The 226,259-nt window shown below is 38.8% G+C and overlaps 6 protein-coding genes across 22 annotated transcripts in view; 3 read left to right on the forward strand and 3 right to left on the reverse strand.

Annotated features, from left to right (window-relative positions):
• ufm1 (ubiquitin-fold modifier 1) overlaps positions 1–16,622 on the forward strand; it is an 18,360-nt gene extending 1,738 nt beyond the window's left edge. Inside the window, exons 3-6 of the mRNA XM_058412558.1 lie at positions 9,198–9,255; positions 11,542–11,581; positions 13,573–13,605; positions 15,723–16,622. Of these exons, the coding sequence (XP_058268541.1) occupies positions 9,198–9,255; positions 11,542–11,581; positions 13,573–13,605; positions 15,723–15,808 (217 nt within the window). The 3' untranslated portion in view covers positions 15,809–16,622. The remainder of the gene's footprint in view (positions 1–9,197; positions 9,256–11,541; positions 11,582–13,572; positions 13,606–15,722) is intronic.
• Positions 16,623–44,981: 28,359 nt separating this feature from the next.
• frem2a (FRAS1 related extracellular matrix 2a) lies at positions 44,982–112,201 on the forward strand. Of its 2 annotated transcripts, none has more exons than XM_058411072.1 (24): positions 44,982–50,120; positions 52,374–52,463; positions 60,943–61,089; positions 68,325–68,555; positions 75,277–75,402; positions 76,586–76,837; positions 85,746–85,895; positions 88,629–88,838; positions 88,936–89,133; positions 91,288–91,452; positions 91,866–92,048; positions 92,300–92,430; positions 93,084–93,245; positions 95,237–95,540; positions 97,844–97,975; positions 99,782–100,113; positions 104,165–104,357; positions 104,755–104,859; positions 105,299–105,426; positions 105,639–105,773; positions 107,522–107,648; positions 109,789–109,976; positions 110,524–110,670; positions 110,816–112,201. In XM_058411072.1, the coding sequence occupies exons 1-24, from the start codon at positions 45,140–45,142 to the stop codon at positions 111,302–111,304; spliced, it is 9,306 nt and encodes a 3,101-aa protein (XP_058267055.1). In that variant the 5' UTR covers positions 44,982–45,139; the 3' UTR covers positions 111,305–112,201. The 2 variants fall into 2 exon arrangements, with proteins under 2 accessions (XP_058267055.1, XP_058267056.1); XM_058411073.1 differs by having other exon boundaries at positions 93,087–93,245.
• A 2,639-nt stretch (positions 112,202–114,840) lies between these two features.
• On the forward strand, positions 114,841–125,053 carry trim47 (tripartite motif containing 47). Of its 3 annotated transcripts, none has more exons than XM_058411380.1 (8): positions 114,841–115,072; positions 117,705–117,922; positions 118,971–119,016; positions 119,166–119,261; positions 120,415–120,639; positions 120,712–120,758; positions 120,851–120,966; positions 122,866–125,053. In XM_058411380.1, the coding sequence occupies exons 1-8, from the start codon at positions 114,887–114,889 to the stop codon at positions 123,393–123,395; spliced, it is 1,464 nt and encodes a 487-aa protein (XP_058267363.1). In that variant the 5' UTR covers positions 114,841–114,886; the 3' UTR covers positions 123,396–125,053. The 3 variants fall into 3 exon arrangements, with proteins under 3 accessions (XP_058267363.1, XP_058267365.1, XP_058267364.1); XM_058411382.1 differs by having other exon boundaries at positions 120,736–120,758; XM_058411381.1 differs by having other exon boundaries at positions 120,415–120,624.
• A 192-nt stretch (positions 125,054–125,245) lies between these two features.
• On the reverse strand, positions 125,246–163,083 carry trim3b (tripartite motif containing 3b). 4 transcript variants are annotated; one of them, XM_058411377.1, is made up of 14 exons: positions 162,941–163,083; positions 160,231–160,299; positions 144,682–144,863; positions 142,786–143,026; positions 137,758–137,909; positions 137,282–137,462; positions 135,706–136,438; positions 135,420–135,520; positions 134,561–134,728; positions 133,299–133,467; positions 131,124–131,183; positions 130,710–130,780; positions 130,410–130,550; positions 125,246–128,277 (listed from the first exon to the last, which is right to left on the reverse strand). In XM_058411377.1, exons 3-14 carry the CDS (start codon positions 144,825–144,827, stop codon positions 128,125–128,127), a joined length of 2,316 nt encoding a protein of 771 aa, XP_058267360.1. In that variant the 5' UTR covers positions 144,828–144,863; positions 160,231–160,299; positions 162,941–163,083; the 3' UTR covers positions 125,246–128,124. The 4 variants fall into 4 exon arrangements, with proteins under 4 accessions (XP_058267360.1, XP_058267361.1, XP_058267359.1 ...); XM_058411378.1 differs by lacking the exons at positions 160,231–160,299; positions 162,941–163,083 and adding an exon at positions 156,062–156,286; XM_058411376.1 differs by lacking the exons at positions 160,231–160,299; positions 162,941–163,083 and adding an exon at positions 148,273–148,526.
• Positions 163,084–164,014: 931 nt separating this feature from the next.
• Positions 164,015–174,733, reverse strand: fhdc3 (FH2 domain containing 3). Of its 2 annotated transcripts, XM_058411316.1 has the most exons (12): positions 173,596–174,733; positions 172,510–172,933; positions 171,245–171,306; positions 170,374–170,473; positions 169,877–169,962; positions 169,560–169,660; positions 169,239–169,309; positions 166,910–167,017; positions 166,738–166,808; positions 166,535–166,652; positions 166,287–166,451; positions 164,016–165,576 (listed from the first exon to the last, which is right to left on the reverse strand). In XM_058411316.1, the coding sequence occupies exons 2-12, from the start codon at positions 172,864–172,866 to the stop codon at positions 164,350–164,352; spliced, it is 2,466 nt and encodes an 821-aa protein (XP_058267299.1). In that variant the 5' UTR covers positions 172,867–172,933; positions 173,596–174,733; the 3' UTR covers positions 164,016–164,349. The 2 variants fall into 2 exon arrangements, with proteins under 2 accessions (XP_058267300.1, XP_058267299.1); XM_058411317.1 differs by lacking the exon at positions 173,596–174,733 and having other exon boundaries at positions 164,015–165,576; positions 172,510–173,550.
• A 763-nt stretch (positions 174,734–175,496) lies between these two features.
• On the reverse strand, positions 175,497–202,513 carry arfip2b (ADP-ribosylation factor interacting protein 2b). 10 transcript variants are annotated; one of them, XM_058411904.1, is made up of 11 exons: positions 202,278–202,513; positions 200,117–200,227; positions 192,978–193,010; positions 190,152–190,260; positions 187,556–187,618; positions 184,807–184,902; positions 184,437–184,549; positions 180,491–180,712; positions 179,808–179,965; positions 179,410–179,584; positions 175,497–178,177 (listed from the first exon to the last, which is right to left on the reverse strand). In XM_058411904.1, the coding sequence occupies exons 2-11, from the start codon at positions 200,213–200,215 to the stop codon at positions 178,022–178,024; spliced, it is 1,224 nt and encodes a 407-aa protein (XP_058267887.1). In that variant the 5' UTR covers positions 200,216–200,227; positions 202,278–202,513; the 3' UTR covers positions 175,497–178,021. The 10 variants fall into 10 exon arrangements, with proteins under 10 accessions (XP_058267887.1, XP_058267886.1, XP_058267888.1 ...); XM_058411903.1 differs by having other exon boundaries at positions 192,954–193,010; XM_058411905.1 differs by lacking the exon at positions 192,978–193,010 and having other exon boundaries at positions 202,278–202,512.
• Positions 202,514–226,259: the final 23,746 nt, after the last annotated feature.

The raw sequence follows: 226,259 nt of genomic DNA on the forward strand, positions 1-226,259 counted from the left end.
GGTTTGGAATGTAATGGGCAGCAAGAATGTCTTGATACCTCAGGCTGTTGATGTTGCCATCCACTCTGCAGATCTCTCGCACGCCCCCATACTGAATGTAACCCCAAACCATGATTTTTCCTCCACCGAACTTGGCCGTTTTCTGTGTGAATCTTGGGTCCATGCGGGTTCCAATAGGTCTTCTGCAGTATTTGCGACGATTGGGATGCAGTTCAATAGATGATTCATTGGAAAAATCAACCTTCTGCCACTTTTCCACAGTCCATCGTTCCTGCAAGCTGTGGGCCTTGGCAAATGCAACACGATTTTTTAGTTGTCTTCTGTTGAATGCTGGTTTCTGAGCACTCATTCGGCCATTGAGACCACTGCGTGAGAGAATTCGACAAACTGTTCTTGTAGATACAGGGGTTTCTGGTGACCAGTTGTTATGTAGCTCTGCTGTAGTTGAAAAAGGGCTGGCCCTGGACTGTCGAACCAACTAACGGTCCTCTCGAACAGTTGTGTGTATATATATATATATAATGTTAGAGCGGCCTGACAACACGTATTGTGCAAAAAATGCAGTAGTAGCGGTTGAGGTAGTGCAAATAGAATTAAACACAAAAATATAGCAGTGGATGAAATATTAACAATGGTTGAGGTAGTGCAATAAGTTATGAACAATATACGTTTGTTCACACAGGTGTGTGTGTGTGTTCACACAGGTGTGTGTGTGTGTTCACACAGGTGTGTGTGTGTGTGTGTTCACACAGGTGTGTGTGTGTGTGTGTTCACACAGGTGTGTGTGTGTGTGTGTTCACACAGGTGTGTGTGTGTGTGTGTTCACACAGGTGTGTGTGTGTGTGTGTTCACACAGGTGTGTGTGTGTTCACACAGGTGTGTGTGTGTGTGTTCACACAGGTGTGTGTGTGTGTGTGTTCACACAGGTGTGTGTGTGTGTGTGTTCACACAGGTGTGTGTGTGTGTGTGTTCACACAGGTGTGTGTGTGTGTGTGTGTTCACACAGGTGTGTGTGTGTGTGTTCACACAGGTGTGTGTGTGTGTGTGTGTCACACAGGTGTGTGTGTGTGTGTGTGTCACACAGGTGTGTGTGTGTGTGTGTGTCACACAGGTGTGTGTGTGTGTGTGTGTCACACAGGTGTGTGTGTGTGTGTGTGTGTGTGTCACACAGGTGTGTGTGTGTGTGTGTGTTCACACAGGTGTGTGTGTGTGTGTGTGTTCACACAGGTGTGTGTGTGTGTGTTCACACAGGTGTGTGTGTGTGTGTGTGTTCACACAGGTGTGTGTGTGTGTGTGTGTGTTCACACAGGTGTGTGTGTGTGTGTGTGTGTTCACACAGGTGTGTGTGTGTGTGTGTGTGTGTTCACACAGGTGTGTGTGTGTGTGTGTGTGTTCACACAGGTGTGTGTGTGTGTGTGTGTGTTCACACAGGTGTGTGTGTGTGTGTGTGTGTTCACACAGGTGTGTGTGTGTGTGTGTGTGTTCACACAGGTGTGTGTGTGTGTGTGTGTGTTCACACAGGTGTGTGTGTGTGTGTGTGTTCACACAGGTGTGTGTGTGTGTGTGTGTGTTCACACAGGTGTGTGTGTGTGTGTGTGTGTGTGTGTGTGTGTGTGTGTGTGTGTGTGTGTGTGTGTGTTCACACAGGTGTGTGTGTGTGTGTGTGTTCACACAGGTGTGTGTGTGTGTTCACACAGGTGTGTGTGTGTGTTCACACAGGTGTGTGTGTGTGTGTGTGTTCACACAGGTGTGTGTGTGTGTGTGTGTGTTCACACAGGTGTGTGTGTGTGTGTGTGTGTGTTCACACAGGTGTGTGTGTGTGTGTGTGTTCACACAGGTGTGTGTGTGTGTGTGTTCACACAGGTGTGTGTGTGTGTGTGTGTGTGTTCACACAGGTGTGTGTGTGTGTGTGTGTGTGTTCACACAGGTGTGTGTGTGTGTGTGTGTGTTCACACAGGTGTGTGTGTGTGTGTGTGTGTTCACACAGGTGTGTGTGTGTGTGTGTGTTCACACAGGTGTGTGTGTGTGTGTGTGTGTGTTCACACAGGTGTGTGTGTGTGTGTGTGTGTTCACACAGGTGTGTGTGTGTGTGTGTGTTCACACAGGTGTGTGTGTGTGTGTGTTCACACAGGTGTGTGTGTGTGTGTTCACACAGGTGTGTGTGTGTGTGTGTGTGTGTGTTCACACAGGTGTGTGTGTGTGTGTGTGTTCACACAGGTGTGTGTGTGTGTGTGTGTTCACACAGGTGTGTGTGTGTGTGTGTGTTCACACAGGTGTGTGTGTGTGTGTGTGTTCACACAGGTGTGTGTGTGTGTGTGTGTGTGTTCACACAGGTGTGTGTGTGTGTGTGTGTGTTCACACAGGTGTGTGTGTGTGTGTGTGTGTTCACACAGGTGTGTGTGTGTGTGTTCACACAGGTGTGTGTGTGTGTGTGTGTGTTCACACAGGTGTGTGTGTGTGTGTGTGTGTTCACACAGGTGTGTGTGTGTGTGTGTGTGTTCACACAGGTGTGTGTGTGTGTGTGTGTGTGTGTTCACACAGGTGTGTGTGTGTGTGTGTTCACACAGGTGTGTGTGTGTGTGTGTGTGTTCACACAGGTGTGTGTGTGTGTGTGTGTGTTCACACAGGTGTGTGTGTGTGTGTGTGTGTTCACACAGGTGTGTGTGTGTGTGTGTGTGTGTTCACACAGGTGTGTGTGTGTGTGTGTGTGTGTTCACACAGGTGTGTGTGTGTGTGTGTGTGTTCACACAGGTGTGTGTGTGTGTGTGTGTGTGTTCACACAGGTGTGTGTGTGTGTGTGTGTGTTCACACAGGTGTGTGTGTGTGTGTGTGTGTGTGTGTTCACACAGGTGTGTGTGTGTGTTCACACAGGTGTGTGTGTGTGTTCACACAGGTGTGTGTGTGTGTGTGTGTGTTCACACAGGTGTGTGTGTGTGTTCACACAGGTGTGTGTGTGTGTTCACACAGGTGTGTGTGTGTGTTCACACAGGTGTGTGTGTGTGTGTTCACACAGGTGAGAGAGAGTGTGTGTGTGTTCACACAGGTGAGAGAGAGTGTGTGTGTGTGTTCACACAGGTGAGAGAGAGTGTGTGTTCACACAGGTGAGAGAGAGTGTGTGTGTGTGTGTGTGTTCACACAGGTGAGAGAGAGAGACTGTGTGTGTTCACACAGGTGAGAGAGAGAGACTGTGTGTGTTCACACAGGTGAGAGAGAGACTGTGTGTGTTCACACAGGTGAGAGAGAGACTGTGTGTGTTCACACAGGTGAGAGAGAGACTGTGTGTGTTCACACAGGTGAGAGAGAGACTGTGTGTGTTCACACAGGTGAGAGAGAGTGTGTGTGTGTGTGTGTGTTCACACAGGTGAGAGAGAGAGACTGTGTGTGTTCACACAGGTGAGAGAGAGAGACTGTGTGTGTTCACACAGGTGAGAGAGAGACTGTGTGTGTTCACACAGGTGAGAGAGAGTGACTGTGTGTGTTCACACAGGTGAGAGAGAGACTGTGTGTGTTCACACAGGTGAGAGAGAGACTGTGTGTGTTCACACAGGTGAGAGAGAGACTGTGTGTGTTCACACAGGTGAGAGAGAGACTGTGTGTGTTCACACAGGTGAGAGAGAGACTGTGTGTGTTCACACAGGTGAGAGAGAGACTGTGTGTGTTCACACAGGTGAGAGAGAGACTGTGTGTGTTCACACAGGTGAGAGAGAGACTGTGTGTGTGTGTTCACACAGGTGAGAGAGAGACTGTGTGTGTTCACACAGGTGAGAGAGAGACTGTGTGTGTTCACACAGGTGAGAGAGAGACTGTGTGTGTTCACACAGGTGAGAGAGAGACTGTGTGTGTTCACACAGGTGAGAGAGAGACTGTGTGTGTTCACACAGGTGAGAGAGAGACTGTGTGTGTTCACACAGGTGAGAGAGAGACTGTGTGTGTTCACACAGGTGAGAGAGAGACTGTGTGTGTTCACACAGGTGAGAGAGAGACTGTGTGTGTTCACACAGGTGAGAGAGAGACTGTGTGTGTTCACACAGGTGAGAGAGAGACTGTGTGTGTTCACACAGGTGAGAGAGAGGGTGTGTGTGTTCACACAGGAGAGACTGTGTTCACACAGGTGAGAGAGAGACTGTGTGTGTTCACACAGGTGAGAGAGAGACTGTGTGTGTTCACACAGGTGAGAGAGAGACTGTGTGTGTTCACACAGGTGAGAGAGAGACTGTGTGTGTTCACACAGGTGAGAGAGAGACTGTGTGTGTTCACACAGGTGAGAGAGAGTGTGTGTGTGTGTTCACACAGGTGAGAGAGAGACTGTGTGTGTTCACACAGGTGAGAGAGAGACTGTGTGTGTTCACACAGGTGAGAGAGAGACTGTGTGTGTTCACACAGGTGAGAGAGAGGGTGTGTGTGTTCACACAGGTGAGAGAGAGACTGTGTGTGTTCACACAGGTGAGAGAGAGACTGTGTGTGTTCACACAGGTGAGAGAGAGACTGTGTGTGTTCACACAGGTGAGAGAGAGACTGTGTGTGTTCACACAGGTGAGAGAGAGACTGTGTGTGTTCACACAGGTGAGAGAGAGACTGTGTGTGTTCACACAGGTGAGAGAGAGTGTGTGTGTGTGTTCACACAGGTGAGAGAGAGACTGTGTGTGTTCACACAGGTGAGAGAGAGTGTGTGTGTGTGTTCACACAGGTGAGAGAGAGTGTGTGTGTGTGTGTTCACACAGGTGAGAGAGAGTGTGTGTGTGGGGTCACACAGCTGGGAGAGAGACTGTGTGTGTTCACACAGGTGAGAGAGAGTGTGTGTGTGTGTGTGTTCACACAGGTGAGAGAGAGTGTGTGTGTGTGTTCACACAGGTGAGAGAGAGTGTGTGTGTGTGTTCACACAGGTGAGAGAGAGTGTGTGTGTGTGTGTTCACACAGGTGAGAGAGAGTGTGTGTGTGTGTGTTCACACAGGTGAGAGAGAGTGTGTGTGTGTGTGTTCACACAGGTGAGAGAGAGTGTGTGTGTGTGTGTTCACACAGGTGAGAGAGTGTGTGTGTGTGTGTTCACACAGGTGAGAGAGTGTGTGTGTGTGTGTTCACACAGGTGAGAGAGAGTGTGTGTGTGTGTGTTCACACAGGTGAGAGAGAGTGTGTGTGTGTGTGTGTTCACACAGGTGAGAGAGAGTGTGTGTGTGTGTGTTCACACAGGTGAGAGAGAGTGTGTGTGTGTGTTCACACAGGTGAGAGAGAGTGTGTGTGTGTGTGTTCACACAGGTGAGAGAGAGTGTGTGTGTGTGTGTTCACACAGGTGAGAGAGAGTGTGTGTGTGTGTTCACACAGGTGAGAGAGAGTGTGTGTGTGTGTTCACACAGGTGAGAGAGAGTGTGTGTGTGTGTGTGTTCACACAGGTGAGAGAGAGTGTGTGTGTGTGTTCACACAGGTGAGAGAGAGTGTTTGTGTGTGTGTTCACACAGGTGAGAGAGAGTGCGTGTGTGTGTTCACACAGGTGAGAGAGAGAGTGTGTGTGTGTGTTCACACAGGTGAGAGAGAGAGAGAGAGTGTGTGTTCACACAGGTGAGAGAGAGAGAGAGAGTGTGTGTGTGTGTTCACACAGGTGAGAGAGAGTGTGTGTGTGTGTTCACACAGGTGAGAGAGAGTGTGTGTGTGTGTGTTCACACAGGTGAGAGAGAGTGTGTGTGTGTGTTCACACAGGTGAGAGAGAGTGTGTGTGTGTGTGTTCACACAGGTGAGAGAGAGTGTGTGTGTATGTTCACACAGGTGAGAGAGAGTGTGTGTGTGTGTGTTCACACAGGTGAGAGAGAGTGTGTGTGTGTGTTCACACAGGTGAGAGAGAGTGTGTGTGTGTGTTCACACAGGTGAGAGAGAGTGTGTGTGTGTGTTCACACAGGTGAGAGAGAGTGTGTGTGTGTGTTCACACAGGTGAGAGAGAGTGTGTGTGTGTGTTCACACAGGTGAGAGAGAGTGTGTGTGTGTGTGTTCACACAGGTGAGAGAGAGTGTGTGTGTGTGTTCACACAGGTGAGAGAGAGTGTGTGTGTGTGTTCACACAGGTGAGAGAGAGTGTGTGTGTGTGTGTTCACACAGGTGAGAGAGAGTGCGTGTGTGTGTTCACACAGGTGAGAGAGAGTGCGTGTGTGTGTTCACACAGGTGAGAGAGAGAGTGCGTGTGTGTGTTCACACAGGTGAGAGAGAGTGCGTGTGTGTGTTCACACAGGTGAGAGAGAGTGCGTGTGTGTGTTCACACAGGTGAGAGAGAGTGCGTGTGTGTGTTCACACAGGTGAGAGAGAGTGCGTGTGTGTGTTCACACAGGTGAGAGAGAGTGTGTGTGTGTGTGTTCACACAGGTGAGAGAGAGTGTGTGTGTGTGTGTTCACACAGGTGAGAGAGAGAGTGTGTGTGTGTGTGTTCACACAGGTGAGAGAGAGAGTGTGTGTGTGTGTGTTCACACAGGTGAGAGAGAGAGTGTGTGTGTGTGTTCACACAGGTGAGAGAGAGAGAGAGAGAGAGTGTGTGTTCACACAGGTGAGAGAGAGTGTGTGTGTGTTCACACAGGTGAGAGAGAGAGAGAGAGAGAGAGAGAGTGTGTGTGTGTGTGTGTGTGTGTGTAAGTGTGTGTAAGTGTGTGTAAGTGTGTGTAAGTGTGTGTAAGTGTGTGTAAGTGTGTGTATAATCACCCTTTACAGCTGTGGTGAGAAGAAAAGCATTTCACAACACATCAAACCTTGAGACAGATGGGCTACAGCGACAGAAGTCCCACTTCTGCAAAGCCAAGAACAAGAATGGACTGTTCATGATTTGAAAAAGTGTGGAGTCTGTGCCCATGATAGCCTCAGATTCTTGTTCTTGGCTAACAGGAGTGGAACCTGATGTGGTCTTGGGCTTTTGTAGTCCATCCATTTCAAGATTTGATGTTGCTGAGATGCTTTTCCTCCCCTCGTGTTTGTACACAGTGATTGAGTTACTGAAGACTAGAAACCAACCAGAGGAGCATATTCCTCAGTCAACAAGGTGTTTCAATCCACAGAACTGTTCCCCCCCCCCCCCCCAAACCTTTCTGTATAAGAAAATCCCAGATCAACAGTTTCTGAAATCCTCAAACTCGCACCTACATCCATGCCACAGTTAAACTTACGCACTTCACACAGTTTGATGTGAACATTAGCTGAAGCTCTCGTTATTTTAATGCCTATATATATATATATATGGCCACTGTTCTCTGATGTCTCATGAAAATCACAGAAGTCCAGTAGTTTCTGAAGCTGTGTTTGTGTGGTAAAGCTAGTACACAAAGTAGTTTTCAGTCTTTCATCAGCTCTGGAGGCAGAGTGCTTGTGTTGTGAAAGCAGATGTACTGATGTATTTTCTGTATTGAAAACTAAATGTTCATTCTTTGAGACTCAAGGACTGTAGATGAGCTGCTTCTCTATACATTTCCTCACTACATTGCTTCCATAAAGAAACTGACAATGCATGCATATGAAACTAGATAGATAGATAGATAGATAGATAGATAGATAGATAGATAGATAGATAGATAGATAGATAGATAGATCCCAAGGGAATTTGATGTTGGTGCATTTTCTTAGAAATGAGAAGTATAAAGAACAGATTTATGTAGAGAAATGTGTTTTGCTGCTCTCTTATTTTGTGTAAACAGCTTTTTGCTATGGTTGTGTGTCGCACAAAGAAGTAACCTGATTGGCCTGCTTTCTGATAACATATCCTAGGAGAGCTCATATTTGTTCTCTCTACATAGATGTCCTAAAATATCAAAATATCACCTGTGTAGAGTGACTAGAAGAGAAGTGTTTTAGACACGGATATGTAAAAGAAGATACGTCTCTGTCAGGGATTGATGAAATTGAATATTTTCAAATGGCCTAATAGCGTATAATTTACATGATTTTCATCGTCATCAAAATATTCAGTGAGCCTTAATGCACTGCGGGGTGTGTGGGAGAGAGAGAGAGAGACAGAGAGAGAGACTACAGCCGTCTTGCATTCTCAAAGCACTGTAGAACTCCTCCATTCCATCGTCCTAGCTCTTATTATTTGAGTCTGCTTACGACAGCAGAAATGTTGAAAGCATTGCTTTGTTCTTTTTTGCTCCACATAATGTGCACTCATTAAAATTTGAGAACCCTTGACAAGCAACGCACATTTCTTGAGAAATCACACAAAAAGAAATTTCACAGCTTTACTTTTCTTGAAACTTACAAGATCGTGGAATGCTGAGAATGATGTACTCAACTTATCTTGATAAATCACAGGAAGTAATCTTTTTTTTTTTTAATCTCTGACCTGTGAACTTAATGAGAACTGGCCAGTGTGATTTTCAGTCATTTTCAGTATATTTCTGGCATTTGAGCAGTTGAGGGCCTTGCTCAAGGACCCAGCAGTGGCAGCTTGATGGACCTGATGATCGTGCTTATTTGAGATCATCAATATTATTTGTGCTGATCAGATTCATTTCATTCGATTTGGAATATTTGATTGGTATTATTTGAGTTGATATTCATCCTTTGAGCAGATTGTGAATATTGAAATGGTTGCGATTATTCAAGCTGGTTGTGATTAGTTGAGGTCGTTGTGTTTATTTAAACTGGTTGTGATTATTCTAACCGGTTGTGATTAGTCGAGCTGGTTGTGTTTATTTAAACCGGTTGCAATTAATCAAGATGGTTGTGATTAGTCGAGTTGACTTGGATTATTTGAGTTGGTCAGGATTGTTTAAGCTAATCATTTTTCTAGATGAAGTTTGCATCCTGTTTTTGCCATAGTTCTTTATTTATTCACGTAGTTGTTACTAGGCGAAGGTAAATGTGTACGCAGATTTTCCGACTTGCTGGATGCACTCTAGATACGGCAGCTTTGTTGATTCTAGACAGCAAGTCAGTCAGTGTAATGTTACAGTCAAGGCAGGATTAAGCTGCTTTTTTTTATGCACATTGCTATTACTTTTCCATAGTTCTGTATAATGGAGAGATCTAAACTCTGGATCTCATTTAATAAAACTCTTCTCATGCCTTAGCTGCAGATTTATGGATTTTATCTTAATTTCCCTTCTATATACTTTCTCCTGCCTTCCTCGTTTCTTATTTATCTGCTGTTTTCAGCCATTCATCTCTTTACATGAAGTGCTCCCGGATCATTATACAGATACAATTTGATCATTACTCCTGACATTCTGTGTTCCAGACTGAGTGTACCTGAAGGGACGCCGTTCACAGCCGTGCTGAAGTTTGCAGCAGAAGAGGTGAGAGAGCTTTAAACCATGTCGTTTCATTACTACAGTATAATATTTTGCTTCTGTGTGAGGATGAAAACGGGATTATGAAACACTGGCATACTTGTGTCCTTCACATCCAGCTATGCTGTAGAGACTCACAAGCAAACAATTTAGAGATGAACTACAAGTGTGTTCTTTTTTAAGACCATAGTATCTCTTAATCATTTTGGTAAATTACCGTCTTTTTAGATCACTCCTCTGAGCCAACAAATCAAACGTGGAAACTACGAATGGCATGTAGGCGTATGTTTTATTTGAAAACTTTCCTTTTATTTTGATCCTGAAAATCAATTTTTGTTTGTTTGTGGTGAGCTTGCTAGGAGTGTTGACGATATCCCTCGCAGCTTAATGATCCAGTTCCTTGTTTTTACATTAGTCTTGCAATTAACTGCAATAAACATTTCCACTCACACAGGAAGCTTTAAGCTATTCTTCATAACAGGCAGACAGTAAGCCTGCACTCATTTTTGTCAATATCTATTACGTGGAGCAGCATTTATTTTTCAACCCTTACTTACTGCTTCGCCCTTCTAGTCCCCTTTCTTTCTTTCTTTCTTTCTTTCTTTCTTTCTTTCTTTCTTTCTTTCTTTCTTTCTTTCTTTCTTTCTTTCTTTCTTTCTTTCTTTCTTTCCTTCTTTCCTTCTTTCCTTCTTTCTTTCTTTCCTTCCTTCTTTCTTTGGAGCTTCCTAAAAGCCCACTTCTTATAATGGCTAGCAAGCCGTCTTTAGCTGTGTCCCAAACGACACACTATGCACTGAGAATAGTATTGTCTCAAATGGAACACTAATGGGTTTTTTTTAGAAACCGAACGTAGCTGTTGTTTTCCATTCGAAGGCAAATGACATGAAACGCACATAACGTGATGCTGCTAGCTTTGACGGAACACAGTGATTTTCTTTTAAACGTTGAAACATTAATCATACAGCATGGGCTAATTCAAAAAGCATTTGAAAAGACGGATTTTCCACATGATTGACTTTTTATATTATATTTTCTCATCCGGCGTCAATGCCTGGTAGCCCCGCCCCTCTTTTGTTACATAAGCAAATCTGCGAGCATTTGAGTGTCCAACATTGCACATTTTAGAATAAGTGCATCATCTGAGCACTTGAAGTGCACTTCTTATTGTTGAAATTTTCAGCATCAATACACTGCGCATGCTATTTATGCTACACAATGACAGAACACTGCCTAAGTATGTAATTTGAGATGCACCCTCTTCTCTCGTCAGTATGCAAAATATGTGTTTTCTGCTTTTTAACCCTCAATCTTTGTTGCTTTCCCCTGTTAGTCGCATCTGTTTTTCTGGCTTTTGTCACACAGTTTTCTGAATTTCTTTCTGTCTCTGTGGAAACTGACACTGCTCCGAATAGTGTTTCGTCTCTTCACTGAGACTGTGAAAAGCCAAATGTGGGTGACAAGCATCACACTGATTTTTAACCTTTTTTTTTTAATGACACTCTGATAAACTAGATACTGTGATAAGCCACAAAGCCTAGTGATCTCATCTCTCATGTCTGCGGATCTGTTCTGCCTTTGACTTCTTGCAGTGCCACACTTCAGCATGGTATTTGGAGCACTTTTTTTCCCGATGACTTCTCCTCAGCGCTTTTCCTGAATCAAATTCCAAGTTCGGCAGGATCTCAGCGGTCTCGGGGGAACGTGCATAGTGTAGGGGGGGAGACTCGTTCTCCCTGAGGAGTAACACAATGTGACTGTATAATTTTTTCCATTGCACACAACAATATACACTTCCCAAAATAAACAGCTATAGTTATTATCTGCAAATGATTATGCATTAGTTTGAGTTCTGATTCTGCAAGTGGCAGGACAGCAGGCAGTCATAGCCCTTGTTTTTTTTCCCGCAGCTTCACACAGAAATGTCATTGTGACTTCTGGTGTGTTTTCGGAGACCCCTCACTGAGAGTTCACTTTCTCCAACTGCCTCCTCTTCTTGCTCATGCTCCCTCACTCTCTCTGTCGCTTTCTCCCACTATTAAACCCTGAGAACCTCTTTTGTATTATTCTGTCTCCCCATTCAGTTGTCATAGCAGAGACCTCGAATTACCTGGGAAGATTACCTGTTTTGCTCTGTCTGTGAGAGGCCATGCTGCGCTCAGTGCCAGTATTTATCCTGTTGTGAGTGGCTGTTGGAATGTATAACAATTTTCTCACATATCTCTCTCTCTCCCTCTCCCTCTCTCTCTCTCTCTCTCTCTCTCTCTCTCTCCCTCCCCCTTTCTCCCTTAAAAGTTTAAAGTGCCTGCTGCGACCAGTGCCATTATTACAAATGGTGAGTAGAAATGTTTTTACCCTCATTGTAGCTATAGGAGAACAAGATTTACTCAGAGTCCGGTAGGAAATGATGACAAGCTCTGTTTCCCACAAATAACATGGGTCATACCACAGAGAAACCCCCTAGTATATTTTGTTCCATTTCAGAAAATGACTCACATTTTGCTTATGTAGTTTCAGGGTCGGAGTTAGGGGACAGGAGAGGGAAACACAAGAGCAGAGCAGAAATAACCTGATAGTAACAGCAAGGAGAGGAAAAAAAACCCTGACATAATCTCTAACATTAGGAAGGGTTGAGAAGATTTACCAGGTTTAGTCTAGTTGCTATTGCATATTACAAAAAAAAACATACAACAAAAAACTATATTCACCCCCTCACCATTATCATCATCTCTACCACCAATTATTATTCATTCATCCATCCATCCATCCACCGGATAGATAAAATAGGAAGGAATATAACAAAAATATTAAAATACCCAAATTAGGGTACAAAAATATAGCAAAAGTATATCAAATAACAGAAATATAAAATATTACCAAATATAGCAGAATATAACAAAATATATCAGAAAAATACCCAAATTAGGGTACAGAAATATGACGAAAAATATATCAAATAACAAAATATGCAATATTACAAAATATAGCAGAATATAACAATACAACAAAATATAGCAGAAAAATACTAAATATCAGTTAGAAAGTGACAGCCCTTTTTCCAATACCATCATCATTACCATTACCATTATCTTTTTCTTGACCGCTGCTACCATCATCACGATCATCATTGCCACCATTATCATTACCGCCACCACCAGTGCCATCATCATCAGCGTTATCATTACCTCCACCACCAGTGCCATCATCAGCGTTATCATTACCTCCACCACCAGTGCCATCATCATCAGCGTTATCATTACCTCCACCACCAGTGCCATCATCATCAGCGTTATCATTACCTCCACCACCAGTGCCATCATCATCAGCGTTATCATTACCTCCACCACCAGTGCCATCATCAGTATTATCATTACCTCCACCACCAGTGCCATCATCATCAGCATTATCATTACCTCCACCACCAGTGCCATCATCATCAGCATTATCATTACCTCCACCACCAGTGCCATCATCGTCAGCGTTATCATTACCTCCACCACCAGTGCCATCATCGTCAGCGTTATCATTACCTCCACCACCAGTGCCATCATCATCAGCGTTATCATTACCTCCACCACCAGTGCCATCATCATCAGCGTTATCATTACCTCCACCACCAGTGCCATCATCATCAGCGTTATCGTTACCTCCACCACCACTAAAATGATCATCGACACCATCATCATTACCACCACCTCTATTACCATGACTACAACTATCATCATTACCCCAATCATCACCTCAATCATAACCACCACCACCACCACCACTACCACTGCTATCATTGTTACGCCTACTATCATCATCACATCCCCCACCATCACCGACACACCCATTGCTTCTCCAAAGTGTGGGGTGAACATTTAGTTACAGTTTCTCCAGTCATTGCATCTTCACTTTTTATCTTGTTGTGCCAAATCTGATGGCCATAAAAGCAATTCCAGTGCTGGGGAGGTATGTTTGGCCCTCATCTGCCCCCTAGTGGACAGAGCTTTCAATCCTACAAAACCTGCATAAGTGAATATTTGCACAGTTGAGGCTTGTTCAGCTCCAGAGTTATGTGTCAGGTTATAACCCTGCTCTTATTCTTGTTTTACTTTTGCCACTTTATTTAGTCCAGTCCACAGAGCCCCAGGCTCAGTATAGATGTAATAATACCAGATTTAATTTCACGTGGCTTGACCCTGATGTTCGAGGTGCCTGCGCCAGTTGCCTGAATGTTACTCAGCAGTTTGTCTTTCACTGACATATTGTTTGCTTTCCAGTCTGATAGGTTTTTTGCACACAAATGCCATTATAATGATTTTCTAATTTCTTTCTGTGCAGATGGCATCGGAATCAATCCAGCACAAACAGCAGGTTTGTCTCATCATGTGGAGTTGCACAGTCTGAAGCCTTCCATGTTTTCTAATTGCAGAACAAGTTCTTCCTCAAAGCCAATACAGAAATGGATTTCCTTCTCAACCTTAAGTCTGAAAGCTGTTTGAGAATTTAGTTCATGCAAACAGATGGGGTTTTCTGTTTAGTCTGTTGGGTACAGGCCTCTGTTAGCTCCCTACTGGCATTTAGGAAGACACAATGATATTCTGAAAGAATGCTTCTCTACAGGGATTATGTAAATTTTGCATATTACATAATGAGTATTGATGCTGTGCTCTGAGCAGGGAATATGCCTTTTTCTCATGTTATGAGATGATTTCCCTCTCAGAGAATTATATTTTACATTTTTTTCTATTCTAAATTGTGGGCACCTCACATAAAATGGCCCTCCAGAAAAAGATGGATTGTAATGTTAGCTTTGTAAGCTTGATGTAAAGTCTGATCAGAATCTTTTGTTGAACAGTGATAACTTGAGGCCTTTTGCCTTAAACAAGTCATATCTTATTGTCTCTGTACTCATCTGGAATATATTTTTCACTCTTTTCTGAGAAATATGCAGGTCTGTGTTAAACTTCCAATGTCGGGTGTAAAAACACACAAGGTGGTCTATTTAAAATTTATTCCAGTAAATGGTTTTAATTCTGTGCATCATAACCAAGTTAGAATAACCCATAAAACATAATCCATGGCCACAAACACTTCATTATATATAAAACATCATTTCTGCTTCAGACTTCTCCACTATAATGGCGAAGCTGCTGTTCTATACGTGGTATGATCATATATGTCAGAACACCTGCATAGCCCATTTTAGTTAGCTGGAGAAAGGTGTATGCTTCATCAAACATAAACAATAATGAAGGTGATACTGTGACAGTGACTGTGTCTCTGTATTGTCGAGTGTACACAATGCTGCCAGAGATGTGAGATTCGCCAGATTTCAAAACAAAACATACGCAGCAGCCCTGAGTGCATGTAGCCATATACAAAGCAGAAGTATTGAAAGCACTGCATTTTTCTTAGCTTAAGGTCATATTTTACGCTTACGCATATTATCACTCTTGAATATCTTTACAAGATGTTCCTGTCCTTTCAATGTTCCAGACTTTTTTTTTCTAAATAATTATACTGTAGGCTGCGCCTGAAACATGATGTAACTACCTGGGTCTCTGTGCTGTTATTTTCTCCACTGGTCTGATCCATGTGCTCAGTGTAATTATAGAAAAACAGCATAGATAGATCCCTCAAATTGAGACCATTAGCCCACAGTCCTGGTGCAGTATCATTAAGGTTATTTTGACCTCAGAAAAGAGTTTTTTTTCCCCTCATGTCGTTAGAGGCACAGCATCACATCATCTTGTATTAGCTGAGCACTATTTTTATCAGAATATCAGAAGTTCTTGAACTTTACCAGTGTGTTTTATATGGCACATTGTGTATGACCTCCAGATTTTAACGTCTGAGTACATTTTAGTCTAGCATGATTGGCAGTCGTGTAGGTGTTATGATGTCTCCAGTATTAACCAACACCCCACTGGAAGCTCTTTGCATAGCTCATATTAGTAATCTCCCATCATGTCTCAGTTTCTCGTGGGAAATTTGTGCCCTTCATTTCAGTGAAAATAAAAGGTCATTAATATTAGACAAAATACAAGGTGTGTTGCACTTAGCTAATATGAGAATAATATTATTTGGTCTAATATGAGAAATGTATATATACACCCACCATATACACCAAATTGGGTTTTTTTTGTTGTTCGATTTAAGAGCCAAGAATATATTTCTATTCAAATAATTAAAAAAAAAAAGAAGAAAAAAGCAGAGGATATTACAAATATAAAATTATATGTCATGTAAACAAAAAGTATATTTTTGTGATTCTTTTTTATTTCTAACCTGAGCATACAAGTCTATTATTGAGGTTTTATTCTTGTATTTAAATTTTCTAAAGCTTCTTCTTACAAACGTTTGCTTTGTCGGTAAATGAAAAAGCCTATTACTAAAAGGTTGATAAAATGTTGATTCTTATGTATTTTGACTGCAACGTAAATGAAAATCCTGATGCATCTTTCTATTTTTTGTCTCCAAATTGATAGGAAATGTTTTCCTAAAGCATGGTTCGGAGCTTCGAATCATTCCCCGAGATCGAGTTGGAGCGGGTCGATGTCTGACGGCTGTCTGAACGATTAGGGATTACTCTTCATCTTGATTTACAAACATGCTTGTGTATTTATTATCCAGCCCTGAGGTGGTAATGTTTGCTCCTTATATAACAGGAGCAGCAAAGACCAATATCAGTCACCCAGCCATGTGGACTCCCCCTCCTCAGTGATTCATGCTTACCGGACAGAAGACTTCCAACAAAAATTGTTTGTTCATTAATTTTTGATAAATACAAGTCAATTGTTTTCCTCACAGCAGCTTAACCTTAAACTCTGCACGTAATTCATTTAGTTTTATACTACATTCAGTATGTAAATTAACCTTCTGTCTTCATGTCTGCATTGAGTCAGTAGCTTTATGTCTGCGGTTTGTAACATTTGATCAGATTAAATCAAAATTATTTTTGTTATATCAGAGCTCTTAGCAAGTGGTCCACTTGTTCACAAATCTACATGAAAACATGGCTCGCAGAAACATTCTCTGCTTAAATCAACAGCTTTTATGAGAGAAATTAAATATAAGTGGATAAATTCCATTATTAAAAAATGTTTAGTGTTTTAATGTTTCACAGTATATGTTCTGAAAGGTAAACACATTATTGTCAGGTTTCAGGATTAAAATAAAGAAAAATGTCCGTCAAAAGAGCAGAACAGGAATGATGTTATTGTTTGGGGGTGTTTGGGGGGTAACAGTGTATGATCTAAATGCCTTTTGATAAACAGGACAAGCCTACTCCATACTGTAATGCCTTTTTTCATGATGTAAGTAACATTATTGGCATGATCATTTTATGTAACCTTACCTTAGTATTAAATTCTAAAAGAACAAACGTCTACAGTCTATCCGTTTTGGTCTCTAGCGTATGTCCATGCATTTACGGCTCATGGTATATGGCTTATGGAGGCGTTTGAAGTGAATGCCCAGCCGTCTGGTAAATGATAATCTCCTGCTATTTCTTTTCTTTTTGTTCCCCCTCACCCTCCATTAATGGTCAGGTCTGGTATTCAGTAGCCTGTCATAATGGATCTTTCATTTGTTTTAATCAGAGTGTGAGCAGTGCCCATTGCCTGCCGTGCATTACTGAGAAAAAGGGGGCCATTACAGATCCAGCAGGACTGCTATTATTCTAATGTACTTCCTGTTGCGTTTAAGAAGCCATCGCTTCACTCTCTCCGTTTCGGCTGTGGCTCTTTCATTAGCCATGGAATGAGGCATGTGTTTTTTCAGCTCAGGTGTTTGCAAATGTGCCCTACAAATAGACTTTAGCTCTACTTTTTTTAAAAAAAAAAGAGAAAGAAAGTAAAATAAAAGAGTCATACTGCACTGGTGAATGCATATTAAAAGCATTGTGTGCCAAGCAGTAGTGTTTAGTTTGTTTTTCAGTACTTCAGTGCATACAATCAATACATTTATCTTGTTACTTCATGCAATGAATTTAAAAAATACCCAGAAATGCCAGACGCAAATGTCTTGCACAACCATGCTATCATTTACATAAAATTCAGGTCAACGCTAGGAGCACAATTATGTAAATCAGCTGCATGAAATTTATGAATATTTATAAGATTGTACATTGATTTAATGGTGAGCAGTAATGATACTGCTTTGAGATCATGTTCTGTTAGTGAGGGCTACACAGTTTGTCGGAAAACTCAGAAGTGTGACAAATGGTGCGAGTGCGCAGACAGCAAAAAGCATCTCATGAAGTGTATTGGGTAGCCATCTGTGGTATCACCAAATCCCCAAATATAAAACAACAAACAAGAAGCCAAAGAAGTTCAACTTATGTTCATGTAGCACATCATGTAGGTATGAAAGATTTCTAGACATTGCAATGGGAACATATTGTATAAGTGTGTGTATGAGAGAGCAGGTATGTTCTCTGAGTTTAAAGTCTATTATGTTAAATAAGCCACACTATATACAGGTTAAGAGTGTATTCAAACCAATATGCCCCCCCCCCCCCCAAAAAAAAGGGCTGGTTGAATGTTATTAATTGTTGAGGCCCATTACTATGTCATTTTGACCCCTAACAGACCTTGTCCACTGTCACAGATGTTCTGGAAATCCATCCATACATTTTTTTTAAGTTTTGAAAAGTGGTCTATAATGACCAAAACATCCAAGTTGTTTGTTTACTGTTTGTCAGTCCATAAATACCATTTGCCAATTTTTATTCAGTGGATGGAAATTCAAGCAGCAGGCTCAGCAGTCTTCAATCAGATGACAGCACATTACATACTCCAAAAAAAATGGTATCCCATTATTCTGTACAGCACTCAACTATAATCTGTCTAGCTGTTTAACTGCAATGTCCTCAAATCTATTTTGCCTTTCTTTTGTCTCAGGGGTCCTTTTTTTTTTATAGATGAATAAAGGAGTCACTTCAGAGATGACAGTCTGTCATCCTCTTCCTAAAGCCAGTTATAGATCATGTGCTGAAGAGTCCTTCAAAGGTTGCACTCTTCATTTACACATCACTTTGACAACATCAGGATTAAAAGAATACTGTTTATTGGTTAGTGTTGACTCATATATCTTATCTATAAGATTAATCTGCTGTGACTAAGCCGTTAGATGGAAAGCATCCTGGATTGACATCTTCCTAAATTCTTTCAGCATCATCAAGCAAAATAAATGATTGCTCCCTGATTAGTCTCACTGATCTCTGTTCAGTGATGTGCTACACTGTTATGCCCTGGAAGGTATTTTAATATCCAATTAATAAGAAGACTATTTATTGACCATCTTTTGTTTCTAAGCATCCAATTATGCCTGAATCCTCTCAAGGTTTCTTCCTCATATCATCTCACGGAGTTTTTCTTTCCACCGTTGCTGCAGGCTTGCTCTTTGGGGATGAAATAGTAACTTTAATTTAAACTTATAAATATACTTATATATAAACTTATATATAAAACTTCTGTAAAGCTGCTTTCAGACAATGTCCATTGTCCAACATGAAGCAATATAAACAGAGTCTGTCCAAAGAAGTAATGAACAAAATGAATGGATGTGAACTACTGAGAGAGAGAGTAATGCATTATCACATACTGTTACAATAAGAGGGCTTGCACTTCCTGACAGTGGATTTTCCTGTTGTTAGTCAGATGCCCTGAACACAGCCCTTTCTCTCACCGCAATCTAAAGAATGTCTTGAGAAAAAAAAAATCTTCATAGTTCAATAGCTGAAATTGTGTTTTGGTTGTTTGCTGACCTGGCATGCCTCAGGTATGCTTGTAGGCAAGATCAGGCTGATTTTAGCAGACTTACTCTCTGAAATAATGCAGACTTCTATGACTAAACACTGTAAGACAAATGTGTTATTCCTTTTACATGTGTGTTTTTTCCCCAGTAGGATTAAGAAATCATCCCAGTGTTCTGATCAATTCCCTGTGCTCTCACTGCTGTGGCCTGGGTTCAATTCCTGGGCAGGGAACCAACCCAGCAGATCGGATGATCCACTGTGGCGACCAAGTGAACAGCCGAAGGGCAACAACATTACTGTGATTGCTTTTCCTACAAGAACATTTTCTGGCATAGATCTGAATGTGTTAGCCTGGACAGTCTATGTTTTATCTTAGTAATATGACTAAATGACTGGACACTCTTCTCTAAACTAAGTATTCTTTGCTGGGTATAGCTGTGGCAATTTTGCTTGCCATTTGTCTCCCCTCCAGTGTAACAATCATTCAACCATAACACTCAACACCATTATATCTGTTTACATTCTCAGGAGGATGGAGGGCCATGGTGTGAAACTTATTGCCACTAGGCATCATGTCCGTTCAGAAAATGTATAGACTTAATCACATTTTAAAGCCCAGGCACCACCAGGACTGCAACTACACACTCCAACTGACTGAGCTTTGATTTCCATATCTTAAATGTGTTTCTGCTATGTAACTGCTGCCTGCCACATGCAATCATGAATGATAAATGAGTTCAAATGAGTTCAAATGCATTCAATTTAATAGTTTTATTTCAGAGATGTCTGCTTCCAGGAGCTTCTTCTCTTAAAATGGCATGCCATGTATCCAGAATCAGCATACTCAGCAGCTGATAGTGTCTTCCTGTGGTGAAAGAAGCATAAACCAGCTTGTTGTATTTTCTGCCTGTTTGTAGCACTACATGGCCATCCACATACTTTGCATTTATCTGCATATATAATTGTTCAAGATACAATAATTCCATCACTGGTGGTTGCCTCTAGTGTCTATTTGGGGGGGGATGTACTGGTAAGGCAATGCTATTTTTTCTATGACCTTGCCTTTTTAGTTATCCATCTGCTACCTTGACTGCTCTGCTCCACAAGATCAAATCATCAATTGCGCTTTGAGCCAATTGAGCTGGCAGGGTTTAGAAATCAGCAAGAGGCTTAGACCAGTGTGTACATTCGCTAAACTGCTACTGGGTTTTGTAGAGGATTTAGGACATGGCAGATATTTTGTGATGCACTGGGCAATGCTTTACATACTCAACATTTCCTTGGCTGGACTGCTTGTACTTTGGCTTCTTGTTTATTTTGTTTAAGAAACCTACTGATAGGATAATTAGCTTTTCCTTGCAGTTACCCTTGGCTATGGTATTAGAAAGAACTGTGCTTTTGCCTATGGCATCCTGTTGGGGGACCGGTAGGGTCTGGCTTTATACTATGACCTTTTTAGTTATCCATCAGTTACATTCATTGCTCTGTTCCACCAGGTCAAATAATCAATTGCGCTTTCTGCACCAGCAGGCAGGGTTTAAAAGTCAGCAAGGGCCTTACATGAGCATGTACATTGGTTGAATTGCTGCTTATATGTGTTTAGTGTTGTTGTCATTGGGTCTTGTAGAGGATTTAGGGCATGTACTGCAAATACTGACATCTTAGTACATGATAATATCTTGAATCTAGTCAAATGTATCTATTATTTCTTATTATAAGATTACAGGATCATAATATTATAAGATTAAACCAAATATAAGATTATTAAGCCTATTCCCAGGCATATTTTCCTATTCTTAAGCTTCACATTTTTTTCATTATGAATAATATTGTTTCTTTCTAGAAATGAATGCTTAGCAATATGCAAAAAATTAGGTTTAATAATCTTGCATTTGGTTTCTTTTAATTTTTAATAGATCATTTTGACCATATATTCAAGATATTTTTATTGCTAAGCAGTATGGCAGAAATTCTGTAATGAACTGCACAGAGCAACGTTGTGAGCAATATGGGATAGAATGAAGTTTCCTCACCCACAGATTTAAGATAATTATTTACATATGTTATATCAGTGTATTTTCTTGTTATGCTTATGGTTATTTCAAAACATATTTCAGCATGGTTATGTCTATAATTACATACAAGTACAGGAAATATTTACAAAATATGTCTGTATATTCTGCTGTGTGTGACCTCCATGCACATACACATGCAAAGTCAGGGTACTCACTGCTTATTCAAGTTTCTTACCTTACCCTCTACAAAATTATTAAATATAAAATATTCCTCCAGGAGGGTGACCTTTGGTCACTGTATGTTTTACAATTTTGATCAAATTTCAACCCTGGGTGATCTTCCCCAGAAGGGGATCTAAAACTCAAGTATTGTTTTATCTCTTGTCTGGTTATCCTGGTCAACTTTGAAAAGATTTCAAAATATACCAGAGGCATATCAGGGCTGAAGTTATTCCTATGTGATACAGTGCTGATAATAATAAGTGCTATCGCTTTGCCCAGTAATTGCATTATGAATGATATTCATAAAATGACAACTAAGTTATTGTTACAACTACTCCGTATTACACAACCCCAAATGACAAATGAACACATCACTTAATCTGTTTAGCCACATTTTATTGGCTCCCAGCTGCTAAGGTGAGAAACAGGATTGATACCATGCACTGATACCATTCGGGTATCAGTGCATTTTTCCCGTTTCTGTTTTAAAGCCACTAGCAAACTAGGTACACACTGAAAACAGGGATATTGAGGTTTACTCTAGGAGGAGAAAAAAATAGAGCTGGTTTAATTAGGTACATTATGTGTTCCTCCCTTATTGCTAGTATGTCATTTGAATCTGTCCTGAAGGTATTTTATTTTCTTTGACTATTAATGTTATTAATATGACTGGACTGGGTAATGGTAGATCATGCCTTAAATAATTAAAAGACAAATTATGAATAGCTCCACTGCTTGAACTACTGTCCTGCATCCACCCAAATTGCATGAGCACATCACACATATCAATTTTAATTGTACAGATCATGCTGTGAGTAGTTACCGGATACTGCATGCACATGAATCAGAATTATTGTATATGAGTTTCCCACTAGAAAGTTGCACATGTATGGCCTCTTGGTCACATTTTCAGGGAGACGCCACCAGAGGAACCCTATAAAGAGTTTTATCACCCACAATGCCGGATAAAAGTATACTTTCATTAACAAGTTCACTAACAACACGATGTATCTTAAACATGACACAAAATAAACAAAACATGAACACTCGAAGGACGTGAAGGAGTCAATAAAACAATAGGCACAGTATGGATAAACATAAAGTGGAGAAAACCAAACACAACATTGAACAATGATTTGACAAAGACAGCAAGTATATATAGGGTAGAACATTAGGACAAATGGGAAACAAGGCAGGAATAGGGAGGGCGTTACACAACACACATGAGAAATCACAAAAACATGACATGAAAACAAGTTAAAACCAAAACATCTGACGGTGCCCCCTCTGGTGGACTGGCAGGGAATTGTCCCAGAAGTTCCTGACACCCCTCAAGGTGTGATTTTCAATATTGCATAGGAGAGTACAGTTCATATTCATTTTTCTTAATTCAGCTAAATGTTAGCTGAACAGCTGTTAATTGTAGAGACTGCTTTTCACAGTACATGCATATAGTAGTCTCTCATCATTTTTGCACTTCAAAGAATAGACTTTAAATCCACTGAGATTAAATCACGCTGTAGTGAAAAACTTTATGTTACTGATCTATAGCCACACACATTCATTTTTGAATGCTGAGAGAGAGAGAATACATCATGAATATTTTAACTGAAATTTGTTTTTTAACATTATTTGGAATTAATGAATTAAATCAGCCTTATAACTGGATTCAGATATTTACTTTTCCATCAAATTAACACACACATTTAATATTTTATCATCTTTTACAGAATATAATTATATTTGCTAATGGATTTAGTTTGACAGAATGTTTTTCCCTCTAAATGATGAGTTACTATGCAAAGGTAGTACACACAATTTTCTTCCAAATTTAGTCATGACCAATTCCCAGCCATCAAGCAGCTTTCCCATATCAAGACAGCTGCCAACCTGGGAGGTTGATGGTTATCACATGTGTCCTCCTTCACATGAAGCCAACCTTCCACATCTTTTCCAACTGGTGTTTGTGCACACACAGAGGAGAAGTGCTCTCCACCCACATTCACATGCATGAGCTCACAGATGCCCATGATTGAAAGAGTTTTCCACCTCTCCCTTAGGGCACAGGCAATTTTTCTCTCTTGGACTCCAGACTAAAGATCGAACAAGATTCATATTCATGACCGCTTGTCTTCTGTCTTGCACGGTTCGCACACATTTGCACACATGCACTTTATGTAGATCTTTAGTGGTTTGACAGTGAAACTGATACACTAGCTATGTAGTGTTGTTCACTGGTTTCACATTCCATAAGTAACAGTACAGTGTGAAAGTTGAATTAGCAGAGCAAAAGGACAGCCAAAAATGAAATTGCTATCCGCTCAACATAATGGGCACCGCAGTGCGAAGGACTATGGAACCGTTCTGGAGCACCCAGTGCACCCAGTGCTTCAAATATTGTACCCTGAAGGTGGTGTATAAGGATGATAATGCACCAATACACACAGAAAGACTGGAGACAGAGTGGTTTGATTAAAATAAAAGTGAAGTTGAATGTCTCCCATGGCCTGTACAGTCACCAGATCGGAAAATTATTGAGTCACATTGGGGTGTTTTGGCAACGTTTGCCTCCTCCAGCATCACATAGTGAACTGGCCAATTTTCTGCAAGAAGAATGACTCAAAATCCCTCTGGTCACTGTGCAGGATTTGTGTCTGTTATTCCTTCCCAAGACAAATTGATGCTGTACTCATTGCAAAAGGAGGCCCTATACCATACTAATAAATTGGTCTAAAACCAGGTGTTTCACTTTCATTGTCCAAACCCTGTATGTTAATGTACATAGCTCTTAGTTCTGTGTTGTGTGTTGCTTTGCATTTGGTGAAGCACCATGGTCCTGGAGGATGAACTATATATGTTAGAAATGACCTTGACTTCTAGATGAAAGGCTGAATGCTTTTCTGTTGCTTCACTCAGGAGCTTAAATCACAAAACTCTTTTTAAAATGTCCCTTGCTTTACCTGTGTGCTGAAACTTTATTTAAAAATTCTCCAAACAGAGTATTACCTATGTACTTGTCAGTTCTTTCAATTGGATAATACAGTTGAACTAAGTTGCTGCCTAAAATAACACCTGCTGTATATGGATCTGACAGCTGTGAGGCTGGATAAAGTGGATGAGCATATATATGTATATATACAGTAGTAGTGGTGTCAGCTACTATTACTTTTTATTTTTGCTGCCTATTTTTGTGAAGAGATTACTAATACTGAACTTGACATGTCATTAGTTAAGGCAAGGAGATCATTAGATTGATGAATAGAGTCAGCCGGTAATCATATTAAACAGAGAGAAGGTGATTCTGCCAAATCAGCTCTCTTAAAAGGATTTTCCACTGTTTCCCATAAAAGCCCCTCTCTCCCATCAATTACTCATGACTTCTCATGACTGCCTCTACTATTTAAGTCACTGTCACTCTATTACACAAATTTGTGTAATGGAGGTTTGACAGCGACCTTGCTTTAACTATGGAAACGAATATGTCGTATACATTTTTGAATGCGACTAGTTAATTTTAGTTATGCTACGCCTACTGAACAGGAGTCAAGACTGTCTGAAAAAGAGACATGTCAAGGAGAGGAAGGTATATTCAAGAATACAGTACTGCTGGAAAGGTTGTGAACTCTTTATGTGACCCAGAAATGTGATTAGATCTTTATGTAATTCCTAAAAAACTAGATTAAGAGAACCCGATTAAACACAATTGACACAAAATATAATCTTTTTTTTTAATTTTTATTTATTGGGCACAATTATCCATGTGAAGCCCTTTAGCAGCAATAACCAAGCATTTACAGTAACTGCTCATTAGTACACAACTGTTTGGAGGAATTTTGGCCCATTCCTCCTTAAAAAACTCCTTCAACTCAGTGATTTTGGTGGGCGTCCTTGCATGCTCTATTTAGGTCATCTCTCAACATTTATATTGGGTTAAGGTCTGCATTTTTTGCTGTGTTGGGGTTTTTGCCAAATTGGACAGCTTCACATGGACAGCAGTATTATCTTTCTACTTTCTGCTTGCTATCCTGCCATTTACAGTACGCCATTCTTGCTCAGTGTTTGCCTGATGGTGACTTCATGAACATTGACATCACTGAGTGTGCTTGTGGCCTGTAGGTCCTCATGAAATGAGTTTTTTGTGACTTCCCATAATATTATTTACCATGCCCTTGGAGTGATTTATACTCCTTGGAAGACTACCAGTGGTGCTAAATTTCCTCCATTTGTATTTCATCTGCTTCAAAGTGGAGGCCAAACACTGCAGAAATGGTTTTGTAACCTTTTCCAGGCTGGTGAGCATCAGTAACTCTTTTTCTGAGGTCCTCAGGAATCTCCTGTGCCCAATGCATGGCACATTTCCATAAAACTGTGTGTTTATGAATAGTGAAAACCCAAGTTTCATGTAAACTTGGGAGAGCTTGATAAACTCACGTCTGATTGCCATCACCTAAATCGAAACATCTGACTTTAATTATGCAATCAAATTTATATCCCTAGAGGTTCACATAGTATTTCTGAAAAAGATATATAATGTTGGATAATTCTGCTCAATAAATAAATCTGAAACTTTTTAAAAATATTTTTACATCGTTTGCACTCTTTATCAAGATTTAAGACCTTATCTGATCACAGTTCAGTCAAATGAATGCAGAAATGTAAAGGGGTCACAAACATTTTAGCAGCACTGTACTTCTCTCTCTTCAGCTGCAGGGTCTGCAGGTCCTCACTGATGCAGATTCATTTGTAAGAAAAACATAATAACAATGAAAGTGGCATTTTATATCTGTTAGATGCATAGAAATAAAAATATATTTACAGGTTAGGCATTTTTGACCAACAAAAAATCAATACAATACAATAACTGTAGTGGGTTGCTAACTAAATCTCCTCTTTGTGGGGCTGAATACTGTATGAAACTTTAAACAGATTTACTGAACTCATCTGGTTATCAGACTGAATTGTTTACAATTCCAATACTAAACACATACAATGAAAACTGTGTAATGGAAATTTAAAAAAAACCTTTGACCAAACTTCTCTGTGGGGTTTGATAGGGTCTGCATTCAGTGCTGATAAGATATCACCCTCTGCCCATACTGCTTTTTCTCCACAGCTCAGAAAGAAAATTGTGGCCTGATTATAACCTGTCTCCTCGCTTTGTGCTCCCCCGCAGAATTGTTTTCCTGTCTTCAGAACGGTAATTAATTTGGCAATTTGGGAAGAGAACCAAACAAAAGGAAATGTAATCTTTGCTGAAGCAAACCGTTTTGCCCTGAAATGAGTTTGGCTTTTAAGTTGTTATGCTATTGTATTAGAAGTGGATACATACTGTGTGGCTGCACATTTTAATTAGAGGATTCAAACTGTTTCATAACTGCATGGATGAGAAATGAACTGCAGAGCAAACTGTAGCACTTAAATGACATTTACAACCATCAAAGTTTGTACGTTTAGGTTGATTGAGTAGCACTAAACATTATAAAGAAAAGAACATGTTCGGTAGCAGGCAATCTTAGACAAGTGACTATATTTATTTATTATTTACAAATTTCTCTTCCTCTGGCACAGTCTTGGTTTTCCATTGTCCCAAATATGTGCCTTTTTAATCATCACCTATCAAACAATTTCCAGTCTTTATCCTCCTTTCTAACTTATCCATCACCAATGTGAGACTGTGCTACATTAATTAAATGCTCCAGTCTTTGTTCATGGTCTGATTTCTCTATCTTAGCACTTCATTTTGAGCCATCACCTGAAGAGAAAGAAAGAAAAATCCTTCCTGAAAGAAATCCTTCAATCGGTCTCCTGTGTTATTATTATTATTTTTTTCTCTCTTTCTGTATTCCTGAGATGTCCTGACCTGCTTTAAATCCTTTTAAATGAAAATGTCACAGTGGTGAGGTAAGTGTGCTGGTGCTTCTCAGAGCTGCAGGCTGGCTTTAATTTTACACTTCATGCCTTCATGTTGCAGCCTCTGCTGCAGTAAAACGCAGATCTGAGGTTGGATGTGAGCTTTATCTTAATAAATAATGATTTGAGTTTGGATGATGGGGTAGAGAGGATGGTTCTAGATCAGTGAAAGAGTGTGGAAAGGGCTTCATTTTGAGAAGACTGGAGGATCTGTGAAAGTGTGGGTGATAATGAGCCACTTGGGTGATGTGTGTGTGTGTGTGTGTGTGTGTGGACATTTTTTTTTATATCTTGCTGGGGATCAAATTTCCCTGCAAGGAAAGAAATGTGACATCCTCATGAGAATTTTTATTTCTTCTAAAAAACTTATAATATATAAATAAAAATAAATAATAATAATATAAGGGTTGTTTTATCTTTTTACATTTTCTTTTTACAAGGCTCTGGTTAAAGATTTTCTTGTGGAAAAATGATGAACAATCAACAGAGACTGTATAAAATCCAGCAACAAACATGTCAACATGATGAGCCTTTCATGGCAGTAATCCCTAAAGCCATGCAACGGCTAGAAAGCCTGAATGGATGAAATGAGAATATAATCAATTTATATTAGATATTGTATTACTATATTAGACATTCAGGCAAATCTTGTTAGAGACACTTCTTGGGATTGTGGACATGTCCTGCATCCTGAGTGCCATAAACATGCAATGATAAAATCTGTATATATATATATATATATATATATATATCTGTGTGTGTGTGTGTGTGTGTGTGAGAGAGAGAGAGAGTATCTAAGTATAAAGTTTTACTTAGATTAAAATAATTAAATAGAAAAAAAATAAAATTGAATAAAAATTCAAACATGGTATGTTATAGACAACAAAGTTTAAATTCCCAGGTTAAAAAAGAAACAATAAAGTAAGAAAAAAAAAAGAAAATCATGACAGTGATCACATCCAGTTGATTTTAATCCTGGTAAAGAAAATTTGTTGAAAATTTTGAAATATGAAACATTTATTAAAAACCAAGAGTATCATTCCTTTTCCACACAACACTGTACATATAATATATGCAAATATTGCATAATAGACAAACCTGTACCAACACAAAGCACAAATCCAAGTTTTCAGCAGAAAATGTTAAAGGTCTTGAATGATCCGGTCATTGTGGAATGACTTGAAGAGGGGTGTGCACAGGAGATATGATAGATCTGGAGCATTTTTGCATGGAAGAGTGGAATAAAATTGGCAAATTAACACGTGCAAATCAAGTTGGTAGACTGTTACCCATAAAGAATTGGTGTTGTATTACAAGCAAAAGGTGCTATAACAATGTATTAGTTAATGGGTGTGCACTCTGGTACATGCATCCTCTCCCCATATCACATTAAAGGTAGGAAACGTGGGTTGCTATATCACATTAAAGGTGGGGAAAATAATAATGTGGGGCATAATTTATCTTGGTTTCATTTTTTTTTTACATTTAAAAAGAGGTGTGTAGACTTTTTATATATCTACTGTAATTCTGGAAGATCTCCTAAGACAGATTATGACTCTCTATAGCCATTCTTTCTCGCTTTTTCTTCTCATATGAAGAAGGAAAAATGTGGTCAATTAAACTGGCTCATTACATTTTAACAGAAGGCATAAGAGCCAAGCTGCCTCTGCCTCTCAAAGCTGTCTGTAACCGCCAGAGAGGAAGGTTAGTGAGGATGTGGGCAGAAGGGCAACTGCTTGACAACCAGAACGCTCCCATTTCAGTATTAATGACCATTACACAAAAAAGGGTGTAACTCTATACCATTATAAGCCTATACTGTGATAACTGAAGCCTGAAATAGTCAAGAAAATAATGTCATAATAATTATGCCAGCATAGAAAATGATGTCATGAAAATGTCTTTTGAGATTTACTATTTACTAAGGACACAACACAACTTTGGACACAAATGGAAATGTTAAAAATGTATAGAAAAAATGTTTTTCTATATTGTTTGTACTACATTGCTTTAAAGACCTATAATGCTTTAAAGTATTTTAGCATTTCTCTACTTATTCCACTGTAAATGTTATAAAGTATGTTATATGGCGTGTTGACACACAGAAGTATAATATGTTGATACTAATAGATGGAAATAACCTGGATTCAAGAACCTTAATGTGGATGGGCTACAACAGCAGAAGGTCACATCAGATTCCGCTTTTGTCAGCCAAGAATATGAAGCTGAGGCTCCACTGGCATATACTCACTAACACTGGAAAGTCGAAGACTGGAAAATTGCTGTCTGATCCTCAAATTCTGCTAAAGCACAAAGCTGGTAGGGTCAGATTGTGGAGACAATTGCATGATTTTTTGATATTTAAGTTGGTCCAAATCATATCTATGCTGGTTCATTATATTTTACAAGGATTTGTCAGTCTTGATTTATTAAACAATCTTGATTTAAAATGGTTTAGATATGTTTCTTGACCTGTTGAAGTTTCAGTGATCCAGTTTGCTTATGTGGACTAAACAAAAAACTAATCTTTTAAGGCAGGGGTATCCAATCTTATCCACAAAGGACTGGTGTGGGTGCAGGTTTTCATTCCAAACAAGCAGAAGTCACACCTGAGCCTATGAAAATCCAAGATCAACTGATTAAACAGGTGGAATCAGGTGTGGCTCCTGCCTGATTGAACCTCCATTAACCTTATCTATTTATTGCATTTTTGGAGAGAATGTGTATTATTTTGGTGAGAAACTTTGAGAACTGACTGTTCACTTGCCTGTCCGTGGTTTTAATTTTTGGCTGATAAGTATATAGAAGCCATTGGTGGCAAAGTGGCAATGGGCAATGTTCTGTCGAGAAAATTGGGTCCTGACATTGGGTGTAGATTTTACTTTGACGTGTATCACCTACGTAAACATTATTCCTGACCATCTAGACTTCATCATAACAACAGTATTCTCTAATGGTAGAGGCCTCGTTCAGCATAATGCTCCCTGCCACACAGAAATTGTTCAGAAATGGTTTGAGGAAGCTGACAGCGTTGACTGTCTCCAAATTCCCCACATCTCAGTATGATTGAGCATCTGTGGCATGTGCTGAACAAATGACTTACAGGACATAAAGCATCTGCTGATCTGGTGCCACCATCTTTTGATAAGTGAACCTGTACTCTGATGAGTAGCTCAAGTCGAGTGCATAGTCCTGGCTACTGGCTATTGCTTGCTATGCAACATGGCAACCCCCAAATGTACACTATGTACCTCCAGCATCTCCGTAAACATTTTGATGTCTTCTGTGGGATTTAATCAATGTCATATTGTACTTCATTAACAAGTTTTCTGCCATTTCATTATTAAATTCTTCCTTTGATGCAGGAGATCTATTTTTTATTTCAACATCTTAAACATACAATAGATTTTATAAAGAAAATGCCAACCACAGTGTGCAAGTAGGTAAGACATTGAATGTGATAATGTTTATATTACTGTGGTAGCTCAAAAATAAATAGATGCATGAAATTGAAGTATTATTTGAAGTAGGTTTGGTAAACACAGCTTGAATTCTTTCAGAAGGTGGTGTGGATCCTCATTCAAACAGGCACAAAGGCCTCTAAGGATGCATTCTCACTTGACATCAATGCTGCTATTCTAGGAAAGGGCAGAGCACAGACAACATGAAAGAAACATCTGGGACACTATCTCAAGCTAGCCAACACAACTGGTTACATCCTAATCATCCTAAATGCGTCATAGCGGAGAGATTAAAGTAGACAGATGCTTGTAATTTTTTGCTCCAGTACAATACACCGTAGGTTGGATGGAATCCAATGAACTCTTAATGAAAACAAATTGGGTTTAAATAAACCTCCACTGTAATGTAAACCAATCAAGGGCCTACAATATGATGAATGTATAATCATCCAGCCTGGCATAAGGTTTAGAAAATAAACCCTGGCTTAGTTTTTATGGTCATACCTAGTTTATGAGTGCTATTACTTGTAGACTTCAGTTCTCTCTGTGCCCTCCCCAATCTGTCAGTGGATCACCAGCTTCCTGACAGACAAGCAACAGCTAGTAAGGCCAGGGAAGCTCATATCCAGGACTCTCACAATCATCACTGGCGCCCCACGGGGATGTGTTTTCTTCCCACTGCTCTTCTCCCTGTGAACGAACGAATGTACTGCAAAAGACCCCTCTGTCAAGATCCTAAACATTGCAGAAGACACCACCATCATCTGCCTCATCCACAATGGACAGGAGTCTGCCTACAGACAGGAGGTTAAAGAGCTGGCTGTTTGGTTCAATCACAACAACCTGGAGCTCAACATGCTCAAAACAGTGGATATGATCATGGAGAAACCCCCCCATTCCCTTCATGAACAGTACTGTAACAACAGTGGAGTCATTCAGGTTCCTGGGCACAACCATCTCTCAGGACCTGAAGTGGGACACTTACATAGACTCAATTACTAAAAAGGCCCAGCAGAGTTTGTACTTCTTTCTCCAGCTGAGAAAATTCAACCTGCCACAGGAACTGCTGAAACATTTCTACTCTGCCATCACTGACAGTTTCCTGTGTTTATCCTTAACTGTCTGGTTTGGTTCAGCTACCAAATCAAACATCAAGAGACTTAAATGTACAGTCAGGACAAGTCAAATTTCTTGTCAAATTCCTTGTGTGTGTAAACATACTTGGTATGTATGCAACTCTTTCTGACTTCTGTCATAATGATCCTTATTCTTCTTCCTGCAAGACTGCCTGTACTTTTTTCAGCTATTGTCAGATCGCCAAAGATCATATACAGTCTTTCTGTCAGAGACCAAATCAAGTTTGAGAATATTACTGACTGAAATGAACTGTTGTGATTCACGCTACCTCTTAAAAGACAAGAGTTTTTAAAAATTTGTTTTCCAGAAAACATTAGGGGTATGTTCCATACATAATTTACACTAACCTCATTCACTTTAAATAGAGCAGGCTGCATCAGTTTGATACAATTTGATAATTTGATCATGATCATGGGTGGATCTCTCTTTGATCTTCTCAGATCAAAAGTGTGGTCCATCATATTTTGATAGAGCCATCATTGTTTTTCTTCTAATATTCTGCAAGCAGACTCACTATCATCTTCTCAAATGTCAGTTGTTTCACCTGACAGATAATTTGGGCAATAATGGACCTTTTCCTGCTTTGTTGACTTTGTAGGCAGGAGTGTGTCTGTCCTCAGGTTTGTTTGCTTTTTCGGCAAGTTTTTTTCTGTAATTTCTGATTTTCCATTGTAGATTTCCATCTTTCCTAACCGCTGACTGACCCTGAGCCTTTTAAGTATGGATGTGCTTTTGCAAGGGCTGCAGGAACATCTGCCATGTCAGAATCATTAGGGTACACTTTATAGTTAATTATTTCCTCTTTCAAGCCATCAACAATGCCACATTTAAGCAAATTACCATATTTTTGTATTGTATTGATTGCCTTTCCCAAGTCTAGTTCTGCATCATTCAAGAACAATAACCCTGGCACCAGCAAAATGCTGGGTCATTCCATAGACCTTGAGAATGGGGACCTTAATGAGGTGGTTGATTGAGGAGAAGATAGTATTTCTGTGTCCCACTCATACAGTAATGGAATGGTCTCCTACAAATAGGTAGTGCTTGCTGCCATCAGGCTGGTCAAATGCAACACATTGAGGCCAGCCAGATTATACATTTGGTGTTGATAGAAAGTTCATGATCTCATTCTTAAAATCAGCATCCATGTATTGAAGCCTGACATCCCCATCTATTCCACACTGTTTCTTTATTTCTTTATCTTGAAAGTTCACTAACACATTTGGGCATCCCATTTGGCAGGATTCATTTCTGGGAGTTGTTTAGTCCAAGAATAACTGTAAGCTTCATAATACTATCCATTTCACAGCAGGTGTGTCTTTGAACAAACAAATATATTTTAAGTGTAATTCAGCACAGTACAGTGAGAAATAAATCACAACAAGGATTCTAACTGATGTGGAAAGTCAAACATTGCCATCACAAGTCTTTAAGGGAATGTTCTACAACATTCAGCTTAAATGATTTACACCTTATACAATGAATGTATCTTTTCAACGTCACCATTCACAAAGATCCGATAAAGTAGTCTGCCAAAGGGTATTCATCTGCCAAATCACTGCGATCAAATTAAAAGTGTTTCTCTAGTGGGAATGGAAATGCTCCCAGTACCACCCACATAATCTTTTAACTATAAACCACAGTTTCTTCTGTACTACACAATTTGTGAACTATTTGTTCACAATCAGGCAGCGTACCTGTAGATCCGTGGGTGTCTGGGACACACATTTGGTGTGCAAATTTCAGTTATACCAGGGAATTTCTCAGATAGCATCTGAGCAATTTGTTTATTCAAGTGTTGTCAGATTTCACAAAGAGTAAATTACAAATTATATGAAATCATAAGCTAACGCTTTTTTTTACTCATCTTAAAGAATTTGGAGTGCCACATAACCTCCTTGAAAAAAAACTATGCTTTTTTTTGTTATTGTTGCTTGTTTTTTGTCATATTGTTTCTATGTGTTTTGTTTGTAACTCATTGTTCGGTGTCCTTGGGTGTTGAGAAAGGCGCCAATAAATAAAATGTATTATTATTATTATTAGTAACACATCATCCAGACCCCTACATGTGGACCAAAGTCTCTAATCCTTTGGGTGTACTGCTCCAAAAATTATATTTGGCCAGCAGTCTCACTCCTGGGAGTTCTTGGTACATTTATCTGTGCTCAGAAATTTTTGTTTGCAATAGTCTCATTAGTTTGCATCTGAGCAACTACAAGCTCAACAGTCTTTCAAAACCAGCACCAACTGCCACGCCATTTCTCCTTCAGGATCCATGTTGCCAAATGTAAGTGGGAGTAATTCCAAGAGAGACTAAGTATCATGGGAATACCCAAAATTTGTTTTCTTAGTTGAAAACATGTTTGCTCTTCTGACTTCAAGCATGTCATGAACTACATTGGGGGATATCCAATCAAGGCTGTTCTGTCTCTTCACCCAACAAAGGATTTCTTCTATATTCATTTGAATTTTCACATGAGAGTTTAGGTCTGACATTAAAGGCACCTGATCCAATGCCCTTAGTTTGAAGCTTTAATTTTGTTGCTGTACAAAGCAAAAGTATTCACCAGAAATGCTCTGAATGAAACTTCCCATACTGGGCAGCAAGGTTTTCTGCCACCACTTCATGAATGGTGCCTTTGAGAAATGTTCTAATCATCCATTTTGCTGCAAACTAAAAAAAAGTGTTATATCCAAATCTCTTTGCTCCTTAACTCCTACACCAGTCTGACAAATATGTGGAAGGTTGAAAAAAGTGTAACCCAGGGGGCAGGTTGGCCATAGCCCAGTACACCACACAAAGTTTATGTTTTTTGTGATATATACCTCAAGGAATACAGACTTCACAGTCATCTGCTATACATACTGTGTTAGCAAAAAAAAAACATGCAATGAATTCCAAGACTAAAAAAAGTGCATGGACAGTTTAGTTAAACACACGGGAAGAACTTTGTCCATCAAATGTCCTATTAACATCTATGGTGCAATCTTAAAATGCTTCAAAATCTCTGACCTACCAGACACAAGTACACCACAGCCTTTACACTTATCATTACAAACTAGCCAGTATTTGAAAAAGGAAAATATCTTCAAGTAAACTTAAGAATTGCAATCTGGAAAAAGAACTTTAGAAATCTTCCTTAAAAAAAAATATACCAACAGGGTATTAGAGATGCTGGATTAGACATGGGACAACAGGAAAAGCTTTCAGTACCTGGAGGAAAAATGTATTTTAGTCTACACCTCAACATAGTAATGAATGTCTGATTAGTGTTAAAAAAAAAGTACTATTGTATTTTAATATGACCCAATGTTGTATGCGTGATGTCTTATTAAAAGTGTGTAAGTGGAAGTCTTTGAATTGCCTAGCTTACACCACAATAGCTAACCAGACCATGATAAGCAAAAAGATAGCTGGCCAGTCCTCCAATGGCATTATACTTTGAACATGTCAGCAACTGATCATTTGTCTAATGCCTCTGCAAAATCAGAAACATAAAACAACAAACTTATAGCATTACAGTTAACTGCACATGATTCATGACGGAGTCCTAGCTAAATCAAAAGTAAATTGCATCACTGAAATATGTTCTTACTGTGTCTTTTAACTTGGTGGGAGCTGTAAGCGTGATTTCTCAATGGCAGAGATCAAAAAGGGATAAAAGAGACTGGGAGGAGTACACACTCACTATCTGAAGGGAAAGACATAGCAGCCTACACATACGGTACTGAAAACAGCGTAATTATAAAGTCAGATTCTGCTTTAGAATATGAATATATTGTATACGATATGATAATGGACATCTGACATCTTACTACAATGTGAAATTATTTTAGACTTAAATCAAATAGATTATCTAATTCACATGTACAAAAGTTAACATTCGTGTTAATGCTACTACATTACTAATAATATAATTAACTGTCTGGCTAGCCAGCTAACAGTAATTTTTGTAGGTAGTCATGTTTTTTTTTGTTTTTTTATCAGTCCAGTCATTGAATGCAAATCAAACTCAGTGGTTGTTGCAGCCTCAAAGCTCATCCATCCCTTGTTTAATCCTCTTCAGAACATTTCCATGTTTAGCTATAAATAAGATGACTGAGGTGACTGCAGGAGTGACCGGTATAAATTACCAAAATTATCAGTATTATCTGATACTATCAGTACTGTCTAATATTATCAGTATTATCTAATACTATCAGTATTACAGATTTTTGGCATCTGCATTAGATTATTTGCTGACAACAAATAGGACTTCTGTAGAGCCAAGTGCCAAAGCATCAGTGGTTGTAAGATAACAGAATGGTATAAAATAATTGCAGGTGTGTTAGTTAAAATTCCCCTCCTAGATTTAGTGTGGATCTGCATCATGTCATCAGCTGTGATTGAGAGGTGGATGTGAAATACACTCGAGCGTGTAATGAAAGTGAACAAGGAGGATTATTTACAAGGAGAAACCAAATGTTGATAGATTGAGCGCTGTGTGTGTGTGTGTGTGATACTTTGCCACAATATTCTTAGTATGCCATTGATGAGACCTTGTGATATAAGGCATTACTCAACCCTAGTTTTTGTTATCAAGCTATTGATAGTTATTAGAGTTTAATATCTTCTCTCAGCACCAGCCACCATTGGTGGATTGGCTACAGTAAATTGCCCCTGAGTGTGATTGAATTGTAAGGTGCTCTGAGCTGGACTGGGACTGGATGAATTCATTTTTATTATTATCATTGTGTCTAATTTGATCCGTGAGTCATACAGGAATGAAAAAATAAACACAGGAAAAACAGTCTTTACAGGGAATGTTTCTAATCATGTTATCTAATCTTGTTTGCCAGATCCTGGGCATGGTTCAGCTTAAAGATTTGTTGCATTGCCAATAAGCGTGATAGCAGTTTCAAAAACGGAAACATCCAGAATCATGTCAAATCATCAACAATGCAATCCAGATAACTCCCTAATCCAGGAAGGAAGAAACTTTTCCTGGCATTTTGAATGCCCAGTAAATGGAAGTATAGGCAACTGGATTTGTTACATTGTTGAAGACACTTCACCACTCATCTCATGCTATTATACTGAATTGGAAAACTACAAAGATCATTCTGACCTGCTGTCTCACTGTCTGGTATTGGAACTGCACCATCTCAGCCTGCAAGACTCTCCAGCAGATTTTGAGAACAGCTGACAAGATGATCAGGGTTTTTCTACCCAACACCTCCTACAGCAAACGCTGCATTGTTCTGGCAGAAGGTACCAGAGCATCTGTGTGGCTACCATCAGACACTGAAACAGCTTCCCCAAGGCAGTCAGACTACTCAACACACTACTGCTTCCAAACACCCACCTGGACTAATCAAGCCCTTCCCTACACTTATGATCGTACAAACGTCACTGCACACTTGCACATTATAGATGCTGTGGGACACTTTTTGCTGTTATTAGACAATTTCTTACTTTCTGCTACTGTACATGTTTCTCTACAGTCAACAGTTTACAGACTGTTTGTAGTGGTTCCTCCCATTCAACCCTGTCCTGTTAGTGTACACTGTCATGCATATTTATTTTCCTGTGTATTGTACATTGTTGCACTCATCTCACACTCTTTATGTGTACAACTGCGTGATACTGCACATTGTTCTCATTACATATGCTTGTACCGTAACAATCCAAACCTAAGCTAGCAGTTGAATTATGAGATCTAATCTGATGACATTCCACTGAGTTGCACAAAATCTGGACTACTGGGCTATCACTATAATAACTATGAAATTGATTATAGTCAGCACTTGCCTGCAGATTATTGAGTCATTGAGCTGACTTTGTGCTTATGTGGGTTTTAGTCAAAAGCCTAGAAAAGTGGTTGGCTTGTAGAGTTCAAGTCAAGAGTTGGCACATTCATCACTTTTTTCCTTCCATTCTCTATGGCTTTGTACTTCCCCAGTGAATTTTCTCAGTATGCTTTTCCTGCTCTTGTAATAGAAAGCCCATCTGTCCTTTTCACTGGAACGTTGAACTGATCCCAGTATCACATAATCTTCTCAGTTAAGACACAGCTCACACATTCTTCTCATGATAACTGGTTAAACCAGAACAGATTTCTGATTGCCTTTCCAATATCAGTGAGCTCACAGGTGGATCCTCAGTGGGGCCTGTGTGTGCAACAGCCCTATCTGCCCACCCTCCATGCAGACCCAATTAGATCTTATTTTAGATAGCTGCTTCTAATGGAAATCTGTGGTTCCTCTTCATGCTGAGCGAGAACACTGAGAACAGAAGGGAGATGCTTTTATTTCACGCTGTTACATTGGTCTTTTTTTTCTATTTCCTTCCACCCCCAGTCATTTTTCATACTTCTCTGATAATCAAAAGCTCTGTAAATGTCTTTTGTTCCTGTGGTAGAGCTTTAAGAGAAGTACATAAAAGCCAGCATGTTTACAGCATGATTACATTTTCGTCTTCCAAGTAATTAAGGATGCACAGTAGTCCAACATTGCCATCTTCTGGTTATTTGGGTACAATTTTGCAGCATTTAGAGCATACCGTTGATTGGTGCACAATGAATTATGAATTCACAGTTCAAACCAATATAAGTATTTTATACAGTGGGATAATATCTGAGACGACAATGAAAATCTCTTGTGTTTGTTTGTTTGTATGAATGATTTTTTTTTGTAAACATTTTTTCCTAGAAATTTGAAATATTAAAACAAACATAGTAAATGTTCAATATCTTGAAAATTTTATATTCAATATTCTGTACTATTTCTAGATCCATATTTAAATGTAAGTAAATTTGAGATACTGACCGTGTTAACTGTTTTGTATTAAAAGAAACTCTAAAAGATTCAACTTTTTACTCATGTTGTTGTTGATAATATAATTTGTCATGAAATTTGGTGTATTGAATAAAAAGAAACTGCAAAATATAAGCATTTACATTTCTCAGTCTTTTGGACCCCACCGAATTTCACAGCCTGAGATTATATTAATATTTAGTATGTGGCATCCAATGTCTTTCAAGAGTGCCAATAATTCAAGGACACTGTGATTCAATTTATGAGTTATTGTAGTTGTTGTTGTTGTTACTCATCAAAGATACCATGGGAAATATTCGTCCTAAGAAGTGGAATTTTACTATTCAGAATTTGGCTGACCAATGCTATCTTTGTCTGTCAGTTTTGAGATTGGATTGCATTACATATTCATAGTTATGAAGACTATAATACCATACTAAGATTTACCTTTCCACCATACTGAAGTACCTGAAGTATACTTTACATAAGCCAGAAGTAGATATGCTCAGCTTTCTGGAGCTTGTTACCAATTTAACTCTATCACATGTTCTTTTTTTTAATACCATTATGTTTGTTGATATTGAATACCCATTTTATTCTGGACCCAGAGCTTGGAAGCAGTGGCATATTTTGCAGATGTTTGAGAAAACCCAGAGAAGCTAGAGGTAGTCCGTGTGGACACAGGGAGAATGTGAAAAACTCTACATAGATGGTAAATGGAGCTCAGAAGGACAGGACCCTAGAGCTCACAAATTTTTAGGGCTCAATTTCATCCAGGATAGTGAGCACATGAATCCAGCCACTGTATCTTTTATGAAATGCTCTTAACACAACGCACTACTAGATTACAAACTACTAGGCAGTATATATTAGAGACACACAAATTTTGACTAGAGTTGCACTGATAAGCCTAGGGAATGTAAAACAAAGCATTTGTTCTCACCCAGAAAACAGAAGCAGTTATCCTCCCTTATATTCCTAGGCACAGATGGTCGTGGCATCATCAGGATTCAACCTTGCAACCTTGATCTCAATAATAAACAACTTCATGTTTTCAAAGATGATGCTATACATTCTGTGGCATTTCAAGGACAAGTGCAAGACATCCTCAGTGAGCAATATTAATTTGTAGTTGACTATGAAAAGCACACTTTGGTCCTCTGACTGACATAAATACACACAAGCAGCTGCACTAAGCCTAATGAACACCACTGGGACTGTTTCTGTGGGTGTTAATAAAAAAAGTTGTTGGTGACATTTCAGCATAGATCTATGTACTTTGGACTATCTGAGACCTGATTAATTGTTCGACGCTAGATTACCAGCGGGACACACAGAATTTGTACAAATTATTTCATGAATGCTGAATATGAGATAGCCAGTACTGTAGTACAGCAGCTAGCATTGCCATCTCATGGTCCATGATTTTTTTTCAGTTTATTTCTATAGTGCTTTTAACAATGGACATTGTCTCAAAGCAGCTTTATAGAAGTATAGAAACATAGAATAAAAATAAAAAATTCAATCTATGATTCAATCCTGGGCTCACGTTACTGTGCAAAGGCATGCATGTTCTTCAGGATTTTTTCATTCCAGGTTTTGTGTTTATTTTTTCTCCAAAACATGCCAATAGGTAGACTGGCATGCTCTAAATTTTCTCTAGGTGTGTGCATCATTCCCAAGTCTACCTAACCCCTGACCAGGATAAAATATTTACTGAAAATGAATGAATGAATGAATGAATGAATGAATGTGTAGCTAATCACAGTTAATGAATAGAAGTGCTTCTATTTAACAAATGTGTACATTATAATGTACATTGTTTTGTGAGTTTTGTGTGGGATTTTATGTAGCTCACTGGTTTTCTTTCATTCTCCTACAGGTGGATTGGACAAGCAAGTCAAAGACATGACCAAGAACATGCTCACAAATAAATATAGTATCATCTAGGCAGTTTTATAGAAGAATGAAGAAAGCAAATTTAGAGCACGGTAAATGCAGGGGCAAAAGACAACATGATGATGGTTTAACTACAGAGCTGTGTGGATCTCTAAGCAGTCATTATTTTGTCTGTCATTACAGAAAACTGGTCTAGTGATTACAACCAACATCGCTCAAGGTCACACTAAATTCTCCACAAATGTATTCTTTACATAGAAACTGAATTTTTCCTCTTTTTTTTTAATACAAATGCAAGAATTGTAGAAATATTATTTGGCCGAGGGTGACCTACTTCATTACTGAAATGTTCTAGGCTGTTTTTTATGCTTATATCACCTCTAAGTTTAAGTAAGGCTTTTTCAGAGAAATTTTCTGTTAAGTTATGGGGAAATCTGGCTAGACAAAATATTACAGGACTCCTGCACTTTCTTTATCCTAACCAGAATAAAGTAATTAGTGAAGAATATAGCTAGCTTGCTAGAAAGTCCCTTTGCATTATACACATGATAAGCAACCTGTTTCAAATGCTTTTATGAGGTTCTTTTTAGTAAGATGATAATAACAATAACAATAAAATCCCTAATGGCTATATACATTTTCTTAGTCTTAGCAAATAATCTAGTTTATCAATAGAATGGAAAATAATGTACCAAAATAATAATAACCCAAAAATGTTTCTTACGAGAGCATTAAATTTGCTCTTGAAAGGGTTTTTCGGCAACCTGCGAAAGCATTCACTAGTGTCGTACTAGTGTCGTAATTACAGAGAGCAACTGAAAATGCCAAAGAACAAAGGACTGTGTGGGAAAAAGTCCTAACAGATGGCAACTTTATCAAATTTTTTAAAAACATGAATTCTGACCACTACAACTATCCCCAAATGGTAACACAGACACATTACTGAAAAAAGAATGTATTGTAAGTAGTGACGTCATGAAAAAGACTGATGACCGAACAACCTTTAAAGCTACAGTGCTTTTGATTTAGTTTCATCAGAAATTATAAACATGATTATTGACCAAAAAAAAAAAAGGCCTTCATAATATGATGTTGAGGTACTCCTTGGTATATGGTCACACTGATAGTAATTCATAGTGAGCACTGTATAATACATGTCAGGGCAGAATTGGTGAGAAATGTGTATACTGTATGTTAAACACCAACTCAGAAACATGAAGTGATACCTCACCCCATCTTTAGGTATGCAAGAAGTAAGGCAATCAGTACAAACCAAATGGGAGTGATGAATAAAATAGTCAACTATTCAAGAAAAATCATTCCAGACTGATGGAGTTTTGGCTTTTTAATAAAAAAAAAAAAAAAATCCATGATTGTTTGCTCTCTAGTTGGCTAGAAGGTAGCCGGACAACTCATGATATTTGGCTAGTGTTTAACTGGAGGTGTGCTCCTTTCTATCTATATTTTCAATACTCAGTGATGTCAGGCAAGCGTGAGTCATTATCTATGGCATGTGCTCATGCGGGGTTCTATATTTATTGCACTGTTTTTGGCTTGTGTGATAACACCACCCAACTCATGTCTAGTGTTTTTAAGACTGGATAACAGATTAGATAAGATACACAGAGATTACAGATATTAAATATATATACACCAGAAAGTACAACAAAGTTTTGTTTTCTTGCTGCATTCTCTGTATCTATAGCAAGTGGGTTAAAATGCATCTAATGGCCTCTGGGAAAGCACAGTATCGTACTTTGTTTTGGACCCACCTGTCTATTAATGTTGAAATCGGATTTCCAGATAATAAGCCACAGTGCACAAGGGTTCACTAAATAGTCACCAGATCTCAACCCAGTTAAACACTTATGGGTGATTTTGGACTGACATGTCAGACAGAGCTCTCCACCACCATCATTAAAACCCCAAATGATGGAATATAATTTGGAAGACTAGTGTTCCCTTCAGTATAGTACCAGAATATTGTGGAATCAATGCCAAGGCTCTCTCAACCACATTCTGGAGGCTGCTAACCAAGACACTTTATGAATTGTCTCCTCTTTGTAGTTTATCATTGCACCATTTTTGTCATTACCATTCAGGCATGCCACTTAGTGTGCACTGTTTTCCAAACTAAACCCACACACCTGATAGTATGGATATATAGTTAGAATTTGTTATAGCCGGTTTGCCTCACTGCCTTATGCACCACATCCTCAGGGTACTTACTGTATAACAAGCTCTGAAAGTCATTTCCAAAATAGATCAGCCATATGCACATCTATGAATAAACATTATTTCTGCATTTCATATGTTTCTTATCTTCTGTTTTGGTCAAACTAACCCATTAAAAAGCATAACATCATTCACTTGCTGATCTTCAGTAAGCACTTCAACCTGGTCTGGACACCAGATCCTGTCCAGGGAACACTGGATATGAAGTGGAAAATCATACTGGACTCATTACAGTCCACTGCAGGGCACAATGCACAAACTCACTCACTTGCACCTAAGGGCAATTTATCTATTGGCATATTAAGGAAACTCACACAGACCCACTGCACCGTTTCCTCACTAAATCCCTTCACCTCTGATTTACTGGGGAAAAAAAGCCTAAAGCAGCCTGGGTGTGTTTAAGATGTATTCTCCAAATCTATTATAAGCCACTGTGCTTCACTTCATACACAGCAAGATGCTGCTTTTAACAGCTGTGACAGTCTTCTTTTCTAAATGTATCTGCCAAACCTCCAAGTACTATCACAGCATGAGTATAAGGAGTATGTCTTGTTAAACAAATCAAATAAAATACATAAACACTCCAGTTTTAGGGTAGTGAGTAATATAAACACATATACATGTATCGATAAATACATTTTAAAAATATAAGTTTAACATTATGCTAATTCCTTATTTACTCTCATACCTGTGAACACTGGTGTACCATCAGAAGGATCCCCAAGCATCTGAAAGTTTTTCTAAATGTATTGATTACATTGCTTATACTTGACATGGCTCCAAGCTATAGATATTTATTATATATAAAGATATTCACAGATATTTCATATTTTGTATTTTGAAATATTTGCCTGAAGTTTCCTCGGTTTGTCTGAGCCACCAGATGCCTTTTTAATGAGGGCTGGGAGAAGATTTGAGGTTTGTAGGAAAGTTCCCAGCACACAGAGGTGACACAGTGCAGGCTGTGGCCTCTCATTCTCTAATGAGAAAGCTGAAAAACGGAAGGACAAAGAACAACCTCCCTCCACAAAACCTGACAGCTGGTGAGGTTGCTCTGGAATAACAGAGCAAAAATCAAACACTGGTCCTAACCACAATGAGAGCACAGGCATATGATCATGCCATAAGTCAAAGCCCTGACTTTTAGACTAACTGACTGCTATTTTACTCCAACATATCAAAGGGCAGCACCTGAAATTCATTTTTACTTCATTAAAAGCCAGATTCATGTGTTGTTTTTGTTCCACTGCAACAGTTGTCTAGTTGTGGTTATGTATGGAGTCCAGCACTGTCCAGCATATCCAGGGAATCTGTGATTATTCTTATTATTTTTTGTTACAGTGTGGACATCACAGCCTACTGTTTCACATAATCGATAATAATCAAAAATTATTGCATTTACCACTGAGTACTTATCATTATTATCTAGGTTGTTTGGTTGATCACTTGAATAGAACTAACGTAGAACTAAATAATATCAACTTATACCTTATGTTTAGGTTGTTGTTGTTTTTTTTTTGTGCTCTTCGGCACTAAACAGTAGTACATATTTCTGTAATGACCCTAATATTTGATGATGTTCATAAAACATCTGTACTGAAGGAAGATCTGTGTGAAGTTTATTTTAAAGGATGAGGAGCGAAAAGGTTTAAGAACCGCTGCCTTACTGCAATACCAGTAGGTGGAGCCAGAAAACACACCTTTGTGCTTTGTTTTATTATTTAGTGCGTTGCTAAATCTATGTCTTGGTTTGGTTAAAAAGTTTGGAAATGCTCGTTGAATGGGAAAAGTAACGCTGAAAATTCAGTGTAGGCTTAGTGACGTTTATAACGGTGCATCTACAATAAATATATATATATATATAAATCCGTGGGTCTAGACCTACTGGTCTGATAGCTTCAATTCACATCAATACATTTTTAAAGGAAGACAGAAAACACCAAAGAGCAATCTAGAGAAATGTCCCCAGCCCTGATAGTCCTGGGGTAGTGTTTACCCTGCTCTGACACAGTCACTTCAACAAGGCAAGGGCTGCTAATTAGCTGGTTAGTTGGATTATGTGTATTGGGAGCACTAAAAAGTGCAGATTCTGGAAACTGGAGGATATTGCAGGATCAGGTACGGGAATCTGTGATCCTGGAGGATCAGGTCAAAAACATCCCGGTGGGTGTGTCCTCCCTGTTCCCGCGTCTCACTCACATAGGCTTATCCAATAGAATCGGTCGATGGGCGTGTCGTGCCTACTCACGCTTCTCATACCTCCAGTCGCACCAAGTTAAAACTCGGTGCGCGCGCCAGTGGCGTGAGAATGTCGCGGCTGCTAACGGAGGCGCGCGCTCGGGGTTTTACAAACTTTTACTAAGCCGTTTTCTTTCCAGACGTGGATTTTATGAGAGGAGTCATTCGCTGAAGCGTGAGGTCCTTTTTGAATGAATCAGGCGCATCTCCTGTGAATGGTCACAGGCTGAAACATGATGGAACTCTATCTGTGGCTTATTCTCTTGCCCTCAGTGGCAGGTAGTTATGGACGCCACGCTAGCGGTCACGGACTGTCGTACGCGCACAGAGCAGAGCTCTCAGAGGACTCGATACTTGTAGCGAACAACAGGATACGAGTTCCCTTCGGCAGGTCGGTTTTCATTGATCCCATTAATGATCTGGTGACTGAAGTGCAGCCGGGAGACAGGTGCAGCTTAATAGTGTTGGATAATGATCCGCTGTCCCAAAGACCGGGGCATCTTTCTCCCAAAAGGTTCCCGTGTGAATTCGGACCTAATGATGTGAAATACTCGCATTTGGGCTCCAGGAGCCCCGCCGAAGATAGAGTGAGACTGCAGCTCAGGTACGACACTCAAACTGAAACCGTTATCATACCGTTCATGCTGGAGATAGAGGTCCTTTTCACACAGTTGGAGATAGTTACTAAAAATATGCCTCTCACTGTAGATAAACTCCATGGCATTAGCAATTCAATTGACAGAAGAATACTGGAATTTACATATGATAGAAACTCTGAGCAGTGTGAGGTCACATCATTGGCTGCCAGCAGTGCACTGCCTAGATATGGTGAACTCGCTGATAAGACTAAGTTAGAGAAAATGATGGACTGTGATGCCTTTCTCCTAGCAGATATTCACTACAAGCACACTTCTATACACAAGTCCCCAAACCGAGACTATGTTCCAATGGTTGTGGAGCTGAGAAACAAAGAAAATAATTTACTAAAGCAAGAATTCTTTCATATCATGATACGCATAAGAGAAGGGCTGCAAAACCGTCCTCCCAAACCTAGCTTTGTGGCTATGATGATGATGGAAATCGATCAGTTTGTCATGACTGCTTTAACTTCGGACATGTTAGCTGCGGAGGACACGGAATCTGATCCTGATGATCTTATCTTCAACATCACCACCCCTTTCTCTTTCGAAGAAGGTTACATTGTGAGTACTGATGATAGAAATTTACCAATAACATCTTTTTATCAGCGAGATATAAAGGATCTGAAGATAGCGTACAAGCCCCCATCTATGGACTCGGACACAGAGAGAATATTTCAGATTGAGTTTGAAGTTTTGGACACGGATGGTGGAGTTTCGGAACCTTTTGCTTTTATGATTGTTATTAAGCCCATGAACACATTTGCACCAGTGGTGACTAAGAACACAGGGCAGCTTCTGTACGAGGGTCAATCTAGACCTCTGTTCACTCAGAACAATTTAGAAATCAGTGATGAAGATAACCTGGATAGTGTCAGAATCACTGTTGTAAATGGTCTCCGTCATGGTGATCTCACCATTCTTGGCTCCAGCACAAAGTATTTCACACCAGCTGATCTGCAAGTTGGTATTGTTGTCTACCAGCATGATGGCAGTGACACATACAGTGATAACATAATTTTTCGAATGACAGATGGCAAGAATGAGGTGGAGTTTTTGTTCCCTATTACAATTGTTCCAACTGATGATGAACCCCCCATTATAAATGCCAACACAGGACTGGTGGTATTTAAAAACCAAATGATTCCCATTTCACCTCTAATGCTTAGCGCAGCAGACATTGACTCGGAAGATTCCACTGTTAAGTTCACTATTGAACCTCCACTCTCAACTATTGGAGAAGTACTGCTAAGGCAATCTGAGGCTCCAGAAGATCCATCCTCATGGAAATTTAATACAGAAGATGGGTTATATGAGAAAACTGTGACAGAGTGGCTACAGAAAGACATTACAGATGGAAAACTCTTCTACAGACACACAGGGCCCCACATCACTGAAACAGTCACTGATCAGTTTATCTTTAAAGCTCAGGATGATGCTGATCCTCCCAACCAATCAGATGAGAACACATTCGTCATTAGGATTCACCCGATTGACGATGTTCCGCCTGTACTTTTTCCTGGCACGTCTTTACAGATGACAGTCCATGAGTATCAATTGACTAGTTTTAACAAGAATGTCCTTCATTACACTGATTTGGATTCTGATGACAGAGATCTGAAATACACAATAACCCAGCCACCAGCTGACACAGATGAAGGCCATCCGGTCACATTTGGTTCGGTAGTTTTAACAGATCACCCTGAGACTGAGGTAAGAGAGTTCACTCAAGCACAAGTGAACCATCATAAGATTTCCTACAGCCCACCAGACATTGAGGTTGGCATCACAGCCCATGTCGCACAGTTCCATTTCTTAGTTGAAGACACTGCTGGAAACAGTGCAAAGGGAATCTTCACCATATTGGTGCAACCTGTTAATAACAAGCCTCCAGAGATAATGAACACTGGTTTCACAGTTATTGAGCGAGGTATGCATATACTAACAAATGCTGAGCTTGATGCTGCTGATGTTGATACAGATAGTAAACAGATTTCTTTTACTTTAATTCAGAGTCCACAACATGGTCAGGTCCAGCTTAGCTTTGCTGATTTAATTAAAGGGAATACTTTTAGCCTACTGGATATATCAGAGGGCAGAATTTCTTATGTCCACAATGGAGATGAGACAACCAGCGATGCTTTTAAACTGGATGTCAGTGATGGTGTCCATATTGTACCAATTTCAGTAAGAATAGTAGTGAAACCAGTTGATGATGAAATGCCAATTCTGACTCTCCCAGCGGGAACTCTTGGCTCTCACCTGTCTGTGTTGGAAAATGGTGCTACTGAAATCACAGTCAGCGTAATTCAGGGGAAAGATGAAGACACAGATGACCTCAGGTTGACCTTTATTGTTGAGGATGCCCCTGCATATGGGGAGATCCTGCTGAATGGAATACCTTCCAACATGTTCACCCAAGCTGATATAATCAACGGTTTGGTGACGTATACCCACACGAGTGGTGAGATTGGGCTTTCTTCAAAACAGGACCGTTTTAACTTAACCCTCAATGACATGTCTGATGAGTGGGCTTTTGGAGGAAATAAAATCACTGGAGTATCTGTTCATTTTACCATTCTCCCAGTGGATAACCAGGCTCCTGTGGTAACAGTGGTTCCTATGTTTAATGTCACGGAGGGAGACAAAAACGTAATTGGAGGCCGCCACATAACTGTTGAGGATGCTGACACACTCATTGAAGAAATCTTGTGTACTATCATTATTCAGCCAAATTCAGGTTATATAGAGAACATCTCTCCAGCTCCAGGTTCTGAGAAGTCCAGGTCTGGCAAAGCTATTAGTGCTTTCAGTATTAGTGATATCAATGAAGGCCACATCCGCTATGTCCAAAGCATACATAAAGGAGTTGAACCAGTAGAAGATAGATTCATATTCAGATGCTCCGATGGTGTTAACTTCTCAGGGAGACAAGTTTTCCCAATTGTAATCATCCCAACCAATGATGAGAAGCCAGAAATATTTATGAGAGAGTTTGTAGTGATGGAGGGCATGAACGTCATCATTGACACGCCCCTTCTGAATGGAGTTGATGCTGATATTCCAGTTGAAGCTTTGACTTTCATCATTTCAAAACCACCCAAGCATGGTTTTATTCTTGACCAGATGATCACTGGCTCTCTCCCAGTTACTAACTTTACCTTAGAGCAAATCAAGGAAGCTTCTAGCATTATTTATGAGCATGATGACTCTGAGAGCACAGAAGACAAATTTAATGTTATTCTCACAGATGGAAAACATAATGTAGAAGGTACTGTTATGATCATGATTATTGCTGTTGATGATGAGACTCCAAGATTGGCCATTAATGATGGTTTGGAAATTGAAATTGGAGAGACAAAAGAAATAAATAATAAGATTCTGAAGGCAACTGATTTAGACTCAGAAGACAGCTCACTTACATTTATAATTCGGCATGGTCCAGGTCAGGGAATTCTAAAGAGGAAAACAGAACATGGGTCTTTTAAGAACATCACAGTTGGGATGAACTTCACACAGATGGAACTGGACCTGGGTCTTGTTTTCTATACTCACAACGGACAGGAAGGTATTCGTGACCTTATAAAATTTGATGTAACAGACGGTAGTAATCCACTCATTGACAGGTATTTCTACATCACTGTGAGCAACATCGACAGGGTATTTCCTGAAGTTGTTAGCAAAGGAGTATCTCTGAAAGAAGGAGGAAGTGTGATGCTTACCACTGACCTACTTAGTACAAGTGATCTCAACAGCCCAGATGAAAACCTGGTCTTCACTATCACCAGAGCCCCTGTTAGGGGACATCTGGAAAGCACTGATACTCCCGGGATGCCCATTGTGTCCTTCACTCAACTTCAGCTGGCTGGAAGTAAAATCTACTACATCCACACTTCAGATGATGAAATAAAGATGGACAGTTTTGAGTTCGAGGTCACTGATGGATATAACCCTGTTTTCCGCACCTTCCGTGTATCAATAGTTGACGTTGACAACAAAAAACCTGTGCTGACGGTACATGAGCTCCAGGTATCAGAAGGGCAATCTAAACTTATCACACCATTTGAGTTGACTGTAGAGGATCAGGATACGGCAGAGGAATTCCTGAAGTTCACTGTCACTCAGTTGCCTATCCATGGTAAACTGCTCTTCAACAACAGCCGTCCAGTTACCTCCTTCACAAAGCAAGACCTAAATGAAAACCTAATCAGTTACAAACATGATGGTACAGAGTCCTATCAGGACAGCTTTTCTTTTACTGTCACTGACGGAACACACACTGATTTCTATGTATTTCCTGACACAGTGTTAGAAACTCACAGGCCTCAAATCATGAAAATCACTATTTCATCGATAGACAATGGTGTTCCCCAAATCGTGGTGAACAAAGGTGTTCAAACGTTGAAAGTCTTGCCAACGACCCACCTAGGCTATGCTATCACCAGAAAAGTGCTAAAGGCAGAAGACCGAGACAGCAGCCCAGAGACCCTGGTTTTTCACATCACCACCCAACCAGAGCATGGCTACCTGATCAACCTTCAGAAAGGGAATGAGTCCATCAATAGATTTACTCAAGGTAACATATTTACAGCATGTTATTGTCCTGCTTGCATTTTTTTTGTCTCACTATATTTGTGAAAAAAGACACGATGCCTTATGCAAACCTTGTTTATACTTGATGTGCCGGCATACCCAAGACCCAGGTTTGCTCTTTTTACGAGAAAAAGAGGTATGGCTTGTAAGAATTGCAGAGAGTTCTAACTAGAGATTCTTCAACTAAATTTTCTTAAACTTGTTCCCTAGACATAATATTGGTAGCCAGTTCAGTTTTAATACAAGACTTGTACATGTGTACATTCTAAAAATGAGCATTTGTACAATCACATTTTCATATAATTGATGATCGTTTGCAAGTTTAACGCTTATTCTGTAAACCCTTATAGGCAAATGCCTTAATGAAAATGGAACATTAACCTTTAACCATTAACAACACTGAAGTGTCTGAGTGTCAGCCGTAGGCTTAAGTACTTGATGCAACAATTGGAGCATTTACTTATGTTAATAATTAATTAAGCATACTTTCCTTTAGAACATCTCTACATTCCAGCATTGGGATCTTAGTGTTTTTCTTTTTAGACTATCAATCAAATAAATGGACAAAGAAAAATGATAAATACGTTAAATGTTTGAAATATGCTGCCCGCAAGGAGCCTTTCATTATCTTCTCCATTTATTATTCTATTTAGCCTCAGTAAGAAATTACACATTAAGTTCTTACAGAAAATGATCATTACATAATAGACAGTACAAACGCACACACTTTAAATAGTTAACCATTTTCACCGCTGAAGCTTTTGCACATCTTCTCAACAAGCTCTATGGGAATGCTTTCATTATTAAAAATATATTTGTGTAAAGAAATAACCTCATACACGTGCATTAACTGAGCTGTTTATGTTTCTCTTAGAAACAGATTTCAGCCATAAACTTTTATCAGAATGTTTTTTTCCAAATACCGTAGGGTCCAAAAGTCTGAGACCACATTGAAAATCTGAGGGAAAACTATTCAATATTCAAGATGTTGCCCAACTCCTAGGTCCATATTTAAATTTAAGCAAGTTTATGACATTGACTATAGTAACACATTGGCACAAAAATGTCAGCTTTTCAGTGAGACTCTTCCCTACCATTTAAGCACATTTTCTTTCCCAATTGATTGAAATCATCAGATTTTGGTGGAGTCTGCATCGGCTCGTGCACACACTGTCATTAAAGCAAAAAGTGAACGTACACAACACTAAGAAATCCTGAAATTCATGTAAAGATTTCTATGATTTTACTTTCACTCAGGTTGTTGCTTATAATTTCAATGCCAAGCAGAAGCATTTCATTAGTGCTGTCAGCATTTTTGGACCCCACTGTATATTTTGACCGCTAGCGTAAATCCACTGAATGTGAATCATTTCAAATTTCAGAATAAAACTGAACCATTATTATAACCACTAAAGAATAACCAAATACCTATAAACCTGAGTGTGATAGTGTGAGAGTGTGACTCTACTGTGGGAGTATGTCTCGTGGGAAAGAGACTTGGCAAACAGTCACATCAGTGCAAACACTGAAGCAGAAAGGACAGTGGCTTTTTTTTTTTTGTAATTTACAGAGCCCTCTACTTGTGGCCTAACATGGCACTGTCACAGCCTTAGAGGCATAAAAATAAATATTTGATGATGAGACGCCATACCATCGCAATGAGAGCAGACACATTACTTACAATATGAATTGAAGCTGGCAGTGTGCATAAGAAATCATAGCGTTACGATTTTATGAAGCTTCTTCCTGTGGTATCAATAATGCAGGCCATGGGGCATGGCATCGGGTGGGACACGGAGATGCTGCTGGTATGCAATCCCAGGTATTTTCTCTCCCCAGTATTTTATTCATGCGTATTGCAGGTCACTAGCTTAATTTGAGAGATGGAGTGAAACAGATGTCAAAGAAATGTGTGCTGGAATCCTGTCTTTAAAGTTTTTGGACTCGCCTGTCATTAGAAGAGGATACACCACCAGTTCAAAGAAGGATCAACGTAACTGTCTTTACTGTTTAACAGGGTGAAAATGACTACCCCACTTTACTGTTTCTTAATGCACTGATTTGATTATCTATGTATGATAATAGGCAGGAACATTAAACCTGAGGCGATTTAGTCTGTTAAGCTTCTCTTAACTGTAGAGTGCATTAAACATTTTGTTGCTGCTTGTGGATTTTGAGTATTTTATATTTTATATATTTTTTTTAATTTTTCTGTTAATTTATTTTGTTTTCTCAGCGGACATTGATGAGCTGAATATCTGCTACGTGCTGAAACATAAGAACAATGCCACCAGTGACACCTTTCTTTTCTATGTGGAAGACAATGGTAAGTTTGCTACATGAAATTAATTAATTTACTTATTTCATTTATTTATGCGTTTATAAGTTTTTAAGGGAACCTCTAATTAAATCTTTTCACAGTCCCACAATTGTAAATATAATACATCTAAATTTACTTTAGACCTAATCATACATAAATTGTAAAGGTTTTTGTTATATTAGCTACAGGGATTGTGCAAAGCAGTTCTCATAAGGACTAAATATTCATGAACTTTCCTGTACATGAGCTTCATTTGCATGCAAACAGATGACAACAAACACGACTGTTCATATTGGCACCTGCGCTCACAATTTATCTGTTTGGATTATCTGCTTCCTCTCTAAATGAGAACAAACAAATCAGAAAGCCTAATTGGGCTTTATTGAAAGTGGCTTTTCTCCCTCTAGCAAGACCAATATTAGCCTTTTGTCTGAGTCACAAAGTCAGACAGTCAGGCTAGCTTGTTAGAACGACCCCCAGTACAAAAGAGCATTTGATATTTAAGACCAGAGGCAAGACAGTAAATAATTACAGCTTAGGTATGGGAGAAAAGACTGTTTTCCTGCCCAGGGTGACAATTACCCTGCATATTACAGGGCACATTTAGGTGGGACCTGCAAGATAAACACATACTTTTGGTATACAAAACCAGGTGGCTTAAACTCCTATTCCTATGAAAGTACTCAGTGTCACTGTCCTTTTTATTATGCCCATAGATTTTCTCATGGATTTTTAAGTGAGGATTTATAATGGCATAATTGTGAAATTGTCTCTAATTCTCCTGCAGGTTTGGAGTAATTAGTCTCGAAAACCAGCGGAAACTGTTTAAAAGTTGCTAGACGTTATTAGTTATCTTTGCTCCACTATTTTACCAGCTCTAGAGATAGATTTGTCCTTTCCTAGTAATCCCACCCCGTGGGGAAATATTTCATTTCTGTGTCTTTCCACCTAGCGAGACCTACAGGGAAAGAAATAAGAAGGTTTTAACTTTTGGTATGTTCTGAGGCTACATACTACTCCATCATGACCCATGGGTTGTTATGGGGTTCGTTTCTCTGAATGTTCAAAGATAGTCTCACTTCGCCAGGGCTGAGGGCATTTCTTTTGACAGAAGGCCCCTAACTGAATGGAAAGTTTCTCAGCTTTTTATTTCAAAGCATTGAAGCAGTACAAAAGGGCATTGGTTTATTTTATTCAGATTCATTCTCCCAGTGTCATACAGAGATGCTCTTCTTCAGACATCATGCTGTAATCTGCAGCTCAGACACTACAAACACTTGTAGTATTTTCCCATGTTGAGTTACCAAGCTAATTAGAGGGCTTTAAAGATTTTCTGCCGCTTTACAGCAGTGTGGCCCCATTGTCCTGGGAAATGTATTCTTGGCTCTGAAGCTGATTTCACAACCAATTTAACAGCCAAAGCGAATTTGAGTGACATTCAAGTCGCGTACTGGTGCGTACAAGCGTGCAGATTTACACATAACATTTACACTTTAATCAGATATCCATTGCTAGAATATGCTAGGATATAAAATGTTCAAGCCAGATAGTCCCTTTTAAATTGCATATATTGGCATGCACTGTTCCATATGCTAGATATGTAGATGTTTTATGAATTACACTCAAATAAAGAATATCAATCAAAGCATATTAGAGAACAACGTTTTCCTAATATTTAGTAAATAAAGTATATCTTTTTTCAATTTTGCATATTGGTGATTTACTGCTCGTGTAGCAAGAATGCTTCTAGGCTTGTGCCAAACTAATGTGATTAATTATTCAGTGACAACTTTCGTTGTTTACATATTTTATATACATCCACACTTGATTCTGCTTTTACCTTTCATATCCTTATAAATATTTGATTTTAATATGGAAAAAGGGATGTCTGATTTTAGATTTAAGTTAAGAAGGAATCTTTTTCTAAGGCCTTTGATGCACATGGAAAAATACCAGCAAGTGATCTCCAGTGCCAATGGTGTTTTAAACATTCATATTTGCCATTTAGTAGCAGGCAAAGACTTCAGGTTAAGTGATTTATGAATAATTAGAGTTCCATGTGGGTTTTGGGGGTCTGTGAATGGGTGTTTTCTAATGCCAGTAACACTGAGACAACAACTTTGAACATTCCTGAATGAAGAGAGGATAATAATGTAATATGTGAAACTACAGCTCAATATTGCATGGGCTTAAAATTGTGATACCTGTATATTGCACACAAAATGACCAGTGCTATGCCAACATGGCATTTGGTGCTAATGTTTTACTGGTATACTATATAGTAATATGATCATTTTAATTCAGATTAAGACATCTGTAAGTAAGATCTGTCTTACATTTTAAAATCCTATCAATTCTGTGATCTGTCTCTGTCTTACATTAAACTCTCAACAGTCCTGACATTATAGATAGTGATCACTGTCTGTCTTCTCCCTTGTCTCTGTCTCTAATAAGGAAAAGACAATGATCTCCATTTGGTTCCACAGAAGTGGTTCTTGGAGGGGATTTTTCCTTCCGTTTTCCAGAGAATGTCACTAACATACTTTACAAAGGAGTTTGGAGACTCCCTAGAGGATTAACTTTATTTGACAGTCTACTGGAAGTTATTTGCTGAATCTGAAATTGAGGCAACTCCTATGCAGTAGACTGGGATCACATTAGATACATTTTTTTCTGGGTACTGTTTTAAAGTCAGTTGTTAAAAGCAGCTTATAACAAAAGCCTAGTAACTGGGGTTGAACAAAACTTCTGTAACATAGATGTACAGGGATATGCTCAGATTGCTTTTCTGTACGACTTTTCTTCAGGGTGGTGCTCATATGCCTACCTACATGACACCAACACAGGCACTTTATATCAATTTACACACATTACCCACATAAACATATGGAATTAACTCTCATAATAAATGGATGTCAAATGAACAGATTTTGGTGACAGATTTTGGGTGGCACAAGATTGCGTTACAACAGTTTCCAGGTTGACTTACATTAGAAAGTCACTTAATGCTGCTCATGAGACCTACTGTCTCCTTCAAAACTATTGTGCACCAAAGATATTCAGTTTTGAGATCAAAATCGGGATATGAGACCAGAGTTTAGGATTTTCGCTTTTATTTCTTAGTATTTAAAAATCGATTTGTTAAACAATATAGAACATTATGTATCAGACCACCTAATTTGGTGAGCAATAAGTCTCAAAGTAAATAATACTTTTAATTATATGTGGTTGCATTTCCATTGCTTGCGATAACTGCATCAAGCCTGCGATTGATTGACATTACCACACCGATGGTTTCTTATTTTGTGACGCTTTTCCAGGATTTTACTGCATTTTCAGTTGCTGTTTGTTTCTAGGGTTTCTCCCTTCAGCCGATCATTTCTTTCTCAACACTGTGGCCTTTTCATAAGTTTAATCTTGGTTTAAAAAACGTTTGTGGCTCGTCTCTGTACTTCTTTGTGAATTCAAATCTGGCTTCCTGATTCTTATTGGTGATGAGTGGTTTGCATCTTGTGGTATATCTTCTATATTTCTGCTTTGAAAGTCTTCTTCAAATGTTGGATTGTGATACCTTCACCCCTGCCCTATGGAGGCTGTTGGTGATTCATCAGCTGGTGGTGTCATCAGCTGTTGTTGTTTTTCTTGGCCGACCTATTCGGTGTCTGTTGCTCAGTACACAAGTGATTTCTTTCTTTTTCAGGACATTCCAAATTATTGTACTGGCTATGCCCGGTGTGTGTGCAGTGTCTCTGATTGATTGCACCTTTATTCTCAGCTTCAAAGTGGCTTACTTTTTTCCCCCCATAGATAGTTCTCTGAACTTTGGCTTCTCCTTTTTACAACAAATACATTGATAAATGCAAATGATAAAACTAAAAGCTAAAAGAGTACGAGAGTAGATGTTCAGAGTTATTTATTGTTTAAACTTTAAAGTTTGTCCAAACTTACAGGACACACCTGGGTAAGAAGAAACAACCGGTAACCCAGTATTCTTGCCCGCCTAAAAAACCGGATGGTCTGATACAAAATCTGCTATCTTCCATGTCGTTTAGCAGATCTACATATAAATACAGGCATATAAAGCATGAAATTAAATGAAATTCTAAAACCTCTTATTTCATATTCATCTCTTTGGATCTCAATCCCAAATGTCTTCAGTCTACAGCAAATACAAATGAATAGTCCTTGTTGTTCCAAAAGATTTTCAGAGAGGACTGAAGTTTTTTTTTGTTGTTGTCTTTTAAGTAAAAAGCGTTCCTTACCTCAAAAATGAAAATAGTAAGAAAAGTTCCATAACACAGAAATTACACTCAAGTGTGTGAATAAAACAGAGCTGTCTTTTAAAGCCAGCCAGCATTTGCACTACTTTATCTATTCCCCCACAACCCATTCGCATTTTGCCAACTGATTAAGTCTTCAGAATACAGCGCACAGAGGACAGGAATGTACAGAGTCTATTGCACCATATTTAACAATTACAAATAGCTCCATTAGCTGCTTTGTTTTCTGTATGCCCCAAACTTATGCATCAGATAGACTGGTAGAATTGTAGAAGCTCAGACACTTCAGATGGCTCATTTAAGTCAGTGTGCAAAGGAGGGACCATTAGCAGAGTGCTCAGATTGATGCAGTAGTTGAAATTACATATTGTACATCATGATGATGTGTAAAACTGAGCAAAATCGGGAAAAACTATTTTGTGTTTAATCAACATTTATGAAAATATTCATTTGTATGTAAATGAATTGTACGTATAAATAAAGATTATACAAGTAAAAATAAAGATTATAAAACAATACATGAAACACAAGTATTTAAAATATGGTTTTAGAGAATGAAAACACCATTTTGTGACAATCTTCAGTGCCTTTGCCTGCTTTGTTCAGCAGTAAGACTATAGCTGTAACTGGTCTGGAGCATGTTCTGTGTTAGAAAAGATGCCCATGAGCACTTGCATGACTCATATATTAGACCAGTAGGTTTCTGTTTACAGTTTTACATTTTTTCCCCCTCAAGCATAGTCTTATGAAAAAAAAGGCAATTCAAATACTAAGAAAGTTTATAGTAATACAGTATATGCTATATTGTGGACATTTTCCAACAAGCACACTAATATAAAAAAACATACTTTGCATGGCAGATATATCTATATTTCCATATATTACCATGACAAAGTACAGTAAGCCCTGATTTATTAAAATACAAATATAATAAGCATTAATTTGCAATGGGATAAAGGATGGGAGCATTGCGTGTGATTTTACAAAGAATAATTGCTTTAATTACATAACATGCAAAGTAGTAGGAGGAAACAATATCGAAAAATAAATTTTACTCTTGAAAGATAAAAACCGACTAAAGGCAATGAGACAAAGAACACATTTTTTGTCAGAAGATATCATATGAATAAATTAATAAAAGGACATGAATGCACATAATAAAAGAGTGTGAAAAAATCCTGGTGGCATCAGACGTGCAAATGTGGTGAATATTTAATAAACCATTGTTTCCACGGTAATAATAAGCGATCTTATTGGGAGGGGTTCCAATCATTTTTATTTTTTAAATATAATATTGTATAACTTTGTTTTCACCCGCCAGAAACAGGCTATTAAAAATTATTTATATATTATATAAAATATTCTCTAGTTATATTAATTTGCACACATACTCGAAGTGACTTTAAGGCTTCGGAAATAAATTTGCAGATGCACAACTAACTAAATTTCATTGGCATTGCCCTGTGTTCACCACCCTTATATAGAAATGCCCCAAAGGACATAGTCAGTAACAAAAAAAAAAATGGACTAGATGTGCTGTTTTGCTCAATTGTAGTAAATCAGCAAGTGTTATTTGCATGATCTGTTATTTTGTTTGCTGTTTTTAAATGATTATACACACACAAACCTTTAGGAAGGGTATAAGAGAATAAGGGTATAAGGTAATCCCCATGTATAAAGTCTAAAATGTAAAAAAAAACCCTCTGATTCATATGATGTTTATGCTATTTATCAGATACATTTATCCAGACCAGCTTACCTGAGCAGTTGAAGGTTAAGGGCTTTCCTCAAGGGTCCTACAGTAGCAGCGTTGCAGTGCTAGGATAAAGTTTACTATGTAAATTATAGCCGTTGAGAACTATATATAGTTACTATGCTGTAAGGATTTTTTAAATGGTACCAATTCATTCTGAAGCAAATACAGAACATGTATGGGCCGTATACGGAGCTGAGTTAATCACACATAGTGAGGATTTAGAGCAGAAATTACACACATCAGTATTCAGACCTCAGACGTAACTCTTGGCTTCATTCAGCGTTTTTCAGAAGTCAGTGTAAGAGCGAGAGCATGTGATTATGCGCAATTTTGAACTTGCTGAATGATCATATGTGAGAAGTATAGAGTTCATTGCCAAATGTGTGACAGTTTAAGGGAGGAATGAGGGTGTGTCATTAATATATATTATAATATAACTAAACCAAATGTGCAGTGATTAATGTGATCATTACAATTAGTACTATTCATGCCGCAATATACTGGCAACATAACAGACTCATATTAATATGTTTATTTCAGTGCTTGCCATCTTCTAATTTATCATCATTCATTTGTCATCATTTATTCCATTTTATTCTTTATTTTTAAGTAATCTTTTTCGGAGTGGGGTTTTTCGTCGCACTGTATTGCATTTGACAGCAAAAAAAGAAAAGAATAAAGGCTGTTTATTATGTTTTTCATTATGAATTTCCTTGCCCTGAATGTTTGTGCGTGTGTGTGTTGAAAAGCAAGTGCTTGTATCTAAAAGCAGGTAAAAGCAGTGGTCTAAACTCTGCTTAAAATAAACCAAGTTTCAGGGAAAAAAAAGGCAGAATAATTTCCATAATCCGAATGAGACTAATATAAAATTGATTTACGCTGGTTGGTAATCTGTCTCTGAGCAGGATTAGCTTTCCCTGCATAAAAATGGATGAACTTTTGAACTTAATTTGCTTACTCTGAATATGGTTCATATGGCAGAAACACTACACTTATGTAAGGGGGATGTTTTATCATGTTTGTAGGTGAGTTCAGTGATGCTAGAGAAGTTTGGACATATGGAGATATTTGAAGTCTGTGAAGAGGCTTGTAACAATATTTTTTGGCCTGAGAGTGTTAAAAACCCAGCCTGCAGCCTCCCAAATCATCATGCACAGGCTAGACATGGTGGCTTATCATTACATGCAAAATTGAAGGCTTGCATGAAACAGAGGGCTGAAGTGAAATAGAGATGTTTTACATGCATGAGGAATCTGCAGGACAGAAGCTTATCTTGACCCACATATGGCTGCTTGGTGCATGACATGAATCGATGTGTGGGTGACTGTGATCATTCTAGTCTTGCATAATTGAGAGAGAGAGAGAGAGAGAGAGAGAGGCTTTGAGTAGATTATGCCAAAGTGCTCATATCATGGGCAAGCCTTTACCACTGTTCACCTGGGTCTAATTACATCGGTTATAATTTGATTAGGATTGATAGGAATCTCTATGAACTTTATATGAACATCACATCTGATTTGCTTTAGTTTCATTTTGGATTTGTGCCACGATGTGATTATCCATTATGATCCGTCCATTATGAAAAACACCAGGCTTAATGTGGCCAAAGTTTGTTTTGCATTTTTTTAATTAAAGTAAGTGTGTGTGTGTGTGTGTGTGTGAGTTTACCAAAATCCATAACTCCTAACACTTTAGCAATGCAGGGACATACAATAATTGATTTTTACTAATCTTCTACTAATTATTATTTTAATAATAATTTTTATAAATAATGAACTGAAAGGCATTTTAATTACAATTTTAATGAATTATTATTGACTATTGACAAAAGTAGTATGAGCCAATAAAACTAAACACCAGACGAAAATACATTAAATCTTGTGTTTCTAAAATAAAAGTAACAAATACACAATACAGGAAAAAAACACAATTTAAGCTTACAAATAAGACAATGCATATGTAGTAGTTTATAGTCATATTGTGGCATCCGACAAAGAAATCAGAGCCAAAAAGGCCTTTAGAATATAGATTTCTTTCCTAAACAAATTATAACACTGTTTATGAAAGAATTAAAACTCATAAACCATACATTTTAGTCATATTGATGTTTTGGGTCAGAAATCAGTCCTGATAATTGCACTGTACCTAAGATTAAAGTATTTTGCCAGTCCTTAAACCTGATGGTACCTACTGCAGCAAGGTCAGGTAGTAAGAAATGACTTTTGTTTTTTTGCTTGTTTGTTTGTTATAACCCTATTAATCTTAAAAAAAATGAATTTTACAGACAAACATACCAAACATAAATTATAAACATTTCTAATGGAATTGTAATCTCATTGTTATGATGCAAGAACTTTGCAATACTAGATGCAAGACCACATTTACATGAACCATGTGAACAAATAAGGAAAAGTGTATGATCTGAGTTGGAATGTTTGTCCATGTTTAGGAGGGAATAAGCTGAAGGAGCAGCACTTCCGCCTGGACTGGTCCTGGATCTCTCTACAGAAACAGAACTACGTGGTGGACGAGAAGGCCGGAGTCCTGGAGGTTGTACTCAGACGCAGAGGATACCTGGGGGAAACTTCTTTTGTTGGTGAGTCTGTGGTAGATATACAGTCCTGTTCAGAAGCACTGAAACAGCAAGGCCATTTCTTTGGTTTTTGCGACACAAGAAATTTTGGTTTGAGATAAAAAATAAAGACGAATTTCAGCTTTCCTTTGCTGATATTTACATCTAGATGGGCTAACAACATGGCACCTTTTGTTTGAACCCATTCATTTATTCATGTTGTCAGAAATATTGGAAAATGTGACTGGTAGATGTTTCCTGTTAGATTGATTAATTTATTTATTTATATAGCACATGTAAAAACAACAGGAGTTGCAACCAAAGTGCTGTACAACAAGTATAAAACAAGATAAAAACATACCCAATCAAGACAAACAAAGGGACAAATAAAATTTTATAGCCTCAAACCGAATTAAAGCATACAGAATAAAAATGGGTTTTCATTTGAACAAAGAAATAGAAGGGGAAGATCTTATGTGGAGGGGAAGACTGGGAGCTGCCACAGCAAAAGCCCGGTCACCTTTAGTCTTAAAATGTGAACGAGGGACTGATAGAAGAATTGATTGTTTAAAGAATTAATAATACTTCATGTCTGTTCTTGCTTTGAGCCCTGGATTTAACCTGTGAAGACAATTTTTTGTTAAAAAGGATAAACCATCATAAAGAGCAGAGATAGGAGAAAAGCAAGCCTTTGAAGCTGGGGAAATCAGTCAGAGCCTTAGCACAAGCCTTGGGCATGGTTAATGCAACAATTTGGAATATCCTGAAACAACCAGTCATCACACAGTATAGACAAAAATAACAGTTAATGACAGAAATATTGGGAAAGCTGTGAAGAAAAACCCCAAAACGACAGTCACAGGGGTGAAGGTACCACAGTCCAACATCTGAAGAAGACTTTGAGAGCAGAAATACAGAGGCCATACCACAAGATGCAAACTACTCATCATTATTAAGAAACAGAAGGCCAGGTTGGAATTCACAAAGAAATATATTGATGAGTCACAAAGCTTCTGAAATTAAGATAAACCTTTAGCGAAGTGATGGAAAGTGTGGAGATAAAGGATCACAACTGAAGCATTTGGCAGTTTTTATCCACACAGGCCACTCAGTTGCTTGTTCAGTCTTTTCGAGATCGGACACACTTTGCTTGCAGGTCCACCTCTGAATGCAATTCAGCCTCTGCAAATGAAAAAATATGCAGCTGCGTGACTTGTTTTCAACCTGCCCAAGTTCTCCCACATCACCCCACTGCTACGCTCCCTCCACTGGCCCCTGGTAGCTGCAGTAGATTCAAAGCACTGATGCTTACCTGCAAAGCCCAAAACAGACCAGCTACCTCTTACCTCAAAGCTCTTATCACTCCTCACAACACTCTCTCAGATCTATTGCCATGGCTCAACTGGTCCCACCATCTCTCAGGGTACAAGGTAGGTACTCCTAGTCACTCTTCTCTGTTTTGAGTCCCTGACTGTCTTCAAACAATGGGCGAAGACCTACCTCTTCCTGAAATATTTAAACTTGCGCTTACTTTCCCAACAGAGTTTTTGAACTGATGGTTTCCTTATTCTGTATTGATGTAAACCAGTATTGATGTATTCACTGATGGACGCTCCGGATAATGCTGTCTGACAAATGCCAGAAATGTAAATGTGCTCACAGTCCAAAACATACAAGCTCATTGGTCAAGCACAATGGACATAGCATTATGGCTTGGACTTGCATGGCTACTTCATTGATCTTTATTGTTGTAACTCATGATGGTAGCAGCCAAATAAATTCAGAATTCTCCAGAAACATTTAGCTCATTTGTGAGCAATACACCCGATCTTCATCAGACCTTAAGCCAACTGCAAAGCATCTTACCTTCTGAAGAGGAGACTGTTTGGAGAAACCCTCAAAACAGACAACAACTGAAAGAAGTTGTGGTAAAGCATCACAAAAGAAGGACACATCATGTGTTTGTTACCTTGCTACTTATTCTGTTCTTTACACCTCCACTTGGATTGCATAATGTGCAGCTAGTAGTCTGAGCCATAACATAAGGATCCTTGTTTATTTTTTAACAATGTTAGGTTTTTCTTTTAACTAAATGCACTACCCTGAATTTTTCCATAATCCCAAATGAAAGGTGATGCAAATTCTGCAATCTCTAGACCCTGGCAAAACATAATATGGATTTCAGTCATTAGCATCGAATAATCTTTTGCACTGAAGTGAGACTGAATTCATGGTGTGCGCTGTTATTGCGCCGGCTTATCAATGGTGGTTTTTATCCAGTGTATGAGATTTTTTTTTCTCCAGTCTTAGCGGCAGAGATGAAAGCTTGTTGTATCTGCAGTCTCTCAGAATTAGTGTGTGTGTGTGTGTGTGTTGTTTGTGTGTTTGTGTCACCGATCAGAATCAGTGTCACAGTATTCATATTACTGAAGGTTTTATTCTGTGTGTGTGTGTGTGTGTGTGTGTGTGAGAGAGAGAGAGAGAGAGTATAAAAGGGAGGTTTTGAAAAAATAGAGGATACGAAAAGACAATTAATATAACAGAAACAGAAAAGGAAAAAGTGCTCAAACTAATGAGGCTTTAAAAAAAAGAAAATGATGTTTCTCTCTCACTTTAGGGAGTTTGAGACTAATTTAGCCCTCTGCATTCTGGCTTTAATCGATAAGGTTATATTTAAATAAACAGCTCAGTCAAGAGTTCAGCATATACAAGCTTCACTTTCTGCCGATCAAAAGCAGATGTTTATCCTGTTTTTTTTCTTTACACTATATGACCAAAAGTACATGGACATCTGTGTGTGTGTCTTCCCCAAACTATTGCCAAAAAAAGTTAGGAGTACGGCATTGTCTTTCTATACAGTGCCAATTTCCCTTCACTGTAACAAAGAGGCCAAAGATATGTTTTGCAATGATTGGTGTGGAAGAACTCAAATGGTCTGCACAGATCCCTGACCTCAACCCCACTTGAACACTTTTAAAATGACTTGTAACACTGACTGCACCTTTCCTCATCAGACATCAGTGCCTGACCTCATTACTGCTCTTGTGGTTGGATGGACAAATCCCCATAGCCACGCTCCAAAATCTAGTGAAATGCCTTCATATTGTGGAGGTTGTTATAACAGTAAAAGGGGGTTTAAATCTGGACTGTGGTGTTCAATTAAGCATCATCGCACTTGCAGTTATTTTCAATACTGGCACGGCTGTGTTTCAGCCATAGGCCAAGTGCCACTGATAATCACAGCTGTGCTGCTATACTGTAGAACCACATAATCATGACTGCAATATTGGTTCTATAGAGCAGTTTTATAAACAAGAAATTTGATGTCAAGTGACATTTCGTACACAAATAAACTTATGTTTATTTTTGCTTCACAAGCAGAAATGGATCCCAACAAAAACACATCAGCAAGCTAGCCAGCTCACATTGTTTCGTCCTGTTATTAGAGATGCTTCTGGTAAAATTTGTGTCCTTTCTTACTTTTTCATCTTCATCTGATGAGCTTTCAGATTTTAAGACAAAATTTATATTCCTGAGTAGTACTTGTCTTCTGCACATGTCGCTAACACTAACGCTTGCAGTAACCGTTTGATCTAGGAAGTGAAATTTTACATGACAAGCACAGCAGAGCAGAGGGTTGTACATGGTGAAACGTCCCAGTGCGGTTATAGGAAATATAGACACTCTTTGAATGCTGTTCAACCAGTCAAATCATTGGACCAGAACTAATTGTTCTGTAAAAAGTTCATGCTCTCCACCAGTTTCTCACATTGCTGTTGGGTAACTCTTTTTACAAAAAAGCAAACAGCTCAGCTTTGCTTGATGGTTTGTGACCATCCATCTTCCTCTTGATGAGGGTTCAAATCTGGAGACTGGGCAGTGGTCTCTTATATTTTTTCCAGAGCTGTATTGTGTAATTTAGGCATAGGAAGTAAAAAATCATGCTAAAAATTATGTAAGCTGTTAAATTCAGTCACTTAACTGAGTGATTGAGAGAAGATATCCAGGACCCAGATATGAACACATGAGCCATGCTCTAACTGATCTCACTGCCAGCCAATCACAACACACCTCTGAGCTCATGGACTGGTGCTTCATTTCTTATTCATAGTGTAGAGTCAAGCATGGTGCCATCCCAGAGGAGCAACGCTGTGGGGTTTTCCCAATTTTGAGTTATACTTGTGCTACTACCATTTGGTGATTTGAAATCAAATTAATATTACTTGTTACTTGTTTAATTAGCTATCATTATAATTCAATTCAATTTATCTGTATAGCGCTTTTAACAATGGACACTGTCTCAATGCAGCTTTACACAAGTATAGAAACAGAGAAGAGAAAAAAAAAAATTCGAAGTTTAAGTTAAGTTACTATTTGTCTCCATTTTATCCCTAATTATAAGGGATTGATTTCTTGCAAATTTATTTTACATCAGCAAATCCCGACTTGATTTAACATATGACTACAGTCAAGCCAGACACAGTAGAAACTCATGATACCAGATTTTCTAATCTTCATGATATTTTGCATGTCTTTTTTTTCCCCAACCATTACAAATTCAAATACAGCTATGGATGGTTAAGGGTAGTATTAGCTTGGCAGTGCTGGTATCTAAACTCACATTCACTAATGTCTGATCCACTGAGCTACTGCTGCTCAAATTAGTGACAAAAAAGGACTGCGCCATCTTTATCTGGTTAGATAAAAGTTGCTTGGAGGATATGTGTCTAAATCTTTGCAAACTGTATGGGTGTGTGTGTGTCTGTCTGTCTGTCTTTGATTAAAAACTACTGAAAAACACATAAGTAGCTGCAAGGTCCACTTGTGCAACTCTTTAGAGCCGTTCTGCTTTCCCCGGGAAACATGCGTATTCTCTTCCACTACTCTCCTGCAGCCTTGCTCTTCTCTACCTCCACCACTTCTCCACATGCCCAGAAAAGCCCTCCTGCTGCTCAAAAGATAGAATTGAAAGTGAAGCTTTTCTTTCACTTTTTCTTCTTCTTCTTCTTCTTCTTCTTCTTTATATTTACTTTCTTTCCACTATCGATATCTCAAGGCTTTCCTCTTTGAAGATTCTTTCCATCATGTTTCATGTATTTTTCTATTGTTAAGGGAGCACAGAGGACATAGTAGAGGTTGAATGTGAAATGACTCTCATACTGCCTGGAGACTGTATTCCGATGTAAGCAGAATTCAGATCATGATGCTTATTTATCAAACCCCTCAGAAAACGAATCTTAGAGCAGATTTAATTATTTATTTTGTATTTATTTGTTATTTGTGGCTTAAAGGACTATGAACTAATCCTGGACCACCTGTTTTAGTCTCAGCAAACCTGCTTCTTACTCACAGTGGTGGTGAATCAGACTGTTCAGCTTAAACACATTATTAAACCCAAAAGTTAAAACAATTGGGTTTTTTTTGTTTTGTTTTAAATGAATATCTTAATTGTTTGCTGTGGAATCTCCATAAATGGTTTTCTCCCGTTCAAATTACCTCTCATTAGAGTGCATGCATAAGAAGAAAAACGTATATTCGTGTTAAATATAAAGTGACATGAGATCTCATTTTTAACATCACACTGACACATTGAGTGAGGAGGATTCCTGAACCACAGGCTCGAATTAAGCCTGTATCCTGAAGAAATTTAATTCCACCCAGCTGTTTGGGAGGCTCTGACAGAAGGGACCCTGCCAACCCCTGTGCTTGAAGTGATTCAGATCAAACACTTTATGGCAGATTCAACACAGACTGCCCCAATGGGAGGGACGTTCTAGACTCGCTCGTCACTTCTTGGCAAGCTGAGGTTACAGCATTGTACACACTTGTATTCTGTCATTACACAACCTTCAATTTCCTTCACCTGCTAGTGCAGCATGAATGACTAATGTTCTGGAATGTTCTAGAACAATGCCCATTGACTTTATAGTGCAATTATGATGTCAAGCCATAATACATTTATAAGTTACTTCATCTCTTTACAGAAAAAAAAAAGTAAAACATTTATTTGCATTTAAAGAATGAAATACATAAATTTGTGTCAAAACTGAATCCATTCCACTGTGCAGTGCTTTAAAAATGACTCCCAGCACATTGTTTCCCTGTAAATGACCTGGTCATCTTTATTTAATTTTTAGTCAAAACTATGCAGCACCGGCTCAGCAGTGAAATGCTATAACTGTCCAATCACAAATTAATTCTAAGCATATTTGAGAAAGTAGCCAGAAGTATTCATCTGAGCTGCAATAAATGGAGATTTAGAGTGTTTATGTGTTACATTTGATGATGAACATTTAGCCAGAAAATGGGTAGACAGTTTAATCTGAATGTTGCCAAGATATAAAAACTCCACCGGGCTTCATGGCAGGAATCATAGATCGATTAGGAGTGTGTCTGTGAAGGCCACTTTCATAGAGGACTTGTGATTTGACAGTTATTACGTTTCATTCTGACACTTATTACATTTCAGTGTGGCACAAATCTGCACTGTTTTGAATGAAATGCGGTGAAAACAGTGACATTATTTTGACATTATGACATTATAAAGGAGTGGAATCAACACAGCTGAGTTGATGGCATTTCAAAGTAATGTGCAATCATTTCAGCATTTCATTCTTTAAATGCGAAACCATTCATTGTTTTTTGCAATGAAGAGATCAAGCAATATGAAAACAATGCATATTTGCCATGGTTATGCCAGAATCAATTTTGAACTACATTACCCATTAGCCCCAGCACATCACAAGTCACATGTCCCCTATCGATCACTCACACATGTTCTATGTTACCACTAATTAGAAACCCTACTTAAGTCCTGTGTTTCAATAGAGTATGAAGAGTCTTCTGTTGCAGTGTGCTTGCTGTGTGCTGTACAGCTCCCACTACAGCTCCCACTCTTTGCTTGGTTGTAATTGTGTTTTGCTTTTTAAAATTAGATTGCATGCACATGCATCTGCCTTTGACCCCAAAAGTATTACAATTGACATTTTTAAATATTGTAATGATTGTGACACAAATTCCTAGGAAACAAGTTATCAACAATGTTGAAGAAGCACTGTTATTGTCAAGAAAGTTATCTTACCAGAGCATATCAATTTTAAAACTACATTAAGGGCTTTTTCCACTGGGAGGTATGGCCTCACCATCAACCTAGAGGAAGCAAAATCATTGGAATCTTTCCTTTTCCACAAGATTAATAAAGCTAAATATGGGCCAAATCGTTCCTCACCTTTTCTCCGCTTCTCTTATTTCTTTTGAAGGGCTTGGCACATTGGATGGCAGTGCTGAGAAAGAGAAAGACTTTCGGGGGAATTTTCAGAAACAGGTGCAGTTTAACCCAGGCCAGAGCACCGCTACATGGAGGGTCAAGATCCTTTCTGATGGAAAGTATGAGCAGTCAGAGACCTTCAACATCATTCTGTCTGAGCCAGTTATGGGGGCATTGGAGTCACCAGCAGCGGCAACAGTGGAAATTGTGGATCCAGAAGATGGTAAGAAACACAGAGAGTTTAATGAGGTCTTACATTTTTAAGACATCAAGGCATAACGTTTTGATGTTCAATAAGAAGTTTTCACCTTTTTTTTTAATATTATACTATAATATTTTGAAAGTATCTCATATATATATATGGATTGAGAATGACAGAAAATGCTAGATAGAACCTTTTAATACCTTTTAAGTCTAAGATTGTTTTCCTCTGTGGCAGATTTTTTTAATGAAATTAAATTGCACACTTACATTATAAATATGTAATGCTATTCTAAGGTGTTGGGTCACCACAAGCCACCAGAACATCTTGAATGTCCCTCAGCATAGATTCTTCAAGAACTCTACTGAAGGGAAGAACATTGTTATGCAACTGGTGTTTGGCATGATTTTGGTGGAGTGCTATGTCTGAAACCTCAGTGCAAAATCTCTAATTTCTCTTCAGTTGTTGTTATGTGGGGTCTGTAACGACCATAGTATATTGTTTTAATACTAATCTGCCTGAACCCTCATGTGCTGTGGATGGAGATATTGGCATCCTGGTAAAGACCACTTCTAGGACTTCCTCACAGGATTAAGGAAATTAGTCAGAAAAACCTTTATTGATTTTACATTGTCTTTTCCTCCCTAAGGGCATAAATAGGCTCAACCCATGCCAGCAAAATGCTCCCACAGAGCCAGTTTTCTATTCAATTTTTCACTCTTGTGCAACTGGAAAAAAAACTTATTGAATTTACTTAATGCAAATGCGTGCACTGGTTCCAGCTGATTAAATTGAGTAACATTAACACAATTAATTTTCATTCATCCAACATGATTTGACCACACTTTTTCAAAGCGCTATTTAAAATCACACACCAAGTTTGCACCCGAGTTGGGAATCGAGCTAACGGCACTGGTGTGTTGCAACAGAAACTTTACCACTGCACTATTTTACCATGCATGTTTAATATGGCTAAGTTTAATACTGTATTTATTCTGTAGATCCCAATCAACACCAACATCCTCGTGAAATTCACAGTGTAAACGGTTTACGTTAATACTACAGTACATGAAACGATCACACTCACCCAACACCATTCAATCTAGTAACTAGAATCCTGTTTAAATTAAGTTTAGTATAAACAATGAAAACAAATTTTGTTTAGAAATGTGATATTTTTATATCAACTTTATGGAATATATTTTCTTAAATTTGACTAATCATATATTTCTTTATTTCAGTGTTGAGTGGAATAATAGATAATGTAATCATTAAGTACTAAAGTAAGTTTTCAGTCTGACAAAACAGTAGTTCTGAGATAAATGGTACTTATTAAGCAAAGCTACTTTCTACTAAGAAAACATCAGTTATCATTCCTCTCCATTTGGAACAAAATGTCAGTAAAAACTTCATAATAGTGGTGTCTGAGTTACTGCACAATATGTCTGGAGGTTTTTAATTGTGTGTGTGTGTGAGTGAGTGAGTGAGAGCATGGATTCCTGCTTTATTTCCATAAATATAAATAAAATAAGCCTAATACTAAAGATGAGTTTTTTTTAAGTAGTAATTATCTAAGCACTTTATCATCCCTCCTGGCTATTTTCAACATCCATTTTTCTCCCGCATCTAAGTAGACTCATTTTCAAGCTTCTATTAACCACCCAACATTAAGGACATTGCAGAACATCTAGTCTCTTATGGCAATTTGCACTTAGAGTGAATAGGAATATGGCATGTGTAGGGATTAACTTTCTTCAAGAACTAAACTTTGAGGATTTTAGGAGAGTCCTTCTGGAGTCCAAATGCTGTATATACTATATAGAGGAATATGTACAAAATCCTACTTTCAAATTAAGCATCGGAGGAGCTGCTAATGAAAATCATTGTCATGATAAACGTGCAGCTTAGCTCTGGTAATTTAAATTGCTTTTCCCTGTCGAGTATTAGCCTCTAGATATGTTGACTTTAGCGTCATTGTCTGCTGCATTGCCGTGGGAGTCTACCGTTCTCACATTCATAAGCAAACTTAGATTTGTAGGCTATGAATAACCAAAGGCTTATTTTTGTTTCACAGTGTGTATGTGCATGTTTTCCTTTATTGGCTTTGTGGTGTCTCTTGGTAATTATAATTCAGATCTATCACACCAAATGCAGCTGATGCACTCTTAGAGTGAACTTATTTCTCCATTTAAAAAAAAAAAAAAACCTACAGCTTCCCCTGTGAGCTAATTACTTGTTTTACGGCAGGGTTTGTTGTTGCCGAGGCCACATTCCTTTGGGAAGCTTAACGTGTTGGAGAGACATGGCTCTCTAATGTCAGGAATGTAGAAGAAGGGAGACACTTGACTAGCATACATGCTCCAGGCATGCTATTTTGCTCTACTCTCTGTGTTTGTGATTAATTACCCTTTTAAGTGTTTGTGGGTGGGTTTTTTTTTTTTTGGATCCTGCAGTGTGGGCCTGTATTCATCCTTCCAGATGAACTCCTATCCACATTAATATTTTAACACAGTGCTAGGGTTTTTTCATCGATGGGTCTGACCTACTTGCCCTGAGCTGTGGCATTGGTATGAAGATTTTTAGTCATGCAGGACAGATGTTTTAACCCGCATCTGAGGGGTTCATCTGCTCTATGATTACACCACAAGTCTTCATGATTATAATGCAGGTCCGGGTGTCTCAGCTATATCCAACAGCTGATGTGAAACAGAATAGGCATCTGAGGTTAAAAGGGTTTTGGTATAAAATGCATGCTGCATTATCATTCAGTCCATTTCTTGTGGCTGTGGAACAAGTATGAAAAAGGAAAAAAAATAGCATCCCTCGGTATAAAATCTAACCCCAGTGCTCTGTCCCAGCATTCTGTAATTGGCTGTTGACATTGATGTTGCTTTGGAGCTTGTATGAAGAACATAAAAAGGAGCTCGGTTTTCAGCAGCGTTCATTGAACAGGGCTGCTAATTGCAATTTTGTGTACGGAATTGAAGACTGGGTCACAGATTTAAAAGAAATGCAAATACAGTCTCTCTTAAGGAAGGAGTAGGGCAGTAGCAGTTTCTAAGTTATAAGTTATCTTTTCTTTTGTAACATTTTTACAAAAAGAAAAACAGATGTAAAAAGACATAATAGCAACTAGTGTAAAAACACTGAACTTAATAATCTGTGTTTCCCTATATTTTCAAGGTGGTATAATAATGTCTTTCAAAACTGCTTGTTTTGCTTGCTTGTTTAAATGAATATGTAATTTTGGGCAATTAAACCAACAGTTCAATATACAGGGCAGTTTGCATACAAATAGATTCATTTAGCACCTACAATGTAATTTACCGAATCCGAAACTCACTTAAAGGATGTGACCGAAGGGCAGGTTTTACATTTATATTTTACATTTGCAGCATTTTAACACAGGCATTGAAGTCTCTGTTGAAAGGCATGTCTACATTAGTACAAATCAACAATGGCCTCATAAATCCAAAAGGCCATACTGTTTACCCTGTCCATAACAAGTCCATACTGCGTACCCTGACCAAAACAAGTCCATACTGCGTACCCTGACCATAACAAGACCATACTCCGTACCCTGACCATAACAAGACCATACTGCGTACCCTGACCATAACAAGTCCATACTGCGTACCCTGACCATAACAAGACCATACTGCGTACCCTGACCATAACAAGTCCATACTGCGTACCCTGACCATAACAAGACCATACTGCGTACCCTGACCATAACAAGACCATACTGCTTACCCTGACCATAACAAGTCCATACTGCGTACCCTGACCATAACAAGACCATACTGCGTACCCTGACCATAACAAGACCATACTGCGTACCCTGACCATAACAAGTCCATACTGCGTACCCTGACCATAACAAGACCATACTGCGTACCCTGACCATAACAAGACCATACTGCGTACCCTGACCATAACAAGTCCATACTGCGTACCCTGACCATAACAAGACCATACTGCGTACCCTGACCATAACAAGTCCATACTGCGTACCCTGACCATAACAAGACCATACTGCGTACCCTGACCATAACAAGTCCATACTGCGTACCCTGACCATAACAAGTCCATACTGCGTACCCTGACCATAACAAGACCATACTCCGTACCCTGACCATAACAAGTCCATACTGCGTACCCTGACCATAACAAGTCCATACTGCGTACCCTGACCATAACAAGACCATACTGCGTACCCTGACCATAACAAGTCCATACTGCGTACCCTGACCATAACAAGACCATACTGCGTACCCTGACCATAACAAGTCCATACTGCGTACCCTGACCATAACAAGACCATACTGCGTACCCTGACCATAACAAGACCATACTGCGTACCCTGACCATAACAAGTCCATACTGCGTACCCTGACCATAACAAGACCATACTGCGTACCCTGACCATAACAAGACCATACTGCGTACCCTGACCATAACAAGTCCATACTGTGTATACTGTCCATACTGTGGATTCTGCATATCCTGACCATAACAAGTCCATATTGTGTACCCTGACCATAACAAGTCCATATTGCGTACCCTGACCATAACAAGACCATACTGCGTACCCTGACCATAAGTCCATACTGCGTATCCTGACCATAACAAGTCCATACTGCATACCCTGACCATAACAAGTCCATACTGCGTACCCTGACCATAACAAGTCCATACTGTGTACCCTGACCATAACAAGTCCATACTGCGTACCCTGACCATAACAAGTCCATACTGCGTACCCTGACCATAACAAGTCCATACTGCGTACCCTGACCATAACAAGTCCATACTGCGTACCCTGACCATAACAAGTCCATACTGCGTACCCTGACCATAACAAGTCCATACTGCGTACCCTGACCATAACAAGTCCATACTGCGTACCCTGACCATAACAAGTCCATACTGTGTACCCTGACCATAACAAGTCCATACTGCGTACCCTGACCATAACAAGTCCATACTGCGTACCCTGACCATAACAAGTCCATACTGCGTACCCTGACCATAACAAGACCATACTGCGTACCCTGACCATAACAAGACCATACTGCGTACCCTGACCATAACAAGACCATACTGCGTACCCTGACCATAACAAGTCCATACTGCGTACCCTGACCATAACAAGTCCATACTGCGTACCCTGACCATAACAAGTCCATACTGCGTACCCTGTTACATAGCAGTTAATATGAGAGGTAAAGTAGTGTGTTTAAAAGTGAGTCTTCACTTTGCATTTGAAGACAGACAGTGACTCAGCTTTTTTGGACAGTTAGAGTCAGTACATTTCACCTGGATGTGATTACAGAGAAGAGACTTGATTGGTTTTAAAATTGAGAACGAAATAAACCCACTCTGTTGATGTCACTGCCTTTAATCAGTGTTCTACTCAGTGCATAATCATACACATATGAGGTAACTTGCATTTTCACTCTTCTGGGAAAACAGAACTTTCAGAACACCAAAAAACAAATATTTACTCGTGTTGCAAGTGGCATCACTCATCTAATTATTATTTTATTAATAAGTGCAAAATGGCCACTAACTACAAACATATGCATTTTTCAAACCAGCATGGGACAATTTATACGCTTTATTCGATATCTTAGTATACGAAAAGTCTCTGTTAGGTTTCGGAGCCAAATATGTTTACTTTCTGGAAGTAGTTTGTAAAATTTGAAAAAGTTTCTATTATCCTTCATTTGGGAAGAAAAGAGAACTGGCAATTAATAAGAAGAATAAAATATGCTCAATTAGTCTTGCTGTGGCCTCATAATTGCAGAAAATCCTGCAGGAACTATCTCAAGTCTTGTGGATCAGGCTTTAGCTTTGCAGATACAGTAGTGACAATTAAGACAGGTGTAGTTTGATTCTCCAGTGTGTGCTCTGGAAGATCAGGTTGAGGCTGAAAGAAGAAAGAGGTAAAGAAAAAGGAAATAACATCTAGGGAATTTGTGGACTCCAATCCAGGATCTCTCACTCATTAAGATCTGGAGGTAGTGTGTCGCTTCTTTTGAAAGTAACAAGCTCAGACTCCAATCTATACATTGTGTTTTACTCTGTATTTCTGTCTGCCTACACTCCCTGACTGTCTGGGTCTGTGGTGCACAAACACCATCTATGGTGTCCTGAGTATAAGTTTAAAAGTATGGAGACCTGTAACAAGAGCAGAGTTTTTGAGATTTTATTTTATTTATTTATTTCTTGTGTTGAATGAAGAATTGTATGTTGTATGTCCCTTTTTTGGATTTCTCAACATGACCAAAAACATCCTCCTTTTGACTGCCTGACCTTCCCTTCCTCAGTCACTTTAATGCCCTATAAAAATTCATTTAAATGTTCACTTGTTTGTGGTATTTGAAATACCTGAGTGCACTCCTATTCAGCCGGGCAATTCATCCACTGTGGCCAGTAATTGTGGAATGCACAAAGCTTTTAAAGAATTGTGTTGCATAAAAGCCTCTAAAATATAAATAAATAAAAAAAAACTGGAACAGTCTGATCTTGGCAGCAATGTATTTTTTTTTTTGTAGAATGCAAAAATGCTTAAGTGAGGAATTTCCTCAACCCAAGCTCAGTAATAAGGTTTCGAATAATCAGCCCATCTTAAGTGGTTCTTCAAATTGGCTTCTTTTCAGCCGGAACTTTTTACTGTTACAGACATTTTCGTATGCCAAGAGAAGAATAACACTTTCTCCTCTGTTTTTTTTGGCAGAGTCTACAGTCTTCATTCCCCAGGCAAGACTTGTTGTCGAGGAGGACATTGGAGAGCTGCTCGTCCCGTTACACAGAAGAGGAGACGTCAGTGAGGAGCTGATGGTGCTCTGCTACACGCTGCAAGGTACGTTCAACCATCTGTGCCACTGTAATAAATATAGATTGATGCAGGAGATGGGAAGACACTGTAACATCCATTACTTATTATTGAGAGCAAAATGTAGTTTTCTTTTGGTTTTGGGGCATTTCATGAGTTGAAGGCTTCTGACTATTTAGAAACTGCAGTAGATACACTAACTACGCTAACAGATGGTAGTCAGAAGCTGACTGCTGATTTATTAATGTAAGGGATAAACACGATGGGGTATGCTATTCTAGGAAAATAATCAGTGACAAGGTGGTGTGATATTATGGAAATTATCTGTCCCCCTCATGATCTCATGTTGATGCATCTTAACACAATACATGCATGTAATTGCACTTTGAATTAGATCCTTTTCCTGCAATATCATTATGATCTTTTTTGTCAAAGGCATTCTGAAGAGCATACTGAATAATATAGTAAATCAAGGATTAAATTAATTTGTGGGGGGGGAAAAAAGTGTTACTTTGACCTATATATGGATACTTTTTGGACACACACTATCGTTACCTTTAATAATGGTCTATAACACATCAAACCAGTGACAATGAAGACTTAAACAGTTTAAATCATTCACAGAAAGCGTCGTCATATCATGTTTTTTTATATAATGACATTTGTTTTTTGTTAAAAATCCCAGCTTTAAAATTAAGTGGAGCATCTGCCATCCAGCTCCCAGCTCCCTGCACTGTTTTTATTGAAATGAAAGCAGGAAGAGTGCATTAAGATATTATTATAAAACTGTGGTTTAAATTATAGCTGTTTGAGCTACTGTTACCGGTAAGTAATCAACAGCTGAAGTAGATAATGTGATGTGGCATAAATTGACTTGATTTATATTATTATTATTATTATTATTATTATTATTATTATTATTTATTGAAGCAAGTTTTTTATTTACTGTTACTGAGTTCCATGCCAACGGAAGCAGAATAAAGAATTCAACCACGATGTAGTGCAAGAGCCGTTATTGCCATCTTTCTGCTTTAATTTTTCAGTGTATCTTTAAAGATGAGTTTAAAAAGGAAAGAGGCATTATTCATTTTCAGATCACAAACAGCCATTTTTTAAAAATTAATTTTTTATTTTGTTGGTTTGTTTGATTGTTTATTATTGAATTATTCCAATCAATTTTTTGATCTTTCTGATCTGGTGTTCTCTGCAGGCTCGGCTACAGGGACAGTCCCCAGCACTGTTCTATCTTTCTCGGACTACATCTCCCGAGCGGAGGGACAGAGCAGCATTCTGCGCTTTGAAAAAGGAGAGACGGAGAAGCTTTGCCGCGTGGTGATCATCGACGACTCTCTGTACGAGCCCGAGGAAAGCTTTAACGTCTCCCTCAGCATGGTGTTAGGCGGCCGTCTCGGCTCCGAATACCCCAGCACACGTATCAGCATCCTGCCAGACCTGGACGATGGTAAGAGAACGAAAATAACAAGAAATAACAGGGTGTTTTTTTGGTTTGTTTGATTTATATTGGTGTTTTTTTTAATCAGCTGCTTAAGGCTTAAGGCGGCAATGGTAAACAAAACTATAATTTCTTGATACTAACAAACGTCAACAAATGAACTAGATTAACTAGATTAAATAATTAGACACTACAGTACCACTTAAGTAAACCCAATTCCCAGTGTTGATATCATCATCACACCACTGAGATCATCAGAATTAAGAATAATAACAGTCTAAAAGAAAAACATTCGAATTATAAGGTGCTGTTTATATAACAGATTGTCTGTACAATCTCACATTTCTGCTCATTCAAGTATATGGACAACATTTTTGTGGGTTTTTTTAAACACAGTTTACCAAGTGCACAGGAGTGTCTTCCTCTTTAGAAGCTTTGATTCCCTTTATGCACCTGCGAGAATGGATTACGACGGGTTGCTCAAATCTGCTTGCTTCTTCGGTCTAAAGGGGATCATTGTGTTTCAGTCGTAAACACCGGATATTTGCGCTTTTGGCTCTTTTTGTGTTTTATTGTGCGCCTTCTCCAGCAGGATAAAAGCAGCTTATGGATAAAGCAGGTCTGAGCTATTTCTAGGAGATTAATGAAGTTCTCAGTATGATCTACGATCACCTTGTGTATCTAGAGACAGTAGTGTGTGCATTTGTATGTGTGTGTGCATGCACATGACTAACCACTTATATAGCCTGCACGAATGTTTTTAACATGAGCATAATGCTTAGTAAAAGAGATCGAGTGTGCTTTAGGCCAAGCAGGTGGATGGAGGTGTGAATATTTTATTTTCTTTTTTTTTTTTGGACTGTGGTCCACATGGAGCTGAATTTTACTTGTGGCTATACTCTGGATTTGTGTTCATGTTAGATGGAGGAGGAAAGTGCTGCTCGGTAAGAGCTTTACCCTGGGTAGCTTGTTTTGACATGCTGCCGTATGTAAAGTGCTCTTTAACACAGAAAAAACCATTTGCGCACACACACAGGCGCGCACACACACACGCCCTGTAGGTTCCCAGAAATATCTCATTGTACTCCATCCTGAGAGATAGCATCTCTCGCATATCTAACTCTCTTATCACTGAATCTAAATTACAACCCCTGGCACATTGGTTGAGTAGATGCATTTTAAGAGCAATGGTTAATTTAGGATTGTCTCTTATTAGGACGTGTGCTAGTTATTGATTACCTACAGTAGAAGGTTTCATCAGACATTTGGAATTTTGCTCAGAAGTGTGTGAACGCAGAGGTAGATGTAGAGTAGGTAATGTAGCGGCAAAATACTAACGGAGAATTTCTTAACATGTAGACTTTAGAATGTGTAGTGAATATAACATGCCGCAAGTCAAGAAGCTTTTATTGTTATTTCAACCATATATATCTATGGTACACAGTCAAATGACACAACTTTTCTCCAGGACCCTGGTGTAAAAACACAGAGCTAAGGACTAAAAGTAAGTTGTCCTAGCAACATAAAGGGCACTGTGTGCAACCAGTGCACGACAAAAGACAGTACAAAACAGTACAGGACAGATAAATAAGCGCTATTTTGTGTATATGTCCTGTACTGTTTTGTTTTGACCCTTATACATTATATTATATTATATTATATTATATTATATTATATTATATTATATTATATTATATTATATTATACAGTAAAAAGTGCAAAAAATAAGAGAATTGTAAAGAAGAGGGTTCTTGTAAACATACATTTCTGTAATGAAATGTGTGCAAAACAGCAACAGCAGCAGATGAGTGAATGTGCAAAAAACACAGCATGTAAACAGCTATAATATGGATGGTGCTATAGACATGGATGTATATTGAATTGAACTGAGTGTTTGAGTATGTGTTGTGTGTTGTGTGTGTGTGTGTGTGTGTGTGTGTGTGAGTTCACCAAAGAACTTACGTAGAAGTAGCAAAATGGCATTTCAGTGATTATGATGATGCTAACACCAAAAAAATCTCATGACCTAGCTCTCTATAAATACTGTATAAACTAGATACAGCATTTTCTGCATTCAGTAGCATTGTCTGCTTGCTATATACACAGCTACACACCCCCACACCCCTGCTGAAGAATGTGAAGTGCTACCTCTTCTGAGGTGATCTTGCATGTGCCTTGGGGTGTGAAAAGAAGGGTTAAGGGGTAAGTGATGGGGGTTGATGTATCCAGGTAAACAGACTCTCAGAACGTCTCAGGCCTTGGAGGCATGGTCATTTTTGTGTGTATCGGACGATGGGAGTGTGACTGCAGTAAGGAATTCGGTCTTGTTAGCTCAACCCTTCACTGTAGCCCAACTCAATTTCACCCCAATCTCCTTCTAAATCTAGTGGATATGTGTCCAAATGTATTTGTGGGATCTAAAGGTCTGAGCCAGCATTGAAAATCTTTTTATTTAATTTAATATTCAAAATAACCAGATGGCTTGAAACTTTTTAAAAACAAAGAAAGTAAATGTTCAATATCTTGCAATATTTCTAGATCCATATTTTACTGAAAGCAAATTTGTGATATTGATCATGTTATCTGCTCCATATAAAAGGTCAGATTTTTCTTGTGCCTGATATTTTCAAAGAAGCTCAAACGACACTGAAGGATTTGATCTAAAGTGAATCAGAAAGTTTTGCAAAACTTTGAAGTGCATGCCAGCTCGAGTGCGCACTGTCATTAAAGCAAAAAATATAATGATTTGTCCTCGTAGGTAATGATGTGTTATCTTGCTCTTTCTCTGTTTTCTCCTCTTGTTCTATATATCTACTATATATAGTAGAGACGTGTACAAGGCTTTTCTTGGTTTTTGACTTCAACACAGGATCATCTACTGTGCCTCCTGGAGGGGGTTCTTAATCTGCTGTTGTTAATCAACTGGTGTGAAGGATTTTTTCATTAACAGAGAATAATTCTTGATTTCCAAGATCTTCCAGATCTTTTGGTGCTCCTGAGCTCACTAGTACATTCTTTCTTTTTAAGAATTTATAAATTATTTGATTTGGCCACATCTGGAAAAAATGCACACAGGATACATTTACAGCATTTGGCAGATGCCTTATAGAGCGATTTACATTTATCTCCTTTGTACATCTGAGCAGTTGAGGGTTAAGGGCCTTGCTCAAGGGTGGTCCTGGGATTTAAACTAACAATTTTCCAATCAGTAGTCCAATGGAAAGTTAAGGTTATCTGGGGGTATTGGACACTCTACATATAAAGAGTGCTGTACTTCACTGATTAATTTCAACCTCAATATCTAGTGTTGGACAGCAAAAATAATAATGGTGAGCATAAAAAAAAATCCACCCCCGAACACATCAAACATTGGGGCAGATTGGGGCGGCAAAGTCTTAAACTGTCCAGTTTCTGTGTGCCTGTTTCATTTGGGCTACTGAAGCAAACCCTGGAAAATGAATAGTTTCACATCCTGTTCGTATCATGTTAATAGACCTTTCTCCGGCCCACATCACATAAACAAAAACGGCCCTGCTAGCAGAAGTGGGGAAAATCTAATACGTGATCTGTATGAATGTATGTGTATTTGGCTGCATCCCTAAGAGGTAGATATAGAACCATTGTCTGCATGGGCTGTGAATTCTGGCTACTTTACAAAAGTTCATGATTGGTCTCAGAGATAAGGGTAAGATTTTTTGTAATAATTTCCTAATGATATTAGCTGGTTATTTTCCAAAAATATAAATCTAAACTAATTTAAAACACCTTGGCACATGCTGCCATATGGATGGACCACCAAACATTTATGTTAAAAAGCATGAGCTCTGTCCAGCAGGGTTGCATCATAGAAATGTAAAAACCTCCAGGCTGCTTCCTGCAGGATTTCCTTATTCATTTATAAATACTTCATCCAAATATTGTATTCAGATTTGGTTACATCCTAAGATACACTATATTGCCAAAAGTATTCGCTCACCTGCTTTGACTCGCATATGAACTTAAGTGACATCCCATTCCTAATCCATAGAGTTCAATATGACGTCGGTCCACTCTTTGCAGCTATAACAGCTTCAACTCTTCTGGGAAGGCTGTCCACAAGGTTTAGGAGTGTGTTTATGGGAATTTTTGACCATTCTTCCAGAAGCGCATTTGTGAGGTCACACACTGATGTTGGACGAGAAGGCCTGGCTCTCAGTCTCCGCTCTAATTCATCCCAAAGGTGTTCTATTGGGTTGAGGTCAGGACTCTGTGCAGGCCAGTCAAGTTCATCCACACCAGACTCTGTCATCCATGTCTTTATGGACCTTGCTTTGTGCACTGGTGCACAGTCATGTTGAAGAGGAAGGGGCCAGCTCCAAACTGTTCCCACAAAGTTGGGAGCATGGAATTGTCCAAAATGTCTTATTATGCTGAAGCATTCAGAGTTCCTTTTACTGGAACTAAGGGGCCAAGCCCAGCTCCTGAAAAACAACCCCACACCATAATCCCCCCTCCATCAAACTTTACACTTGGCACAATGCAGTCAGACAAGTACCGTTCTCCTGGCAACCGCCAAACCCAGACTCGTCCATCAGATTGCCAGATGGAGAAGCGCGATTCGTCACTCCAGAGAACGCGTCTCCACTGCTCTAGAGTCCAGTGGCGGCGTGCTTTACACCACTGCATCCGACGCTTTGCATTGCACTTGGTGATGTATGGCTTGGATGCAGCTGCTCAGCCATGGAAACCCATTCCATGAAGCTCTCTGCGCACTGTTCTTGAGCTAATCTGAAGGCCACATGAAGTTTGGAGGTCTGTAGCGATTGACTCTGCAGAAAGTTGGCGACCTCTTCGCACTATGCGCCTCAGCATCCGCTGACCCCGCTCCGTCAGTTTACGTGGCCTACCACTTCGTGGCTGAGTTGCTGTCGTTCCCAAACACTTCCACGTTCTTATAATACAGCTGACAGTTGACTGTGGAATATTTAGGAGCGAGGAAATTTCACGACTGGATTTGTTGCACAGGTGGCATCCTATCACAGTTCCACGCTGGAATTCACTGAGCTCCTGAGAGCGACCCATTCTTTCACAAATGTTTGTAAAAACAGTCTGCATGCCTAGGTGCTTGATTTTATACACCTGTGGCCATGGAAGTGATTGGAACACCTGATTCTGATTATTTGGATGGGTGAGCGAATACTTTTGGCAATATAGTGTAGATGGACAGACAGAGGGACAGATATTGACCTTTATTGAAATGTCTGAATATGTATTATAGCTAAGCAGTCTTTCAGCTATCTTTTTTTTTTTTTTTATCTTGCTATGATTAAAACTGATGAAAAAATGAAACGTGCAGTACATTAGTTGTGGATGGGAGATTTTTTCATGTCTGCATAGCCACTTGTGCTCTTCTTGACTTCACAGTGAATTTAACTCATAGGTTTAACATGCTTGTTATCAGTACAAAGCATAATCTGAGCCGTTTTATATGTGGAGTGTGAAGGCGCACATTCATATGCTATGCGGATGATTCACACAGAATTAAAACAGCATAAAGACATAAGTTTGTTTACCAGATTCGTGTGAAGAAAAGCATGTACTACAGGATCATGTATTTATAATAATGTGCTTGAAATTATTTAAATATATATAGGATTAAGGAAAATGTACATACTGTATTGACATTAAAAAATATATTGCCAGATTCTCTCGCTCTCGCTCTCTCTTTCAGCTTCTTTCTCTCTTTCAGCTTCTCTCTCTTTCAGCTTCACTCTCTATCTCTCTCTCATTCTCTCTCTCTCTCTCTCTCTCTCGCATCTTGCCTCCTCTTTTCCTTCCTCCCTCTCTTTGTGAATGCTAATGGATTTTCTTTCCCCAAAACAAACACAGCCCAAAACCCATCGCTTGAAGTTGTTTATCCATTAGCACTGAAGCACTCCTAAGATTAAAAGCTGACTGAGCTGGTGTTGAGTTTCTGCAAAACAGTGCACTGGTTCATTGTGCAGTGATACATTCACTGCTGTCAAAATGAGACTAGGTTTTTCTGCTTTTCTTTTCTCATCCGTCTATCAGTGCATCCAACGAGACCACACACTAAGACAATGCGGAAGGTGTGCATGAGACATCATTAACTAAGGACAAGAAAGTTTATTTAGTGAACTGAAGTCATTATTAGTCGCTCTGCACTAGCAGCGACAGAAACACAGCTGCAGGAAGAAATGCCTTTGGTGCCGAGCTGTGCTGAGCTGTGAAACGAAAACATCCACATCTTACGTAAATGTGTATCTGTCCTCCATAATTGTGTAGAATGTCTTTAGAGAGCTTTTGTCACTTTTGCTTCTAATTGGTACCTCAAAGCAGACAGAGATGCTGTTACTGCACCGGAGGCTGAATTATTGGTTTTGTCTGGAGTACTCAGACAGTCCCACAGAATCAAAGCATTTCATCAAATATGAAGCCTTTAAATGAACTTTCAAGCAAATATGATATTATACCTTTAAAATGACAGCTGATATGTAGCATCAGCATATTTACAAGACTGTAAAGCTTCTGAAATGCCTTTGTTCAGAATCACTGGCTGCTTCTGAGTCACAGTACTTCACCCTTTGTTGTAAAAATAGCAAAAGTAATTCTAAGAGTAGAGAAGACGGAGAATATAACTTTATTCATTGCTTCATTTCTTCTTCTTTTTTTAAAGAAACACTGTCAAATTCAAACCAGCCTCACTTCATTGCCTGCCAAAGGCATGCATTTCAAGCTCAAACCTGACATTTTATTTTATTTTTTTGGCATCCAAAGTACACTTTTATCTCAGGGTTGAGATATTAAAACCATGACAAGCTTGTGTCTGGGAGGGTGTCGGTGAAACAGACTTTCTGTAGAGGTTTTCTATAGTGTTTTTCAGACTAGGAGGCAATCACAGAGGATTCAATCTTTGTAATGTTTCTCTTTCAGTCTCACTGAAGGGAGCTTTTTGCACTGTCCGTACATATACTGTACCTGTCTTACTGAGAAGCAGCTCAGCGGTAGCCAGGAATTACACATTCCTAGACCTCCTGCTACATTAAAAGTTTTATTTGAAACTGTTCATGCAAAGAATGCACACTCACTCACCACTTCTTTAATAGGAACAACTGTACACCTCCACATATATGCTGTCAATCATGTGGCAGCAGCACAATGCATAAAATTTCAATCAATTTTCACATCAGAATAGGGACAATATGCAATCTCTGTGACTTTAACTGTGGCATGGTTGTTGGTGCCAGTTGGGCTGGTTTGAGTATTTCAGAAACTGCTGGTCTCCTAGGATTTTCATGCACAATAGTCTCTAAAGTTTATAGGGAGTGGTGCAAAAACATTGACAGTTCTGTGTGTGGAAACCCGCTGTTGATGAGAGAGGTCAGAGCTGCCAGGAAGGACATACTTGTATAATCATATCACAGTTTACAGCCACGGTGAGCAGAAAAGCATCTCAGTATGCACAAAACATTGAGCCTTAAAGTAAATGGGCTACAACAGCAGAAGACCACATTGGGTTCCACTCCTGTCTGGCAAGAACAAGGTTAAACTAGACACAGGCTCACAGAAACTGGGCAGAAAAATTAATACAAACTGATCTGTTTTTTTCTATTCCTCAGCTGTCCAGTTTGGGGTAGTCTGTGCCCATGATTGCCATTGGCTAGCAAAAGGAGGTCTGTGCGAACCTCCAAGTATATTCCTCCCCAGACCATCACTAACCCACCTCCAAACCGGTCATGCTGAATGATGTTGCAGGCAGCATAACATTCCCTGTGGCATCCCCAAACACTTTTATTTCTGTCAAATGTGCTCAGTGTGAACCTGCTCCCATCCGTGAAGGAAATGGGGCGCCAATGGTGGACCTGCCAATTCTGCTGTTCTCTGGCACAGGTCCCACTATAGGATGTCAGGCCCTCATGCCACCCTCGTGGAGTCCGTTTCCGACAGTTTGGTAAGAAACATGCACACCAGTAGCCTGCTGGAGGTCATTTTGTAGGACTCTGGTAGTGCCCCTCACTGCTGTTATTCCTTGCACAAACAAACAGATACCGGTCCTGCTGCTGGGTTGTTACCGTTCAACGGCCCTGTCCAGCTTTCCCTGTGTAATGGCCAGTCTCCCTGTATCACATGCCAGCTCTTGAAACAGGGAGACACATCACATCTATTTCTGATGGCAGGTATGGATGTGACATCCTGGAGCAGGAGGATTACTGGTGTAATCTTATTGGGCAACCTGCAGGTACTGCCTCATGCTACAAGTAGTGACAAGGACCCTAAGAAAACACAGAACTAGAAACAAAACCATTCGCTTTTTGGGGATTGCCTGTCTGTTGCCTGTCTGGGTACATTTTGTGTAAAATTTGCCTGAGCTTTCCTGAGATCTCAGTCTCTTACTGTATAAACATAGGTGACAGATGTTTTACCACAGTGTGCCCCAGAACAACTTCACTGTACCTTAGCATTGATTCTCCAAGTCCCTAAAACTGTTAAACACCTTTGTTCCAAAAGATATTTCCTTAGTTGGTGCTTTTGATGATGGTGGTAGAGAAGCGCTGTCTAACATGTCAGCTCAAAGTCTCCCAAAGGTGTGAGATCTGGAGCTATAGTCCATAGCATGGTTTCTCTCTCTCTCACACACACACACACACTCTCTCTCTCTGGCTCTCTCTCACTCTCTTTTTATTTATTTATTTATTTATTTATTTTTGATATTTCCAAAAAGCAGAAACTCATAGTTGGTGGTGAAAAAGCGCTCTGTTTTATTTAATAAAAAGCATAAAAACACCTCATGCCACAGAATTGGGGCATATTTACCATCAACTCCTACAATGAGAATGTGTATTTTATCAATCATCACCATAACACTTCTGCAGTAATTTGGTCACTGATGGCACCAAAATGTACTGTTTTCTCCTAGCTCCTGTGTTCTACTTCGGGGATACCGAGTACCACGTGGACGAGAGCCAAGGTCACATCGATGTGCGAGTGTGGCGGACCGGAACGGACCTCTCCAAAGCAGCCACCGTCACTGTCCGATCCCGTAAAACCAATCCTGTGTCAGCTGAAGGTACTAATCAGCACCACATTTGCATAGTAGAATAAAAAATATTGCAAATGACTGCATTATTGTGCGTCCCTCTCACGTTAAATATAAAATACACGTTAAATATTATGACTGAATGTATGCAGCTGTATGCAATTTTTGTGCAATATATGCTGTGCAAAATCCAGTTGAGATGTTGCTTATTTGAAATCAAGCTTCAGTTCACGGACACAGGTTTTTTTTTTTGTCGTCTGTCAGCGATACCGAATGAGAGGGCTACAAATGTTCTACTTACTATTAGTAAGTCACTGTTGCTATTATGAAACCATTAGCCTTCATTAATATGCCAGGATTCATTCATTATATAAAACTATTAAACATGCAAACAAGAACACAGCCACACACTTATTGAAAGGCACATCAGCAGCACTATCTGTTCCTGTAAAGTCAAGTCTTTCATCAAGCTGTGTCTCTTCTGAATAGCAAAAAAGTAGTCAAGCTGCTCTCGCCAATATCCAGCTCTTTCATTCAACCCATGGAACAGAACCGAACAGTTTTGTCATTTGTCCATTTGTGTCATTTGTATTTTGAGCAATGAATAAGTCTGTTTACTCCTTCAGAGCTGTTTGTCAAGATAGTCATCCACTTCACATTTATCTCCGCATACTCAGACACTGCTGATGATGTGTGTTATGGCTGTCTCAGTGAAAGCAAGCTGAAATACATTAGCCCCAATGACCATCGATATAAAGGGGGTGATGTTATTCTTGGGTTATTCCCACAAAAGGAAAAAAAGATCTATTTTAAGTCATTTATTTAAAGCAAAAAAGACAATGTGGATAGCAAAAATGTGGCCCCTTGAAATAAAAAAACAGGAATGCGTAGAATTAAAATAGATAAATAGTACATTCATTTGTGAGCAGATCTACAGATCTTTTAGCCTAAAGCTCTACAGATCTACATTTGGAAAAAAAAAAAAAAAAAACATTACGATCACCTGCCTAATGTTGTGTTGGTCCCCTTTCACTGCCAAAACAACCCTGACCCTGACATGGACTCCACTAGATCCCATAAAGGTGTGCTGTGGTATCTGGAACCAAGATGTTCGCAGCAGATCCTTTAAGTCCTCTAAGTTTTGAGGTGGAGCCTCCATGGATCGGACTTTTTTGTCCAGCACATCCCACAGATGCTTGAGTGAATTGAGATCTAAGGGATTTGGAGGCAAAGTCAACACCTCAAACTCATTGTTGTTATCATCAATCCATTCTTGAACCATTTTTGCTTTGTGGCACGGTGCATTATCCTGCCGAAAGAGGCTACAGCGATTAGGGAATACCATTTCCATGAAAAGGTGTACATGGTCTGCAACAATGCTTAGGTAGGTGCTACGTCAATAGCATTCAGCAATTTGAGCCACAGTAGCTCGTCTGTTGGATCGGACCACACAGGCCAGCCTTGGCTCCCCACATGCATCAACGAGCCTTGGCCGCCCACGACCCTGTCGCCGGTTCAGGAATGGTTTGATGAGTACAACAATGAGTTTGAGGTGTTGACTTGAGCTCCAGATTCCCCAGATCTCAATCCAATCGAGCATTTGTGGGATGTGCTGGTCTGCCTTGACAGGTCAGGGCAGCAAAAACAAAAAATTCTTTATAGCAACACCAAGTACATCATGTTTTTCCACATGTAATCACACAAGTAACCTGCTGGCATGGATTCAGTGTTAGCAAGTCTTAGTCTGGTTGTTGTTCTTTCAGCTGCTCCGTATGTGTGTGAGTGGTTGCCACAGAGGACCAACTAGTCCCCACAACAACTTGGCACAGGTTTTACAGCAGATGCCCTTCCTGATGCAACTCTCTCATTTTTATCCGGGCTTGGGACCGGGACTGCATCCTCTGGGGCTTGGGCACTGGCTGGGAATCGAACGCGCGCTTTCCATGTAGTAGGCGAGAAACCTACCACTGAGCCACCAGTGCCCCCAGCAAGTCTTAGTCTGGTTAATGTTTTTAATGTCTGTAATGTTCAATGATACCCAGCTGTAATGGTAGTGTCAAGAATGCATTACTAAATTGAATGTGTGTCTTTAGATAATGCCTCTTATCAGCACATGGTTGAAATCGATATATGGGGAAAAAATCTGCCGGTGATTAAAGAAGGTTAAATGTTTTTTTTTCAAAACCGCTTTAATTACGACTTCAAATAATATCTTAAATAATTTATCTAAAAATTCTTTATAAGGGAAAAGGTGGTAAAGCTTTAGCGAGTGCTTAGAGGTGGAGGTGACAAAAAGACCAGAAAATAATACAAGGTTCAGTAAATGAATTCAATAGTCGCAAAAAAATTCAAGCCCAATAGTCATTTTAGTGATAATATTAAGAAAAAATGGAAAAATAATAATACAAAAAAATGACTGCAAGCCAAATTAAGGTGGAATCGGAGATACTGTCCAAAAGACCAGCTCTTTAGACGGCTGTGGAAATAATGGAGACACAGGGCTGTTTAGAGTAGAGGGACATACCTTGTAGTTTCCTTTGTGGAAGAGCAAATATTTTCTGTATGCTTTTTGCTCGGCTTAGGAGTGCTGAGAGCTTTTCACAACACCTTTTGAAGACTGAACAGGACTCCTGTTGAAAGGAGATTATAGAGCATCAGTGAGCTAAGGAACCTGTTTGTCTGATGTTACTTTGATCAATAGTGTTTAGCTTTTAGTTGTTGAATATAATGTTATGTGTCTCTTACTTCACTTTTGTCTCCTAGCTGGAGTGGACTACGTGGGAATCAGTAAGAATTTGGACTTTGCCCCAGGAGTGAACATGCAAACCATCCGGGTCACAATTCTGGATGATCTCGGCCAGCCGCTCCTTGAGGGCACTGAGAAATTTGAGCTTGTCCTGCACATGCCGTCGAATGGGATTCTGGGAGAGCCGGCAAAAGCTACCGTCTTAATTAACGATTCCATCTCTGACCGTTAGTGTACTATTGCACAAACCCACTGTGGTCACCATTGTATATGTCTATGATTTAATTTATAAATTGAATTCCTTATCAATCTCTAATGTTACAGTGCCAAAGATGCAGTTTAAACATCCTCTTCTGACTGGAGAAGAAAGCAATAGACATCTCATTGCTGTGGTCCAGCGCAGTGGAGATATCACACATCAATCCACTGTGCGCTGTTACACACGCCAGGGATCTGCTCAAGTGGCCAGTGACTTCGAGGAGAGACCCAACACTGACGCATCAATCATCACCTTCTTACCAGGTAAAGTGTGTAGACAGTGCAGCATGTGGGAGGAGCTTTGACCACATGTACAGATGGTTTAATTTGAAACACATGACCAAGTCTAACAGGAAGGTAGTACTGGCTATTTATTAGGAATATTTCAAGATTCAAGAAGCTTTTATTGTCATTTCAACCACATATAGCTGACGCAGTACATAGTGAAAAGAAAAAATGTTTCTCCAGGAGCCTGGTGCTACTGTGCTGGTTGTGCTGTGAAAAGTCAGAATCCAATATGAAAACATGTTTTTGTCAGTTAATCATTATTTAATAGAAAATATGCAAAATTACAGCACTTTGTTTAATTTGTACATTTAAGTACATAAAGAAAATATCAATCACTTGTTTTAGAAATAATTTTTTGTAAATGTTTGTAAAAAAATAATAATTGAAATTTTGATTTATGTTCCCTGTATTTTTCTTTTTTCTTTGTTTTTACTTTTTGTGAGGCTTAGGGGTGATGTGAGCTTTTAACAGCACATATCCTTCTGTTTTTTTTTTTTTTCTTTGATTTGTTCAATCCAAGCCTCTGCTGTTTGCTCATAATGATTAACAACAGGACAGATTTAGTAGTACAGTTTTCAATCAAGCCTACACCACAGTCCCATCCAGCCTCTAGCTCAGCTTGACTTGACCCACCATCTCTCAAGGTACAGGCAAAACATGCATCAAGACTTTTCACTGCCCCGGCACCACGTGGTGACTGTCCAAGAGCTGAGTCACTGTCTGTCTTTAAACACACACAGATGATCTACATTTTCAATTAACATTTAAATGAGCACAAATTTTTGATTTGTTTTTAAACTGTTTCTACATTTACTGTACAAGGTTGTTCTTTTAACTCCTCTCTACAAGGATTTAGCTTGATGGTATTCTTAGATCTTGCATAATTTGTTTTTCATACACTGTAAATCACCTAATTAAGGAAATCTGCTAAATGCTGTAAATGTAATCATAAGTTCATTATGTACCTGCTGTGTCTTTGAGCTCTGAAGCTGTCAGTCTGATAAAATCTGTCTGTACAATCACAGCAAGGCAATGGCATGGATTAACAACAAATCCAAAAAAAGGTGGTTCGATTTGGAGCACCTATGGCAAAGTAAAAGTCAATCTGTTTGTGAATAGACAGATAAGTCAATGCCCAGTGTGGTTCACGGACAGGGCAGAGTCACAGGCATTGGACCAGACTGCCTTGGTACATGACTGGCCAAATCGAAACCGTCTGCTTTGACTGTGGTACACTGTCAGTGTTATGGATGACAGTAGCATGTAGCATTCAACAATGCATAGTATATGCACCATGTCATACATGACCACTGCACATCACCACAGGCCTGTGTCACAAATGATTGGGTCACCATGGCCCAGCAGACCACAGACCATACATACCATACATGGGTGTATGGCTCCTGAGAGCAACCCCAGCATGTTCACAAAATGTCACACATTATACATACCAGTTGTATGCAGACATGTGGAATGTTTTCCACAACAGTGTGGCACATTATCTTGTGCTGTATATATTGTTTTTGGTATGGTAAGCACTATCTGTGAGTGCTGTCTGTTATTATCTGGTGAGTTGCATGGTCAGGGCTCATTTTGACCCCTCATGACAACTTTGTTACCCGGCCTCTAGTCGTTCTTATGGAAACCATCATGGTATTTCTGAACAAAAGGACATAGAAAGTTACATATGTAATCATGGCCCTATGACTTGATCACTGGGCTGCTTCTTACACCTGGGTTATGCGGGTTGATTAGAATGGCCAAAGGATAAGCATGACATAGTGTTGGCCTTTTACAGACGGCACATGTGAGGTCAGGGTTACATTCTGTATAACCTTTTGAATTTTGTTTTAGAAATGAAAAAACTGTGGTCATTTTTCATAATAAAAATAACAATTTAGAACTGTAACTTTATAGACAGCTGCTGTGTCAGATATGCACATGTTTCAATTAGCCAAAAAGCAGACGATTTTGAGCAGCTGATTAAAAACAAAGTTGACTTTGAGGTTATTTATCCAATTAGAGATGAAAAGAGAGATTCATAGGTCTATTTCATGGCCTTCCAGCGCATTTCAATGTCAGATTTATACATATGAAAGGGGTTGATCTCTCTGATCTCGTTCTCTCTAGGTGATACGGAGAAGCCGTGTGTGTTAACGTTGGTGGACGACTCACTGTATGAAGAAGAGGAAGAGATGAGGCTTGTGCTCGGGAGTGCTACAAGTGACTCCCCGTATGGGGCATCAATAGGCACAAAGAACGAAACACTCATCAAGATTAAAGACAGTGCTGACAGTAAGAGAGAGAGAAAGAAAATGCTGTTCTATTCTCATTTCTTTTGTATAATGTGTGGAAGAATTCTGTGTCAGGCTTGGCATGCATCTGCAAATTCTTACAAGAGCTGGAAGGAACTGTATTTCAGCATTTTTCCACTTTTAATGCTTTAAACCAAAATGGCCATGACATTTCTAAATGGCACAAGTAAAAAAAGAAAACTATGAATGTCAACAATACATGATTACAACCATATCACATGGATGTCTTTTGTAGAGTAAAGCTCTTGTTAGCTACAAGGACAGACCGACTACTATTATAGAATACTAGAATAATATGTTAGCTGTATATAGCTAATTATAATTAGCTATATAGCTAGATCAGCAGTCAGTTCCTTAATTCAGTAATTCGTTGAAATGTCACCCTTTTCTCAGAGCCAATTATCAAGTTTGCTGAGACAAAGTTGAGTGTGAACGAGCCGAAAGAGTCAGGGAAGATGAGCGTTGTGCGGATCCCTGTGCTTCGAGTGGGAGATTCCTCCAAAGTGTCCGTGGTGAGAGTACACACTAAAGACGGTTCGGCTGTATCAGGAGAAGATTATCACCCCATCTCACAGGGTGAGGAAGCTCACAGTGCTCTGCAGAGTCAAGCTACATTTCTCTCTTTCCAGCCTTACCATATGCTTAAAGCTTTTATTATTGTGTTTATAGGGTTGTTGGATTATGATTAGATTATTATTATTTATTTTTTTATTTTCTTTATTTGTTTTTAGACTAATGTAGTCTAAGTAGGACTACAGAAATGATCTCTGCCCCATGGCATACATGTACACACTTGCGGAAGCTGACATTTGTGTGTACATTTACAGATGTTGAATTTAAGGAAGGTGAAACAGAACATTTTGTGGAGGTGGAGATCCTGTTTGATGGGGTCAGAGAAATGAGAGAAGCCTTCACCGTTCACCTCAAACCTGATGAGAACATGGTGGCTGAGATTCAGGTATGGCGATCATACTGTTTGTTACACTTTGGAGTATTTGTATTAGACCATCTCTTTGCATAAAATGTTTCAAGTGGCAGTACAAGCTGACCTGGTGACCCTGCAGCTAGTCTAATATTTTAAGACACCTTGCTTTTTTGATTTTATTGGGGTTGTTTAATTACATGTATCAGAGCTGTGAGAGAGTTAGTTGAAGATGAAGGACACAGGGCCGTTTGTAATAAAATAACCTGCCTAGTCTCCAGACCTTAACCCCAGTCAGGTTAATGTGGAAGGACTGATCAAGTGTGGTGTTCAGGATATCAAGAAACCTTCATGAAAAATGGCCATAAAAAAGGCAATAATGAAATTAATATATTATTGTGCTCATATGTTAAAATCATTTTGAAAAGCCTCATATAAAAAGAAAATATATGAAAAGCTATATATTTTAGCATGCTTGCTTATTTTGTTTTGCTCCCTGTATCCTACAGTTTCAAAGCAAAAAAATGTGCTGCTTTTTAATGATAAATATATGGAATACCATCTATAGTCCCAATTACCTGTGAAATAAAGTTAAACCTTGGTATTTGTGATTTTTTTTGTTGTTGTTGTCATAGTGATGACTAATGAGGCTTGTACTACAATGCTTTATTAATTCTTTCTTTTGCCAGCAGATAGCCAAGGCCATAGTGTACATTGAAGAGAGCAACAGCATGGCCGATGTCACATTCCCCTCAGTGCCGCATGTCGTGTCTCTGCTGCACTACGATGATGTCAGAAAGACCGTACCCAATGCTCGCCCGCCCGCCGGCTATCCAGTGGTCTGTGTGACGGTATGTCTAGTGCTACCAGTCTATAATATGCAAAAGTATATAGTTTTAGCTCTTAAAACAATACTAAATGATTACTGAATACTTCTGAAACCAAAGCTAGACATAGTCCATGCACATCCTGTTCTAATATAATATGCACAATAGTGAGGGTGCAACTTGTTTTTATTAAAAATTTCAAAGACCATCAAGGTTCTTGTATATGCAGTGTTCATGAAAGCACCCTTGAAGTACAAAGGAACAGGAAAATCCTTGCTCTTCTTAACACAAGCTGGCAAACTGCAAAAGTCCTTAATTTAAAGTTATACAATATTTAATTATAAATTATTTGCTTTTGCTAAAGCAAAAGAAAGAGAATGCAGAAGCCTCACAAATTTATTATTATTATTATTATTATTATTATTATTATTATTATCATTATTCAGGATGCTTTGTGTTGTATATGGGGGGAGGGCAGGTTTGGCATTTAAGTGTTAAGGTGAAATGGTTAATGGGAATTGGTTTCTGGTACATTCACAAGGACTAGGGAAAGGGAAAGACAATCAACTAAATCACTTGGAGCAAGTACATTATAAGGAATTAGTATTTGCAATACCCCCAAAACCTCATTATGTGTTCGTCATTGTGAGTGTATTTATTTCTTCATGTTTGATTAGCATTATCTTCTGTCCTAATGCTTGTTAAGATTTTTATTTTTAAGTGTTTCAGTCAATTTGAAAGACAAGAGAAGGACTTTTATTACAATGTTGAAATGTTTCAACTATATTGTGACTCGACTATAATCATCTAATTAACTCCAACATAACTAATTAGCACTAATTATTCATTATTCATTGCAAATCCATTTTAATCAAAGGCTTAATAATAGTGAGTGAGAACAGTGTGGTTTTGATTAGAACTGATGAAGCCCTTTGGATACGAGGAAAACCATCTTCCAGACTCTTAGGACTTTATATTCCTGCAGAGGAAGCATTATTCGCTGCTTTAATGCTGGTGTTACTGGTGTTATCACTGTTTTGTTTAGGGGCAGGGCAGGGTTTTTTTTTTTTCCCCTATTTGCTCACTGTTGCTTTTCTGTGGTCATAAATTAATGCTCTGTGCTGACGTCGATGGAGGGGTGTAAAAGGAGATGTGACATTCAAAATCTGTCGGTGCATTATCACCTCCGTAGACCAGCTCTTAGAACAGACATGAGATATAAAATGCTAAAAAAGTAAAATCACAGCTTTATCATTCCTGTTCATTTCTTAAACCCCTGTTTTGTAAATGTTTTTAAAGAGTAAATGTTCAAACACTACACTAAATACAGCAGAATTACATGAACAGAGAACAAGCAACTCAGCCATGGTGGCTAAAGGCTAATTCATTACCAACGTTTTTATAATGTTTAGTCATACTGCTATTTCAGCTAGTGTTTAAATCCACACCAGCTGTGAGATGCATTATAAAGCTCACACTTATCTGTCCTGCTGTATTTGTGTTACATGGAAAAGTGAAGGAAAAACCACATAGCATCACCATGCAATTCTATTTAAAATAATGTTGCTCTATTTAAATAAGCACACTCATTCAAATTCACACTAGACACAAGGTCATGTTGCCTCCCCTGCTCTACTCTCTCTCTCTCTAATGACCTTCCTTTGATGCATTACCTTTTACGATTCTCTCAAATATCACACTCCACACTCTATATAACTGCTCTATTAAAGCCTATTGTTTATAAATCTCTGGCATAGAGCTTTCATTTTCTTGCTACATTTCATTCATTCACACATTAATTTTCAATAACTGCTTTATCCTGGTCAGGGTTATGGCAGATAAGGAGCCTATTCAGATAACACTATACAAAAAGAGGGAAAATTCACCCCAGAAGGGTTACTGATCTTTTGCAGGGCACCTGCACATACACACACATTCATACACTCATTCGGTCTATAGTCCGTCTCTTTAACTTATTGCAACTCAGCACTTCTCTTCTTTTTCTTCTTCTCTAGGCATGCAACCCCAAGCACCCAGAATATGAGAAAACGGGCTCGATATGTGCAAGTGAGCACATCAGTGACCCGCGAACGCGCTATCGCTGGCTTATCAGTGCCCCCACTGGGCCAGACGGCGTCACCAGCCCTATGAGGGAAGTGGATATAGACACCTTCTTCACCTCCTCCAAGATGATCTCTCTGGACTCCATCTACTTTCAAGCCGGCTCACGGGTTCAGTGCGCCGCCCGTGCCGTTAACTCCAATGGGGATGAAGGCCTGGAGCTCAGCAGCCCTATCGTTTCCATAAGCATGGAAGAGGGTCAGGCAACATGCAAACTTCATCATTTCTATACACTGTTACTGGAGCTAGAGGTGGAAAAATATACACCTCTGCAAGTAGTTATTGTTTTATATTTGTTAGTAATAAGTGCAGTGCTATCCATAATTATTGGCTTCTTTTAATGAGCAAAGTGATTGCATAAAATAACCATGACTGCATATATTAAACAAGAGGTCAAGAGATCTTTTTAAGACAGACAGATTTGGGTACACTAATTGTCCACTTTAATAGGAACACATGTACACGCTCTCGTTTCTGAAGTTATCCAATCAGCCTACCAATAATGTGACAGCAGCACAATATATACAATCACCCAGTCTAACAGATACAGTTCAAGAGCTTCAGTTAATGTTCACAGCAAACATCAGAATTTTAAATTCTGTGTGAAAATGTGTGATATCTGTGACTACAACCGTGGCATTGTTGTTGAGACAGACAGCCTGATTTGACTATTTCAATTTTAGAAACTGCTGATCTCCTGGGATTTTCACACACTACAGTCTCTAGAGTTTACACAGAACGGTGCAAAAAAAAAAAAAAAAAAACGAATAACAAAATACACTGAGTGATTTCCCCCCAATTCTGTGGGTGGAAATGCAATGTTGAATAGAGAGGCTAGAGGAAAATGGCACAGATTTACAACAATGATGAGTAGTATCTCAGCATGAACAAACATTGATCCTTGTGGTGGATGGCTTACAACAGCAGAAGATCACACAGGGTTCCACTCCATCAACAAATATCAGAGAATCGAAGAATGCATCCTGAGCACAGACTCTGGGCAATTGGAACTAGACAGCTGATATTATGCGTTGTGCTACTGCCACAGTGACTGACTGATTTGATACTGAACTGCATAAATGAGCAGGTGTACAGTAAGTTTAATTAGTACCATAACATATCAAACTCATCTGAAACAATTGGAAATTCACCAGCATTTGGACTCGATAGCTTCAGAGATTCGTGACCGCAGGACAAGATTAATAACCACTGATAGCCTTTAGAGTCGACAACATCCAGCACACAGTCTAGCAGCTGTTATGAGCAGTTTTAGACATACCTTTGTTTATCTGTCTTCAATACAGCATCTGGCATCTGTTTGCCAGTTTCAGCAAAAGAACCATCACAACAACATCTGAAAAACCACACAAAAGACCTGAAACTAGTCCAGAAACATGGGCATTAAAAAGGAAGTCATATTTCTCTCTTTTTTTCAGATTTTGTTTTGGGGAAATAAGTATTTCACTCACTTTTGTGATGTGTAGTCATTATACACACTTTCCTTCTCCCAGTCTTTGCAGTAGGTCTACAATAAAAAATGGTTCTGGCTACTTCATGATTTCACAACATTTAGAAAGGGGAACAAATCATAGAACAGCAGCTTATATTTGTCTAACAGTGACTTTCTTTAAAACCACTTGCCAGTCAAAAGTATGTGGAGCAAAGAAAACCAAACCATTGTTTGAACTTCACCAAGGATATTAAATCTACAGGCTGGTGTTTCAGGGACTCTGATCTGCAGGGGTGTCCAATCTTATCCACAAAGGGTCGGTGTGGGTGCAGGTTTTTGTTCCAATTAAGCAGAAGATATACCTGAGTCTATTGAAAGCCAAGGTCAGGTGGAATCAGGTTCCAAGTCAAGCTTCTGCTTGATTGGTATGAAAACCTGCGCCCATACCAGAACTTTGCGGATAAGATTGGACATTATGTGGATTGTTTGGTACCAGGATATTTCAGCCCAAAACATAGTTACCTCTGTCAAGTGGTAAGGACTGAACTCATGAACCCTTCTGAAAACCTTGAAGACCAAAATCCACATGCACACCCCTAACAATATACATTTATCCTGTGAATATAGTAAAACTAATAGGAATGTACACAGTTGAGAAACATAAATCTGGACCCACCAATGGGCATAAAGATTAATAGACAATGGGAAACTTTTTCTAGAAAGAGATTGTTCTCCTGTTTTTATTTTTATGTCTAATCTGTGCAAAAATAGGTTTAAATTGGATTATTTTTTAAAATTGAATCCCCATAGTTTATAAATTCATACAAGATTCACACAAATTACTCTAAGGTCTTCATGCACACCGTAACAACTGTACATTTGATTGACTGACAAATAATGTACAATTTAAGCAAATCAAGGTATAGTGATCTTTAGAATAATAGGATCTTGATGCTTTGAGTTCAGCTGATTACCACACAGCTGTAGGTTACCAAAAGGACTTCAGTATGACTTCACTGTGCTAATCACTTTGTTTGATATTCCTTCACAGGAATGTGTCACCCTCGTAAAGTGGGAACAGTAGGTGCTGAGCCTTTCTCTGCCAAGCTCCACTACACCGGCACCGAGGACCCAGAACATGCCAACCTCATCAAGCTTAGTGTCACATTGCCCCACACAGATGGTGAGCAGTTGTCTTGCTGATATTTTTGAAGAGAGCTTTGTTTGTCAAGCTGCACATCAGTTTGTTCTTTCACAGATCCCACAGGAATAGCCAGGTATTAATATTGGATTTGTGTTTCATAGCTTGGGAAGGTAAGCACGTATATAATCACAGTTCCGAGCAAACGCCTTTCCTCGTGTTGTTTTTTTAATGCTTATTTGGAGACATCCGAGAAATTCAGAGGCCGCATTATCATAATTAAGAAACATCAACACAACATCTGTTACTTTTTCGCACATTTCAAGGCTGTAATCTAGGCCACAGGAGAAACTGCACCTATAAATAGCGAGAATAATTCTACTTTATTACACCTCTCTACTTTACAGCTGTTCAGTACTTTATAATGCCATGGCAACCAGCAATGCTTGCGATTTGTATGGAAGTTCGGCAATGAAGTGACACGATAAATCTACCTGGTGAGAAAGATTTTAAGGGACTGTTAAAATAATATTCTCTGACAAAGCATTTTTCCAGACTATTGTTGAAACAACTGAGCTATACGGGAGCTATGCAGGAAAAATTAAACTGAAGCTTTGTTTTCAGTCCTGGGGATCCAGTGCACTGCATTTTATGTAATATCCCTGTTCTAATGCTTATGATTTGACTCATCAGAAATTATCAAGCCCACATGGGCCAAATAAAGTGTGTTTGTGTAACTCTGAGATGGCCTTCAACGCTGGAGGAGATAGAACAACTAGATTTTATGTTGTAAGGCATTGGATTCATTATTGGATGTAGGAATGTTGTCTTTATTAAGAAATTTTCATGCAGCATAATTAAGGTCCATAGCAGGGGTCCAAACACAGAGAGGCTGGGTAATCAAAAGCAAATTCATACTCAAAAGGAACTAAGAAAATTAGGGAACTGCTCACACACATGGAAATAAAATGTAAAGCACAATGTTCAAGAACAGCACAGTTATATCTCAAAAATAACAGGGAACACTTGGCGTGAACAGCGAATACACTCTGGGAGGAATGGTGGTCCACACACACACACAGTGGGGACCATGGCACCATGAAGGGTCCAGTGTGCAGGATGTTTGAAATAAGGATAAATAAACTAGTTAGTGAAACAAAACTAATGAGGGTGGAACAGAGATGGAGCAGGTGAGCAAAACAAGGATTAGAAGGAAGTCAGGAAGCCAAGGAGTATTAATAGATGCAAGTCTGCTTGACTTCACATACTTTTAATATATTATTATATTAGTATGTTTGGTTTGTAGTGTGCATAATATATGGTAACATCTGTATAAGAGCTTCAGTTAATGTTCATCAAACATCCAAATGAAATAAAAATCTCTGTGTGGGGTTGTTAGTGGCAGATGGGCTGATTTGAGTATTTCAGAAACTGCTGATCTCCTGGGATTTACAGTTTAAACAGAATGGTGCTAAAACAAAAAAAAAAAACCTGTAAGCGGTCTCCAGGATGTTTCTTGTTTTTTGCACCATCCTCTGTAAATCCTAGAGGGGTGAGAGAGAGGGAGAGGTAGCTAGGCAGTTTATAGCCCTTATCGTACCAACATCTATGGCAAGAACAAAGTCACAGAGATGACACATTACTGATGTTTGATCAACTGAAGATACACTTGACCTATGCACTGCTCTGCTGTCACATGTGTGGCTGATTAAATAATGAATTTGAAGTTGTACAGTTGTTCCTAATAAATTGCATTTGATTGTTCATGCTGTGTATTTATCAGACAGGATGAAAATAATGTTGACCAAATTGCATATGTTAATGTTGGATGTTTTCCCTCGGAATTAGGCATGCTCCCGGTGCTCTCTACCCGCGCTCTTTCTAACTTCGAGCTGACCCTGAGTCCTGATGGCAGCCGTGTAGGGAACCACCGCTGCTCCAACCTGCTGGACTTTGACGAGGTTTCCACACGTCACGGCTTCCTCACAAAGGCCACTAAGAGGGTGGAACAAGTAGGAGAGAGCGCTCCTTACCAATACAACTCTACCATGAGAGGCCTGAACACGCTGCGATTCTACAGGAACCTTAACCTGGATGCCTGTCTGTGGGAGTTTGTGAGCTATTATGACATGTCTGAGCTGCTCACAGACTGCGGAGGGAGCATCGGGACTGATGGACAGGTCAGCATGTTTACTTTTAGGTCTAAAACAATAAAGTCTCAATTAAGATAATTCGCCAGTTGCTCTAAAGCAACAGTGATTTTCCAAAAAATGGGAATAATGACTGGTAATCAATATCTATAAACATTTCTGTATGCATAAGATTTAAAACCATTATTCACATAGTCCACAATTCTTCCAGCACTGGAAACTGACATTGAGTGACTATTTTCTAAATGTAAACTGTAAGGAACTCTTGGTTTATAATCTGTTTAATATCGAGCTGCTGGGAGCAGAACTAAGCAAGAGATTTTTATCTGCTGTTATTGTTGCACAAATCCATTTATACACAGCTCTTAAACAGGACAATCAGGCTTCCATTATCTCACATTTTCAGCTGGTAAATTGCTGGTATTTTTTCCCACGTAGACTAAATCTTGCTGCTTGATGCTGAGCTCAGTTCATAAAATCCTGCCTTGCCTTTAACACCAAAGTATGCCAAGCTAATTATGTGCATTAATCCACATGATGAATCACTGTGAAGGGTGACTTTATGCCGATGATGTCTCTGATGATGAAGAATATCATGTTTTCACTCTCAGCAAGTCTTTGGCTAGTATTTTGGGTATGTGCTGTTGTGATTTGTCACATGTTATTTTGCCACTTGTTATTTGAGTCTGATTAGCAACCCTTTCACAAGGGTTTAAGTGTGTTAGCATTAATGTTCACAGTGTTTTTCTTTTCCAACTGTTTTCCCATTCTTTTCTGAGTTTAAAAAGATTGTCCATACAGTATCCTTGGTTTGCATCATGCAGCAGGTGGCAGATTTCAGAAGAGTGGCATCCAGGTGCTTTTACATAAATAATATCTGAACCAATTGGAGCTTCTTGCATTTAAATTAACACATCAGACAAAAAGTTCTTATGCAAGATAGAATAATAGGGAGTAGAGATTTTTCTTTCTTTTTTTGGACAAGTGAAGAAAAAAGGAAAAAATAAAACCTTTGGTGACTGGTAAGTCAACGAATGAAAGCATGAATGAAAAACTAATAGTTCAGATATGCAATCTGCATGTACCAGGTGCAGGGGCTAGTGATATGTCCACTCTATCAGTCACAGAGTTAATAACACTTTCATTAAATGACAGATATATCCATGGTGCAATCTGTTCCCTTTTCTCAATTCCCTGGAAAAAAAAATTCATTCCGTCATTTTATTCAGGGCTTATAATTCCAGGTTCCAGTGCAAGAAAAGACATTCTTGTAGCCAAGCAACTGCCTTGCTGCTATTGTAAGACTCAGTTTTGTGTCCCACTGCCCTTTTTCAAGTGCTCACTTAAGCATCCTTATTGCGTCTTCATAGCGGTATAGAGTGCTGCGTAGCCTTATCTTTGTCAAAGCTTATACATATGTACATTCATGTAAGTGCATATGAATAATAACAAAATATATATATATAATCATGTTGGATATCTATACTGATATTGACTGGGTAATGTGTTAAAAAAAGAACGAAAAATGATCAACCTACAGAGGGCTGAATTCAAAGACACCCTGAAAATCAAAGTGAAAAAATGATGCAGCAGGCTAATCCATTTTGCTGAAATTTCATTGCAGCAACTCAAAAAGGTACTTAGTAGTTTGTATGGCCTCCATGTGCTTGTATGCATGCCTGACAGCGTTGGGGCATGCTCCTAATGAGACGACGGATGCTGTCCTGGGGTATTTCATCCCAGATATGGACCAGGGCATCACTGACCTCCTGGACAGTCTGACTTGCAACCTGGCAGCATTGGATGGACCGAAACATGTCCCAAAGGTGTTCTATTGGATTTAGGTTAGGGTGGGGGTCATTCAATATATCAATTTCTTCATCCTCCAGGTACTGCCTGCATACTCTTGCCACATGAGGCTGGGCATTGTCATGCACCAGGAGGAACCCAGGACCAACTGCACCAGCGTAGGGTCTGACAATAAGTCCAAGGATTTCATCCCGATACCTAATGGCAGTCAGGGTGCCATTGTCTAGTCTTTAGAGTTCTGTGTGTCCCTCCAGTGTATATGCCTTCCCAGACCATCACTGACCCACCACCAAACCGGTCATGCTGAACGATGTTATAGGCAGCATAATGTTCTCCATGGCTTCTCCAGACCCTTTCATGTTTGTCACATGTGCTCAGGTGTAACCTGCTCTCATCTGTGAAAAGCACAGGTTGCCAGTGGCGGACCTGCCAATTCTAGTGTTCAATGGCAAATGCTAATTGAGCTCCATGGTGCCAGGCAGTGAGCACAGGGCCCACTAGAGGATGTTGGGCCCTCAGGCCACCATCATTAAGTTTCTGATTGTTTGGTCAGAGACATTCACACCAGTGGCCTGCTGGAGGTCATTTTTAGGGCTTTGGCAATGCTCATCCTGTTCCTCCTTGCACAAAGGAGCAGATGCCCAGTCCTGCTGATGGGTTAAGGACCTTCACCAGTCCAGTCCAGCTCTCCTAGAGTAACTGCCTGTCTCCAGAAATCTCCTCCAAAGCAAACCTTCTGGCAATGGCACATATTGACATGCCATCCTGGAGGAGTTGGACTGCCTGTGCAACCTCTGTAGGGTCCAGGTATTGCCTCATGCTACCAGTAGTGACACTGACCCTAGCCAAATGCAAAACTAGTGAAAAACAGTCAAAAAAAAAAAAAGATTAGGGAACAAAATGTCAGTGGCCTCCACCTGTAAAACCATTCCTATTTTAGGGGTCATCTCATTGTTGCCCATCTAGTGCACATGTTGTTAATTTCATTAACACCAAAGCAGCTGAAACTGATTAACAACCCCCTCTGCTACTTAACTGACCAGATCAATATCCCAGGAGTTTAACTGACTTGATGCTATACTCTGATTAAAAAGTGTTCCTTTGATTTTTTTTTGAGCAGTGCATGTATCTCAACATCTATATATGAATAAGGATAAGGTTAAGGTTGCCAGATATGGATAAGGTTCAGGTTGCCAGATACAGTAAATGTTAGTTCTTGTTTATTAATTGATATAAATCTTTTGTATCTAATGCCATCTGTCAGCCATTGAAAAATGCTATATATATATCCAGTGCAAGTCTACTCATAATATAATTCTGTTAGAAAGCATAGTGTTCTGTGCCGTGTTACCTGAATTAGTGCGTTATGTTAGTGCCATGATCATGTTCTCTTGCACTGGGAAGTGCAGACGTATTTCATGGAGATTTTCCTTCCTTTTTTGAGTAATTCTACGCTTGCAGGTGTTGGGGCCATCCTCATTAGCATCAGGCCCGATTTTCACTGCATGGTCCTTTGATTATAATTGGCTATGTAAATGAGAAAAAATGTTTCTTCCAATCAAGCCTAGATTATGTCTTGAGGCAGAAGTCTTTTTTTCTGACAACACAGAGGCTGTGAATCACATTTTTTTTCATTGGTAAGACTTGGAAGGTGGCAAAATGCTGATTACTAGAGCACTCTAGTGGAGGATTAGTGTTGTTTTGAGTTTATCTCAGTGTTGTCTTAAAAAAAAAAAAGTCACTAAAGGGACCGTAGGCATTTTATTTGTTTTTTTTTTGTTTTTGTTTTTTTTGTAGTATTGCTTAGATAGATTTGTTGCCATACATTAATCTTTAATTCATAACTAATCAGGAATTCATTGTTACAGAATGTAACGTATGATCCTTTCAAAATCATTTAGTTCATGAGTATGGGTATGAGTGTTTAAATATGAGAATTCCTCCCAAAGGTTTCTCCATCCATTGTCGTGGACATGACAAAAAAAATTGAATAAAAACATGACTTGGTACAAATCTTTTTTTAAGACTCGTGTGTACACTGGATAAAAGTAAATATCAAGTGGTAAAAAGATTTGCTTAGTGGATAAAACCTCTGACGGAATTAATCTGTGGTATATGATGAAGACATAAATCTGTGTTCTATACACTCATTCCAGGATTGCGACCGTCTTCAATGTAAAGTTTATGTTCTGTTTTAATATCGTTTTAACAAAGGTCTCTGTTCTTTAAGCTATGGTGTTGATTTCAGATCCCTGCTGTTTCCGTTTGGTAGGTGCTAAATCTGGTGCAGTCCTATGTGACCCTGCGTGTCCCCCTCCATGTGTCCTACGTGTTTCACTCACCTGTGGGCTCCAGCGGCTGGCAGCACTTTGACCTACAGTCTGAACTGAGGCTTACTTTTGTTTACGACACTGCCATCTTGTGGAAGGATGGCATCGGCAGCCCTCCTCAAGCCGAACTACAAGGCAAGTCTAGATGGAGGTGTATGTGTATATATATATATATATATATGATAAATAATAATATAAAGTAAAAAACGTTTTTCTGTAGTAATGTTTTTTTTCGGTGTTTCTTATTATTTCCTTTTTACAAATGTTTAAGCTTGTTAGATACATTGCTACCATCTCATAGTTTACATTATTAATCATATGAATGAGCTGAAAATGGAAATATTTACAGAAATGATGGCGGGGTGGCTCCGTGGCCAGGTTTCTGTGCTATAGACAAGATTTTATTTTATTTTATTTTTTGTTGTGAATTATTGATTTTTTTGAAGAGGGGTTAAAAGGAATTTAAGTGGATCTGGACTAAACTTCATGCTACATGGATTTGGTGCTCATGTGATGTACTGTGTTTATGTAGGAGCTCTTTACCCAGCCAGTATGAGGATTAATGATCTGGGCCGTCTGGTGGTCAACTTCCGCACAGAGGCTCACTTCCGCGGACTGTTTGTGGCCTCGCACCGTGGTGAGATGATTTTTTCTTTGGCAAATTAATAACAGTTGTATAATAAACTTTCAGTTATCACGATTAGGTCCAAAAAATCTAACATACAGACAAATTAACCAAGTGAAGAAATAGTTTTACTTCATTATTTAACTCTCATGAAGTCATTATGGCATTTATTTATTAATTTTCTCAAAGTGGAACAAAGCTAAAATTTCTTCTCATCATGAATCTTGGCCAGAATGTGTCAGATGAACACAGAAAATGATGGCCATTGCTAACGAATAAACAGAACAAGAGTTTATTGTTGTCTGCTATTATCAGCTAGTCTAAGAGTGTCTGTGTAAGAGTCTTAATTAGTCTCTTCGTAAGTACTTGTAGCTGCTTGTATCTTTTGTGTCCCACTTCAAAGCTCATCTCTGCCCAAGGCTGTGGTTTTATCTTTGGTTCTTTCATCTAGCATCTCCGTTGACCTCAATGGTCATGAGTACAGCCCACCCGGGGTTGACCTTTAACCTTTCCTTGGTCAGAATGGAACCCACTTACAACCAGCCAGTGCAGCAGTGGACTTTCACTTCAGACTTTGCTGTGAGTGTCGACTAATGACTAGTTTTTATCACTGCTTAACTTTATAATTCAACATCTTATCATTTCACTCAGTAAGACCCTCTTTACAGAATGTTTCAAGCATAGCAAAGGACTCTTTAAACATAATCCCAGACTGAATAATCTATATCAAATATTATTCTGTAATTTAATAATCTATTTTTCTGTCTGTTTTTGGATTATGTGTCACAAAGGTGCGTGATTACTCTGGTAGCTACACCGTGAAGCTAATCCCCTGCACCACAGCTCTAAACATCGAGTACTCTGTTCCTGCAGTGTGTGACCCCAGAGAGCCGGTCACATTTGACCTGGAGATCAGATTTCAGCAGGTAAAAAACAAGAAATGCACTGCATGGCCATAATTTGCAAACTCACAACCACTACACACGCATCCTATTCCAGATTTAGTCCCTCTTGGCTGTTATAATAATGTCCTCTCTTCTGGGAAGGCTTTTCTGTATATTTAGGATCATGGCTGTGGGGATTTATCCATTCAGCCACAAGAGCATTAGTGATCTGACTCTGATGTCAGGTCAAAAAGGGTGCAGTTAGTTGTTTAGTTCATCCCAAAGCTGCTCAGTGGGGTTGCGGTCAGCAACATTGGTCTCGCCTTGTGCAAAGGAGCATTGCTATGCTAAAATGTGTTTGTGCCTCATAGTTCCACTGAAGCAAAATCTTAATCATGCAGTATACAGACTTTTTATACAACAGTTTGGGGAAGACTCACATTTGGGTGTGATGTCGTGTGTCCACAAACTTTTGTATATATAGTATATAATGTATATTATTGCTGATCAGCTTCACTTAATTTTGCTATTTAGGTAAAAATACTTTTTTAAAGAAATGAAACAGTACTTACACTGAACAGACGTACATTATGAGCAGTGCCAGGTAAAGTTTATAACACTGATGATCTCTTCATCATGGCACCTGTTAGTGGGTGGGATATATTAGGCAGCAAGTGAACATGTTGTCCTCAAAGTTGATGTGTTAGAAGCAGGAAAAATGGACAAGTGTAAGGATTTGAGCGAGTTTGACAAGTTGACCAAATTGTGATGGCTAGACCACTGGATCAGAGCATCTCCAAAACTGCAGCTCTTGTGGGGTGTTCCCGGTCTGCAGTGGTCAGTATCTATCAAAAGTGGTTCAAGGAAGGAACAGTGGTGAACCGGCAACAGGGTCATGGGTGTGTATTGATGCACGTGGGGAGCGAAGGCTGGCCCGTGTGGTCCGATCCAAGAGACAAGCTACTGTTGCTCAAATTGCTGAAGAACTTAATGCTGGTTCTGATAGAAAGGTGTCAGAATACACAGTGCATGACGAGTCAGGGCTGTTTTGGCAGCAAAAGGGGGACCAACACAATATTAGGCAGGTGGTCATAATGTTATGCCTGTTCGGTGTATATCATTTTAGACGCAAATGTGTTGGGCACAATTTCCTCTAAAGATTTTTTTATTGTATTTATTTAGTGTACGATATCTTGTTTACAGGTCATTAAATCTGAAAGTAGCAAGGTGACACAATATAAAAATGGAGAGCTGTGGTGATGTTGGTACCTGTGATTCCATTTTAATTGAACCTTACATGGATCCCAAGGTATATGAAGTGATGTGTGTGCATTGAAAGAGATGGTCTGGGCCAGTGAGAATTTCAGTGCAAGTACTGAACAGAAACACAGGGAAAGTTCCTGTTTCTTTATCATATTTTGCTTTTAGTTTTATTTGTTTTTTAGGAGCTGGCTAAAATATCTGTGATGCCGTACATTTTGTTCACATGGTAACACACACAGTCCCATGTTAACTGCCAATACTGACTCCAGTGAGACTATTACTGTTCTCTTGCTGATATCTTTTCTTGCAACCTCTACATTCCGTAAATATCTGCTTGTTTTATAATTCATGTACATTAAATACTTTGAATTTTATTTGATAATTTCTGATGTCAGCTTGTTAAACATTCATTGTTGAAATTACACTACATTTGTTTTCTTAATTGATTACTGTTTTTTTTTACATTCTGCGTGTTTATGTAAAGTGCAATTTTAATTATAATTATTCATGCTTTTTGCTATCTGTAGGTAAGTGATCCTGTTGCTGTGGAGTTCAGTCTGAATACACAGATGTTCCTGCTGTCAAAGAGATCTGTGTGGCTCTCTGATGGATCTATGGGCTTTGGACAGGAGAGTGATGCAGCATTCTCAGAGGGTATGTCCACAGGAGCATACACACTCACAACATACCTATTTTTAGAACGTTTCCAGATGCTTATTCATGGATGATTAACTTAACACACATACAGTATGGCTGATTATACAGGCCCTCTTAAAGCATAGGAACAGCAAGACCAATACTTTTGTTTTTGCTATAAGCTGAAGATCAAACGAGGAGTATGAGACAATAGAACAGAATTTCATCTTTCATTATCTATTGTTTACATCTAGATGTGTCGAAAATATTGGAACCTGTGACCGGCAGGAGTTTCTTGTTCCTCAGATGTGCCCTGTCAGACTGATCATTTAACCAGTTTATATTTTTGAATGTCTGCTCTTGATTTGAGCCCCGTATTTCACCAGTGAGGACTGCATTTGTTGAAAAGGATAAACCAGCAGGAGAACTGTCTATGGGAGAAAAACAAGCCGTTTTATCAATCTGGACCATTGCACATGCCTTAAGCATAGCCAGTACAACAGTTTGGAATTTCTTAAAAACAGAAAAAGACTACTGGTATACTAACAACCAGACACTGAACAGGTGGGCAAAGGAAATCCACAGCAGGTGATGAGAGAAACATTGTGAGAGCTGTGAGGAAAAACAACCTACACAAGGCAGGGCTGAAGGTATCACAATCTTTCATTTTGGAAAAATTAGAGGCCATACCACAAGATGCAAACTACTCATGAGCAGTAAGAATCAGACGGCCATATTGGAATTCACAAAAAAGTTCAGAGATGAGCCACAAAAGTTCTGGAGATTAACCTCTACCAAAGTGAGAGGAAAGAAAAGATCTGCTCATGATCTAAAACACATAAGCATGGTGGAGGTAGCATCATGGCTTGGGCTTGCATGATTATTAAAGCAGCAGAAGTTTACAGAAACATTATGCTTTCCAGTTTACAGAGAAATACATCCAGTCTAATTGTGAGGAACTTCATCATGCAGCAAAACAATGATCCAAAACACAACACTGTCGAGGGAGTTGATTAAAGCAGTATTTCATCTCCTGAAGAAGAGACCTACGAGAGAGTAGCCCTTCAAAACAACTAAAAAGAAGCTGCAGTACAAGCCTGGAAAAGCATCCCAAAAAAATATAACAGTTTGATGATGATCGTGGGTTACCAACATGATGGTTATTGCAAGCAAGTTAATACACTTTAAGGCTATCTGTTATTTTTACCCACTTAAGAATTGTGTGGTCTGTGTTCAATGGTGCCGTGTTCTAAGTTGATTAATATATCTAGAGGTAAATATCTGGAAATGAAAGCTGAAATTTTGGTTTTGATTTTGATGATGAAATAATAAGAATGTCTTTAGTGGTTAACAAAAAAAACTGAATTGGCCTTGGTATTTCAGTGCTGTTGGAGGGTCTGTGTGTACACATTTAACATGAAATGAACATGTCTCTAAGCGGACTGCAGTAACGCCATCTGCAGTTCATGAACTACATCACTGTAGAAATTCTGTCTCATTTACGTTGGTAACCCAATTTTCTTTTTCCCTAAAAAATTGTTTTCAGCAAAATCATACTCATAAAAGATTTTAAAGATTCTTTCATCCTTCCTTCATCAAACCCTCTCACAAGACTGACCCAGTATTAAACAGCACATCCAGTACTTTCAGATGATTCTCTGTAGTCAGTAAGACCAAGGATCCCGCCTCTTGGAACCCGAGATCACACAGAATTTCTCATCAACAAACATGGCTTCAGATCAAAACAATCCCTGTGCATAACAGTTCAGCTGGAATTTTCAGTGCAGGATGATGGTTTGTAAATATTGATTAAATCTGTGTGAAACCTGTGGTGTGTAACTTCATTTAATCATAATTGTCAGTAGCTCAAAATGTATTCCTCAAACGTTTATTAGGAAAGGCCAGTTATTACATAAAGATTTTACAAAGATTGTCACCAATCCTTTATTTTACTGATTTAGGTACTGATATTATCCTTCTGATAAATTACTTCATGGATACTTGTGCTTCTGTTAGACAATTTGCTGGCCTGTAATAATGAATCCAAAGCTAATATACAGCACCTTTACTGTCATCACACACACACAAAGCAAAACACAAACCACTGCATTTCTAGCTAATTTAATTTACAGGAACTGACCCAAGTTTCCCCTTGCAGGTGATACCATCTACGGGCGAGTGATGGTGGATCCAGTGCAGAACCTGGGGGATTCATTTCACTGTAACATTGAGAAAGTTTATTTGTGCACTGGAGCAGATGGATATGTGCCCAAGTACAACCCCACCAAGTTAGAGTTTGGTTGCTTGGCAGATTCTCCTTCGCTGCTCTACAGATTCAAAATAATTGTATGTATTTAAAGCAGCTTGAATTGTTTTGTATTTATTAATTATTTTTTGCATTTCACTGTTCATCATAATTTTTAGTGATAAATTCATAAATGTAATGTATTTAATACAGATTTTATACACGTTTTAATTCTTAGTACGTACCTACATGTGTGTATCTCAATTTTTTTTTTTAATACTTTGTGACACAAATCTATGGCATGTACAATGGAAAAATGTTCGCCCTTTCTTTGGGAGATTGTCAATTTAAATCCTTAGGAGAGATGGCATGTACTCTTTTCCCTGTCAATCAGAGCAACATTAACCAACTGGGTCTCTGAGCTCAGATATGTGGGTTTCTGCCAGTGTATTACACTGCCATGTGACCCAACATGAGCAGTAGTTCTAAAGGTGACGGCGGAAGCACATGCCTTCATCCTCTCTGGTTGGTAGCTGTAGTGTGGTAGAGGAGAGCTGGATGGTGCTTGGGAATTGGCAGATTAGAGATGAAATTGGTGATATCAGAAAAGGGTTTCGAATTTCTGTAACTCATCGTCTTTGTTTACAGGACAAAGCACAGCCGGAGACTCAGGCACTGCATTTTGGTGACATGATCTTCAATGCTGTACTGGCAGTAGACGACCCATCAGCCCTCTCTCTAGTGAAACAGCCTGGCTCAGATGGGTTCAGACTGGACTCAGCTCCCTTATTCCAGGTCTCCGCTATGATCACTAATTAGACTATAGCAACATTTATTAGAAAATTTGCTTTGTGTTATTTAAAAAAAAAAAAAAAAAAGCATATACATGATGATCAAAATATCATTAATTCCAGCTATAATCTCCTCGTCTCTTTGGCAGGTGGCAGCAGGCCGTGAATGGTACATCCACACCATTTACACTGTGCGTTCCAGAGACAATGCAAACCGTGGCATTGGGAAAAGAAGCGTGGAATACCATTCCTTCACGGCGCACAACACTCGTGCCAAGCGATCTAACCAGGATGTGCCTGCTATAGCTGAAATGATCAGTGCTGAGCACAATCGAGGCACCAACATCATGCACATCACTCTGGAACGTCAGAAGGCAGTGCAGGCTGGTGAGGTTTCTGCTGAAGGCCTGGTACAGAATGAAATGGCCAAACGTGGCAGTGAGGAAGAGGCAGGGATAGCAGCCGGAACCTCTGTTGGGCTGCTGCTCTTTGGCCTCATTGCAGTCGTGCTTTTTCTAATGCTGCGGTCACAGAGGAGACCAGAAAAGGAGGTGAGAAAGAGATCACAGATGAAGAGACTCAAGCAGCCAGTTACATTGAGGAGTGGTTTTGAAGGCAGCAACGGCTCTGAAGTCTGAGGTGTGATGGCTGCAGAGGTCAGTCCTGATAATTGTTTGCCATCCTGGACGAGTCACAATGCTCTGTTTTTGCAATTTAACAAGTGCCTCAGAAAGCTTCAGTCCTATGGAAGGCCTGCCAAATCCAGCTGTATCTTACACATCTGGCTGTTTGGTTTCAATTAACTGTGATCAAGTATGAGAATCAGCCACAACTGCGTGCTCAGAAGATGCACTAATTGATGTGGTTTTTAAGATTTATATCCTGACTTAAAAGGACCAAGGATTACAGTGTAGTTTGCATTTATATTACACATGTTAAATATTGGCAAATTGTATTCATTTTTGGGGATATGTAATGGGGTGACTTATTTAGAATAACACAAAACAGACACACTAAGGATAAACCTAATAGATTATTGGCTTTGACACAAGGGAATAAAAAGAAATCGAAATGGATAGGGAAGAAAAAAGTCATGGGATCAAATCAGATCACCAAAACTGTATGGCTATTTATATTAAGTTTCCATTTACAGATTTTATGGTCAATAATCAGTCACAAAATACACTTGAAACTGTGGTTAGATTATGTGAAAGAAACTGCTGATTGTGCACAAATATCAAACTGTAATAAACACTAAATGCCTGCTGTGAGTTGTTTACATAGCTTGGTGTAATGAGCCATATACATTTATGTTTACATGAAGTGTACCATGTTTTTATGTCTCTTTTTCTGACCTCAGTGTTCATGATCATTACTTGTTATGTATTTTGTGCACATACAACTGAACTTGGAGTGCTAGTACTGTATGTATTAAACATCTGATTAATTGTCCAGTGTTAATCCAGGTTTATTTATTTCCTGCTTTGTATTCCTACATACAACAGGGTCAAATGTAATAAACGATTCATACTATAATAAACAGAGTATTCATAACTTTACATTATGATGCAGAAGTCATTAATGAGGTTTGTATGTATTCATATATATATACATATATGAATATATATGATGTGTTAGAAGTTTAATAAGGACCAAATTGTGATGGCTAGATGACTGGATTAGAGCATCTCCAAAACTGCAGCTCTTGTGGGGTGTTCCCAGTCTGCAGGAAGGAACAGTGGTGAACCGGAGACAGGGTCATGGGCAGCCAAGGCTCACTGATGCACATGGAGAGCGAAGGCTGCCCTGTGTGATCCGATCCAACAGACAAGCTGCAAAGCTACAGTTGCTTAAATTGCAGAAGAAGCTAATGCTGGTTCTGATAGAAAGGTGTCAGAATACACAGTGCATGACAGGTCAGGGCTGATTTGGCAGCAAAAGAGGGACCAACGAATTAGGCAGGTGGTTATAATGTTATGCCAGATAGATAGATAGATAGATAGATAGATAGATAGATAGATAGATAGATAGATAGATAGATAGATAGATAGATAGATATGCAAAGTAAAGCTTTACCACTTGCTCCTATGACTCTTATTTTTAGATATTTAATATAATCATGTCTGCAATATTAATAGTGGTGGTGTTTCATTAAACAAGTGGAAACGGGGCTTTGACACTAAATAAACTAATGCTTATAGATGTTTCTTAAGGAAATGTGCATCTTACCTGGGAAGATAGTAAGTGGAATCACGGAAAAAGAATATCATTATTTGTATAATGATAAGAAAAAGAAAAAGCAATTGTTCAACAGAAATTGTAATCATATGCATGTAGATGACTATAAATTACAGACAATAACATTTCCATGCATTGTTTACTGGCTGGTTCCAGCTCCATCTAGCTATTACCCACAAATGACACCGCTCCAAGACTGTACTATAACTGACAACAAGCAACAAATTGTACAGTATGTTCTGAATTGATATAGACTAGTCAAAACATCCTACCAGAACAGTATCACTTTTTGAATCAATCCATTAAAAAAAGGCTTTAATTAATCAATTCTTCAAATCATTACACACACAAAAAAAATACATGCACTGATTAAGTGTTATTGTGAAGTGCCGTGCCTTCTCAACACACTGTTTAAAGCTCTAAGACCCTTTGATTAAGGCAACACTCCTACAGTAAATACTAAATAATTTATTAAATATGGTTACATGCAGCATGAGAAACAACAGAAGATCAAAGTCCTCTTCAGTAACAGACAAAAGTCAGCCTTCAAGCCCTATTATATATTATAATTCCATTAAAACTCACACTTTGTTGTCATTTTTGTGCAGTTTAGTAACTGGAGCTGGACTGAAATCCTAAAGTACAGTTTCAGAAAACTTACTGTACTGTACATGAGTTTCATGGGTTTAGTGGGATTAGTATTTTGTGAGCATCCGCATTTTTACTGTAATCACAGTGTGCACTCGAGCTGGCATAGTTTCGACAATTAATTTTAGATCAAATCCCTCGGAGTGTCGTCTGAACACGTTTCAGTACAAGAGATTAGACATTAAAAACATCTGACCTTTTGTACAAAGCAGTTTATATGATCAATATTACACATTTGCTTGCATTCACTGCTTCTGCAGCTGCCCCTACTGCTGTGACCTGTGGTGTTGTCTGAGAAGCAGTAATGACAGTCAGATGTAACCATTTTTTGCAAGTTATTGTAATTTTTGACCAGTAGGTGGCACTGGCAAGGAATTTGCTGCATAGCCTGTGCAAAGCCGTTGCTGGGATACAGCCTCACCTCCTGTTTGGCATCTTTGCTCTAAGATTCAACCGAGTGAATCACTTGTAGCTGAATTTTAGATGTTGATGTGTAAGCATTTTTACCATGTTATTGTAACAAAATGTATTGCATAAGGTCAGGTCATGGTCCTGAAGAAGCCTACCATTTTTTGTGTGTGTTGGTGTGCAAAGTTATTCTGAGATACAGCCTGAATATGTTGTTGGCAGCTTCACCGTCAGATTCAAATAATGTTGTAAGGCTTGGCCAGAGAATGCAATGAAAGTTATGACCAAAAACATACTTCCAAATTAGGCCCAGAATGGACCCAGTGGTGGTGCTAGAGTGTTGGCAGTTCTTGCCCACAAATTGGTCAGCATGTTCCTTAGACCCTCCCCAATCCCCATCATACTTCACAACATTTTCCTAAATGGTTCTATGTGCCATAGACACCCTCAGCAGAAGAAGAAGAAGAAGTCGAATAAGAGTAACAATCGAGTACCTTTATACCTTTAGGGCTTGGCCCTCTAATGCTACTACTATTGATAATGATGATGATGATGATGATGATGATGCAGCTGCGCAGTTAGAAGAGGACAATGGTGTATAAAATAACGGAATGCAAAGTCACTTATAAGGAATTATTTTATTTATAAATAATTATAATAATAATAATAATAATAATAATAATAATAATAACAATAAGAGGAAGGAGAAGAAGAAGAGCGCTGTTACCAACATAGTTACTAATCATTAACATAAACAATAAATTCACAAATTTATTAAAAATAGTTAATCTTAAAAATTAACTTTAATATTTTCGTTAAACTACTTTTCTGTGTACTACGTCACCAGTTCGTGTGTACTGCCCTCTCGCGCGCGTGTCTGTTCTGTTTGCCAGTCGCACTCCACAGGAAGCTGCTGGTTTAGTGACATGGCTGCCGCTGCAGATACTAAGGGGGAATTACAAAAGGAATTGGTTTGTGCCATTTGTCTGGATTATTTTGACGATCCAGTCATTTTAAAATGCGGGCACAACTTTTGCCGCATGTGCATTTTAATGCACTGGGAAGAAAACGGAGGAGACGACATCGGCTATCAGTGTCCAGAGTGCCGGATGGTGGGTTTTGTTTTCATGTCCATTTGCTCAGTAGCAGCAGCTGGCACTAAGATTACTGTAATGACCAATAACGTAAAACGCGTAACTTTAACCATACGAACACCTCAACCAAACTGCATATTTTTTTTTTAATTTTATTTATTTATTTATTTATTTTTTTTTTTTTTTTTTTACAGTTTTATGGGATTTATAGAGCTTGCTCACTGCCATGGGATAGGGCTACATTTCTGCAACATTATTAACAAAGAGAATTAGATAATAATAATTTAGCTAACGGACTGGTCAGCCAACAGCTGTTGCTCATGTCAAGCATTTTAATGCTGTATATGTGTTGTTATAGCCATGCGACATTTACACTACTAGTACTAATTATTGTTATAATAATCTGGAAATCTGACCTGGATCTAATAATCCCATTCTCTTCTGGGTGACTTTGGATAGCAACTGAATATTATAGTCAAACAGCAGTGATTGTTCTGAAAGGTATGAGAAGGTAAATATTGGGAATGGGAATGAGGGATGAGTTCGAGACATTTGATTTGAGTGATTACAGCAGCAGTTACTTGATACAACTTTACAGTATCCAAGTGAGATGATTCAGTGGGCAGGAACGGTTTTTGGGAAGGACAAATCTATACGTTGTCCATGTGGAACCATCCACAGCATCAGACAGTGTGTTAAAAGTGCAGAAGCCCCAAGAAGTAATAGGCACTCAAGCCGCATCAGGACAGTCCAGAAGATCCACAAGCAGTAGATGTGTCAGGATCAGACATCGGCATCATGTCAGGCAGAAAAGCACCTGATGATCACCTGATCATTCGGAGATCACGAGTTTCAATCGTGACAATGCCACAGCCAACCTTAGCTGAGAGCCTACAGAATAAAATTAGCCTTGGCATTTGACATTATCAAGAGCAATAAACATTTATCATATACATATATATATATATATATATATATATATATATATATATATATATATATATATATTACACACTATATTGCCAAAAGTATTCGCTCACCCATCCAAATAATCAGAATCAGGTGTTCCAATCACTTCCATGGCCACAGGTGTATAAAATCAAGCACCTAGGCATGCAGACTGTTTTTACAAACATTTGTGAAAGAATGGGTCGCTCTCAGGAGCTCAGTGAATTCCAGCGTGGAACTGTGATAGGATGCCACCTGTGCAACAAGTCCAGTCGTGAAATTTCCTCGCTCCTAAATATTCCACAGTCAACTGTCAGCTGTATTATAAGAACGTGGAAGTGTTTGGGAACGACAGCAACTCAGCCACGAAGTGGTAGGCCACGTAAACTGACGGAGCGGGGTCAGCGGATGCTGAGGCGCATAGTGCGAAGAGGTCACCAACTTTCTGCAGAGTCAATCGCTACAGACCTCCAAACTTCATGTGGCCTTCAGATGGGTTTCCATGGCCAAGCAGCTGCATCCAAGCCATACATCACCAAGTGCAATGCAAAGCGTGGGATGCAGTGGTGTAAATCACGCCGCCACTGGACTCTAGAGCAGTGGAGACGCGATCTCTGGAGTGACCAATCGCGCTTCTCCACCTGGCAATCTGATGGACGAGTCTGGGTTTGGCGGTTGCCAGGAGAACGGTACTTGTCTGACTGCATTGTGCCAAATGTAAAGTTTGGTAGAGGGGGGATTATGGTGTGGGGTTGTTTTTCAGGAGCTGGGCTTGGCCCCTTAGTTCCAGTGAAAGGAACTCTGAATGCTTCAGCATACCAAGACATTTTGGACAATTCCATGCTCCCAACTTTGTGGGAACAGTTTGGAGCTAGCCCCTTCCTCTTCAACATGACTGTGCACCAGTGCACAAAGCAAGGTCCATAAAGACATGGATGACAGAGTCTGGTGTGGATGAACTTGACTGGCCTGCCCTCAACCCGATAGAACACCTTTGGGATGAATTAGAGCGGAGACTGAGAGCCAGGCCTTCTCGTCCAACATCAGTGTGTGACCTCACAAATGCACTTCTGGAAGAATGGTCAAAAATTCCCATAAACACACTCCTAAACCTTGTGGGCAGCCTTCCCAGAAGAGTTGAAGCTGTTATAGCTGCAAAGGGTGGACCGACGTCATATTGAACCCTATGGATTAGGAATGGGATGTCACTTAAGTTCATATGCGAGTCAAGGCAGGTGAGCGAATACTTTTGGCAATATAGTGTGTGTATATATATATATATATATATATATATATATATATATATATATATATATACTGTTTTTTTTTTTTTAAATGGCCTGCTCAAGAGCCCAAGCAGTGGTAACTTCGCAGCACTGGACCTCATGATCTTCTGAGCAGTATTCTAACCACTGAGCTAACGTTGTCCATGGTCTCTGGGCTTTCCATCTCTGGCTAGGAGAGAGATGCAAGCTTATGCATGCAGAAGAGGGCAAATAGCTGCCCTGTGATGCATCATGAACAGCAGTCTGAAAACATGCCATTGGCTTGCTTCATGTGTCTCGGAGGAAGCATAGTCTTCTCTTGGACGGAGTATAGAATGGTACCTAAAACTAAATGCATGCTTGTTGGACATCTTAACATCAAAATGCCCCAAGCAGGAGATATCAGGATTATCCTGTTCTATATGCTTCTTTCACAGGTGTTTGGCAAAATGAGCTTCACAAAGAACTACCTAGTGAAGAACTTGGTGGATAAACTGAGTGAGTTTGAGTGTCTGAAGACGTGCAGGCCTCCCGCACCGATCAAACCACCCAAAACGGATGGTAAATGTGAGAGACACCACGAGGAGCTAAAACTCTACTGCCACACGGACAGAAAGCCAATCTGTGTGGTGTGCAGAGAGTCGAGAGATCACAGGTAAAATGCGTGAAGCCTAATAACACACAGCTCTGGTTGTGGAAGGAGTTTAGTCATTTTCCTAATCATATACCTGCTAAGCATGGTAATGAACTTAGGAATTAGACATGAATTGTATCTTTATGTGCTAGGTGCTTTTTACCGGTGTGACAGAATACAGTCAAAGCATGGAAGGGTTTGACAGTGATGCCGTGTGTTAAAGGTTTGTACAAAGTGATTAGAAACCAGGGCTGGAGTAGGGTTGGAGAAGGCTACAGACACTACATAGGTAACATGCAAAGAGGTCTGTTAATTTATAAATGACAGCTTGCAAATGAGGCTTATACAGCATGCGTGGCAACAGGTAACAGCTCAGCAAGAGAAAATTGGCACACACACAGAGCTGGGGGAGTTTAACATTTGAATAGGTTGCTGAATAAAAAAATCGGCTGTACATATTAATTTATTCAGTATTTATCACACAGTTGTTACTTCAACTCTGCTCCCAGCTGAATTGATGATTGTTCCAGGATAGTTTGTCCCATTAAAAATGGGTGTTATATATTTTTCAAAAACGTCAGAGAAAAATTTGCATTGTTTTCGCTTTAGCTGCAAGATGAATGAAGCTTGAGGTCAGGGGGAGGTGGTAGAGGAAGTGAGATAGGGAGAACAGAGTGGGTGATGTAGCGATAGGGGATGGGGAGAGAAATTAGAAATAATGCAGTGGCTGGCATTCTGCAGCAGCTCACAGTTTTTCTTTTCACCAGGTATAGCTTGGTGGAGTGGAGGGGAGGGGAGCATTTATTTCCACTAGTTTAGCAAATATAACATGGAAATATCTCCACTCAAGGGCAGATTATTATTTAATAATTGGAGCGAGTAGGACTGCAGTTCCTCTGTTATTACGCTCAGTGAAAGAGCTTTTGTAGTCATGCAACACATTTTCAGGAATCAGAATTTCACTGATAGTTAAAGCTCATTTTCATCTACCTGTAAAATTTGATTACACTAATTTTCTCACAGTTTTGGGTTGTACACAATGCCTGGTGATGTATTTAATGGCTTTCAGGCTCCATGATGTTGCTCCTGTACCTGAGGTTGTTGAGGACATGAAGGTGAGCTGTATCAGTTCCTCTAACAGACATTGTGTGTCACTTTTCAATATGAGTAGTAATCATGGCAGCAGTTCTGTGTGGTCTGTAGTACTGGGGCATTTCTGGTAGGATCTTGTACCTTTGCTGAACATGCTTTCTTTTGTACACAGGGAGGCCTGAAGCTGAGGCTCATCAAACTGAACTGGCAAAAGTCCATGTGTGGCCGAGTCAAAGCCACAGACGAGCAAGCCAAAGCAGACATCAAAGTATGTAAGAATTAATCTTGCAGCCCCATATCATGGTTTTTCTTTTTCGTACATAGCCATGCACATAAAGAGCATGTATTATGCAGCAAAATGAATAACTCCCATTAATGTATTATTCTACTGTGTAATTCTTTTTTACATACAGTATGTACATATAGAGCAGCACTTTGGGTAGCATTGCTGCCTCAAAGCTGCAGGGTCCCTGATGCAATCCTGAGCTCGGGTTACTGTCTCTGTGAAATTTCACATCCTCTCACTTTCCAAAAACATGCAGATGGGCAAACTGACTATGCTAAATTGTATTCGTGTGAACAAGTGTGTGAATTTGCCCTGTGATGAAATGCCATCCCACCTGTGGTGAATTGTCCTGTCTTGAAACCAGTATATATAAAATGAAGGGAAAGTAAGTATTTAGACACTTTTGTATATACTCCTATATATATCTACCGTCCATTGTTCACACGCAATGTTTTAAGATTTTGTACTTTCTGCTTAATTTACACATTGCTGTTTAAGAGGCCTATTTTTCTACTACAAGGCTTACACATGCACCAACCATGCAGATTAGAGTCTTAAATTATTTTCATGGATAGAAGAACATGTAGCAGAAAGAACAGTTTTTACACTGAGCATGTTGTCATCAGACAGTAGCATCTTGGCTCATGAGTCACGATTGGTGAGTGGTAAATGGGTGCCACTTTTAATTTTCATAAAATTTAATCCTGTTAAACTTTTTTCGCCACTTCATGAGTCAGATTCTGCAATGAGAAGTTTCTGCAGAGATGGAAGAACCAGCCGGAAGGACAGCAGAAATACTCCCATTAATCAGGTCTTTATGGTAGAATGGCTAGACTGAAGTCATCCCTGAGTAAATGGCATGTTGCAGGCATGTAATTGACTCTGAGAGTATGAGGAAAAAGAGGAAACAATTTGGCTGACAGAAACTAGGTCCTGCTCATCAGTTGGCTAATCTCTATGGCGAAGCATGGTGGTTTGTGTAGCTTTAGAGCCAAGAGAAGGCAATTTAATCCTTACTTTGAAAATCAACTGTATATCATCTTTTACAGACTTCTGTAATTGAAATACTGTCTCAAATAATTTAGGTTGCAATTAAAGCCAGATTAGCAGATGTGTTCTATTTACTTCCTCACAGCTAAAGAAGCAGGCTCTGAAGGAGAAGATTGAGGATGATGTGGGAGCCCTGGTGCAGTTCCTGCTGGATGAGAAGGACAGACTGTTGGAGAGGCTAGAGGCCGAGGAGGCAGCTACTATAGCACTGATAGATGAGAATCTTAAACTGGTGGAAAGTGAGGCGGCTAAAGTGGACAAGGCCATCGCTGAAATTCAGAACCAGCTCAGCGAGGTAGCAAACTTTGAGGTATGTCTCACTTGTGTCTTTCAGCGCGCACACAAGCATGACATTATATGTTGTTTTGAATTCCATGTTCAGTTCTCCTATGGATGTCTTTTTCAGAGCATCAGCAAAGCATATTCAAGGTACGTAGATAACTGCATGTTGAAACAAAGTTTAATTTGATCAACAGTTATGAATTGGGTGTGTAAATGCTGTTGTTTGATTTTGATTTTAGCCCAAGTCATGTTAACCTTACAGTGCAGGCGGTGAACTGTCCACCTGATTTCACCGAATTCACTGGACCATTTCAGCTCATCTTGTGGAAGAAGATGATGCATGTGCTGCATACAAGTAAGTAAAGAGCACTTTCCATGCGTCAGTGCCTAAATCCCAACATTAATCGGAATAAATTAGTTCAGAAACACAAAAACATGACTATATATTACAAAAAAACCTGTTTGATAGCTCAATTGGTTAGAAAATTCTTCATCGTAACACCTTAATCAATCCGTTTGAGCTCGACATTTTGATTGAAAGGAGAGGTGTAGATCTAAGGTGTACAGGTGAAGATCTACACATCTAAAACTCTAAAGCACCTTTTGCAGTGGTGTGAACACAACAACAACTGCTCTGTACTTGCGCACTTGTTTAGAGTATATGTAATGCACATGGAAATGAATATATAAATCAGCTTGCAATGGATAGGGTATGGATAGGGTATGTATAAACAGTACGGATAGGGTATGTATAAACAGTACGGATAGGGTATGTATAAACAGTACGGATAGGGTATGTATAAACAGTACGGATAGGGTATGTATAAACAGTACGGATAGGGTATGTATAAACAGTACGGATAGGGTATGTATAAACAGTACGGATAGGGTATCTATAAACAGAACGGATAGGGTATGTATAAACAGTACGGATAGGGTATGTATAAACAGTACGGATAGGGTATGTATAAACAGTACGGATAGGGTATGTATAAGCAGTACGGATAGGGTATGTATAAGCAGTACGGATAGGGTATGTATAAGCAGTACGGATAGGGTATGTATAAACAGTACGGATAGGGTATGTATAAACAGTACGGATAGGGTATGTATAAACAGTACGGATAGGGTATGTATAAACAGTACGGATAGGGTATGTATAAGCAGTACGGATAGGGTATGTATAAGCAGTACGGATAGGGTATGTATAAGCAGTACGGATAGGGTATGTATAAACAGTACGGATAGGGTATCTATAAACAGAACGGATAGGGTATGTATAAACAGTACGGATAGGGTATGTATAAACAGTACGGATAGGGTATGTATAAACAGTACGGATAGGGTATGTATAAGCAGTACGGATAGGGTATGTATAAGCAGTACGGATAGGGTATGTATAAGCAGTACGGATAGGGTATGTATAAACAGTACGGATAGGGTATGTATAAACAGTACGGATAGGGTATGTATAAACAGTACGGATAGGGTATGTATAAACAGTACGGATAGGGTATGTATAAGCAGTACGGATAGGGTATGTATAAGCAGTACGGATAGGGTATGTATAAGCAGTACGGATAGGGTATGTATAAACAGTACGGATAGGGTATGTATAAACAGTACGGATAGGGTATGTATAAGCAGTACGGATAGGGTATGTATAAACAGTACGGATAGGGTATGTATAAACAGTACGGATAGGGTATGTATAAACAGTACGGATAGGGTATGTATAAACAGTATACTCCTATATAGTGTATACAGCATAGTTTAGCATTATATATTATACTCCAGTATAGTGTATGTTTACATTGCCCATTTTCATGCCCGGGTGCATTTTGTTCTTATACATCAACCAGTCTCTATTTCTTTTCTCAGGTTTATAAGGAAAGGAACTAGCTGATTTTATGGATGATCCATGTCATAAAATTATAAGCAGTTCAAAAGTGTGATGTGTAGCACCTAAATTAAAAACAGTCTAACAAATTTTGAGCCATGCAGTCATATGGAAATCATATCTGCACCGTTTTTAACAGCGGGGCTCTACATAATAATACATTATGGCTCTCAGAAATCACCTTGAACAATCATTGGTCATCTAGGAAATCTGAATTAGTATGAATTAATGTAAAACCAAATCTCATACCTTTGTTGATTTTCCTCTAGTTTAGGCTTTCCCCTATGTAAAGAGATGTGTTCTGCCATTTAATATGCAAAGGTTAGGTAATGTACAACATCCTCTGCCCTTCAGTGCCACAAAACCTGACGCTGGATCTGGACACAGCCCACCCATCTTTGGCCATTAGTGACTTCGACACGAAGGTGGAGGAGGGCCGAGCACGCTCGCACGAACCCGACCTGCCGTGCCGCTTCACACGCTTCTTTGGTGTGTTGGCTACTGCGCAGTACTCTAGTGGCCAGCACTACTGGGAGGTAGATGTGAGGGACAAGGGAGTGTGGTACCTGGGTGTGACAACAGCACGCAGCAACCGAAAGGGCTTCGTAAGTCTGTCACCGTCAGCTGGTTACTGGAGCCTGAGCCTACATGACCGCTTGTACGCCAATGAAGAGGATGCCCGCGTGCCTGTGGCTGATTACTGGAGCTCTCCACGTGTCGGTGTCTTTCTTGACTATGAGCGAGGCCACGTGGCTTTTTATGATGCCGTCACCATGAAGCGTGTCTACAGCTTTGCGGCGTACTTTGACGAGCCTGTCTCGCCCTTCTTCAGCCCTGGCAAGAACGACCCGGGCAGCCGACTGCAGATCTGCCACTATTACTGAGGAGAGACGGTCACTGCATTTTAACATTTTGAGAAGGAGTCCATTGCAGGGGAAGCTGACTGCAGATTGTTCCCCTACTACTGATAAGGGTTTTTTTTTGGGGGGGGGGGGGGACGAGATTGGGAAGAAGGTGGTGCTTTGTATTGTGAGAATGAAGCTCCTGTAATAGAAAATAGAAAAACTGCCACTTTGACTGAGAGAAAAAACTGAAAGGAAACAGCATCCATTGTACCTGCATCAGACGTTTTCATTCTAGGGCATTCTTCTCTCAGGGGGTAGGCTGCCGTGGTGTGGCTCAGACCCGGAGCTTCTTCACAATGTGAATTAGGGAGTGTAATACTCTACTATGCCTGATCTGAACAAGTCTGTTCTTATTACTGTTGGATTATGATGTAGCCCTGTTGACATTCAGGTCACGATGCGCTGCAGGCTTCAAGCAAATATCAACTTGAGCTGCTTTTAACATCTCATTTCACCTCAGTGTTGTTCTGTGTCCCCTTCCAGTGTGCCCTTTTAAGACATGGAATTTAGCTCAGTAGGTTTTAGAAGTAGTTCGCTGTGAACTTTTGAAAAGGCTCTAGAGACTTTTTAACTTTTTTTTTGTTTCATTGTTTTGTTTAAATGATTAATTCCTCATTTCTGTAGAATAGAAATGAGTAACTAGTGTATGAAGACCTAATACTTAAATAGTTCAGGGTTCTGCGTTTGTACAGGCTGCTATGCACGGTTTCAACATTTCCATAATAACTATGTAAATACGGTTTGTTTTAAAGCCCCTGTACTGGTCTGGCTCTAGTGTGTAGTATCAGACAGCTTGAGAATGTGGGTATTGCTTACAGATAAGTGTGCTTATTTGAATACGTGATCTCTGAACCCATCTTAATATTTGTTTACATAATTAAGTGTTCGAATCTAGCTTGTGTAATCCAAAATGATTTTTTTTTTTTTTTTACTGTGAATGTGTGATAGAAACACAAACCACAGTATATCCATATATACAAACCCAAGCAGCTTGCTTATTTCTTGCGTCACATCTAGTGAAATGGCCACATCTGATCCAAGCTATATATGGAAATCTTTATTTCTGTCCCAGCTGAGAGATTTTGTTTCTGCAGTAGGGTGTTAATGCTATCTGTAATTGCTTCATGTGAATACTTGAAAGAAAAAAAAAAAAAAATAGATGATGATGATGAACAAAAAGACTCTGTGAAAAGCAGACTTGACATCCAGGTCAGTTTCAGACACTTACATCATTGTTACAAATCTTGTTTTCCATTTTTCTCTTTTTTTTTTTTTTATTCATAACTGTATGAATGATGCACAAAATGGTGGTCTTTGAATAGAAAACATTGTTAAAATGGCCATGCAGAAGTGTTTGTTAATTATTTATTCATTCTCACACAAAAAGACGAACAATCTGCAATCTGTTTTTTTTTTCTTTCATGTTTTATACTTCTCTCAAACCTTTTCATTTTTCTTTACAAACGCTTTTGTGAATATACCGGAGGCACAGCAGACAGAAAAGCGAGAGAAAAGACAGCATTTTTAATAGCTATTTATATTTTTAAAAATGAAATTGTTGTCTGCTTGTAATTCAGCTTTTGTCTGTATGTTTCCCTTCTGTTACATATATGTAATAAATGTGTCTTATGCGTATATATGTTCATATTCAATTTTGCTGTTTTTTTTATGTTGATGTTTGTGATTTGTTCTGTAACAGCTGCTGCAGATCACAGTACATGTCTGTAATACAGCAGGAGATTGAGTGCAGTGAGGATGTTCTCTTCCTCGACTAGAACACCAGTGTGGGTTTCCACAGCAGGACATCTCACCTTTTTTCCAGGGAGCTCTTAAACTGTAAGAAAACACCCACAGCCCCCCTCTGATTTATTTTCTGAATGTAATCCAACTGTTTAAATTTTGTACATTAATATCTTGCCTACCGATTAGAGATGTAGTGTGTTATTAAAATTGTTAATTAGGAGCAGGCTAATTTGTGTTGAGATTTGGATTAAATATTTCACAAGTAATTATAGGCACTCAATAAATCTCATGATTTTGGGTGGTGATTTTCACTGGTGTCACAATATAAAGCAACGGCTTTATGAAAGCTCTAGAATTATACCGGGACAAGCTCCAGTGTTGAACGAGACACGTTTTATATAAAGGGTGTGTGAGAACGTGAGACCGAGACAGCTTTTCTGATCCACAAAGAGATGCATAGGTGTTTAAATAACTTTATATTTACACTTTTAATTACACACTGTTAGAATCGATCAGTGAAGACATTGAAAATTTCATGTACAAGACTTTTTATTATTATTATTATTATTATTGAATGATTTCTAGTTAAAGATGGGTTCTAAATTTTGCTCTGGAAGGAGTTAGTGATGATGATCAGTAAGTGCCGTGTGGATATGTGGATGTTGGGCGTCTCAGAGATGAGGTTCAGCTATTTTGCTCTCTTTTTGCAAACGCACAATTGTGGAGGACGGAAACTGACTATGGATCAGTCCTGTTACTCAAAAACTAGTTTGCTTTATGCTAAAACTTCTATTCTTAGTAACTATTAACTATTTTAAGACATCTACAATGCATAGAAGCCATTCCCATAATGCACTGCAGGCCTACGTCAGCTTTAGCACTGAGAAGTAATAAGGAGTAATGAGCTGATTTACACATGTGCACTAGGTCATGATATAAAGGGGAAAAAGAAAAAATGAGCATCAGCAAAGAAGTATGATAAAAGTCTCAAACGTTCTTGCAAGATTTTTTAAAAACCTAAAGGAATAGAGGAATAACTCGCCACACTCTAGTGTTCGAGATGCACAAAGATTTGAAGACCAAGTCGAAGCCTGCTTAACATAAAAACACACAAACGTGCAGAGTGACACGTCCCCACTACTGAACCACTGCTCTGAGACGTCTGACGTGGGACAGAAATACAAAATACTCACATAGTCATTTACAGTTAGTAGATATAACAAAACTGATTATTACTTTTTTTCTTTAAATGTCCACATTGCTGGAGCAGCCTCAACATGCACAACTTTCCCCACTTTTAACTGCAGTCCAGAAACAACACCCAAAAAGCTCTCACGTTACACCACCTCGACATGACTGTAATGAGTGTAAGTGATTAAAAAATAAAATAAAATAAAATAATGAACTTCTGTTCCGGTCTGAACAGCACCTTATACAATACCTCAAGACAAACGTTTGAGGCTCCCAAAAGCAATGAGAAAAATGTACAAAAAAAGAGAGAGTTAAAAGCTTTGGCTGGTGAGGACTTATGCAGAGATTATAAAAAAAAACAGAACAAAATCTGTACAAAACATCAAATAAATAAAAAACAATTAAATACTGATTAAAAGACGACTTTTCCACTGCCACAGAAAGTACTACGATGCGTCGGCTGTAGAAACTGAAATGATTATTTACAAAGATATTCTGAGTATGCGACTCGATGTGCAAACACACTGCAATGTGATTAACAAAACATTTATCTAAACCCTGCTATTTATTTATTTATTTATTTGTTTTTTTTACCTCAGTCACCAAGGGTTAATTTTTTTTTTTTTTACATTGATAGGACAGCTCGAAACGTAATGAAATAACGAAATAGAAAAATAATTAGAGTCCTTTTCGGCCGCGGCATCCTGCTGTAAACGCAGTAGTCTGTAGTCTAACACCAGCTCAGTGACATCGATGATGGGAAGCCAAAGTGTGGTACCATTTACAGATTACATATATACTCTCCCCTGTATATATACACACATATGCATATTTACAGACACTTGTTTATGCGCATAGGTACAAATACACAGGCATCAAAATCCACAAATATGGTTTGCAGTCAAAAAGACAAAGAGGATGAGTGTGTTTAACAGAGAGACAGGAAGTAGAGCTGGCAAGAGGGTTCAAGGTCTAATTTCACTGCTGATCTAAGAAACTAGCAAAGCCTCAGTAAAGTTTAGACTTTAAAAATGTTTATACTTTCTGTGATGCCTGTATTCATGAAGCATTGCAGCCGTATAATAATCACAAGAGTATTCGTTGAAATTTGGTAATTAACGCACCATGATGTATAATTAATTCCTTAATAACATGTCATTTAAGAGTCCCTATTTATTACAAGTGTCTTAATTGCTGACTTTTGAAAATCCCTGAAAAAATATACGAATAATTAATTATCATTGAGTTTTCTAAATTAAGCTGCAGCACTGCGCTTGTGCTTATGTACAAGTTCTGGAATTAGGCTAAAAGTAAATGTTTACATGTTATAAAGAAATGAATTTATATCAACATGTATTTTTATTAGCCATTTTAAAATTTATTTATTTTTAAAAAATGTCTGCAGTTACCAAATGGCAGAAATGACACACACACACTACTGTCGCTTTATGAATGCATGCTTCAGAGAAAGTGCTGTACACAAATTATTCTCACTTTTACCGATCTCTTTTCAACCTAAAGGTGAATAACTGTACAATGTGTGCTTATTATATCACTCTCCCAAATCCACTCTAAACAATCATAAGGTCTAGTTCACCATCATAAATAAAATTAAAAAAAAAAAAAAAAAAAAAAAAAGTATTTTTTGGAGAACTGCACTGTGAAAGAAAAATGCTCTCATGCTTTCTGCTCATCCTCTTTAGTTTGGTTAAGGGAATTGATTTTAGCTGAACGTGCAAAACAGTAGGAGAGTGAAAGCAGGAGTGCTGGAGCACTACTGCAGATAGCGATACACTTTAAAGCAGTGGTTCCCCGAGTCTGCAACAACCACATGGCCTTCAGACGTGAGCGCCAAACCCTGTGGCCCATACAGTGGGTCTGCGCTGGTGTTAATGTAGGACAGGAAAGAGCCTGAGCTGTCAAACACCTGAGAGAAGAGGAAGAGGAAGAGGAGAGAAGGGAGGGAGGGAAGGAGAGAAGGGAGGGAGGGAAGGAGAGAAGGGAGGGAGGGAGGGAGGGGAGGGAGGGAGGGAAGGGAGGGGAGGGGAGGGGAGGGGAGGGAGGGAGGGAGGGGAGGGGAGGGAGGGATTAGGAAGGAAGGAAGGAAACATTTTTTTAATAAAATGTTTAGACAAAAACAATAGTTACTTGTTGCTGCTGAACCAGCTCTTTTCTCATTACATTATTTAAGATGGATTTAACTACGAATTCAGATCACACCACACTGCATATAATATCAGCCAGACAGAATGCTTCATTTTTGCAATGCTTCAAGAAAAATAATGCCCAAGAACTGATGACTTCAGCAGGAATGAATGTGTTAAATCTATATTGAATTCAGAAATTATGCTAATTTATGTGTTACTCAAAAGCTCCCCGATACACAATTCCACTTGACTATATATAGTTGTAGAAAGGAAATTATTTATAATTGCACTCTCTGGTTTCACCCGGATAAAAATGGAATCTCTCTTGAGGCTGGTTCCTCTCAAGGTTTTTGCAATGTCTGTAAGTTAATAATAAAACATGCATCTTGTCATGTTACTAAGAAACCACAGACTGCACAGTGCTGTCTCTTGAAGACTTGAAGAATAACTGGTAACGCATTACAATAACATCCATCCATTTTCTGTACTGTTTCTTTTACACAGAGTTGCAGGGAGCCAGGGGTCTATTCCAGGGGACTGGAGGTACAAGGTTTTGGACACACTGGATGGGGTGGCAACCAAATGCAGGAATCATACACACACCCATTGACACACCACGGACAATTCAGAGATGATCCTGATCCTGAATACAGATCCTGAATTGTCTCTGGACTGGGGAAGAAAACCAGACTACCCGGAGGAAGCCCCCGACAGAGCAGCACCAGGAGCAAACAGCACACACAGAGTGGAGGAAGGAATCAAATCCCCAACCATGAAGGTACAAGGCAAACCTGCTAACCATCAAGCCACTAATATGAATTAATGATGAATGTGTTAACCACAAATTACAACATGAGCCAATATGAGTAAATTCATGCTGAATAACATTTACATTTCTGGCACTTGGCAGATGCGCTTATCCCGAGTGACTTACATTTTATACAACTGAGCAACCTCACGACCTTCTGATGAGGAGTCCACCTTAACCACTAAGCTACCATTTCCCACATGTACCATGCCTCCCCTAGCTTTACCATGCAGCTGCATATCACTAAATAGTAAATACACATATCCTCCTTATGGAATGTAAAAAAAAAAACACTATTAATAAGCACCAATGATTTAATCTCAACACATTTTCTCCATCATTTCTTTTCTAATCCCACTGTGATAGTAGTACATGCTCTGGGTGGCTTGGGCCAAGGACACTGCTCCTTTACCCTGAATAGGGAAAAAACCTCCCTGAAACAATATTTGAAAGAAACCTTAAGAGGAACCAGACTCAAAGGGGAACACATCCTCATCTGGGTGACACCGGATAGTATAATTATAAACATTACCCATCTACAACTGCATACTACATGGTCAAAAAGTACAATTCTGTAACCAGGAAATTCCTTTTAGTTTTAATATGAAGTTATCAGCTGATCACTGATGGAGACTTGAGTGCAAATCTGTTCATAGCAAATGCAGTCCTAAGCCATCTTCATGGTTTCTAAGTGATAGCATCACCACCATCACAGTAATCTCATGCATCTACAGGCTGTCTGTGTGAAGCCATCCTCAGCATCAGCAAGTGATAAAAACTTCAATCATAAGTAGGACATGAGGATGGATCAGGCAGGTCTACATCACTGTTAATGTGTGAATTCACTAAAGACAGCCATTTTGCTTCTTTACCGCATTATACATAGATTGGAGTGAGACACTATTATATGCGCTGATACATTACTTTGGTTTGAACTGATGCTTTTAGCCTTGAACTTTCATTCTATAGCACAACCCCTACAGTACATGTTTATTCAGTGCTTTATTTTTAGACACAACTTTTTGCAGCTGATATAAAGTGTGTGTGTGTGTGTGTGTGTGTGTGTGTGTGCTCACATGCAGTGTAAGTGCTGAATGGTATTACCTGTATCCTGCTGTTACCCCAGTCTGCTACAATGATGTTCCCATTTGCATCAACAGCCACTCCTGTCGGGGCATTAAACTGTCCATTTCCTTCACCATGTGAGCCAAATTTAAAGAGGAACTCGCCGTCTGCACTGAACACCTGAGCAAAGAGCAGAAATCTAACCACCATATCAAAGCAGAATCACCATTACACCTGACAGCTATCTCAGAAGCTCATTACCATGCAGGTGCCATGCTGGTGTGTTCATGTACTGCGCTTATGAATGAAAAAATATTAAACTTATAAGCATAGCCTTACCTTAACCGAGTGGTTATGAAAGTCTGTTACTATGATTTCGTTCTTGTTGTTGACAGCCACAAAGTGTGGACCTGAAAAGATACATAGAGCAAAACAATAAGACATTAAACATGAGCACTGATGAGGTCATGCGATCTCCAGGAAAAGTGTCCACTCAGTGATCAAGAATTAGTCATTTCCTAAATCAGAGTTAATCAACGTAAGCAGAACCGCTATCTCAAATGATTTCATAGTAATGATGTACATGCTTAATAACTTACTACTGTAGAACAGAATCAATTTGTATTGCTAAACATATTTATGATTGGATTCTAACTAAAACCAGGTATCAAAAACAAGGTGATTATACACTGTTCATAAAGTTCAGATTTCAGTAGACACAACACAACGCGTTACACTGCGCTCCATACTTACTGAACCCAGGGCCAGATTTACTAAGCTTTTGCTCCTGTGCAAAGTTTGAACCACTTTTTTCTAAAAGGAATAAGGGACAAAACACAAAGGATCAGGGGAAAAAAATGAGACCAAAAAACAAGCAAGCAGAAGGGCGTCTGCCAAAATATGAGTGAATGAAGCAAAGTCCATAAAGCAGCTCAATTTTCCTACACTTTCACACACTAAAGGGGGTATGATACATCCACATGCACATTTAATTAGGGTTAGGAAAACTGGACAATATAAATAACACAAAAACGCACAATAAAAGCAGCAAGTTGAGTAAACTAGAGTTGGCAGCAAATGCTTATCTTTAGAAGTCCGCTATTTAAATGGTTTGGTAGTCAAAGCAATTCAAAGACAGGCTAATGATTGCGCTCAGGAATATTATGAAAATATTTGAATAAAAGAGAGGAGGGCAGAACAGAGGCACGTCTACATTCCTTTACACACCGGAACTGAAGCCTGGGTAAATCTGGCCATTACGATGCTTCATATATGCGGTTTTACATCAGTTATACTCATCTATATAACCTTATCTTTATACTTATCTTTATAACCTGAAATTGAAATGGACTTGACTGTAATTTCTACAGTTTGATTTACACATTCAAAGCACACATTCAAATAGATTCAGGTTCTGGTGGTATGCTTAAGGTTGTTGTCTTGTTGGAAGATGGATCTTCAACACAGGGCCTTGTATTTGACTCCATACCCTACCCATGCTGAAGAAAAGCATCTCACAACATTCACCCTGCTATGTAGCTGCTAGAATGTTGTTCTTAGTGTGTTGGATTTCCACCAAATGTAGATTTGTGCCAAGGCCAAAACATTGTCTTTTCTTTGCTAAGTGTAAACAAGTTTTCCCACTGACTTTATTTCCAAAGCTGGCTTGTCCAACGTTTGAATGGCTCTTTACACAGTCACTGATTTTTTATACAGTCTTTTTTTCCCCCCTCCCAGACCCGTTTTGAATACCCTTTATGAAACTTATTCAGCAAACTCTGGGGCCTTCCACTAAGATATGTCACCTTGTCTACATAGAGGAGAAAGCCATTCCAACTAATTATGTGATTTCACATGCTTGCACCAGAACAAATGTAGGGATTTCACAGCAAATAAATCATTTAAAAAATAAATGAGGCAATAATTATTTCAAACTAAACTATTGTCCCCCAGTTTGAGACCCTGGGGTATTTTGTGTACATTCATGGCATATAATCAATTTAATGTCCAAGGTTAAACAATACAAAGTGTGTTCATGATATGATTGATTATGAAATTATGAAATTTATTAAGAATTGATTTATTATGTTCCTTAAAAAATTGATCTTGTAATTTGTGAGAATTTATATGCACATGAATACCAAGCTTGGGCTAATAATCACCATTATCTGAGCAACACTGAAATGTACCACATTATATACTTATTATTATTATTATTGTTGTTGTTGTTATTATTATATATACCCTTTATATTATTATTATTATTATTAATAATAATAATAATAATAATAATAATAATAATAATAATAAAACAAACCAGATCTAATCAAAAGTTTCAAGTATTATTATTATTTATTTATATATATATATATATATATAAATATATATATATATATATATATATATATAATAATAATAATAATATAAATAATAATAATAATAATAAATTGTTGTTGTTGTTGTTGTTGTTGTTGTTATTATTATTATTATTATTATTATTATTATTATTATTATTATTATTATTATTATTAATAATAATAATAATAATAATCATAATAATAATCATAATAATACTTGGAACTATTGATTTGATCTGGTTTGTTTATATATAATAAATATACTTATTTTTTCTATGTGGAATAACCAGCTTGGCTTTAAAGAACATTATGTTTCACAGTCTGACATTGTGTGTAATGCTGGTGTTCAAAGACAAACCACAAATGAAAACAATGAATTAAGTTGGTTATTAGACAACAAACAGTCATCACAGCACATATCACCCATTATTATAAAAGCTAAAGTCACACAAACACCTAATGCCATATTTAACCAAGCTGAGAAATGCAAAAAACCTTATGCAAGACTTTTTAAATATAACCTGCTAGCTGTAAAGATCTTGAGTTGAACCTCAATATTTTACATCAGTACCTGCAAACTGTCTGTCCAACGAGCCCCTTGCCCCAAACCTGGTGACCAGTTTCCCGTTGGACTGGAAGATGAAGACACAGCATGCCTTGTTATCAACAGCAATGATGTGACCGTTCCTATCCACCGCAATGCCCTTCGGCCCCATTAGCCTCCCGGCACCGATTTTATTCTGAGCACAAAGACAGCAGGAGGAAAGTCTTGCAATGAGATTATACAGGAACTGTCATCAGCAGTGGTCATTTTTTTTTTAGCCACTAATACTCAATCTGATAAACATAGAGTTGTAATTGGTTACAGCATGGGTATTTTAGCATTTAAGAGGAAAAGAACCTGTACTTATGGCTGGAGAGGATATGGGTTATACCATTTCCATTACTGATCATAACAACATAGCTTGTCCCACAGCCAGCTGGACTGAGGAAACCTTTCAGCTTTGTAAATCAACCCACACACAGGGTTGTGTGTCCTATTTTTGCCATGCTTGTTTACTCCCTGACTATGTTTAGACATGTGATATGGTTAGTCATTTGGGGATTCTTTTTTAAAATAACAGGTTATGTAAAGTTTGCATTTGAATTTCTAGTTTATTTTAAGAAAAGGGCTCACACCCAAACTTTTCTTCTCCATTGTAAATGATATGGATGGCTTGTTCCTTCCATAAATAAATAAATAAACTAACTAACAATACACCATGTGCTCTACTACATTTAAACATAGAGTCAGGTTTATGTCTTTTGGGGTCTGAATAAGCATAAATAACTTTTTTAAATCAAATCTGTTACAATCCAATCTGACCTGGTCATTTTCTAGCAGAGCAGCTTTGACAGTCGTGTCAGCTTTAATTTAATTCACAGTTTGTTTCATATAAATATTGTCTAAATTAATGACCTCTTAAAATGTAGCTCTTTCACTGAATTTGTACAGCACATGCTCTGCAGAATCTAAGAAGAATAGTAAACGTGGTGTTTTTTTATGAATCAGATAATAGTTGATACTTTCTGTAAGGAAGTACAGAACCTAAGGAGGTTATTTTCCTAAAACACACCTTTAAATTTTGTATTCTTTAGACTCTATTAACATACACCAACTTAGCGGCTCTGTGCGTAAAGTCAGCAGTAATAACATGACAGAACTCTCTTGATAACTTTTTCAGTGTTGCCTGCTGTAATCTTGTAAAGAAATCTTACAAAGAAATCATTTTACTCATATCTATTTTAGATTTTAGCATTTTTATTCATCCACATGTGCCATCCAGTTCTTACCTTAAACTTCCCTTCTGAGGAGAAGATGCTTATCCATCGATTATCATAATCAGCTACTATGATGTCTCCGTTCATGTCTACTGCCACGCCTGTGGGTCGCTGCAGCTGCCCTGGTGAGCGGCCTCGCACGCCAAACCTCAGCTTAAACTGTCCATCATTAGTAAATACCTACAGAAACATGGCAAAATAAGGACCTATTTAAAATACACAGTGCATAGAGCACCTGGCTTTCCCAGACATCTATTTACACTATGCATTATGAAACAAAGTTTACATTCCATAACTAACCTTCTTTTATCTGAAAATATGTATTTTACATATAATTTTACAATGATATTTAGAATAAATAATTATAATATTATGTAAAAATAATTCTATCTTTTTCTGCTTTGTGTACTAACAAAATGAACATTATTTATAGATAGAAAATTGAATGTCTTTGAAAATCAAACTAAATTAAAATACAAAGCAGAAATGAATAATGTTTTTATTCCTGAGTGAATTATTTGAGTTACTTGAGGTCTAGACTAGGGCAGGCAGGGGACAAAGATGTTATAGAATTTTACAAAACATTATCTGTACACACCTCTGTAATATTAAAATACACAAAAACGTTCTGCAGGAAACAAACATTTAATTAATAGTGATTTCTTATACTTCTTGGAAATGTGATCCATATGGATTTGAGACAATTTTGTTATTTTTATGCAAAAACTGATTAGTCTAAGCTGTATCTTATTATAAGTTACACATACAATAATTGCAATGTTTGTAAAAAGCTCTTTAATATTTAGTTTGATTTCAGTCATATAGACCCAGAGTGTGTACTGCAGGTTAGCTAATAAACTGGACTTATTACCTGAATACACTGGTTGTTGCTGTCTGCCACTACAACTCTGCCGCTGCAGGTGGAGATGCCTTGAAGATTAGTGAACTCGCCCTTCTCTCTGCCTCTTGTGCCTGTTACACACACAGAGTTTGTGCATCATTTAAAAGTGCAGCAGGGTCCAAATTCCTGAGCAGTGCTGACCAGTGATGACTCAATTCTTCTTTCAGAGTAGATGACGTAAAGACAATACATTTATTATTAATATGCTTGAAATAAATGAAGCAAACGACTATCCACTGGATCTCAGTGGTCTTACCTACTCTGTAGATAAGCTCATCCTCAATAGGATTCTCCTTCTTCTTAGTAGTGCTGTACATGCTGGAGGGTCTTCGGACAGCTTTCTGCCTGATGTGTCCTCCACTTCCGCTGGGTGACTTCACCCTTCTTTTCACATCTTCAGGAGACTGAGGCACGTCGCTGGGCTTTATGGCACGCAGTCTGAACGGACTCCCTCTCACAGGCTGGCCATATAGCATCAATGAGAAAGAATACTCTCCCTCACTCCTCAGCGTGTAGCCCACTTCGTATGTGCCGTTTTTATTGTCCACTACCTCCACCTCAACTGCTTTGCTTCCTTCCGGCCCTGTGATATCTGCTTTTAGAAGTGCATTGCCACTTCTCACCAATTCTCCTTCCTTGTCCTTGGTGGTAACGGTGATGGTGCTGTGCTGGCCAATAACGGCGTGCCTCAGGCCCTCTCCGGTGGCCACGCTGGTGTGTCCGACAGCACTAGTGGTGATCAGGACCCCCAGGTTCTGGATGGATCGCCTCAGGCCCTCTGTCTCTAGGCGGCACTGCAGGTGTCCGTTCTCATGCGGTCGCTCAGGGAAGGTGTGACAGGCCAGAGCACCTGCACGCTCCCCCATCTGCTTCTGCACAAGCAGCACCTCGGCAGCACCCCCATGGCTCAGCGCCTGCTCTGTGAAGCTGCAGCTACTCTCAATATGTTCTTTTGCCTGTTGCAGGGACAACAGCTGGGACTGCAGCACCTATTACACACATCCCACAGACAACAAGAAGGGATATGAGGCATTTCTCAAACAGTCCAGAAGAGGGCATTTTCATATTCATTCAGTGTTTTTATTTAAAATTTTTTAAATGGTCCTATTTAATTTATATAAACACAACGGATCTTACACAAACGTACTCTGAACATATAGTGTTCAAGATGAAGACCTTTGCTGTTATTTGATAACATGACAATTTGTGGGGTTTATTATTATATTCTTTAAAAAAAAAGAAAGGAAAAAAAGAGGTATGGAATGACTATATAGAGCTCTTACCAGGAAATAAATTGCTCTGTGGACATGACAACATTAAATGCAACTGTAATTAAAAATGATGTGTTGTTCCTTAATGCATTCAAAAAATTGTAGACACTGAAAAATAGCTGTGGTATAAGTAGAATCAAACATTATTGTAAATAAATAACATAACTATTGTTGAAACAGCATACATCGTTGGGTTTAATTCCTTTCTTTATATCTCCAAACTCTTGAGGTGCATTTAAGAAGTACATAGTTACCGACTGAAGCCCATCTACTACTGTGCAAAATTTGTCAGCATCAATTTTCCCTGTCCAGCACTGGAAAAAGACTTTCATACCAACACAGCTGACAAGATATTATATAGATACTAACTCATTTTCAGCAACAACACTGACATGCTGGTGGCTTGTACAAGTATATTAGATGGAGAAGCATGGCTGGGTTTTTTAATCAGTGTGTACTTTTACTTGATGGCATTTCAGTATAGACCATTTTATTGGGCTACATTAGTATGCAAAACAGGGCAAAGCCAGATGTTTACTGAGGTAAAACTCTCTTCCTGACCTTCTGCTTGGAGCTGCAGATGTTCTCTAGGTCAGTGATGAGGGCAGTCTTACGTTGGTGCAGAACCCTCTCCAGCTCCTCAAACGTACTGCTGATCTCATTCACTGCTTCAGTCTTCCGCTCCATCAGCTGCCTGGAGATCTCAGTCACCAGTTCAATTGCAGCTGTCAGCTGAGGCAACCTGGAGGGATACATAATAATATTCTAACTACAGGTAAAGGTTAATAAAGGGCATCTCACCATTGATTGTTTTCATCTGTTAAATGTTTCAGACAAACTTGATTAACAGTCAGAAATAAATTATTACCCAATTATTTAAATAGATATTTAGAAACAATCACTCTTGAATTTAAACATTTATAAAAAATGCAATGAAGGGACAAATATCGATCAGCTTTTAATAGCTTAAAGCATTTTTTTCCACCAGAAACTGACATTCTTCTGGTACCTGATTTGACTATAAGGTAGTGTGGTACCTGTTGCGAATGGCATCCAGCTGATTCTTCAGTGCTGCTTTGTGCTGTTCCAGAACATCTCTCAGCGGGACAGTGACATGTTCTCTGTGTTCCCCCTCTGTGCAGTCTAAACACATGGCTGTTTCACACGACTCACAGTAAAACTCCATCACCTGTAGAGGGAATCAGTGAACATCTATACTGCATGCTGTCATGGGGGATTAAGACTAGCATGGTTTATAGAAGATATATATGTGTTTCTGATCTACAACAGAGACCTACTGGCTAAAGAAAATAAAAGGATTTGAGTCCCTGAGGTAAGAAGTTCTCAGTTTCTCGAGTAACCTGCTTTCTTAGTGTTTTAAGTGACATAAATCCAATGACATAAGCTTCCATGTAGATTGGTAGCCAGCAGTGTAGTGTAATGTAGCGTAGCCAGCAGTGTAGTGTAATGTAGCGTAGCCAGGAGTGTAGTGTAATGTAGTGTAGCCAGCAGTGTAGTGTAATGTAGCGTAGCCAGGAGTGTAGTGTAATGTAGTGTAGCCAGCAGTGTAGTGTAATGTAGCGTAGCCAGCAGTGTAGTGTAATGTAGCGTAGCCAGGAGTGTAGTGTAATGTAGCGTAGCCAGCAGTGTAGTGTAATGTAGCGTAGCCAGGAGTGTAGTGTAATGTAGTGTAGCCAGCAGTGTAGTGTAATGTAGCGTAGCCAGGAGTGTAGTGTAATGTAGTGTAGCCAGCAGTGTAGTGTAATGTAGCGTAGCCAGGAGTGTAGTGTAATGTAGCGTAGCCAGGAGTGTAGTGTAATGTAGCGTAGCCAGGAGTGTAGTGTAATGTAGCGTAGCCAGCAGTGTAGCCAGCAGTGTAGTGTAATGTAGTGTAGCCAGGAGTGTAGTGTAATGTAGTGTAGCCAGCAGTGTAGTGTAATGTAGCGTAGCCAGGAGTGTAGTGTAATGTAGCGTAGCCAGCAGTGTAGTGTAATGTAGCGTAGCCAGCAGTGTAGTGTAATGTAGTGTAGCCAGCAGTGTAGTGTAATGTAGTGTAGCCAGCAGTGTAGCCAGCAGTGTAGTGTAGTGTAATGTAGTGTAGCCAGGAGTGTAGTGTAATGTAGCGTAGCCAGCAGTGTAGTGTAATGTAGTGTAGCCAGCAGTGTAGTGTAATGTAGTGTAGCCAGGAGTGTAGTGTAATGTAGTGTAGCCAGGAGTGTAGTGTAATGTAGCGTAGCCAGCAGTGTAGTGTAATGTAGCGTAGCCAGCAGTGTAGTGTAATGTAGCGTAGCCAGGAGTGTAGTGTAATGTAGTGTAGCCAGGAGTGTAGTGTAATGTAGTGTAGCCAGCAGTGTAGTGTAATGTAGTGTAGCCAGCAGTGTAGTGTAATGTAGTGTAGCCAGGAGTGTAGTGTAATGTAGTGTAGCCAGGAGTGTAGTGTAATGTAGTGTAGCCAGGAGTGTAGTGTAATGTAGTGTAGCCAGCAGTGTAGTGTAATGTAGTGTAGCCAGCAGTGTAGCCAGCAGTGTAGTGTAATGTAGTGTAGCCAGGAGTGTAGTGTAATGTAGTGTAGCCAGGAGTGTAGTGTAATGTAGTGTAGCCAGGAGTGTAGTGTAATGTAGTGTAGCCAGGAGTGTAGTGTAATGTAGTGTAGCCAGCAGTGTAGTGTAATGTAGTGTAGCCAGGAGTGTAGTGTAATGTAGTGTAGCCAGCAGTGTAGTGTAATGTAGTGTAGCCAGCAGTGTAGTGTAATGTAGTGTAGCCAGCAGTGTAGCCAGCAGTGTAGTGTAATGTAGTGTAGCCAGGAGTGTAGTGTAATGTAGTGTAGCCAGCAGTGTAGTGTAATGTAGTGTAGCCAGCAGTGTAGCCAGCAGTGTAGTGTAATGTAGTGTAGCCAGGAGTGTAGTGTAATGTAGTGTAGCCAGCAGTGTAGCCAGCAGTGTAGTGTAATGTAGTGTAGCCAGGAGTGTAGTGTAATGTAGTGTAGCCAGGAGTGTAGTGTAATGTAGTGTAGCCAGGAGTGTAGTGTAATGTAGTGTAGCCAGCAGTGTAGTGTAATGTAGTGTAGCCAGGAGTGTAGTGTAATGTAGTGTAGCCAGCAGTGTAGCCAGCAGTGTAGTGTAATGTAGTGTAGCCAGGAGTGTAGTGTAATGTAGTGTAGCCAGGAGTGTAGTGTAATGTAGTGTAGCCAGGAGTGTAGTGTAATGTAGTGTAGCCAGCAGTGTAGTGTAATGTAGTGTAGCCAGGAGTGTAGTGTAATGTAGTGTAGCCAGCAGTGTAGTGTAATGTAGTGTAGCCAGCAGTGTAGTGTAATGTAGTGTAGCCAGCAGTGTAGCCAGCAGTGTAGTGTAATGTAGTGTAGCCAGGAGTGTAGTGTAATGTAGTGTAGCCAGCAGTGTAGTGTAATGTAGTGTAGCCAGCAGTGTAGTGTAATGTAGTGTAGCCAGGAGTGTAGTGTAATGTAGTGTAGCCAGCAGTGTAGTGTAATGTAGTGTAGCCAGGAGTGTAGTGTAATGTAGCGTAGCCAGGAGTGTAGTGTAATGTAGTGTAGCCAGGAGTGTAGTGTAATGTAGTGTAGCCAGGAGTGTAGTGTAATGTAGCGTAGCCAGGAGTGTAGTGTAATGTAGTGTAGCCAGCAGTGTAGTGTAATGTAGTGTAGCCAGCAGTGTAGTGTAATGTAGCGTAGCCAGGAGTGTAGTGTAATGTAGCGTAGCCAGGAGTGTAGTGTAATGTAGTGTAGCCAGCAGTGTAGTGTAATGTAGTGTAGCCAGGAGTGTAGTGTAATGTAGTGTAGCCAGCAGTGTAGTGTAATGTAGTGTAGCCAGCAGTGTAGTGTAATGTAGTGTAGCCAGCAGTGTAGTGTAATGTAGTGTAGCCAGGAGTGTAGTGTAATGTAGTGTAGCCAGCAGTGTAGTGTAATGTAGTGTAGCCAGCAGTGTAGTGTAATGTAGTGTAGCCAGCAGTGTAGTGTAATGTAGTGTAGCCAGCAGTGTAGTGTAATGTAGTGTAGCCAGCAGTGTAGTGTAATGTAGTGTAGCCAGCAGTGTAGTGTAATGTAGCGTAGCCAGCAGTGTAGTGTAATGTAGCGTAGCCAGCAGTGTAGTGTAATGTAGCGTAGCCAGGAGTGTAGTGTAATGTAGCGTAGCCAGGAGTGTAGTGTAATGTAGCGTAGCCAGCAGTGTAGTGTAATGTAGCGTAGCCAGGAGTGTAGTGTAATGTAGCGTAGCCAGGAGTGTAGTGTAATGTAGCGTAGCCAGGAGTGTAGTGTAATGTAGCGTAGCCAGCAGTGTAGTGTAATGTAGCGTAGCCAGCAGTGTAGTGTAATGTAGCGTAGCCAGCAGTGTAGTGTAATGTAGCGTAGCCAGGAGTGTAGTGTAATGTAGCGTAGCCAGGAGTGTAGTGTAATGTAGCGTAGCCAGGAGTGTAGTGTAATGTAGCGTAGCCAGGAGTGTAGTGTAATGTAGCGTAGCCAGGAGTGTAGTGTAATGTAGCGTAGCCAGGAGTGTAGTGTAATGTAGCGTAGCCAGGAGTGTAGTGTAATGTAGCGTAGCCAGGAGTGTAGTGTAATGTAGCGTAGCCAGCAGTGTAGTGTAATGTAGCGTAGCCAGGAGTGTAGTGTAATGTAGCGTAGCCAGGAGTGTAGTGTAATGTAGCGTAGCCAGGAGTGTAGTGTAATGTAGCGTAGCCAGGAGTGTAGTGTAATGTAGCGTAGCCAGCAGTGTAGTGTAATGTAGCGTAGCCAGCAGTGTAGTGTAATGTAGCGTAGCCAGCAGTGTAGTGTAATGTAGCGTAGCCAGCAGTGTAGTGTAATGTAGCGTAGCCAGCAGTGTAGTGTAATGTAGCGTAGCCAGCAGTGTAGTGTAATGTAGCGTAGCCAGCAGTGTAGTGTAATGTAGTGTAGCCAGGAGTGTAGTGTAATGTAGTGTAGCCAGGAGTGTAGTGTAATGTAGCGTAGCCAGGAGTGTAGTGTAATGTAGCGTAGCCAGGAGTGTAGTGTAATGTAGCGTAGCCAGGAGTGTAGTGTAATGTAGCGTAGCCAGGAGTGTAGTGTAATGTAGCGTAGCCAGGAGTGTAGTGTAATGTAGTGTAGCCAGGAGTGTAGTGTAATGTAGTGTAGCCAGGAGTGTAGTGTAATGTAGTGTAGCCAGGAGTGTAGTGTAATGTAGTGTAGCCAGGAGTGTAGTGTAATGTAGTGTAGCCAGGAGTGTAGTGTAATGTAGTGTAGCCAGGAGTGTAGTGTAATGTAGTGTAGCCAGGAGTGTAGTGTAATGTAGTGTAGCCAGGAGTGTAGTGTAATGTAGTGTAGCCAGGAGTGTAGTGTAATGTAGTGTAGCCAGCAGTGTAGTGTAATGTAGTGTAGCCAGGAGTGTAGTGTAATGTAGTGTAGCCAGCAGTGTAGTGTAATGTAGTGTAGCCAGCAGTGTAGTGTAATGTAGTGTAGCCAGCAGTGTAGTGTAATGTAGCGTAGCCAGGAGTGTAGTGTAATGTAGCGTAGCCAGGAGTGTAGTGTAATGTAGTGTAGCCAGCAGTGTAGTGTAATGTAGTGTAGCCAGGAGTGTAGTGTAATGTAGTGTAGCCAGCAGTGTAGTGTAATGTAGCGTAGCCAGCAGTGTAGTGTAATGTAGCGTAGCCAGCAGTGTAGTGTAATGTAGCGTAGCCAGCAGTGTAGTGTAATGTAGCGTAGCCAGCAGTGTAGTGTAATGTAGCGTAGCCAGCAGTGTAGTGTAATGTAGCGTAGCCAGCAGTGTAGTGTAATGTAGCGTAGCCAGCAGTGTAGTGTAATGTAGCGTAGCCAGCAGTGTAGTGTAATGTAGTGTAGCCAGCAGTGTAGTGTAATGTAGTGTAGCCAGCAGTGTAGTGTAATGTAGCGTAGCCAGCAGTGTAGTGTAATGTAGCGTAGCCAGCAGTGTAGTGTAATGTGATATGTAATGTAAGCTTGCTACAAATTAATCTAGCTATACCCTATAAAATATCTACAAGTGCTAGGTAAAAAAAAATAAATGAATAATGAAATGCTGGGGGTCCCTTTATTTCTTTTCCTATTGGTTGATTGTTAAGAAGTTTACCTTGCCCTCGTGATTTGGGCAGGAAAGAGGCTTCCCAGCAGCTGCTGCGCTCACAGACTCCAGCACGTTGCATGCCTCAGGACGGGAACATTCCGGATCCCTCTGCAGCACCTCCATCAGATTGGTGATAAAGAAGTTATTCTGCAGTGCCGCTACACCTTTTTCAGGCAGGATAGAAGTCTGTCGGCACACCGGACACGACAGCGTCAGTGACTGGGGAGGGATGTAGTTCTGTAAGCACCTGTGAGGAAGAAACGGAAAGAAAAGAACAGAGAGAAGGAGTGATATCAAAGTGAAAAAAGAGGAATGTGAGAAAAACGTAAAAGAAGACACTGCTGGGACACAAAAGCATGAGTCGGAATAAGTAAAGAATAAGTAAAGGGTGTGTAAGAGACAGGGAGGATAAAAGATTATATTTATCCAGCAGCTCTGAATTTTTTGGTTTGTCAAACCACAGAAGCACAGGAGCTAAACACAGACTAAGGGACATACTACCAGGGGAAGATGCTGCCTTTCTGCCAAAGCAAGGGAAAGACAGAAGCCATTCATGCCAGGTTCATTCACTGGGTCAGTTTGGCTAGGCAATGGCAATCCCATGCTCTAGTCATTATAGTAGGTGAAATTACTCTCATTTGGAAGAACAGGATATGATTTCAAATACAACTCTAGAATGTCCGTCTAATCAACGTGACTCCATAGGCAAAATACAACCTACAGACAATGAAATAAAAACAGACATGATTATTAAAAAGCTCTCTGGAGCCAATCAGATGGCATGCAACAAAATCAGTCTTTATTTCAGTTGGATTACACAAAGATACACTGTAGGGTCAAAAGTATGTGGACACCCGACTATCACAGCCATATAATGAACATTCCATTTCAAAGTTGGTCCTATCTTTGCTGCTGTAACACTCTTCTAGGAAGTCTTTTCATTAGATTTTGGGGTATGACTAGAGGGATTTGCCCAATCAGCCACAAGAGCATTAGTAAAGTCAAGCACTGATGTGAGGTGACTGATCTGACTCTCCAAGGTGAGGAGAGGGGGTCATGCACAGTCAGTGTACCAACTCAGTGGGGCCGAGGTCAGGATTCTGTGCAGGCCAATCGAGTTCATCCACACCACACCAACCTTGTGGACCTCGCATTGTGTACAATCTCCCTTAGTTCCAATGAAGGGAAATCATAGTTCTACTGTATACAATACATACTAGACCATTCTGTGCCTCCAACATTTAAGCAACAGTTTGGATTTGAACCTCATGTGTGTGTGATGGTCAGGTGTCCACATACTTTTGGCCACACAGTGTATAATTAATTATGAGTTAATTTTATTAATCCAGTTTTAATTGCAATCATTAGTTACATAGCCCAAGTACAATTCAGAGAATGGAAAAATAAAAATAACAAATAAATTCAAGGGCTCCCAAGTACCACAAAAGAATCATGAATGCAAAAAAATCCTGTGTCATGAGTCAAAGGAGCAAAACTGGCTGAACTCTCTGGAAGGGATTGCATACTATTTTTCCCATCAATTGCTGTATCACTAGCCAATTGTGGGACTTCATGTATGAGGAAGGTGATAGACAGTATATTACTCTGAGTGTGTGACACTGAAGCAGCACGTGTCTCAGAGAAAGCACATGTTCACCTTCACCCTCCTCAGCTAGCAGCTGTCATATGGTAAGAGAGAGCTCAGTAATCAAGCTTCAAGCATCAATTAATCTTAGAGAGAAAATACATACAGCTATAGGCCACATCATGAAATACTGAACTATTTTGGGAGCTACACCACATTTTCATGCATTTACAAAGTTTGGCCACAGGGGACTGATCTATTCAAATACTGATAACCTCTAAATATCCTCTTACACAAGTGTGTGTGTGAAATTGTACCGTTCGCAGAAGGTGTGTAAGCAGGGTAGCACTTTGGGATTGTGGAAGTGATCGAGGCAGATGCTGCAGACCAGGAACTGCTTGTCTATTTGTCGCACCACTGGACTTGTGCTGCCAGTCTCACGCTTAGCCATGGTGACAGACATTCACAGACACGGCTGGGGGTGAGGACACACCTTAACCTGTCACATGCATACGCATGTACAAACACACAGAGAGAGAGAGAGAGAGAGAGAGAGAGAGAGAGAGAGAGAGATATGCATTGTTAATCATCAATAAAAAAAAACACTATATTACTGTACTAAATGGTCTTTGAGCTTTGAAGGCAGGCTTCTAAGTAGCCTGTATTTTTTCCATGTTCAGCGAGACCAAAAATACTTGACAAAAAAATGTAAACAATGAAATCAGTGTTGTAACCCCAGCAATAACTCCAATGCATTTACTTAGACTATATTTTATAGCTGTAATTATTCACCTTCCTTCACTCACACCTCATTTTCTTCACTGGCTTCAGTTTATTGTTCAACAAATACAAAATGACCCGATCTCTCCCAAGTGGAGAGAATAAGAATAAGCAGAAATCTTGACAAAGATGGAACAAAAACTTCAACAAGTTTACACTCATTTGATTAAATACACTGTCCATACTGAACAATACCTAATTATTTATTCAGTTTAGTTATTATTAGTTATATATAGTGCAACAATTTCATAAGGTCACATAAGGCTATTTGTGGGAAAAATCTACATAAACCTTGTTATTCTTACAAGCTTCAGCTATCAATTTTGTGTTCAAGTAAATGACACAAGGTAGTGTTTTGCAGCTACCCAACTTTCAATGGTACACAGTTTATCTTTTAGTAGACATCAATACATGTTTTAATAACATGGCCTGGGCACTGGAGAAGGCATAGTTAATGCATTTTCAGGAAAAAACAACAATAAAAAGTTAAATCTATGACCATGTTTGGAAGAAATATTTTAGGCTCCATGGAAAAAAAAAAAATCAACAACAGGTTTCTCTTTTACAATATCAGGAAGATCTGGACATTTCTATCCACAGAGGCCACACGTGTTTATTACTGTAACACCCTTGGCAGGGCTGCCCCTAACATGCCTTCTAACCCTTGCAACTGATCAGAAAGCAGGTGCAACACTTGTTTTCATTTTACCCCCACAAATTGTCCCACATTGCTGAATTCTCTCCACTGGTGTTCCTTAGCTACCCAAATTAGATTTAAAACACTTGTGCTTGCCTACAAGGCCAAATAAAAATTTAAAAAAACTAGCACTCACCTACCTTAAAGTTTCTTATCACACCCCATCTTGCAACTGGACTCAATATCTCTTACGGTACATGGAAGAAATGCATCAAGACTCTTCTATATACTGGCATCCAAGTGGAACTTCCTCTTTCTTTTCAGTTAGCACTTTAATTATTTTTTTTTTAAACCCCTTCACTGGTTTCCTTTTCATGCTGGACTAACCGGTGTCTAACCTGGATTAAGCTTAATGGCATGCAAAATACCAGACCTAGTGAACTAGCATAAGGATATAGGTTTAAAAGCAAGCACAAAGCACCTCTGTAAGTCACTCTGGATCCTGTGAGGACATCCCTTACATGCTGCAAATGTACATAGAGGGTTCCGCTTTGAGAAAAGGCTCAGAGTAGAACTCTGCCAGTAACTATCTAAGGAACACCTGAGAAACCTCTGTTCTACCTCTTTTAGACTCTGTGCAAAAATATGTCCAATACTACAAAGTCAGCAGGTGATGTCTGCTTCCTAATCTGAGATGGCAAAGTAACGAAGACAAATATAGAAAAAGATAAAGCACAATATACAATATGCATGCTTTTAAAAATAAGGTTATGTCTAGGACCCTACAGGTTGCTTGGGGTTAACTTCAAAGATCGGTACAACATGATGACAAAGTATCCTCACATTAAAAAAAAAACTTTCAGTAAGAACCTCCACATATTTGAATCACATACCGTCCATATAAGAACCTAGCAAAACCGCCACACTGTCCACTGACCTCTTTGCCCCATAAGACCTATTCTAAACAAAGCATTTCTATTTAAATCCAGATGTGCAGGTCTAGCACAAGTATTAGCATGAGCTGCTGTTTGGGCCATTACAACACTGTCTCAGTGGGTCACAGGCAGATTTATTATTTATGCCTCATAGTCTTTCTATAAACCTCCATCAGCACATCTGTCACAGTGTCCAAATGTGCAACAGGAATTACGCCCTCATTTTTCCACACAAATAGTCATGTAAGATTTCAACCTCATGAACAGAACAAACATGAGACTGATGAGGGGAGAAGGGTCTCAAATGGTCCAGCTGATATTATCCCCCATTATACCCCCCCCCTTCTTCTCCATCAATCTGTTTTGATGGGATGATGTAGCAAGGCTAAAATAAGACTGGGCACTCACTAGAGAGGGCTTATACAGGGTCAGACACCCCAGTAGATGGCTGGGATTCATAAGATACCAAGTTGAGAGAGAGGCCATGTATACTTTGATGGCTTTCTAGAATAGGCCCTGGGAAGAGGTGTATAGTTCTCTCAGGTCTAAACATACTTATTACATGGATTTATTCACCAGTGTACAGCTACAACATTTAAGGGCTTAGTAGTTACACAATTAACCACTCACTATCAGCATCATTCTAAGGAATAGAAGATTAATTGCTTTGTTTCTGAATCTGTTGTGTGCTGGTGACAGAATTAGGATTGGCTTGGTACATAAGGAGGATTGGTAAACCTGAAATCAAAGAGATCCCCAGTCTTTCCTGAAATGAAATAAAACTATTGTGTGAAAAGTAAGCCATTGTACTGGTCATGCTGGCCGTGTCACAGTCTACTGGATTGAACTGAAAATGTCAACAAAAACAGCAACCAAATTCTAACTTGACCCATTATTATTCTCTGGAATGACGCATACATGCACTTAGTATTACATTTGTTTGAGATTAAGGTTACAACAGATGGCCTGCCGGTAAAATTCACTTAAATGGCAATCATAACTCGTGTAGAATTACATTTTTGAGGGAAACAGGATATACAGGTAGGAAATAATGTTTGGCTTGAACTTTTATCCATCAGGATTTACTGCTCTAAAAAAAAAAGTAGGCCCACTAAAACAAGACCTGACTGGGATAAAATACAGCACAATGTAATTTTCACATATTCAAAAGGAGTGCAGTCAACAAGGTAAAGTTCATGTCCCTGAAAAACATGCATGTCCCAACACAGGAGTATTTACACTAGAGAAATGTAATCCTAGATGGTTTAGTGAATGAATTGTTGTTAGCTGACATACCTCAAAACACACAGAGACTCACAAAAGCCTTAGAAAGTGAGTGAGCGTCAAAGAGGACCGTTGGAAGGATGGTTTCTATTGAAGAAAATGCTTTAAATACTTGCCATTAGTATTTACAGTGGCAGTGACTGAGGCTGGCTATAAAGCAACAGCTGTCCCTATGAAAGACCCGCAACAATGGTATTCTTCAGAGCCTCAGTCCTGTACTCTGCCCACAACTGTGTGTACACACACACACACACACAGACACACAGACTTACACAGAAGAGTTGGAGAAATCTCAGGCAGGCTTCATCCCTGTTTCCTGTGTTTCAGCTGAGCTCAGAAACAGAACAACAAAATGAGATCCTGGGTCTCTGTCCCTGCCTACGCCCCCTAAGCTCAACTCTAAACTTTTTACCCTCCCTCTGCTTCTCTCCTTCATTCCCGTGTCTCTTGCTCTCTCCCTCCCTTTCTCAGTCTCTCCACCCCACGCTTCACTGCACACAGGCTTCCTCCAGCCACCTCACACTGACTCAAGCCCAGCTCTGACGCGAGGCTGGATATTAAGCCACAACCCACACAGGCTATTCCATTGGCCAACACAAAACACACACCAAAGTGCTCTTCCCATGGACTCTTCCCTTATTGGTTGGTCAGCAGAAGCCTGCTGAAAGCATGGATTGCCTCACAGGCTAACAATGCCTGCTGACAAACTTGGGTGGGGTGAGACAGCATAAGGAAAAAGGATAGAGACGGAGTTTAGCCAAAAAAATGTCTGGTCAGACGAATATTTCATTACAAGCAGAGAGGTTTATTAGCTGGTAAACAAGAAATGAATTGTGTAAAGTCTGATGCAGCATTTAAATTGGAAAGATTAAAAAAATAGAACTGGATAATAGGTCTCTGTGCCAGGAAAATAAATGTCATGGAGTCATGAAATCATTGTGCAGCATCCCAGAGCAAACCAGTGAGGCTAAATATGTACCTCAGCACAGTAGTTCAGGGAAGCACACTAAGCTTTCATCCTCATCTCCTCCAAATGGCCTGAGCTGATTATAGGACAAAAAAGGCATCTTCATGTTTCCCATACATTCCTATAATATTAGTGAACTTCACTGTAATGCAGAATAATTAGCATAAACCTAAAAAGACATTATACCCATGCAGGAAAAACTACTGAGTAACAGTATGTGATAGAATGACAGTTTTGCCCTGTATGAGCTTGAGCCATGACTGCACTAGTGATAAAAGTTACATAACCTGTGATGTCACAGGCAATAAATGTTGGGTGGCGCCGGATCTGGGGATTAAACAATGATACAATCTGAAAGCCTAGGGATTATAGAGGACCTTAAAAATATGTTTGTGATTACAATTAAGACATATGATCTCACTCTAAATACAATTAAATCAGATTCATTAAAAAAAAAACCTGGTACAAGAGAGAATGTGTGAATGCCTGGGAAGATGAGATCTCTGTTGTTGCATGTAATCCTTGGATTAAAAGATACTACTCCATTAATGCACTGACCCCAAGCAAGGACGCACCATTAGACAACTCCAAGTCATTTTTTTTTTATCATGGACAGAATACATAATCCTCACATGGCTTTTGTAATCATCATGGGAGATGAGAATTTGATCTATGGGGATATTTGTCACTTTATGCTAAGTCCATTAAAAAATTTTTTTGCATTCATTGCCAAGTCTCTGTGTCTTATAAACTCACAATTAAACCACAAGTCCATTCCTCTACATGTGGACAGAGCCTGTAGGCTTAACTGTTTACATAAACCTGTCAAGAAGATAGTGCTAAGGAAAAGTGACTCAACATTAGTGTCTCCGAACAGACAGAGTGGCCTGGAGAGAAGTGAGGCTGACCTTGCTAATCTAAAACACATCTGTGACTAAAACACAATGTTGACTTTCATGATTCACACTCATTACACATTAGAGGTCACTATAAAGATGTCCGTATTTTATAGCATTGCATCAGGTGAGCAAATATGTAAAACCCTAAATACAATACAGTATAAAGATTCTGTAAGAAACAAGAATACAGCAATCTATAATTTTGACAAATGGCTCGTCACAGTTTCTCAGCAACAGATCAGTGAAAATGGAAAATATTGTGACAGAAAATATTAGCGAGACCCATGATGTGACGCACATGTGACTTTTAATTAGTTACATACTATATGACTATGTTTTTGCTTGTGCTTCCTATTCCCCTCTACTGTGCGAATATTCCTAGATGATATGAGCCAGAAATAACCTGATTCTTTAAATAACTGGGTGTGCACGTGAGTGTGTGTGCATGTGTGTGTACACCATCATGGACAACAAAAGAAACCACTGTGATGACTCTTGGCTCACTTGTGATGGTGTGCATTCTGAACCTAATGGCATGTCTAGAAAAACGTTTTTTTGTTTGTTTGTTTGTTTTTTTACCTCGAAAATAAAATCCATGTGAGCTGCCTGTCTTTTTACCAGTGGGCATGTTGAGTCACTATGCAGATGGCAGACCAGATGATTGTCCCCGCACACCAAGTCGCTTACATTCAGCAAAGCTGCCAGGTTAAAATATGAATTATGCATGGCTGTCCTCACTCAGGAGTGGGTGATTGGGCAATTTGTTTTATGCACATGTTAAAAGAGATGGAGAAAGAGAGGAGAACTCTGAGACAGTCTGAGCTAAAGAAAAGAGTTGAAATCCACCTTCTACAGTACGAGTGGCATAATATTTAGTAAACGGCAGAGGAGAAGGCAGGATCAGGGTGAAATATGAAAGAATGTTGAAAAGCAGTGTGAGCTATGCGAGCAGCATCGAGCACAGATTGTCATATGGTGCTGGGATATTCTAAAAAAAAAAAAAAAAAAAAAAAAAAAAAAAAAGGAATGAAGTAAGCAAACAGGGGTGGAAAATTATTTGGGCACTGAAAATAAATTAGGCATGGAAAATAACCATGTTCCGTCAGCTACGCATACATGGAAAACATATGCTGTGCTTGGAGCACTCATGACCTTTCTTCTGCGCTCTCTTACTCTGCTGAAGCGTCAATCACTGAGAAACTGGCGATGAAGTCTGCAATTCTGCACAACCCCCTGCAAAGGCTAACATTTGCAGTGCAATTTTTGGACCATGCTAGACAAAATGAGGAATTTAAATAACAACAAAATGAATGAACAAGCTGCTCATAACTCAAGAGAGCACATAAACAGTGGTCTCAGGTAAAAGCTCTTAGAAATGGTATTTATATAAGGTGCTGCAGTGCAAGAGATTTGGAATAACACACATAGGTGCTCACTCACACAGATGCACATGCACGCACAAACACACACACACGAGGCACAGATACAGAAGCACACGATGGCACAGATGCAAAAGCACTTACAGACAAATACTAAGGCACAGATACACATCCTTAGTTATATTTAGTACACTTGAATTGATCTTGAAATGTTAATATGACACGAGGCAAAACACACTATTGACTATACATGCATCAAGCACAACATGGTCACTTTGAAAATCACCACCTTACTATTACTGTGAAAATGCAAAAATGACAGTACTACTAGGAAAACTACATCATGTGTTTAATCAAGGTACAGTACTGGTGGTACATTCTGTGCATGAGAAAGATCTCTTTTCATGATAGACTGCAAAACTAACTGGTGGAAGTTTCATCACCATGGGTGTCCATCTGAACAATAGACTGGACTGGCTGGATAACACTGATGCTCGGTACAAGAAGGGCCAGAGTCGCCTCCACCTGCTGAGGAGACTAGGGTCCTTTGGAGTGAGCAGGACATTATTAAGGACTTTTTTATGATACTGTGGTGGCCTCCGCAATTCTCTACACCATAGTCTGCTGGGTGGGAGGCAGTACAGAACGGGACAGGAAGAGACTGAACAAGCTGGTTAGGAGAGCCAGCTCTGTCCTGGGCTGCCCACTGGACTTGGTGGAGGAGGTGGGTGGGAGGAGGATGTTAGCCAAGCTGAGATCCTCCTGTATGGGACTGTGGAGATACTGTGTAGCTCCTTCAGCAGCAGACTGCTACACCCCCAGTGTAGGAAGCAGCGCTACTGCAGGTCACTGATACCAGCAGCTGTCAGACTTTACAACACCGCATTACAGTGATGTTCCAATGTGCAATATTTTATAATTTTATATAATTTTTTATATTTTATAATTTAATATAAATAATAATAATAATAATAATAAAAATAATTTAATAATTTACTTTCTTTTACTATTTGTATTGCTATTAGTTTATTACTATTTGTATTGTGCAATATTTTTTATTTTCTTTTAGAATTTTACATAATTTCTTTTCTTTTACTATGTCTTTTTGAATTTTTTTCTTCCTTTCTATCTTTAGGTTAATCTTATCTTATCTTTGTTATTGCACTGGTAGAGCCCCGTTGACTTGAATGTAATAAGCAAACAAACAAATATCATGTCTTTTTACAATTTCAAATTAAAGCAGCATTCTGTGACGCATGAGTCGGTCAAATACTACACAGTTAATGTGACTATTCATTTGCATAGATCACTATCTGATATGATCTGATATGTTGTAACAGAACACAAAACTAAAACACATTACTGAATGTCTCTGTATTACACATGCACAGGATTAGAGATGTCATTTATTGCCACCATCTGTATCTGTAAGCATTACGAATATTCATTGTTGTATTTGGATTTATTTCTCAACCAGCAGTGGGAAAGTTATTTTATTAAGACCGAGAGAAGAGAGATGCCTTGATGAGTGGGTTAGATGGAGCAGCGGTTATATAAATGCAAAAGTTTTTCTTTTGTTTAGTACAGAAATATTCTTTTATTTGGAGCACAGTAAATGTTTAGGTTGGACTACTAGACCAAACTACTGCTGGCAGGGTTAATGATGATTGCTGGTGGAAAAAGCAATTCAAGAAACAGGGAATTGCTAAATACAGAAATACAATTCTCTACAATGTACAGAACAATTTCTGTTTTAAAACATATTGCAAGACTGGAATAGGAAAGGGTTTTAGAGAGTGGATAACCTCCATGTATGGTAGATTCTCCAAATTAGAAATGTGTGCACACCACTGTGTACTCATTTCCCATGCAAAGATTGATCCAAAGCCTGAACATTTGGGGCTAGTCTCAGGTGTTTTTGTACAGGTGTGCTTCACACTGGTGTCATTTAATCACTGCATGAAAGTAAAAACCTTTTCTTTATCATCCAGCTGAGTCCTGATACAACCCTCTAGTCTTATAATGGGTGGGAAAACCTGCACTTAGTGTTTGTGCATCCAAGCATAAAATGCACATCTGTCAATATAAATGTAAACACATCTGTCAATATAAATTGATTTGCCTTAAGACTGTCAGTTCTAACTGTTAGCATCCTCCTCAACCATAACAATCACAACACAACAATTACAAATTATAAATACGATCCACAAAATATTTATCCAAGAAAACATCCAGAGATTTGAAAGGAACTTACAAAATACATTTGATGGAAAATGACTGAATAAATCACCTTTTACTGCATTTTTCTTACTTAGTACTGTAAGTTCAGGGTTAGTACTGTATTGCAGTCAGCTGCTAGAGGGCACCAGAGACACTTTGGTTTTACTTTGTAACTGCTGCTACCTTATGTAAAGTCTCAGGTAGGTACTAACACATTGTACACTTAAACAGAAGATGTGTTACTGAATGGAATGTCGCATTGTAACAGAATAGTGTAAGATTTGCTTGAGTTTGGTTGCATGAGTATAATGCTGCATGAATTGCAAGGTTGCCAATAATTCTGAAAGCAGCATTTTACAAGAAAAAATAATAACTAGTTAAGTAAAGTTATTTGTTAAAAAGACAAAAACAATTATACAGTCTCAGCATGTGTTTAAATACTATATCACTAGTGCCAATACTTCCGAAGGTGACTATATTTCCAGCAGATTTAATACTGTATCAAGTTTAATGACATGTTTTAGGCAACTGTAATTCCTGTTTGCATTCCCTTTGTGGACAACTGTTCAATCCTCAATCTTCTTAGAGATCAGTAAGGCTTAGCAAACAGAGCTTCATCAGTTCCTTAACAGTATTGACTGGTGGAATCCACTTCCCTTCTGTTGCTAAATTGTTTGGTCTCCAGCTGTGGCAGGTTTAGGCTGGACAATGGCAGGTGAGTAAAGAGTGGAGGCTTAACCACCACCATCTACACACTAAAGCTATGAAAATCCAGTTCAAATGATTAGAATAAAAATTTATTAAGTAAATGAACAACTCAGACTTCAGGGTTCATACAAGGTTCAAGGGCAGCTGGAGAGAATTTAAATGTTATTTGGGTTTTCAGATAGACTCAGCAGGCTTAAAAGGTTTGACAATCAGCAGCGGACGAACATGCAACAGAATGAAAACGTGAAGCAAGGTGCGCTTTTACAATGTAAATATTAAGCTTTAGTAATGAACTACTCCATATCAACAAATCGGTGAGTTTTGCAGAAACACACACGCACAGCACATCATGAAGAGGTAAAACAGTCTGTAGATGACTCAGACTAATGCAGCCCCTGTGCATTATAGGTATCATATTAAAGCCATTTATCTACTGTGGCTGCTGTCACATTATCACAACACCTAATCAACCAAAATCATGCAGTTTAATACATCAGTCAAGGGATAGTGTGTGTAATTATAAAGTTGTGCTGTTAAAGTTTGAAAAAGTTACCCAGCCCTCAGAGGTCTACATGAGATAAAGGCCATTAGACAGAACACAGGATTTACAACAGAAACATTCAGTGACTGTTAAATTGCTTTTTCTATCTATGCACTTGAATATTTCCCTCTGAGCCACAACTACACACACAAACTGCTAGAATACAACTTCCTCAATCACCTCAATTCAATAACTTTTCTACATATACAATAAGATTAGGAATCAGACACTTAACTCATATCCTATACTGTGTTGGCTCCAAAACTCCTTACAGGACACAGACTCAGGGGCAACAGTACACAGTAGTTTATAAGCACAGCTTTACCAACCATGTTGAGTAAGTTTGTCTGCAAGTAGAGTAAGTATGTGCCAGTTTTCTGTCATTCAGAGGAACTTTTGCTCTTCAGCACTGAAACACAAGTTACATCAATTCCGAAAAAGAAAGATTATGATGCCTCAGTCAATTTAGGAAAGTCACAAACTTCGAAAGACTGGATAATTTGTCTAAAGAAAATGGTTTTGGATCATTACTGAAGGTGCAGATTATTCACAATAGAATCAATGCTCATTTGGGGGTGAATGTAAAAATGTTTTGGCGTTAGAAAAAAAAAAAAATAAATAATTTAGTTAATAAATTAATTAATTCACGGAAGCCAAACTGCATGTCAAACCACATCGTCTTCTTGAACAGAAGCCATGATGAGACAGACAGTTCCCTGTGCATTATGCTGTGTTAGACAGCGCTGAATCACGCACATGCATGCAAAATCAAACATGCGCATCAGACGGAAAGAGAGTGCAATACAAAATACAACAAAACCCACATCCATGGAAATTTAAATAAATGCACAGCGTGTGATTAAACTATTTTGCAGAAAGTGATTAACAACTGGCATTTCAGTCTCAGAGAAAATATTGCCTCAGTAACCTGGCGTCAGTGATGACATGGCAGCATCCACAGGCAGCATTTCACACACACCCTACATGCATAATCGAAGCGAGGGCCAGAGGAGTGTAGTGTGCTTTCCAAGAGGATCACTGCATCATACACACACACACACACACAAACACACACACCCCACTGTTCTACCTCCTCTCCCTCTGTTGTCTTACATAAGTAGATATTGGTCTTGTGTGTTGAAGTGGGTCTTGTGCTGAGAAGCACATTGACTGAATGTTCAGAAGCCAGACACTTAAATTATTCATCTCTAAATCTAATACAGGCAAAATACAGGACTAGTGGACTGAAGGAAGAGATGAGAGAAAAAAAAAAAGCACCGAGATTGATAACTGCATAGTGGTACAAATATATGAGAAATTAGGGGAGCTCCCCAGTGCAGGACTCACGTGAGCGTTCGCAGAAAGACAGCGAGGAAGGAGGGGGGGAAAAAAAAAGAAGAGATCAGGGCAGCATCAGGAAAGGCTTCCAAACATGAATGGAGTTTGGTCCATCCTTACACATCCACATCCCTGGAAGCATTCAAAAAGCTCAACAAAAACAGCAAGAAAAAAAAAAGAGGAGAGGAAAAGAGCTGCAAGAACAGGAGCAGACAGAGAAGCAAGCAAAAGGGTGTGAGCCAGCGTGAGCATGTGCGAGTGAGTGAATGAGTGAGAGAGAGAGAGAGAGAGAGAGAGAGAGAGGGCGGGAGCATGAGGGAGCGTGAGTGATGGCAGCATACTGGCTCTGAGGAAGTGAGGAGGGGTGTGGAAAACAGACACAAGGTGCAGAGAAACCATAATGGCAGAGACATACTAAGGGACTGAAGAGAGTAGAGGGTGGATCTTCTAGTAGCAAACATTATTGCACTATTGAGAACTCTGTCAGTGTGCTACGGCAACACAAATAAGGCGTTCAAATCTTAACCAATAAGAGAAAAAAGAAGCCAGGTATGAGAGATAAGATAGAAAGGCATTGTCGCACAACTCATTCCCTGACACTTCAGTGGCTCTACTTGTATGATGAAGGCTGACGGCATTGAATATCATGTGAGCCACGTTGTGAAAGACGCCTTTGTCTGCAGCGAGCCTTGAAGGGGGTGGCTTGCTTATTAGCATGCGTACTCTGATTTCGAGGGATGGATTTGGGATAAACGGACAGAAATAGAGGATTCACATGAAGATAAGAAATTGTGAGGGATATAGAGATCACCCAGAGTACACAAGCAGCAACGTGGGTCAAAGACAGTGGGTTGTTTAAAATATATTCAAGACCAGCTAAAAATATCACCTGTATCTAATGTGGAAAGAATTGAGGGCTATACAGATGAGGGTCTGGGAATAAGTGGAGAGGAAGCAAACAATATGAGAGCAGAGTGCAAGGCTTTGCCAATGAAGAGTAAGAACAGAAGATGGTGTGGGGATACAAGAAAGTGGGCGGAGCATAGACTCATGCCTGGATTTGATTGCATGAGCAAAAGTATGTTGCCATAGAGACTGCATCCAGTGCAGCAGAGCTCAGACTGCTGCTTATCTCACATCCCTCCCCTTTTCACCCCTCCTCCCCAGTTTCTCTCATTTACCTCCTCTGTTGCTCTGCAGAAGGCAGCAAGCTAATGCTAGAAGAGCACAGACTTTCTACACTCCTGGAATGTTACGCAGTAACTACCATACAATGACATGCCACAATCCAGTGAGTGACTGAGAATAAGTCTGTTCTCACAAAAGCAATGCAACACAACAACACATTTTCCCCAACATTACCTCCTATCTAGGCAACGACAAAACACCACAAATCAGAAGACTCTTTTAATCTACGCTCCTGTTTTTGCTTTGTCTTCGATGACATTTCCAGTCTACAACTCATGCACACTGATGTGTAAGATTAAGTTGCAACAGCATGCGTCAGCAGCGTCTGACTGTTTTATACTCAACACAAAACTAAGATCAAGGGTACTGCTTCCTAAAACATTATTCACTGCATTAATCATCACTAACCATCCATTCACCTCAGTATCCACAATCAATAATGCTAAACAGTCATTATTAATGCTTGTTTAAATGTTAACTAAATACTCCTGCATTAACTAATGTGTTTTCAATCTTAACAATAAACAATCTTTCAGTCTGTCTCTTTTCTACCGTGAAGTCAGTTGAAGACAAAAAAACTTTGCGGCTTGTCATATATATATATACATACATATATATACATACATATATATACATACATTATATATATATATACATACATATATATATATATATATATATATATATATATATACACACTATATTGCCAAAAGTATTTGCTCACCTGCCTTGACTCGCATATGAACTTAAGTGACGTCCCATTCCTAATCCATAGGGTTCAATATGACGTCGGTCCACCCTTTGCAGCTATAACAGCTTCAACTCTTCTGGGAAGGCTGTCCACAAGGTTTAGGAGTGTGTTTATGGGAATTTTTGACCATTCTTCCAGAAGTGCATTTGTGAGGTCACACAATGATGTTGGACGAGAAGGCCTGGCTCTCAGTCTCCGCTCTAATTCATCCCAAAGGTGTTCTATCGGGTTGAGGTCAGGACTCTGTGCAGGCCAGTCAAGTTCATCCACACCAGACTCTGTCATCCATGTCTTTATGGACCTTGCTTTGGTCACTGGTGCACAGTCATGTTGGAAGAGGAAGGGGCCAGCTCCAAACTGTTCCCACAAAGTTGGGAGCATGGAATTGTCCAAAATGTCTTGGTATGCTGAAGCATTCAGAGTTCCTTTCACTGGAACTAAGGGGCCAAGCCCAGCTCCTGAAAAACAACCCCACACCATAATCCCCCCTCCACCAAACTTTACACTTGGCACAATGCAGTCAGACAAGTACCGTTCTCCTGGCAACCGCCAAACCCAGACTCGTCCATCAGATTGCCAGATGGAGAAGCGCGATTCGTCACTCCAGAGAACGCGTCTCCACTGCTCTAGAGTCCAGTGGCGGCGTGCTTTACACCACTGCATCCCACGCTTTGCATTGCACTTGGTGATGTATGGCTTGGATGCAGCTGCTCGGCCATGGAAACCCATTCCATGAAGCTCTCTGCGCACTGTTCTTGAGCTAATCTGAAGGCCACATGAAGTTTGGAGGTCTGTAGCGATTGACTCTGCAGAAAGTTGGCGACCTCTTCGCACTATGCGCCTCAGCATCCGCTGACCCCGCTCCGTCAGTTTACGTGGCCTACCACTTCGTGGCTGAGTTGCTGTCGTTCCCAAACACTTCCACGTTCTTATAATACAGCTGACAGTTGACTGTGGAATATTTAGGAGTGAGGAAATTTCACGACTGGACTTGTTGCACAGGTGGCATCCTATCACAGTTCCACGCTGGAATTCACTGAGCTCCTGAGAGCGACCCATTCTTTCACAAATGTTTGTAAAAACAGTCTGCATGCCTAGGTGCTTGATTTTATACACCTGTGGCCATGGAAGTGATTGGAACACCTGATTCTGATTATTTGGATGGGTGAGCGAATACTTTTGGCAATATAGTGTGTAATTATATATATATATATATATATAAAAAAAACGACAGTACTCCATCTTTCTCCTGCATCAGAAAACTTTACACAAAGAGCTGACACTGCTAGAATTAATCATGGTTTTATTTTATTTTTTTTTTTTATTCTGTTTGTGTGCAACATTCACCATACAAGTCCGTTAAAACAGAGGTGGTAATGCAACAGAACAAGATCCAATAATACTACAATTTGTTACTGAAAGCAACCAACACCTCTGAACAATCAGAAATGAGAATTTAACAGCACTGTTGTTGGATAAAATTATTTAAAAGAACCTTAAAATAATGTTTTCCCATTTTATAATACCATTCATTTATGCTAGAGATATGATCGTCACAAGAACCCGTTGTTTAGGAGACCAATGCTCTTGAGCATTTGCTTATAGCAAAAATATTGCATTATGAATTTAAATGATTTAAATTTATTCTCTTTTAATTACCTCAAGAATGTTCATTCAAAATAGCAAAGTCCATCATTCTTCTAGTTGCTTTGACGACATTGAAGCAAATAACCTATAACCCTACAGTAAGTTTGTCAGAGACAAGATCAGGCTATGGAGTAAAAATTACATGGAAATGTGAAATTAAACAAAAAGCAACAAAAACCTTGGTAACATGGTATGTTTTCACAAAACCACTTCCACAAGGCAGCATCCTTCAAAACAGGAAACGATGTCCTCTAACCATGACTTTTATTCTCTACTGTTTCCAGGTTAATTTTAGCTTTGTCTCTACAGGTTGCATTCTTTGTGCTGAGCTATGAAAAGAAGATTAGTATGAAAAATGACCTTCACTACTTAATCAATCAATTTGTAGAGCTCCACTGAAAATTCAGACATTGTGTTTCTTCAGCTAAATGGTAATTCAAAATTAATTGGGTTAGCACTATTAACCCACATCTTGAGACGTGAATAAAGCTTAATGAACAGACTGTTATTTCCTCGTGAGAGTCAGACAGAGAGACACATTGGAAGAGAAGTCTGCAGACAGCAACAAGAAGCTTTCAAAGGCACAACTTACCAAACCATTATGAGATCTCTGTCAATGTGGAGCTCTCGAATATAAACCTGGATAAGCTCCTGCAGTGACCTGTGCACAAAAGATACAGAAGAGAACTGGACATAACATAAACTGTAATGACAAGACAAGAACCCAAGCTACCTAGACCACTGATGCTTTTCCTTCAGAAAAACTAGATAATGATAAATATTTGTAATAGATTGGTTTCATTGTTAAAGGCAGATCTTAAAGTAAAAAATATATTAACAAGCACAAAGTCTGTAATAAGAAGCTTAAGAAATGTTTGTGTGAAGCCAGAGAACATTCATCAGACATGTATTGGCTGAATTCTGGGGGAAAAAAAGAAAATAATAATAATAATAATAATAATAATAATAATAATAATAATAATAAATAAATGAAGTTAAAATTTAAGTCTGATATCTATAACAATTTCACACCATTATATTGAACCATAAATATATTTCACAAAATAATAATAATAATAATAATAATAATAATATTATTAGTATTATTATTATTATTATTAATAGCAGTAGTAGTATTTATTTATTGTACATTTGTCTTGACTTTCAAGTTGGATAAGAAAGCTAGTGTAATAAATACATCTGGTTGCAAAAACAGTCTCCCTGAAGATGTGCAAAAATTAGTGAAATATCATGCATTTTTGTAGCAAAAGAGACATAAGCCTAAATCATCATTTGCAATTAGCATTTATCAAAATTTCTCTGATGCCCCTGTGACACAGAATGAATGAAAACTTTATATGTTCTCTCATGCCTCAGAATTTGGGGGTTGCAACCTTTGAAAACAGCATAACCAATAAGTTCTCAAAAATTATATATATATATTTTTTTAAAAATGTCAAAAACTTTTACCATTCTCCAGTTCACCTAATTCAGCTGTAAAATGTAGTTAGAATAACAAATTAATCAAACAGATGATTCAAATTAAGCTTCTCGGTAGATGAGGAATTATTAGTTGACCAGGTTAAGGTTGGGAAACTGTTGTAGGAGAGAAGAGCCTTGACCATGCATAAGTAGTAAACAAAGTGACACCATGACCTGTAGTCATGCACATTCAAGCTCAAATGTAATCACTACACAGCTGGCATTATTCTGAGAGTCACAGCTTATATTTCTGGTTAAAAAAAAAAAATCATCATACATTAGACAGTAGAGTACATACCACATAGTGTACTGTATAATGCATTAAGTACATCATTTGGGACACAACTAGATTCTGTAGGATTTTCCATGAGGATATCTAGGTTTCATCACACTGCTGAAGCCATGGTCTTAAAGAACTCACTCAGCATGTCGTGTGTGTTGTATTCTGTAACGTCTCGGCTAAGGGGTAAGGCGGCTAGACCAAAGCTTTTTCTCTAAGCCCATTTAAATCACCCTAAACCATGTGGCAACCATGTGGCATAATTCTAAAAGGCTCAGAAATACTCATCACCCAAAGAACACCAGGGTTGTCTCTCTGCTTAAGGACAGGGACTGAAGACTCAGTTAAGTTAGAAGGAATAACTGCAGAATAGCAGACAGCAAAAAATGGGGGGAAATCACTATCCAACATGATAGCAACCCAAAGCATGAACCCAAGTCAAAAAGCAATGATTTTGGAAGATGAAATGTTTTGAAAATGTCTGAGTTTAGATCTAAATACTTTTGAAAACTATATGAAGAGGAGCTTTTGATCAATCTGGAGCATTTTTGCAAGGAAGAATGGAGGGAAATTGCCAAAAAAATAAGATGTGCTATATCATTGTACATCAATACATGATATGATTTATATGAAGCAACAGTTCTGACCCCAAGGAGCAATTACTTTCAGTGAAAATACAAACAAACTTGCAAAGCACTCTAGTGATGTGTAATACTGTCTGCAAGTCATGTTAAATGTAAAGATGTGACATTTACCATCACTTAAAGGCAGAGATAGTTATGTTTGTTACAATACTTTGTAATATTTGATTTATTTCTCTTCACATTCTAGTAGATGTCAACGAAATATTTGCCCTCCAGTGTCTTTAATTTGGAGAAACAAAAGACGTGAAGCTCCAACACAATAAACAAACAGTCAGCACAGCTTACCAAGTGGGTCAGTTACATTCGTCTGCTGCAGTAAAACACTCCTTTCTTAGACGGGCAGTCAGGTGCTGTAGCCTGCACAGTGTGTGTGTGTTTTGTGTGGCTTCGAAGGGAGGAACGACATTTGTTTGCATTCTGAGTTTCAAAACTGAAAGCTTCAGCTTACATTCTCAAAAACTGCTGATTGTAATGTTTATCAAGTTTCGTAAAAAAAAAAAAAAAAAGCAATTCCTAAGTAAAGAAAAGTTAAGCACTCACCATTACAGGCCGTATAAATGAAAACAGATTTAGTACGGTAAGATTTTAGCAATACATATTTTTTTCATGAAAGACTTGTTATATTTTAATATGAATACATATTATAGCAATTTCATAAACATAGTAAAGAAAATAGTTATGTATTAGCCCTATTTCTGTAGGTCTTCAGTTTTAAAATGTTTCTTAGCTGTGCATTTATTTATTTATTTCCTTCAACACTTATTTTCATTCTCATTTTCTTTTCGGCTGGTTGTTGCTTTACCTCAACGTTGTATAACAATGATAAGAGATCACTATCAGGATATACTTAAAAGATTAAAAACAAGAATATTTAAAATGTAAAAGAATTTACTCACCTTTGATTATAACAGGTAACACAGTGAGAATTATTTTAGCAAACAGGTTCTTGTAGTCCTTCCTTAAAAGTCCTGCAAGTCACCTTTTCGAGTGATTCCTCCGTCTCAAGTTTCTTCCTCTCTCATGTAGCTCAAGTTTCTCATGTCTGCCTCCACCCCCTGACGCGCACACACACAAAACTCTGAGCAAGACACTTTCTAAAAGACAGAGTTCCACCTTCATGGTCAGATGAACTTTCCAGCTTTTAGTGCTAGCCCTTTCAAAAGAGACATACATTTAACCGTGCACATAAAATCATAGAATTGGTCATCATATGAAAATAGCTTTCACACAGTGGAGTCTAGCAGTGTCTAAATAGACAGGATATTTAGCGTAAACAAACAAATCTCCCCCTAGGTAGAGGTTATCAGGAAGTCTTAAGCTTTAATCTCAATCTCTTAAAACTCTTTATTGGAAGTGCACTAGTGTGTGGCTGCTTTATGGAAGTATAAAAGAATAGGCACGAAATACTAATGAAAGGAGTCTGTGTGCGGTCACTTTCTTCTAAACGGGTATTATTTCACTGTACCACTAGCCAAATGAGATCACGCTGTAAACACCTCCGTCGTCGAGGCAACAGGACAAGTGCACTCTGTTTCAACCTCACAACAGCAAAGGAAAGCTGGAAAAAAAAAGCAAACTAGAAATAAAAGATAGAAGAAGGAAAGTTATATATTAAGCCCTGTACTGAATTCAGTGCAAAATCCAGACACCAAAACAACACTTAACTGTTGCATGGAATGATGAAATACTTTAAATCAAAAAAAAAAAAAAAAAAGTCCAACATCCCAGTCCACAGCTATTAAACAGTATAAAGACTAAAGGGGGGGGTTAAGAGGACGAAGCCCGCAGTGTTCTTGAGGGATCACAATGTCAGCAGGTGGCAAATACAGAGACTAAACCACTTTTCACAGCAGATGCGTCATTCTAAAAAAGTGTTATGTAAAATGTACAAGTAGGAAAGATGTGTTAAAAAAAAATATAGCTTTGAATATTAGGGTGGAATGCCACACTTTATTATATAAAAGAATACAAACCAAACATAAAAATGGAGCAAACAAAAATGTTTGGAAGTGTTGAGGATGAACCCTCAGCAGGAATGTTAAAGTGCATTAAATCCACACAGCTAAAAACATCATGATGTTTAGATTAAAGAAAATGATAAAATACAAATAAATAATCACCCCTTTTATAGACAAGGTTCGATTAAGGCTCACAATGAGCACACTCCAAAACAAGTCCATATTTGTCTTGGGTTACAGTGTTCATTGTGTAATGTGTGTGAGCACATGATGCTAAATCTTTTAAAAAAACAGTTGAGGGGGTTGATAAATAAAAACACGCACAAAAATCAAAACAGTGCAAAAATTCAAGTATCTACTCTGCAGGAGTCTCCTATAGAAGCAGGCCGTCCTCTCTCCCCAAATCGCTGGAAGAAGGACATCAGTGAAGACGGCTCTTGTCTTCTGGGTTCTCGGCCATGGCGTCTTGGGAAGAAAGCGCCGAAACGAAAGCTGGGTACAGATTCGGGGTTTTCGCCCACTGAAGCAGACCTTAACAGATTTCCTTGCGCTGATGTTCCTGTTAATGGGGAATCTTTAATACCCACACTGCTAATCACAGAGGTAGACAAGCTGTGCTCATATGACCTGCACATGTGTGCCAGCAAAGGGCCCTTCGAAGGCGTATCAGGAAGTGCCCACACACCATCCTCCGATTCTTCATCTTTAAGGGAGCTAAAGGAATGCCTGCGGTGTCGCATGCACAAGGGTGATGCATGAGGACTGAGAACAGTCCAAGGTGATCCAAAGCCATTCTGAAGGGCCAAATCCACCTCTTTTATTGCTCTGGGAAAAGGAGAGGAGACATCTGGAACAAGTGGGCGCTCCCTTGGATCTGTAACTGGGCATCTAATCTGGAGTGGATCCTTCTGGGAATCCTTTTGTGCGTTATCTGCCTCTTCATTCATGGCCTTTTGCTCATCCTTCTTTCCAGCATTCTGCCTGACCAGTATGCTTCTGCGATGGTTGGTTTTGCCGTTCTTTGGAGTTGCTTTGTCTTCTATGCATGGTGCTCTTTTTGGACCAGTTGGTGTACACTGTACATTCACATCACAGCAGATTTGCTCTGTGTTTAAGCATTTCTCTTCCTGATTTTCAGGATTAGAGTCAGTCTCTGCCTTTTCAGGGCTATTTGGGGCTATCAGACAGCACTTTTCCTGCTCCTCAGTGTGTAAAGTCTTGTTTTGTTCAATCTTGGCAGAAATTTCAAGGGTTATCTGAAAGCTCTGGTCCTGCTCTTGAAGTGAAATGCTCTCATGCTTTTTGTCAATATTAACAGAAGTCTCCAGAGCTACACTCTCAGCCAGTGGGTTGTTTTTGTCCATCTCTGTTGGACTTTCTCTGTTGGACGAGGGTTGTCTTCTGCGGGAAGGACGAGTGCTGAGAAAGTTGGTGAGGATGGACTCCAGGGCTTCGTGTTCTACGTTTTGCCTAGAGCAGGAGGCAATTGTACGGCGCTTGGCTACCCGGCTCAGCGTCTCTCTCTCCCTCTGCTGTCTTTGGCGCCTCTCCACTGCCTCTCGCTCTTTATTTTCCTATTCAACACACAGCTGCATTAATAGTCTATTCATTTTTAAACTATGAATATGGATATTAAATAGTGGAGTGGAGTTATACATTGCAAACAGTATAATCAGACTCATCCATGTATGAGAACTGTGTCGCAAAGCAAAATTTAAGGGCAATAATTCTGAACCAAGTAGGTACGCAATCCAAGAAAACTACAGCAAGCTATTCAACTAGTTAAGCACACACAAATGAGGCAAAAGTCTGTGGTGATAACGGGATTGTTATATATTTTTCCACAAACCTGTGTTCGAGTCATGTCATTCATGCAAGCACATTAACCCTACAAGTAGAATTTAATGTATGTGTGATAGCAGGTAGAGCGATTCAGAAGGTATAGAAGGTGTTAATAGTTACAGCGACAAGGCATTTCATATACAATTACAGATATAATTATTAAACAATTATAAATAGCACATTTTTGTTTAGTCAAAAGCAAGTTTCATTTGTCTGGTTGTTGAACCAGGAGGGAAAAACCCTCTTGTGACCACTAGTCTACACTTATATTTCTCTGCTGAGTAACTAAATAAAAATAATTCTCTTCTGTCCAAAAGGTACCCATAGATTTGTCCAGTCCTACCTTTTATTTCACAACTGTGAACTGAGAATTTCCTTTTTTATGATTGTGGCCATGCTTTTAGTTTAATATATAAATTAGTACATGTGTTACAAGACTTACCAGTACAGCTCTCTCAAACTTCTCACAGAAAGAGTGGAAGATTGAGCAGCATTCTTCCAGTTTAAAGGTAGAAGGGTCTTCACAGAAATACTCTGCCACTGAGTGACTGATTAAATCCAGCTCCCTCAGAGAGGCCTCCATGTCTGCTAGCTGACTTGTGGCCATCTACATGAAGGAAAAAACAGATCACCACAATGATCTCAGATTTTATATCAGACTACTAAAAAGTGACCAGAGTGCAGACTCACTTGAAGAAACTCCTCCATTTGATGTTGCAGATCAGGTTGTTTGCTGGCATAAACCTTTGCTTCTTGAGATTTTGCCATTTCTCTCTTAAAGTCTTCCTCGACTTCCTGTTTTTGAATTCTGAGAATATATCAAAAAATCATGCAGAGCTTGTTGGGTGTTCCAGCTTATTTTAAGTGTAGAAGTAATTTTTCCTATCAGTTACCTTGATGCTTCTCCAATGTGTTGAAGCTGTTCTGTAAACTTTAATAAGGCACCATCAATCTGCTGAGCTTGCTGAGGTGGAGAGATGATACAGGATAAACACATGAATATACAAATGCCCTGAAGCATATTTCAAATTAAAAAGTATGTTTATTTCAGTGTGGATATACTACCATAGCCACATAGTGCATAAGGTTCATGCCAGGTTTGTTAGCCTTCGTGTCCACAAGCCTCAAGAGAGAAGTCATTCTGAAACCTAGTGCACGTCCAGCGTAGCCATCCTGAACAAATCCAGACAGAAACAGGAGGTCACGTTAAAGGAAATTTTTCTTCATATCTTCAGTGGCACCCAAAATCAATTGTTATTTGTTTACTGGTTTTCTGCACTACTCACAATGCTGTTTGACTACCAGCTGATAACTACACCAGTGGGATTTAGCTCTTGATTAATCTCTGTATTAAGTGGCAGAATAGAGACTGTATGGCTCACTCAACTCCTCATCAGTACACTGTGCTCAAACGGATCAGAATCCAACACTACAAATGTTCAGTGTTTAAGGGTGGGGTTTTCCTTTATGAGATGCAGGGCAAACCGAATGCTTATGGGGATCTTTATTCTATTGATTTCTGCTATGATTCCTTAGGGAATCTACACTATATTGCCAAAAGTATTCGCTCACCCATCCAAATAATCAGAATCAGGTGTTCCAATCACTTCCATGGCCACAGGTGTATAAAATCAAGCACCTAGGCATGCAGACTGTTTTTACAAACATTTGTGAAAGAATGGGTCGCTCTCAGGAGCTCAGTGAATTCCAGCGTGGAACTGTGATAGGATGCCACCTGTGCAACAAATCCAGTCGTGAAATTTCCTCACTCCTAAATATTCCACAGTCAACTGTCAGCTGTATTATAAGAACGTGGAAGTGTTTGGGAACGACAGCAACTCAGCCACGAAGTGGTAGGACACGTAAACTGACGGAGCGGGGTCAGCGGATGCTGAGGCGCATAGTGTGAAGAGGTCACCAACTTTCTGCAGAGTCAATCGCTACAGACCTCCAAACTTCATGTGGCCTTCAGATTAGCTCGAGAACAGTGCGCAGAGAGCTTCATGGAATGGGTTTCCATGGCCGAGCAGCTGCATCCAAGCCATACATCACCAAGTGCAATGCAAAGCGTCGGATGCAGTGGTGTAAAGCACGCCGCCACTGGACTCTAGAGCAGTGGAGACGCGTTCTCTGGGAGTGACGAATCGCGCTTCTCCATCTGGCAATCTGATGGACGAGTCTAGGTTTGGCGGTTGCCAGGAGAACGGTACTTGTCTGACTGCATTGTGCCAAGTGTAAAGTTTGGTGGAGGGGGGATTATGGTGTGGGGTTGTTTTCTCAGGAACTGGGCTTGGCCCCTTAGTTCCAGTGAAAGGAACTCTGAATGCTTCAGCATACCAAGACATTTTGGACAATTCCATGCTCCCAACTTTGTGGGAACAGTTTGGAGCTGGCCCCTTCCTCTTCCAACATGACTGTGCACCAGTGCACAAAGCAAGGTCCATAAAGACATGGATGACAGAGTCTGGTGTGGATGAACTTGACTGGCCTGCACAGAGTCCTGACCTCAACCTGATAGAACACCTTTGGGATGAATTAGAGCGGAGACTGAGAGCCAGGCCTTCTTGTCCAACATCAGTGTGTGACCTCACAAATGCGCTTCTGGAAGAATGGTCAAAAATTCCTATAAACACACTCCTAAACCTTGTGGACAGCCTTCCCAGAAGAGTTGAAGCTGTTATAGCTGCAAAGGGTGGACCGACGTCATATTGAACCCTATGCATTAGGAATGGGATGTCACTTAAGTGCATATGTGAGTCAAGGCAGGTGAGCAAATACTTTTGGCAATATAGTGTATGTCATGTCTCTTGACCAGGCAATCCTCCTAAACCTTCGCACAAGATGTCCGTTCCAACAGCTGCATATAGGGTAGACACACTGCTCTGCCTGTTTTATCATCAGGTAGTGCTCAACATATATATATATATATATATGACCTTAGAGAGAAGTTCAGAGTAGGTTACGGAGAGATGGTGACCCAGGCTTTTCAAAGTTCATCAAGAACGGCACATAAAGCATAAAACTAGCAGTTCACCTCAATTTATTAGATAAAAATAGTATTGTGGATCAGAAGAGTCACCAGTGCAAGCACAATGCATCCAACACTAGTGTGCAGAAGGTCTTCTCAGAATTCACAACTCTGTCTTGAATGAACAGTACAATCCAGTAGTGATAGTCATACGGTGTAGGGAATGTTTTCTTGGTGTAGATTACAGCCCATGGCACCCACTGAAATTCCTCAGACAGGCACAACCTACCTAAACCTCATTGTGTTACATTCATACAGCAACATATTGCAGAAATCCATGCTTTGTCAACTGAATTGATGTTGTTCTGAAAACTAATATGTACACACACACACACACACACTATATACACACACAAACAAACTCACAGCATTCATGTAGTTTCCAGCTTTAAGCACCAGTCTGATTATAGAATGTAGATCATCACATGCCAGCAGCTCTGTGAGATTAAGACAGAAAGGTTTGTCAGGCATCAATAATCTGGTAAGAAAATATTCAAAAGATTCAGGTAATACCATAAGAAATGGCAAACATTTTCTATATTTTAGCAATATGGTAAGTTGAGAAGAAACTATTCATGAAAATTACATTTCTACAGAATACAGAGATACTGAGAGGATATGAGAAAAAGGAACAAGCAGCCAATAAAAATAATGGATAACACCGGGGGAAAAGATAATGCATAATACCATTAGCTGCTGCAGTCATGATGGAAATGGATTTTTTCATCTCCTCTATAAAGGGCATGAACTCCTCACAGAGGAGCAGGCTTTTCAGTCTTTCTTCATATCTGCAAACACAGAATCTATCAACAACTCACACTGATCCACAACTCTAGATGGCTGCCATGAAGGGCTTTTAAATACTAATAACTGCAGGAAGGAAGCCAGAGCAGCAAACCATATCCTGACTCACAATTAATGATGATCTCCAAAAACACATGCTTAAATATAATAAAATCAGATCCTAGTCTGTCTTTCCTCAATTTCAGAGACGTTAAACTCACCCAGGAACTTTAACCAGCATCAGGAAAAAGTGGTCTGCCTCTGCAAGCTGAGATGCATCTCCATGGAATGACAGCAGCTTCTTTACCTGCAAAATGCAGTTCATTTCTTTTAATTATGCAGGCAATCAGATGACCAGCAAATCCCTTTTAAATGTACAGCAACACAACTGGAGGAGAAAAAAATGTAACCTCCAAAAACAAACATTTATCTTTATTATTATTACTACAAGTAGGGTGTCAAAAAAATTTTTTTTGAGCAAACCACAATATTGTTCCAATTTTTGTAGATATTTACAGTAGGTCAAAATCCCACAAAAACAATACCAGCAATATTTTATCTGAACAGATAAGCTAAAACTGAAATTAACTGGATTAAAAAATAAACATTCTCCATACTGTCCAGTCTTAATGCGTGCCTAGGTAATTGTAAGTGATCATTAAATGAGGGCAGTAATGTCCATTTCATGCTCCACAACTCTACAAGCTGTACAATGTACCTCCACATCATCAGGCAGCAGCTTGCACAGCTCCCTCAGTCCGTCAGCCGTGAATCGCATGTTTCCCCCCCTAATGTCCTCAACAATGTCTCCAATTGGCCTGCAGGGGGAGCCAAAGCACAAACAGAACAACTCGATGAATGGCAACAGCCTTCTGCACATATCCACCGCCAAGCTTCCTCACTGATTCATTCATATTATGGCATTTGCAGATGCCCTTTATCTCATTTATACAACTGAGCAATTAAACTTTAAGGGCCTTGCTCAAGGGCTCAGTAGTGGCAGCTTGGTGGTCCTTGAATTTGAACCTGGAACCTTCTAAGCAATAGCCCCAACACCTTGAACAGTGAGCTACCACTTCCATTACGGAAACAGGAGAAGAAACAGGAAGCAAAAAATAAGGACGGTTTGGAAATGTCAGACTGTGTCATTGTTATTTAGTTTAGTAATTGACCCAATAAGTCGTCACATTATAGGTACTCGCATGGGAAGTGTGTTTACACAATTGAATTTCTATTTAGTATTTGAGGTTAAATAAACCCCATGTTATGCTGCTGAAAATATTAGTACAATGGACTGAGACAACAGTACTTCATTCAGCATTCAGAACATATTCACTATTTCAGTTTTCAAACTAATCATTCCAAATTATAAGCAATATCTCAGAATTTCTGACAAACATCTGTCATGATGGTTCATTTAGAATTACTTTGAAGCCAATTGTAAAATAATAATATTTGCAGGGGAAAAATTACTCAGTTAAACATTCCCCTTTCTGAGGGAATCTGTAAGGGGCAACATATGACTGAAGCATGCTCCTCCAAGATATTATTAGCAGGCAAGTATGATCTGCTTCTGTCCAAAGCCTCACCTTTTAAACTGCTTCAGGAGAATCCCAATATTCATACTTTTCTTTGCGTTAAGAATTGGAACCTGTCAAAGAGAAAGCAAACCAATTAAATCAATAAAGCCCTGCATGCTTCTTTAACAATTCTCATTTAAATAGTCATTGTGTAAAAAAGGGGAAATCTTTAATAGCACTTTCAGGAGGGGAATACCATAAAGTAGGAACATGGCAAAAACAAGATAAATATATCCCATTGTATCTCTGGACTTCCCATTATTATAAATACTAATCATCCTGAGCCACTTCTGCCTTACAGTCAGAACCTTTCCCTTTATACCGACAAAACTTTCTACAGGAGCAACTGTAACCAGACACGCTTTTTAATTTCTGCATAACAAAAAAAGCTTGTCAAAAGAAAGAAAGGCTGATGAGTGAAGGACTATTTCACATGATAAATTGTTTTATTGATCTTAATTATATAATATTAATTAATATTAAATTAGCAAGTTTTGTGATACAAGAGGAATAAGGACATGATTGATCACTTACCTACCAGTGCAACCCACATTTGCATATTGCATGCTTCTGTCTAACTAACACTTCAAAGGCCAGTATTGTGATGATAAACAATGTACTGCACAACCATAATGTGGAGGTCATTGTACAGGAACAAACATAGAAAGCTTGTGATAATGCAACTAAAAGCTAAAATTCCAGCTGAGATGCTCACAAGTAAAGTTCACTGAGAAGGTGCCATTTTGACTTTAGGCTTCTGAAATGATCATGACTGTGTCCTCTGTAGGAGTTGAAAATAGCAGCTATTTAGAATGAAATGAAAGAACAAGTGTCTGAATCAAAATCAGGAAACAGGTGCTTTTGGCCTATTTGATAGGTGAACTGACTGGAATCTCAGGACCAAGTGGATGCATTTCATCACTTCAGTACATCCCTGAGATAAATTTAATTAAACAGGGCAAATCTAGTAGTAAGCCAAGATCACTACAATTGTGGTACATCCTTCACAGAATAGTGGAAGTCTAGGCAGCATGACTTTGTACTACAAGACAATTCAACAATCTGATTGATAAAATTCTGAATAAATGCAAGATCATTGCCTCTAAAAACGGGTCATGTTTTCCGGGGTTAACTGCCTACCGAAAACACTAAAATGTACTGTATCTGCTCAAAATATGGTACCACAAAACCCTTAGAGCTGTTTGCCCACTGCAATCTCCAGCTGAGACACCTTCCACCTGCCTGAGAAAGCTGGGACAACACACGCTACTCACAAACTCTGATACAGGACTGGTGGACTGCAGGCCCCACACACTCTTCTTGACGGTGCCATGCCGGAGTGGCATCTGCTGACGTTCGCTGTGGCTAAACAGTTCTTCCATGCGCTTGGTGTCCAGTGGAATGTCCTCCAACTTCTTGTGTGACGTCCAGACGTTGCGCTTCCCGACCACGCTATGCTTCGGAATGGTGTCCCAGTTAAAGTTGCGCATCTTGGAGCGCCGATGGACACTACGGGAGAATGGTTCACATCCTGCGATGGGTGGAGGAGGAGGTGGAGGAGGAGCAGGAAAAGGAGGAGGAGGGGGTGGAGGAAGAAGAGAAGGTCCGATGGACATGGCAACGACATCCATTGGAAATTATGGGATGGATAACCAAAGCAGGTCCAAATGAGTGGGTGATTTGCAGTATCCGGGATAGCTGATTCAGCAGAAGAGGACATAATTTGAACAACTGTTAACCAATTTTTAAAAAGACGGACAATAATAAACAAAATGCATAGTGCCAGACAAGCAGGACACAACATAACACAAAGGTTCGGGCAAATGTTGAAATAAATAAATAAACAATAAAATAAACAAATGTGTGGCTTCCCTTAAAAATCAAGTAAGTGTAATATTGAAAAGATAAGTCATAATACAGGCGCAAAAAAAAGGTTTCTGCTGAAGTGATACGCAATCATAAAGCCAGGTTATTTTATGTAAGACACACATACAAATATAAAAGACTACTTTCACAACCGACCTTTTTAATGTGCCCCAGTATATTACACTATAGGATTTTACCATTTACCACAGCTCTAAACCGTAATATTCATCAACAGGAAATAGCATTTGCTCAAACAATGTAAAAACAAAACGTATCTTAGGAAAGCCCAGAAAGGTAAGAGGTGCAATTACTACAATACTGTTACAAAAAGACTATTAAAGCGACATAGAATTCATTTTAATTTTTCGTCGTCTAATTGGAAGGCTAAAGTCCGTTAGCATCCACCAAACAACCAGAACACTGTGAAGACTGAGCGCGCGCGCGCGCGCACACACACACACACACACACTATTAAGTCATTAAATCATATATACCTGAACTGGAAGAATCCAAAGTAACCTGAGAGATGAGAATAAACGGTTTATCTGACAGACATCGCAGCAGAGAAGCACCAAACCTGTGCTTTGCCAGAACTCGTGTAGAAAAGAGCTTAATCAATTCGCTGAGACACGCCCCATTTGAACCGGTACTTACTCACCTGTGCCTAAAGCTCCGCCCACTAGTTTGTGTAAAAATGCACTATAGCGAGAGCTCTATACAATAATACACAGCGCTTGTTAGCTTCCAGAACTTTCCTGCTTAGATTGGACGGGCACATAAACATCTCATTCTACAAGACAGGCGAGTTGGAAACTGTATAAATGTACATTAATCTGATTAATGCGTAATTTGCATTTTGCTGTAGAATTATAAATGCATTGCTTTTTAAGTTACGGGACTACACACACACGCACGCGAGATGCAACTCTGTGCCACAAAGGTACCTATGTTTTTAACTGTATGTTTTTTTTTTCTTTTAATAAATATACATTTTAGTCAGAAGAGTCCACTTATATAGGAACATATATACATACATCTGCTGATTTTATGCAGTTATTGTGGAAGCAGCACAATGCATAAAACCATGCAGATACAGGTCAGTTAACGTTTACATCAAACATCAGAATTGGGAAGTAAAAATGAAATCTTAGTGACATTGGCCATGGCATGGTTGTTAGGGCAGGCAGACAGCTTGGGTAGTTCAGAACCAACTAATTTGCTGGAATTTCCACACACAATAGTCTAGCCAATATATACATAATGGTGTGAAAACAAACAAACAAGCAGCAGTTCATGAGGAAATTGGGCAGATTAGTTCAAACTACTAGGAAGGATAAAGTAACTCCAATAATCACTCTTTACAATTGTAATTTGGAATCTGAGGCCATCATGGGCACAAACTGGGCAGATTAGAAAAAGAATGTTTTTCCCCAGTCCTAAACTGTCCAGTTTAAGAGAGGCTTTGCCCATGATAGCCTCAGACTCTTGTTCTTGGTTGACAGGAGTAGGGCCTGATATAGTCTTCTGGTGTTGTACTGTAGTCCATCAACATTTGATGTGTGTTTTCAGTTTCAACAGACTTCCTGTCAGGTCAGGCCAGTCTGCATTTTCACCTCAGGTCTCTAATCTCCACGGCATTTCATCCTGCAGACCCTCCACTCACAGGAAGTCCCCCCCCCACACACACACACACCATTCTGTGTAAAGATACTGCTGTGTGAGAATCCCAGATCAAGGGAAATTAAGGTCACAGATATCACACTTTTAATATATATTTAATATATATATTGATATATAATATCAAGCTCTCGACCAGCATCTGCATGATTTTATGCGCTGCTGTCACATAATTGAATGTTAGGTGAATTAGTGTTCCTATTAAATTAGATGGTGAGTTTAACATTATCTGGGGTAATGGTGAGTTTGTATAAATGAAGTAACAGTTCTGTAGTGCGTTTGTGTATTGGAAAATGCTTTACACAGCAGTCTGGTGGTATGTTGGTGGTGTAGTCCTCTTTTTAGTTCAATAAATCCAACTACTGCAACTGGAAATAGCAACAATCATGCTACAAAACATTAAGCACACAATGTATGTATAAAACTAGGTTGTAGAAAAGCATTGTAACAAATTTGCATCTTTCTTCTAAAATCACTCATGGAAACTTCAATAAAAGTGCAAACAGCAATAAAAATACACAAGGCAGGGTTGTTTTTTTTGTTTGTTTTTTTTTGCAAACATTTCATATTTTATCTTGTGGGCTTTAGTATATCATTTTAATATTCCAGAGGGTTTGGTCAGAGTTAGGAATAAAGGCAAACATCATTCATACACTACTGTATCACAGAGCAGCCTAAAAGATCAATTTTACACAATAATGTACTTCGAACAAATCTCTCAGGATGAGGGGTAACTTTTGTTTTAGTAACAATCCCTTCAGATAGCATCAATCAAAAATAAAAAGGACATCAAGTCATTTTGTGAAAATGCAGTTAGAGCATAACATATCTTGGATTTGGTCTGGTTTATAATTTTAGTACTGCATTTCAACAACCTTCAAAATCCTTCATGGTTTTTCTCCTTGCTGTCCTGCCACTTGTCTAAGGACTAAGAAATAAGGATGATGTACAAAACACTTTTGCCACATACAACACACAGACAAACACATTGCACTCAGTATTCTAGCAAAAATAAAAGTGAGGAAAGTCTAGGCAATGAGGGAGCAGGATTTTCAGAAAACAATTCCACATTGTGTTAACATGTGAGTCATACAGTAGTTCTCCTACATTAGATTATCACTGGTGTGTGGCACTTCTCTCACACGAACGTACCACAATAAACGGAAAGGTACAACTGAGGTTATTGGACAAGCCATGCAAAATATTCCACGAGGCACAGCCAATATCAAAATACAATATATATATATATATATATATCTTTAGAAACATCTTTAGTATTGCTTCTCTGAAGGCTCAACCTCATAAAATAGTGCTCAAAATTTTGGCCTTTTCTTTTTTTTTGTTCTTCCTGTATTTACTTTAACTCGTATAGTCCATCTCAGTGTTCCAACTAAAATATCCAAATAAATAGGTTTCTAGCTTGAGCAGGGATGAAGAACTTTGGAAAAATTTGATTAAAAAAAAAAAAAAAAAAAGGAATCCCCCAGAATGTGTATCATATTTTGTGTTAGTCGCATTTTAGGAAGCATTACATAAAGGCAATATATCATTATAGTGAGTGCTTCTTACCAAGAAAATAATGCATCATAAATAAGACAAGTGGGGAAATAATATGTGGAATTCAAGCACAAAGTTACCTTCAAACAAACAAGAAACAAACGAATAACCACTGAAAACAGACACTGTAGTGTACAGATTATAATGTAAAGATTAATAATAATGATGTTAATCAGTGGCAACAAACTGCAGGAAATAAGTCAGACTACACTACACTATATTTCCTTGATTAAACATCGATTGTTTACTTAAAGCAACCGAAAGAAAACGTACATAAATTAGTACATAGCACAATATTGAATCACAACGGTCTTTATAACACACCCACAGACTGGCAGAGTGTCCTGGGAGTTTAGTGTGGAAGTGGTGAGAATGAATGACCCTGTGAATGATCTAAACACAACTCAACACTTTGTAATATTCTAACAAAATTAGATTTCTTAATCCAGGTCGACAATTACTAGAGTTTTCCTTCCTCCGTGTCACCCAGTTAAACCTCGTTCAGATTTGTAACGATGACTCCTGATGACTCAAATCATGTGATTGAGAAGCAGGAAAAAAAAAGACCAGAAAGTTTTACTCCAGGACCAGGAGTTAAAAATAGAGGGAATGAAATTAATTATAAGATAACTGTACAAGCCAATATCACTGTATCTGCTTACAGCCTCCATTTCTTCACAGCAGAGGACATTAAATGATAACACTGCACTGACAGTGATACAAAATCAAGTTATTTGGATCGTTTGTATATTTATATGCACTGACGAGGATAGTTCGTTGCCTTTGATAATACCTGAAAATAATTCGTGATTTTTAAACCAGTATCGTATAACATCAGCATTCCCACATCACACTATACAGTCATACTGGTTTACTGGTTACATCCCAGCAGTACAGATTGTGTACTTTGTCTAATTTGGAAAGAAGGGGGTGTGTGGTCCTAACCTAATTATCATGTATGAGAAAAAACGGTAAATGACTCATTTTCAACAGCCGACACGCTGCTCAATCAGGGCTCCGAACATGTAAAAGCACTTTGCTGCACAACTGGATCAATTATTACGACAGTTAGGATTTTTTTTTTTTCTCTTCTGTATCATGGAATCATACACATTTTATGCCATGTCATAAATTTCTCAAGACGTTCTGACAAAAAATAAACTACATTTACAACCTGGCTTGTGATTCATTCTTTGAAAAAGTAGGACCATGTGTATTTAGTCATTTCTACATGTCCAAGTCCAGAAGCGGAAAAGGGGATGGGGGGAAAAAAGTACCCCATGGGGTTGTGTGTGTGTGTGTGTGTGTGTGTGAGAGAGAAAGAGAGAGAGAGAGAGAGAGAGCACAGTAGAAAGTTCTGATTGACACAATATTTCCTGGAGGATTTGGTCAATTATCACTTAGCTTTTGTTCAAAGCAAAAACTTTAACAGCCTTTAGGGTGAAGAAGAGTCAAATATTGTTTATTCTCAGGGTCAAACACAATTGGAGAAAAGAGACAGTCGGGCAGAGGAAGAAGAGGAGGAAAGTATGGACTGGGAAAGGCAGTTTGGACCCCAGGCTCCTAGAAACAGCTACAGGATGGTAAGCTTTTTTGCTACCCTGCTGCCATAGCGGCCAGGCTGCGCCTCATTATACTATCGCCTTGCTCTTGCTGGATAACCTGCAGAAGGGCAGTAGGAGCTCCTCACTGCTCCTCTAACCAGGAGGGCTTGTCGGCTCCGGGGGGTTTGAGCTTTATGTTGAACTGCTTGAGGGTCTGTTCCAACTGCTGCTGGTTGCCAGCAAAGTAAGCTGAGATTGCGTTGTGGAAAAGGAGAAGCTGTTTGTGCATCACTTTAACCTGCGAGAGGAACAAGAAAAAAAACACACACACACAAAGACACGGGCAGAAATAAGATGAGAATTAAAATAGGGTTCTTAGGTCTGAGTAGCAAGAACTCCCCAGAGTCAATAAAGCATTACAGCACAAAGATCATTATTTTAAAAAATAACCAGCCCAGGTCATCTGAACTTTCTGAAAAATTGGCCATGATTTTTATTCCATTATGCTTCACAAAACTAATAGCAACATTTAATACTGACTCACATTCAAGAATACATTTAATAAAACCCTTTTTTATGGTTGGCTGAGCTGCACTTACTCTTTAAACACACTTGTGACCTCATTATATCATTATTACTGTCCCTAATAAATCATTTTAAAATGTCAGCTTTTGTCCATGTTGATTTACTGGCTGGGCTCAGCATGGACGAGTGCTTGAAAGAGATGGACAGGAGAGAGGAGAAAGATTAGAGAGAAATCAGACACACTGAAAATAATAAGAGAAACACTGAAGACCCTCAATTATTCAACAGCCGTTATTTCTTTTAAATACGGTTCGGTATCGTTCAATAACAAACCAGACGACACTTAATAAACCTCACTCTCTTTACCCAGTCTGCTACATGATCAAATGTGGTGTTGACTCAAGATAAAGCTCTGCCTCTTTCAATAATGGTGGTTCAAATCAAGCTATCATATACTGGACTGGTGTATAGTTCATAATTTCAGTGTTTTGCTTGGCAACCATTCTGATGAAAGTTGCTGAAGAATGATTATTTGTTAATAATAACTTATTGCATCTTTTTGGTGTTTTATTTTATGAAACCTTACTAGGTATATGTAGTAACTAAACATTGGCCTTTAGCTGGTCTAAAAATCAGTGTAAACCACGGCTTCTTGATAATGTATTTAGCTGTTTGGAAAATCCTTGTAAAAAGGAAATTTGCTTCGTTTTTGTCCCTCAGCTGCTCCCTGTTCAGAATCACGATCTGATTTTGACACAGGTTTTATGGCGGATATCCGGGCCCCAGTGGCTGGGTTGGTTACCTGCCCGGCAGCTGAACACAGGCCACAGAGGTGAGAAAAACAAGGAACCGAACACATTTTACTACTACTCCCAGCAAATTGTATAAGAGTGGAAATATTTGACAAAATGGCGGCTCTTGAGACCAGACTTCTGCCCTGCTCTCAGCATGTAGCATGCAGTTTTCAATACTATATAGTAAAATACAATGAGAAGTTTTAAACACCTTGTTTTCCTCCAGGAACTTGAGCTTGATGGAGACGTCGCTGCGCAGTCGCTCGTATTTGTCCTTGTGGATCTGATACTGTTGCTGTGCGGCATCGATGCGCGCCATGGTCACCGCATCCCGTGGTCCCATGTTGAGCTCTTCCAGATCGGCTCTGTAAGCATCAAACTCCAACCTGCATGAGAGGAGGAGGGAAAATAAAAGAATAATAGCAATCAGCAATTTACTATTTATTATAGAACAACAGCTATTTAAACCCAAAGTATCAGGGTGTTCTGATTGACATTCCCATAGTGTTATGAGCTAGTCTAAAAATATCACAGTTTCAGTCAACTGTTTAAAAACACAAGCAGATACTGTCTATATTTATTTTGTATTTGAAGCCAACAGTATTTTACCTTGCATTCTCATACATCTTGATGGTCATGAGCGTGTCTTCCATGGTCTTGTTGACGAGTGTGTTGATGCTGGATACGAAAAAGTTGATGGCGCCCAGCAGAGTCTCTCCGTTCTTACACAACAATTTCTGAGTTTCTGCGTTGTAGCCAAATTCGTCCTAGACGCAGAGAAACACAATCATCAAACAGTGTTTTTCTCAAATAACCTCCATAACACATCCATCCGTTTATCTATTTTCTTTACTGCTTATCCTACACAGGGTCACAGGAAACCTAGAGTCTATCACAGGGGACTTGGGACACCCTGAACAGACAGGGCACAATCACACACATACTCTGGACAATTTAGAGATGTCAATCAGCCTAGAGTGCATGTCTTTGGACTGGGGGAGGAAACCCCAAAGCATGGGGAGAACATGGATACCACACGTACAAAGTAAAGACAGGAATCGAACCCCCAACCCTGGAGATGTGAGGCAAACATTTTAACCACTAAGCCACCGTGCTCACCCCCCCCCTCCATAACATCATTTCTTTTAACGTGATCACAATTTTCACAATCAAATCGTCAGGAAAAATATTGTTGTAACTATAAATCAAAATTCAACTCTAATGTCAGTGATCTTTCTGCATATCAAACGATGAGTCAGTAGTTATGTAGCCTGTTAGTGAATGCAGCTCACCCGCAGCTCCGGGGATTTCTGGCTGAGGTCAGCGAATGTGTCACCGAGTGTGTGCTGTGTCTGCACCATGCTGTAGAAGTGATTAGTGAGTGCTCGGGCCAGACGCAGCACATTCTCATACTTGCGCTTGGTGTCTCGCAGAACTTCAATCTGAGCCTCCAGCTCCAGATCTACAGTACGCGAGCCACGGCCGAATCTCTCCGAGATCATCTGTTTAGTGCACTGGACGGGGAGGGACAGGGACAAGAGTCAGTAGCAGGAAAATACCTGCACATTCCATACAATAAAACCCTGGTTTCTGCGAAACGGTTATCAGATGAATGATCTGTTTCCACTCACAGACATGTTGCTGCAATAGAGTCAACCACTGGCCCTTAGTTGACTAACAGCAATATGGATTTGATTAGAACAACCTGTCACAGCACATTTATGTTGCACCAAAGCTTCCCCTTACTGAAATGCAAGTTTAACAGTCACTGTAAAATATGTAATTCTATATATGTAATACTATGTGGTGGTGATAAAATAAATACAATCTAATTAAGCTATTATTAATTTCTGTTTCATTGTGTACTGCAATGATTTCAGTGTTTTGCTTGACCATAACTGAGCATGTGACATATAACCAGAACCTTTGCCATGTCAGATTCAACCAGCTTTTCTATTAAGGTTTGTCTGGTTTTGAGTTTCTGCTAAAGGACAACCAACATTACTGCCAAATTTGAATGTTCTCTATTTGATTATCTGCATCAGCCCCTGTTTCGGTCTCATCACCTGAAGTCATTCACACCATTTGAATACAAGCCTCATGGCCTTGTCTTGACTCATCTCTGTGCTCAGTCATGTCTGTTCTACTCACTGATCTGTTATTACAGCGATTTAGCATGTTAAAATTTTGTTCCCTGACATTTATTCTTAGACCCGTGGCAACTGCTGTTAGCATTTTTTTTTTTTGATAGATAGAAAAACAGGCATGTCAGAGTTTATCTGGAAAGGGCTGGTGTTGTGGTCCAAGTTTTCATTGCAGTTAATAAGGAGCCACACCTCATTCCACCTGTGCATTCAGCTGATCTTGGCTTTCAACTGAATCAGATTTCAGGAATGAAACCTGTAGCCATAAAGGCACTTTCTGACTGGACAACTGGACTAAAAGCTCTTCTCAAGGTTAATTTTAATAAATGTGTTATTTATTTTTTTCAGCATGCACCACGATAACCCATATATTATATATATATATATATATAAATAAAGAACTGGTTCTATTATCATCACTAATGCATCAGACCTTATCACTGGCATGATGAGGTGAGAGGTGCAGTCATGCAGGGCTACAGAGGAGGAAACATGTTTTGTAATTCCACCAAATGTGCAAGAAAATCCCAACACAGATCGAGTTTTTTAATAAGAGTGGATCTCCAGCCACAGTTCTGTACAGCCACTGGCCTGCATGATTTCACATTGATCCCGAATCCATCCAAAGTGATCCAGAGAATCTCTTGTGAAGATTTCTTCTAAAAGCTCGAGTTTTCCAATGTGATCATAGTGGAAAATACTTGAGTAACTGTACTTCATTACAGTGCATATGTATTATTTAAACTTGAGTTAAATACTTTGACGATGGCCTGGCTGGTCTGTCATGCCTGTGCCATATTCTGGCTCTCTCTTTTAGTTATCACAATACCACCTAATACTGTCTCTTTCTCTCTCATTTTCTCCGTCAAGCTACATATGCTATTCCTGCTTCTTAAATATCTTTAGATGTAGCTGTGTTTGCTTTCCTTTTCACTTTAAGATTCAATTTGTCTCGACTTCCATGCAGGTATCGTCAGCTGTCAAAAGGATGTGTTTCCTTATATGGACAAATGTCCATCCGCAGCACCGCAGTCATTCAAAATGAGTCAGACTTGTGTCAAGCATTGCACTCACAACACTGTAAAAGCTTTACACAAGCACCAACTTGAATTTTCTATGGAAGTGTCTCTCACTGCGTATTTGTTAAGAGCAGTAAAACAAATGGTGGCATGAAATAAACGCAAGCAGACAAATAATCAAGAATAATTGTATCATGTAATATCTTATTAGCTAATTAAAGCATATACTGATTAGTTTGTGAATGACGTCAAACAGAAATGGACGTCTTTTCTTAGGAACTCTTTCTTGCAGGTGTACAGTCATACTGCTTTAAAAAAAAAAAAAAAGTAATTTATAATATTAACATGGCCCATTTTCTTCATAATCAATCAGTCCCTCTTGTATTTCACAAGTTTTGCGATCGTGGAAATTAACGTAAAATCAAGCAAACTGTGATATTCGGGGGAGCTTGCAATGCTTCAAATTTACAAATTTAATGTGACATCACAACACTTTCAGCCAAAACCCTCTTCACTTCGAACATGAGTACAGCTCTCATAGAAAGTAATTGCATGCGTCTTCACTGAAAGGAGCGAAATAAAAGAATCCGAAATTTTCACAAATTCGAGAAAAAGCACAAAAAAAACCCTCTGCACATTGGATCACAATTTTTTTCCAAAAAAGCCGCTGAAGTCCCAGAAGGACTGATAATAATAATAAGAGTGTCTTGCCCATATCTGATTTAAATAACACCCAATGTCTTTACAGGCAAATTAAACAAGACAGCTTGTATCTATTTCCAGAATTTGTGGGCAAATGGAATTTCCAGACAGATGTATATCATAGGTGTGAGCAGGTGTTTTTTTTCTATTCCAGTAACATCAGAGGACTGGCATCATTCTCTCTAATGTGTCCGGGTGTGTGTGTGTGTGTGTGTTTTCGCTTGAGTTCCAGTATGTAAGCGTTACGTACATTTCCTTGTAGCTGTCACAGTCAGCTTATTTCAGATATAAACAGATTACACAGTAAACGTTTTCATTTTTAGTTTTCGGAAAGAATTTCCAGTGGGGGGGGGAAAAAGTCACATTAAAAAGTGGTTAATTTGATAACATCAGTTTTGATAACATCAAACATTTTTTGTTTTATATGAAATGCTTCTGTTTTCTCTCAAATGATTAGGTCCACTTACAGTAAAATGATCTAATTTAATAAAAGTTCTCCAACTTTGAAATGAACTTGCAACAACTTCAGGTCTGTTACGGATGTACAAATGAATTATAGTTATTTTAAACTGATTCTTCTTAGGAAATTTTGACCAGATTCATGCCCTGCCACTGCAATGCCGTGATTATTGTCAAAGAAACATTCTCAGGGCTTTTACACTATCAGTTTCCCATGGGAACCTGCTCTTTTTACACTAAACTGCCAAAGTGAAAGCAGTCAAGTGGCCTGGGAAGCGCACCATGGTACTGAATCCTAGACTACCTGTAGTTGTTGGCTGCGCTACAACTATTCCATGATCCCAATGACTGCGATGTAAGATGTACACGATTGCATCAGGGTTCATTAGAATCGAATGAGTCTGAAACCAGACCAGTGCTGTGGGGCGAAATGAAATTTACGTCTTAGGGTACACGCTTTTTCGGTTTTGTTTTTTTAAACTGTCTCCACTCCCAGTCTCTACTAACACTAAACACAGTTGCAAAGCATTAATGAATAAACAAAGCTTATGTATGACTAGGTAACCCGTCATGAGGATTATGGAGAACAAAAACAAAAAAAATCAAATCCATTCAATCATTCTGTACAGGTGAGAGAGCGATAATAATTTAGTCGTAACTTAGTGCCCCCTGCAGGTCACAATGCTTTTTTTTTGTCACTCAGGTGCACTTTGTTCACCTTATACTGAATAATGGTGCAGCATGGAGGATATACATATCTGTGTAGGAGCAGCAGCTTAGTGCTTGTGAGAAATTCGAGGGCCTTTGGATTAACACACACTTTTACTTCTAAAATTTATTGTTTTCCTGAGTGCGTCTGAATTTTATGGCACCTGTTGTTATTATTGATGATTGGCTTAAGAAAGGCTCATTACCTTGTAAGTGTTCAAGCTCCATTTCTTCACCATGTCAAACTTCTCCACAGCGACGCCTCTCGTGGCCTCCTCTGCCATCATGGACGAACTGTTGCTGTGGTGCATGCTGGATCCTATGATACAAAGAAGCAAAGTGATTTATCTCCAAGTTCAGATCAGTCTCATAAACCTTTTCACCCAACCCTTGAACCCAATAAAAAGACAGAAAATTAAGTGCTCCTATTTAAATGCAGCACTGCAGCAGAGAGAAAGCGCTGATCAGTGTGATACATGATGTCAAAAGGTGAAAATAGAGAAGGGAACAAGTGAGAGTGAATGAAATGGTGATGGCTTGCCAGAGATCACAATGAAAGAAGAAATCCCGGGGTACCTGGGATACCGGGGAAGTCGTCTGATTGGTTGGCTATCCGGATGGCAGCAGAGTGACTTGGGCCAATGCTAACACCCCTGCACTTCATTCGCAGGTCTGGTGAGGGGGTTAAGTAAGGGGTGTGGGTGGGCATTTAGGGTATTTGGGGGGTCATAACAAGGAATTGGAGAAAGGAAGTGATGGCGTGGTTTAGTTGATGAAGGAGGAGGATTTATAGTTACATTTTTACATATGTAACATGGGTTCATGAGTGATATGAAGGGCATGGGAAAAGTGATGGGTGTGTGAGAGGACGATGGCAGAAAAGAGGAAGAGGAGGAACAGGGTGGAGAAGAAGGAAGTAAAAAAAAAAAGCATCATGAAGAGAAGATGATGTACGACTATGAAAAGATGAAAGCAGGAAGTTAAACATGACAAACAGGAAAACTCTCACTGATCAGGCAGAAAAATACCTCCCTAAACACGGAGTTTAACGATTAACGTTATAGTGACCCACTGTGTGTGTGTGTATGTGTGTGTGTGTGTGTGTATTAGTCTAGATCAGGGGTGTCAAACTCAATTTCATCCTGGGTCACATCAGTATTATGTATGTCACTCAATTAATACCTAGCTTTGTAAGTAGAAGCCCAGGACAAATAATGACAAATTGTATTTGACAATGTGTACAACTATTGTACACTTTATTTCAAAAATAAATGTCGCAAACAAAACACTGCTGAGAATTCAGGCTGTTTTTTAATTCTTGTTACTTTTCGTTGCTTTTCTTGGTGGGTAAGTCTCTATGTTTCATGTCGAAGTGCCGATCTAAATTGTATTCCTTGAGCATGACCTCGTAGCAAAGACGACACACCGGATTTTTTCCATTAAGCACAAACATCACTTTCTTCTCCATCTCTATTCTTATTAAATAGCTTCCGCTTTGCGTCAACGTTTCTACTCTTCCGACATGATGGGTCAATTCGTTTTTTTTTTTTTTTTTAAACCAATCCTATTACACCAATACAACGCTACTGCAGGGAAATATCAGATATACTGTCTACTAACTGGATGCCTTCATCGTGCAGGTAATAAAATTGAAATGCATTTTCAGGTCCTGAAAATAAAATTTATAATAAGAATAAAATAATTTGTAAAGCTCTCGTGGGCCACAGAAATTTGGCTGATGGGCCTTGATTTCGACACCTCTGATCTAGATTGTTGGTGTTAATAATACACAGTGATAAGATTATCAGAATAATATGATTGTGTATTAAGAATGGAAAGTTTTTATGCTTACTCCAAACTAGGCCTTGGAAATATGACTGCTACATCAGTAGAACCCTAACCAGCAGTGTTTCCTTACAGAACTTAATTGAACTGTAATGTCCATTAATGCAATTAATTTATGTCCAATTAATTTATGTGCAATTAATTTATGTGCAATTAATGCAATTAATGTCCATTAATGCAATTAATTTATGTCCAATTAATTTATGTGCAATTAATGCAATTAATGTCCATTAATGCAATTAATTAGTTCCTTACAGAACTTGACTGAACTGTAATTAATTAATGCAATAAATGCCTCATAGTTATGCTTTAAGCCATGGAAATCAACCACATATTGCCACCTAAAATGCTAGAAATTCTTCGTTAGTATGTTATATCTAACAATTAAGCAATTTTAAGAAATTTGGGTTTAAAACCATATCATTCATAATATTTATAAACAATAAATTTCACAAATTAACATCATTCTAATTTCCCAGAGCCTAGTTGAAAAGAGTTGGGGACAACAAAAATGTTATCAGCAACAATTACTGACCAACACGTGCATAACATCTGTGCCACAAATCACATCTTCAAATACTTATATACAAGTTGATGGGATGATTGATTAATATTGCCCTCTTGTATAATGATGGAATTGTCCTGAAATCTTAGCTGAAAATTGAAGCCTGGCAAAGAAAAAGAAAAGATGAAGTTAATTCCAAGCAGACTTTAAAACATAGAGGAGAAAATAAGAAAAGCGAATCCATCTGTCCAGCCACTCCCAATCTTTGGAGAAAAAAAAAAAGATGCAAAGAAGGCTCAGACCTTAAATCCCAACACTCCAGATCGACCAAGCATGTGAGACAGAGAGAGAGAGAGGGAGAGGGAGAGAGAGTGTGTGTCTCAATCAGCGCCCTAGTTCAGTAGTCAGGGCACTGACGAGGAAGTCAGCTATTTTAAGAGTTGTCTCCATCACTAAATTCTTCCAAAGCACTGAAATATTCACTACCTAAAAGAAATCCCACAATGCATCACAAACACTAGGTAGCATCACTGTTTTCTAAAAATGACATCATGACGTAGCCTCTCAGCTCAGAACAAACTCTCGGCTAACTTCATCTACAAATGTAAGTAGCTAGCTTTTGCTCTAAAATGATTTTTTTACATTAGCAGTTTGTAACTTTACATAAATGTTCTATATACGGTTTGAGTCTAATGACTTTCGAGGTTTTAATTTTTTTTTTTTAAATCCACTAACTACTTGAAGTACCATGAGAGAAATGAGCGTGATTAAGAACAAATTTATTTGACATAAACAACTACTGGTATATGTTTGGGTTGTACAGTGACTGCTGAGGAAATCAGAGTCCTCAGTGTCCCAAAGTGTAGCTCTACCAAAACTCAAGTTCATGATATACTGCTTCATGACCAAGGGAGCTAGGGAGCTATTTGAGACACACCCAAAAGGAGCGAGAGACTGAAAGAGTGAATCTGTAACCTTGTCCATCAACTGGGATGCGTCTGTTGCCCATAAAGTCAGTGTTGAGTTGAATAGCAGGGCCTGAGAGAGAAGACAGACAGAATGCGCTGACAAAATCAGCCACCAGAGGGCGCCAGGGGCTTCCATCACATTCTCTCAATTAACCCTCATGTCAGCATTTGCTCCGTTTTAATTCCAGCACAATACTATTACACCAGGACCCAAGCACAGCTTCTGCATCATAGGGGTGTCATTTAGATCAGAAAATAGTTGGATTAATCAAGCCACTGATGTACCGACATCCCCGACCTGTAGCCTAGTAGATTAATACATAATATACACTGTGTGCACAATTATTAGGCAAATGTGTATTTTGACCAAATCTTCATTTTTATGCATATTTTCCAAGTCCAAGCTGTATAAACATGAATTTTATTGCATTTAAGCATATCAGATAAAGTGTATTTGTGTAATGAGGGAGGGTGTGGCCTAAGGAGGCCTTCCTTAAATATTCAAGTTTAACATTTTGGATTAACCAAGACCACTGTAGTTGTTCGATAATGAAATTAATCCTCAAAAATACAACTTGCCTAATAATTCTGCACAAAGTGTATTGGGCAAGTATTTAAAACAAATTGTGTTTTCTAGTTATCAGAGGTGTGACGCAATGCCTGTGTCTGCTATCTGTATCAGTGATCCAAATATTTATTACCCGTATTTAGATTTCAATAGTGGGCATGAGCTAGACTAATTTTTTTCGTTTGTATTTTAATTAGTTAAATGTGAACCCCACCACTAAGCTCTATCAAGAACGCTTCTTTCTATCTAGTGTGACTGAATAATCTGGGCAACTATCATTCAAAACAAGAATATCTTCTCCCCAAATAAATCGGGTTTGCATATACGCAATATGGCCAAAAGCTTACAGACTCTTCGTGTAAGCATTCCTCTGGAAGCACACAATTGTACAGGATGTCTCTGTTTCCCTTAACTGGACCCAAGAAGCTGAAACATATTCCAGCATAACAAAGCGTCATCCAGGAACACATGGTTTGCCAAAGCTGTAGTGGAAGAAATTGAGAGTTCTACACAGAACCCTGACCTCAACCACACTGAATAGCTTTAGAGATGAATCCAAAATCAGAGCCTGATCTGAATGATGATCTAGAACGAAATCTAGTAGAAAGCCTTATCAGGAAAGTGGAGGTTAATAATGTCAATTCAATTACATATTTAAAATATGTTAAAATTATTAAAAATTAATACATTCAGGATATAAATTTTAAAAAATTTACACATTTATATCTATTGAGAGAGAGAGAAATGACTCCTTGAGATGATATGAGGAAGAAATCTTGACGAGGAACCAGAGTATAAATAATTCTCTTATTATATGATCAAAACGTGCAATTGTGTATCCAGGAAATTCATCCTGCTTTTACCATCAAGTCTAGTTTGTTAAAGTTATCGACTGATCACTGATGGAGACTATAACTACAACCGCAGAACTAAAGCCATCATAGCATTTGTAGTCCTAAGCCATCTAAGCAATGGCAGATTTAGTGGAACTAAATCAGGAATGGGGTGTTTAAGCTGGACTACTAGACCACTGGGGGTAGACAAAATATTTTGTTTACAAAATAAAACAAAAATCTATTTAGAACACATTATCTATTTATACTGAACAACATATTCGTTTTCGGTTAAATCCCCAATCTCTACGCGTTCAGGAACACAGCTACTGTAATTCCAGGAGCACATACAGTATATACAGAGCAACCTACAGATACACTGCACTAAGATCCTAATCAACTGAAAAATGAGGAGGAAAATCTGGTGAGGATGAAAGTTGAGTGTAGTAGCAGGTGAAATAGGGCACTGTTATTAAGCTGGCCAAGAATGACTGGTAAAGAGAGCCACAAAGAATAGTCCTGTCAGGACAATGATGATGCTGAACATACAAATAAAGTGAAGGAGAGAGAAAACATGAAAGACGAGAGAGAGAGAGAGAGAGAGAGAGAGAGAGAGAGAGAGAGCGAGCTGTAGATAGACATTCTGGAGAAAATCCAGCTTTGGCATGTCTTCAGGGCTAGCTGATGAGCTGGAAAATATGCATTTGGAACACATAATGCAAGACATGATTCACATTCAGTGCAGCAGCATGTCCAGAAATCAGCCTTGCCTTCGAATCTGAGGCTCCACTAACACAACAGATAGACAGACAGTGTGTGTGTGTGTGTTTATGTGGGAGTGGAAGTGAGTGAGTGAGTTACTGAATTTGTATGTTTTTGAAGGAGTGAGCAAGTGCTTGTTAATCTGTGTGTGTGTGCACATGTATGTGAGTGAGTATGTTTGTGTGTGTGTGTGTATTTATGTGGGAGTGGGAGGGAGGGAGTGAGTGAGTGAGTGAATTTGTATGTTTATGCAGGAGTGAGTGACTGCTTGTTAGTCTGTGTGTGTGTGCACATGTATGTGAGTGAGTATGTTTTTGTGTGTGTGGTGTGTGTGTGGTGTGTGTGTGGTGTGTGTGTGAAAGAGTGAGCGAGTGAATGAGTGAGAGAGAGGAGAGAGAGAGAGAGAGTAAGTGAGAGAGAGGAGAGAGAGACTGTGATACCTTTGATAGAGCTAGTAGGAATGATGCCTTCCGCTGTGCCTCCATAGCCACCTGATACAATGCTGGTCTCATTGAGGTTAGGCCCAGATACCATTACCTGCTGCAAATCCTATACACACACACAGACACACACACACAGACACACACACACAGACACACACACACAGACACACAGACAGACACACAGACAGACACACAGACAGACACACACAGACAGACACAGACACACAGACACAGACACACAGACACACAGACACACACACACAGACACACACAGCAGGAGAGACAAAGAGATAAAAAGATTACCTTGTCTGTGGCATTTAATTCTGACAATGTTACTAAAAGGAAATCTTGAACCATATTAACCCACACAATGCACTGGGACAATACATCTGTGTTAGGTGGGTGTTAGGAAACCATTCTAAAGGAATTAAACATTTCATTTGAACTGCAACGGACTTCTAAACAAACAGGTTACCATTAAAACAACCGGAATTAAGACTCTACACTAAAAGCATTTTATATGTGACTCCGAACGGTGACGAATGAGATGTGATTTGTGCTCTGATTACATCAGCAGTGCAGTAATGTGCATCTGATGCAAAAAAGCGCCTTAATGCTCCCCTCCTACAGAGCAGGCCAATCATTTCCCAGAACCAAACAAATGCATGTAAAACGTCACTGCAGGAGCACGCAGCGGTCACATACAGCATTCAGCCGCTTCACTTCCTCTTACAGAGACAAGCATGCTGTACATCACTGCTGAAATGAGCCTAAAAATATTTTCAAACAAAAGACATCAAATGTACGCTCACTGCACTGTCAACATGTCAAAGACTGACAGTAGATTAGTAACGTGTGTTAGTTGTATGCAGACGCACACAGTTACTAGGACCAAAAATCCATCTGGAACCATCAGTATGTCTGGAACATACCATAATAGATCCAAAGAGATTTTTAATGTAAACAGAAATAACATTTTCCCCAAGGTTTAGCCGTTGATTAAAGCTGCTGTAAGCAATTTTTATCACCTGACTTAGATGTAACCTTTAATAAACAGATTGTCTTGCTGGTTTTCCTGGGCTTGGGCAGAGCTGAAATCTGCAAATGTAAACATAAATCTAAACAAATTAATAAATAATAAATAAAAAAAAAATAAATAAAAACCCTCAAGCGAGTTTTTCTTCTGTATAGTGCAATTATTTGTTCATTTCATAACAGTAGTGACGTTCTTCCATCTTTTCTTACACTTTGCATGTATGTGTTTGGACGATGAGGCTTTGTGTCCAGGCTGTTGGAACTCCTTCAGTAGATAATTCTAATGTAATTGTTTGAACATTGCTTACAGCAGCTTTAAGTGTACATGTTTAACACCAGGATGCTTTTCAAAACTGATGTATGCAATACTTTCGATTTAGTTGACCAGAAATTGTTATTCAGAAACGATTGGATGAATTGCAGTCAATTGTTATTTATACCATTCAACAAAAACAACCTCAGCAGGTCACTGCTATTTGGCCCTGATGACAATGTTGACATTTTGTCAAAAGATATGTATTCAAATCAAAAGCTAGTCATCACTGACTGTGCAGTAGGTAATTTGCTCTGATTAAAGGAGTGACGAGTAAAACAGTAAAACAAGGCATTTCCTGACCCGCAATCACCAGCCAAGACAAACAGTGTGTGTTCAGTTCCAGCATAATAGCAGCTGCTGTCTGTGACCTGTGCTGCTTCTGTTCTATGAGACACTATTTGTTTTATGTTACGCTTTATTTGAAATTGTTTCTACTTTTGGTGAAAAAAGTGCCAAAAGTGCTTGTTTTGGAAGGTTGCATGGAGTTAAAGCACATTACGTTTTGCAGAACTATTTAGCTGCAGCACTAATGAATTCTGAGTGATGAATAATTTTATATCGCATAGTTTATCTTATTACCTTGGAGAGAGAGAGAGAGAGAGAGAGAGAGAGAGAGGGGTGGGGGGAGAAGAAAAGTTGGTGCTATGAACAACTGTTTATAGCTGCTATAAATGTAAGAATGAATGAAGAAAAAAAAACCCTGTTTGTTTCACAGACATCCAAAAACATTAAATAAATAAATATAAACAAATCAATAACTATCAACATTAAAATGATAAATATAGCTAAAATGAATGAAAAAAATTTTTTTTTTAATATAAAAAAAACCCCCACTGTATACTGTAGTATAAGAGAAATAAAACACTTCAAGACATGAAGTCATAGGAAAATAATTCAAGCACAGGGCGCTAATGCCTCACATCACATGGTTACTATCTTGCTTGAACTAAAAGCTTACGTCATATTGTATTCCTTACCCATGTTCGAATGTCAGGGAAGCAACAGTGTTTTATGGCCTTTTATAAGAACAGTAGGTTATTACAGTAGGATTTTTCTCAGCGACTGGCTCCAGCACCAGAGATTCAGAGAGGTCTTTTTAATTTATTTTGTAACTGGTTGGACAGTTGTCTCCTCACAATTGAAGACAGGGACAAAAAAATTGATAGTTTTATGTAGTAGAGCAATCATCCAATCTTTTCTGCACCACACTTTTTGCATTTTTTTTCCTTTTAACTCATTCAGTCTTCTGTTATAAGCTGTAGTGAAGCCCAGGATTAAATAATTTAATGAGTTCACACATATGGGCCTTTTAAGAATTTTGAAAGGCATCCTGTGAAATTAGGGGCCAAACGGCAATAAAGGGCCACACACACACACACACACACACACACAGGAGACAGAGAGAGAGCCTCTGTGTGCTCAGACCCTTCCACCAGTGCGCTCCTCACCCTTTGGCCTGCGGGACGCCCTACCTTCTCATTCAGGCCCCACTGTACCTTTGGAGCCTGCGGACATGAGTGGATGACAGAAAGACATACAGAAAAGAAAATGAACAATGCAGAAACAAAAACAAGTGGCCATAAAAAAGCAAATCAACAGTGGCATGAAATATGATTAAATAATCTTCAGCTTAGATGAATAGAATACTAGGAGATTCAAGACTATGTCATTCATAACCGATTCATAAATTCCACAAACGCAGAGCTGTGTTTTATGTACACTGTATTGCCAAAATTTTGTGACACCTCTCCAATTCAGGTGTTAGGCTTGGCCCCTTAGTTCCAGTGAAAGGAAATCTTAATGCTTCAGCGTGGTTAATTTTGGATAATTTCATGCTCCCAAATTTGTGGGAACAGTTTGGGGACTGTGCACCAGCAAGGTCCATAAAGACATAAATGAGCGAGTTTGGTGTGGAGGAACTTGACTAGCCAGGCCTTCTCGTCCAACATCAGTGCCTGACCTCACAAATGCACTTTTAGAGGAATGGTCAAAAATTCCCATAAACACACTCAAACCTTGTGGAAAGCCTTCCCAGAAGAGTTGAAGCTGTTATAGCTGTAAAGGGCGGGACAACTCCATATTACATTCATGTGCATGTAAAGGCAGACATCCCAGTTTTGTCCTGGCTCACAGTCTCCGCTCTAATTCATCCTAAAGGTGTTCTATCGGGTTGAGGTCCGGACTCTGTGCAGGCCAGTCAAGTTCCTCCACACCAAACTCACTCATCCATGTCTTTATGGACCTTGCTTTGTGCACTGGTGTACAGTCATGTTGGAACAGGAAGGGGTCATCCCCAAACTTTAGTTGGTAGCAAGAATTTGTCCAAAATGTCTTGGTATGCTGAAGCATTAAGAGTTCCTTTCACTGGAACTAAGGGGCCGAGCCCAACCCTTGAATTCAATGATTTGGAGGGGAGTCAAAAAACTTTAGGCAATATAGTGTTTTTTGAGGGTAATTTTACTTGATTGGTAAAAACAAGCTGAAAGAATGTCATTTTACCTACTCGTGTTTTCAAGCAGAGGAATAAATTATTAGTAAAGCGTGATTTGGAACAGAAACCGTGAGCAAAGATCACACAGCACTGATCTGGGAATCAACAGTAATTTTCAGCAGGGAGACAACAGAAAATGAGGACAACAGAAGAGCATCTTACAGATGATAATGAACCATTTCATAGACATTCTGACTGGTGGAATCCACCAAAAATGATTTTTAATACCCTGGTGCCCCAAATTAAAGGGAAAAAACAGCTAATAGCTATAGAACACTGAAATAAAGAATATTTCCAGCCTGAATGTGAATAATGAAACAAATGAAGAAAAAGTTCTGTTACAATGGAAAATATCATTTTTATAATATAATATTTACCTGGCTATAATTCCATACTACTACTACAGCTAGTTACAAGGACAACTACTACTGCTGCATCTATTGTTTCACCCACAACTTCAATTACTACATGTACTTTCCACTACTAGTACTACAACTAAAAAAACGATTAGAACCACTGCTACGACCACGAAGACAAGTACAACAACTAAAACTATTACTACAACTACAAAAATGACGAAAACTACTACTACTACGTACAACCACTAAAACTATTACTACAACTAAACTATTACTATTACTATTACTATATAACTATTACTATAAACTATTACTACTACTAAAACTACTTCAGATATTATTATAACTACTTTAACTAGTACTATTACAATGAAGGCTACTTCTGCTACAACTACATCTACATAAACTACTACTACATCTACTACAACTACTACAATTAATTTGTACTACTAGTACAATTATTTCAGCTAAAACTAGTACTTCAACTACTACTAATTGTACTATAATGGCTACTACATCTACCCACTTTAATATGATTACCTCAACTATTACAACTTCAAGTACTACTACTACCACTACACAAGAACAACTATTACAACAATAACTTCAACTACTACTACCACTATCACACACACACTCTCTCTCTCGCTCGCTCGCTCTCTCACACACTCTCTCTCGCTCGCTCGCTCTCTCACACACTCTCTCTACAGCTCAGCTCGATATGGAATAATAATGGCAGACTAAGACTAGACAATCTCACAACTAATAATAGAATATGTAAATAATAAATGTAGACATAGGCAAGATATATGGAATATGTAGATATGTGATAATGTCTCTGAGATAATAAAATGTGTAGACCATGTACAGATAATATGTAGATATATGCTCTCGATAATGTAAGATAATGTGAATATATCTTGGACATGTCAAGACTCATGTGCAGACTATGTCTCTAAGATAATATAAATATGAGCAGATAATATGGAATAGCAGACAGATAATGTCAGGAATAGCAGACGAGATATGTCTAAAGCTAATGCAGCTCTCAAGCGGGCAGATAATATGAAATATGTCTTCGCTCTCTCACGAAATAATATCATGGACTAATAATAAGAATATGTATCTGGACCATATGTGAGCGTAATCTTGAATAATATCAAGTAATGTGAATATGTCAAATAATGTGTGGATAATAATAAAGTAAATAATAATGCAGATATGTAAGAAATAATAATATATGAATATGCTATAATAGTAATAATGTAATGAATATGTAAATAGTATGTGTGACAAATAAATATGTGCCAGATAATAATAAGCATAATGTAGACCAATATCAAACGGGCAGACAGACCATATGCTAAGCAGACGAGCAGATAGCCATGTCAGACGGGCAGATGACCAGCCAGCGGGACGGGCAGACCATGTGCGAGGCATGTAATGAGCCAAGCCAATAAATGTGTGACAGAGCCAGAGCCAGCCAAATATGCGGAGCAGGCAGATAACAAAGCCAATAATAGCAGTATGTAATAAAAATATATGTCTGCAGATAATAATAAAGTAATATGTAGATATGTAAATAATATGTAGACAATCAATAAAATAATATGTAAGATAATAATAAATATGTCTTTGAATATGTAAATAATATGTGAATATATAATACAATATGTAAGACATAATGTCAAATAATATGTCTTGAATAATAATAATATGTGTAAGATATAAATATGTGAATAATAAAGTAATGTGTGAATAATAATGTAAATAATATGTAGATATGTAAATAATCATGTGAATAATAATAAAATATGTCTTGAATAATCATAAAATAATATGTAGATAATATAAATAATAATACTTGAATAATAAATATTAATCTTGAATAATAATAGACCAATAAAAATAATATGTGAATAATAATAAGAAATAATGTCTTGAATATAATAAATAATGTGGACCTTAATAAAAAGTAATAATGAATCAATAAATAATATGAATGAATAATAAGTAAATAATATGTAGATAATAATAAATAATGTGAATATATCAAAAATAATGTGCAGACTATATAAAATAGCTGTGCAGACCATAATAAGCAATAATATGTAGAATAATAAAGTATGTAGAAATATATGTAGACTAATAACCATATATATGACCCAATATATGAAATAATAATGTGAATAGGCATAATAATAATATGACATAATAGCATAAAGTAGACCTAATAGACCTTTACACTCTCTCCCTCTCTAATAAATAATAGTGTAGTGAGACATGTAAGAATAAATAATGTGCAGATATGCAAGTAATAATGTGAGACTAATAATAATAATAATAGAATACAATGAGAAAATAATGTAATGAACCAATAGCTAGATGTGAATGTGTAAATAATAATATGTGAGACCAATAAGAAATAATAATGTAGAACAATAATTAGAAAAATGATAATAGATATGTGAAAATATGTCTTAGATAATATAAAATAATATGTGTAGATATGTAAAAAGCTAATAATAACTTAGAATAATAGTAAAAAAAAAATATGTCTTAAGACCAATAATAAAATAATAATATTAGATATGTAAGATATCAAGCCTATGAACTAAGACAAGATAATAATGAAAAATAATGCAGACACGGGCAGAATAATGTAAGGCAGACAGATAATAAAATATGTGGGCTTAGGCAGATAATAATAAAAATAATAGCCAGACAAGACAGACCAATAATAAATATGTAAGACGAACAGCAGACCGTAATAATAAGAATAATGTGAACGGAACTTGGGCAGATAATAATAAATGCAGACAGACAGACCAATGTCAAATAATAATGTGAACAGACGGGCAGATAATATCATCAAGCAGACCAATGAACGCCAACGAGATATGTAAATATGTGAACGAGGCAGATAATAATAAGCCAATAATAGACGGGCAGACCAATAATAGTAATGTGAACGGGCAGATAATGTGAAATAATGGACGAACGGGCGGATATGTAACAAAGTAACCGACGATAGACCACAATGGCGCCAGACGGGCAGATAACATCAAAAATGGCAGACGGCAGACTAGTAAATAGACCTTTTTGAACGGAGCAGATAATGTCAAGAAATGTGCAGACGGAACCCAGATAAATGAACGGAAATGCAGACGGGCAGATCAATATGTCTAAGCCGGGCGTCTTTATAAGCCATCAGCGTAGCCGAACTTGGGCAGATAAATAGCCAGACGTGTGGACAGACAGATAATGTAAATATGCAGACGGGCAGATAATAATAAATAGCAGCAGACAGGATAACCTGTCAAACATGGGCGAACAGATATGTAAATCATTGAATGCCAGACGTTGAACGGATATCATCAAGAATAGTGAACGGGCGGATAATATAAATATGGACGAGCAGATAATAAGAAATAGTGGAACGAGACCAGATATGTCAAATGAACAGACGAGATAATGTCAATATGGAACGGAACGGGATCATCCGCATGAACCAGACGGGCATATATCGCGCGAAATATGAACAGACAGGATGTCATAACCATGTGGAGCAGGGCGGATCATGTCAGCATGCCAGACAGACGGATATCAAATAACCAAGACGAACGGATGTCGCATGTCGAATAGACAGATAGTCATCGCGCGATCATGGGCGAACCGGAATATGTCGCGTATCTTGAACAGGGCAGATAATGTCATGCAGACGGTGCAAGACGAATATCGCAAATGAACCAGACAGACGACCATATCGCGCATCATGAACAGGCAGATAATGTCGCATGCCAGACGAACGAGATATGTGCGAATAACAGAACGGGCAGATATGTAAATGTGCCAGACGGGCAGATATGTCGCATGCCAGACGGGACCAGATAATCGCGGTTTAATGAACGGGCAGATAATAAATGTCAGACGTGCGAACGAACGGACCAATGTGTCTGCAGATGTGTGCGCGGTGAACGGGCAGGTTGTCGTGGCATGTGTGCCGGGCGGGCAGACCAGTGGCGCGTATGTGAGCAGGCAGACTCTACCTCTACGGGCTCGGATACACTGTGGCGTAACGGGCGGGCGGACATGTGCGCAGACGGGCTAGACCAACTGTAACACTCTCGCTCGCTCGCTCTCTCACACACTCTCGCTCGCTCGCTCTCTCACACACTCTCTCTCTCTCACTCACTCACTCACTCACTCACTCACAAACACCCTTATTCACACCTAGGGCCACTTTAGCATGGCCAGTCTACTTTCTGGTAAACCCAGAGGAAACCCCTACAGAGAAGATCTACAGTCAGTAACCCATGGAAATTAAACTCCTGGAGCTCTGAGGTGGCAACAACATTTGCACAACGCAGCCCTTGTGTTCATTTTTCAGATCTTTTCTGGCATTTTTCAGAAGAGATAATACTTTATTTATAGGTTGATATTTAATACGTAATGCAAAAGATGACTGAGCTGTTTGTCTCTGTGTGTGTGCGTGTGTGTGAGATAAGTGGAAACAGCACATAAATAGTAGCACAGCGTCACATCCCCACAACCAATCATGCTAGAACGCACAAAAATCATGCTGTGCGTCTCATTTTTTCTTCATTCTGAACAGTGAACGAAATGTGATTAAAAAATGTTTGCCTCACTCATCAAGTAATCTGAGAGCCCATAATTTACACTCGCTTAATTTCCCCGTTCTTTCAAAGCGCCACAGAAGAAGAGCCATCTGTCTTTCTCGAAATCAGCCAAGCATCTTTCACACACAGCTTTACAGCCAACAAGGCAACAGTGTATTATTTTTGAAAGCTCCTCTGAGTGATTAGCATTGTCTGTTAAACAATTAAGCAGCCTCTGACTTCATATGTGGCATTTGTGTAACGCAAACTGTGAAAATATGCCGAAATAACTGCACTCCTAATGCAAGTCTATCACCAGACAACTGGCAACGGTGGAGCTACACGAGTAAAAAACAGATAAACGAGATCAATAAACTGGTGTAAAGAGCAGTTGTGTAGAAGAGTGGGAAAAATATGTTAAAACAAAGACATGAAAAACCTGGCACTAAGTAACACATTATCACAGTCAGAACAGTACAACTGCGTGAAATTGTAAATAGCAACTAAATTAGATCTGCTCAGTCTTAAAGCAAACATGGAGCTGTTTACCCAGTGTTCCTCTCCCGGATCTAAAGGCCTTGTACAGTTGTTTCACTCAGGTGTGTCTTTAGACAATGCACGTATTTCACCTTTGGTTTACTAAGGGACGTTTCCACCCCCCGTCTCTCCGATCAGCATATTTTTTATTTTAAACTGAGCAGGAAAAAATATGTCCTTGTTTAAAATACGTGAAGTGTTTACTCCTTGAATTACTGACCATAGTATGTAGTTTTTATCAGTAGATAAAAACTTGCCTGAAACCTGATACTAGCATTGCAAAAAAGTCTCTCGTGTAAACGTGCATGCTCACACGCGCTCTCTCTCTCTTTGTGTGTCAGAGAGAAAGAGAGAGAGAGAGAGAGAGAGTGAGAGAGTAAGAGGTGTGAATAAATGTTTGCTCCACCTGCTCACATGAGATTTTCTCTCAAGACATGAAGGTGAAATTACAGAAGGCCACGTGGCCACTCACACACTTCAACACGGACATTTTGAATATCACAAACTTATAACCATCACATATCCTTTCCCAATGTGTTGCATCACCGGAGACATCTCAGTTTAAAGGACAAGACAACAGGAGAGGGAAAGAGACCTTCTCTTACCTGTTCAAGGCCATCATCTTCGCCTAGAGTCCTGCTGTCCCCGTTACTGTTGATAGGGATCTCCATGGTGGCCGCTTTGCTCATGATACTGTCTGTCATGCTGGAGTGTCACTGAAGGCCAGGAGAATATGGACAGAAAGAGAAAAGATAAGTTAGGGAAGAAAGAATAAAGGAAGGAGGAAGAAAAGGGGAGGGGGAAGACCTAAGGCTAAGATGCATGCTGTAAATTGACACTCGTGCTTACTGGCCTTGAACGTTAACTTCTTTTTTAACTACTAATAAACTTTAAATACAGTCAAATACCATTTCACCCACATCCCTGTTCGGTTTAGCAGTCATCAGCCCACACCACTCCTTATACTGCTAACAAAAGCCCAAGTTACTTTTACAAGAAAACAGATTTCAGATCAGCACTCAGCCCAAACCAGACCCAGAGTTAAAGAAACAAGTTTATAAGAAAACATACCAAAGCAGAAACCTTTCATTAGCTTAACTGACAGCCATCAATGTCAAAAGGGTCACACCTAGATTAATCTACAGCAACATAGCTTAAAGCTGTCAATCGTTTCTCATATTCTGAGGTTACCTTATTTTTGATTTTTAACACAATGGTAACACTACAACATTCCAGGATGACAGTTACACAAAGCATAAGCTGAAACCTGTGCATGCATTGTTCACTTCCGTGAGAACAGCATTAAAGTGAAAGAAAGATCGGCTAATTTAAACATGAGATTCTGACCAGGGAATTGACCTGGAACCTCATGAGATGCAATTCCATGAAGAGGCGACGGCAAATGAGGAAAGTATAGAATGTCCTAATGCAGCTTTACATTACCGATCATCATTTTGTGAGGCTGTCAGTAAGCACACTGTCTTCTGAATTTCTGCCCAATTACAAAATCACACGCATGGAGCAGCTCAGTACTGGATATCAGGTGACGCGCTAAAGGGTTAATCAGTAAAACACTACATGAAATGGCCTTTAATGAATTCGCACTTAGTGAAAGAGCAGCACAAAGAAAAGTGCTCTTGAATATGTGAATGTGGAACACAGGGACGTGGAGCTGGTGTAGTCTACAGCCACGTCTTATTGCCCTGCGTAGCTAAAATGTGATGAGGCACAAGTTGGAAAGTTCTCACTGAGTTCTCAGCTGAAATTTTAAACTCATTAGAGCTGAGCGTTGGTCAGTAAATGTAAATAAAAGACACTACTTCAAGCCCTGCAGCCACACAGTGCACTTTTGAGGAGCTTCTCGAGTTTAGTGTTGATATTCGGAATGAAGTCACATTTGGTTTATACTCACAAACAGGATTTCAGGCCACGACTTGACAGATTAGGAAAGGGATAAGCTAAAAGGTCTCTCTGCTCATGCCCTTTACACAAGGCCGCAACTATGGCTACAAGTTAACCTCCCCTTGGGCAAACAACATTAGCATCAGGAAGGTTTAACTGACCCAACCTTTAGTAAAGCTTTAAACAGGGGCATGTCTGGAGCATTTTAAACATTCAGTCATGAACACGTAGACGGATAAGAGCGTGAAGAACCACTGAGAGGGATAAACAGACAGAGGGAGCAGGTGAAGCAGGTGCGCACACACTGACAGCCCTTGGTGTTTTGCCCTAGACACCGAATTAAGCCGTGTTAACTACTGTTGTCTCCACGGCCCCGTCCTGATCCACACACCACCGGACTACTACGTAGTGGCCTACCTGTATAATGTAGTACATCCTACAGCGGTACTACCTATTTAGGCAGGTGATACGAGTTGTGGACCCAGCCATAACATACCATTTCCTGGTGCGGATTCTAACGAAACGCTGATCTTTAATGTTCTGATCCGGAGAACCCTGTCAGCTGGAATTATGATAATATTTCCGACACCATAGAGACAAACATTTGGTTAACAAATGCGCTTTGGTGCGCGAGACACCGTGTCCAACTGTCTCTTTATCCCGTCTAGGGCCCTTCGTCTCCATGTAAAATCGCTATTTAAATCCATCAGGGGAAAACTAGGAAGAACATAGACAAGCTGGCATTTTCTTCACCGGAATGCAAAAAATTAAAATAAAATAAAATTAACGCAAGTTTCAACAGCGTTCCCGTTTCCAGTAAATAGTGATCGAATACATGGGTATAAATGATAACAGTGGTCTTACCTGAGCGTTTCCAATGTAGAGATTTGCTATCGGACGAGGCAGCACTCTAGTTTAAACCAAATCATGCGCGAGCTCACCCTGACAGTCCAAAATAAATCCGGATCTAATGAAACGATGCATTAGTGTTGTGTTTCTAATAGTGATTTCTCATCTTCAGCAGATTCTCCAGTCCCTAGCGGCTTGTTTGTAGCTCTCTCATTCGGAAAAGCAATTCCCCCCCCTCCACCCCAGAGGCCCATAATGCATTTCGGAGATGACGAGCCTACTTTTGTTCCATCCCAAATAGCTGACTAGTTCCTGTATATGTTCACTACATAGGGCGTGTAGTAATGACCTCTAGAGTCCTTGTTTTGTGGAGCGATATGGGCTTCCGCCTTTTTCTTTGACAGCGTGGAAGGAATACGCTCACAGAGTAAAGCCTCGGCCATGTTGTGAAGGTCATTATTTTTTTTTATAGCTCGTAGATGTAAATGAGGAAAGGTTTCCGTCTGACATCACGACGTGACGTAACTGCGCCCTGGCTACAGAAAACACGGTCAGTTTAAATGCAGCAAAATGATCCGGTTAGGAACCGAACTGAAAGCTTGATTAGGTTATCTACATATAAACACCTCAATCAATGCAAATGAGTTTGATCTTAGTGCAATTTTGATCAGACTGACAGCTGTACATCTGAAATAATCCAGTAAATAAAATAAAAATTCAATGTAAACGCTTGAATCTGACTTTTTTTCCCCCCAACCGGATTCAAAAATACCTTGTGCACATTTGCAGTGGTGTGGACACAAGAACGGATGTTCTGCACTTGTACGGAACTTTTATTCAGAATGTACTATTTAAATATTACAGATTGCAATATTTAGGGTGTAAATAAACAATGCTTTCCGAATTTTATAGAATTAATTCGGATTGAAGATCAAAAAAATGGCAGGTGTAAACACAACTACTGAGAAATTGTCGATAAATCTTAGATGTTTATTTGCACCGTATCATATTCGTAAATGTAATTAATCAACGTGCCACCCTTTTTTATGTCTTCAAATGTGAGCTTAAAAGTTATTTTGAGTCTGCTGCACAGTCATAAACCTTATAGGAGCAGTAAGAACTTTTGCTGTGCATTTGCGACTCTGGGAATGACTTTGTATATACTCTAGGGACTTTTTATCTGTTTGTTCTTTCCCTCTGTTCTCCTGGTTTGTTGATATTGTGTCCTTACTTGTATTAAAAAAAAAAGAAAGCAAGACAACTTGTCTTAATAGTATAACGCTGAAGTTTTGATCCTTAAAATTAAATGGTAAATAGATGAAAGCATTAAAATCATTTTTCATTCATTTTCAATAATGGCTTTATCCTGCTGAGGGACGTTACAGATGCAGAGCGCAATCACAGGAACACTGGGTGTTAAGTGAAGAATACACAGTCTGTTACAGGTAACCTTACACATACACACACATTTACTCATTACACACCTTACAGTCAGATCACCTGCTGACATTTTTTTGGGAGGTGGAAGGGAACATGGACGTGGGAAGAACATGTGAGACTCTACACAGGCACTCCACACCTGTGCTCAGGACCGAACCTTGGACCTTGCAGTTGCGTGATGGCAATGCTACCCATTGCAAAGCTGTTAGAATAATCTTAATATTTAATTTTTTTTTCTCAAGTCCTATCACAGTCAGTAGGTAAAAGCAATCCACCCACTAAATTCGCCAGCAGTCGTTCCTACTAGTGGTTGCCATAGTAATAACATATCTCAGGGGCTGGCGTAGCTAGCATTAAAATTGACAACAAATCAAAAAGCTGAAGTACTAAAGCGAAGCTTTTTAAAGGCATAGCGTTTGTATGTAAAATTCAGCAGTGTATATGTATATGCATCATATCGTAGGTGATGAAGAAGCAGTGTGTGCCCTTTGTCACGGATCTCTTTGCCACTGTCTTCACTCCCATTGGTAGTCTCTGCACTGTCACTCCATATTTACATAAAGTTAACCTTTTTCAACTTTGTCACGTCACTGGACACACCCACATCTAGTTAGCCTGCTCTAACTGAAACTGAATGCTTTCAGGTCACTTTGGGACTGTATGTGTGAACATGGCATCAAGAGAGAAAGGCATTCCATTACTCCTGTGCTGACAATAGTACAGCATGTATGTATTTAGTCTCTTTCTCTTCCTTTATAATCTACTAGTTGTGCATTCATTATTAATACAGGCTTCATTTATTTTTATCATTTATAATCAAAGTGCAATGAAAAACTTTAACATCTGAGTATGCAATTAAGTCTCACCTTTTCATTAGCTGGTTACGAAAGACTTATACGTCCAAACTGCTGCAGTAACCAGAAACACTGTCCTGTGCTCATCCCAGGACTCTAACTCAGAATATTCTCATACTGAACATCCCCCAAACACACTCACTACTCTTTGTACTGTACTATACACCGATCAGCCATAACATTATGCCCACTGACAGGTGAAGTGAATAAGACTGATGATCATGGCACCTGTTAGTGGGTGGGATATATTAGGCAGCAAGTGAACATTTTGTCCTCAAAGTTGATGTGTTCGAAGCAGGAAAAATGGGCAAGTGTAAGGATTTGAGCTTTGAGTTTGATGAAGGGCCAAATTGTGATGGCTAGACCACTGGATCAGATCATCTCCAACACTGCAGCTCTTGTGGGGTGTTCCCGGTCTGCAGTGGTCAGTATCTATCAAAAGTGGTCCAAGGAAGGAACAGTGGTGAACCAGAGACAGGGTCATGAGCGGTCAAGGCTCACTGATGCACGTGGGGAGTGAAGGCTGTCCCATGTGGTCCGATCCAACAGACGAGCTACTGTTGCTCAAATTGGTGAAGAAGTTAAAGCTAGTTCTGATAGAAAGGTGTCAGAATGCACAGTGCATCACAGTTTGTTTCATATGGGGCTGCATAGCTGCAGAGCAGTCAGGGTGCCCATGCTGACCCCTGTGCACCATCAAAAGCAGCAACAATGGGCACATGAGCATCAGAACTGGACCATGAAGCAATGGAAGAAGGAGGCCTGGTCTGATGAATCATGTTTTCTTTTACATGACGTGGATGGCCGGGTACGTATGTGTCACTTACCTGGGGAACACGTGGCAAACCTTGGGTCCTGACATACATGTAGTTGTTATTTTGACATGTACCACCTTCCTAAGCATTGTTGCAGACCAAGTACACCCTTTCATAGAAACGGTATTCCCTGATGGCTGTGGCCTCGCAGGCAGGTGGTTATAATGTTATGCCTGATTGGTGTACAATAGATAAGTTATGACGCCAGTATCCAATGTCATCCAGAAAAGAATGGATTCCTCCCTAGATTTCTTCCTCAAACTGTCTAAAGGAGTTTGTCCTATCTATTTTTTACCTCTGATCCTTATTTGGGATCTAAACCCACATATAGTGTTCTGCTTTATCTCAATCTGTTGTTAAAAGTGATATACAAATAAAATCAGCCATGAACATTCCCAGTATGAATTTGCATGTCTAGGAGATCAAAAAACCTGCAACATTTCATTCAGGACTGAAAGTATTGTCTTCAGGTTCACCTACATGAGATGTTTATTGATGAGGCTTTCTTCCTCAGCTACCTACTTAAAATGCGGTAGTATAAAGTGTATTTGTGACACTAACACTTACGTATTCCTTGAGTGCCAAAGTTTTAAGTTTTCTGATCTGTAGGGGGCAGTACAAAGTCACAAGTAAAGAACGTGAATATGCTTTTTTTTTTTTTTTTACACTTTTGTGTACTCTTTGTGGTTTAACTCACATTTTTACTTTTATATTTTACGTTTTTACATAACTCTTATCCCCAAATAAGTACAAATCTGCATCCAAAGATTATAACAAATGACCCATGACTCTCTCTTTTAAACCAAGCAGAGTTTAACTTTTATCCATTTAGTTCTGAATCATAGTCATTAGAATTAAGTGAACAAAAAAATGTCAAATATTTTTAGATATGCATCTCTCCTGCATTTAAGCTGGATTTGATCAAATATTTCGAGATATTCATATTATTTTATGGCTCCGATATTTCCATGCAGTTAGAATTCCACTTTAATACAGACGGCTTGATCAAAATATCTGATGGACTAAAACTTTTTTTTATTTTGTGTAAGCTGCCCCTGTTTTTTGTTTGCCTAACACTGCACAAGCCTGAGAACAGCATGTGTCTGGAGAAAGAGCTGGCAATGTGACATTGCCTTCCTATGAGCAAGCTTGAAATGTGCTGAGAAAGCGAAATTGAATCTATAATCTGTCTTGACTGGCTTCCTTTCTCATCCACTGGATTAAAGAAAGTGACAGACCAAACAAAAGTGCACCATAGTCTTTGTCATAAACCACAAATGATTTCCTTAATAGCCAAGAAAGGCAATGCAGCCATTTGTCTTGTTTCTCACCAGCACTGATTTATCCTGACTCACGCATTTCCAGTAACTTACTCAAACTTTGGTTCATGTTTATAACTAAAGAGAACAAAACTACATCTCAGTTTATATTTGATATAAAATTCATGTTTGGTTTTGATGTAAAGCTTAGAGAAATTATTTTAAAGCAAGGGACATTGAGTTAAACATATTGGGGTGATGGCAGAAAACAAACAAACAATCAAATAAATAACTTTGAATCAACTTTCTTAATACAGCAGATTTATATATTTAAAATGTAGTTCAAAGTGCTTTACAGTAAAAAGCTTAGTAAAAAAAAAACCAGTAAAATACAAATAATAATATAATAAATGCTAGCAGTGAAAGAATGAATATATATATATATATATATATATATATATATATATATATATATATATATATATATATATATATATATATATATATAAATGAAATTATTATAATTATTATTATTATTTTATTTTTCTTCTGTATTTATATAGATTTATTTATCTTTCTGCTTCATATTTGCACATTTTCTTCAGTTTTCTGGAAATTTCCCCACTGTGGGAATCTTATCTTATCTTATCTCTTTTCTTTTCATTTTTTTTTTTAATTTGTAAAAACAGAATAAACCAAAATAATTCAAATAATATAAAGGTAATGTAGAGTTAACTGATGCTGGAAGCTGTTTTAATTTTTTTTTTTGTTTGTTTTCTTTTGTTTTTTTGTTTGTAAAACAGTGATAGTTGGAGCATGACAAATGCTTAATGCTAATTTGTTCCAGATCTTTGGGCCATTAACACAAAAGGCAGCTTCACCAGTCTTTCCCCATAAGTTTTCATCAAGTGGAATCTGGAGAAAGCTAGCACTCTGATTATCTTTAGGCACAATCTGGAACTTTATTATACTTTTTATACTATACAGTCCAACCTGTATGAAGGTGCTACACACTGAAAAATGAAAACTTTGTAGATAAATCTAAAGGCACATTGAGGCAGTGGAGCAGTGCTAAATCTGGACTGATGTGATGTTGTTTTCTTCTATATGTTTATATGTTCATTGTTACATATTGCACACATTACAGTTTGCTTGTGGTAGTAGAAGGAAGTCCTGGAAGAGGTGCTTTACAGTAGTCAAGATAACTAAAAATGAAAACAGAAGTGGAGCAGCTGAATGAGTTTACTGTAGAACTTTTCCCTCTATGCACTCTAAAATTCAGAAGGTTTATGTTGCTATTATGCTTATGTGTGTCGCTCTGGTCTTCATTGTAGCTGTGTGTGTGTGTGTGTGTGAGTGTTTCTTCTCTCATTATGGGAACCAAATGTGGGTAATTATTATTCAGGTGAAGCCTGTGTGCATTTATTATTCAGTGCTCTGCTGCCATTATGTCTGTATAAATGAACATGTTTTGAATATGAAAGGGATGAAACCATGAACACATTCAACTCTGAGGATTATGATGGCAATAAAAGACATCTGTTTTTCATTAATCTTGGCCAAATAATTTGCCAACATTTTTTAAGTTACATTTGCCAATAGATAGATTTATACTTTTGTCAATTGTTTCTTTACATGAAAATGCTCAGTGTGTTCTTGCAGGAGCAGAAATATCCTAGTTATAATCAGAGTAACAGTGAAACAGTGACAGCTTTGTAATTAACCCCATGAAAGATGGTCAGTAAGTACGACTGGTCAGGGTCGTAACTGTATCCAGAAACTGTCCTTATTGATCTTAGGGTATCATGCATACACACACACACACACACACACACACAGAATTTAGAATAACCTGACCACCAGGGCTGAAATATATATATTGTATACCACATAAATAATTTTTAGTTATATTTATTTGACTACAATTACCTGAAAGAAAAAAAACGTACTTTTCATTCTTTATATTTTTAATTCGATCTTTAAAATACTTGTTACGAATGACACCGATCCCATCTTCTCTTATCCAGCACATCATTGCACTATACATTAACTGAATGGGTTCACTTTAGCATCCAGTCACTTCAATCAACTTCATCAGCATAGAAAATAATCATGCCTCATCATTTTCCACACAGAAAAACAAAAATCCATGCAGAACGGCAACCAGTGTCTCCTTTGTTATGGCCAAAAATGCGTGTTTGTGAGTTTTATTCAGAAAACTACTTGAATTGGCGAAATCGCATTGGTTAACCTTCTGTCAGTGAAGAAACATATGTATTTACTTTCTATGAAAGCTGTACTCGTGTTTTCGACAAAAGTGAATTGAAGAAGGCTTTGGCTGCATGCATGTTGTGTTGATGTCACACAGCATGTCTTCTGTAGAAACATTGCAAGCTCCTCCGAATATTGTGGAGTTTGTGTGCTTGTTTTTGTGTTCATTTCTACAACTGCAAAATCCTGAAATCCTAGAGCGACTGGCCGACACAAATATGTCCATTCAAAAAAAACAAACAAACCTGATGACTGTCGTGCTTTTCACACAAACCACAAGCAACCTGACTTTCATAAACGCACTGGGGGTTTTCTTATTGTTTGAAAGCCCAAGCAGAAACGCTTGTCAAAGTAATGATACTGAGAAATTATACTTAAGTAAAAAATAGTTGTGTTTTTATTCAATCCAGCCAAAATAAACGTACTCAAGTGAAAGTAATAATGATACTTTTAATTGTATTTGAATATTAAAAAGTAATGAAGTTATCATGTTTTTATGTGAAAAAAAAAAAAACTTCTATTACTTCTATAAAGTTGTTCAGATAAATAATATTTATCATTGTAGATGGTTTTGCCTGGAAATACCTTTCAATCTCTGTAAATGCAATATTTAGAATTAGCTGTAATTTGACCTCCTGCCTAGCCAATTATGTTAGCTAAAGGAATCAAAGTCAAACTTGGCATTAGTAAAGAATACAGGCTAATGTTTTAAATTAAATGAAGTTCATGCCTTTTAGGGAGGCAAAGAGGATACATCATTTTATGTGAGTCATTGCTCACTCCAGCATATTGAAACATTTTAAAGAGGTAGAGCCAGGGGTACTGATCCTCGAGTAGTCCAGTGACTTATCCCTTTTCAAACACACACAGATCACTATGCCGTCAACTACATAGTGAAGGATGAGAAGGTTACAGCATATGACATACTGGCAGCGTTATCTTAGCTAATGCCAGGTTAAACTAGCATTGATTGCAATAGCTAACAAGCACAAACAGACATCAACTTCATGTTTTCCTTCTGATTAATTCATTAGCAAACTATACAGCGTTAGTCATGCTGTCAGGTCTGCAAAGTTGAACTTCCAACAGACACTGTGTCCTACAAATACGACTGCATCAGACTGCACTGCCCAGAACACTCACGCAATTCCCAGCTTACAGTCACTGTCTTACTGATCACACACAACTGTTTCCAATCACCATGCACTCACGGTCAGTTTAAAAGGACCTTCTTTCAGTTCATTAATTGCGAAGTATACGTTGAAGTTACACTCTGTCCTGACGTTACCAAGTCTTATAGTCTGTGTTCACTGCCTGGTTTTTAAGTTTTGCCTAATATTACGTTCTTGATACTGTTTGCTGATCATCTGACCCGTGACTGTTGTTGACTCTGCCTTTGCTAGATATTTTGGAATTGTTTGCATTATTTTACCATATCTATCTATCTATCTATCTATCTATCTATCTATCTATCTATCTATCTATCTATCTATCTATCTATCTATCTATCTATCTATCTATCTATCTATCTATCTGTCTGTCTGTCCGTCCTTCCGTCTATCTATCTGTCTATCTATCTATCTATCTATCTATCTATCTATCTATCTATCTATCTATCTATCTATCTATCTATCTATCTTATAATTAACAGTTTTATATTAAAAAAAACTTTCCATGTGAAAAAGTGTTATACTGAAACTTACTTTCAGTTACATAGGTTTTGATCAAGGTTTCTATCAGTGATCAGCCAATAACTTCAAGATAGGCTTCATGTTAAAACTGGACTGGTTACACAATTACTTTTTGACCATATAAAATACAGTTATAGACACGAATTATTTATAATCAGTGTCACTCAGATCAGTCTGGTTCCTCTCAAGGTTTCTTCCTCATATCGCCTTTCTTCGACAACATTCACCTCCGGTTTGCTCATTAGGCATAAACTGACAATACATTTTAAATTTATATACTGAGTTTAGATATTTCTGTAAAGCTTTCAATGTGTCAATGTCCAATGTGTCAATGTCCATTATTAAAAGTGATGTAAAAATTTAATGCAATGCATTTTTTTGGCTACTTTTATTTAAGTAAGATTTAAAAATATTATCTTTACTTTCACTTAAGCATAAATACACAGCACATTTTCCACCCCTGCAAACCACCCGACTGTGCACAGATAGTAAGCTGAGCTGTGTCACCATGTCACCTGGGTCAAAGGATTGCTTTTTTGTATTTTTTTTATACATATACATATATAACCTTCTACCTCAAAATCATTCCCACCTGAGGTTTACCTCAGTGATTGTAAATCAAAGACCATGTGTGTGATCTATGCAGGATGAGTGTTGCAGTCACAATAACAGGATGTAGTGTTTTAATCTTGCTTATAATATGACTCCAGATTATCCACTAACCAAACTAAGACCAAAAACATCACATTATTGTACAATAATAAAACTATATAGTATTTAATGTGTACAAAATGTACTAGTCTACCACTGTGGAAAATATTTTATCTAATGCTAACTAGCTCACTTGAGCAAGACTCAAACTAAAAAAGACAAATCATGCAGACTAGATGAATGCAGATACAAGGTTTATTGCAAACAGAGCTGGTTACAAGAATTGAGTTGCTCTAATGAATATCCCAACAACCTCTGAAATAAACTCTCCAATTCATTTTCCGTTTATTCATATCTCTTATCATTACATGATATCCCAAACCAACAAACCTCTACTGAAATGGCCCACCTGTTTTGTTTCCTTTTCCAGGCACCATTATATTTCCCTTTTTGACACTTCCATTTCCCATTATAATCAAACTTTGACGTGAAGCCGCTTGCTTGACCTAGTGGTTTCTTTAAAATGTCTTTAGACTGCAAAGTTTATGTTATTTTCATATTCAAATTCAATGAATTACAGGCTACTAATTATAAGTAGAGCTCCAACCACTAAGTGACACTCGATAAAATTAGATCAGATTAGATTGGATTTGATTTGATTCGAGTGTCATTCCAGGCAAACAAGTATAAATTAAAATGAAATTGCATTCATCAAAATCTTAAATACACTGTGTGTCAAATCGAGTTAATTTTATATATTTTTAAGATTTTGACTGTTTGCGTGTCAGGGGCTACTGGGACAATTCCCTGTCAAACCACCAGGGGGTGCTGGCAGGTGTATTGCTATACCTTGTTGAATGCCATGTGGTTATGTCATGTGTCTTATCACTTGTTTCCAATTACTCCTAATGTGTAGATTATTTATACTTGCCCTTTCGTGTCTGACTTTGTCATGTTGTTGCATTTGGTTCCTTGGTTTCTATTATGTTTATTAGGTTTGTTTTTCAGTGATGCCTTTAGGTATTTGTGTTTGGTTTATTTCATGTCATGTTTATGTTATGCCATGTGGTTTGTGTTATTTTAGTTATTAAAAATAAGGACCGTTTTAATCCTGCACTTGGGTCTGACTGGCTGCGTCTCTCCGAAAAGGCCAGCAATTGAAAGCATTGGCACTTGCTCACACTGACAGATTAATTTGTGTGTCTGATTTGGAAAACAAGTGCTTGGCATAAGCATAATATTGTCAGTAATACTGCATTACACTTAGTGACTTTTAATTAAGCCCACTGAAGAGTTCTGTAGCAGTACCGACTGGTGGAAATGCTAGTATTATTAGCTGATTTTAAAAATATATATTGTTTTTAAAGAAACCACTTTGGTATTCAAAGGACAGTTTGCATACACCTAGGCTGAAGACCTTCATACTGAATATATCAAATATCATATATGTTACCATGCGCATCCTGTGTTGTCAATTAGGAAATCTAGCAGAAGAAGCTATATAATAAAGCACAGTTTCTTCCAATATCCCAGTTTAGGAAATTGGGGTCAGAGCACAGGGTCATGATGCAGTGTCTATGCAGCTTCCAATCAACAACCCTGGGCCTTAACCATTTGAGCTACGACTTCCTCTTAATATTTCCATAAGAATCTGTTTCAAAATTATAACTAAGGGACAAATTTATTTTAGATTTTATTTACTATATAGTGGGTCATACATATTATATATGATTTGTTAGTATTTGGTGGCATTGGCTTTTACTTTTACATTTGTGCTTATTTTTCTTTACCATTTTTGATGTATGCTTATGAGGCATTTTATTTAAGGAGTTTATTCAAAGATATGATTCATTTTGCTTTCTAAAATGCTGCTACTTTTAGGACAAATACATTTTGAGCCAATCAGCACTGATCACTAATTTGTGCATCAGCAGTTGAGTGGAGAAAGATAGAAAGTAGCAGACCAAGAGGAAAAATTGAGAGCTAAGTTTTAAAGAGTGTTATTTGTATGTTTAAATTACAAGATTGTTGGTTGCTGGAAATACCGTTTGGCTGTTTGGTGGCTTACTAGAGTGACAGGATCACAAATGACTCTCAAACTGTTGAGAGTGACCTGATTTGATGATTTGACCCTACTAAGTTTCCAGAGAGGAAAACAGAACAAAGACTCTGGACACATTACTATTACAGACATTTGTACATTTTTATTTATTTATCGATTGATTGATTGGGTCATTAATGCGTTTGTACTTGTTTTTTTGTGTATATTTCATTAAAGCCAGCATGAATATTTATTCCAACAAGTAATCAGAGTGATCTCCGGCACACACTTCCACCTTCCTAAACAAACCTAGTGGTACAGACCCTCTAAAAGGGCGAATTTCACTATTATTGCCAATAACAGGTCATTTGACATACTGTTATACTTAAGCAGTGTCCAATTTTTCACTTTCTGTCTGATTTCTTGAATTTTTTATTCAGGATTCCTGGATAATCCTTCTTTATCATGGCCTATTTTCTGACGTGCATCAGTCTCTTTTCCAGTAAACACTCCATTAAGCTGGGATGGAATTCTTTAAATTAAATCATCACCCTTTTTCCTCCATACCTAGCGCTGTTTATTCTGTCCAGAACGTTAAATTTTAGTCCTCCTGGCTAGATCTTCATCCTGGTGATCGACTGCAGACTTCAGTCTGGCTTTTTTTATGCCAGATTTTGCAGCAGGGACTTCTTACTTGCATGAGAGCCTTTCAGACCATGGTGATGTAAGACTCTTAATGGTGGATGGAAATAGTTGGTACACAATGCCTCTTACTTGCCAGTTCCTTTGTTGTTGTCTTGGATCGATTGAACCTTTTCAGATCATCCCTGTTGTTCATCCCTGGCAGTTAATTTCTGCCTCCCGAATGATACAGTCTTTGAGCAGTCCCAAGAGTTTATATATTTGCATACAATTGTTTGTACAGATGCTTGTGCTACAGTCAAGTGTTTTGGAAATTGCTCTTAAAGAGGAACTGGACATTTTTTTTTGAGATCGTGTCTGAGTTGTTTGGGTTTTTCCTAGTATTACAAGGTCCAAAAGTAGGCCCTTAAATACAGCCACAGGTGCACTCCCTATTAACTCTTGATTTTGCCATTAGTCAATCATAAACCTCTAAGTCATTACATTAATTTCTGTAATCATCAAGACTGTTTAAACTGGAGAATGTAAACTTTTGACCCTTTGCAATTCTGTGAATTAAAGCTGGCTTAAATTATTTTGAGCTGATTTTAAATAAATATCTCTGATTTATTTTAAAAAACGAACCTCTAATGTGAACAAATAACTGGTTTGTGATAACGTGAAATTTGTGAAATTGTGAAAAACTGCACAGAACATATGAAATATTAAATATAATATATTAATATTAAATATAAAAATCTTTTTAGGTGCAGCGCTAATTTTAAGCACCCCCAATTCGTTGCCCAACCTCTTCCTCTGCTAATAAATGTTGTATTTTTAATAACAATGTAATTTCTGTACAAATTTTAGATTGGCATATCTGCATAGCTGTTACCTTTTATAATGTATTAACACCAGTCATGTGTGAACTCCATTTTTTTTAAAGGAATACAACAAAACTACTGCACACAGTAATTTTTCAGGCTTTAAACTTTCTATTTCCCAAAACAGTACATCATAAGACAATTATTAATCAAGTTTATGGTGATCTCTTTGTGATGCTATTTGTTCACAATTTGCACCCATGTTTTGTTTTGTTTTTCTCACTCATTGATATTGCTCACACTCTGTTAGCTTGCTTTCTCGTTTTAATCACAACACACAAGTATAAGAAATAGGACTTGGAAGGATGACTAGGATGCATCATTGTTTTTTTGGTTTTGTTGTTTTTCCCTACAAAAACAGGTTGCTTTAGATTTTGCTGACCTGTGCAGTGGCCCTTGAATTTGAAATACATCAAAGATCTAGATGAGTTACTTGACCACATTCAGTGTATTGATCAAACTAACAATTGAATCCTCTTTCACAGCATTGTAATTTTTTTTTAAGTTTGTTGTATAGTTGATCAGGGATTTCATATTCAGCTTCCAATATTTAATGCAACTTTTTGCGCCTCTCACTTTAATTGCTGATAATAACTGCTGCTATCACATGAACAGATGTGTTTATACTGCTGTTATTACATGTGTAGGTATGTTTACAGATCCCCTTTTTTGTACAATGGTCCGTACTGGTCGGTGCTATTTTATGTCTGCACTGCTTTCTGTCTTGCAATGTTTGCACTAGGTTGCACACTATGCAATTTAAGCCACTTTCGTGGCTTGGCTAACTTTTGTAGCTCTGTGTTTTATGTAGCTCTTTATTGTGCTATATAGCACCACAGTCCTGGAGAAACGTTGTTTCATTCCACTATGTACTGCATCAGCTATATATGGCTGAAACGATAATAAAAGCTTCTTGTCTCTTGACACTCATTCCTTCAATACTCGCTTATTTCTGTCTGCACCATCCAGTTTGTCCCGAAGACAATATACTATAACAGTAAAAAGAAAACCCACTGATTGCTTTTCTGCCACCATTTTGCATTTTTTTCATTTTCTCCCTAAAACACTTCAACTGTTGTTTACACAGCATGCAAGGTTTCTGTACAAAGCATTTAATATAAGGCACATGCTGTTCAAGTTCTAAATGTGGGCCTGTTGCTAAGCATCTAGCCATAACATTCTCAAACTGTAAACCTTTGGCACTACAACGTGGGGTTAACACTGCAAAAGCTTTTTTCATAACTGCCGCTAACCACGAGTCTAAATTAAAAGTGTGAAACTCTCTTCTGCTCCTTAAGTCCTTTGGGTTAAATCTTGGGTTTAGAATGATGATAACCCAGAACTGACCGTGTGAACAGCCCTTTGTCATCCTCCTGTTGACTTGTGTCATGATTTGCTGTTGCTGTCCTGTGTGTATCTAAAACCCGGAATCAGGCTTGTGTAGCAGAAAATGCAGTTATATTCAAACATAGATTATATTTTATGGTTGCTTTGTGGAAAAAAAGAGTAAGAGATTCCTATTTGGGACACGTAGATGGATAATAACCTGATATAGTACATAAAATAATTCAAGAAGGTTTAAGCTTGCTGTGATGGATGACTTTAAGGTCATCCAAAGGGCAAAACTGTGGTATTATTCCATGATTGTGATGATGATATATGATTTAATAATTAAAGACCAATTCACTGTGATTTTTGCATTAATTTACTGTATAAGCTACATCTGTAAGTATAAGTATCTGTTTTTCCCAGTTTTTGTCCTTGCTCTTGGGTTTTTTTTTCCCTTAGCCTTGGGGATTATCTATATCGTCTCAAGCGTGTCATTTGCATGCACACACACACACACATCAATATAAAAGTCGACTGTTTCCAACTTTTGTTTAGACTATAGATTGGCCAGGCTGTCTGTAAGCAGACAATTCGCTTTAACTTTATCTCTTGAGCTGGCTCTCCTCCCTGGCTCTTACTCTCCTGATTGTTCAGTCATTTTACTGCTGATGAAACTGCATTATTTTTGATCAACCAGAAATTTGTACCATTAGACTAAACATTGCTTGATCTTAAAATCATAGCTGTAGCTATCCAAACTAGCACAGTGTTGCATTTAAGCAGCAAAGTGTCATGTTTAACCAATTCTGTTTGCCATTTTAAAACAGTATTTCAGAATATGTCATTAAATCAAACCAAACCAAAGGAAATAAAGGCTGGGGGTAGTGTCACTTATATCTTTCCCTTAGTGTCTTTTCTTAAGAGCGACTTAAACTTAAACTCCACCCTGTTGATCAGAGGAACTAAACAGTCATGTGAATTCTGTCATGCTAACCCTGTTACAATTATATTAACTGATTTGCTGTTGCCATGTTGTTTTAATGTCATCCATGAAGCTGTAAGCCGAAAACCAATTACACAACCCTGTAAAAAATTAAGCTAATGACATTTGCTTGTTGCTATTGTTTGCCATCATGCAGTTTATCCCACAATATAAAACCCACACAGCTTGTTGACTTTACCAATGAGGTGTAAATGTGCTTACTGCTTTTTTCTGCTTACCTGCATGTGGGAGAATCTTGCTCAGTAGTACATCATGCTGATGTACTGTTGAGATTTTTTTTTTTTTTTTTTTAAAGATTCTCTTTGCCAAGATTGTTACACTTTTCCTTGCTCCTGTTTTTCCTTGCTATTTTCCCTTGATAGGGATGAGTAATGTGGAGTTCGCACGTGATCATGTTGACCAAGCAGACCACATGCACGTACAGTCAGTAAGTAGTAAAGTGTTCACACGCACAAGCTGACCTGCCCAGAAACACATGCACAGGCACACACATAAACCTTTTAAGACAACCAAAGGCTGATGTCTTCCAAATAGTTGTCAGAGCTATGTAGAAACACCTTTTTATTTCTTAATGTACACAGTAAAGTATTTACACAAATAAATTACTATAATATTTTACACATTATATTAGAAACTACATTTAAGTAAATAAAGGGTCAAATATTTTTTTTTTTTTATTATGAGCCATATAATGTTTTTTTGAATATAGTAGTCTAGTACACATTACTAAAAATCAGTTAAACAGGTCTGTCTGAAGACCACAGATCATGAAAGGCATGTCTTTTAGTATTTAGTAAGTACTAAATAGTGCTATTTAGTATTTAGTAGGTAGTTTTTTTAAACATGCTTTTTATTACATAGTATACAAATAGTATGCACAGCCTGGATGCAGTAATAAACAGGGCATTTAACTTATTACTCAATTAGAGATACTTTCAAACAGCAATTATATATGCGTCTTCATCTGGTCTATGAATCTGAAGACTGTATGATATCTCATGGTTTTATTTGTAATACACAATGCCAGTACAAATAAAGCTAGACATCGGGCTAGAAAGTGCATTTGTACAGCACTTGAATGGCTTTTAAAGAAAAATCTGAGAAAATGTAAATACAAATCAAATAAACTAATTACATAATGAACCAGTTTTAAAACAGACACACGGAAAAACAGAGCATTTAGTTATTTCTTTACTACATATTCAGTAACCATGAATTACTACTAGCTGATTTCTAGTACATCTAGACATCTACAATAACGAAATCCAAGTTTCTTTCTCTAAAGGATGCCCAATTTTTGTTAATATCAATAGATTGTGCAGACGGAATTATTTTAGAGCAATTTATTACCACTTGGTGGGGCTATAGAACCTCCTAATAAATATACCCAATACAAATCATAGCTAACCCATTTCAAATGCTTTGTGAACACATTAAACAAAATTAAATAGCAATGTCCAAAAGAGCTTCCATTTTGAAATATTATTATTCAAAGAGTACGCTGAATTCTCAACCAAAGTTCTTGATATTCATAATAATTAATGTACATTCGACAATCAGAAATGAGACAAGAGGTAGACGAGGAGAAGTACAGTCATCAGTACATTTACTAAGCCCAATACAAACAAACTAAGGTGTTAGGATCCAATAATCTACCTTCAATCCTATACTCTACCCCTGAGGCTTAGAAATTGCACTCTGGTCATATCCTGAGCTGCAAGGCATGTAGTGAGGAGTTAATGTTGAAATTATGCACATTCAAACATAACTAAAGATTTAAGGGTTACTCTGGATATGCTGGATCTCACACACATGATGTTGGAATAAACTTGTTGGAATAAACAGCTGGATTTGCATGTGCACATAGATGTGTGATCTGTTTTTCTCCATCCATCTCCATCCAGCTGTCTTACTCCCATCACTACATCCTGAGTATGCAATGATGCAATACTGACTCATTTTTGACATGTTTACTAAAGGTCTTATGAACATATTGTTCTTCAATGAATGGTGCAGAGCCTGTAAAGCAAACAGAGACTGAAATAATACACAATTTATCTGCTGAATGAAAGTTAAAATCCAAATCAATAGCTCTAAGAAGTGATGAATATAAATATCTAAATTCAGTTTTTCTTGTTAATAGGCAATGGAGGTAATGCACTCAAAACACATACATCTACTGTTGCAAGATGCCTCTGAATTATCCACTGCAGTTTTTACCTGTTAGTTTCAGGCCCAAGAAATGTCCCAGTTGTAACATACCACAGATAATTAGGCTAATACACATCATTTAAAAATGCCACAGATCGATTAAAGGAATTGTTTAAATTGTTGTGACTGCCTAGACCAGCTTGAGATTCAGAACACAGCAATCCTAGAGCAGTACATCACAGTCCACAAAGTCCACTTCCCAGTCACCCAGCTGCTAAACACACCTGTGTTTAATCAACCACACACTCACATCTCAGACACCTTCACTCACAGTTTCAACGCTAAGTGTGTACTCAGTTTGCACTTTGCTCCTGACATTACCAAGCCTCTGATCCTCCCGTATGACTAAGAGTTTTCTCATGAGTTCTGCCCTTGTTTGCTTATTTGTTGTGTTGTTTGTTGGACATCTGACCTGTGCCTGTTCTGTGACCCTGATTTGGGCTGCCATTTTGGTTCATTGCTATCTGTTTTTTTTAAGCTGCCTTACCTGCATCTGCCTCAGTGTTTGTATCCTGAAAGTAATCAGGATAATAGTCATTTATGCCCCTTTTCTATAAATAAAATCAATTACATGTATGGATCTTCAATGGATCTTCTTCCCATGTTCAGCATTGAATTTCTTTGTCATGTCTCTCTACAGTGGTGGTTAATGGCTCATATTAAAATGGACTTTCAGAATTTGTAGTTTTTAATAAGTATTGCTGTTTTTAATCTAGCCTACTAGGGGTGATATTTAATGTATTTTTTAGGGTGTTTTTTCAGAAATTGTATCTTCAAGGTAAATGGTGATATCAAACCCATTGTTGCTCTCTGAGATGCCCCAAGTGCTTGTTCATATCTAAAATTTGAATGTCAAACCATTGTTATTTGTATTATAAGATTATTTAAACAGTGGTAAAAACATCTCACACTGAAAGCCAACAGTGTCCTGACTAATTTGATCAGACTTTTATCAGACAGATAAATGAATAATCTTTTTTTAATACTGATTGAAAATGTCTCATAAGTTGATTTTGCCAGTGTACTGGTAATGTTGCCTCCACCGTAGCCCTTCCTTTCTCAACAAACACAGCCTAAAACCATACAGTTCACATAGCACTTATTGAATGAACCTCCTATAGCTGCTCACTTCCCAGGATTCCTTCATGGAGTGTGCAGAGAGAAAGATGGATGGTCTTCCTTACCCAGGTCATTAAGCGGGTGAGCAAATATTCCCTGAGCCATTTTTAAAATGACAAGCCTCTCCCCTGTGGAAAGTGCAAGGGGACAATGGGATAAACAATTAACTTTTCCAGAAAATATCTTTCCATGAGCTCATCTATACCTTTAACCTAACATACAAACTTTGGGAGGCTGAGTTCAGGAGTTAAACTAGTATTTAGAAAGTAGGAGAGCTTTACTTTTTTTCAACATTTCTCGTGTGGTGAAATTACTGATTAATACATTTTTCGAAAATTGTCCTAAAGTGACTCTATCTGATAGAGGAAACACTATTGGTTCTGCCAATAGAGATCTCCCAGAAAAGCAAACATAGGTATCTATCTATCTAGGAAAAATTTCCATATTCTTCACTTGTTTTGCTATTGAGTTAAGTTTATTGTGTAAATCTTTCTATAACAGTTTTTTTTGTTTATATTGTATCTCTGTATGTCTGATTTGGTGTTTCTTTGTTCTTAAATGAACCAACCACAATATATTTTAGTTACAAGATTACTTACAAGTTAGCTTTTCAGCTTTTAGGGTTGTTTTTAGGGTTCCCATTTGACCATGTTGGCATCAACATTCTATCAAAACAAGACAAAATACTTCAACCTAGAACATATTTAAATATCAAATGCATATACAGAGGACATTTTAAAACATCCATCATTATTATATTGGATTTTCATATACTTTATTGGTAAACATTATTATTATTATTATTATTATTTTCGTTGTTGTTGTTTTCAGGACTCCCAAATGTAGTCTTTCGAACAGAAAGGATCTTAAATGTTGCCTCTGAAAGTACATAAAATGCCTCAGGAGTCAGTGTATTTCTGCTTTTTTGTAATTTGCTTAAACTTGCAGTGGAATCTATACCAGATGTCTTTTACACCTAGGCTTTACTCAGTGTTGTTTTTACCAAGTACATGTTCCCTTCGGCATTTTCTCTTTGGCTTCTTCTCTCAGTGCCTCAATGGGAGTCACTTGCTTTTCCCTTGATGTTACTTTTCCTTTTTTCAGGAAAAAAAAAATCTGCTGCAATTACACATTTACTTCTCTGCTTTCTAGATCAAATACGGCGGAAATCACTCAAATGACTTTTCATCTATCAGTTATATTTTGCATTTGGATTTATTTCCCCCTGCTTGGTTGCACCCAGCTCTGTCTTGGCCTACTGACAGACTCTCACCAAATCCCTTAATCTTTCCTTAGTACGTCAAGCTGTTGGTTACAGTTAGGTTTGGGTTTACTGGGTTGCAGACTGTTATGCTTATGTCTTGCCACTTGTAGTGCTAATTCCTCAATTAGCAGGTATTTGTTTCCCCTCAAAACATTTTGCATATCCTGTTTTTATTTTGGAATGTATGATATTGCTGAATCCATTTCATCTTAGCTCGCCTCTGTTCTCACGAATCTTATTGACTCTTCTACCTAACGAATTCTATTTTTTCCTTAAAAACAGCCTTGACTCTACTGTAGCAAACAATTATAGACATAATTCTAATCATGTTTCTCTAACTGGACATTTAAAAAACTGATGGCTTAAGTTATGAACTGTTATCATTTGGAATTCTAGTCCCATATCACCAGAGAGAACTTTGTCGTCTTCTGTGAATAGCATTTTCCCTGCTTCCTTTTTTTTATTCAAGATTACCTCTTAAAGCTGTCTTTGGTCTTCTGTTTGATTTTCACTCTTTAATCGAATGATTCAGTAAATTTGAATAAGTTTTTACTTTTACCTAAGATATACCACAAAAAAGCACCAAATTAGTTCACATCACAGATTTTTCTTGACATCTTATTGTTAATAGCTATGGATGGATTCCAGATTTCTGAAACTAATCGCAAACTAAAAGTGTAGTTCTAGGGCCTTAAACGCTGACCTCAAGGCATCACTTATACTGATAGTGTTATTCTTGAGATTCTGAAGATTCTGAAACATTTAGCCATGATGATCTGATAAATGATCATGATAAATGATCTTGAATAACATTTGTTATCAATAATCCATTGAAAACATTAAAAGTCAACTTCAATATTTTCAGATTAGTATTCCTAAATAAATAACTAATTCAGGATATGCACTCAGTGACATGCTTACTAGAAACACCTTCTCATTCATGCAGTTATCACCAAACGTGGCACAGCACAGTGCATAAAATCATGCAGAAACAGGTGAAACACTTTGATTAATGTTTTCATCATACATCAAAATGTGAGGGAAAATGTGAGCTCGGTGACTCTGTACCATGACATGGTTGTTGGTGCCAGATGGGTTGGTTTTCGGAAACTGCTGATTTTATGGGAATTTCCTGCACAAGCTTCTCTCAAGTTTAGAAGTCAAACACACACACACACACACACACACAAATCCAGTGAGCAACAGTTCTGAGGCCTTATAGATTAGAGTGGTCAGAGGAGAATGGCTGTACAGGTTCAAGCCATCCATGTCAATAGCATTTCAGAACACCCAACATGACAAAGTTTGGGGTTGAATGAGCGGCTGCACACATTGGGTTTCACTCCTGACAGCCAAGAACAGGAATCAGAGGCTACAGTGAGAACAGGCTCCGAAACCAAACAGCTGAAAACCTGCTTGCCTGGTCTTTATCCAATCCAATCTTCTGTCTAGTTTTAGTAATCGTCTTCCTCTTACATTCACACTTTGTAATATTTAATTCCGTTACTTCCTGTTCTGTCCCTACAGACCCCTTACAAATAAAAATACAGACATCCGATGCACTGGAACATCGATGGTCTCTACATGTTGTGGGTTTGACAAATGGAAAGAGGAGGTATTAGATGGAAACACTTAAAAATTTCCAACTTAATCACTCAGACAGCGATTAATGGCACAGCCTGTTGTTGAATTTTGCACCAGAGTATTAAGGTAGATGAGGACTTCAGTGTAAATTAGGAAAGACAGCGAACACTACTCCAGATACCCGTTCACTCAAATTTAAGTCCAAATCATAGCAACATATGCTTGATGGTACAACTTTCCGTATACATTTGCAAGAAGCCTCAAGGTCTCAAGTGTAAACTTTCAGGCCTTTTTTTCACTGATCAGTTTTCATAAACCATCAAGAAACACTCCCTCATTATGTGCTACTCCACATGAGGAATTCATCCTGAAGAACCTGCACTCTGTTAATGTGTCTAGCAAATGTGTCAGCAGAGCTCTAATCACAATTGAAATGCCCTTATAAGGACACAGAGTGTACTTGGGTTTGTGCTGCTCCCAAATTTCTGCATCTATGTTCTTATTGCATTCCTTCACTCCTTTTTCCTCTCCTGCCAGCTCTTAATGCATCCTCAAAGGTAGGATATTCACAGGATCAAAATAAAGAGAGAGAGAGAGAGAGAGAGAGAGAGGGAGAGAGAGAGAGAGAGAGAGAGAGAAAATACCCAGATGTTCAACAGCCCATGTCTGTATATTGTATTGTTTTTTTGCTTTCTGTAATGATTTAAAGGCTGCCATTTTAGAGAAAAATCTAGCTCAAACAACTCAAAAATTTCCTCATGATCACTTTTGCTTTATGAGGTTTTCATCTAACTACTGCTTCTTCCTAGCACTTCATCTTTCCAAAGATTGAAATATACATTCCTCATTCACTCATTCATCTTCAGTGGTCAGAGATACAGTGAATGCAGAGCTTATCCCAGGAACACTTGGCGCAAAGTGGAAGAAATTACCCCGGGACACTCATTCACACCCAGAGGCAATTAATCATAGCTAATCCACCTACCTACATGTTTTTGGACAGTGAGAAGAAACTGGAGAACCTGGACGAAATTCATGTGGAAACAGTGAGAACATGCACAACTCTGCACAGAGGGTAACCCGAACTCAGGATCGAACCCAGGATCCTGGAGCTGTTCCACTGTGCCACCAGTACTATATATAGAATACTTGCTTACAGTTCTTGTTGAAGTGGTGGCAATATGTTATGTCTTAGTCCATCTACCTGTACATCCATACATACGTCGATTCTCTAGATTGTTTATCCATTCTCTACATCCCAGGAGACTCAATGCACAAGGCAGGGTACACCCTAGACAGAATGCCAGTCTATTGCAGGGCTCACACACACTCATGCACCTATTCACACACAGTTTACAGATTATGTCTTAGTCATCTTGTTAAAATCTAGCAAAGCTGCGCCCCAAAGGAATTTCAACACTATGTACAAACCTTGTAGCACACTGTCGTATTAATGCTCTCACAGTCTCTGATGCAAATTTAACCTGCCTGAAACTAATAACACCCCCTCATATGAGGTTAGCTAGCTCCCAGAAGTCAGGGATATCCTGCTATACAGACATTACCTCTACGATGGAGCACTCTTTCTGCTTCTTGTCAATGCTGTCTTGTCTTTTTAATATACTTGGTCTTTTTAATTTCTTAGGTGATTCAGGTTGTATTTTTTGCTAGTCTTTGCCAGACTTATGGCTTTTGGGAAGTCATTCACCCTTTCCCACAATCTAGTTGAATAATAATGGCCCTTGCCACACCATGGCAGGAGAAAGTTAAAGTAATACGCACAACAGCTTAGTCATTCACATCGCCTCTTTGATGTCTCACTATAATACAGATGGACTTCATTTCCCTGCTGCTGCCTCAGCCCTTTCCTATTGATGACTACTAGATGATATCTGAGGACTTTTTGTTGGAGTCACTGTTTAAGTTGATGTAGGAAAAACTAATCTTACGTCAACAGAGAAGGACCTTTTAATACCATGTGTGTGGATTAAAACCTTGTGGCAGTCTATTTACATTCTCTCATATATATTCACATCCATTAAGGCCATTTTCTTACATCTCTGATATCAACAGTGTAAAAATAAATGTTCTTCTTGTTCTTGGTGGAATCAAACTGGACATAAAGTCTGAAAATTAATTTTCTGCTTTCTATCCTACAGCTATGAGGAGCTCGGGGTGCCACAATAAACCTTTAAGGAAATCAGTTTTGTGGGTTAAATCTGCAGTGATTCACATGCACAATGCCTTCTTTAATCTCTGCAGCAACCTGATCATTTCCTGATAGCGTGGAGGAGGGTTTGCTTGAGTCACTCAATACCTCTCAGACCCATTCTCCTGGGGGAAATCAGCTTTACAAAAAGGACCAAACAGACAAATAAATAAGTCAGCAGCTATATAAATCAACCCTCCTTCAGAGTAGGTGGGGAGGGAGGTGGAAGGTGAAGGAGAGCATGTCACCTTGGAAAAAGCAAAGGTCTCAGCCTCATACTTTATTCATGGCCACTTCATCTGGGAGCTAAATCTCAGGGGACTAATGAATAAGGCAAGGTTATGGATTATTAACGAAGATGCCAGAATATTTTTTGGGAGCACAGTATTTGTCTGTGTCTAATAGAATAAAGATATGATCTAACCTTCAACAAATACTGCACAGGAGGACAAACCAAGATATATACAGCGACATAGGGAGACCAAATGCTCAATCATATCTGGTATAGACTTGCGGTGGTTATGGGTAAATGTATCCAGAATCCATAATATTTCCTTATCAAATGTTAAGCCATTTTCATAAGCCACATCTATATAATTTAATTACCCCGGTGAAGAGGTTAGCTTCTTTATTTTTCTTGTTGCGGCATTTTATTCTGAAATGTCGAAGCTTTCAGTCTATGATTTTCAATGATTTTTCATTAAAATGTTATACCCATTATAATATATACAGCTGTATTAGGAAATTTATA

Source organism: Hemibagrus wyckioides, linkage group LG16 (assembly GCF_019097595.1).
Source record: "Hemibagrus wyckioides isolate EC202008001 linkage group LG16, SWU_Hwy_1.0, whole genome shotgun sequence".
Lineage (NCBI taxonomy): Eukaryota > Metazoa > Chordata > Actinopteri > Siluriformes > Bagridae > Hemibagrus > Hemibagrus wyckioides.

Bases quoted from the DNA above. Each gene is read 5' to 3' on its own strand.
- trim47 (XM_058411380.1), top strand. From the start codon at position 114,887: ATGGCTGCCGCTGCAGATACTAAGGGGGAATTACAAAAGGAATTGGTT. The intron at 119,262-120,414 runs GTATGTAAGAAT...ACTTCCTCACAG, and splicing joins AAGCCAAAGCAGACATCAAA to CTAAAGAAGCAGGCTCTGAA. The intron at 120,759-120,850 runs GTACGTAGATAA...TTTTGATTTTAG, and splicing joins ATCAGCAAAGCATATTCAAG to CCCAAGTCATGTTAACCTTA.
- trim3b (XM_058411377.1), bottom strand. From the start codon at position 144,827: ATGTCTGTCACCATGGCTAAGCGTGAGACTGGCAGCACAAGTCCAGTG. The intron at 137,910-142,785 runs GTAAACTTCTTA...TTCCCTCTACAG, and splicing joins GCCCAAATCACGAGGGCAAG to GTGATGGAGTTTTACTGTGA. The intron at 130,551-130,709 runs GTAAGGCTATGC...CTCTTTGCTCAG, and splicing joins TTCATAACCACTCGGTTAAG to GTGTTCAGTGCAGACGGCGA.
- frem2a (XM_058411072.1), top strand. From the start codon at position 45,140: ATGATGGAACTCTATCTGTGGCTTATTCTCTTGCCCTCAGTGGCAGGT. The intron at 92,049-92,299 runs GTGAGGAAGCTC...GTACATTTACAG, and splicing joins TTATCACCCCATCTCACAGG to ATGTTGAATTTAAGGAAGGT. The intron at 105,427-105,638 runs GTGAGTGTCGAC...TGTGTCACAAAG, and splicing joins CTTTCACTTCAGACTTTGCT to GTGCGTGATTACTCTGGTAG.
- arfip2b (XM_058411903.1), bottom strand. From the start codon at position 200,215: ATGACAGACAGTATCATGAGCAAAGCGGCCACCATGGAGATCCCTATC. The intron at 187,619-190,151 runs GTATCACAGTCT...CTTCTCTCTCAG, and splicing joins TCCTACTAGCTCTATCAAAG to GCCCTGCTATTCAACTCAAC. The intron at 180,713-184,436 runs GTAATGAGCCTT...CTCCCCGTCCAG, and splicing joins GGAGCTTGAACACTTACAAG to TGCACTAAACAGATGATCTC.
- fhdc3 (XM_058411317.1), bottom strand. From the start codon at position 172,866: ATGGATGTCGTTGCCATGTCCATCGGACCTTCTCTTCTTCCTCCACCC. The intron at 169,963-170,373 runs GTACATTGTACA...TGCATTTTGCAG, and splicing joins TGCTGCCTGATGATGTGGAG to GTAAAGAAGCTGCTGTCATT. The intron at 169,661-169,876 runs GTGAGTTTAACG...CTGTGTTTGCAG, and splicing joins ATGCTGGTTAAAGTTCCTGG to ATATGAAGAAAGACTGAAAA.